General features: G+C 37.6%; 3 protein-coding genes across 5 annotated transcripts in view; 2 read left to right on the forward strand and 1 right to left on the reverse strand.

The window, feature by feature from the left end:
* Positions 1-1,739: 1,739 nt before the first annotated feature.
* On the forward strand, positions 1,740-126,587 carry Nedd4 (NEDD4 E3 ubiquitin protein ligase). 3 transcript variants are annotated; one of them, XM_047540063.1, is made up of 29 exons: positions 1,740-1,915; positions 15,931-16,004; positions 25,237-25,315; positions 25,407-25,445; positions 41,792-41,845; positions 80,084-80,134; positions 81,723-81,784; positions 83,816-83,918; positions 90,240-90,406; positions 95,281-95,398; positions 95,486-95,653; positions 96,803-96,868; positions 99,733-99,852; positions 104,731-104,934; positions 106,557-106,637; positions 106,862-106,916; positions 107,008-107,066; positions 108,297-108,362; positions 112,044-112,273; positions 113,130-113,251; positions 113,345-113,415; positions 114,487-114,582; positions 114,909-114,982; positions 115,255-115,315; positions 118,927-118,986; positions 119,075-119,182; positions 120,160-120,256; positions 123,030-123,102; positions 123,629-126,584. In XM_047540063.1, the coding sequence occupies exons 1-29, from the start codon at positions 1,871-1,873 to the stop codon at positions 123,729-123,731; spliced, it is 2,706 nt and encodes a 901-aa protein (XP_047396019.1). In that variant the 5' UTR covers positions 1,740-1,870; the 3' UTR covers positions 123,732-126,584. The 3 variants fall into 3 exon arrangements, with proteins under 3 accessions (XP_047396019.1, XP_047396018.1, XP_047396017.1); XM_047540061.1 differs by lacking the exons at positions 1,740-1,915; positions 15,931-16,004; positions 25,237-25,315; positions 25,407-25,445; positions 41,792-41,845 and adding an exon at positions 50,725-52,690 and having other exon boundaries at positions 123,629-126,587; XM_047540062.1 differs by lacking the exons at positions 1,740-1,915; positions 15,931-16,004; positions 25,237-25,315; ... (1 more) ...; positions 41,792-41,845; positions 96,803-96,868 and adding an exon at positions 50,724-52,690 and having other exon boundaries at positions 123,629-126,587.
* On the reverse strand, positions 87,690-88,444 carry LOC124976958 (peroxiredoxin-1-like). The gene has a single exon (XM_047540064.1). The coding sequence runs from the start codon at positions 88,378-88,380 to the stop codon at positions 87,781-87,783; it is 600 nt and encodes a 199-aa protein (XP_047396020.1). The 5' UTR covers positions 88,381-88,444; the 3' UTR covers positions 87,690-87,780.
* Positions 126,588-191,166: 64,579 nt separating the features above from the next.
* Positions 191,167-288,358, forward strand: part of Prtg (protogenin) — a 114,541-nt gene continuing 17,349 nt past the window's right edge. The window contains exons 1-11 of the mRNA XM_047539281.1: positions 191,167-191,290; positions 193,447-193,749; positions 249,537-249,681; positions 250,925-251,058; positions 253,621-253,758; positions 254,016-254,174; positions 254,820-254,979; positions 255,872-256,119; positions 258,419-258,583; positions 261,767-262,072; positions 263,014-263,202. Of these exons, the coding sequence (XP_047395237.1) occupies positions 191,197-191,290; positions 193,447-193,749; positions 249,537-249,681; positions 250,925-251,058; positions 253,621-253,758; positions 254,016-254,174; positions 254,820-254,979; positions 255,872-256,119; positions 258,419-258,583; positions 261,767-262,072; positions 263,014-263,202 (2,041 nt within the window). The 5' untranslated portion in view covers positions 191,167-191,196. The remainder of the gene's footprint in view (positions 191,291-193,446; positions 193,750-249,536; positions 249,682-250,924; positions 251,059-253,620; positions 253,759-254,015; positions 254,175-254,819; positions 254,980-255,871; positions 256,120-258,418; positions 258,584-261,766; positions 262,073-263,013; positions 263,203-288,358) is intronic.

The raw sequence follows: 288,358 nt of genomic DNA on the forward strand, positions 1-288,358 counted from the left end.
AGATATGTTACAGGTTGTAAAACAAAGAAATTAATGCTATGATAACAGCAGGGAACTGAACTCAGGGCCTCATGCATAAGCCCTACCACTGTGCTACATCCCAAGCCCTATGATAGTTTATTTTGCCTCACTGAGGATTGAACCCAGGGGTGCTCTACCACAGAGCTTTTTTGAGACAGGGTCTTGATAGGCTTTCCTCCAACTTGTGATCCTCCTGTCTCAGTCTCCTGAGTCACTGGGATTTCAGGTGAGTGCCACCACACTTGGCTTCCTATGATAAATTTTTAGATTTAAGTGAGCCAACAATTTTTGGCCATTCTGGAATTTTGTACTCATGTTTAATTAATCAATAACTCTTTCCTTCAAAAACATGACAAAATTTGGATTATGTGTATTCATATAATTCTGGTGGATAATATGAATGAAATGGATTTGCCAAACATAAAGTAAAATACACTCTAGTTTAACAAAAATATAAACTGTCTTGTTTTCACCTATTGACATCTTAAACTGTTAATAATTCAGAATTAGTCTGAATTCCTTGAGGAAAATTAAAATTAGGTTTTGAAAGTCTACACTATGAAAATTTCTGCAACTGTAGGAAAATGAAAAGTATGAATTCTAACTTGAACAACAGAAGCTTATAATTTTCCTCAGTTATTTTCATGGGTGTTTTATTTGTTCATTTATTTTGGTACTGGGGATCGAACCCAGGGGCACTCTACCACTGAGCTATATCCCCAGCCCTTTTCATTTTTTATTTTGAGACAGAGTCTCACTAAGTTGCCTAGTATCTAACTAAATTGTTGAGGCTGGCTTTGAACTTGCGATCCTCCTACCTCAGCCTCCCAAGTCGTTGGGATTACAGGCGTGCACCACCGCGCCCTGCTCATGGGTCCTTCTATTATGTGGTGTAAAATCCTTCAGACAGGAACTTTAAAAAGCATGATTATGCCACAGCACAGGAGGGTTCACGTTACCTCCCCAACCCCCTTCACTACCCTCCAGTGGAGCTGCTGATCAGTGAGAAGACAGGCAGGTTTAGAGCGTTGCAGTTCCACCGGGAGGCTGGACCGCGGATATTGGTGGGCTTTAAGGATAGATATACCACAGAACAGGAAATAGGTTGAGTCCGTAGTGTTCGCAAATCACAGGAAGAGAATTTCAGATTCTGAGTCCAAAGCTGATGAGATCCCTGCAGGCCTCCCCATTTGCTACCACACTCTGGCGGGCTTTCCCTGGCGGTCCCCAAGTCCAGCTTCTATTGGGATCAGCAGTCAGAATCCACACAAGAGCGTGGGGATTTAGGCTGGGACTAAGCACGCCTATTTCCAGGCATCTAGTCAGAGGCCGAGTTCTGGATCGGATCTCGGCGAGACTTGTTGCTGAGGAAAACCACAGCGTCGTTTCCCCGGGGAAGGGCTGACGTTACCCCGGCCTCCCCTGCCTGCGCGGCGCAGAGCCCCGGCGCTGCCCGACTCCCCCACCGGCCTGTCGGCACCAATCTCCGGGTGCCGCCTCGGGTGCTCTTTCCTTCCGCTCCCGGCCCAGCAAGCGCGTCCCCGCCGGCGAGCCCCTCCGCCCCCAGCCCCAGGCGCGCTCCCTCCTACTCCCGGACGCCCTCCAGGAGCGCCCCCCAGCCACGCGCGCCACCGTTCAGCCCGCGGAGCGCGCGCTGCCGGCCCTTTCCCGCCGCGCGGCCTCGTGCCACTAGCGCTGGCTCGCCGGGGGAGGCGCTGCGGCCGCAGGGGGAGTGCCTCCTCCTCTTCCTCCAACTCCTCCCCGCCTCCTCTCTCTTCTCCTCCTCCGCACTACGGTTCCCAGCCTCAGGCGGGGGCGAGCGCGTCCGGTTTGCTGGAAGCTTTCGGAAATGGCAACTTGCGCAGTGGAGGTATTCGGGCTCCTGGAGGACGAGGTGCGGGGGCCATAGGGTCGCGGGCGGGCTTCCCATCGCACTGTGCATCAGTTGGACCCGAGGAGGCAGCCGCGGTGCCAGCGGCGGCGGCCGGAGGCTCTGCTGTCTGCGCCTCCTCCCTCTGCGCTAGCCCGGGGAGTGCGCGAGGCGCCCTGGGCACCGTGGGGGCGTCCTGGAACACGCGGGCTCCCGGGGCTTGCAGTAAGGAGCAAGTCGGCGGACTCCACACCCCGCTCCTCCCGGAGCCGCGCCTTGTCAGTTTCCTTCAGGAAGTGTTGAGGAGCGGGGCGAGGCAGCGAGCTGGCTGAGTGCTCGAAGGGACGCACATCACCCCGCAGCGCCTTCCTGCGCACCCCTCCGCCCCCGGGGGCGCTCCGCGAACTCCCTGGGGGTGGGGCCAATTTCCTTGGTGCTTAGCATCCCGGCTGTTAAGTAGCCTGCACTGGCCGAGGTCCGGCTAACTTAACTTTATAGACTTTGATCTGGAGACTCCTAGTGAATTGTCATTACTTGTTTGATTTTTTTTCTTCTTTTTCTGAACCCCTTTTTAATCACCTAAGTGAAGACAGGAATAGGAACGCAGGCAATAAGATTTTCCCACCTATTTAGCAACAAGTGTCAAATGTGGGAAATTCACTCTTTATTTTATGATCTGCGTTGTTAAAAAATAAAGTCAAAAAGTTTAAATACTTTAAAGAACCTCCCACAGCTGTTCACTTTGAAAACTAAAGTTCTAGGATTTGAAGAAGATAATTTATATTGCTTGCCTAATTTATATTGCTTGCTTAGGTATCTTCCAATAATGTGGTAATAGTGCCTTTTCTTAGCAAGTTGGGATCTCTAGATGTCTTTCACATTTCTTCTGAGATCTTTTTGTTTATAAACTGAGTAATTTGTTAGTGTAGGCAGGTTATTTCAGGTTATTTTGAGAGTGCTTATGTGACGTGATTAGAATCTTGTCATTTGCAAGAACATGGATGGAACTGGGAAAGATTTTAAGTGAAATAAGCCAGGCACAGAAAGACAAGTACTGCATGATCTCACTCATATGTGCAATCTAAAAATGTTCATCTCATGGAAGTTGAGAGTAGAATGGTGGTTAACAGAGGCTGGGGGAGAATGGTGAGGGATGGAAGAGGTTAATCAGTGGCTACTAAGTTACAGTTAGATAGGGTCAAGAAGTTCTGGTGTGCTGTTACACAGCAGGGTGACTGTAGATATGGTGATGTACTGTATATTTCACAACGCCAGGAGAAAGAAGTTTGAATGTTTATCATTAAAAAATGATAAGTGTTTGAGGAGATAAATGATTTAAGCATTGTACAGTGGAAAGAGCTCAGAAATATTTATATTTTTATGTTTTTGTGTATCTGTTAAAATAAATTTTAAAATAATTTCTTAGTTATTGCTAAGCAAAGTGGAAATGGGCAAATAGTGGCAGCTAGAAGTTCCTCAGAAACAATCATCAGTATGTTATAGCTAAATGTAATGTTCTATCCAGTGCCCCTATTATTGTACTGTAGAAGACATAAGAAGGTAATGCAGCATTGCACCTATAATAACTTCCTTCTTATCAGTCAGTCATATCTCCCTGCCTGCCACATAACTGCAGTGCAGAGAACTTTAAGCTAGCATCCAGTGCAATCAGGCTGGTCTTGCACTAAAACTTCCCTGCCATTGCTACTCAGAAATAGGCCCTGTCATTCAAGATTTCTCATCTCACCTCCTTCCTGCAGAACCAATTGATCACAGACAAAATACCTAAAGGTATCATTCACCATCTGTTTTCTTCCTCTTGGTATACAGGATCTGTATTCTCAATTATCCCTCTTGCCCCTCTGCCCAGATGAAATAATACTAATTGTGGCATTTAGTGGGTGGTCAGTAGCAACTGGGGTCAGATACTCCACCCCTTGAAATGAGGATTTCCTGAACTTGCTGAAGGATTTGTAATTCTGGGAAGTTTCGTTTCATGGCATGAGGCCTACCCTATTCCCATGGTGGGGATCTGGCTGTGTGTTCCATGACTCAAATTTCCTTCCATCTCTCTGTCTTACTTTGTCCATGTTAAGGAAAAGAGTGAGATAAGAAGACAAGGGATATGATAAGAAAGCATCTCCCACTTCTGTTGTACTTGGGTTATTTATTCAACAGATTCATTAACTGTCTGCTCTGTGTTGTACATTATACTAAGGCACTGGGGATACAGAAAGAGAAATGACTGACAAATCTCAGTCTTAAAGCAGCTCACCATCTGGTGCAAAAGATGAAAGTTGCTTGTTTTCTGGTTGTAGTTACTGTCTCAACACTATCATTTGCCATTTATTTTCTAGTCCATCACAAAAATAGAAAGGGACCTTCAAGCCCCCTCCCCCCATCTTTTAAAAGAAGAAGAACACTACAACTATGTCACCTCTGAAACTCAAAGATTCATCTGGGAATAGGCAGCCCTCTGCTATTGATTAAAAGTAGAGAAGCTTTTCTGTTACAGCAATAGGAGATGATTCTTACAGATTTGAAACTGAAACAAAGAAAAATGAATAGAAATAGAATAGAATAGCATTGCCATTTAGTCAGTGTGTAGTGAATAGCTGCTGAGTCACACTGTATGAGCATATTAGAATTAAAGTATGCTGAAGTTTAGATCATAATATCTTTCACTTTTCAGTGAGTCGCAGCTCTTTTTCCACACATAGCTTTCTGTAAGAGGTTTTACATGCACAATTTTGCCTTTAAAGAATTAGTTAACTGGGCTGGGGTCATGGCTCAGAGGTAGAGCAGTCACCTAGCATGCAGGAGGTCCTGGGTTCGATCCTCGGCACCACATAAAAATAAAGGTATTGTGTCCACCTATAAATAAAACAAAAAATATAAAAAAAAAAAAGAATTAGTTAACTAAGGATGGAATGTAATATAATTTATATGTAATTTGGTCTGACAGTCACTTGGAATTAACAGTCGAGAATAACTTACTCATCTTTGGTGGGAAGAAGTATGATGGACCTGGGAATTGGAATTGAGCATCACTTTTAGCTCCTTCCAAGGAACCTCCCAATTATGTAGAGGCTGGAAAACTAAACACTCTGTTTTCCAGACTTAGGCAATTATTGTTCTGAATGTGGAATAGGTTCCCCCCATTAGATGCACTTTTTTGAGAGTTGTGATGTGGAAGTAAAGTGGAGCATATAGTTTTGTTTTTTGACATTTTCTGCTGATAAGCATAGTCATATAGACATTGAATTTTTCTACAAAAGTATTTCAGTATCAGGTAACTTGTTTTACAGGTATTGATAGGAAGTTGCAGAAGTCATGGTGGTGGCCCCTATACCAGATGTCTAGATTGGCTATATTCTGGTGGTGGTCCCTGTTACTCACGTATTCTTATCTCTCTGACTGGGACAGAGGTGGTAACTTCCTAGGTGGGCTGGTTATGCAGCAGTTTTCCAGGCCTCTGGACGTCCAGCCTAGAGCCAACCTAGAGCCTACCCCAGCTCTTCCAACAATTTTATAAGCACTTAATTCCCTCCATTGACTTCTTTCCTCTTAAAGAATTTAGAGGGGTTTTGTTTCCTATAACTGAAGCCTGACTGAAACAAGGCAAAGAAGAAAGGAAATAAAGGAGTTGAGACTCTACTGCCAGATTGGGAGTATAGTTTGCACGTATGAAGAATGGATATCTCTGGTGGCAACATCTACAGCAGTGCATAAACAACAGGGTAACTAAGAAGGGCATATTCTGACACTTCTGGACCCACTCAGGCTGAGCAGAAGCTGACCTTGCCTGCCAGCCCTGGCATCATACTAAATTTGGGAACAAACTTCCTAAAACTTTATGCACTACACACAAAGGAGGAGAAGCATAGTTGGAGCAGCAGCTATGTTAGTAATCTAGCCCAATCTTTCATGTGTTGTTTTTGCCACCACCACTTTTCTGCAACTTTTAAATTCCAGGGTCATACTATTTTATTAAGGTGGACACATATAGTTTACTTTTTAATAGTGTATTTTAAACCAGCAGAAAAGTTGAAAGTATAGCACAAAGAACTCCAATATCCTCCTGCAGGTTCTCCAGATTTTGACATCTCACCACCATTGCTCCCTAACCTTTACCCCCATTTTTGTCGCTTTTTTCTGAACATTTGAGGATAAACTTTAGACACATCCCTATCATCTTTAAATATTCTAGTGAGTATTTTTCTAAAACAAGAATTCTGTCCAACATAACCATATACTCCTCCAAGCTAGGAAATCAGTATTGATACAATATCATCTAATCCACAGATACCATGCAAGTTTTTTTGTTTTGTTTTATTTTTTTATTTTTATTTTATTATTTTGGTACTGGGCATTGAACCCAGGGGTGCTTAATCACTGAGCCACATCCCTAGCCCTTTTTTGTATTTAATATTTTTTATTTAGAGACAGGGTCTCACTGAGTTGCTTAGGACCTCCTAAATTGCTGAGGTTGGCCTTGAACTCACCATCCTCCTGCCTCAACCTCCCAAGCTGCTGGGATTACAGGCTTGTGCCACCACGCCCAGCCACCATGCAAGTTTTTTTTTTTTTTTTGGTGGTGCTGGGGATTTGAACCCAGGGCCCTGTGCTTGTGAGGCAAGTACTCTACCAACTGAGCTATATCCCCAGCCCCACAAGTTTTGATAAGTGTTTCTCTTTTCCTTTCTGGTCCAAGATCCCATCTGGGAACATATATTGCATTTGCTTGTCATGTCTTTGCACTCTTTTCTAACCTGGGACCCACTCTTCCAGTCTATACCCTACCTGCCTGTAGTTACCACTGGTTTAATCCCTGTCAGGGGATTAATTTGCTGATTAGGTTAAGACTCTCATAACCTAAACATTTCACCTCTAAACCTTCTCGCTTTGGCTCACACCTGAGCTTTTGGGGACACCTAATATCTAAGCCATACAAATGATTACTATTTTGTGGGCACATATTCTGAGATTATGCCAATATTCTATTCCTCATCAAATATTCATCCTCTGTTTTAGCATATATTGATTAGTTCTGTCTGAATCAAACATCCCTGTGTTTTATTTCCATTCTTATTAGTTGGCATTCTGTGTAAGAAGAGCTTTTTCTTTCCTCCCTATTATTTATTTGCTTATTTATTTATATTAATATAGACTTATGGAATCCCACTTTATTCAGTGGGTTGTAATTGAGTACTGTCATTAAATATTTTGGTCCCATATGGTCAGTGGGAGTCCTTTCAAGGAAGTTTATAGGCCCTCATAATGAGTGCCCATCATTTCTTGAATACTTCATTACTTTATGGCAGAAGATGTTTCAGTCTTGTACTTTTCCTGGCACAGTTCCGTCTGGAATCAGCCATTTTTCCTAGGAGTGCTGGTTCCATCTGGTAGAAAATGGTTTTTAGAAACCAAAATCTGAGTGGTTAGTGGGCTCATTGCTCCTGGAATGTGTTCTTCAGCTTCATCAGTGAACACAGTTAAGAAATTGTGTGTGTGTGTGTGTGTGTGTGTGTGTGTGTGTGTACTGAATAGACATACCTATAGCTATTTCTTTGTCAATCTGTGTACGTTTACTTCAAAATCATTAATTCATACTGATTTAAAACTATTAAAAACTAACAATTTAACTGTAAGTATCATTTCTAACAGTGAAAAATCTGATTTTCATTATATGTAACATATTAACTTATGTAATTCATTTACTTATATATTCAGTGTAACTAATTTCCCAGCCATACCAACATCTCTGTGACTTCTGTGTCCCCCTTTCAGCTGTCTGCATCCTTGAACACAAGTGAGAATATAGCTGTTGCATTTCTAGGCCTCACCTCTTCCAGTGGGCACCCTGCTGATACATCTCCATGGGATGCCTTCCTCCTCTCAGTGTCCCGATGCTGGTAAAAATAAGGATCATGCATCTCCTCAAAACTCCTCTCTCCCACACACCCTGCCTATGGTGGACCTGCTGTTTACTCCTTTGCACAAGGAACAGAAGAGAAGGACATATAGACGTGTTTGTGTGTATCATGTATACACACACACACATAAAACAGTTAACTATTAGGACTTTACATAATGCATAAGAGTAGAATTTTGGAACTAAAAGGGATCTTGTATATAAATAAATCACTTAGGGCAAGTGCAGGAGTATAGATAATGAGATTTAATAGGTTGACATTCTGGCTCTGTCACTTTCTTAGTGATCTTGTGAAATCATTTAACTTCTGTGAGAGCAGGATATTTAAATCAGCTGATTTTCCCATCCCCTGGCTGCCTGTGGTATTAGACATTTCTTAACTCCAGCACCTAGAGATGTAAGAACCTATTGAACACAACTGGAATGAGTCAGATTGCTGATTTGAACTGTTAAATCCACCATTCTACTGAACTCTGTGGCAGTCTATGTTACTACCTTCTTCCTTAAAGTTTCTATTCATTCTGGCTCCCTTGCCAATCTTATTAAGTTTTAAGAGGATAAATGAATGGAGTGGGTAGAAGAATTCTGAAGATAAATGCAAGGAGTAAGGCACAGGACAAACAAAAGGGTTTCAGTCAGTCTTTTCTGAAGGTCTTAGAGAATGAATCTGCCTGTAGCCCATTAATATAATTCATGGCTTGGCCAAAGTGTCTGGCTTCATTGATGTGAGACATTTGGGGGCACTGAAGAGAATAATAGAAGCACATGATCATGGGAGTGCATAAAGATGCATTAGTGAAAATTGTCTTCAGGGAACAGAGTCACCTATATATAATTATAGCAGCCTTTAACTGAACACTTGCTGTATGCCAGGTTTCAGGTGAAATGTTTTCATACTGTAGCTTTAATCATCACACAATCTTGTGAAAGCAGATAGTATCATCCACATTTTACAGATAAGGAATCCAAGATACTGGTTTTCTCAAGAACTCTCTCTCAGTAGTTAGCAGATCTGAGATTGAAACTCAGGTCTCTTCAGAACCCAAAACTTGGTCTTTCCACTTTCCTGCTGCAAATGGTTGTCCATGTGAAATACTTTAACTGAAGAGACTCTTCAGGTGCATTGTTGGCTGCAATTGTTATGTTCTTACTTCCCCTTCTTGTCTTCTCTTTTTAATACTTTTAGATGGGCTTCTGGAATACTTAAAGTTCATAGTTGCTTAACAAATTGTGTTGACCACTTGCTGTGTGTCAGGCATCTAGACAGGACATGAGCTAATAATGATGGACAATAGGGGCTGGGGTTGTAGCATGGTGGTAGAGCATTTGCCTAGCTTGTGTAAGGCACAAGGTTTGATTCTAAGCACCACATATAAATAAATTAAGGTCCTTTGATAACTAGAAAAAATATTGAAAAAAATAATGATGGGCTGGGGATATAGCTCAGTTGGTAGAGTGCTTGCCTTGCAAGCCCAGAGCCCTGGGTTTGATCCCCAGCATCACAAAAAAAAAAAAAAAAAAAAAAAAAAAAAAAAAGATGGACAACAGATTTTACTGAATTTAGAGCCTACAGGGACATTAAGTCACTAATCAGGCATCCATATTTTATAAATGTTGTGAAGGAAAAGGAATGTAAGATGTAAGCATATAATTAATCTTGTGTGATGGGGAGGAGGGGAGAGTGTCAGGGAAGGCTGATGAAGTCACATTTAAACTGAAATTAAGGATGAACAAGCATTAGGTGAGGAGTGAAGCAGAAGACTTCTGGATAGACAGAACTGCTTGTGCAAACGGTGAGATGGAGAAGAACACAGGAGGGGTGAAGGGGTAGAGAAAGAAAGAGAGCACAAGATGAGACTGGAGAGGAGGGTCCTGTTAAGATTTGGGAACTGAATCCAAAGTGGAATGGAAGTTAATTAAACACACATGTGAACACACATCATCATCATCATCATCATCATCATCATCAACATTGTCATTGTTTTTTACAGTTAATGTTTGTTCCTCACGTATTTCACTTTTTCTGTCTGTTATTTCTTCATTTCTTCTTGTTTCTCTGGCTTTCCATTTGGGATCACATTTTTTCCTGGCTAAGGTACATTCTTTAGAATTTCTAAGTATTTCTGGTAGTGAATTTTGTTTTTGTTTGAAAATTTATTTTGGCTTCCTTCATTTGGGGGGTTGGGGGGAGGAGTAAAATTCACAGACAGTGAAATGTACAGATTTTAAATATACAATTTGATGATTTTCAATAGCATGCACAGCCAGCAACCTGATTAAGGTATGGAATATTTTTGTGACTCCAGAATGCTCTCTTGGGTCCCTTTCCAGTCCGATCATCTTCTCCACTCTCCATAGGCAATTTCTATAACCATGGATTACTTTTAGCTGTTCTGGAATTTCATATGAATGGAATTTTACCTTATTACTCTTATAGGGCTTGTTTCTTTTTTTAACATAATGTGTTTGATAGTCACCTACGTGGTTGAATCCTTAGCTCATTTCTTTTATTGCTGAGTATTCCTCCTCTGGTGAGCACTATGCCTCTGTATAAACCAGATGTTTATTCATTCTCCTTTTTTTTTTTTTTTGGGTGCTGGGGATCGAACCCAGGGCCTTGTGCTTACAAGGCAAGCACTCTACCGACTGAGCTACCTCCCCAGCCCCTATTCATTCTCCTTTGATGGACATGTTGATTGGTTCCAGCTTTTGACTATTATGAACAAACCCATTGTGAACATTTACAAATCTTTTTTATGAATATATATTTTCATTTCTCTTGTGTAAATACCTAAAGATGGAATTTCTGGGTCATAGAGTAGAATATGTTTGACTTTATAAAAAGCTGCCAAATGGTTTTCCATAGTGATTGTACCGGTTTAAACCCACCAATGGTAAAGGAATGTTCAAGTTGGTCTATATTCTTTCAGCAACGTTTGAAGTTTCTGACAAAACTTTCTATCTACCTGTATGTCTTAGCCTTCCAGTAACCAATGTTATCGGCTTCATGTGGATCCTTCCAGAGATATTCTATTCATAAATCAACAGATACAGTGCTATCACATTTAAAAGTAGTGTTAAGATATAAAGCAATGGTGAGCTGTTCTTTCTTTGAAATTACATAGTACTAACTGAACAAAGTTTATTATTCTAAATGTAACTACATTAATGACAGCACATTCCTTTCCTATACCCATGCTGTATGCCTATGGTTCTTTTTCTTTTCTTTTCTTTCTTTCTTTCTTTTTTTTTTTTTTTTGGTACCAGGGATTGAACACAGGGGTGCTTCACCACAGCCATTTTTATTTTTTTACTTTGAGACAGGGTCTTGTTGAGTTTCTTAGGGCCTAACTAAGTTGCTGAGGCTGGCTTTGAACTTGCAATCCTCCTGCCTCAGCTTCCTGAGGGGCTAGAATTACAGTCTTGTGCCACTTTGCCCAGCATGTATTACAGTTACAGTCTTAGGTGCTGGTTGTTGCTCATTCTGAGAGTAAGCAAATTCCACTGCACCTAGTTATACCTATGGGTCTCAACTTCAGTGTCCACCAGAATCACTTGCAGAGTTTGTTAAAAACACTGACTACCTTAGAGTATCTGATTCAGTAGGTTCAAGGTCTTAAAATTGCATATGCAACACATTCCCATGTGATGTTCATACTACTGGTCCAGAGAATACTGTTGGAGAACCACTGTTCTCTCTTCAAGCTAAGGGTTCTGGGTATTGGTTTTTATCATGGTTGTTACCATCAAAACCTCCTGCATAGTTTTAACTTATGCATAACAAATATACACACACATATATATAGCAATCATAGAATCCAGATTTTAAGAGAGTTCTGATTTTATATTTTATTTCCTAGTAAAAGTGGTCTACCTTTTATATATTTGTAAATGGTTTCAAATAAATTCATACAAAAGAGAAAGAAAACTGTTGTCAATCCATAGGTTCTGATTTTTAGTTTGGAAAATATGGTCACCTAACATTGTATAGCATATGTTGCTCAAAAAATACAAGTGTGTATAGTCCTCCCTCTCACCCTAGCAATTTTTTTCTTAAATATTCAGTGTTCACACATTCATACCATATACAGTGTAATTCACAATGAATCATTGTATCGTAGTTTATAGTTATCTCTTGTAAATTTTTTGTTTGCTTTTTTTTCTGTACACTTTTCACAAACTTAATTGCTGTTAGCTTTAAAAGCACTTGGTGCAGGAAAAAAAAAATAGACATATATATGAAATGAACCTATGTATAGAGAATGCTACCCATTCCTGAGCCTATGCTGTAGAGCCATTATCTGTGGCTTCTGTGCCATCATGATGGAATTTCTGTTCATCTCTTTTCTCCAAAAGAATCCACTATTTCCTTAATCTCTTGTCTTCCTTTTTCTTAACTTATTACCCTTATTTGGTGGCATACATCCTCTAGGTGAGTGGTAGATACTGTTGAAAGGAGAAACTCACAGTAGGATCATCCAACCCTACCATTTCATTTCATTCTATATCTTGCTGAATTCTTTAGAAGATCGAAAGATTAGTTTCTTAGGCTTTAGAATCTCAGTTTTTTACTTTTTTTGGTGGCAGGGGTAGTAGGGATTGAACCCATGGGAGACCTATCACTGAGCTCCATCCCTAACCTTTATTTTTGTTTTTGCTGAAGTTCTCACTAAATTGTTGAGGCTGGTCTTGAACTTTCAATCCTCCTGCCTCAGCATCCTGAGTCACTGGGATTATAGGCATCTGCCACTGTACCAGCCCCCTTTCACAGTTTTTATAGTGAAGAAGGTCGTAAAGTATATTATTTCAGATACAAGATAGTGTGTGATAAATGCTGTGTGAATGAGCCTCCAACTTTGAGAAAAGTAATTTCAACTATGAAGACTTTTAGGGAAGATATTGTCTGAGCCTTGAGGAAAGAACAAAAATTTTTTTTTTTTTTTTTTTTTTTAAGAAAATGTATGATGTGGGCTGGGGTTGTAGTTCAGTGGTAGAACACTTGCCTTGCATGTATGAAGCTCTGGGTTTGATCCTCAGCACCACATAAAAACAAATAAATAAAATAAAGGTATTGTGTCCATGTACAGCTAAATATATATATTTTTTAAACAGAAAAAGTATAATGTAAAATTTATAAAATATTTAGCAAGTAAAAAATTTTCATGATCTCATTAACAGTTACATTCAAGATTTCGTATTTCTTCCTACCCTTTATCCATCTATACATTTTAGAGTTAGATTCATCATCCCCATCCTCCCTCCATTAACATATAATTCTCTGCCAAGTAAAATTGATTTAAATGACTTTAAAGCATTCTGCTCAGATGATACAGAACTTTAACAGAATAGTAAGAGAACCTGTCATTATAAAAACTAAATAAACCTAGCATTATAAAAAACTCAATACAGGAAATATGTAGATAAAGATAATTTTAAAGTTGTCTTATGAGGTTGGGGAACAACAGAAGGTTGAGAAAAGAATGAAGAGAGTAACAAAAGATAAATTCTCCCAATACCTATAAGAGATGGAAAGATCTGAGATTCTGCATTTCGTTTCCCTGTTTGGGGGGATTGATGGGACCTTAAAGGGTGTTTAATAGGTATGTTCATGAATTGTACTGAAAATCTCAGCCCTAGACAGCTGCCTTGAATTACTGAAGCCATCTACATAGATAACATTACAGCACATTACCTGTTTTATTCTCCTCTTTGCCTGCAGTTTGCAACCTCATTTTACTTTAAAAATTAATCAAACTCCCTTTACTTACGAGTAGGAGAGGACAGATTCAAGGTTTAGTGAAGAGCTCTGCTGTGTTTGAGAATAATATTCCCATCTCTGTTTTAATTAAAAGATGATCTTTAATTTTTATTTCCTTTTTATTCATTTGAGCTCCAGCCAGATTTCTGTTAACATCACTCTTAGTATCAAAATCTATTGAAGAGTTTCAATTCCATTTGCAGCATTTACATTGCTCCCCTTCATTTTCAAAAACGATGTGAGAGTTTAGGACCTCTGGCAAAATACCTTAACCATTTTCAGTTATGAAGTTATAATGTGAAGATGCAAGTATGAAAATAAAGTGGCATTTTTAGTTCAGTTTTGTGAAATTCTTTCAATCACTATAGCTTCAATTAACCAAAACATTTAAATAAGTAACTAGTTTTAATTTTGGGAGTGCGAATTGCAAGAAGAAAGTTTAAAAATTAAGTGTGTCAGTGACTGCTAGTAATTTATAATCCTCCAGAATTGTTTTTAATTAATGTTTGTTGCATTTTCTCTAGGAGATGGGGGAACATTTCAGTCAAGGCTACATAGATAGTTTTGGGGAGTATTGTTTTGTTTTGTTTTGTTTTGTTTTGTTTTGTTTTGTTTTTGGTACCAGGGATTGAACCCAGAGGAACTCAACCACTGAGCCACATCCTCAGTTCTTTTTGTATTTTATTTAGAGACAGGGTCTCACTGAGTTGCCTAGGGCCTCCCTAAGTTTTTGAGGCTGTGTTTGAACTCACTATCCTCCTGCCTCAGCTTCCTGAGTAGCTGGGACTACAGGTGTGAGCCACCATGCCCAGCAGGAATAGCTTTTAATACCAGGAACTCCAGAAATATGAATTAATCTTTTTAGAGGGATATAATTTTCTCAGTGAAGGTCATATGCAAGTTATAAACATTATTTGAGCTTAGAAAAGATAACTAACATTGTTTGTCACTTTTTATTACACTTTACCACTTGAAAAAATTTTTTCTTGTTAATTAAGTCATCATAGAAAAGATTTTTTAATGTCCAGAAATAAGTTTTGGAGATTCATACCTGTTTAATGTAATTCAGTTACTTCCCAACCAACTGATGCAGTGAGAATTTGTCTCTAGAACCAAGAGAATATTTCAGTTGGCTATTTATTCAGTGACCTGCCAGAAAAATAAAAAAGTAGTCAGGACCTCTCTTCAGATGTTAGGAAATAATCCCCTTAGAAAACTGAAATGTCAATTTTCATATTTTCCTCTCTGATATTCAGTTCTGTCTTTATTTTTGATATCTGAGGATTTTTTCTTCCTTCTTGCTTTCTTTTTTGCTCTTAGACTTTATCTAGAAGTTGCTTTTGTAGGTAGTGAAAGATAGTGATTGATATTGTTAACTTCTTTATTCATTTTTAATCTATGAATTTTAGAATTATTTGCTAAGATTCCTAAATAAATTAAGGGGGTGGGTGGATTTGTGTTTAATTTGTGGATTTCTTTGGAGAAAATACATGACTTAGTATTAACTATTTCTATCTATAACCATAATTAATTTCTCCATTTATGTCTTTTTTGTGTTTTTAAATTTATTTTATAACCTTATCCATAGAATTTTTTACATTTCTTATTTTATTTCTGTGTCTAGCAGTTTTATTTACTTGTGAATTTTTAAATATGCATTTTTTATGTTTTCTTACCCTTGTTATTTTGAACAATTTTAAATTTATAAGACAGAATAGTATACTGCACACTTTATATCTATAAACCAGCTCTACAACTTGGTACATTTTTTAAAATTTCCCTTTGTTTACATTTACATAGACACATGGACACATTTACCAATTACATTAAGCCAATTGAGAGTAAGTTGCAACCTTTATGTCACTTAATCCTAAGTATTTCAGTATAAATCTCTTAAACTAGGACATTCTTATATGACACCTTAATACCATTATGATAGTCAAGATATTTAGTATTTGGTACATTACAGTATCAATCTATTATAGTATTCTATAGTCTTTTGAATTGGAAATTTAAAACAATTACTTTTTCTAAGTAGCTATGATTTTGTGTTATGTACATATCAATAATGATAAATGCTTATTAGTTTTAATACTCTTAGCTTTAGATTTTCTTGGAAGTAATGGCAGATTCTTATTCAGTGTGATCATTTGACTTAGTTTTTTTTCTTTTTGTACATAGTCAAGTCATCTACAGGTAATTTAGTTTTCATGTTCTATACAGCTATTAGTATTAATCAAATTAATCTTGAAAAATATTCTTCCCATTAATTTTAATATTCTAATTACTTGTGTCTTGGTTGAGTTACAAGTGCATAAAAATAAAATATAAATTTTTATATTCTAGGAAAATTCACGAATTGTGAGGGTAAAAGTTATAGCTGGAATAGGCCTTGCCAAGAAGGATATTTTGGGAGCTAGGTAAGTATATAAAATTGGGTTGGAATTTTAAAACTTTTCATTTGTTAATTAATTTTTTCCTAAATTTTAGTTCCATGAAAATGTGAATAATATTATTAGTAAATTGTTATGCAAAATGAACAAAATTTCCTATTTGGGTGGTTTAGTCAATCTCTTCTTACTTGAATTACTGAATTTGTGAAATTAGGCAGAGGTGTAAATCAGAGTGGTAGTTATTAGATTCATTATTGAGTTCTGTCTCCAGAAATTTGTAAGATTCTAATCTTACAAATCCCTTAGCAGATAACAACCGTAAATTATGGATGATATGAAAAGCAACAACATGAACATAGTGTAACTTGAACAGAGCAGGCAGTTTCTGGTGGGAGCCTGCACTTGAAGGAAGAAGATTATACTGAGTTCAGAATGTTATACAGTAGTCTGAGGCCAGGTGGAATCAGAACTCACAAAATTATAGTCTTTATGGCCAGGGAAACCTCCACAGGTCTGATTTAAAGAAAACATGGCACTGGTGAAGATTCTGTAAGGGAAAGACCTGGAGAGCTCAAAAATTCAGCTGATAACAGAAGATCTGAACAAAGATCAGTTATTGCCCAAGAAAGAGGGTTTGTGGCCCTTGTCCTAACAAGATAATCTATCACATGATAAAATAAGCAAGCAAATAAATCATCAGAAAAATAGCAGAATCCAGAGTCTCTCTAACTTGACATTTATAATGTTTGGGGTATATAATAAAATTACCTGATCTAAAAAGAACCAGGAAAATGGAACACATATCTGTAGAGAAAAGAAAATATGCTCACAATAAATCAAAAGATAGGAAATTCAGGAATGAAATAGAAACCATTAAAAATGAAAATTATTGAACCGAAAAATACAGTGATTGAAATTAAAATTGTTGAATGAATTTAATAGCAGAATGGAGATTTAAAAATTAACCGAATTTAAAGATAGATCAATAGAAATTACTACCTGGTTTGAAGATCAGAGAAAAATATCAGGGGAAAAAATGAACAGAGCCTCAGGGATTTGTTAGGTAGTATCAAGCAGTCTGACATACATAGAGTTGGAGTCCCAGAGAGATGAGAGATAAGGAATGAGGCAAAACATATTTGAAGAAATAACAGCCAATTTTTTTTTTTTCAAATTTGATGCAACACATAAATTTATATAAAAAACACCAAGTAGGATTAACACCTAAAAGCACATTGAGGTACATAAAAGTCAAACTATTGAAAGCCAAATTTAAAGAAAAAATTCCTAACAAAGAGAAAACAATGATACATTACATACAGAGGAACTACAAACCAATTAAAAGCTGACCTCTTATCAGAAACTATAGAGGCCAGCAGAAGATGGAACAGTAGAATAACAATTGTCAATCCAGAATTCTATATTTAGTAAAAATATCCTCCAAGACTGCTGACAAAATAACAACAGTTTTAGAAAAAAGAAAACAATGAGAGTTTGTCATTGGCAGAGTACTCTGTAAAAAGCATTGACATTCTTCCAGCTGAACATTGATACCAGATGGAAACTCAGAAAGAGATAAAGAACATAAAAAATGTTAAACATCTGAGAATATACAAAGACCTTTTGCTTTTTTCTTCATATCTCTTTAAATAAAGCATACTCCTGTTTAAAACACAGCTTATAACCTTGTCTTATGGTTTTATATTGTAAGTAAATGAGGCACCTACAATGACTCTAGCATAAAGGACAAGTTGTGTGTGTGTGTGTGTGTGTGTGTGTGTGTGTGTGTGTGTGTGTTGGACTGTTTGGTAGAATGGTACCATATGAAATGTAAATGAAATTAAAAATTAAGGGTATATGTTATAATATATAGATAAAGCATTTAAAATAATGCAGAGAATTATAGATTTTTAAGTGGGTATTTTTAATGAAATTCTTGAAAAATTAAAAAAGCCAGGAAAGAAAGAACAAATGATCAAATTAAAAAAAAGGAAGGCAGTGAAAAACAAATAATGAATTTGTAGACCAAAATCAAATAATATCAGTAATTACATTAAACATTGATGGACAAAGATAACTACAAGGCAGAGGTTGTTACAATAAATTAAAAAACAAGACCCAACTATATATTGTTGATGAGAGGTGCACTTAAAATATAAAGATGTAGCTAAGTGGAAGGAAAGTAGATGTAAAAAGATGTGTCATGCAAAGGACAAGATAAATGGACTGAAATGAATATATTATAATCTGATAAGACACAGTTCAACACAAAAAACATCCCAACTTTTCATAATGTTAAAAATAAAATCATCGAGAATACCTGTGTATGTGCCTGTTAACAGAACTTGAAAATACACGAGTCAAAAAACATATTAATCAAAATTTGACACAATTAAAGGGGAAAATTTAAAATTCCACAATCACAGATAAAGATATTAACACCTCTCTTTCAGAAATTGATTTTTAAAAGCAACAAAAATATAAATTTGAACAATATTACTAGTAACTTTGGCCTAAAAACCACTGTTCTTAACAACTGCAAAATAGGCATTCTTTACAATTGTACATAGTACATTCATAGGCATAGACCATATGAATATTATTTATCATTGTATAACAATATTACCAAACTTAATGGCTTAAAAGAATACACATTTATTCTCTCTCAGTTTCTGTGGGTCAGAAACCCCTCTATTATTTAGCTGGATCCACTGCTTTAGAGTTTTGCACAGTGACTATATTTTTTTCTCAGTAGTCATGAGATCTCTCTCCAGTGTCTACAAACTCTAACGCTACTCTGGTGGCCCTCCGAGGATTTGGTCATAGGTCTTCACAGCGTGCCTGTCCTGGAACTTCTTCATCCTGGTCGAAGTGTGTAACGCATGACCAAATGTGCCTCTCACAGGAAACTTGCATAAGATGCCCTTGTGACTCTGTCATTTATTCCTTCCAAGATAGCCACTCCCTAGGAGAGCATTGACCCAAGAAAGAAGTTAGGTGCAGGTGCCTCAATCAGATGAGACACAGGAAACAACTTAAGAAAACACATAGAATAACAGAAACAGTTTGTTACAAGAGGGTAACACACCTCACGGGGAAATGGGAAGTGGGAGCCATAGAGGATGTGCACACTCAACAATGGTTGGGGGCAGGAGAGACAGAGCTGTGGTCTGAGGCCTTTATTGGGGTCCAAAGTATAACCCAAGTGAATTTCCATATCTGCCTAATCCAAATGGGGCACAGGTCAGTGAGGCAACTCAAGTAGATTGTATCTCCTGGTAGCTACCAGGAGGCTGTGGTATAAGGCAGATATCTGAAACAATCACCATAAGAAACTGAAAGGAGGTAGAAAACTGGAAACTGTATCAAAGGTTTGTTTCTAGTATGAGAAATTTCATCATATATTCAAAGTGGATGCCAAGGCAACATAAAATTTTAGGAATTCACCATAACTGCAGGGAGGGTACTGGCCAGGGCTGTGCTATCTGGGGATTGCTTGGAGAAGGGTCCACTTCCACGCTAATGTGGTTTTTGGCAGCATTCAGTTCCTTGCAGACTCCCAGTCAGAGCTCTGGTTTTTTGCTGCCTGTTAGCTGGAGGCCACCCTCGGCTTTCTGCTTTGATCTCCCTTGGGCAGCTCACGTGCTGGCAGGTTTCTTCTTCACAACTAGACAAGGAGTGTCTTCCAGCAGGATGGGTTACAGTTTATGTAATATAATCACATATGTATTATCACCTTGACCATAATCTTTTGGTTAGAATCTACAGGTTCTTTCATTTAAGAGGAGGGGAACACGAAGGGTATGAATCTTAGGAATTGGGGATAATTGAGCTACCCTAGAGTCTGTGTGGCACAGCATGCTGGACCATAAAACAGTAAGTCAAAACTGCAAAATACACATTCTTTTCAAGCACACATGGTACATTCACCAATGCAGACCATGCGTGGGCCATAGAACAAGACTCAGTTTTGAAAAGATTGAACATATAGAGGATGTTCTCTGATAACAATGGAATTAAATTAGAAATCATTGTGATCTAGAAAACCTATAAATATTTATAAATGAAAAAGCATATTTTTAAATTGTAGATTATGGAAGTCCCAAGAGAAATTAGAAAACATTTTGAACTAAAAAGGACAGCACAGCAGTATCACAATTTGTGAGATATGGTGCTATGGTTTGAATGTGTATGCCCCCCGACCCCCATTCATGCTGAAGCCTAACCCCCATTGTGATGCTGTCGAGAATTGAGGCAGGCCTCTTGGGAAGTGATTAAGTCATGAAGGGTTTGCTTTCATGAGTGAAATAGTACCTTGTAAATAGGTTAAAGGGAGATAGCTTAGACCCTTTTGCCCTTCTACCTTTTGTCATATGGGGACTCCTTGTGTGTCCCTTCCAGAGGTTGCAACAACAAGGTGCCATCTTGGAAGCAGAGATTGGTCCTCAGCTGATTCCAGACCCACTGGCACCTTGATCATGGGTTCCCAGCCTCCACAACTGTGAAAAATAAATTTCTGTTCTTTATAAACTACTAGTTTCAGGTAGGGTTTTGAGTTCTGACCTGAAGAAATTAGCAAAAGGAGAATAAATTAATTTCAAAATAAGTAGAAGGAAGAAAACTAGGAAGATGAGCAGAAACCAGTGAAATAGAAAAGAAAATTATAGAAAAAAGTCATTAAGATCAAAAGTTAGTCATTTGAAAATATCAATATAATTTTTAAATCTCTAGCTAGACTGTTTAAAAGCTAAAGGAAGAAGGAACAGGTAATCCATAATGTGAATGAAAGCTGGAGCATTTCAGTGGACCCTATGGGAATGAAAAGGACAAAAAGGGAACATTTTGTACAACTTCATACCAGTAAAGAATGTTATGCAACTCAGACAAAATAGACGAAATTACTGAAAAACACAAATTGCCAAGATTAACCACAGAAGAATTAGAAATATTGGATAGCTCTTTACTAATTAAAGAAATTGAATTTGTGTTGAAAGCCTTCCACAAGGAGAAATTCAGGTCTACATGATTTCACTGAACATATATATCAAACATTTAGGGAAAAAATAATCCAAATCTACACAAATTCTTTCAGATAATGGAGGATATTTTGTTAGGCCATTTTTATCTTGATCGTAAAACCAGACAAAGACATCACAAGAAAACTTAAAGGCCAGTATTCCTCATGAATACAGATGCAGAAATTCTTTTTGTAAACTTTTTTTTAGTCGTTAGTGGACATTTATTTTATTCATTAATTTTTATGTGGTGCTGAGAATGTGTGCCTCACACATGCTAAGGCCTAAGCACTCTGCCACTGAGCCACAACTCCAGCCCTAGATGCAGAAATTCTTATTAAACTTTTAACAAATAAAATCAATCAATATATAACATTATGTCACCAGGTGGGATATTTTTCCTAAGAATGCAAGATTTGTTCAACACTTAAAAAAAAAAGTAAATATAATTTATCACATTAATATAGTAAAGGAAAAAACACATGATTATTTCAATTAGTGTGGAACATGTGTTTGACAAAAATTAATACCCATTCATAATTTAAAGAAATAGCAAATTAAGAACAACATAAAATTGGTTTAGTGTTTGAAAATTAATCAGTGTAGTTCATTGTATAAATAGAGAAGAAAAAGACAAGATCATTTTATTAAAGTGGAAAAAGCATCTTGAAAAAATTCAATACCCACTCATGATGAAATGCTCAGAAAACTACCAACAGATGAGAATGTCCTAAACCTGAGTAAGGATATCTATGAAAAAACCAATGTGTACCAATGTACTTACTGTTAACAATCTGAATGCTTACTACATAAACTCCAGAATAAGGAAGTTGTCTGCTCTCACTGTTCAAAACTGCCATGATGTCCTAGCTATAATAATGTGGCAAGGAACGAAGATAAAGGAATACACATTGAAAAGAAAGAAGTAAAATTATGTTCATGTATAGACAACACACTTGTGCCTGCAGACAACCCTGAGAAATGTACAAAAAAAAAAAAATCTAAGAACTAATAAGTTAACATGACTGTAATATACAAAGTCAAGGTACCAAAGTTAGATATAGTATACTAAGTGAACTAAACCTGTTGCAGAAAGACAAGTCCTGCCTGATTCCACTTATATTAGGTATCAAAAGTAGTGAACTTTATCAGATCCAAGAGTTGAGTAGTAATTGTCAGGGGCTGCAGGGAGGTAGAAATGAGCTTATTAATTAACTGACATAAAGCTCTGGTCAAGCAAGATGAATATGCTCTAGGGATCTACTGTGCCACCTTGTGCCTAGTCAACAGTAATGTGTTATACACTTAAAAATCTGAGACTAGAGCTCATGTTAAATGTTCTAGCCACAATAAAAACAAAGCATAGGGGAGGGGGCGGAGGGAAGGAAAGATAATAGAATGAGACAAACATTACTCTGTACATGTATGATTACACAAATCATGTGACTCTACTTCGTGTACAACCAGAGAAATGAAAGTTGCACCCTATTTGTGTGCAATGAATTAAAAAATAATAAAAAGAATTAAAAACTAAATAAAGCATATATCTGACAAAGACTTTAATCTACAATATAGAAATAACTTACAATTCAATAGTAATATAATAAAGGCAATTAAAATGGCAAAATTCTTTACAGTAGACTGTCCAGGTAGAAATGTATATCTGGGTGATGAGATTGGTGATTTATATTTACCAATATAATATATTTTTTGTATTTATATTTGATAGTATATGGTTAGAGGTAAAACCCATGGAGGAGATTGGAAAGGGAAAATAGAGAATAGGATGCTGGGGCAGTATTTCAGGGAATGAGTATGTAACTGGTAGGAACCTAAGAAAGAGACTGAGAGGAAGCCATGAGAATGATATGAGAGGACCTGGAAGGGAGTTATCAAGAAAGCTAAACGAGACTAGTATTTCAAAGAGAAACCTTAGAAGATGGAAAGACCGTTCATGCTCCTGGATAGGCAGAGTTAATATTGTCAAAATGACCATACTACCAAAAGAGCTATACAGACTTAATGCAATTCCTATTAAAATCCCAATGACATTTTTCATAGAACTAGAAAAAGCAATCTTGAAATTTATTTGGAAAAATAAGATACCAGAATAGACAAAGCAATCCTTAGCAAGAAAAATGAAACAGGAAGCATCACAATAGCAGACTTCAAACTACACTACAGAGCTTTAGTAATAAAAACAGCATGGTGTTGGCACCCAAACAGACATGTAGACCAGTGGTACAGAATAGAAGACACAGAGACAAACCCACATAAATACAGGTATCTCATACTAGACAAAGGTGCCAAAAATATTCAGAGGAGAAAAGATAGTTTATTCAACAAATGGTGCTGGGAAAAATGGAAAGCAACATGTAACAAAATGAAATTAAACCCTTATCTCTCACCCTGCATGAAATTCAACTCATTGTGGATCAAAGATTTAGGCACTAGAACAGAGACCCTGCAACTACTAGAAGAAAAAGTAGGTCCAAATCTTCACCATGTCAGCCTAAGACCTGACTTCCTTAACAAGACACTTAAAGCTCAAGAAGTTAAACCAAGAATCAATAAATGGGGTGTACTCAAACTAAAGACTTCTTTTCAGTAAAAGAAACAATCAGTAATGTGAACAGAGATCCTGCAGATTAGGAGAAAATCTTTACCATATGCACCTCAGATAAAGCATTAATCTCAGGGCTAGGGAGATAGCTCAATTGGTAGAGTGCTTGCCTCAGATAAAGCATTAATCTCTAGGATATATAAAGAACTCAAAAAACTTTACACCCCCCCAAAAATAATCCAGTCAACAAATAGGCTAAGGAACTGAATAGACATTTCAACAAACTTGAAAAAATATTCAATATCTCTAGCCATCAGAGAAATGCAAATCAAAACTACTCTTAGATTCCATCTGACTCCAATGAGAATGGCAATTATCAAAAAAGAATAAAAACAACAATAAATGTTAGCAGGGATGTGGGGGAAAAGGTACAGTCATACATTGCTGTTGGGAATGCAAATTGGTGCAACCATTATGGAAAGCAGTATGGAGATTCCTCAGAAAACGAGAAATGGAACCACCATTTGACCCAGTAATCTCACTCCTTGGTTTATACCCAAAGGACTTAAAATCAGCATACTACAGTGACACAGTCAGATCGATGTTTATAGCAGTTCAATTCACAATAACTAAACTATGGAATCAACAGATGAATGGATAAAGAAAATGTGATGTATATATGTATACACACACACACACACACACACACACACTGAAATATTACTCAGCTTTAAAGAAGAATGAAATTCTGGCATTTGCTGGTAAATGGATGGAGTTAGAGAATATCATGCTAAGTGAAATAAACCAAACCCAAAAAACCAAAGGCTGAAAGTTTTCTCTGATACGAGGATGCAAATTCACAATAAATGGGGGGATAGGGAAGAATAGAGTTACTTTATATTAGGTAGAGGGGAGTGAAGGGAGGGGAAGGGGTGACCAATGTGATTCTGCAACATGTATAATCAAAATTATGAGAGATCACACTCCATTTATGTATGATCTGTCAAAATGTATAAATGCATCCTACTATCATGTACAACTAATTAGAAAAATAAAATTTTAAAGATTAAGAGGTAAGATGGTATGAGTAATTGAGTTGTGGGAGTTGGTAGTGGAGAATGGTGAGTACTTAGAATACCCAAGGGAAATGGTACTGATAAAGGTCCTATGCTTTGCAAATCTGTGTATTACAAGATTTTCCTCCTCTATGCCTTCTTTTAGAAAGGATTATATAATGCATAATTATTTTTAACTTCATTTGATTTACCTTTATTTTGAGTTTATACCCATAAGATAACTTGAAATATCCTGAGGTCTTAAAAAGCCAGTCTTAGAATCATTAAATTAGCCAACTTAACATCAAAGAAAAAGGAATATAATAAAAATCAAACAAAATTTTAAAAATCCAAAAAGTTTATAAGTCATTAGACCTCTGATTTAAAGGTTTTCTCTCTAATTCTTTGTCTACATTACTAACATGGTCCTTAAGCTTCTTAATGAGATATAAAAATTTCTATCATTGTTTACCCTATATATGGAACCCTAACTTTTAAATATAGGAAATAATTGTAGAAATTGTTAATAAAGAAAACTGTGTATCTGATAGTTTGGGTAATCTGAGGTTGGGCTAAGCAACAAAATTAAAGGTTTTTTCTTTTTTTTTTATTTTTTATTTCAACAGTGATCCTTATGTGAGAGTGACGTTATATGATCCAATGAATGGAGTTCTTGCAAGTGTGCAAACGAAAACCATTAAAAAGGTTAGCTTTAGTGGCATTTAAAAACATTTTAAATGAACTTTGTTTCATTTTTATATGACAAAATAGTTATACTATGTTTATTGTCTTTTAGTCTTTGAATCCAAAGTGGAATGAAGAAATACTATTCAGAGTAAGTATGTATTTTATTATTTTTTTCTCTTTCCACATTTTTATTGGTGCATTATAGTTGTACACATTGATGAGATTTGTTGTTACATATTCATACATGAACACAATATAACAATATAATTTGGCCAATATCAATCCCCAGCACTTCCCCCTGCCTCCCTTCCTCCACCTCTAGGACCCTTTCCTCTACTGATCTCCCTTTGATTTTCATTAGACACCCGCCCCCACCTTTCTTTTCCTTTTTCCTCTCTAGCTTCCACATATAAGAGAAAACATATGACCTTCTGAGTTTGACTTATTTCCGCTAACACAAGGGTCTCAAGTTCCATTCATTTTCCTGCAAATGACATAATTTCATTTTTATTTTATATTCTGTTATATTAAAAGAGAAAAAAAGGGTTCTTTTCCCCTCTGTAGATTAGAATTATAAGTTCTTGTTTATAATATCCTAAGATATATCTTAGAATTTACCTAAGTTTAAATTTTTTTTTCAGTACTAGTGATTGAACCCAGGATCTAGAACAAGTGCTCCACCACTGAACTATATCCCCAGCCCTAAGAAATTCTTAAAAAGTGAAAATTAGTTTTCTTGGAACCATTTATCTCATGGAAAACAAAAATATAAGGAAACGGGTTGGGGGAGGAGTCGGGAAGACCATTGTAAAACTGAAGTTCTTATTCTAATAAACCAAACAGATTTAGAGACATTATAGTCATGTTTTAATTTATCAGATTTTAATATTTTCTCTCAAGATGGTTTAACATTTGGATCTCCCCAGTCATTTTTTTAAATCGACTGGTCTAGGCAATTCGTTTCTTCTTCTTTACCCTTCCTGGACATTGCTGCCTTCTCACTTCCCCTGCCTCCCTAAACCATCAGGGCAAACATTCCAATCAACAGTTTTTTCAGGTTCATTGGGAAGGCCCTGAAACTGGCAGTGTCTCACTGCATCCAGTTCTTAGTCCTTACTGTTGCTAGAACCAGTGCCATCCCAGCAGCGGTAGAGATGAATAGCAGTCATCTCTTCTCTCTGCTGAATTGTTCCACTCCATCATCTTCAAAATGCTCTTCCATGACCCCATTTTCCACCTTAGCTGTTGGCTCATTTCTCTCTTCACCTGAATGACCAGCATTCTTGGAAGACTGCCCTTTTCATTCCTACTTCCCTAGTACACTTGTTAAACCCACTCTGATCTAACTCACACCCCCAGGTCGCCAGTGATTCCCATGTGGCCAGGTTCATCTAAATCCCATTTTGCTTAGGCTTTGGTGCATTTGGCAAAATTGACCATTTCTGAAACTCCAGCCTCTCTGAAGTTTTTCACAGTACCACACTTGATTGCAGTCAGGAAAACAGAAGCCACTCCTCTGTAATTGGCATTTGAAGGGTTTTTGTTTTTGTTTTTTGTTCAGTTTTAATAAAGTGAATGTGAAGGGAAGAAAATTGCTAAAGCAGAGTCAGAGATACTGTTGCTACCGATCCAGCCAACAACACTGAGGTTGCTTTTATTTTTGTTTGTTTGATCTTTTGTTTAGACAAAGATCTCCTGTACTTAGTACAACATAAAAATAGCATTTTAAATCAGTCTGGAAATTTTTGATTCTTGAGTAAATGATATTGAGTTAATTGGATAGCCATATGAAGAAAAATGAAACTAAATTTCTGTTTTACTCGTTCACCAGAATAAATTCCAGATTTGATAATGTCTGGTTTTGGTCACCTTTTTGGCACATATGTTGCATGGGAGACAATCCTCCCAAGTAGTTGAGTTATTCATTTGTTTGTACTTTATTATTATTTTACTTATTTACTTATTTTATTATTATTTTACTCAAATATATGTATTTTTAATGTACCAAAGTTCTCTTTGCATGTCTTATTCTTTTCTCTTTGTCCATGTCAAATACTGTTTAGTCAATGATAGATGAATATTTGTCTTGTTCCCAATTTTAATGGGAATGCATTTAGTATGTCTTCATTAAACATGGGCAGCTTTTTATTATTATCATATTAAAGAGGTATTCAACTATTGCTATTAAAATAAATAAATGAATAAATAATAACTCATTTACTTTTCCAATAAAAAAAATAAAGCATGGACACTTCCAGTTTTAGCCATGATGCTATTATAAGGTATTGGGCTTAACTTGATGCTCTAAATGTAAAGCTATAAGGGTGGGGGAAATGAAGAGATGTTAGCCAAAGGGTAGACACTTCCACTTATAAGATGAAAAAGTTCTGAAGAATCTAATGTACTGATGGGCATGCTAGTTATAATTCTGTGTTGTTTTCTTGAAATTTACTGAGTAGATTTTAAGTATTTTCATTATACACACATATGCATGCACATACATACTAAATGGTTAACTGTGATAATAGATGTATTTGTGTTATTAATTTTACAAAATTTATGTGTATCAAATAATGTGTACACCTGAGTATATATGATTTATATTTGTCAATTTCATAAAAACTTGAAAAAAATGAAAAAAACGGATAAAATGAAATAGGTTAAAGTTAAAAAGATGCCAAAAATACATTCCATGCAAAAGTTAAACACAAGAAACTGAAGCAGTTATATTGATACCGGGCAGAGCAGACTTTAGAACAAGAAAAATTACCAAGAATAAAGAGGGACATTATATAATGATAATCACTCCATTAAAAAAATAATCTGGGGCTGGGGAGATAGCTCAGTCGGTAGAGTGCTTGCCTTGCAAGTACAAGGCCCTGGGTTCGATCCCCAGCACCACAAAAAAAAAAAAAAAAAAAAACAACTGTATACGTAGCTAACAACAGAATACCCAAAGCAATAAGTAATAGAACTAAAAAAAGAAATAGACAAATACATTCTTTTTTTTTTTTTTTTTTTTTGGTGCTGGGGATTTGAACCCAGGGCTTTGTGTTTGCAAGGCAAGCACTCTACCAACTGAGCTATATCCCCAGCCCCTGACAAATACATTCTTATACTTGGAGAATTCAAAACTCTTCTTTCTCTCTTAGTAACTGGTAGAATAAGTAAACTGAAAGAATTCAGCAAAGAAATACAAATCCTTGGGCTGGGGAGGTAGCTCAGTGCTTGCCTTGCAAGCACAAGGACCTGGGTTCGATCCCCAGCACCAAAAAAAAAAAAAAGAAAGAAAAAAGAAATACAAATCCTGAAAACACCCATCAGTTTTATCTAATTGATATCAATAGATTCTTGATGCAATAACAGCTAATACATAGTCTTTTCAAATGTACATGGAATGTTAGCTGAATAATCTGGGTCAAAAACCAAACCTGAAAAATGCTTAAAGACAGAAATAATGCAAATTATGGTTTCTGACTCTAATGGAATTAAAGTAGGAATCATTAACAGAAAACTGTCTTGAAAATTCCTAAGTATTTGGAAGTTAACAACCTTCTAAAGAATATATGGGTCATATAAGAATTCTTAAGGGGAATAAAAAAAAATTTTAACAGAATGAAAGAAAAATACAAAACCAAAATGTGTAGGTTGCAGCTAATGTGGTGCTTAGAGGGAAATATTTAGCATTAAATGCTTAATTTAGAAAAGAAGAAAGTTCCTTAATTAATCTAAGCTTCTACCTTAAGAAACTAGAAAGTAGCATCATTGCAAACCTTACAGACATCAAATGGATAATAAGGGATACTATGAACAACTGTGTGCCTGTGAGTGTCATACTTTAATGAAATGGACTAATTAAAGACACCTACTTGCAAAACTTACTTAGAAAAAGTAGATTATCTGAATAGTCTTGTGTCTGTTAAAGAAATTGATTTTAAAGCTAGAAATCTTCCCAACAAATAATAATTTAGGCCCAGATAGTTCTGTTGATTCCTGTCACACATTTAAGGAATAAATAATCTCAGTTTCACATAGTGCCTTACCAAAAACAGAATAGGAAGGAACATGTCTCAGTTCATTCATGAAGCGAGCATTACCCTGATACCAAAACCAGACAGAGACTTTATAAGGAAATAAAACCCCAGGTCATTAACCTTCATGACTCTAAACTAGTTTTTAAGTTCACTGAATTAGGTAGGTTCCTTCCATTCTGAAAGGGTCAGTAATTTTCCTACACTTGGACAGATGCCTCTTCTGGGTGTGTGTTTGCTTTTCCTATCAACAGAACTTAAGACAGCCTAACTGGGAACTTTAGAATGCATGATCCATAGGGTTGGAAATCCACTCAATAATTCATCCTTCCAGGGAACCCAGTGGATAGTGTATAGGAGAGCCTCTGACCATGGGGTCTCTGTTAGTCATATCCCTACTACACTACAGAAGTAAGCAGCCTCATAGAGCAGTGGAATGGCTCACTAAAGACAGCTGGAGTACCAGTTTGGAGCGCAAATATAGGATACCATTCTTTGGGATAGAGTTTATTCTTTAAGTCAGACATCTAATTATGAGGCTTTTTCCCCAAGTATATATGGGTCTAGGAACAAAGGAGTAGAAGTGTCCCAATCTACTATTATTATCAATGACCTTGGGAGGATTTTGTGCTTCTTATTCCTCTAGCTTTAGACTCTACAGGTAGAGTTAGAGGTTCAAGGTCCCCACAAAAGAACATCTGGGAACAGAGCCGGGTCCTATTGAACTACAGTCTATGGTATTGCTAGACCACTCTGGACTCATTGTATCCAGGAATAGACAGGCAATTGGGATTTTACTTGGTTGGGCTTGTCAGGTTTCTGCAGAGACCAGACTGGAAATTAAATGGACATACTATAGAACTACACTTGTATTGTTTTGGTATATAGTGGTGGCACTAATCTCTGACATCCCACTGGGTTGTAATATTTTTACTTGTTTTGGCTGTTTCTTAAACAGCCTGATTGAGATATAATACATATGTAGTACATAATTCACCCACTTAGAATGTACAATTCAGTAGTTTTTAACATAGTCACTGGATTGTGCAAATATCACCAAAATCAATTTTAAAGAACATTTTTATCAGCCCATAAAGAAACCCCATACCCACTGGCTGTCACTTCCCATCCCTCCCTCACCCCCAATACCTGCTCCCCTCCCCCAGGCAACTGCCTGTCTACTTTTTGTCTGTATAGATTTGTCTGTTCTGGCCATTTCATATAAATGGTATCATACGATATGATACCATTAATCATAGTGGTCCTTTTAAGGTTCAACTATGTTGATACATGTAGCATGTATCAAAACTACATTTCTTTTTCTTGCCAAGTAACATTATATCGTATGGGTTAAATGTATATATGTGCATCAGTTGATGGTCATCTGGGTTGCTTCCAGTTTTTTACTTTTATAAGTGATGATGCTATGAACATGGGTATACAAGTTTTCATGTGGACATGTTTTTATTTTCTTGAGTATATACTTTGGAGTAGAATTTCTGGATCAGATGGTAACTCCTGTTTCTCATTACTTGAGGAACTGCCAAACTTTACCAGAGAGACGAGACTGTACCATTGTATTTTCCCACCAGCAATGTGTGAAGGTTCTGATTTCTCCACACCCTTACCAATGCTTGTTATTATCTGTCTTTTTGACTACAGCTCTTCTGATGTGTGTGAAGTAGTATCTGATTGTGGTTTTGATTTGCCTTTCCCTGATGGCTAATTATGTTCAGCATCTTTTCTTGTGCTTATTGACTAGTTGTGTGTCTTCTTTGGGAAAAATGTCTTCTTTTTGACTAATTCACTTCTTCAGTCAATGGGTTTTGGATATCAGAACCTCAAAGGCTTTGAACTGAACAAAGGTTCATTTTTAGTTTTTAAATTAGGGAAACTGTCCTTAGCCTTCTCCTTCTCCATTCTTGTGAGTGTAGGTGTCCAGCAGCATCTTAATTGCTTACCTGCCTATTTCCCCCCAGGAATGCCATGCTCTATTCCCTGCCCACCAAGTCCATTTCACGGCCCCTCCAACCTGGCTGGTCATTATGATCATTGTAGACCCTGCTCCTACAATGGAGTGCCTCCATGGCCTCTGTCAGTGGCTCTGTGATCACCTCTCCTGCCATCAGACCTGGCAAGAAGGAGAGAGCCACCACTGGACTTCTTGGTGATGTTGTTGACCCTCTCACCAGTGCATTTCAGATGATTGTGATAAATCGGTGTGTCCTCAGGGGCCTTCCAGTGCAATATAAGCATCTTGTAGGTGTTTTGGTTTCAAGTGCTAAGGCGACTCCAGCATGCCTACTTCCCTCAGCTTTTTTGTTCCTTCCCCTGCCTATGGCCAAGGCAGATCAGGCATTTTCACTTGGTTCAGCATAAACTTTCACTTTTCTCAGGCTTCTAGGGGCCACTTTAGCAGCAAGGCTGCCTCATCTCACAGGGTTCTTGACAGGGTATTAAATTCCTTTTCCTGACCAAGTACCCCAAGTCAGCAAATTCTTGCTTATCCAGTCTTGATATTTCTGCCTCTTTGATCAAGCATCTTAGTGCCAAGGGGATTCCTCTGGCTCTTGCTGGTACTCGCTAGCTAATTCCTAAAGCTTCTTCAAGATGTAATTTATTTCACCCTTTTATCTGGCCCAGCTGGGTTATGCTAGGATTTAACATTGGTTATTATCTGGGCAGCCAGGGGAGGAGTGAGGACAACTTCTCAGGAGGAAAATTCTTTTCTTTGGGGGAAGTCTTCCTGCCTGAATGACAGCTCGCTCTTATTACAAAGGGATGGGCTATTCTGCAAGCTTTGAGGACATAGGGACCTGCAGAGCTGAATCATGAGGAACATCCACCCATATCCTCCTATCCCAAGTGTCAGGACCCTGGCCTTAACATAACACTCTTGCCATGGCTAAGCATTTCAGTATTCTGGAGCTCCGTAACTCTAATTGTTCACTCTGAGTCTATGCCTTGTTTGTGTACTTGTTACCCCTCCATGAGATATAGACCTTTTTATAAGTTAACAGAGAGGCCTTTTGAATTTCCTTTTTCTTTTCTTCCTTCCTTCCTTCCTTCCTTCCTTCCTTCCTTCCTTCCTTCCTTCCTTTCTTCCTTCCTTCCTTCCTTTCTCCCCCCCACCCCTGGATTGAACTCAGGAGCATTTAACCAGCACCCCCAGCCCTTTTTTGTATTTTATTTAGAGACAGTTTCTTCCTGAGTTGTTTAGTGCCTCACTAAGTTGCTGGAGCTGGGTTGACTTTGAACTCTAGATCATCCTGCCTCAGCCTCCTGCCTCAGATTTCCAAGGTGCTGGGATTACAGGTGTGGACTACTATACCTGGTGCCTTCTGAATCTTAAATTTAACTTTTAGCTACTTGTTGCTTTTATTTTCTCATATCTTTCGGTAATATGAATATGACATAGTGATAACAAGCCAACTCCACTGTGCCTGTAGGCATTGTTTTGTGCATCTCTCAAATGCCTAAAACATCAGTTTAGCAAAAGAGTTCCTCTCCAGCAGGATATTTCTCTAGGACATCACTAGAGAAATCTCTAGGTGATGGGCTACCTTGTGCTAGGGACTGTACATGTCCCATGTTCTATTAGAGTTAGAATGTTTCTTATCAGCCAAAGGGTGTGGGCTAGTCCCCAAACTCCCTACACAGCCCACCTGTGTTGGTTTGGTATCTTTAAGAAATAGATACCAAGAAGGGTCTAGATATGTAAGAGGTTTACTGGAGAAGCACCTGCGGAAGTTAAAACGGGAGGAGGCCCAGGAGGAGAGAGACTTCTCATCATGATATCTAGAACCTGTTGTGATGGGTGTGTGCATGTGTGTGTGTGTGTGTGAGAGAGAGAGAGAGAGAGAGAGAGAGAGAGAGAGAGAGAAGAAAAGGTTGTGTGCAAAGAGCTTCAAACTGCACAGCTTTGAGGAAGTGTCCAGCAGTCTGATGGGGAACTTTCAAACAGGGTTTTCTGTTGGAGAAAGCCAGTTAGGGGCTTTAAAACCCCTGCTAGGCTCAGTCTTTGACGGGGAGCACGCAAGGGGAATACAGAGGTAGATTCAAAGGTGCACACTCAACTGGGGCTGCCTGTCAGTTGGCTAAGTGCAGTGGTATATGTCTAATCCCAGCTACTTGGGGGACTGAGGCAGGAGGATTGCTAGTTCAAGGCTAGTCTGGTAATTTAGCAAGACTTACCTCAAAATAAGAAAAATATGAAAGGATTTGGGATAAAGCTCTGTGGTAGAGCACTTGCCTAGCACATGAGGTTTGGATTCAACCCCTAGTACCACCAAAAAATAAATAAATAAATAAGTAAAAGTGAAAGGAAGGAAATAAGAGTAGAAATCAGTGAACTAGAAAATGGACAAATGTAGAGGAAATCAGTACAACTAAAACTGACATATCATAGCTACCTGAAATAATAGAGGGAGAACACAAAATGACTAATATCAGGAATGAGAGTAGGGACCATCATACACATATTTAAAAAGTGATAAGGTAGTATTATGAAGAACTTTATGCTAATAATTATAACACCTTAGCTAAAATAGTTTTTGTTTGTTTGTTTTGGTTTTGGGTTTTTTTTTTTTTGGGGGGGTGCTGGGTTCAAACCCAGGACTTTGTGCATGCTTAGCAAACACTTGTCCTTGAGCTATATACTCAGCCTGGACAAATTCTTTAAAAGTCAAAGTATGCCAAAAAATAATATGAGAGAAATAATATGAATATATATTAGAGGAATTCAAATTCAAATTTTATAAATGTAAGAGATTAAAAGTTTTTTAAATTATAATTTAAAATCTTCTCATTAGTTCCCATGTTCTTATTTGCTTTATTGCTTGAAATTTAGTACCACTTTTTTTTTTTTTTTTTTTGCGGTGCTGGGGATCGAACCCAGGGCGTTGTGCTTGCAAGGCAAGCACTCTACCGACTGAGCTATCTCCCCAGCCCTAGTACCACTTTTGAATTAAAGATGTTATCACAAAATCAAGAAGGCTCTTTCAAAAAACATCTTTTTTTCCCATATGGGCCAGTGAAACATATTTTTAGCTATTCTGAACAAATAAAAATTAGAATGGCAGACTATTTAACCATTTACTAACTTTGGGTAATAATATACAGTTAGAAACAAAATACTAGCATATTGCACTTGGCTTTTAAGAATGACTTTGCCACCCGTATATTAAATGGACCTGGTGCCCACTGTATTGTAAATGCTATCTCTTGCAAATACTTAAATATGCTTGATTAACATTGTAAGGTATTAAAAATACAAAGAAATTACTAAGCAAGTATTTACAACATACTGTGAATTCGCCAGTAGTCATTCAGGCTGTTGTCTTTTGCTCTTTGGTGCAACTCTTCTGCGTTGTTACTGTATTGCCTTTCATCTCATGTGGTTTTTACACTCATGACTTCAGAGTTAAGCACTTGTACACCAAATAGTGTTACACTGTACATTCAGTGTAACAACACAGTTTTGATGCTGAACAATAATTGCTTTTCTTTAATAAAGGATATTTATTTGAATTTAATTTTTTTTTACTTACCTTATGAAGGTTTAATGGATAGACTCAAAACTGCACACATTTAATATATACAATTTAATGTTTTTAAGCATATGCATAGACCTGAGACAGCATCACCACAATCAGGGGAATATATTCCTCACTGCCAAAAGTGTCCTCCTGCCCTCTACTTCTTGGGTAAAGGTAAAAACTCTTCACTTGTGATTTAACCTCTTAAAATTTTCAGTGTATAATATAGTGCTGTTAACTTAGGCACTGTGTTACATAGCAGGTTACTTATTCATCTTGTATAACTGAAACTTTGTACCTATTGAACAGTTCCCCACTTGCCTCTCCCCTGACCCCCTGGTAACCACCATTCTATTCTCTGCTTCAGTTATTGTTTTAGATACCTCCTATAAGTGGGATCATGCAGTATTTGGTCTTCTGGGACTGACTTATTTCATTCAGCATAATGTCCTCAGAGTTCATTCATATTATTGCAAATGGTAAGATTTCCTTCTTTTTAAAGGCTAATATTCCATTGTGTATGTGTCACATTCTTTTCATCCTTTGATGGACATGTAGGCTGTTTCCATATTGGCTACTGTGAATAATGCTGTAGTCAATATGGGAGTGCAGACATCTCTGTGATATAGTGATTTTATTTTCTTTAGATATATACCCAGAAGTGGGATTGCCATATTATCTGGCACTTCTGTTTTTAATTTTTGAAGGAACCTCCATAGCGTTTTCCATATAGGCTTCATTTTACATTTCCACCAACAGTGTTCAAGGGCTTTGGTTTCTCCAAATCCATGACAATACTTGTTATCTGCTTCGTTATAGTAGCCATCCTAACAGGTGTGAGGTGATACCTCATTGTAGTTTTGATTTGCATTCCCTGATGATTAGTGATTTTTGAGCCCCTTTTTACATACCTGGTTATCACATGCCATTTGTATGTCCCTTTTGAAGATAAGTCTGTTCAAGTCCTCAGCCCATTTTTAAAAGCAGTTTATTAGGGGTTTTATTTCTTACTGTTGAGTTGTTGGGGTTCCTTCTGTATGTAGATTAACCCCTTATCAGCTATATAGATTGCAACTATTTCCTCCCGTCCTGTAGGTTGCCTTTCCACTCTCTTGCTTGTTCCCTTTGCTATGCAGAAGTGAGTTAATTTAATGTAGTCCTATTTGTCTATTTTTGTTTTTGTTGCCTCTGCTTTTGGTGTCATTTAAAAAAAGCAAAAATCATTGTCAAGACCAATGTCAAGAAGCTTTTCACCCATTTTCCTCTAATGTCATCGTTTCAGTCTTACATTTATGTCTTTAATCCATTACGAGTTGACTTTTTTGTTTAAGAAAAGGTTCTGGGTTCATTCTTTTGCATATGGGTATCTGTTTTCCCTGACACCATTTGTTAAAGTTGTTGTCCTTTCTGCATTATGTACGCTGGCACCTTTGTTGAAGACTGGGTGACTCCCTTTTATGGGTTTACTTTGGGGCTGTCTTTTATGCCATGGTCAATGTCTGTTTATGCCAGTACCATACCATTTTAATTACTGTAACATCATAATGTGTTCAGTTAATGTGAGACCTCTAGCTTTGTTCTTCTTTCTCAAGATTCAGGGTCTTTTGTAGTCCTGTGTGGTTCTGTATGAATTTTAAGGCTGTTTTTTCTATATCTGTAAAAGAATGCCATTGAGATTTTGATGACAGTATTGAGTCTGTAGATTGCTTTGGGAGGTCTGGACGTTTTATCAGTACTAAGTTCTTCCAATCCATGAACACAGGATTTATTTGCATCTTGAAAGAAGGCCACATATAATTGATAAGCTAGGCTTAGAATTCTACTGACTTTTACTCATTGTTTATCATCACTTCATTATTACCCAGTGTTCTAGCTAGCATTACTTTATTCTAGGATTATAGGATGCATATTTGTTTAATCAGAAATTTGCAAATTTATTACAAGGATAAGGAGATGAATTTTTGGAAATCAATGCTAATTCATCACAGTTAGAAAAGGAACTGAAAACACATGATGATTAAGTATCTTCTGTACAAAGGACATTATTATATAAGATCCCCTGTTTTCCTCTTTGTCATTTATATCATTATTTATACGTTGTCCCAGATGCTTTCAACTGAATGTATTCACCATAAAAATGTCTTTCGTGATGATATATTATGCAAAAACTTTCTTGGGCATTCAGCCAAATGGAAATTGTGGTCAGAAGTTGAAGGGAGCTTTTATGTCTTTGAAAATATATGAAATTCAAAGACAGTTTTTGTGAGACACTGTTATTGGCATGTTAACAAACAGGAGAAACTCCATGTTGAAGTCAGTGCTCAATAGCAAGTTATAGTAAAATCCACAAAATAGTTGCTCAAATGAGACCAGGCAGGCAAGTTACAGGTAGGAAAGAAGTCCTGCACTTTAGGTGCAGTGTACACTTCATGCACTCCATACCTACATGTGGGCACGTGCTTGTCAGTAGAAGCCCCTCTCCATGCCCCAGATTCCCATGCCCTGCTTATGTCTTTAGCACTCACACTCACCACATTGGACTTACATGTGTATGTATGTGTGTGCATATTTATGTTATGTTGTAGAAGTAGTGTGATGAATATATTTTGTATATATTAGATATTTTCATAAAGAGAGATGAAAATCATTCTCAATATCATCTCTAGACCACTGCTTTATGTTCTTCTGGTATTTTTTCCTTATGTATTTGTGTATCTTTTAGACACACACACACACCCACACAAAGTCTCTGTGTGTGTGCATGCATGTGTATATGTATAGTTTGATTATTTGTGTGCCTATGCAGATATATGTGTGTGTGCATGTATATACATACACATGCCCACATACATCTTCACACATACACATAATATATACACATTACACACACACATAATCAACTGTCTTCACAGACACACAAAAATTCAGTATAATGTTTTCTTTACTTGTTTCTCAGGCCCTTTACTAATACCCCTTAGTGAGATAGCACAGTCCTTACCCTTAATGAAGCTTACTGTCTAGGGCAGACCACTATGAACAAGAAACTCAAAATAATTACCAGTGTGCTGGGTGTTTTGAAAGGGAGCAGGGGGTACTGGGGCTGAATATTGGGGCAGGCCGTTTAGTGGAGGGAGTTTAGGGAAGGCCCCTCGGAGGAAGTGTATTATTTAGGAACTTTCAGCTTCAAGTAATAGCTTAAGGTAACAACTACAACTGGCTTACACAATAAGCACGTTTAATTACCTCTTACCACATAAAGCAGAAAGGGAGGTTGATTTCTCCATCAACTAGAAACCCAGCTTCTTTGGCAATTGCTCCATGTTCACAAGATACTTATAGCAGTTCCAAATGTCATATCTTCACAACAATGATGTCCAGAGGAAAAAAGGGAATCTCCACCCCACCTCCACAAAATTCTCAAAAAGTACAGAACTCTTTTCATAAAAAGTCCCCCCGTAGAAGACTTTTTTTCTTATCTCTTGGGTCAGATTTGTATCCTGTGCACATTTCTAATTGGAATGTTAGGAGAATGGAAATACTGTAAGAAGATTTGGCCCATGGGAGTGAGTTTATGCTTGGGAGAGGAATGGCCATCCATCTGACACACACTGTCATTCTCTTAGGAAGAAGGGGTGGACACCCCATCAGTAGGGCACTAAGTTGATTTTGGTACAGGGTAAGTGTTCCTTATCTAAAATCTTATCATGTCTGTATTTTCTGACTATGGCCTGTTGCATGAGGTCAGGTGTGGAATTTTCCACTTGCGGCGTCAAAACTCAAATTTTTTTTATATTAAAATGTACTTATGACATGTTCACACAAAGCTTATTCAGAAATCTTCAAGTAGCATTTTTCACAAAATGTTCTAAAATGGTGGTGGTTGTACATTCTATGAATACACTAAAACCCATTGGAATGTATACTTTAATGGGGTCAAATAAATGGTATGTAATTATCTCTAGATAAAGCCATTAAGACATTACCTACTCATTTTTTACTATAACTTTTGGCAGAATTTCCAGGAATATTGCTTCAGATTCTTTACAAACACAGGAGAATAATGTACTCATCAATACTTTATTCTAATTGGGTATTCCCCACAACTCTTTTATGCATTTATTGTCTTAAATAGTTATCCTTTTTTCAAATGACCTATCATTGGTATTTTAATTTTTGTTCTTTCTGCTTTCACCTTTCCTTTAAACATGACCCTGTTAACTTTATTTTTGTTAACTGTATTTCTATAATGTTTTTCCTATTTTTAATAAATTTTTAAACTTTAATAAAAAATTTACACAATAGTTTAAAAACAGGTGGTACAAAAGGGCATCTAAAGAAAAGCAACAAATTCTGGTGGTCATTCTTTCTCCTACTCCTGCTCCCAGAGAGAACCACTTTTTAACTTTCAGTCTGACCTCCTTTGAGCATGCTCATTCTGTCCCCAGGCCTTCTTTCTTCATGTGACCTCCTTGCTGTGAATTTTCTCTATGTTTCTTTGTTTAAATTCTTCCCATCTTTCAAGTTCCAGCTCAGTTTCATCTCCTCTTCAGAAGTTTTACCTCTTTGAAAAGATTATTGTTTTATATTATTTTTCGAGCCCTTGCTTGGGTCCTTGGTCCTCAGGTGCTCCATGGCTGGAGGAGTGCCAGTTATTCTAACCAAATTCTTAGAAGGCCAAGGGACATCTCTCCCTGCTAAGTCAGCCCTCTCCTAGAGTACTCTCAGCAGTCCCATCCAGTTATTGGCACCAGGCTGGCTTCATTGATCTTTATAATCTTTTTTTTTTTTTTTTAATCTTTTTAAAAAAATAATTAATAGGGGCTGGGGTTATGGCCCAGTGGTAGAGCACTTGCCTAGCATGAGTGAGGCACTGGGTTCAATTCTCAGCACCACATATAAATAAATGAATAAAAGGTCTATCGACATCTAAAAAATTTTTTTAAAAAATAATAATTATATTTATTTGTTTATTTATATGTGGTACTAAGGATGGAACCCAGTGCCTCACACATGCTAGGCAAGCGCTCCACCACTGAGCTACAGCCCCAGACCCAGGGATGTGTTTTGTTTGTTTGTTTATTGATTTGTTTTGTTTTGTTTTCTTGTGGTGCTGGGGATTGAATTGAGAGCTTTGTGCATGCAAGGCAAGCACTCTACCAACTGAGCTGTATCCCCAGTCTCCAGGGATGTGTTTTTAAATAGATATATTCAGATCTTCATCTTGAACAATTCCAGAAGACACCATTATCCACAGAGAAAGTAATATGTAGAGTGAATTATTTTGTATTTGGTCTGGGTGGTGATGACATAGTATACACACATAAAAAGTTATCAAGTTGTGTAGTTAGTTAAGATTAGTGTACTTTTATTCTTTATTGAATGTATGTTACACTGATTACAAAAGCTGCTGGCATATGCCTATAATCCCAGCTACTTTGGAGGCTGAGGCAGGAGGAGGATCACAAGTTTGAAGCCTGTCTCTAGACAAAAAAAAAAAAAAAAAATTTAAAGGGCTGAAAATGTAACCAGGTGTCTGGCAGAGTACTTTTTTTTTTTTTTTTTTTTTTTTTTTTTTGCGGTACTAGGGATTGAACTCAGGGCCTTGTGCTTGCAAGGCAAGCACTCTACCAGCTGAGCTATCTCCCCAGCCCTCTGGCAGACTACTTACCTAGCATGTGCAAGGTCGGGGTTTGACCCCTAGTATTAAAAAAAAAAAAAAAAAAAAAAAAAAAAAAAAGGAAGAAGAAGGAGGAAAGAAAGAAATAATAATTGTACCCTCAGGAGGTGTGCTGTGTGGTGAGCTTGGGCAAAATTAGGACTACATTCTAAGAACAAAGGAAGGGTAGACATTGAATTAGGTATGTAGATATCCTTGTCCCACATATAAGATATATTTTTCCTGAGGGCTGTCAGTGTTTTTAACATGTATAACACAGTGTTAAAAATATTGCAGTATTCAGTGTTATACACTTATTGTGGGAAGAAAGCCAACCTGAAACATATTTTTATACAGCATTGTAACCTCCAGTGTTTGAAAACATTTTAAAGATGTTCTGTGTGTTTGATACTAAGTAGGCTTTTTAAAATTTGTCCTTTTTAGTTATATATGACAGTAGAATGTATTTTGACATATTATACATACATGGAAATAGCTTCCCATTCTTGTGGTTGTAAACCATGTGGAGTTACACTGGTTGTATATTTGTATATGAACACAGGAAAGTTATGTCCGATTCATTCTACTGTCTTTCCAACTCCCATCTCTTCTCTCTTCCCTCTATTACCCCCTTCCCTCCATTACCCCCGTCCCAATCCAGTGAACCTCCACTCCTCCCTCTCCCGACTAAGTAGATTTTTAACTTGATATTGAAACATTTCAGCAAAAGTGAAAGGCATTGACTTTGAAAAATACAGCATGTAATTTTTTCTGCATGTGCTACAAAATCTAAATAGTGAGAACCCAGTGTGTACTTTAGACTTTTTATGTGCTATCGTAGAAACAACAAATGATTTTATTAAGCCAGTACTAAACAGTGGTTTCCATAAAATCCACTTCCACTTTGGGTTGTTCTGCATTGGTAAATAGAAGGTGAGTAGATAAAACTGATCATCAGATGTCAAAATCTAGTGTACACTTTAAAGTTTTTGCAAACATTTAAATAATCTTTTGAAGTTTTCTTGTCTTTCCTTTCAATTTATTTTAGAAAAATCTGAAAACTTAAACAAAACGTACTTTGTTGTTACAGTGAAATTATAAGAAAATGAGTGACCAGTGACAGGCCTGCTTTTGTACCAAGTATTTTATATAATTTAAAATACATCATAACAACAGGGATTAGTAAATGGCAACATTTTAAGACATTTATTTCTTAGTATCATTGGGTTGATGCTCTTTTGTTTTTAAAGACTGTGCTTTTCTTACGCAGGTGCATCCTCAGCAGCACCGTCTTCTTTTTGAGGTGTTTGATGAAAATCGACTGGTAAGTCATGTTGTACTTGTGTAAAATGTGCAGCAAGGTGTGCTGCAGTAGAGATTTTATTTTTATAAAATGATAGTTTTGATTCCTGGTTTCCTAACGAACATCTTGAAGTCCTCTCCTTTTCCTCATTTTCTGTCTACAGGATCCTTTTTCAAACCCTCTTTTTAACATTTATTTATATTTCAAACCTATTAGATTTGAACATATAAGTGTAAAAACAGTGTTGTGTTCAAAGTTTATCAGTTATTAAATACAAACACTGAAAAAAGAATTAAACAGTTTTAGTCATTTTTTAACTAACAAAGAAACTGGATTTTTAAAAAGAATCTGTTTTTGGATTAGATTGCATGTTTCTTTTCCTTCAAGAAATGATCATTGCTGGGTGCAGTGTAATCCCAGTGACTTAGGAGGCTGAGGCAAGAGGATTGCCAGTCTCAGTGACAGGGAGGTGCTGAGCAACTCAGTGAGACCCTCTCTAAATAAAATACAAAAATGGACTAGAGATGTGGCTCAGTGGTCGAGTGCCCCTGAGTTCAATCCCCAGTACCCCCTACAAAAAAAAAAAAAGAAAAAAAAGAAAGAAAAGAAATGATCATTGTACTAGTAACTCAAGATAATTGTCAGTGAAATCTTTAGATCATAATAAGCAAAGTTACTCTTTTTGCTGTCAAAGGACACTCTTCATCACTGTTTTAGTCAGCTTTTTCATTGTTTGACCAAAAGACTTGACAAGAACAATTTTAGAGGACTAAAAGTATATTTGGGGCTCACAGTTTCAGAGGTCTCTCCGTAGATAGCCAGCTCCATTGCTTGTGGTCTGAGATGAGGCAGAACATCATGATGGAAGAGTGTGGCTGAGGAAAAAAACTGGGACCATTGCACCAGAAAGAATAAAGAATTCTGCTCAACAGGGACAAAATACATACCAAAGACATGCCCCCCCCCCCCTACCTACCACCTCCAGCCACACCCTACCTGCCTGCAGTCACCAGTTAATCCCTATCAGGTGATTAACACACTGATTAGGTTAAGGCTCTCATAACCCAATCTTTCCTGCATTTTCTCACACATGAGCTTTTCAGGGATACGTCATATCTAAACCATAACATTTCACCCCTGACCCCCCCAAAACTCATGCCCATCACACAATGCAAAATACGTTTAGTCCATTTTCAAGAGGGTCTGTAATCTAATAGTTTTAGCATTGCCCCAAAGTCCAATCTAAAGTCTCTGAGACTCAAAGCAAACTCTTAGCTTAAGGCCCTATAAAAATTCAAAAGCAAGTTACATACATTCAATATGTAAAGGCACAAGGTAAACATTTTCATTTCGGGGTTGGAGTCGTGGCTCAGTGGTAGCGTGCTTGCCTAGCACATGTGAGGCACTGGGTTTGATCCTCAGCACCACATAAAAAAAAATTAAAAAATAAAGGTGTTGTGTCCATCTACAACTAAATATATTTTTTAAATAGTTTTTATTTCAAAATGGAGAAATAGAAAGAAGGGATGGGACCAAGGCAAGACTGAAAGGTAAACAAGTTCTGTAGCTCCATGTCCAGCATCTGGGCCACAGTGCATCATGATGTTCTTTCCAGAGGGCTTGCATAGCTCTACCCTTTTTTTGGTTGTAGCCCAAATGGTCTCTCTCTTGGCCTATTTCTGCTCAATTCCTGCAGCTTTCCTCAGCAGATATCCCACATTACTGGCATCTCTTAATTTCAGGGGTCTCGATAGCAGCTTTGGCCTCCTTCTTACTTTTTCATGCATCACTCTCAGGGAAACCCACAGGGACACCAACCCTGTTTTACATTGAAATATCAGTGGAAACCTCCATGACCCCCTAACTCCCACACCCTACATTCATGCAGAATCATCACATGGTTGCTGCCAAGATCTGCCACCATCTCCAGCAGTTGGCAAGCCTCCAGAGACCATGGCTGCAACAGACTCTGAGTGTGTGGGTTACTGAGCATGGTGAAACAACTTCCTAGGTCCCCCTGTGTAAGCAGGGTGCCCCACTGGTCTCCGCTCAGAGGAATTTTTATTTTTACCCTCTTGAGCCTGGGATAGGTGTGGTCTTGTCAATTGCTGACACACCCTCAAACCTTCTTTCCTAATTTTGGGTATTTAGCAGCATTCCTTTAGGGACTATAATGTCTTTAACAACCACAACTTCCACCCCTTCCCCAGTTTTATTTACTCCCACTTTTCAAGTCCAAGGTTTTCTAGTCTTTCTGCTCTGCTTTCTGCTCCTGATTATCACAATTAACTTGGCAAAAAACCTTCAGCAATACCCACATCACCCGCTGAAGTCTGTGTTGCCCTGAGGGTTTCTCCACCAGCCTCACAGAAATTCTCAGGACAGGGGCTGGGGAGATAGCTCAGTTGGTAGAGTGCTTGCCTTGCAAGCATAAGGCCCTGGGTTCAATCCCCAGCACTGTAAAAAAAAAAAAAAAAAAAAAAAGAAATTCTCAGGACATGGACAAATGTAGATGACTTCTTAGCCAGAACATAACATGAATGGCCTCTAGTCCAATTTTCAGTAGTCGTCTTGTTCTTCTGAAACCCCATGAACCCAGTCTTTACCATCTATAGTCCTCTCAGTGTTCTGGTCTTTTGCACTCCCACCAGAATTTCCCATTAGGCTCTGCTTACAACAATCTAAAACTTTTCCAGCTTGGATCTCTAAACTTTTCAAAATTCCTCCCACAAATTCCACAAAGCTCCAAAACGTTCTTAATCACAGCCGTGACCCCACCCTCAGTACCGATCACTGATTAGAAATCTGATCTTTTCAAAGTGGAGTAATGCATGTTAATGGTTTAGGTATCAGGTGTAGTCAGTTGTAGAACATTTTATTTTCTCTTTGTGTTTTTGTTTTTTATACAGAGTAGGAAAATGTTTTCCTTTTTTTCAACCTCTGTACAGGCCTGTGTTTCCTCCAGATGGGATCAGATGAAATTTAGTATTGGTTTTTGCTTTTAAATCATTAAATATTACATATAGAAGAGTATATATGATATAAATCTTTATTTTCAGTAATAAGACAAATATCTCACTCCACTATTGAGGAACTAGAACATTTCAAGTCTTTGAAGCCTCCCTGCACCTCTCCCCAGTACATCTCCTTTTCCTTCCCTATAAGTAATAGTCATTGTCCAGAGTTTTATCATTTCTTTTAAAAATATTTTGTTGTTTCCTTTTACATATTTTTTTCTTTATAAAAATGGTATCTCTCTGAGTGCTTTCCCATGACATGCCGTTTTGCTTAGTGTAGTATTTGTGAGATTGATCCATGATGACACATTTTCACCAATGCAGAATTTTCCATCATCTGCATATGTCATAATGCCATAATTTATGTATTAATTCTTCTTAGTAGATATTAGTGTTGTTTCCAATTTTTTGGCAGTTACCAGTTGATAAACATTCTTGCTTTGTTTCCTTATGTACATGTCCAAGTGTATCTCTAAGACACATGTTTTGGAGTTTTGCTGGATCATGGTATTACTATATTATTTTTCCTATTGTTACGGATGCTGTTGTGAATCTCTTTCTGATCCTTGGGTGTATTGTTGGTGAGCTACTTTATTTGAGTTATTTGAATCTTGCATTTCTGCTTTCCACCGTGCTTAGTTGCCAGTTAACTTTGGTATGATGTGACTATTGCTTCATTACCAAAATTGATATTTGTCAAACGTTATTTGGTTCACTCAAATTCCTTGATGGACTACAAATGTAGTTCAATGTTAAAGCACTTGCCTGGCATGCATGAAGCTCTGGGTTCAGTCCCCAGTAAACCACCCCCTACACACACACACTCACACAAACACACATTCCTTGGGTCTTTACATTTGACGGTAGTAAAAAGGCCGAGAAGCAATCCTTAGGTCTTGACTGTGTATACATAATACTATATAGCATGTCATGATGAGTTGAAAGAAAAAATCATTGTCTTCGATATTAGCAATTGAATATTTCTAGACTGAAAAGTATGGCATATAATTTTTAAACTTTTTTTATATATTTTTTTAGTTGTAGATAAACACATTACCTTTATTGTAATTTATTTCTATGTGGTGCTAAGAATTGAACCCAGCGCCTCACACGTACTAAGCAAGCACTCTACCACTAAACTACAATCCCAGCCCGATTTTTTAACTTTTAAAGGCAAAAATAACTAATGCCTTAATCAAGGTACAATAGATCCCCACAGCAAGGAGTCAGAAGTTCTACTATTGTTCTGCCTTTGATTTGGCACTTTAACTTGTAACACTAGGCAAATCATTGAACCTTTCTGAAAATAGTTTCTTGTGTTTAAAATGTAAGATAAGAATTTGTGCCCTGCCTATCTCATAAGTATGTCATAAGAATAAAATGAGGCAGTGACTTTGAAAGCACTCAGAAATTCTTCTTTGTGATAAAAATATAATGTGTTATTTAACATTCATGTTCTCTTGTGTTTATGGCTCTCTGTTATCATGTTTTTGGTATAAGTAGGGTATGCCATTTTCAGTGTATCTGCTGTGTTAGATGCTCTGCTAAGCACTGGAAATAGAACTTTGCTCAAGAAGTGCCCTTTACCAGCTAACAAAAGCCAGAGAATCAGAATAGGGTAGTGTGTGAATTCTAAACCTCTCACTTGTTACCAGGCTGAGCATATAATTGGAGTCTAGAGATCATCTACAGAAGATATAGTCACTGGTGGAGCAGTAGGCCTGACTATTGCAACAAATGACTATGCCATTGTAAAGGTCATTTTATCTTTATTGTCCTGTAGCATTCACAATGAAATTATGAATCTATCATTTTCCTGGGAAACCATATTTGGAGATGTAGAGTGAAGAGCACAAGTATAATTTCAAGCAGAATAATCTCTAGTCAGCTGGAAAATGTTTGCAATACAAGTGATACTTGCTTTCAAGGAAGAGTAGGCTTATATTCCTTTTTTTAGCCAATTTTAAAACTCAAGATTTATAAAACATAGCAGTTTGGTGATGGTGATGTTGGTGGTGGTGTTCGTAGTGATGGACCATTACAGAATGATGTGACTTAAAAAAAAAAAAAATTGTATCTACCAATGCAAAAGATACTGCTTCTGTGTTGCCAATCTAAGAAATTATACCTGCACACACTTCAATCATTGAAGTTTTAGGAGATGCCTATTTATGGATGGAGACTGCACTTCTCAGGCTTAGTGGTTATATTGGTTAGAGTTTTCCAGAAAAAGAGAACCAGTAGATTTTTTATTTAGAGAGGTTTTAAGGAACTGGTTCATGTGATTTGGAGGCTGGCAAGTCGGAAATCTGTAGGACAGGCTGATAAGCTAGAGATTCAAACAAGGGTAAATGTTACAGATTTAAGTTTAAAATCTACAGGGCAGGCCAGGAAGCTGGAAATTCAGGCAGAATTTCTATGTTGAAGTGTTGTTTCTTTGGGAAACTTCAGTCTTTGCTCTTAAGGCCTCCTCAAGTGACTGGATGAGGCCCACCCACATTGAGGAATGCAATCCACTTTACTGACTTTAATGTTAATTACATCTTTAAAAATACTGTCATAGCAACATCTAGACTAGTAATTGACCAAACACCTGAGCACCATAACCCGGTCAAGTTGACATGTACCATCATGATAGACTTTGACCTTCAGAGTCCATCAGTAACTAGCATCACCCAGAGCCAGTCCAGACCTTATGGATAATCACCTTATTTTCTGTGGAGATCATCAGTAACCAAGCAGCTCAGAATTGGAGTCCTGAGCTTCATTCTTAAAACATTATTTATTTCATTCCAAAATATGAAATTCTATAGGACTTCCATGAATTCCTCCCGGAAAAAGGCTGCCCTGGCTGGCCTGTTTTTCTCCACTTGAAGTTAGGGTCAATGCTCATCTTTGGGCATCTGCTGGGCAGAGGGGTGACATTTTAGCCCTGGTTCCCCATGGTGCTGTGATAGTAGTGGTACAGGATGGTAGTGCAATCTTAGGCTGAGCCAGCAATGAGGCGGGTTCAGCCGCTCTAGAATTTAAACAGCCTAGAGTACTCAGTATGTACTATTCTTACCTTACTTTCTTGGCTGAAACCCTCTTCGTAAAATTTTCAAGCTTCATTCCTTCATGTACAATTGTAAAGGATTTATGATATTTCTTTAGAGGTAGTAAGTGGTTCAACTTTTTAAAAAATCCTAGCTGGGCACTCTGTCACATGCCTGTATTCCCAGCTACACAGAAGAATGAGGCAGGAGGATCACAAGTTTGAGGCCAGCCTGGACAACCTAGCAAGATCCTGTCACAAAATAAAAAAATAAAAAGGGCTGGGAATGTAGCTTGGTGGTAGAGAGTCCCTGAGTTCAGTCCCCAATACTGCAAAAATAAATAAATAAATAAATAAATAGTCCTAAAAGAAAATATTAGCAGTCAGAGTGACCTCAGTGACATCAGCCAGCCAGCCAGCCATGTATCCTCTACCTGGGGTTCTTTGGTGCTTACTTTGTGTCCACCACAAACCGAGGAGGATCAGAAGAAATGTCTAGTCATTGTCCTCCCATCATGGAAGATTAAAATTTAGTCAGGAGGCTTGGAAATGATGCTAGTAGTAAAACTGATTTATTAAAGAAAAAATATTTATCTGGCCACTTACCTGATTGTTTTATATTAAGACTTGATGGAGCTGGGCACAGTGGTGCAGGCCTGTAATCCCAGTGGCTCAGGAGGCTGAGGTAGAAGGATCACAAGTTCAAAGCCAGCCTCACAATTTAATGAGGCCCTAAGCAACTTAGTGAGACCCTGTCTCAAAATAAAAAATTAAAAGGACTGGGGATATGGCTCAGTGGTTAAGTGGCCTGGGTTCAATTCCCAGAACCAAAATAAAAATTTAAAAAAAAAAAAAAAAATCAGTGGAGTTTTTCTTACTAACTGGAAGTTTTAGGCCAGAGGCATTTGCACTTAGCTCTTATTGATTAGCTTTTTAGAAGCAATTCATTCTTTCAATTGCTAAACCCCTAACTTAATCCAAGAAGAGAAGCTAAAGTCATTGGAAGGCAAAGTGAAACAATCGGAACTTTTCCTTCTCAAAAGAAAAAGAATAATAAAAGATTATTTACAAAATCATGAAGGAAATAGGTTATATAAAGCCAAAATAACATAATAATTGTATTATTAACTTTACAACTGTTGTTCGCCTTCTAAAACAGAGACTTTCATTTCAACCAAATAAAACAACAAATACCCATATTTATATATTTTGTCATGTCTTGATTGATTGAAATTACTGTTTAGAAAATTGTTCAACACGATGGTGGACTTCATCAGAACGATTTAGTCATCTGTAGTTACAAGACCCGATTTGTCAGGTAGGGTATGGTTTTTGAAGTCTCATAAATGACAAAGGTCTTGTTTTTCAACACTTGATCTGAAGTGCAGTGGTTGAATGTTGTCTGATAAATAAAACTTCTTTAAAAATGAAAAAAAAAAGAAAATTGTGATTGAAAACAAATCTAAGTTAAGCAATTTTCTTTTTTAAACAAAGTGTGAGTATATGTTTTACATATTTGCTTTTACTTAGGAAAAAAACTTACTTAGAAAAATACAAGTTGGGTGTAGTACCATGTGGTGTAAACAACTGAACTATTTTACTTTTTACTTTCCTATGAATGAGCCAGTATATATTTATTACTGGAGTTCCAGCTATAAAATTCAGGTAAGGGGTTTAAATATACCCTAGAGTATTATTTAAAAATAAATTTGTTTCTTTCAAATAAGAATACCAACCTTGGTCTATGACATTTGGGAGAGAAATTAAAATATTAAACTTTTATTGCCTAGTAAACTGAAAATAAAGGTTAAATAAATACAAAGCAGAAAAAAATATATATATATATACACAAAATCACAACCTCTAAAAGGACAAACAGTCTACTGTTCTCCACTGTGAGAGTTTTATCAGCACCCGTAAGTTATTCCAGCTCTAGGGCAGTGCTAATACGCAAAAATGTAAACAAGTATGTACTTTGTTTATATAAAGAAATATGCGGCATGGTTTGTATTTCTTTATAGATATCAAACAGCTACAGGGATTGTTTCAAAGCACCAGTAGGGGCCAGCAAAGAGCTCTTAGAGTTTTTCAGAACAGAATTGGCATTGAGATATGTTTATTTGATGTGTTAAATCCTTTTTAGACTTCTTTACTTACCACAACACTCCCTTAAGTGAATGAATTGCAGAGACAGTGGAATAAAATAGCCAATGTGTTCAAACTATATTGGGGTATAGTTTTTCTGTCTAATCTGCATATATTTTTAATGGAATGTTTGCTTAGGCTATTTCTTGGCAGAGTTTTAATAGTCAAAATATAAATGGCATCATTTAAAGACTGTACTACTTGGCTGGAAAAGGCCTTAAAATTACAGGAGAAAATGCTTGGTGACAGCTTCTCTTAAACTTTTTTTTTTCCCCCCTCAGACCTATGTTCAATTTGTGCAGTAGTATTACTGGACTCATTTTGTAGTTCTATGTGTGAGCTTTCACTTTTCATAACTAATATTTTGAAAGATAAAATATTTATGTGTTTGGTTTAATGCTAAAGTTTTAATTCACCCTAATGTTTTGTTATTTCCAGATTTATACAACTGTTCGAATTTATTTATTTTTTTAAAAAAATTAACAGCCCCTATTCCTTTCTACATTAACTAACCTGACTAGACTCCTAGTGTGGCTACTATTTGGAAATTTAATCTTTGATTTGATACTCAATTACATGGGGTTTCATTCCTACCAACTTCCTGTAATTCTATACCTTTGGGTAAAAATATTAGTGGTCAAACTCTGCTGGAGAAAGTATAGGCACTGTGATTCACGTAGTTAAATGTTCATTTAGTAGCGCTGGGATGAAAAAATTCTGTTTTAACTTGAAATGCTAGAAGATTGTTGTTCTTGTGTTACTCATTCATGCAAATTGGAGAAGGTATAATTGAAACAAGGTTGGCTGTGTTTGAGTCAGTGTGCTGCAGCTGAGCTCAGCTTAAAGGTCGCTGGAAATCAAGTGCTTTGTAAGTGAAGGCATTTTGACTACAAGCGATTCAAGACATTTTAGAAACGTCAGTCTCCAGAATAGGTCGTCTTTTTCTTTCTCTGATATCTGGTATCTAGGGTTTTACTTAGGATAAAGACTCTTACTTAATAGCTCTTTTAGGCACCACAAATGATTTTTTCTTTCGATGCAGTGCAGCTGCTTCTAGCCTGTCTACGGACAGAGATCTTTGTTTTGACTTTCAGCCCTTAACATGTTTGGAAATGAGAACAAATGGCACAAAGCTTACGATTGCACTTTGCAGCCAGAAGAAGCAATACTTACCCTTTGTCAGAAACCTCCGGAGATGATTTGGATAGCCATGTTCACATGTGCTTCAAAAAACCAACACGGATTTCAACATCTAATGTTGTTCAAATGAAGCTGACACCCAGACAGACTGCACTAGCACCGTTAATAAAGGAAAACGTGAAGCTTCAGGAAAGAGCATCTGTTCCTTCATCTGAAAATGTTAATAAAAAGAGCAGCTGTCTTCAGATTTCACTACAGCCAACAAGGTACGGTGGGTGTCTCCAGCCTAGCAATGTCTTAGCTGATGGTGACGATGCTTCATTTACTTGTGTCTTGAAGGATGGCATTTATAGCAGTGCTGTGGTTGATAATGAACTGAATGCTGTGAACGATGGTAACCTTTTAAGCAGTTCTGCTATTTGTAGTGATAGCCTTAGTAACTTTTCAACCAGTGATAATGGATCTTACAGCAGCAACGGTAGTGATTATGGGTCGTGTGCAAGTATCACAAGTGGAGGTTCATACACCAACAGTGTCATCAGTGACAGTAGTGGTTATACTTTTCCATCGAGTGATGATACATTTTTTGGTGGAAATTTACCTTCTGACTGCACCTCCAATAGAAGTGTGCCAAACAGGAACACTACTCCTTGTGAAATTTTTTCAAGAAGTCCAAGTGCAGTTCCCTTTGTCCAGGATGACTTGGAGCATGGAATAGAGATTATGAAATTGCCAGTGAACAGGAATGCAAAAATTCCACTGAAACGTTGCTCATCCTTAGTCATTTTTCCTAGGAGTCCTTCAAATACGCCACCAACTTCTCCAACAAGTGCAGGTATTCTTCCAAGCAAAGGATCCTATCAAACCTCACATCAGTTTATTGTTTCTCCTAATGAAATTTCACATAATGAAGATGGTACTAGTGGTAAAGGATTCCTGTCCACTGCTGTCAATGGACTCCGATTATCTAAAACAATTTGTACTCCCGGAGAAGTAAGAGACGTACGACCACTTCATGCAAGGGGCTCACCACAAAAGAAAATTGTTATTTCAAATAATAGTCCAAAACAGACTGTCTGTGAAAAGTCATCTGAAGGGTACCCTTGTGTTTCAGTGCATTTCACTCAACAAAAAGCAACCACGTTAGACTGTGAAACAACGAATGGCGATTGTAAACCAGAGATGTCAGAAATTATACTTAATTCTGATTCAGAGTGTACCAAGTTGATGCCCAGGATGGCTGCCTGTTTACCAGCCATCCAAAACATGGATTATCAAATAAATATTGATGGAGAGTTGGAAAGACCAAATTCACAGATAAACAAAAACCATGCTGTTTTACAAAGAAGTGTTTCACTGGGAGGAACTTACCCAAATATTTCCTGTTTATCCAGCCTTAAGCACAATTGTTCCAAGGGGGGACCATCTCAGTTACTCATAAAGTTTGCATCTGGAAATGAAGGTAAAGGTAACAGTTTATCAAGAGACAGCACCAGAGATTTCACAAATGAACTATCAAATTCTTGTAAGGTAAGATTCCTTTGGTCTTTATAAATGTTAATTTATATTAGAAGAGCTTGCTGGAATATTCAGTTAAAATTTATTATCACTTAGCAGTTTATATACTTTCCTGATCTTTAGCTACCAAGTATTTTGTAGTCATAAACTTTATATTTGTGAATCTGAAGAATCCCCTACAGTTTTTCACTCTGTTATTTCACCAACAAACTGTGTATTTAAAAAAAGAAGGGGGAAAAAAAACTTTCCTAAGTGATTTAAGCCATAAACTATTTCTAAAGCATAAAACCAAGCTTTAAAAAACAATATCTCATAACACTTTATCTTGGTATACTTTTCTTTCAAGTGGCACAGAATTGTAATGTAACTCCATATGTGATTGCTGATTAGTTTTCAACTCTCCTTAATCATTGTGAATTAATATACAGAATGCATATTTTAAAATGTTAAAAAAACTTGTGAAAATTCTGTTACAGATGAGCATAGAAGAAATATGTCTCTAAAATGCATGTAAAATTTATAATATCATTGATAAAAACTATTATATTACATGTGTAAAGCAGAGGAAAAATAAGTAGCATTTGCATTTGTGTATACCCTAACCACAGGAATTTTGTTTCCACCCCATTTTTCTTTAGCTACCAGTTAATACTGACTTCTAAAATGTAACTCACTCAACAATATTGATTTCAAAGTTTTTATGTTTGAATTTGCCTTAAATGACTAGGCATTTCTCATAACTTTCTATTTACATATTAAATTGTTGTTTTGTCAATTTTGCTCTACTGTATTAATAATTTAGCTATAAGGAATCTTAGCCAAAATAGCTCTTTATGTAATTTGGCCTTTCAAAAGTATTTAAAGTGTTTTGAACTGAAATAGTTTTTTAAAATTTCCGTTTTGGGAAGAGCTCACTAGATTCCAGGAAATTTAAAACATTTTCTTACTAAACCAGTTCTAGATGACAGCACATAATTGGGGAGGGGCACTTTATCTGTTTATCTGCATTTATATAATACCCAACATGTGTATTAAAGGTTGAAAAAAATAACTTTAGGCAGGTGAAACATTAAGTAATTGCTAGGTTTTCTGCAATTAAGTAATTTTGTTTTCTGTCTTTAGAAATCTGGTAAATATAATCATTATTAACAATGCCTAGATGTTAATCTGAGCACCTACTTTACTGAGGATGAAAAGAGATCAGATATCAAATTCTGTGTTTCATAAGAATTATTAATTCCATTTAGAAAACTTTTTAAAAACTAGCTTTTTAGGCGATTATAATCCATTCAATTATACACCTCCCAAAAAAAGGGAAGAATTACAAACAGAGAAACAACATGTATCCCATTTGTTTACCATAAAAAAAAGGGAAGAATGAAGTGACACTATGAAGTAACATTAATAATTTGCCAATTAATGCTACTTGTAAATTTATTTTACATTTAATGAAAATATCTGAAAGGAATAATTAGCTTAGAATAATTAGCCTTAAAATAGTTGATTTTGTGGCAGTATTATAATTTGCTGTTGATGCTTTTTTAAAAGGGTATTTCAAATGTATTTTAATGAAATATAAATTAAATATAATTAAATGCCTTTTGCTTTTGCATTGCTGAAAATACACATTTTTATTGGTCTTATTTAAATGTAGGTAAGCTAACAAATATTTTTGCATGTCTGACAACCAAATGCCTAGTTTGTACTAATTCTATTTTTCATAGATTATTGGATTATAAGAGTTCAGAGGTGTGCAATTTGTTGAAGAACTTTAGATTGTCCTCCTTTTAAAGTGTAGTAAACAACTTGTCTTTAGAAAAGTATTGTAAACAATGAAATGACAATTAAATTCAATATATATTAGATCTAAGTTGGTCTAACTCATAAGTAGTGAATCACAAGGGCTTGTTTTATGAGGAAGATACTAATGTTGCTTTTTTTAAACACAGCAGTGGCAACAATAATGGGATTTTAGAAATAATCCTGTGTTTATCAATAATTATATATTAATCTAATTATAGTGGTATATTGTAACTCACTTAAAAATAAACAGCTCCCAAAATATTTCTCATGTCTCCAGTTAGTCTGGGTTAGTATTCTGATATGCTGAGTCTGGATTCACATTTAACAAGTTGATATTAGAGTAGCATTTAGTAATGTCAGCTATCTGTTCCGAGCAGCCGTGAAATTAAATCACTGCTTTGGTCAGAGACCCTGGTTTCTAAAGCACTAGAGGTCTACAGATTCTTTTCTTATGTGTTGAGCTACCAGCCTCCAGCAGCAGAGTATCTAGTTTCTTGTTTTCTGTAATCAACAGCTCATTAATGACTAATTTTTAAAACCTAGTGAGAATTTTTACCTGTATCTGGTACACACACTATTTTCTGTGTTTACAACTTAGAATAAAGATGGAACTTCATAGTCTGCATTGTATTTATTTTAGCCATAGCAAAGAAAATAACAATAATGGGAAAGTTTATTATTTATGCCTTTTGAAATACAATATCACTCTACCGACTGAGTTATCTCCCCAGCCCCTGCATAATGATTTTTGATCTCCAAATAGAAATTCAATGTTTTAATGTTGGGTGTGATATTTTGTCAGCTCCATCAAGGAATAGGTTAAGGAACTAAGGTACTTACACAGTTACAAAAATTATTACTACTTATTTTTTCCCTGTCCTTTTTCTGAACTACTATTATATTGTTAGGATGCTCAGAGATTTCATTACCCGGTTTTTAATATACCTTAGAATTTTGCTCATGCTTGTACATGTTTTACATTCTCCACTTATGAGCATGTTTTTAGTAGAAACACTTTTATATTTTTTTCTTTTTGTTATAAAAGTTTTTGTTCATTATCTGTTACTTAATCCTGGATAGCTAAATTGCTTAAGCCTAATAGAATAGAACTTTAAAAAATTTATGTCTCAATTATTTCAAAGTCTTTATCACTGATCTCAAGATTATACATGTCAATAATTTATTTAGTTGTTCTTCCTAAAACAAATTTTTAAATATATACTTATTTCAGTGTTCCATTATTCTTCCCGTCTTTGTTTTATTAAATTTAGCAGAATATTTAGAGACACTTGGCTAAGTTTACCTTGAATAGCACTTAATCTCTTCTATAAAAACCAATGTCATTTATAAATATTACCTCTAGAACTGTGGTCCCACAATGGTAATGACCAGTTTTTTAAATTTGGTAAAAAATATATTCATGTATTTCTTAGGAGTTATAATACTTGTTTTAGAGAGATTCCAGGGGTTGAATTGTTAGCTTGGAAATATTCTGTATTCAGTGTTGATGCTTATTCTTTAATTCATGTTATCTAGAACACATTTGAATGCTAAGCAGAGAATAAAAGATGAATAAAATACATTCTTGCTTTGGGGGAACTCCCCTTGTAGTAATAGGGACACACTGGTAAACAAAAAAATGTTTCAGTCTGATGTGTGATGTGCTGAAATAGAGGTGTGTGAGAGAAAGCAAGGTGTGACAGGACCTTTCTGGAGGAAAGGACCTATTTAGTAGAGGAAAGCTTCACAGAGGAGGTGACATTTGAGCAGAGTCTTGATAAGTGAATTGGAGTTCACCAGGCAGAGAAATTATGGATTCTAAGAAGAGAAGGCATTCTTAGTCTCAGCACTATTTTTATTCTAAGCTGAAGGGTGCTTTGTTGTGTGGGACTGTCCTGTGCACTGTAGGACATTTAGCAGCATCCCTGACCTCCACCCACTGGATGCTAGTCACACCCTCTCCAGAGTAACAACCAAAAAATGTCTCCAGACTGCCAGACATCCCCTGGGAGGCAAAATCGCCCCCTACTGAGAACCACTACTTGGACAGAAGCTGCAGCACATGCAGGGATAGAGGGGTGAAAGGACCTCATAGTGTAAGTAGTTCTGTACTCTAACATAGGGTGGGTACCTAGGGATGCAGGAGGAGATAGTGCCCTAGAGGTGGCTTGGAGGCCCAGTAGGCCTAGTGGCTTGTGCTGAAGAGAAAGCTGCATATTTCCTGCTAGTAACAGTAGTTAAACAGTGAACATCTTTATTTGAAAGTACACAGTGCTCGTTTTTATGCTTTTAGAAGATAAATGTTTTGTGACACCATGGATTATAGATGAATTAAAGTTTTCTTAGCTTGGATGACTGGGCAAATGGTGATGTCATGAACTAAGATGGGTAATTTAGAAGGGATCCAATTGAGAGGGCAAAGAGGAAATTGCATTGTTGAGAGGCTGAGAGGCTGCCCTGGTAGTGTGGATGTCAGGGAGGGCAGCTGGAGGTGCAGGAGCAGAGCTCAGGAGAGAAGCCAGATCTGGAAATCCAGACTGGGAGTTAGCAGCGTAGTCAAAGCCCTGGGTAAAGATGAACCCAGCTAGGGAAAACATAAAGTGAAATTAGAAGGGAGGATAGATCCAAATTCTGGGACCACTAACTTTGGTGAGATGGTGAAAGAAAAGATAAAAGAGGAAACTAAAGAGAGTCACTAGTCAGGCCAGGAGATCATGGTGATGTGGAGTCAAGGGAAGGGATAGAGGACAGCGTACAATGTCACGGAGAACTTGTGTATCCATTAGATGTGAAAGTCAGGAGGCCTTGGTGATTTAACAAGAGTAGGCTAGGAAAATACTAGGGTAGCAAGCCTGGCTGAAGAAAGAATAAAATAGGTAAAATAGGTAAGGAGCATAGGTTGCTTGCTAAATATAAAATGAGTGTGAGATCGTGTGGCAAGGCATAGGTTTAATGATCACTACCTTGAAGACAGTATCAGTGGATGTGAGATGCCGAAGACAAACTCCTCTCCACAAAGACAGCACAGTCCCTTTTCCTGGAGGAAAAGAAATAGGCTGCAGCTCTCTGTTCTTTCACCTTAAGACTACAGAATAAGTGAATATAGACAGTGAAAATTGGCATGGGTATCCAGCAATATCAAAGGAAGGAAACCGAAAATTAGAACTGGTAACTCGAGACTGCCTAGGAATGTTCACAACTCATTTTAGACAGCATCACTCAGATGTTCTCAGTCCCCTCCCTGCCATCAAAAATAAGACTAAACAAAGCAAGTCAGAGTTTTAAGGCCTATTGCCTGAAACTACTGGGAGAATAGACAGCCCTGTCCCTGTCACTGGCTTCTGGCAAGGTGTGGAGCCCAGTGTATGCTGGCTGTTGTGAGGCCTCACCCATCTGCATCCACTGTCTTCACATTGTGACAGGGAATGAGCGAGACCAGGAGAAACCAGGACTGGGAGCCTGGCTAGGCAGCAGGGGCTTGGCAGAGCTTCTGGGTGTGGCCAAGCTAAGTGTTGAGGTCAGGAAGGTGGTTACAGAAGGAGCAAATGAGTGCTGAGAAAGGGAACCATTTGTCTTGTCAGCATATTCAGAAAATATCAGAAGTATTGCTCCAGGGCCTGGTTCAATATTCTTTCTTTGTCCTTTAACACGTTTTTATCTTTTGTCCCCCCCTTATAAAAGCTGAGTGTGATATTTTATGATATACAAGATTATTTCCTTTTTTCTCTCAAATTTTGTTCATATGCTGCCCTCTAATGCTTTATTAAGAGTCACAATTAAAAAATAGTTTATGAATATGTCATTTGGATCAGTGATTTTTCATGTGCACATTATTTACCTGGAGCTCTTATTAAAATGAAGGTTCTAGTTTAGTAGGTCTGGGGTGGAGCCTGAGATTTCTGTATTTATAACAAGCTACCAGATCATACCAATACTGCTAACTCCCCAAACACACTTGGAGAAGCAAGACTTAAGACCATTTTTTGATGATAATAGTAATGTAATTCATACTTTAAGTGTCCACTGAGTCCCTAAAGTGCCATTATAATGAAAAATTGATTTAAAATATATCTATAGGACTAGGGATGCAGCTCAGTGGTAGAGTGCTTGCCTAGCATGCAGGAGGCCCTAGGTTCATTCCCAGTACTGCAAAATATATGTATTTCTACATACTTCAGGAACCAGCTATACATGCAGAAATTTTAATTGTTAAAAAAAAGTGAAAAAATTCTCTTCATTCTTGGTTAATGGAGAGCTGTCCCACCTTTACATAAAAGAGGACCTTAGATGTGTATGTGACTAAGGCCAAAATAATTTGCAGAGTCTTAAATCCACTCAGGCATTTAGACTAGTGTTTGACTGAGACCGTTTAGTACAGAAGAGATTATTTAGACCAAGAAAATTTTAAGAGCAAAGTTGCCTACTTTCCTTATAAAATAACTTTAGTATGACTCTTAAAGAATTCTGATGTTTAAATTTTCCAGGATTACATTTTAATTTCATTTAAGAACTTGCAAATATTGGTCTACAGGGCAGGCAGACCATTCTACTTAAATCTCTTGAATTCATTACAGTTGTAATTCTGGTTTGTGTTTTTGGTTTTGGGTTTTTTTGTTTTATTTTGTTTGTGGTGATGGGGGTTCAACCCAGACCTTGCACATGCTAGGCAAATACTGTACCACTGAGGTTCATCCCCAGCCCTACATCGTTGCCTACATTAATTTTTCCCCCCTGAACATGAGATTTGAAAAAAATATATAATTTAGTTGTTATATTTTTTCTTAACTATTCTGGCTTATTCAAGCAATATCTTCAATTTTCAGTCTTTTTAATATGCTTTTCTCTAACAGTGCCAATTAGGATGCTGCTAAGAATGTTTAAATCTTGCATTGCCTTATGTAATGAATTGAATCACCTTAATATATAACCAATGCCTACTTACGGGATGTCCTTTTGATAGCTCACAGAAAAAAGTTTAAAGATTGTGTGTGTGTGTGTGTGTGTGTGTGTATTTGTAAATATATAATTATATTTGTAATATATCTATCTTTGTGATGCTACTCAAAATCATGTATTACTTCTCAAGTATAAATCAACATTTGAAAATTTTATCAACTGTTCTTCCATTGGAGCAACTTAAGAAATCTTATTGGTGTTCTAGTTTTCTACAGTCTTCATGGTTGTTCATGGCTTAGCCTCATTTCAGGGAGCCTCATAAGGCATTAAAAATTTCAGGTAAAGAAATGAAAAAAAAAAAAAAAACAGCAAGAAAAAGGTTAAAGATGGGACTATAAAAACAAGTCGGCAAGCAGGTAGGAAAATGTACATTCTCTAGAACTGATCAGGGAAGAGATAAAACAAATGGGTAACCTTTTCTGGACTCTAATTTATTAGAATATGATTCCCTAAATCAGGGCCTTTTTGTCTTGTTTACTGCTGTATCCCCAGTACCTAGAACAGTGACTAGCTCCAAATTGACAGTAAATATTTATTAAATTAATAAATAAAGCCAGGGACCCTTTGGAATGGGGTACGTATGACCGCAGGATCCCGATAGGCGAGGGTGACCAGATGGCCTTGCACAGATAACTAAACTAGGATGTTTAAGCAATGACTGTAATGATTAGGAGCTTCTCAGGACTTCATCCTTTGCATGGAAGAATGGCACTCTTAAATGAATACCTTGTCCCTGGGGTGGATGCCAGTGGAATATTATGATCGTGACTCAAGGATTTCTTTCCACAGTGGAGTCTGATTCATGGCCTACATATTCCTCTAACTGGTACTGTAGAGCTATGTGTCTGGATGAGGATCAGATTGACTTTTCTGAAAAGAAGATTGAATGGGCAAAGACTTTTAAGGGTATTTAAACAAAGGCCATTTGACTAGCTTTAAATTTATCATTGTTTAATAAAATGACTTCCTTCCAAACTTGATGCAAGAGCTGGGATTGCCAGAGTAGTTCCTGGAGTTTCAAGTAACTGTTTTAGCTAAGAATGACCTTTACTTTTGTACCAAGGCTGAACCCTCTGAAAGAGTCACAGAGCTTAATGGAAACTCAAGTCGTCTTCAAAGCAAAATGAGTTTAACAAGTATTTATCAGAAATAGAATATGTGCCTGCCATAAGTGGCAAAAATTATTCCTGGATTTGAAGAGCTTATAATTGAGATGAGAAGACAGCATCATTCACAGAAAACAACCAGAGAACAGTATAATATGATAGATAGTAATAGCCATATGCCTACTTCAGGCAAGTGAACACTGAACTCTGGGATATGTGATTACCCTTATAGTTTTAATCAATTTTATTTTTATCACAGTAACACATGTGCCTGTTTAAAGTCAGAAATTGTGTCTTTGAAGATTTTCTTTCTTTCTCTCTGTGTTCCCTCTTCCTAAAATTCCTGTTGGCCAATGTTTGCACTTCTTGGATTGGTCTTTACAGTTGTTTTTTCTCTCCTGATTTCCATTTCTTTGCCTCTGTATTCTGTTTTGAAAATTTTCTCCCCTAGTTTACCAGTCTCTTTAATTTTAAAATTTCAGTTTTTTTTTTATTTCTTAAGTTCTCTTGTTTTCTGATGATTCCATATTTTTAACATCTTGCTTGTTTTATCAATACAGGTATCGTCTCTCACATCTCTGAAAATACTTTACAAATACAAAAAAGATACAGTTTTTTTTGTTTTGCTTTGCTTTTTAAGTTTTATTCTTGGTCCTACTGGCCCCTCTGCAGCTATTATTGTTGTTTCTGGTTTTTTTTACTGGACATTTACCTCCAGGTGTCTGTTGTTCATATTTGAGAGTGAGCCACTGTAATTATGTGGAGCTTTATAAACGGTGGGATTCACCGTTAGGAGACCCCATTTGGAAGTCTTTCTCTGAGGTTCGTTTGTTTCTCCAGAGAATAAACTTCCAGTAATTGCCCAGTTGTGTTTTATAGCCATGGTTAGTGATAAACTAGTGATGAAGGTGATTTCTTCCAGAGGTTCAGCAACTGAATTAACTTAGGGTAAACCCTGTCTTAAAAGTGGTATTTTCTTACTGCATTAAGGTATTTATGATAACTAATATTCAGCAAATGAGATGCCTGATTTTCAACCTTTCACATTCTTGGCAATACATTTACGTATAAACATGCATGCCTGTTTCTCATAGAAAAAGAACCAACCAATTAAATAGGTGTTTGAGAATGGAACAAGATGGAACAAGATACCACAATGGCCTTCTGATAGAGTTTCGTGTTGGATGCTAATTACTACCATTACAACTTGAAACCTCAACTGTGATTTTTATCTTAAAGGAAAACTTAATATAGTCTTTTTTAAAACTCTTATCCTTATACCTGTAAAAGATTAAAGCAGTTAAGGTTATTTTATATGCCATATTTCAGAACACTCAGATATATTAGAAACTTGGGAACAAGCTAAAAAAAGTTCAAGATCATAAATCTAGTAAATGTCATATTTGGATCAAAACTCAGACATGAAAGTTAATACCTTATTTTGTAAAAGCCACTATTATAGGTTGATTTTTTTAAAATTTTTTTAATTGTCTGTGGACCTTCATCTAACTTATTTATATGTAGTGCTGAGAATCGAACCCAGTACCTTTACACATGCTAGGCAAGTGCTCCACCACTGAACCACAACCCCAGCCTGATTTTTTTAAAATTCTTAATCTTTTGGAATCAAATCATCCTCTAACTATTATATCATTCTTTTTTGTTTGTTTGTTTTTAACAAAAGATTACATTATAAAAGGAAACATGTTCAGATGCCCATTTATCCTTATATTAAAATGTTTAGTTGGCAGTTATTGATAAGTAAAAGCAAAGTAATCCAGCTATTATATTTTATATTTTTATGTAACTACTCTCTTTACAGCATAATAAAAACTCAATTTTATGTGATTCATGTAGTCATGTTTATATGATACAGCTTTGGTGGTCTGGTGGGTTTATTTTTTTTTAACATCTTGTCATAGCTAGCCTTCCCTTTACTGAAAGTAATTATATACTTGGCTTGTAGGAGTTTTCAAATCCTTCTAAATTTAATTTGTATATTACCCTGTGGTGTCCTTTGTAAATTTTATCAGACAGGTGGTAAAACTGCTGAACTGTATTAAACTGATGCCATATTTCTGAAGTACACAGCCAAATTTGTTAATTCACTACATATAATCTTAGGTTTTCCTAAGCTTCACCAGTTTGCAAGTACCACTGGGGGCAAAAAAAGGCAATTACAGTCCAGAATTCATTGACTTAACCCTTTTCTTCTGCTCACAAAAGATTCCAGCAGCTGTTCAGTGCTTTTCAGTATTTCTGAGTTTCCCAGAGAGGCTCCCTTGCACTCTCAAACAAATCTGGGCATTGCTGCTGGATTCCAGGCATAGGTGATGCATCCCACTGTCACTTTTGGGTCCTGCCATGTCCCATCAGGCTGCTGTTCCTCCTTTCCCAGAGCATCCTTAAAAGGATCATCTCCACCTTTCCTTTGGTATGATGAGCCAACTTAGTTATTAAAGAAGAAAATGGAGTTATGATTCTGAATGTAGTGCAGAAGGAGATCAGTCAGCCCTGGGGACATGTCTGAATTCCAGGGAGAGCAAGAACTAAAAATAAAATCTTGCTGGGCATGGTGTCACACACCCATAATTCCAGCATCTCGGGAGACTGAGGCAGGAGATCACCAGTTCGAGGCCAGCCTCAGATATTTACCAAAACCCTGTCTCAAAATAAAAAAATAAAAAGGGCTAGAGGTGTAGCTCAGTGGTATCTTTGGGTTCAATGCCCAGTATCAAAAAATAAAAATTAAAATCTCAAACTAGAAAGCATTGTTTTACTAAAACAGGAACTTGAATCTACTTGCCAGTAGCCAGTAGACACCTGTGGCTATTGAGATTAAAAATAATTTAAAGAGACTTAAGTTCATTTAAATTATACTTAAAATTCAGAACCTTATTTGCATTAGACACATTTCAACAACACTTGCAATTAGCAGCTCCTGCATTGGACATTACAGATACAGAATTTTTCCATGATTGCAGAAAGTTCTATTGGAGAGTTCATGTGGAACATCAGGTTTCAAGCTGCAAAGCATTGATACCCTTGTCACTTGACAGTGCTCTAGTGTGTTAAGGAAGGAGTTTAAATCTGCAGTAGTTGGTGGTTGTGGCTAAAGGAGTGGAGCTGCATCCTGGTGGCCTTATTTTTCTCCACTCATACCTGCCTAGCTATCTTGCTAAAAAGGAAAATTTTAAAGGAATCTGTTGAGTTCTTTTTTTCTGAAACAACAGTAACCCACATCCTTTTTTCCCCCATTTATCCTTAATGTATTATATTCTTCAATAAAAATTACGTGAAGAATAATGGGGGAACTTTAGGTTATGCAGAAGGAAATGAGAGGGAGGAGGGTATGAAAAATGGTGGACTGAGACAGACATCATTACCCCATGTACATGTATGATTACACGAATGGTATAAATCTACATTGTGTACAACCATAGAAACAAAATGATGTACCCCATTTGTGTACAGTGAATCAAAATGCAGTCTAAAAAATTAAAAGGTAAATTTTTAAAAATTACATGAGTTTACTGTATAGAGGGAAAAGAGGGGTGGGAGGGGTGGGGGGGAAGGGGAAAAATAACAGGATGAATCAAACAACATTACCCTATGTAAATCTATGATTACACAAATGGTATGCCTTTATGCCATGTACAAACAGAGAAACAACATGTATCCCATTTGTTTACAATAAAATTTTTTTTTTTTTAATTACATGAGTTTTAAATTTTTAACCCTGAGAGAAATCTTAAAAACTGGTTAAGGTTAAGGATATATCTCAGTGATAAAGTGCTTACCCAGCATGTACAAAGCCCTGGATTCTGTCCCAAGCAACACACATACACATATCTGTTTATAGATCAACTATACTATTACTTTATCAACTATACTATTATAGATCAACTATACTATTACTTTGATAAGTAATCAGGTAATCAAATTGTAATAATCAGTTTCTACTTCAGAAACTCTTTTAAAAACTGAGAAAGTATTATTCATTTCAAAAAGTAAAAATTATTAGAGAAAACCTGTTGTCTTAACCATATAAAGTAGTCTCATCTGAATGTTTATCAAGAGAGGAGGAAGAAAAAAGACTATTCTGAGAATTTTCATTTGATAATTATTTTGTTATTTAAAGATATTCTTTGGCCATAAACATGCTTCTCATAATGTGTTCTTTGTACTGAGAATAAATCTTTGAATGTTCTCACTGAACACTGGACATCATTTGTGCTTGTTACTATTTGTTGAAGGTTAGGAATAATGCTACTAAAAATCTAATATACAGATTTTGCTTTTTGAGAATGTCTTTTGTTATATAATACAAATGAGTAGAAGATAGCATCCCAACCTTTGATGGAGAAGTCTAGGCAAAGAAGAAAAAGAACATTATTTGAAATGATTTGAAATTATTAAAGAAAGATTAGACAATTGTGATTGGAGGTTTGAGGCTGCGTGCTCTTGAATGAAAGACTGCAGAGGACCACTTCATAAAAGTCATACACAAAACTTTGATAAACCCTGGATTATTAAGAAAATTCTTCAGTCCACTAATGCAGTCCACTAATGCTAGATACATAGAAGAAACGTATTTAGTGTGAAGTTAAATTGTTTTGTAAGTTTCAGATTCAGTTGCCTGTAGAGGGGATTATACATGGGATCTGGGGCAATACCTCTGACAATTAACCTGATGATGTGCTAAATGGTAACTTTCTACTATGTGCAGTGCATTTCTAGACCTTGTACCAAATGGGGAAACTTAAGAATTGTTTTTTGCCTTTTTAAACATGGCTTAAGTGTTCTTAGAATTTAAAGGTAGTTTTATCTGAATCTAAGTTCACTTCATTTGTGAATTTTACCTCTCATGAATATACTTTTTAAATTGGAGTTAGTAGCAGTAGGAGATCATGGGTGTAATTTCATGGGACACAAATACTCTTAGAGATTCGAGTAAAATATTCTAATCTGTCAAACTTTACCAACTATATGCAGATTCCATGTGGTGGATTCCATGGGGAGGGTAGGAGTGCAGCTCATGACCACTAGAGGGCAGGAAAGGTCAGGAACAGATGAGGAAGGCTGGGACAAGTAGGGAAAAACTTGGACTTCCCTCCATCAGGAATCTGACTTCCCACAACTTAAGGAAAACACAGTTCAGTCACTGGGGCAGGAGCCCCAGCAGGTGATCCAGGAACAAAAGCCATTGTCAAAGTACTGAGAAACAGGCAGGGAATCAGTAAGCCAGTCTGGAGGCCTCCCATTGCCAGGTTACCATACTGGTGACAGAAAAGTAAATTTAAGGCCAGGTTGAAGAAGGCAGACAGATTATAGGGAGTTGAATAAGTCAGTTAACCCTCTCGGTTATTGCTCCAACTTGGTTGAACATTGTGAAATGGGCAAGAGGAACTTAAAGAGGTTAGTGCCTGAAAAGTCAAGAGAAACCTGTTGTCATCTTTTGATATTGTAGTATCTCCTGTTACAATTGCTGATTTGACTCTATAATGCTAGCATGGTTTTCTTCTTGGTACATTCCTCCCCATCATAGGTTACTTTGTCAGGTCTAAATAGCTAATTTTTACCAAGAAGGAATTCATTGAGATAGATACGTCATGATTTCCCATTAAGTTATGCAATTTCAATTTTAAAAACTCTTTAATAATTTAGAATTTATCTCTAAGCATTAAATATCTAAAGCATTAAATACCCATAAAGGAAAGACACCTTAGGATGTGAAGAATGAAACAGATTGCCTCAATCCCTCTCCTACGTGTGTGCATTAGCATTTTTTTTTTTTTACTTTTCCTTTCCGATTTTTACACACACTTTAATTGCATGTGCATGCTTGTCAATCATGCAAGACTATAGGCTCTGTAGTATGAGAAACATTCTCCCACACTTAACACAGAGCCTAGCTACAGAAACCAGTCACTAACATTTGTTGACCTCGAGGAATTTACAGTCCAGTTGGAATGGAAGAGAACTGTAATACAGATGTTAAAACAGATACAGGGTAAAGTAGATTTAAAAAGAAGGAAATTAGCCATTTAGTCTCATCAAGAAATTTTTCATTAAAATATCATTGACCTGGGCCTCATATGTACATAGGATTTCCACAAGCAGAGATTAGAAAGAAATTTTCCAGGACGAAGAATAGAGTGAGTTCGAGAGGGCAAAATAAAGGATTTGTTTCAGCCATGAGGAAGGTTTATATTAATAAATAAGCCTGCAAGGTAGATTGGAAAAACAAATGCAGAGGGCTTAGAATTATATGGTAAGGAATTTATAGTTTTTCCTCTGGACCAGCATTTTTGAAATGTGTTCCTCACCATATATACACCTCATGTATAACCTGTCCCATGGACAAGTAAATTTGTATACTGCTACATGCTTTATTTCTTGTACTATCACAGTGTACACTAGTAAATCAAAGCTCTTAAGAATCCTGCAGGAAATAAACTTTTGAACTTGGTTTAACCAATGGTTTCCCAATTATATGACCACCTTTTAACTCTTAATATCCAGCAGATTTATTATTCCTTAGAGCACACTTGGGGAGATATGTTTATGCAATAGCAAGTCTTCAACTTAGCAAGTCATCTTTTTCAAAAAGGGTCACCATAACTACAAGAACATATTTTCCTTTTATGATTTAAACTAGAAAGAAAACAAATACATAAGATACTTAACTGCTTTTGCATTTTTTTTAAGGATTCTGTTCTGTGTTATCTTTATCTTAATTTACATTGTGTGTTATCTTAAAACCACCAACTCCATTTGGAAGTAGGCAAGATAAAAATAGATAAATTTAGATGCCCTGGTCACTTATCTTCAGCTGCTACCTGTCAGTTTACTTCCCCCGCACCCCCCATTTTCTCCAAGAATTGAATAGAAATGTGGTTCCAAAGTGTTTGGTTAGATGGCTGCACTAGTAACACCTGAAACTCCAAAGTCTTTGTTCAATCCCAGACCTACTGAATCAGAAATTCTGGGTGTGGGGCCCAGTGCAGTCTTTAAAAAGCTTTCTGAGTGACTCAGACACAGTGAAGTCTGAGAACTGCTGAGTGGACTAACCTGCATCTTGAAGCTCATTGTTACCCAGGAGTAGGATCTGTGTCTATTTTCAATCAAGAATGAATATTTGAGGCTGAGGTTGTAGTTCAGTGGTAGAGCACTTGCCTAGCATAAGTGAGGCACTAGGTTCAATTCTCAGCACCACATATAACTAATTAAAGGTTCATTGACAACTTTAAAAAATTTTTTTAAAAATGAGTATTTTTCTTTCTGAAAGGAAAAACCTTGTCCCTTTTATCAGTTATCCAGTTGGGAGCAGACAGTTCCAGGCTGCTTTCTTCTGCCACCACAACTTCATTTATCCATTTGAAGTTTATCTTCTCACACTTACTCTTTTCAGAATTCAATGTCTGAAATTTTACACAGCTCTGCTTCTCTGTTTCTCAGAACTGAAGTCACTATATCTTTTTCAATGGTGGTAGCCATCTGCTAATTTAGTTTCTCATTTAAACTACAGAGATGACTCCCCAGAGAATATTAGCTTCCATCTCTTCAAAAGTTTACCTTTCCTTTTCTCTAGTAGCTAAGCAGCCACTGCTGGGGGATGGTGGGAGGAGCAGCATCGTAATTTATTAGAGCTCAGAAGTATGAATCTATTTGCAATCAAGAATATTTTTCTTTCTGAAAGGAAGGGCCTTATGCCGCTTATCAGTCATTTAGCTGTATTTCCTGGTTGAATTTTAACTTTATACATGTAGTCCTCTTGTTATTTCCCTTTGTTTAGAAATGAAATTTGAAACAATGGGACAAGCACCCCCCTTTGTGAGGGGGGAGAGGAAAGTTGAAATAAATGCAAACTTTTTCTCTCCTTTCACAGTCATCTAGTTTATGTGCATACAATATAAATTGCTTCTAACGGTATTATTGGAAATATTACAGTTTAACTTCTAAAATAATTACAAAATTTTAATTATATTTGCTACAACTTCTGATTCCTGGAATTCCTCGTCAACTTCCAATTCTTTCTTTTCTGTAGCATATTTTAAAAATGGTTTATATTTTTATAAATCTTCATGGTAAATTACAAAAGAAACTTTAAAGCCTATAAAGATGAAGTTGTCAAGGTAAGTCATCTGCTTTCACAAGTCTGTGGCTGGCGATTGGAAAGTGGAGAACTCCAAAGAAAGTGAACTTTCCAGGAAGACACCTCCAAATGAAGCTGATACAGAAATGCTCTCCTCCTTCCCACCCACCTCTTTCTAGGAGTTGAAAACCCTTTAAAGAGAGAGGGTTTCAAAGAGCTGTAGGACACAGTTTTTCAATAGTGTAAAGCTATTGTCAAAGAAAATACAGTTTGTGTCTCAGAGTCAAATCTACCAGATACTGGCAGCTGAGCAAAAATTACATGTTTGGGACATTGACTGTTCATTGTAAGCAAAGACATCCAGTTTCCAATAACACTGATTTTATAGCCACAGATCAGTTTAAAAGGCTTAGCCAATGTCCCCTTGACATACAAAAAGATTGAATCAATAATTTTTGAACCTCTAGAGAAATGTTTAAAATAAGCGGATAACAGTGTAGAGCAAGTCAACAAATAAGCAGCAAAGTAGAAGCTGCATGAATAGTTTTATTTAGTGAGATTGACTTACCTTAGCAAGTTACATTAAGAATGATTTTCATAATTCCTTATTTTTCCTCTTATAATATCTAGTATGTGGTAGTATGGACTTTCAGAGAAAAGATGTTCATTTAAAATAATAGTTTTTACCTGGGCATGATGGTGCACCCTTATAGTTCTAGCTACTCAGGAGTCTGAAGCAGGAGGATCATTGGAGCCCAGGAGGTCAAGCCTGGGCAACGTAGTGAGAACCCATCTCAAAAAAAATAGGTTTTATGGAATTTTGCAAGCAGAAAGTATATGGTCCCTTACATTAAAAATGCTATAAGTAGACGGGGTATGGTGGTGCACATCTATAATCCCAGAAACTCAGGAGGCTGAGGTAGGATTGCAAGTTCCAGGCCTGCCTGGGCAACTTGGCAAGGCCTAAGCAACTTGGTGAGACCTTGTCTCAAAACAAAAATAAAAAGGGACTGGGGATGAAGCTCAGTGGTAAAGCACCCCTGGGTTCAATCTCTAGAACAAAAACAAAACAAAATAAAACAACTTGATCCATTCATATAAGTTCTGTTTATCTTTCTCAGAAATTCATAGATGCACAGATGTGAATATTCTGTTAAAATATTGACTTTCCTTGTGTTCAAATGAAGAGAACATTTAACCTCTTATAAATAGTTGAAAAAGCTTATCCTTACAAAGAGGTTCTCAGATAATTTCACTTTTAGTGTCTCAGCCTCTGAGTTTTTAACTCTATTCTGGTCTTTGATGAAATAATAACTTGGAATATCTCTTAATCTCTTGGCTTAATTTAAATAATATGACTAACAATAACTTGAATATATTTCTAGCTTCTAATTTATTCAGTTTCTTTTTTCTTCCTACCCCAGTTCTTTGTTATTTTTAGAATTAATGTATTGTAGAGAAGTCACAACTTTTGCACAAAGAATTTGAGTGTGGCTGTACAAAGACAATGAATGTTATTAGCACCTGTTCTCATATTAATGCGAATGTCAGCCAGCCTCTTGATCTTTTTGCGGTTCTGGGGATTGAACCCAGGACCTTGTGCTTTCACAGCAAGCACTCGACCAAATGAGCTATATCCCTACCTCCAGCCTCTTGATCTTGATCTTATCTTTGAAAGAAAAGGTAGCTTAAATTTATATTTGCTTTTTTGACATCCAACTGATTATTGAGATGTTTTGATTTCAGATTAGTGTACTGTTTATATTATTACACAAAATAAATTTATCTTGGGTATATATGCAGAATGCAAAATGATAAATGTAAGTTTATTGAGTGACCTATATTTATAATGTGAAAGACTAGAAACAATATCAATATCTGTTAATAGGGAGCTAATTAAATTTTGGTAGTCTTCACAGTTTCATACTGTACAATCCAAACTAGGTGACGCATCACTATGTAGATAGTGGACAGTCTTAGAGATAATGGCAAATGGAAAAATGCAAGATGCACAACACCATGTCAAAGAAAACGGAAGTTATACTCACACAAAAATGTAACAGCTCTTAGGACAGAGTAGGAGTGGGTGGGTGGAAGCTAGAAACCTTGTGCTTCTTTTCAGATTTTGTATTTGTGCATGTGTTACTTATGTTTTAAAATTACTTTTAATAAATCACCCTAATTAGAAAATTGCTGATACCTAAGTCTGAAAACTAAAACCAAACACTATGCTATATTTAATATTTATGTATAAAATTCATATTTACTGATTTAAAAATAAAAACAAAAATTTGATATTATAGCAGAAAACTTTGGGTATATTTTTTGACTCTGGTTGAGAAGTGATTCTTCTTTTAATACTTTGCTTTATATAATAAATTAACCCCAGGAACTCATTTGTAACTCAGATTTAGTGGAAACTATTTGTAAAATTAGTATTCCTCAAATAAAATAAAATTTGTATTCCTCAAAACTGTGACACTTTAACAGTTTTTAATATTCTGATTTTTTATTATATTGGGTTCTCCTAAAGCAGAACATTCAGCTACTACTCATCCCTATCAAAATTAATAACAGTTTGTGTTTCTAAAGTTGGAACTTTTATAATTCTAATGGAAGTTTTTGAAAAAAAAAAAAAAAGACTGGGATTTTTTTTCTCTTTTTATATTCTAAAAAAGTATTTTTGGCTGAAATTCGCGTCATTAAAATATTTTTTAAAGTATTATTTACTGACCAAACTGTACCCACTACAGATGGTTCTGTTTAAAATTACCTGACATTCTAAATTCTCACATTTTCAAGGATTCTTAAATAACTTATATTTACCAAATGCAAATTTGCTTTCTGAAGTAATGCAGTTCAAACATAGGAAATAACTCTTGCAAAGAAATGCTTGATATTCAGAATTTGGAACAATTGGTTGGCAAGGGAAACATTAATGAACATCACAGACTGACTTGCCTTCATAGGTATGAATTTAAACCTATAACGTTTACTTTGTAAATGGAAAAAGAACCTCTAATTGTCCTATATTTATAGCAACCATATGTCCCTGACTTCCCAGGATACTTCCCAGTTTCATATTCTTCATCTCCTCTCAGACCATGCATATTGGTTTTTTAGTTTGGAAAATCTATTTATTCTTCTAATACTAGAAACATAGTTTTGGAGGATCATTTTGTTCTACAAAATGCTAAGAAACTCATTGCAGGACTCATTTGTTTTAAAAAAGGAAGATAATGTGTTGGCAAAAAGTATTTTAAATGTATTTCACAATATCAGAGGTACTTGAGACAAGGAAATTCTTACTGAAATTCTTACTGTGTGGGATTTTTTTGTTCTATTGTTTTGTTACAAAGACAACCAATAAATAAGGAACATGGACGAATAAATAGGGGACTTCTTAGGAAGATGGGACAAGTTTTCTTTCTGTCTCTTGGTGACCAGGCACTGTCTTTGCAATGGAGACCGAAGCCATAAGGAAGGTATAAAAGTTAAGAGATTTTAAGGAACAAGGGGCACAATAAGCTCATGAAAAGATGTTTAATATCATTGACCTTCAGGGAAATGCAAACAAAATCACAATGACATACTACTTCACATCTACTAGGAGAGAGATCCTTACAGAGGCAGGCAAGTATCGATGGGGAGAAATTGCAACCCTCATTCAAGTTGATAGAATTGTAACATGGTGCATCCACTTTAGAAAACTGCCTGGCAGTTCTACAAAAGGCTGAATGGAATTGCCACATGACCCAGCAATTCCACTCCTAAATATATACACAAGAGAAATGAAAACATATGTTGGCACAAGAACTTGTACTCAAATGTTCTTCACAGCTTTATTTATAATAGCCAAAAAATGGAAATAACCCAAATGTCAGTCAACTGATAAGTGGATAAATAAAATGTGGTACATCCGTACTGCATAATATTCAAGAGTAAAATAGGAATGAAATACTGATATTTGCTATAATGTGGATGAAACTTGAAAAATATTATGGTAAGTGAAAGAAGCAGTTATCAAGGACTACATATTACATAATTTTATTTATGTGAAATGTCTTGAATAGACAAATCCGTAAAGACAGAAAGTGGTTGGTGGTTGCCTAGGACTGAGGGAAGGGAAGGAAATAGGGAGCGACAGCTAATGGGTATGGGTTTTCTTTCTGGGGTGATGAAAACGTTCTAAGATTGATTATGCTGATGGTTGCACAACTCTATGAAAATACTCAAAAACTGAGTTCTCTACTTTAAGTGGATGAATTATATCTCAATAGAGCTGTTATCATTTTTAAAAGTCTTTTGCATGTTGGTTGAGACATTCTGTCTTACCCTTTCAATAGCCATGGTTCTTGGCCAGGGATGATTTTGTCACTCAGGAGACATTTGGCAATGCCAGAAGATATTTTTGGTTGTTACAACTGGAGAAGTGATGTTACCAACATCCAGTGGGTAGAAGCCAGGGATCTTGCTAAACAAGATCAGTGCACAAGACAGCTTCCCCAACAAAAAAAATTATCTGACTCAAATTCCATGCCTGTGTTACTCTAGTGATATTTGATCACAACCATAGTTTTTAAGCGCTTAAGGTCACAGATTATCAGATAGATGTACTTACTAAAGCCAAGGTTCTTCATTAAAACTCAACAACAACAACAAAAATTTTTTTTTTTTTAATCTGGTTAAGCCTAAACCTAGGTAGATAATTTAGTTAACCAAAACATTTTATTCCTTATCACCCAAGTTGAGAGTTTACTATTTTTTATTATATTCACTTATTTACTGATAGCTTCTTAAAGATCAGATTTATGAAGTATAGCATTTACTTGTGATAAAAACTGGAATAAAGAAACATAGGGCTGCTGGTGCAGCTTAGTGGTGAAGTGTGTGTTTAGCATGCCCAAGGCCCTGGTATAATCCTCAGCAGCAGAAAAGAAAAAGGAAGGAAGCATTATTGTAACACAGCCCTCAAAGTATCATTATAAGCCAACTTGTCTGTTTCAAAAATTATCAGTTCATCTTCTGTATATATCTATTTGTAATGTCCAAGGACTGAGCCAAAAAAAAATGGAGCAGGGACTCCATTACAGACTCTCTAGCATTTCAGATATACAGTATTGGATGCTTATTGTGCGCTGGATATTATGCAAATGAGAAATAATGTTATCTCGTTCAATTCTCCTGAGTCCCCACCACATTGACTTGGTCACTCCTGTTATTCTGGGCTACACCTGTCGTCCTGTTCCAGTCTGTACTGAGGGTTCTCTAGATCCTACACCGTGACTTTGTGGCTCCCCATCATTGTGGGAATCCCCTTTGTTTCCCTTCTGTCTCGAATCCCCCTGCATCTTCTTTTATCATGATGTATTCACTTGTTTTGTCTGTCCTCTGTTAACTTCCTGAGAACAACAGTGTTTGGAAATGTCTTTATTCTACTTTCATAATGGAAAAAGTTTCACTGGGTATAGAATTCTATATAGGAAGTGTTTTTCTTTCACTATGTGGGAAGAATTACTCCTCTATTAGTTAAAATTTTTTTTTTCATTTAAAAAAAACTTTTAGTTGTAGGTGGGCACAAGACCTTTATTTTTTTACTTATTTATTTTTATGTGGTGCTGAGCATCGAACCCCAGTGCCTCACACATGCAAGACAAGCACTCTACCACTGAGCCACAACCCCAGCCCCTCTATTAGTTTTGATATGATCTGTTTTAAATCTCTTGCAGGTTTTGGAATTTATCGTGGGTGCTCTAAAATGTCCGATAATGGACCTTGCTGTTTGTCTTCTTTTGTGCTTTTTGTCTGACATGTAGTAGGCCCTTTTACTCTCAAAATTCATTTTCTTGAGTTTAGGAAAAGTTTTACAAAATGCTTCTTTGATAATGTCCTACCTTTTTTTAATTCTTTCTGATAATGTCTTATTTAGACATTTAAATTAATTTTATTCTATAATTGCCTTATCTGGGCAACAGTCCATTCTTTTGTCTTATAGTTCTACTTTCTGAGAAATTTCTGTAACACTCTCTTTCTCCTCTGTCTTAATCTTTGGATTTCAGTTTTATTTTCTAATTTCTAAGAAATTTCTTATTCTTTTATTGCCTTTTTTTTTTTTTTTTTTGAGCTTCCTGTTCTGTGTGACATGTGCCTTCTTTAATCTCTAAGAATATTCAGTATAGTTTTTCTAAAGCATTTTCCTACAGTTAGAATTGATACTCTTTTTTTTTTCTTTATGTTGGTTTAGGTCTGTTTTTCATGTTATAATCTTTCCTCAAACATTTAATAGTCCATAGCTGCCTGTAATATACAATATTTCAATATTTATTGGAAGCTTTTTGTTTATACACAACCATTAACTAGAGGACTTCACTCTGGGATGATCAGGGAAAATCCATCATTTTATTGGAAGACTCTCAGGTTTCAGTATCTGTTTGTCTTTCCATTGGATTCCATTCCTAGAGGAATTTCTTTTCTTAGGAAGCATACCGTAGTCTGCCAGGTGTTGTAGGAGCCAAATGAACCAAAAGAGTTGAAGGGGGCTTGTTGTTTAGTATTATGAACTTTCATTCTTTTCCTCCCTTCTCTCTCTGCTGCCATCTATACTCTCTGTCTCCCTATTCTGGTTCTTCTGTAATTCATGTAAATGCAGTCAGAGACTCATCCATGTTATTTTGTGTATCAGTTCATCTCTTTTTATTGCTGAGTAATTCTATTAAGTGAATATACCACAGAAAGACATCTGGTTGTTTCAAGTTAAGGGTATTATGGATAAAACTGAACATTTTCGAATGTGCGTTCTAGAAGAGATTTGGTTTTATTTCTCATAGGAAATTAGCACGAAGTAGAATTTCTTGGTTATAGTGTTTACTTAACTTTATAAGAGAATTCTGATGTTCCACACCCTCACCAATATTTGTTACTGTCAGCCTTTTTAAGTTTTAGCTATTATAGGTGATTTGAAGTACTACCACATTCTGATTTTTTCATTTTAATTTTCATTTCCCAGATGACTTATAGTGATAAATCTTTCCATGTACTGTTGACAGTTCACTTACCTTCTTTTTAAAATACCTTTTCCAATTTTATGCCCATTTTAATTGGATAGTGTTCAAAGTTTATTATTGATTTATAGGAATCCTTTATGAACTGACCCCTTTATTATTATGAAATGTCCCTCTTTATTTGTGGCAGTACTTATCATGGACTTAAATTTGTCTTATATTATTATAGCCTCACCACATTTCTTACATTTACTATATATCTGATATATCTTTTTTCATACTTTATTTTTAACTTATTTCTGTCTTTCTATTTAAATTTCATCTTTTGAGCCTAAAGGCAATAGTACTTCACACATTGATAAGTAGTATCTAAATACTATTCTCACTGGATGGATCTGAAAACTGTCATGCTAAGTGGAATAAGCCAATCCCCAAAACCCAAAGGTCAGATGTTTTCTCTGATTTGTGGATGCTAACACACAACAGACTGTGGGGTGGGAGAATAGAGGTTCATTGAATTAGACAAAGGGAATGAAGGGAAGGGGGAGGATGGGAGTAGGAAAGACAGTAGAATGAATCCAATACAATTTTTCTATGTTCATATGTGAATACACAACCAGCAAAACTACATCATATACAACCACAAGAATGGGATCCTAATTAGAATAAGTTATACTTCATGCATGTATACTATGTGAAAATGCACACTACTGTCATGAATATTTAAAAAGAACAAATTTTTTTACAATGTAAAAAAAATACCATTCTCAGGAAAAGTTTATCAGGGTCCTTAGAAGAAATAATTGATTGCAGGACAGGGATAAAGAGAGTATATGCTGACCATGGAACATCTTATGTTGCCAGAAAGTTGGGAAGTGCTAAAAACTAATGAGGACATATAAAAAATACACAAATACTAACTTGAAGTAACTCCCAATGACCATATCTAGGGCAACTTGAATAATAAAATAAATGGCAGTAATAGATTATATTTCAAAGGATAAAATAAATATTGGGTCCACACCGATTTAAATAAGTGATTAAATATGTAAGTGAGAGGAAAGGGGAAGTTCTTTATTTTAGCAGAATTCCAGTTAGCTAATAAAAGGAATGTTGGAAATGGCAGAAATAGATAGAACACCACCATTTGGTGGGAACCATAGTAATTATTACATACAAGATCATCAACAGATGTTAAGGTTTGTCAGCAATGATGTATGATGCAATGAAGCAATGAAGTATGATGAGAAATGAGATATTTACACAGCTTTGAAGCATTTTTCCCACAAGATGCTAAAGGGGAAAATATTAACTTTAGAGAAACCTAGCAGACAAAACCTTAACCATATGATCAAAGTTAGTATCATCAGTGGGACATATTGCCATCACGTGCCTCTTGATATGATGCACTGAGAAGGACATAAGCATTTTATGATATTCTTGCAAAAAGCGCATAATTTAAATTCAACTACAAAGAAATATTAAATGTATTCAAATTGAGGGCCCTTCTATACCTAGATAGTACTCTTCAAAAATATCAAGTTTATGAAAAGACAATAAAGACTGCAAACCAAGGAGACAGGACAACTAAATGCAATGTGTGATCCTGACTTGTACCCTGGATTAAAATTAGGCGGACAATTGGTGACATGTGAGTAAGGTCTATAGACCAGGGAATGGTATTCCTGGTTTTGACCATTATATCATGGTTATTTAAGCATTAACATTTGGGGAAGCTGGGTGAAAAGTATATGGAAATTCTTACCACTATTTTTGTAACTTTTATATAAAATCTGAAATTATTTCAAAATGAAGAGTGAAAAAATTAAGAATTTTTAATCGATATGTTTTATAATGATAGGTATCTTAGCAACATACAGTTAGGTCTTATATTTTTATTCAGTCTAGCAGTTTCAGTCTTTAATTGGAATATTGAGTTTGTCATATTTATATAGTTAAATTTAGTTCTCAAAATGTGCAGTTTAACTGGGCACAGTGGCACACACTTGTAATCCCAGTGACTGGGGAGGCTTAGGCAGGAGGATTGCAGGTTCAAAGCCAGTCTCAACAACCTAGTGAGGTTCTAACCAACTAAGTGAGACACTGTCTGAAAATAAAAAATAAAAAAAGACTAGGGATGTGGCTCAGTGCTTAAGCACCCCTGGGTTAAATCCCTGGTACCAAAAAAAAAAAAAAAAAAAAAAAAGTGTGGTTTATTGCTGTTTGTCCAATCTGGTTTTTGTTTGTTTCCTTTTTCCTGCCTTATTTTGGGTTAATCAAGTACTTATAGTATTGTATTTCAGTTCTTCTTTTGACTCTAACTCTGTAATCAATTAATGATTAACTTACCTACATCACATGACTTAATTTAAAATTTAAGATGATCTTACAAAAATATAGATCGTTTACCTATATTTTGTACAGTGTTCTCATTTGTATTACATCTAGATATATTTTAAACCCATAATATGTGATATACTTTTTCTATAAATAAAAATTTGTTCTTTAAAAGATTGAGAAGATTATTATTGTTGTTTTTAATTTACCATTCATTCCTCCCTTTACATCTGATTTCTATCTGGTGCCATTTATTTTCAGCCTTAAAAAAAGTCCTCTAGCTTGTCTTATAGTGCTAGTTCTATTGATCACCAAATTCTCTTTATATTCTTCTCATTTAAAAAAAATTTTTTTTCCTAGGGTTGGGGTTATAGTTCAGTGATAGAGTACTTGCCTAGCATATGTGAGGCACCGGGTTCAATTCTCCCACATGTAAATAAATAAAATAAAGGTTCATTGAATTCTTTTTTTTTTTTTTTTTTTTTTTTTTGGTGCTGGGGATCGAACCCAGGGCCCTGTGCTTATTAGGTAAGCACTTTACCAACTGAGCTATCTCCCTGGCCCTCCGTTGACCTTTATAGGTACTATTTTTTTCTTTAAGCACTTAACAGATGTCATTCTATTGTCTTCTGGCTTCCATTGTTTTGGATGAGGCGTTAACTCTCACTTGTATTATTGTTCCCCTATATATAATGTATTATTTTTATCTGGCTTCTTCCAAGATTTTTTCTTTATCCTTCAGCATTTAATAATGATGTTTCTATTCATGTTTTCTTATATTTATCCTACTTCAGTTCATTGAGTTTATTAAATATCTAAGCTTGGGTTTTTTTCAAATATAGGAAAATGTTGACTGTTTCCTTTCTTTCCCTTTTTTAAAGAATATTTTTATATCTTATCCTTCCTTGCCATTGCCCCTTTTCTGGGATTCCAGTTGTACATGCATTAAGCTGCTTTAAAATTTTTCTATAAATCCTCTTTATTTTCCATTTTGCATGTTTTATCAATACATCTTTAAGTTCATAGAACTTTTCCTCATTCATCTTTAATCACATGTTAAGCCTATCTACTGATTTTTATTTGATATATTGCATTTTTCAGTACTAAAATATACATTTCATTCATTTTAATAGTTTTCATTTTGTTTTATTAGATTCCATATCTGTTCATTCATTATGACTTGATTTTCCTCTTAAGTCCTTAACATCCTTATAATAGTTGATTTAATTTCCCTGTCTGCTCATGACAAGATTTGAGTCATCTTGTGGTTGATTTCTATTGATTGCTTTTTCTCTTGATACTAGGTCATATTCTTCTACTCTTTGCAAGCATGGTAGTTTTTTATTATATACTGGACAATATATATAGTGTATAATAAAGACAGTGAATTTTGTTATCTTTCCCTGAAGAGCATTGATTTTCATTCTAGTAAATTAACTTAGCTGAACTCCAAATGCTGCCTCCCCTTTGGTGGACATTGACTAAAACCTGTGCTCAGTCCTTTCAGCCTTGCAGCTGCTGCCTTTCACTTGTGTGGTTCAGGAATAAACTTGGGATTTGGGTAGAGTTTATACATAGATTTGAAGGGCTTTTGTGACTTCTTTTTCTGGGATTATTTCTCTCACTTTCCAGTTAGGCTGTTAACCCCAAACTTGTTCTTCTGACTCCTCAAACTAGTAACATTGCAGGCTTCTGCTTAAGTTCTAAGCACTTCACACCATATGGACTGTGGAGTACTACTAGGTGACAAGCAATATAAATACGAAGTCTGCCCACTGCAGTCTCCTCTTTCAAGGATTGACACCCTACTCCCACCCCTGCCACCCAAGTCTCTGCTTGTTTTGGGTCATTCTGTCATGCTTTCAAATAGTTGTTTTTGTCTGAGTGTATAATTATCTGCAGAAAAATGTATTTATATGTTGCTCTATGATGAACAAAAATTATACAACATAACTTTTAATTTTTGATTCTCCATTGATGCTGTTAGGATTAAACAACAAGAACAATCAAAAAACCTATGAATGTGAATGTGGCAGTATCTCAACAAAGCCTTCTGAAGGGATTAAACATATTACTAATCTTATTTTTCTTCTTTCTTCTCTAGACAAGAGATGATTTCCTAGGTCAAGTGGATGTTCCTCTTTATCCATTACCGGTTGGTATCAGTGTCCATGATTTGGGGTTTTGTGTTTATTCTTTTTAATTTAATAAATACTTACATACAATATATAACAGTTAACATTATAATTATTATAAAAATTTGATTTATAAAGTATAAACTTATTTCTTGAGTGTATTATTTTCTGAAAATATATCTCAAATTTCTATTTCAGTTTTCTCTTTAGTATTTCCTTATGTGAACCTTAGTTAGAATTAGAGAGTCATTGAAGTTTGTTGGCATCATGAAGCAATTTGGAAATATTCTGCTGAATAAATAGAGTAACAGAAGAAACTAAGATACATTACAACAATATAAACATGAAACACCTAGAATCTAGACTCAGAATATAGCAATGGAGGAAAAGAGATTTAGGAAACATTTCAGAATAAATCATTTCTGGAGTAAGTATCTCATATGGAGGTTGGAGGGGAAGCAAAAAATAAAGATAATACAGGTTAAACTCACAAGATAAAGAGTAGTATCTTTTTTTTTTTTTTTTTTTTTTTTTTTTTTTTTTTGCAGTGCTGGAGATCGAACCCAGGTCCTTGTGCTTGCAAGGCAAGCTCTCTACCAACTGAGCTATCTCCCCAGCCCAAGAGTAGTGTCTTGAATAGAAAATATTGAATATTTCTTGTTTTCAGTAAAAAACAGGAAATATAAAAGTTTAAATTGGACAGCTAATATAAATATAAAAAATAAATTATGTAGGGAAAAGGGACTGAAAGGATTGAGAGTTCTCACTGTCCAGGTAGGTAACAGCAAAATCTGAGCTTAACTAGCTGTCCAAATAAGAGAGACCCATGTACTGAATCTTAGTTAATGTGGGTGGATAAGAGGAGAGAGAAAAGACAGACAAGAGGAGAATGGAAAAGAACCAAGTAAAATGAGCTCATGAAAACTTCAGAGGAGTTTTTTGTTGTTGTTGTTTTGTTTTTTTGTGGTGCTGGGGATTGAACCCAGGGCCTTGTGCATGCAAAGTAAGCAAGCACTCTACTAACTGAGCTATATCTCTAGCCCCATTAGGAGGGGTTTTAAAACAGAAGGGGTAGTTAACAGTTCAAAACAACAGAGTAGTAAGGGACAGTGAAAACAAAGGGCTGCAGAGCTTTGAAATAGAGAAAAGAAATTCTTCACTCTGTCAATCATTAGAGATAGTTTTTGGCCCTCTATAACATTTAGAGATCTTTCAATAATGTACTTAATCTAGCCTGACTTTCAGGCTGTTTACTCTTGTTCTGGAATTGTCTCTGTGCTCTAGCCAAGTCACCCTGCTGACATCGTACATATTCCGTGTTCTTGCTGGCAGCCAGCCTTCTGACCACTCTGTCATGCTGCCCCCCTGCTCCTCTTCTGCTCTGCTTTTGGCTCCATAGCCCACCTGCCCAGCTGGTTTTAGGCTGAGTTGTGATATTCCTATCGTGCAGGAAGGTGAAAACACTGTCAAATTACAATTGTAACCATTTAATAAACAAAAACACTTTTTCTCACTCTTCAATTATGCCTTAGGTCACACTTCATGAATTTTCTTGAAAAGTACATGTTTTTGTGTTATAGATATATCTTGAAAACTGTTTTATTCTAGACAGAAAATCCAAGAATGGAGAGACCATATACATTTAAGGACTTCGTTCTTCACCCAAGAAGGTTAGTAAGTATAAAATTACAACATGTTTTTTCCTTTTTAATCACTGTTGAACCTTACAGTGGTCTCTTTGAAAATTCAGGATTTAAATCCTTGTAAATAAGTTACTTGTAACTTTTATGCTAATATTATTTAAAGCATTATTGTCATTTCTGATCTAAAAGTACTATGTGTACATTATAAAAAACATTTGAAGGTACAGAAAAGTAATCACATCCTTTTGGGAAATATTTGTTCTCCTAATACCTTTCAGACTAGAAAGCTAACACTTGGCATTTTATATCTTAAAGCACATGTAATTTTTTCATACTGTTTTAAAAGCATGCACACAACTAATTTCAGGAAAAAAAACCTATATTTTGCTTATGTTAATTTTTAAAAAATATTTCAGAAGACTCAAGTGTTTAGGGAAAATAGCCTGGAGACTGCAATTTAAAATTCATAATTCCATTTTTCTAAGCTGAATTACTTGATTTTGTCAAAATTTTAAATTTTAAACTGTAAATAAACCCCCTTTTGATCTTCTGTACCACATACTCAAGCAAAACCTCGTTAAAACGTGTGTGGATTTACTGTCAAAAAGGTCAAAGTACAACAGATAAAGGACATCTGTGAAAACAATAGTATTTACCTTGTTTTTAAACTAGAAAATGCATTTGAAAAAATGTTTTATTGAAAGTTAGTAAAATTTTGCATTTGAAACAACTTCTTTAAGTTACTTTTCATAATATAAATATTAAAATAAAAGAGTGCTCTAATACTGCTAATTTTTACCCTGTAAGTCACATATTTAATTTCTGTAGAAGTATAGAATGTAAATCTCTTCCTTTAATTTTGGGACCGATTGTAACTATTTGATAGTTCTTCTCTTGTTTGATTGCCCTAGTCGCTTGCTTTTCAATTTGTCAGATTTTTTTAGTATCTTTTTCTTTTAAAAAATTATATCTTCTGTTTGCATTGGATCTGATTGTAAATACAGAAGAAACTTTATTCAGATAGAAAATGTCCTGCATTTGTTTGAGTCAAACCCATGGTATTATTTTCTGGTTAGAAAGACATGAAGCACAGTTGTAGAGAAGTTTTTCAACAAAACATGATCTGAGCACATTTTCTATATCCATCATTTATAGCAAGTCAGTGTCCACATCCCCTTAACTGTAGATGCACAAGCCATGTTGATGGTCTTGAGAACAAGAATAAGAAATTTTACTAATCACTTCAGAGAGGAACATTTAATTTACCAAATCCATGAGAAATATTCAGAGAACAACTAAAAAGATTAAAGGAGACACAGGCCTAGGGGGAGAGGGCATATAATCTCTCAAAGATGCATTAGGACTCTTATCTAGAAAAACAAAGGATAATTGATTACATAACTGATATCTGTAAAAAATCACCAAATATGTATGCATATGTGTGTATACATATATAAAACTATATAGAAAGCTAGGATTGACAAGAGTTCCTTAAGTAAACCTTCACATGGTAGAATTGGTAAGCACAATAGATAGCATTAAGTCTTACAATCAAAACTTCCCAAAATATGGAAAATAAAGCCTCAAGTTCTCTTATTTTGCATGACTTTATCAGCATGAACCATCTTTGACTCCCACACCCTCCTTTTTGTACCCTATAATCCAGTCAAACTCAATTACTGCCCTTTACGGAATTTCACCCCACGTTTCCCATCTATTTCCTGGTTCTTGGTCGTTCTCTTCACTCCACTGCCCCAGATCAAAATCCTTCCCAATCTTTCAGCCCCAACTGAAATGCCAATTTCACTCTGAAGTTCTCTCTGCTCTTCTTCTTAAACCTCCTTAGCACCTTATTTATAACATAACAATTATTCATTTGTATGTTTCCTTTTTTTCCACCATCTTTTCCTTTCCTAGATGTCTCCTGCATTAGAACTTTTCTTTGAATATCCTTTGGTAAATTCCCTAATAGCCAGTAGGTATTCAGTAGACTCATTAAACAAATGCTTTTTTCCCTAGTGTTGAAGTTTTGTGAATAATTTCTTTTCTTTTCTACAGTCATAAGTCAAGAGTTAAAGGTTATCTAAGATTAAAAATGACTTATTTACCTAAAACCAGTGGCTCAGAAGAAGAGAATGCAGAACAGGCTGAGGAATTAGAGGTGAGAGTTTATAAATATTTTGTTAAACTAAATATATATAAATATATATCTTATTTCTTAGTTTAATATATCCTCAAGAAAAATAACTTTATTCAATGAAATTAATGTGTCCAATAAAAATTATTTATCTGTATTATATATTTCACCCAAGCATTCATGAACAATTTCTTTTCCCTAAGGACATTTTCGTAGAATGAAACGGCCATGACCAATGGCCTTCTTAAAGGTTAGAGAGTAGAGAACACAATGTTTATAAAGGAAAACATTTACTGTAATTGTCATGAACTTTGTAGTTTTTCAAAGTTTTCTAAAACCATGTCATGTTCTCCTTTAAGAACATAATTTAGTATTTGTAAGTTAAACATAAGGACATTTTGGAAAGACTCTTTACTAATAAGAAACTTCTATGAAAAACATATAATTCCTGTTACTTCTAACATGGTAGGGGACATCATGAGGGAAGCAGAGTCAGGGGAGAAATCAAGTGAGATGATAAAAAGCCGTGTTTATTTAAGGCAAGTGGAATTTAACAGTTTTCATGGATGATAGACTGAAAAGAAAGTCCAAGTCAAGGATTTGGATAGAGCTACATGCATCTGGGACAAGTGAAGTGGTGCAGAAGGTGTATTTGGAATAGAAGGGGATTTGGGACTGGAACCCCAATGGCAAGCTTTGCCACCAGCTAGCCTCATGAACCTTTGAGGAACCGACCTTTCCTGACGTGGGTTCCTCATTCACAGAGTTACAGTGTTATACCAAGTGACCCCTAGAGTTTCTTTCAGTAGAAAAATTCAAGATTTGAAATGGGGACCAGAAAACACCTGCTCCTTGAGGTCCATTTGAAAGGCACAATCCATCTAAAGGTGACATCATTCATTCAACATATACAGAAAATACATGGCAAATTGCTTCAGAAGTTTCTTTTTCCTTCCTCAGTCATTGCCTCTTTGTCTGAGGGTCTGCTTTGGTCTCCATAAGAACTATGAAACTGAGAGGCCTCTCCAAGGGCTGAGCTCTACCTCATTTGCTCGGGAGCCTTGAGAAAGAAAGCTCTAGAGCAGGCAGTGAATTGGCAATAAAGTTTTCTGGGAATATTTTGAATGCAGTAGTGTGATTTTGCTTTTCAGGGGGAATGTATAATTATAGAAGGAAAGAGGTTTTTTTCTTGAAATCATATATTAAACCCCTATTTTGGTGATCAAAGAAACTTGTTATCCTCTCAAGTCTATATTCGTTTATTTGATTATCCTTTTTCTGATTTTCTCTAATTTTTCATAGAACAATTATTTTTTTCAAGTTTTCAAGGTATTTGTTGGGTAGATGTTTGTCTACCTCCTGTTCTGGTACCCAGGTCATCTTGCATAATGGAATTCTGTTTGAAATGAAGGATGTCTGCTATAAAGAAAGAAAATTCTTTATTTAGTAACTTTAAAAGATTAATAGCATTTCATTTAGTAACCTACTCCAAGTTTTGCCCACACACACATATCATAGGTACCTTGTTACAGTTCAGTTCTGTTTCATCTCGTGGTCTCATGTCTCAGTGTTTGAATTCCCTCAGAAGGCACCTTGTAATTCAGGAGGTGTGAGCATGTAGTTTATTTATGAAAAACCCTAGGAATTCAAACACATGAATCTGCTTATTTGTCTTCTGTGTAGCTAGTGACCAGAGATGTCTTACCTAGTTCTTTGACATCTAGTTTATAACTGGATATATGAAATTCTACTATTTGAAGAAAACAATTGTAATTTTGAAAAGTGGCTCATACTTAAGACAGTTTGTATTCCTCAGTAAAGTGTAACAGGTAATTACTTAACATATGATTTGTAACCTTTATGCAATTTAAGAGTTAGTTGTTATTTCAGGAGATTGACATAGAACTTTTGTCTGTCTCTGAATGCTTTCTTTCTGACTCTCTTTGACTCTGCTAAATTTTAGGCAATTGCATATAGCCCGAGGCTAGTAATTAAGTAAGGTTCATTGATTCTTAGAAAATTATTTTATAGAGAATAGAAGAAAATACATGTGTAATAGAGAGGCATTCTATCTATAAAATAAAATCTCGGTCTTTCTAAATGGTATTTGAATGTACAACTGTACTTCCTCAAACTTGAAATAGATTTTTTAAAGACCCTAATCAATTTTTTCATTTTCTTCTTGAATTTACTATGATAACATAAAGCAGGTCTTTAAGATCTACTTAGCTGTGTGTGTGTGTTGAAACCAAGAAATCACAGCTTTTAAAGAAATGGTCTTTTGGTACTGTTTTCCTAACTTTGTTTTTATAATTCTTTTCAGCAGTAGTAATAGCCCTTTTATTAATAAAGGTAATCTTAAAGGAAAGTTAATCATTGACTACATTCAGCAAAGAAATCTTAATAATCTTTATTTCAGAAGAGTGAGATATAAAAATTTAACTCACATGCTTTTTTTTTTTTTTTTTTTTTTTTTTTAAATCTTGGGATTGACTCCTGGGATGCTTTGCCACTGAGCCACATTCCTACACTTCTTTATTTTTTGGGGTATCAGGGATGTGACTCAGAGGTCGACAGCCCCTGAGTTCACAGGGGCACTCCACCACTGAGCCACATCCCCAGCCCTATTTTGTATTTTATTTAGAGTCAGGGTTTCACTAAGTTGCTTAGCACCTCACTTTTGCTGAGGCTGGCTTTGAAGTAGTGGTCCTCCTGCCTCAGCCTCCCAAGCCACTGGGATTGCAGGCGTGCAGCACCATGCCCAGCACAAACCTTTTTTTTTTAATTTTGAGATAGGGTCTCATTAAGTTGCTTAGGGCCTTGCTAAGTTGCTGAGGCTGTCCTCCAACTTGTGATCCTCCTACCTCAACCTCCCTAATTGCTTGGATTACAGGTATATACCACTGTGCCTGGCAGCTCACATGTCTTTGAAATGGAGATTAGAGTAATAAAATTGGATTCTGTGTATGCAGGACTAATATATCCTATATCCTGATCATGTAAGAGAAGGGAGAGTGAAAAGGAAGATAAATACAGATGAAAAGGGCTGAGGATAGAGCTCAGTTGGTAGAGTGCTTGCCTTGCAAGCACAAGACCCTGGGTTCAATCCCCTGCACCGCCAAAAAACAAAAAACAAAACAAAACAAAAAATACAGATGAAAAGACAAAGTAAGAGTTTAAAGAGAAGGAAGAAAATGGAATTTGGGCAACAAAAAGGAAAAAAAGTACTAAAAGACCTATCAGTTCCCATAGAAGAAATAAAACAGAAAAGAGTCAATTTTGCTTCCTAACCAGATTCCTTTTCCCAAAATTATTCTTTGTTTTCTTCTCTCCCTTCCCCTCACCTCTGTCTTCCTCAGTCCATAATCCTCCCACCCAAGGTAGCCAGAATAGATCAACCATGCTGCAGAAACCCCTCTTTTTCTCCTTGATACCAATACTCCTTTCCTTCCCCGCTCCTCTCCTTGACCAGGCCCAGTCTTCCAAGGAAGAAAAATTCTCTCTCTGCTTCTCAGCCATCATGTGCCTGGCACACAACAGTTTTTCACTGCTGTGAAAGACTGGATCTCCAGTGCCTAAAGCATAAACTGTGCGTGTGGTAAAGAACTTATTCTTTGTCTATTATCTTTTTTTTTTTTTCTCAGTTCAAGTTTAATAGAAACTACAAAAGATCAATAGGCTGATGCCTCACTACTGGTACATCATACAAATCAGATGGCCAACCCCACAATATAGCTCAGGTTATTCTCCCACCAACAGAAGAAAGGCTGGTCTCTCCAACCCTATAGGAAAGTTATGTCTTAGGCATGAAAAAAAAAAAAAAATACAAAAGAGATTTTGTTCTCATGGGTACCCAGTGCAGCCTGGCACTCAGATGGCCCAGTGATCACTTCTGCTTGGAGAAATATTCTTTGCTTTTTTGGACATCAGGCTTGATGGTATCACTGCCAGGCTTCCAGCCAGCAGGGCACACTTCCCCATGTTTGTCAGTGAACTGAAAAGCCTGAACTAGTCTCAGAGTCTCATCCACAGAGCGGCCAACAGGAAGGTCATTCACAGTGATCTGGCGAAGGATACCTTTATCATCAATGATAAAGAGGCCCCTGAAGGAAATGCCTTCATCAGCCTTTAAGACTCCATAATCCTGAGCAATAGTGTGCTTGGGATCTGATATCAAGGGAATGTTCATGGGTCCCAGTCCTCCTTGTTTCTTGGGTGTATTGATCCATGCCAGATGACAGAAGTGAGAATCCACAGAAGCACCAATCACTTGGCAGTTGAGTTTCTTAAATTCTTCTGCCCTGTCACTAAAAGCAATGATCTCCGTAGGGCACACAAAGGTGAAGTCGAGAGGGTAAAAGAAGAACACAATATATTTTCCTTTGTAGTCAGATAGGCTAATATCTTTGAACTGACCATCTGGCATCACAGCTGTAGCTTTGAAGTTGGGGGCAGAGTGCCCAATTTTGGCATTTCCTGAAGACATCTTGCTATCAGCATTTCCGACACGAAAGTTTCCAAGACCCAAGCAACTGCGACCAGAAGGGAAGAGGACGTCTGTCTATTATCTTAATACTGAAAATGATTTTAATTATTTTTACTTTGGTGATTTTTTGCCATGTATATCTTTAGGGACTTTATAGCCAAATTTATGAATAATCTCTTTTTATTCCTTCTTGGTTTGATGTCATGTTTAACATATTACTCAGTCTGAGCTGGACTACTACACACCTGTAGTCACAACTCCTCAGGAGGCTTAAGCAGTCAAAGCCAGCCTGGGCAACATAGCAAGACTCAAGAAATTTCATTTCATTTCATTCAATTTCATTCACCTTGCTGTGTTGCCCAGGCAAACTCCTGGACTCAAGCAGTCCCCCTGCCCAGCCTCCTGAGTGGTTGGGACTGCTGGTGCATACCATCATGCCCAGCTACTCCGTAACTTAACCTCATCAAGGTGTGAGGTATGGGTCCAAATTAAAGTTTTTATTCAAATAAGTACCCATTTTCAAAGCAGTCTGCCTCTTTTCCCACAAATTTGAAATGTCCTTGTCATATGCTAAATTCTTATAAATTTGGGTCTCTTTCTGGGCTTTCTAATCCATTCTCTTGAGCCATCTGCATGCACCGGTATCACACAGCTGTTATAGTTTATAATGTTTTCTCCAGCAGGGCTCATCTCTACTCATTGCTATTCTTTTTTCAGAATGATGCTGGTTATTCTTCCTTCTTCATGTTTCTATTTGAGAATTGTTTGTCTTGTTATTTAAAAAAAAATCTGTAATGTAGTTTTACCAGAATTTTGGCAAGTTTATAGATTAACTTGGGCAGAATTGACACCTTAGTGAGAGTGAATTCTCCTAGCCAAGGTGATACATTGTCTTTTCATTCATTTAGGTCTTTTGTGTCCTTTTAGGAACATTTTAAAGTTTCTTTACTTTTTTTTTTTCCAATTTTGAATGCTTTCCTAACCATATCAATGTTTAATAAAACTTTACCTGTTGCCTTTTCTGTTATGAGGTTTCTCATATGAAAGCTTGTCATTGACTCTTGTTACTCTTTTTAATGAATCCCTTGCTTTTATACCCTAGTTAATTAAGGCTTTGTGTGGATTTTGTCTCCTACGGTCTCAGAGTAAACATTTCCAGTGCATTTTTTGTTTTGTTTTGTTTTTAAAAAAACTTTCTTTAACTGCTTTATGACCTGACCAAAACCCTTTTCCTGGTCCAGGAGAAAAATAGAAAAATCAGACAAGAGAATCAGAATGACTTTTCAATCCATACACAATTCACAGTAGCAATTATTTCTCAAGTATTCACCCTTCTCTAACATGCCTATATATATATTTGACCTTTATCTAATGATTTTTTTTTTTTTTATGTCTCAGACAGTTATTGATTTCTACTGTAAGCAAGGTGCTTTCTCTGTGGGAGAGACAGTGACCAGCAATGCACTCCTGACCTTCATTCAGTTGCCTGAGATTTAGAGAGTAGCCTAAGATTGCACTAGTTTAAGCTATGCTTCTTAGTTTCTCAGTGCTTTCCAACTTTACATCAATGTTTATTTATTTAAAAGGGATGTGTTTCTTATCTTTTTCTTCTATTAGATATGTTTTTAAACTTCTTTGAAATTTTTTTAACATTTTCAAACAAAATCAAAATGGTTGTTTTGCAAAGAAAGTCTTCATTATCATAAAATATTCATATTTTAAAATTTGAGGATGTGCTCATTCCATTTATGTATAATTTCTGAAATTGAACACACTAAATCTTTAAAATTTCCTTTAGCATATAATTGATGAAGTTAGAATAATTGAGCAGACACCTAATTGTTTCCACTCTTTTTCAGCCTGGCTGGGTTGTTTTGGACCAACCAGATGCTGCTTCCCATTTGCAGCAGCAACAGGAACCTTCTCCTCTACCTCCAGGATGGGAAGAGAGGCAGGATGTCCTTGGAAGGACCTACTATGTAAACCATGAATCTAGAAGAACACAGTGGAAAAGACCAACCCCTCAGTATGTACAGATGGCTTTCACATGTGTAATCTGGATACATTTTAACCACTTTCATTTTGAAGTTATGTCTTGAATGGATTTGTGGTGGTATAGGGATCCACAAACGGGAAGAAGACTAGGATTTTTATGACCCAGGGTTTAAAGATGCTTTCTCAGCTTTTTTTTTTTTTTTTTTTTTTTTTTTTTTTTTGGCGGTGCTGGGGATTGAACCCAGGGCCTTGTGCTTGCGAGGCAAGCACTCTACCAATAGAGCTATATCCCCAGCCCTCTCAGCTATTTTTTTAAAAAGATTTGATAATATTTAGAATCATTTAAATAAATCATAAATACTGCCATTTCAATTGCTTTAATTGTAATAAATCATTAATTGATATAGCAAAAAAGGATCTTTTGAGACTGATTTAAAATATCTTAGAAATATTTTGTGTTTTGTTATTAAAATGTTATTTTCTTCAGTACCCTTTTTAAAAAATATAAGTGATTTATACAATATAAAGAACCCAATAATTAAGGTCTCGTTATTGGTCTTATCTTCCAATCTGGTCAGTGTTTACACATCTTCCAGTGAGCACAGACCAAGGACAGAATGACCTTTGACATATCCTAATGCATGTCTCCTCAGTGACATTTTTCATTTATCATTAGACCATGTATACATTTCCAAATCCTCTCAACATTAATATTTATTACCAAATCCCCTTCCACTTCTCTTTGCATACAACCTTATTTGGCTTTCTATTAGTCTTTTACTGTTTGACACATACTTAAAATTTTTATTTATCTATGAACCTTCTAATTTTTGATTCTCATATTTTGCATCTGATATATCCCAAGCACTTTCATAGATATTTTCTGTTCTCAAATCCTTCCAAAGTAAATCAGCAATCCAAGTTATTCATAGCACAGAGGTATCAATATCTGTGAAATGACGTACAGATTGCAAAACACCAAAGATACCATTAAATTTTGCAAAATTACCTTATTACATACCTAAGTATTATGGCAAGCCCGACTTGAGCAGAATCATATTTCTTTCACTATAGCTGATGTCATTTCAGCTAGCAAAAATCTAATATTTAGGGAAAGAAATATGAAACAGTCCCTTAGAGCCATCTGTCAGATTTATGTTTTTATCAGCTACAATACAGTAAGAACTGATCTTCTAGAGGCTGCAGGGGTTAGGGAGAGAATGGTTAACAGGTACAAAGTACCATTAAGATAGAAAGAATGAGTTTGGATGTTCTGTTGCACAATAGGCTGACTGGGATGAACAGTATGATATAGAATATTTCAAATAAGCCAGAAGAGATTTTGAATGTTCTCACCACAAAGAATGTAAATATATGAGATGATGAGTATGCTAAATTCTATAATTTGGTTATTACAATGTATATACTTATCAAAATATCACATGGCACCACCAAAATACAGTGTGTACAATTATTGTGTCAATTTTTCAAATAATATGTTTTTAAAAATAACTTGTCTTCTCAAAGGAAATGAAAGGAGTACAAATAGGAAGAGGTCAAATTATCTCTGTTTGCTGATGACATGATCCTATATTTAGAAGATCCAAAAAGCTTCACCAGAAGACTTCTAGGACTGATAAACAAATTGCGTAAAGTAACAGGATACAAAGATCAACATACATAAATCAGTTGTGTTCCTGTACTCCAGTAATGAATCTACTGACAAAGAAATAAGGAAAACTATCTCATTCACAATAACCTTAAAAAAACAACTGGTAATTAGTCTAACAAAGGATGTGAAAGACCTCTACAATGAAAACTATACAAAGAAATTGAAGAGGATCTTAGAAGATGAAAAGACCTCCCATGTTCTTAGATAAGCAGAATTATATTGTTAAAATGACCATTCTGCCAAAAGCAATATACAGATTTAGCAATCCCCATCAAAATACTAATGATGTTCTTCACAGAACTATAAAAAGCAGTACTAAAATTCATTTGGAAAAATGAGACCCAGAATAACCAAACTAATCCCAAGCAAGAAGAGTGATCCTGAGGCTGGGTTGTAGAGCCCAGCTGGTGGTAGAGCGCTTGCCTACCATGCGTGGGGCACTGAGTTCCATCCTCAGCACCACATAAAAATAAATAAAGGCAATGTGTCCATCTACAAATAAAAAATTAAAATAAAACAACAACAACAAAGAGTGATACTGGAGGCATCATAATACTAGACCTGAAATATACAGAGTTATAGTAACAAAAACATCATAGTACTGGCACCAAAACATGCATGAAGATCTATGGAATAGAAGACACAGACACAACACATAAATACAGTTACTGATACTAGAAAAAGGTGCTAAAAACATACATTGGATAAAAGATAGTCTTTTTAACAAATGGTGCTAGGAAAACTGAATGTCCTTATGTAGAATGAAGCTGTACCCTTCTCTTTCACCCTGCACAAAAATCAACTCCAAGTGGATTAAAGACCTAGAAATTAGACCAGAAACTTCAACTGCTAGAAAAAAATGTAGGCCAAACACTTCAACATGTTGGCACAGGAACTGACTTACTTAAAAAGATCCCTAAAGCTCAAGAAATAAACCTAAAAATCAATAAGTGGAATGGCATCAAATTAAAAAACTGCACAGCAAAGGAAATAAGAGTGTGAAGAGAGAACCTACAGAATGGGATAGGGTCTTTGCCACCTGCTCCTCAGGGCATTAATATCTAGAATATGTAAAGAACTCAAAAAATTTAACACCAAAAAGAGACCCAATTAATAAATGGGCAAAAGAACTAAACAGCCATTTCTCAAAAGAAGAAATATAAATGGCCAATAAATATATGAAAAAAAAAAAAAAGTTCAACATCTCTAGCAGTCAGGGAAATGCAAATCAAAACCAAAGTAAATCAGCAATCCAAGTTATTCATGGCACTTCATCTCACTCTAGTCAGAATGGCAATTATCAAGAATACAAATAGTAAGTGTTGGCGAGGAGGTGGGAAAAAAGGTACACTTATACATTGTTGGTGGGACTGCAAGTTACTGCAACCACTCTGGAAGGCAGTATGGAGATTCCTCAAAAAACTAGGAATGGACCCAGCTATCCTACTCCTTGGTAAATATCCGAAAGATCTAAAATCAGTCTACTACGGTGATGCAGCTACATCAATGTTTATAGTGACACAATTCACCATAGCCAGACAATGGAACCAACCTAGGTACCCTTTAGTGGATGAATGGATAAATAAAATTTGGTATATATTCACAATGGAGTTTTATTCAGCCATAAAGAAGAATGAAATTATGTCATTTGCTGGTAAATGGATGGAACTGGAGACTTCAATGTGAAGTGAAATAAGCCAGACCCAAAAAGTCAAAGGTCAAATGTTTTCTCTCATATGCAGAAACTAGTCTAAAATAAGGGGGGGGGGATGTTGGGGGCAGGGGGAAACAGGAATTCCATCAAAAAAAGAAAGATCAGGGCTGGGGTTGGGGCTCAGTGGTAGAGCACTTACCTAGCATGTGTGAAGTACTGGGTTTGATCCCCAACACCACATTAATTAATTAATTAATTAATTAATTAATTAAAGGCATTATGTCCATCTACAACTAAAAATATTTTTAAAAATCAGGGAATAGAGGGAGAGGATTGGGGAGGAGGGAGTGAAGGATATGGGATAAGAGAAAAACAGTGGAATGAACCTGAACTAACTTTCCAGTGTACATATGTGAATATACTACAGTGAAACACCATTATGTATCCACGAGACACTAATTTTTAAAAAATATAAATAAATAAATCAGTAGAGTAGAGAAAAGGGAAAGGGAGAAGGGGTAGGGTCAGGGTAAGTACTAGGGACTGTATTGGAGCAAATTATATTCCATGCTTATATAATTATGTCAAAATGAATCCTAATGTTATGTGTAATTATTAGGAACCAATAAAAAATAATGAGAAAAATAATTGTCTTCTCACTGTCCAGGGCTTATATGACATTAAATAAATTGATACTAATTTTGTTATTAAATGTTTGAACACATTTGTTTTTCTTTTTTTTTGTGAGGGGGGTACTTGGATCTAAATCAGGGGCACTCTACTGCTGAGCTGAACCCCTAGCTTTTTTATTTTTTATTTTGAAACAAGTTCACACCAAGTTTCACAGGCTGTCCTCAAACTTGTGATCCTCCTGCCTCACCCTCCTGAGTAACTGGGGTTAATAGAAATGTGCCACTGCACCTGACACAAAATTCTTGATCTCATAGTCTGGTTATATTAAATGCAAATAACTGGACTAATATAAATGACTAAGATTTATACCTTTACTGAACTCAGGTAAGCCTTTACTTTTGTCCTTTTTCAGACCAGGCCCATGTCTATATGATAAAAAATAGATAATAAGTAATCCCTAATTTATTAAGCATTGAATTATAAAGTCCTTTCATTGTCTTTCATTCTGCTTTCTACATGTGTGCATGGGGAACTCTGTTCTGTAAGACCAGTTTTGTCAAGTGAAGTGTTTGATTCATGAAGATGTATATGGAACTGTTGAGTTACTTTAGATTTTATTCATGTAATAATATTGGGAAATAATAACATTATGAAATGATAAAACTCTGATATTCATTCAACAAATCTTTTTGAGTACTGTGTGTCAGACATTCTCCTAGACTGAGTAATAAACCAAAATATCAATCATTACACATTTTCACAACAGCTTTTAACTCTATAAGGTACTCTGAAGATGCCAGTGTACCCACAATTTAATTTATACATGTTGAAATAGCCTTTGGCTAAAACCAGTAAATTCTGATCTGTGTTTATGATCACAGGATCTTAGGCTTTCATTTTAATTATCTTAAGACAGGAGTGATGGCTTTTTCTACTGCCAATACAGGGACGACCTCACGGATGCTGAGAATGGTAACATTCACCTGCAAGCACAGCGTGCCTTTACCACCAGGAGGCAGATATCCGAGGAAACAGAAAGTGTGGACAACCGGGAGTCTTCCGAGGTATGGTTCTCTTGTTTTCACTGACATTCACATGTCATAGTAGTGGATTAAAGTATGTGTGGCTCAAGCTGATTCTGTTCATTTTAGAATTGGGAAATTATAAGAGAAGATGAAGCCGCCACATATAGCAGTCAGGCCCTCCCAGCACCGCCACTAGCGAGCAACTTGGATGTTCAGACTTACCTTGCAGAAGGATTGAATGCCAGACTCACTATTTGTGGAAATTCAGCCACCAGCCAGACAGCGTCCTGCTCGGTAAGATGCTCTTAGATTCTGTTATGACCTCAGGATTTTATATTATAAATATTATTCCATTCAACAACTAACTTTTATATAAAATTTTGTCTGAAGTGGCACTTAATAATGTTTTGGGGAGGGGTTGGGTGTGGCTCAGTGGTAGAGCACTCGCCGAGTATGTGTGAGGCACTGGGTTCAATTCTTAGCACCACATATAAATAAATTTTTAAAAAATGTTCATCAACAACTAAAAAAGATTTTTTTAAAATAATATTTTAGGGGACTTGGAACTTTATAGCATATTTGTTTTTCAAATATTCCCACTAATAGTAAGGAGCAAAGTCATGGGTAATCCAGATGGTCCCTGGAGTCTTAATGTCCATTATATCAGCGCCCTCCTCCAGAAACCACCAGGAACACACTTTATTTGAACAAGTTGGGTTTATTATTTATCTCAGCAAGGAAGAACACACTCCATCTGTGTCTTGGTAAGAGGACATTGGGAAGAGTTAAAGGATTCCGGCTCATGTTAGGTGATTTTTGAGGAGGGTTTTGAGAAGCAGGACTTTACTCTCCTTTGGATGCCATCAGGAAGCAGGGGGAATTCTATGTAGTGAGGCTAAAGCAGTGATTGGCAAAGAAGAGTTGTCACTTTGGGCGGGATAGGGAGATCTTTGGTGTTTTGTGTCTTAGCTACATTCAAACACAATTACAGACTCGCCTAAACTCTGTTATGATCCTGCCTTTGAGAGGCAGGCCAGATTCTGGATGTCAGGGGCCACGTTTCTCTTTCTCAGTGATGAGGAGAATGTATTTGAGAGCTAATGAGAAAGAGACTGAATGGGATATGGGGACTGCCACCGAAATGAGGAATCTAAGAGAAGGAGCAAGTTGGTGTGAGCATGGAGGGGAAATCCAAGTCCAGTTGTAGACGTACTGAAGGGGTCCGACATTCAAGAGCAGGTTCCCAGGAGGGTATCCAACCCTGGGGGAGAAGAGGGAGATGGGAAGGGGAGACATCGACCTTCATCCTCATCTCAACAGCCACATTCTCGCCAGTTTTCTTTTCTCTGCCCTGTCTTGCTCACCCTCCCTATTTTATCTGCCATTAAAGACAAATCTAAAGATATTATCATTCTCTTGTTTTTGTTTTTGTTTTTAAATAAGAATCATTCCAGCAGAAGAGGCAGCTTACAAGCCTATATTTTTGAGGAACAGCCTACACTTCCTGTGGTGAGTTTTATCCTCTCTCCTCAGTCATCAATAAAAGTATAAAACTCAGCACCTTTTTTTTAATTGGAACACTGAGTGGGAATGTTTAACCATGTAGCAGGGACAGCATAGGCTCTAGAGAATGAGGTTTGGGAAAGGGGACATAGAGTAGGGCCTTTAAAGACAACCCAAGAGCTGTCTCTCCCATATTTACATAGCAGAGTCTTCATGCTGGTGACTACTGTTGGGAGCTGGCTTGTCAGTTGGAGTCCTGTGCTGGTGATAGGTGGTCTGCCGCATGCACACACAATTCAGGATTCTGATGTCCAGTTACTTCTGCTCTGCACATGGCTCATGGCATCCGGCTTTGTACATTCATGATATCTAGCAACCATTTCTGGCCAGTGCATGAAGCATCAAGTCAGGAATCTGTCACTCAGTCAGGTGTGCACTGGTGTCATTAGGCCCAGTGGCCAGGTTGGAGTTTGATCAGCCCCTGGGCCCTCTTTTCCTTTCAGCCTCAGTCTGCCATTCTGTGGAGGCCTTCTGCCTCCTCCTCAGAGGTACTCCCAGCCCTGCCTCTACTGTATTTTGGACCTTAAGAATTTTATGCCTGAACTATTAATTCCCTGCTGGTCTCCCTGTCTCCATCTTCTTCCTGACTCAAGTCTCATACTGAGTATGAGACTCTCTCCCTTGTACACCCCCCAACTTGTTTTTTAAACCAAATTAAAACTCCTGGGCTCCCAGCCTCTTCAGCCTTCCCTTCTCCTTGTCCACCTACAAACTCTCCTGTGACTTCCAACTCCTGGTTTCTCTCCCTCTCCTAACTATGCACATTTCATTTCTCCCCTTGGAATGACCTTCTCACTGTTTCCTGCCAACCATTTGTAATTTTAGGTGGCAATCAGTATATTAATTTTGAAAAGTGGGTTTTTGCTCTTGTGAAAATTGTGTTAGAGTAGTGCAGAGGCCCCCAAATTCTCAACCACTCAAGAGTGGTTCATCTACAAAATGATCCTGCGTGAAGAGAGGACCACAGATCCTGTGCTGAGGAAGTGGGGGCCACTGGCCTGCTCAACATTGACTACCCACAAAAGGAGGTGGATGCTCCCGAGAGACTCCCCTCACCAGCTTCACCTGATGACCTGTCTACCTCCTCCACTAGACCAGAGTCTGCTTATCCATGGTATTTCTCCCATGCACCTTGTCCTCCATACAGTGAAAACATTGAATTTATTATGACAGGTATTTACCCAAGGAACAAGTACACCAGATGAACAAGGAACTCGTGAAATTATTTATGTATTAGAAGAGTTGTTACAGCTTGTGTTCATTTTGCTTTTTTTGTTGTTGGGGTTTTTTTGGCGGTGCAGAGGATCAAACCCAGGGCTATGCTCATGCTAGGCAAATGCTCTACCAACTGAGTCCTTCTTAAGATATAATTTACATGCCTTCAAATCCAGCCACTTCTAAGTACATACCTAAATGAGGTCTTGTAAATTCATGCCATCATGCAAACTTCACCATACTCACGTTTAGGAATCCTTCCATCTTTCAATGAAGCTACCTCCATCCTTGAGCCTACTCTCAGCCCTGAGCCACCACTCTCCTGCTCTCTCTTGCTACAGTTTTGCCTTTTCTAGAAATTTCATGTAAAGGGAATCATACAGTATGTAGTTTTATTATGTTGTCTTGGGTGTTTGACCTCTTTCACTTAACATAATATTTTTCAAACGTATTGCATGTCTCAGTAGTTCATGGTTATTTCATTGTGTAGATAGACCTACTTCATTCATCTACTCACCAGCTGATGGACACTTGTTAGAATGAAACTTCTATAATTTTGTGGTCTAACAGTTCATCATAACTGTCAGAAAAGTACTTGGAGCTCCTGTGTGTCTGGGAAATTGCCTTATCTACTGAAGACTGGTGGGGATGACATTTACATTCTAAGGTGCTTTCAGGAGCCAAACTAGGTCTCAAAGAGTTAATCTGGTTCAAAATGACAAAGGAAAGGCCAAACCTAGAACTATTTATAGTAAACCTGGAAATAACCTGACTTCTCTGTGTTCATTTGTAACAAACTATAATAAATAGCCTCTCCTAGCCCTTAGAGAAACAAGAAGGATATCTTTTCACTTGGCACCCAAATGTAATTTCTATAGTTAAACTACCTGTGTTCAAATCTGAGCTCCTTTTCTTACAAGCAATGTGTCTTAGCACATCATTTGAGGTTTTTAAGCTTCATGAGCAAAACGGGCCAATATTAGCCATTATCTCATTAAGACTTGTGTGTCAGGGCTGGGGTTGTGGCTCAGTGGTAGAGTATTTGCTTAGCATGTGCAAAGCCCTGAGTTAGATCCCCAGCACCCGTGGGAGAGAGGTTTGTGTGGAGTTAAATGACATAGTATACATTGAAGCACTTAGTATGTGGTTGTTAGTATTGATACATTTTATTAGAGTTTTCCACTCTCATTATTGTCTATTTGGGTTTTTTTTCCCAAAAAATTAAATGCTATATACTTTATTTTGTGTACTTTAAAATATTATCTTAAAATAAGGTTCATCTTACTAATTAAAAATGTATTATTTGCTTATTTTCTATTATAATAAATGATTTTAGTTCAAAATAGTTCATTTTAGAGAGCTACCAGAGAAGAAGGGATGTATCCCTTTTTATAGGGGTCTTTCTTGGGGCTGGGGTGATGGCTCAGTGGTAGAGCACTTGCCTAGCATGTGTGAGGCATTGGGTTTGATCCTCAGCACCACATAAAAATAAATAAAACAAAGGAGTTGTGTCCACCTATAACTAATTTTTTTTTTTTAAAAGGGGGATCTTTCTCATTAGCATTTATCCTCCTATCTGTTGTTCTGCACTTCAGCTCTTGCCTACTTCATCTGGATTACCACCAGGTTGGGAAGAAAAGCAGGATGAAAGAGGACGATCATACTACGTGGATCACAATTCCAGAACAACCACCTGGACGAAGCCCTCCGCACAGGTGCCCTGCAGCCCATCTATTCACTTATTTTCTTACAGGATTTGAACCGTCACTCTTACATAAGCGATGACAACATTTTGTATTGTATACAGAGCACTTCTAGTATCTTGTTTATTTTCTACACTGATGCTAAGTATCTACCATTTCCTGTGGTTCTGTAATATTCATGAATTTCCACTTGTTATTATGCAAAGCAAGTCCAAATGGGACTAAGAGGACAATAGAAATGATCTGGTCCATTGGATGGTTCTGTAATTTGAATGGTTAAGATTATTATTTTGCTGAAAGATAATCTTTTTTTTTTTTTTTTTTTGGCGGTGTTGGGGATCGAACCTAGGGCTTTGTGCTTGCAAGGCAAGCACTCTACCGACTGAGCTATCTCCCCAGCCCTGAAAGATAATCTTGGTGATTGGAATCTGTTAAAGAAATAATGAAAATTCATCACTGCAATAGGCAATGCCTTTTGTAATACTTCCTTGAAAGTGTTCAGTAAAATACTTTATCTTAACACTAAAAAAAAATTTTGTTTTTAGTTGTAAATGGACACAATACCTTTATTTTATTTATTTATGTGGTGCTGAAGATTGACCCCAGTGCCTCACACATGCAAGGCAAGCACCCTATCACTGAGCTACAACCCCAGCCCTATCTTAACGCTTTTGTTGAGAAATTTCTTAATACTAAAAAATGCAAATAATAATATAGCATATACCTTTATTCTTTTTTTTTTTAATTGTAAACAAATGGGATACATGTTGTTTCTCTGTTTGTACATGGCGTAAAGGCATACCATTTGTGTAATCATAAATTTACATAGAGTAATGCTGTTTGATTCATTTTGTTATTTATTCCCTTCCCCCCACCCCTCCCACCCCTCTTTTCCCTCTATACAGTCCTTCCTTCCTCCATTCTTGCCCCCCTCCCTAACCCTAACTCTAACCCTAACACTAACCCCTCCCACCCCCCATTATGTGTCATCATCCACTTATTAGCAATATCATTTGTCCTTTGTTTTTTTGAGATTGGCTTATCTCACTTAGCATGATATTCTCCAATTTCATCCATTTGCCGGCAAATGCCATAAATTTATCATTCTTTATGGCTGAGTAATATTCCATTGTATATATATATACCACAGTTTCTTTATCCATTCATCAATTGAAGGACATCTAGGTTGGTTCCACAATCTGGCTATTGTGAATTGAGCAGCTATGAACATTGATGTGGCTGTATCTCTGTAATATGCTGATTTTAAGTCCTTTGGGTATAGGCCAAGGAGTGGGATAATAGCTGGGTCAAATGGTGGTTCCATTCCAAGTTTTCTAAGGAGTCTCCACACTGCTTTCCAGAGTGGCTGCACTAATTTGCTGCCCCACCAGCAATGTATGAGTGTACCTTTCTCCCCACATCCTCGCCAACACCTGTTGTTGCTTGTATTCTTGATAATCGCCATTCTAATTGGGGTGAGATGGAATCTTAGGGTGGTTTTGATTTGCATTTCTCTTATTACTAGAGATGTTGAACATTTTTCCATATGTTTGTTCATTGCTTGTATATCTTCTTCTGTGAAGTGTCTATTCATTTCCTTAGCCCATTTGTCGATTGGATTATTTGCATTCTTGGTGTAGAGTTTTTTGAGTTCTTTATAGATTCTGGAGATTAGTGCTCTATCTGAAGTATGATTGGCAAAGATTTTCTCCCACTCTGTAGGCTCTTTCTTCGCATTGCTGATAGTTTCCTTTGCTGAGAGAAAGCTTTTTAGTTTGAATCTATCCCAGTTGTTGATTCTTGCTTTTATTTCTTGTGCTATGGGAGTCCTGTTGAGGAAGTCTGGTCCTAAGCCGACATGTTGAAGCTCTGGACCTACTTTTTCTTCTATAAGATGCACGGTCTCTGGTCTGATTCCGAGGTCCTTAATCCATTTTGAGTTTAGTTTCGTGCATGGTGAGAGATATGGGTTTAGTTTCATTCTGTTGCATATGGATTTCCAATTCTCCAGCACCTTTTGTTGAAGAGGCTATCTTTTCTCCATTGCATATTTTTGGCCCCTTTGTCTAGTATGAGAAAATTGTATTTATTTGGGTTTGTGTCCGTGTCCTCTATTCTGTACCATTGATCCACCTTTCTATTTTGGTACCAATACCATGCCGTTTTTGTTACTATTGCTTTGTAGTAGAGTTGAAGATCTGGTATTGCCATACCCCCTGCTTCACTCTTTCTACTGAGGATTGCTTTAGATATTCTGGGTTTTTTATTCTTCCAGATGAATTTCATAATTTCTTGCTCTATTTCTGTAAGGTACATCATTGGGATTTTAATTGGAATTGCATTGAATCTGTATAGCACTTTTGGTAGTATGGCCATTTTGACAATATTAATTCTTCCTATCCAAGAACATGGGAGATCTTTCCATCTTCTGAGGTTTTCTTTAATTTCTTTCTTTAGTCCTAGAAAAAGAAGAACAGACCAAGACCAAAAGTAGTAGAAGACAGGAAATAGTTAAACTCAGAGCTGAAATCAACGAAATTGAAACAAAAGAAACAATACAAAAAATTGACAAAATAAATAGTTGATTCTTCGAAAAAATAAACAAAATTGATAAACCTTTAACCACACTAACAAAGAGAAGACGAGAGAAAACCCAAATTACTAAAATTCAGAATGAACAAGGAAATATCACAACAGACACGACTGAAATACAAAACATAATTAGAAGCTATTTTGAAAATCTATACTCCAACAAAATAGAAAATTTCGAAGACATCAACAGGTTTCTAGAGACATATGAATTGCCTAAACTAAACGAGGAAGACATACACAATTTAAATAGACCAATTCCAAGTAATGAAATAGATGAAGTCATCAAAAGCCTACCAACAAAGAAAAGTCCAGGACCAGATGGGTTTTCAGCCAAGTTCTACAAAACCTTTAAAGAAGAGCTCATTCCAATACTTCTCAAAGTATTCCATAAAATAGAAGAGGAGGGAACCCTCCCAAACTCGTTCTATGAAGCCAATATCACCGTGATACCTAAACCAGACAGAGACACATCGAGGAAAGAAAATTTCAGACCAATATCCTTAATGAACATCGACGCAAAAATTCTCAACAAAATTTTAGCAAATCGCATACAAAAACATATTAAAAAGATAGTGCACCATGATCAAGTGGGTTTCATCCCAGGGATGCAAGGTTGGTTCAACATCAGGCAATCAGTAAATGTAATTCACCATATCAATAGACTTAAAGTCAAGAATCACATGATTATTTCAATAGATGCAGAAAAAGCTGATAAAATACAGCACCCCTTCATGCTCAAAACACTAGAAAACATAGGGATAGTGGGAACATTCCTTAACTTTGTAAAGGCCATCTATGCTAAGCCCATGGCTAATATCATTCTAAATGGTGAAAAACTGAAAGCATTCCCCCTTAAAACTGGAACAAGGCAGGGATGCCCTCTTTCACCACTTCTTTTCAATATTGTCCTTGAAACTCTAGCCAGAGCAATTAGACAGACCAAAGAAATTAAAGGGATACGAATAGGAAAAGAACTCAAACTATCCCTGTTTGCTGATGATATGATTATATACTTAGAGGAACCAGGAAATTCCACCAGAAAACTTTTAGAACTCATAAGTGAATTCAGTAAAGTAGCAGGATATAAGATCAATGCACATAAATCTAAGGCATTTTTATACATAAGTGATGAATCTTCAGAAAGAGAAATTAGGAAAACTACCCCATTCACAATAGCATCGAAAAAAATAAAATACTTGGGAATCAATCTCACAAAAGAGGTGAAAGACCTCTACAGTGAAAACTACAGAACACTAAAGAAAGAAATTAAAGAAAACCTTTATTCTTAACACACAGAATTTGCCACCATTAATTAACAAGTTACCACATTCATTTGTAGAGGTTTTGTTTTGAACATAAAGGCTTACGGATAAAGCTAAACTCCTTTTAGCCAAGCTGTTGATCCTACTCTCTGGAGGGAATTACCATGCTTTGTTGGTTGTAGATTCTTCCAACCTATTGTATGTATATACAGAGAGCTAAACAATGTAAAATATTGTTTATGTTCATGTATTTCAAATTTTGCATAGATGCTATGCTGTGTGAGTCTAAATCTTCTATTGCCCAGCATTATTTAAAACTCTATCCATGTTATTATAAATAGATCTGGTATATTTCTTTTAACTATTGACTAATAATCTATCATGTGAATATATTGCATTTCAGTTGTTATTTCTATAGTTGTCATTTATTTTATCTACCCAACATTTGAACCCATTTCTATGTACAGGGTCCTCCCTTTTCTGAGTGTTTGGGTATCAAAGCCAGTAGATTCTGTAGCTCCCTATGGAGCTGAGCACCAGGCCTGTGGACATAGATTTTTCTCAGTCAGATGCACCCACAACAGACTGACTGTTAACTACCTTCTTACCACTTAAGAATTAACTGAGAAATTATAAATCATCATTAAAAACAAAGTTTGACAAAACACTTTATTTGAAAAATTGGGAAAGATTACTAAAATGTTGAGTTTAAATTAAATAATGATGGGGCTGGGGTTGTGGCCAGTGGTAGAGCGCTTGCCTAGCATGTGTGAGGCCCTGGGTTCAATTCTCAGCCCCACACATAAATAAATGAATAAAATAAGGGTCTATCAACATCTTAAAAAATATTTTAAAAAATAAATAAATTAATAATGTGCCATAACTACATTTGAAAATGAGTCTCAGGGATTTGGAGCCTGTTTACAAGTGTGGGTTCTACTTGCAGGTAAGCTGTCTTCTCAGCCATTCTGTTTGCAGGTAAGCTCTTTATGAGTTCTTGATAAAATTTTACAGTATGCCTTCATTAATGTGCTAGGCCACAGTGGAGCCCAGTCAGCTGCTATCAAACCAGAGTCCTTCTGCAGGCCCCCAGTCACAGCTCTCCTTGAGTGATTCGGCACAGCAAGTGACCCAGCCATCTGAAATTGAGCAAGGATTCCTCCCTAAAGGCTGGGAAGTCCGGCACGCACCAAATGGGAGGCCTTTCTTTATTGACCACAACACCAAAACCACCACCTGGGTAACTTTAGGACTCTTAAGTTTATAACAATACTAATCTCTTATGTATAGTTCTTTCTAATGTTTAAATGTGTATTAGAATAACTTGCCTTTCCTAGTATTCACTGAAAAATATGTTGAATTCTTTTTTTTTTTTTTTGGTACTAGGGATTGATCCCAGGAGTGCTGTACCACTGAGCTACATTCTAGGCCTTTTTTATTTTTTATTTTGAACTGGGTCTGAAACCTTGTCATCTTCTTGCCTCAGCCTCCCAATTTTCTAGGATTATAGAGGTGTGCCGCGGCACCTGGCTGTGTTGAATTCTTAATACTATTATTTCTATTCAAAATGCTCTATGTCTCTTTTTTAATATTGTCTTAGATTTTCATGGAGATACTCACATTTATTTCCTATTTCCAGTTTTTAGCTCACTAACCATAAATGCTTAGGAAATTACTTGATAATAAACCTTTGCTTTTTATATGAGGCATTATAGTTCCAAAGCACTTTTGAATCCTTACCTCGTTTAATACTAAAAAGACCTTTGTGAGCTATGTAGAATAAATGTTTTTAATTTTAAAATAAATTACAAAGTTTTTGGTGATTAGTTTACCACCAATAGAAAAATTACCAAAATTAGCAATAGATGTTTTTTTTTGCGAGGTGGGTACTAGGGACTGAACTCAGTGGCACTCGACCCCTGAGCTACATCCCAGCCCTATTTTGTATTTTATTTAGAGACAGGGTCTCACCAAGTTGCTTAGCACCTCGCTTTTGCTGAGACTGGCTTTAAACTAGTGATTCTCCTGCCTGAGCCTCCTGAGCTGCTGGGATTACAGGCGTGTGCCACCACGCCAGCAGATGAATAAATTTTAATTAACTTTTTAAAACACCAACATAGCTTAAATAACTTAAATAAATGTGAATTAATCCAAATAATCCAAAGAGAACTTTGGTTTTTGGCAAACTGACTTGACTTTTTTTTTTTTTTTTTTTTTTTGTACTGGAGATTGAACTCAGTGCACTTTACCAGTGAGCCACATCCCCACTGTTTTCTTTTTTATTCTGAGAAATCTTGCTCATTTGCCAAGGCTGGCCTTAAACTTGTGATCCTCCTCCTGCCTCAGCCTCCCAAGTTACTGAAATTACAGGCATGTACCCTGCCTGCCTGAATTGACTTTAATAATTTTTTATGCTTCCTATCTTTCAAAAACATTAATAAATAAGTTCTTGAATAGACAGTTGCCAGAAGGCACTTTCAGAGGCATAGAAATTCCGAGATACAATTTAATGTCCCAATAGTTCACCACTTTTATTTTGCAGAGAAAACCTCTATGTAGTGACACAAGATGGAGTATATTGAAATACTCAGGATGGTTTATTTAAAAGAGATGCTCAGTTAGCCCAGAATCCTCTCTGAGAACTGATGTTTACTATTTCCTTTAAGAGTGTAGCCTGAGAGTGGTAGATTTTAGAAGGAGGAACTATTGCCACTGATTAAGAATTTGAAGTATAAGTGGACTTTTAAAAAATAACATCTTAAATATCTGTTGACATTAGAAAACATTGTAACATACTGACTTTCATTATTTTAAAATTTGTGTGTATGTTGTTTTATTTATCGAATGACTCAACCAAAAAAGGAAGATCCAAGATTGAAAATTCCAGCTCATCTGAGAGGAAAGACATCATTTGACTCTTCCAGTGATCTAGGGCCTTTACCTGTAAGTACATAGAACTACTGCCAATTTATTTGACTATCAAATATTTTGTATTTTTGAATATAGTAGTCCTTTAGCAACTATAATTAACATTATTATTATTTAACTATTGATGCCTTCTACTGAGTGAAATGTGCAAATTAAATTAACCTCATGTCCAGTGCTGTTTTTTATTCATACATCTAAAATCCTGTCTTAAAATAATTGAAACATGTTTTTAATTATAGCCAGGATGGGAAGAGAGAACTCACACAGATGGAAGAATCTTCTACATAAATCATAGTATGTGCCATGTGATTTATCATTACATTATTTTTTGTTAATACTGAGTTTTGTACATGAGAAAGAAATCATCCTTTTTCCTTCCTTTCAGATATAAAAAGAACACAATGGGAAGATCCTCGGCTGCAGAATGTAGCAATAACTGGACCAGTAAGTCTGCCGCATCAGCGGGCTCTGATGGGGTTGTCCTCTCACCTGTTTCTGTATGGCCGAATGAATGGTCAAGGGCATAGCCCTGTGGGGACTGAGAAGAGAGCACATTTTCCATCCTCTCCTCCCCTGCTGTCCCTACTCCCAGTCTGTTATTTAAAAAGATAGTATAAAGTTATTGTCCTTTCCCTGCACAAACAGCCTTGGGAGACTCATGAGCCAGACAGAAAACTCGGGCAATGAGCTGCTGAGCTTATGCTGGTCTTGCCATTGTCTGAAAAAAGTGTTGACAGTGAGCCCTCAACAAATCAGAGAAGAGCCACAAGTGTGCCAGGATGAGGAGGTAGCAGCACCCTATTAATGCCAAGGCCATATCTTGAACTTTTTTGTGACAGTCACTGTAAATACCCACTATATAAAGACATATTTAAGCATTAATACTACCATAACATGCCAGATGTGGTGGTGCATGCTAGCATCCCAGCTACTCAGGAGGCTGAGGCAGGAGGATTGGAAAATAAAATAAGAAGGGACTGGGATGCAACTTAGTGGTAGAGTGCCTCTGGGTGTAATCCCATTACCACAAAAATAAATAAATAAATAAATAAATAAATAAATAATAAATATTACCGTAGTACAACTATAACTGTCAAGTTGGGTTAATGGGACATACAAATCATTATCCTCTCTTACATGTAGCTACTTTTTCCATTTTTTATTCAGATTTTATTTTTTAATTCACAAAAGTAAGTAAAATTGAATATTTGGGATTTTTTTTAGATTACTATTTAGTATCTCAGCATATAATCTTTTTAAATAATGGATAAAAAAGGCAAGTACTGGGAGTTTAAGGGAAAAGTACATTTTTCAAATTGTTCCTTCAATTGAGAAATCATTTTGAAAGTCTTTTTAGAAATGGAAATTTTTGTTTCTAATATTTCTCTACTTGGAAGAAATTTTCTGTTTCTGGCATGTTGCATTTCAAGAATATTGCATGATGAAAATTGCAGCCATAGGCATTGCTAAATACAATTTTATCTTAAACAGAGAAATAAAGATTTTTTTAAGTTTTGTATTTTTTTTCTTCAAATGAAACCTTCATTTCCAGATATTCTTTTTTTTAATGCCTTTAACTTATGTTCATAAATACCCAGAGGGGAAACCTATAAAGTTGTTCTAGAATAAAAACGACCTAAACCTTCTTTATTTTTCCAAACATTTCAACTAAAGGCAGTGCCCTACTCCAGGGATTACAAAAGAAAGTATGAGTTCTTCCGAAGAAAGTTAAAGAAGCAGGTTAGTGTTATTTTCTAATAAATACTTGGGAATGATCATTATGTAGACTGAAAATAATGGGAAATGCATTTTTAAAAGTAATAGTTTGTTCTATATTTGAAATGGCTTTGAACAAATAGTTTCTCATAGAGAAAATATGTTTATTTTTTGAGCTAACAGTTATAAATCATTAGAGACCATAATTTTTTAATGTCTATTTTTCAAGATATTTTGTAATAAAGAAAAATAGAATTAAAAGTTTCCTGAAACCTGGTGCTTCCTGTACAGTTATAGGGGCTTGGTCTTTGTAGAATCTGAGTAAGAGTAGGTCAGGAAATCATATTGTTGCCTTGTCTTTGTGTTGGAGAACTCTGAATTCCTTTACTACTTTGTTGTTTTCTAATGATATCTCTGTATCATTTAAAAATACAACTAAATGGAACAGTGCTCCTGTTGTTTGTCTCCTTATGTTTATCAAATATGTTCATTACATTTTATTCCATCTCTACAAATTCAGTAAGTTTAGTACTAGACTCATCATCTGCCCATCCACTCCTTTCTGCTGGTGTTGATCATTTTTAATGCTTTCCTAATTTAATTAGCTCTCTCATTTCCCCATTTCCCTGCAGTTTAGGAACACTACCACTAGGTGGCTATGTTGGGTTACACTTTCTGGAGTTCTAAGCTGGAAGCCTGCTTTTTCAAAAATTCAAGATGGTGGGTCTGCCACCAAATTTTTCATCCAAAATTTTAGCAGCAATGAAGTACAGTAGGGTTTTTTTAGGCCTTAATAAAATCCTTATATATAAGCAAGATTTTAAACTCTTCTTCAGGAATGACTTTGTATCTAAATTACTCTGAAAATGTGTTTCCTACTTCTAGGCTTTGGGATTTTAAATCTTTGTTGATGTATTTTTCTGGGAAATATTTTTATTCTTAATGAGAATATACAGGTGGAGTAGAAGTGCAAGCTTCTCCATTTGCCACATTGAACATTTGTCAACATATTAGAATACCTGTTACTGTCTTCTAGGTGCAGCAGTAAGGGACAAGGCCTTTGTTAACAGGCCCCAGAATACAGAAGCCATATGAAAACAGGATTATTTGTTGATCTTTCATGACATATCAGGCATTCTTCTTAACAGGTTGCATGTATTATTCATTTAATCTCTACAATAATTCTGTAAAGAAGGGATCACATTTTATAGGTGAGGAAACTGAGGCACAGAGAGATTAGGCAATGTGATCAAGTCTCACATTTATTAAGTGGAAAAGTCAGATTCAGACCACATGGTCTGTCTCCAGAGTCCATGTTCCTGACCAACAGGACATATCATATTGGTGATTAGAAGTTTTGTATGAGTGGGCTGGGGAGATAGCTCAGCTGGTAGAGTTCTTGCCTCACAAGCACAAGGCCCTGAGTTCGATCCCCAGTACCACAAAAAAAAAAAAAAAAAAAAGTGAGAAGTTTTGTATGGAAATTACCCAGAATGCAACAATGGTATAGAAAGAGGTAAGCATATGAAAGGAAGGTTAAGAGACCTGGAGTCATTCCAGGAGATTTGAGCCACAGGGAAAAGCCTGAGAATCTGAATCCTCAGATTAACAAAAATAAAAATAAGACAAAAATTTTTTTTAAATATTAATGACTAATGTTTGAAAGTCTTGAGCTATCATTAACATTTTCCTTTCTTTATTCTCAACTTGTCAAAAATCTCATAACTTATCCAAAGTCAGGTTCCAAATGGTAAAGTCAGGATTTGAACACAGGGCCTGACTTGAGCATCCATGCCCTAGGTCACTACTCAGTTCACACACCAGTTCTGTGGCCCACTCTTCTTCCAGTACCATCTCTCCCTCAGAGATCTCTTTGTCTTCTCTCACATGGACTATTTCAGGGGTCTTAACTGACCAATGTTCCTCTTGTCTCCTTAAAGCCACTCTTTTATTTTATTATTTTATTATTTTTTTTTTTTGGCAGTGCTGGGGATTGAACCCAGGGCCTCATGTTTGCAAGGCAAGCACTCTACCGACTGAGCTATCTCCCCAGCCCCTAAAGCCACTCTTTATACCCCCGCCTCATCAGCACCTGAAGAGCTCCTGATCAGGAGGCTCCTCTGCTCAGAAACTCTCTTCCTAGTTTGTCATTCACACTTGTCCACCTTCTTCTTTTACTGTAATCTCTGCTTCCCTTCCTTTTTCTTCTCCTCCTCCTCCGGTATCCCCTGGCTATGAAATGTGTCAGATCCCTCCTTTCTGCTCTTCCTTAGTTCTTCCCTCCCTTCCTCTCCTGTCCAAAGACTTCCTCTCAAAAACTCCTCGATTGCCGCATTTATGATTTATAGCTCAATCTTTTATGTTCCCACAGAGCATTACTTAGAAGCAATTGCTCTACTCTTTTAAGTTTCAGAATTAGTAGCATCTACACTTGTCTCTCACCTGCACACCAGATTGCAAATTCCTTGAGGAAGCAGCCATGTCTTAGGCCATGTTTTTATTATCTGTTCCTCCCATCCCCGGCCCCACAGTGGTGCCACCCAGCGTGGGACCTGCCCCAGAGCAAGTCAGTGACTTACCCACACCAGCTGCCTAGTAGCCAGTCTAAACTTGCTCTTCTCCAATCTTGATGTTATTTAAATTACTCAAGCAATAGAGGAAACTACTTATATCATGCTTACATTGCTTATATAAACTGCTTATATTAATATGTTTCTCTAGGGCTTTCTATTTTCCCTAAGTATACTGAGAGTAAATTGGGTTTGTCTACTTGTCATTAACCCTCTTTCTTTTTTTTTTCTTTTGAAGTGAGAGAATGTTGACAGTGTATGTTCTTCTCCTAATGGTTTCCACTTGAAAGTTGCACACAAAGCACTCAAAAATAAAATACTCTGATATAGTTTTATAAAACTGAGATCTGCCCAACCAATACATAACTATCTGCATTTGTCCTATAAGCACAGAATGTACAAAGATAAGTGAAGCAAGAGCAGAGGTTCAGGAGCAAAGACTTTCTTAACTTCTATTTTCCTCAGTTTCTTTGTCTATGAAATGAAAAATAATAGTAGCTTCTTCATAGTGTTGTAATGAAGAGTGAGTTAGTCAATCTGTTAAAATGCAGGGAGCAGTGTCTGGCATAGTCTGGAAATGTTACTTAGCATCCATTAATGTGTGAAGCAGGACAGACCGCAAGGAGAAAGATGGAGGTAGGGGAAACCTTGAATGTTCCCGCAAGCAATGAGAAGTGGACAATGGCTAGACTACCAATTGCAGGGTGGTCTTCTTGGAACTTAATATGGAAACCAAGGTTCATGAAATGCCTCCATGTGGGCATTATCATCACCATCTATAACTTCTTTGGATATAAGTATCAGAAGTCTTTATCAATAAATGATTAGAGAAAATGCCTGAATCCTTTCATACCACAGAGGAATAGAAGACAACATGCCCCTTGTTTTCCCCCTGACTTCAGTGCTGAAAGAAAAAGGGGGGCTGGGGATGTAGCTCAGTTGGTAAAGTGCTTGCCTCCAAGCATAAGGCCCTGGGTTCAAATTCCCAGCACCGCAAAAAAAAAAAAAAGAAAGAAAAAGAAAAAGGGACTTAGGCACAGAGTGGAATACAGTGAATGTTATGACTTTCTGGACAGAGAAATTTGTCATTGTGTTGAGTTGCTTTAAACCATAAATCTCTTTTCTGACTTTTCAGAATGACATTCCAAACAAATTTGAGATGAAACTTCGCCGTGCAACTGTTCTTGAGGACTCTTACCGGAGAATTATGGGTGTCAAAAGAGCTGACTTCCTCAAGGCTCGACTCTGGATTGAATTTGATGGTGAAAAGGGTTTAGATTATGGAGGAGTTGCCAGAGAATGGTTCTTCCTGATCTCAAAGGAAATGTTTAACCCTTATTATGGGTTGTTTGAATATTCTGCTACGTAAGTACCTTTATTTTTATATATTTATTTATTAAGTTTTGAGACGGGTATCACTGTTGCCCAGACTGGCCTTAAATTCTTGGGCTGAAGCAATCCTCCTGCCTCAGCATCCCAAGTAGCTGGGACTACAGATGTATGCCACTGCACCTGGCTTAAGCATCTTTAAATGCCCATATACAGAAGGAGGAAAAATCACTATTCTGAAAATGACATAACAGTATTGCATGATACAAGGGAATGTATGTTATACCACCGAAAAGAAAGATTATAACTAATGCTTCAGAAATGACTTTCAAAAAGTGTTGAAGTATATACAATATAAAATTTACCACTATAGTCATTTTAAGCATACAGTTCCCTGGTATCTTAAGTATATTCCCCTTGTTGAGTAACCATCACCAGCATCCATCTCCAGAATGTTCATCTTCCCAAAACGAAATTCATTGCCCACTAACCACTGGACTCTCTGTCTCCTGCAAGCCGCCATTCCTTTCTTTTCTAAAAAGTCAACTACTTTAAGTCCCTCATCTAAGTGGAATCATACAGTGTTTGCCCTTTGTGTATGACTTATTTTACATAGCATGGTAACCTCAGGGTTCATCCACAGTGCAGCATGCATCGTGATTTTATTCTTTCTTATTAATTTGTTTATACCATATTTCATTTATCCATTTGTCTGTCAATGAATATTTGCATTGTTTCCACCTTTTGACAGAAATTACTCTTTCATTAAGTCCAATGGTCAAGTATGGTTCAACAGAGGCAAATAACTCTAAAAAGAAGGGGAAAATTTGTAATTATTTGTCATAATCTCTTAAATATCAAGAGGAACATTTAGATGTTCTTGTCTTTTCAGGGATAATTATACCCTACAGATAAATCCAAATTCCGGATTGTGTAATGAAGATCACCTCTCTTACTTCAAGTTCATTGGTCGGGTAGCTGGGATGGCAGTTTATCATGGCAAACTATTGGATGGTTAGTATCAACTATAAAACTTTTTTTTTTAAATGTAACCATCCGTTTTCTTTCACTTGGTAATCATTTTAAATATATTTAATTTCTTACAAGGTTTTTTCATCCGCCCGTTTTACAAGATGATGCTACACAAACCAATAACACTTCATGATATGGAATCGGTGGTAGGTCTTTTTCACTTTTCACATGGAGGAATGATGATTTAACAGGCAACTGAACATTTTGCAGAATAAGCTTTTAATGTTATAGAAATGAATAAATTCTAAAGTTCCAAAATACAAATAAACATCTTCCTCATCTTATTATTAAAATTTTCTAACATAATAAAGTCAAAAGAATTTTATGGTACACATGTATGTATCTACCACTCACAATTGGCTTATTATCTATATTTACTTCATTATATACTATGTCCATCAGTCTACCTTAGTTTTTTCATGCATTGCAAAGTAAACTATAGATATTATCAGTATACTTCCCCCTAAATATGTCACAGTATACCACAGTTAGGTATTTTTCACATCAATATTTGAATTTTGATCTTTTATGATGAATACTGTGTGCTTTAAAAATGGCAGTGCAGAGGCAGGCCTGTGGTGAGGCTCCTACAAAGAAAAGAAACCCAAAGAAAAAAAATCCCTGACTATAGCCTTGTTATCTCTGCTGCTGCTTCATCTCAATTCACTTGGGCACATGTGGATCCCAAGAGATCCTACTAAATACTTTATTCCTTCTTTGTTACACATTATCAGTGCAAACAGTATGAGTCTTCATAAGTCTTAAGGTCATACAGTTATTTGAGTGGGTTAATTGAACTTCTATATTTAGTTTGAGATTTCTCTTAACTTGGCCCAGGTACAAACACCTCCTCATAGCTAACATAAACATTTCACACAGTCCCATCGGCCACATGAGAAAAGTGCTCATGGTCCTGGATATCCATAGAAGTGAGAACTTTTCTGAAAACTACTTTCTTTAATCCTTTAATTGAATAATAAAATCTGTACCACCACTGTTTTCACATAGAGATAGATTTCTAAACCACTCTGTTGGTTGATGGATTTTTACTCTTGCACTAACCTGTGATCTGTCGCTTTGTAATGAGTGTATGTACGTATGGAAAAGATGTCTAACCCTTTCGTCTTTCTCCCAATTATTCAGACCCTCAGCATACTTTTTTTTGCCAAGTTCAAGTGTCTTTATGTATTTTTTAAAATGCAGTTTTTCCTATCTAGGACAGTGAATATTACAACTCCCTAAGATGGATTCTTGAAAATGATCCAACAGAATTGGACCTCAGGTTTATCATAGATGAAGAACTGTTTGGACAGGTTTGTGGATTTTCCTCAAAGTGAAACATAATTTTTGAAACATAATGTTGTAACTTAAGTTTAGGGGTTAACATACACATTTCTCTGCTCTATTTTTACATTTATTTTCCAGTAACAAAAACTGTCTCTCAGCAAGAATTTGTGTTTTCTTTGACATTTGACTCATTCCTTATTTATTTTAGTAGAACTAATATTTAAGTTTTCTTAGCTTTTAGCTTTTGAATGGATTTAATTTAAAATACCAGGTTTCTGGCATAACTATAATATTTACACTTTTTTATTTTTCTCATTAAAATAACATATCAAGGTATCATGTTTAATTTTAGACACATCAACATGAGTTGAAAAATGGTGGATCAGAAATTGTTGTCACCAATAAGAACAAAAAGGAATATATTTAGTAAGTATTTTATTAGTATTTTCCTAGAAATAATTTTGAACTTTCTTCTGAGAAGACATTTCTTGCCTTCTTTCTTTTCCCATATAGCCAGAATCTCAATGTTCTTTTTCTCATAAAAATAAAATATAATATTAACTGCTTGTATTCAACATTTGCCTTGAGCTTAACTAGTTTTTATTTTCTGTTTCTAACTGGAATAAATATGTCTTAAACTTCTTTTCTTGATTCACATGAAAAAGAACTATATTGTTTGGATTCTTTTTTTGTTTTAGTCTCGTAATTCAATGGCGATTCGTCAATCGAATCCAGAAGCAAATGGCTGCTTTTAAAGAGGTATTCATTTTCTTTTGTTTGCTCTTCTGTAATTACAAAGTAAAATCTAGAGTTTCAAATATTGGGCTTCATTGCATCTGAATAAAATAAGTATATGACTTGCTTTATGCAACTATTCTTAATTACATGTTGACAAAATATTCCATGAATAGATGCTTGCTATTAAAATTCAATCATTCAAGAAGTCTAAATAATGAGCACTGACAGTCCACTTCGACACCTCTCAGTGCCCCTCACCTTTCTTTCCCCAGTGCCACTCTCCTCGCTTTAAGTAACCTTAGGAGAACACAGGAACTACACTGCTGTAGGGATAGTGTGTGTTTTTTGTTGTTGTTTTTTCCTGACTAGGATTACATCATGCATATTTTTCTATGGCTTGCTTTCTTCCCTTATCAAGTATTTATTTACATGTCATTTCTATCCTTTGTGGTCACATTTTATTTATAATATAAATTCGTAAGGTATTTAAGTTTCCCCACCTGGTGGACATGTAGGCTATTGTAGAATACTCATTTCTTTTTTTGTTTTGTTTTGTTTTTATTAGTGCATTATAGTTATACATAATAGTGGGGTTCATTTTGACATGATCATAAATCATATAACAGTTTGTTCATTCTCAGTCTCCAGTACTTCTCCTTTGCTCTCCTCCTTCCCCAGATCACCCTCTTTTACTGGTCTTCCATTTATTTATTGGTTATTTTGTATTTTTAATGCTTGAAGGTATGATTTTATTATTTTCACGACTGGGAAGAAGGTAATCTCAATATAAGCATTTTTTTTCTCCTTTGCTGAAATCCAAACAACACAACTCTGTCATATGCAAAAGGCTATCTCAGTAATGGATATTTTCTGATGTAGTACTGGTTTTGCTCTTAATCTTAAATAAACCAAGTCTTTTCCATAATCAGATTTTTTTTTTTTTTTTTTCATTTCCATGATCAGTTTGCTGAACAAACCCTTAGAGTCCATTTTGTCTTTGCTAACACTCAGTCACAGCTGCCTCCAGGCAAATCACCCCACTCAAGCATGCGGGTACATCAAACCCAGGGCTGCATTCCTCACAGCTCACAGAAGTCACAGGTGAATGAGGCTAAAACATAAGACCCCCTGCTTGAGAGCTGCAGCTTGAGTTGCTGCTGAATAATATTCAATTTCTACAATAAACTTAATAAAACCTTCACTTTTCCTCCAAAAGATTAGCTAAAGAGGACAGGAAGTAATTCACTGGAAAGTGATGTTGTAGGTGACCACAGCCAATGCATAGTTTTGAAAAAGCCCTATGGCTGTGTATTTGCCTTTAAAAATGGATTTTGACAAGCTTCAGGTAAAAATGATTCAAAAATATCCTTATTTCATTTACATATAACCAATATGTCATATTTGCATATAGGACTGAATTTTTGTTGAATTTCTTCATATAAGGTCTATAGTTTAACTGGTAGGAAACTTTTTTTTTTAACAGACTGCATTTTGATTCACTACACAAATGGGGTACAAATTTTCGTGTCTATGGTTGTGCACGATGTAGATTCATACAATTCGTGTAATAAGCACTCATTTCTTAAGCTAACTTAAAAACTTATGTTAAATATGAATCATGTACTTTTTCATTTATTCAGTATTGCACTCTATGTGTCTGGTGCTATGTGAGGCAAAAAAACATAGTTACTGCCATCAAGGAACATTTGATCTGAAGTGTGAGATGAACACAGAAGAGAGTGGGGAGAGGTGAAGGAAGGACTAGAGGAATTGGGCAAGCATAAAGAGGAATGTCCTTCTGCGGGGGAACAGCATGGGTGGAGTGTGTCAGGCTGGGCTGTATGCACATTAGAGAAAATACAAGCAGTGGAGTGTACTGACTTGAGCAAGCAAGAGGGAAGGAATAAGCCTCCAGAGCTGACAGCACCAGATCCTCAGGGGCCTGTTTGTCAAGCATAGAGCTTGGCATTCTCTCTGAAGTCCAGTGAGGGGAAGGACGAGGGGGAATTAAAGGCTGTTAAACAATAAAACACCAGGATTCAATTTACTTTTTAATCAAATCATTCTGCAAGTGAAATTAGGGAGGGCACGCCTAGCCCCAGACTTCCCAGCAGTGGGGAAAGTGCTGCCTAGTAATAATTTAGGTGAGAAATAGGAGTTTAGACTCTGGATGGGAAGAGCATTGTCCCCGCATTTCAGTGATATCCAGAAGTGGATATTTAATGATAGGAATGATCTGGGATGAGGATGTGGATTTGGGATCATTTGCATTTGCGTCATGAAGCTATGGACTAGAGAAAACAGAAAATGGAAAAGAGCAGTGAAGGTACGTGGCCACGCTGGAGGCCTGGGAACAGGCATCTTCAGTGTTGCTCAAGAACAGACAGTAAAAATGTGACTTCAAAGGAAGTTGACAAAGAGGGGCAGCGTGAGATATTAAGAGCAAAGGTTCAAGAACAAAGATGTTTTTAACAATATCTTACTGCAGAGAAGTCAAATAAGGAACGAGAAATGTTTATTAGCTATAGCTACAGAACTGACTGACTTTTTCCAGAACAGTTTCAGGGAAGTAATAGTTTAGACCTCAGATGGCAATGGTTGGAGGGAGAGTCGGAAGATGAGCAACTGAATTCAGTAAGCGTATGTACTGTCAAGAACTTGGCTGTGAGCGTTGATGCACGCCTGTAATCCCAGCAGCTCTGGAGGCTGAGGCAGGAGGATTGCGAGTTCAAAGCCAGCCTCGGCAAAAGCAAGGCACTAAGCAACTCAGCTCAGTGAGACCCTGTCTCTAAATAAAATACAAAATAGGGCTGGGAATGTGGCTCAGTGGTTGAGTGCCCCTGAGTTCAATCCCTGGTACAAAAAAAAAAAAAAAAAGAAAAGAAGAAAGGAAAAGGAACTTGGCTGTGAAAGAAAGAGGTAAATGAGGTGTTTGGGGTTTTGTTTTTAAGGTAGATGTGGCTTGAACAGAGTTAAGTGGGTTAAGAATGAGCTAATAGGCGACTGGGGAGATAGCTCAGTTGGTAGAGTGCTTGCCTTGCAAGCACAAGGCCCTGGGTTTGATCCCCAGCACCACAAAAAAAAAAAAAAAAAAAAGAATGAGCTAATAAAGAGAAGGAAGTTGATTCGAGATGACTCCCCAAAGTAGCAGATGAAGTACCTGTGGAGGCTGGCCTGAGGGAGGAGGTGATTCCCTTCTCATGCTCTGCAGTGGGCAGGATGGATGTCATGCTGGGTGGCCCACAGGCATGCAGTGGAAGAGGGAGTTCCATTCTGCATAATTACCTCCATTTTCTTTGTCAAATAGAAATTATCTTCTGTAAAGAAAGGGTGATGTCATGTATATCTAAAAAGAACAAATAAAAATAAAATTTTTAAAGGGTGAGGTGGAGGAGGAAGAGGTTTGAGAAGTAGGGGAATGTTTTAAAATAGCCACTTTGAGGAATAATGAATGAGAACAGACTATGGGCACATATTTTTCCTTGTCAATATTGATATATTAGTGAATAAATATATAGTGGTAAAAATTTATGTGAAAGGGAGATCTCTTCAGTAGCACCCAGAACATGAAGTATAAAAATGTCCACTGAGCCTGCTGACCAGGTTTTTAAATATATATTTTTTCCTACTAGGGATTTTTTGAACTAATACCACAGGATCTCATCAAAATTTTTGATGAAAATGAACTGGAGGTAAGAAAGGTTATTTTTATACTGAAACAGAAGTTTTGTACCCATTATTTTTCTTGCTTACAGTTCTTATTACATTCTTATTATGTAGCTTCTTATGTGTGGATTGGGAGATGTGGATGTGAACGACTGGAAAGAACATACAAAATATAAAAATGGCTACAATGTAAATCATCAAGTCATACAGTGGTTTTGGAAGGTAATTTGAAACTTCTGTTTTCACAAATTACTTTGTAGTTGATTAAATCATATTTATGTGAACTCTTCATTAAGTATACTAGTGGAATACATATAGATAATGCAGAAAAATACGTAGCCCAACAAAAATTACTTTTGATTTTGTATATGTACATACATCTTCTGGGTGTGGTCCCAACTGCCTTAAATATTTAGAAATAAGTAAGGAAGGTGTTCAGAATGTAGTAAATGATTATGACAGGCTGAAAGAGGTTTAGTTTTTTACTAAGGTGGGGATTCTCAAGAGAATTAGTAATAGCCTGTAGTGTGTTCTTGGGGGACCCCTATTGTATGCCATTCAATAACATCAATTAATGTTATTTTTAAAAATTCATGAGTCGGGACTGGGGTTGTGGCTCAGTGGTAGAGTGCTTGCCTAGCATGTGTGAGGCACTGGGTTCAATCCTCAGCATCACATAAAAGTAAATAAAATAAAGGTACATGTCCATCTACAACAACAAAATTTTTTTTTAATTAAAAAAAAAAAAGGCATGAGTCACAGCTGGGCAGAGTGGTGCATACCTGTAATCCCAGCCATTCAACAGGCTGAGACAGGAGGATTATGAATTCAAGGCCAACCTCAGCAATTTAGTGAGATACCCTGTCTCAAAATAAAATAAGAAGGGATGGGAATGGAGCTCAGTGGTAAAGCACCCCTGTTCAATCCCTAGTACTAAGTATGTAGGCATAAGTCACATCTGAAAAGGTGTTTTTATTACTTCATTAGGCTGTAATCCCATTCTAAAGAGGTGACATAGAGGCTTATATATAAAATTTCTCAAGAGCTTATAAACTACCTACAAAAACAAAGAAGAAAACATGCAAATTTAATAAGTGATTATTAATGCTCTTGCTAAATTCCGATAGCATATTTTTCAGGATAATTTTTTTCCTTTTTTTCCAGTACTATTCCCTAAATGAAGTTTTTATCTCATTTAGGCTGTTTTAATGATGGATTCAGAAAAAAGAATACGATTACTTCAGTTTGTCACTGGCACATCCCGTGTACCAATGAATGGATTTGCTGAACTATATGGTAAGGATTTTCCATAGATTATGAAAAAAATGGAGTGAATGCCAACTGTCTTCATGACTCCCTACTCTTCAAGTTCTATCATTTACACTAATGTGTTTGGCTTAATTTAAAAAAGAATTAAGATTTTTAGTTGATATGATTAGAAACACTGAAATAGGCCATTATTTGCACCTGCTAATCAAATGAAGGAGAAAGCCAGAAAATGGCTCAAGTTAGTTTCCATTCTTGAACTTTAAATTCTGTTCCCACTAAGCTTCTGATACAGAAGAAGCATTCCTGCTAGGGTGATAGTTCAGGGCAGCATTTAAAGTTCCTTAGAATGTTAATTAACATATAACAATAAACAAAGAGGATTTTTGCAAAATAAGCCTGGGAAAAAGCTGACTAAGGAAAATACGGTGATTGCCTCTTATTTAGGTTTTCCTTTCTGTGATTTCAGAGCCCTCAGCCAGCCATAGACTAAAAACATTAAGTGGATATCTTGAGAGAAACAGACAATGATCACATGGCTCTTGTTATAGTATATTGGTATCACTGTTCTATTTTGTTATTGGATATTGTCGTTCATCTTATACTGCGCCTAATTATAAACTTAGCTTTTTATCATAAGCATAGGAAAAAACAGTACCTATAGGGTTCAGTACTATCTTCCATTTCAGCCTTCCAAGCCATTGGTAGATTTACATACCAGAGTGTTTCGGAAAAAAGTACTATTTCTGATACAGATCTTAGCAGCTTTTCCCAAGTCATTGGAAAAATGTTGAAGTTGTTTTTTTTTTTTAATTTATGGATTTCTGTGTTTTGTCTTTTAAAAAATATTATAAATAGCTGGTAAGATATATAAAATTAAGTTTGAGAAAACAATGGATTACAAAAAGTATATAAGTGGAAGGAATTATTACATGGTATTTGTTTTCTAAAAAACACTTTTTGGAATTTCTTTGATATTACAAAGATTTAAAATTGGAATATGTTAAGCAAACAACTGAAAATAACTATCAAAATGCAAAACATAGCCAGACATGGTGGCGCATTCCTGTATCCCAGTGACTCATGAGGCTGAGACAGGAGGGTACAAGTTCAAGGTCAGCCTCAGCAACTTTGTGAAACCCTGTCTCAAAATAAAGTTTTAAAAAGGGCTGGGGTTGTGTCTTAGTGGTAGAGCACTTGCCTGGCATGTGTGAGGCCCTGGGTTCGATCCTCAGCACTGCATATAAATAAATAAAGGTTCATTGACAACTAAAAAATATTTTAAAAAAAAAAAAAAAGGTATGAGGGACAAACCTTTAAGCAAAGGTGTAGCTAAATTTGGAGTCCTTCTTAGAGCAATAAAGAGTTGTTTCTTGGGAACTAGAAGTCAGGCACTATGCAGGTAACTGCCAAGCTAAATTTTTCATGCAAATAGAAGCATGCTAGCCCTCTGTCTTCTTGGCACACCTGCTCTCCTTGGGAAGCTTATTTAGATGTGTTTGCATAACATGTCAAGCGGCTGCCACTTTCTACACAGCGTTCCCACTCAGAGTGGTTATTAGCTTTGCTACTAGCCCTTTGCTACTAGCCATTCCTTGCCTAACTGGAATTCTTAGTCTTTGTCTTTTTAGTGGACTCACCATACTCCCTTGCCTTTATCTTCTCTAGCCAGTAAGTAGAGAAAATCTAGTCACCACAGACAAATATCCCTTTCCATCTCTAGCTGTTCCACCTTCCTTCTCTCATGCCTACAGCCATCTGCTGATTTCATGAACTGTTTGGAATTTGAGGGAAATATCCCACACACAGAGCCAGTCATTTGTGTTAAATATAAATGCAAATTCTTATCTATTTACAGAAAGAAGTAATGGTTGCTTTAAAATGCTAGTATTATAACCCAATATAATATAGCCAGTAAAATGTATGTTATGTTTACATCAGTTAACTTGGACTTTTCACATTAGATGATTTGGGTAAAAGAATCAAGAGTGTCTATAATATGATCCTATGTTATGGGAAATGATGGCAAAGACTGAAATTTTAACTCTGAACATAAATGTGATGGGTGATATGTGAAAACTAATGCTTTTGAGAGAACTTTGATATTGAGAATACCAAATATTTTTAGTACTTCTGGCAATTATATACACACATTTGGATGCAATTATAGATATGAAGAAAAGTATGGAAAGTTACAGATTAGGTTGTCAACACTGATTATCTGGTGGTTGGTGGATTTTGAAGATTGGAAAAAGAAAAGCTAAGTTAAAACTCAGAAGAAAAAAGAGAGATAGTTTCTAGAAATGTCCACAATGAAAAAAAATATAGACTGTGTAACAGGACCACATGCACATAAAATTCTCTATGAATATGCACATGCTCAAGAAAATAAATGACAGTATTTACCAAGAGTTAATGGTGAGATTTCATATGATTTTATATCCTTCATTATGTCTTATTCTATTATTTTAAGTTTTACAGTGACATTATGTAAATAATCAAAACAAAGCTATTTACAGTGGAATTCAAAGAAATATAATCTCATTTTATCAGCATATCTATGAAGGAAATCATTTATAGAAATGCAGTTGTGTTCAGTACTAGCAAATCAGAAAAGCATCATCAGATGCACCACACCAGAGACAGAGGGACAAGGTACTCACAAATTAAATGACAGACAAGGAATCCTCATTTCTTAGCTTGACAATGAAGCCATCAAGCACAGAGAGGCTTGGGTTTTAAAAATATCTAGGGATTCCTGCTTAGAGTAAATAAAACCAAAGAAACTCTTCTTCCTTTACAGGCTCAAATGGACCACAGTCATTTACAGTTGAACAGTGGGGTACCCCTGAAAAGCTGCCAAGAGCTCATACCTGGTAAGCAGTTGTGTAAGCCCCTAATAGAACAAATCCTCAGAGAGTAAAGTTCTTCTGAGTGTTCATCTACCTGTTGGTCTAGCCCCCTCTTGTGCTATGTTAGTAGCAGCTGTGGAAGAGGCAACAGAGACACTAAACCAGACACAGGGTATTTCTTCACCAGGTAGGCCTGGTCTCAAAGCCTAGGTAGCTGAATATCAGAGAGGCCCATCTCACCTGTTGACCATATGTTGTTGCCATTGCGCGGGTGGTGATCTATCCCAGTAGGGAACAAAATGCTCCATTTCAGAGACTGAAATGGCACGGGAACCCAGATATTTGGACATCAAGGTAGGCATGGGAGGAATCTACCAAGGAGTCATGGGGAGAGTTCATGCTTAGAATTCAGTCCTGCATGACTTCTGTCCCAGTAAGACGACGTCTGGAGGGCTGTTGGAACATACTCATCCCACATAGCACTGTGTTTGCCACGGTGAGACTTGCTTTGCCAGTGCCTTTCCTAACAAGTTCCTCTCTGTTCTTTCAGCTTTAATCGCTTGGACTTGCCACCCTATGAATCATTTGAAGAATTATGGGATAAACTTCAGATGGCGATTGAAAATGCTCAGGGTTTTGATGGAGTTGATTAGATTATAAATAACAGTCTATGGTGTTTTTACTGCCACAGTTTTATAAGCAGAATCTTGATGTCAGGTTTTCCAGGGAACTGCTAAAACTTGGCCACTGATTCTTCCTAGATATTGGAGAAAATCATTTAAAACATTAGAAGAAATAGTATGACAGTTTTACTGTTAATTCAATCACTTTTAAGTAATGTTTTGCATTAATACAGTTACTTCATTCTATCTTTGGAGTTCACACTTCAAGATATAAGTCCTGTGTGCCTGAAATAGTGAGTTTTGTCCTTAACATTTACCTCTTTTGCAGTATTTGCCAGGCAGTTCTTTCTTAAACTACTGAAATTATAACTGTGAAGTATCTGTGATAAGTGTCATGTGTGAAAAGTTTGATGCTTTTTGAGAAGGAAAACTGAAATTTGGAGGGAAATACTTTAATATTGAGTAAACTACAATATATTTAGTGCTACTTATAGCTATTTATTATTTTAGTCTTGCCTAATGCACCTTACTGCCCAGATTTTTGGAAAAACCTTGGAAAATGTGTTACCTATATTTTTTTGTCAGTTGACTCATTTGCAAAAAAAGTCATTTACTTCTTCACTTCAAAAGTATTTGGCTTTTGTTAATAGACATCTTTACTAAACAAGGTTGTTCATAAGACATGTGAAGCAAATTCTTCTTTGCAGTAGGTGAAAAGTACTAGACCCTCCTCTGGCCTGTATATCCTTTTAGTTCATTGGTATAGTTATCACTTTTTCAAGTTTTAGTGTAGTTAGAAGAACCCCTTCATAAAACATTAAAGCTCCACAAAGCAGTATTTCTAAATATGCCTTGAAGAACTGAGTTAAATGTATAGTACTTGCCTTTACTAGTCTCTCTTTATACTTGCACAATTATGTAGTAAATACATGTTTACAGGGTTTATTATGTTTACAGATTAAGCTAATTTCTGCAGTTGCATTTTTATATTTTTAGTATCACTTTAGTATAAAAAAACCAAATAATTTGTTAAAAAATAACCAAAGAACAATTAAATGCATAATTTGTACTAAATTTGTTATCACATTTCTTATATTTTCTAAAATACTGTTTACTATGAAAATGATGTTTTATTATCAATCCAAAGTCTTTCAGCAAAATGCTGCAGGTAGAATCCTACTATAACCAAATTGAAGCGCAGAAAGACCTTGTGCATGTACTCAGCACTGACGGAATGCCCGCCATGTGCACAGCGCTGTGCTAGCCCTGGGTAAGCTTGTCAGTGACCATGACATCAGCTCAGTCTTCATCCTCAAGGAACTGACAAGTGTGTAAATGAGTTTGTAAACATTCAAAAGCAGGGGTGGGCAGAATAAGGCATATAGGTTCTAGTGCACCTGCAAAGATAAAGTATGCCAAGACTGTATTTATACGTTTTATACATTTATTGGAATGATTATATAGAAAATGCTCTTATAAAAAGTTAAATCTGTTTCTCAGTATATTATCTTGGTGATATAGGAATAATTGTAAATATATGTTTAAACATTCTTATATACATACAAATATTCTGTGAGACTTGTAAAGAGTATTTCTGGCCATTGGTGTAAGTTTCTTGGGGTATAACTTGAGTACCCATCAGCACCTGGTAGACATTTCAAATGACAGTAGCAAAACCACTTTCCAAACACTGCATTATCAGTTTGGTTTATGGAAAGTAATCCACAGATGAGTACACCCTTCACCATTGTGAGCAAGCCTTTAAGCATGACCACCAGGTATAGTCCTAGTTTTATCATTTACCAACTGTGTGAACTGAAGCAAGTTAACCTCTCTGGGCTCCTGTTTCTTCATCTGTTAAGTGAGAATAATCATGCCCACCCTTGCTAATGTGCAAGATTGTTATAAGTTCCTGAAAGATGAAAAATTAGAAAGTGATTTATAAAGTATTATAATCAGAAGATGTTTTGTTGCTAGCCATCAGATTTTCAGATCAGGTGTCCCAACTGTCTATGCTCCCAAAGAAGACTCTCTTCATTTAAAAATGACTTAGAGTAAATAAAGATGTAGATACATATCTGATACTGACTATATACTTTTATATATGTGCACATATGTATATCTATATATGGAGCTTGCCATCAGAAGCCATCAGAATTCATTTTCTCCACATCAGCAAAGTAATATTAACATGGGCCAATGCATTTTGTAAATGTCCTCATTATGTAGAACTGAATGTGAAAGCTGTTTTTGTTAACACAGGATTATACCTGGTTATTATAATATCACTTCTGTGAAATATCAAGTATTAGGACTTCAGAAAACATCATGCTTTTTATTCATCTGACTGATGCTCATTTGAATGATCCTATGACTCACATAGAACATGGTATTAATGAGACCAGACTTGCTCCTGCCCACCCCCCACCAGAGACCATCATCCCCTTCACCTCCCAGGTGTGGGCTGATGGTCCAGAAGAAACCTATATCACACAGCATGGCCCTTCATCACAAAGAGAAAATTGTTTTAAATGCATTCTCTGCTGGAGATCCAGCAAGGTCATTTTCATAAAACAAGGACATCTGACTTATCTAGAAATTACAAGCACATCATTTTAGCCTATATTTTCTCTAATCAAAAAAAAAATTTAACAAAGTTGTATTATGAATGCAAGATTAAATGGTATTTGTTTTAGATTTTTATTTATAATGCTGAAGTTATTCCATATAAATATCAAGTTAAACAATTCATTTTGATTATGAGCTATTTGACATTTTTTAAAAATCTTATATGGTAAATTTCAAGATTAATGTGTCAAATTATATTGCATACTTTAATGTGTAAGATCATTTTTAAAATCTTGATTCCACAAATAAAGTTCTATTCTAATTTTAAAAACTGACTCATTTTTAAATAGAAATGTTTTTCAAGCCAGGGGTGATGTCTTCTAATTCTTCAATCTTGAATTTATAGCTGATGAACTAAGACAACTATAAATTTAACCACAGCTACTCAATCTCCACTTTACATAAAGGTCATGTTCCAAAGGTCTGGTTGATAATGAAATGTTCAATAGAAGAAAAAAGTTCTAAACAGACTGGATTTCAGAAACACTGCTGCTCATGGAAGAGGTTAGCCTTAACTTCTTTGTAGCAATGTTAAGTCACTATTTATAACATTGTTTCTATGAGAAAAGGCATTCTGGCCGTTTATTTAGAGCCAAGCATCATTTCCTCCTTCCACTTAGGCACCAAGAAGGTTCTCATTAAGAAGGGAATTCACTTACACCTCCACTCAACCCCTTTATACCAGTCCTGAGAAGGTGCTAGTCTGGTCCCATAATTCTGCCCCACTCCAGACCATAGTTTTTAATTCTGGGGACCCAGGCACTACTTTCTCTGCTTCCATCCTTCCCATTCTAACCAGACTGGAAGGTTGCTAGCCCATACCATGTCTCACCTGTACAGGAAGTCTCTGCTCTACTGTTGAGCATTGTTTTATAAATGATAGCACACTAAGATGTTCGAATCTCAGGACCTTGATATTAATAGAGTCTCAGTAGGTTTTTGTGCTTTTTCCTTCCCCTGCAATCCATTCTATGCAGTTCTCCATCCTTTTTAATTGCAAGTGTGATCAGGTTGCTGTACTGCAAAAAACCTCTGAGAGAGCTTGGTTGAAAGCCTGCTGTACATCAGATTCTGCAGTAAACACTATGGATCTCATTTAATCTTCATAAAAACTCAGTGAGGCATGTTTTATAGGCTCAAGGACAAGTAATTCACCTGAGGCCACACAGCCTATAAAATCAGTGGATTATGAAGCACAGAAGAAAAACAAAACAAAACAAAACAAAAACTATGAAATTCAACAAATTCTCCAGGTGTATAAGTTTTCTTTTGATGCAACAACAAATTGCCACAAACTTAGCAGCTAAAAATACTATCCATTCATTATCTCGCAGTGCTGTAGTTCAGAATTCATACCGGCTCAGCTGGGTTTTCTGTTGAGGGTCTCAAAAGACTGAAACCAAGGTGTCGTCAGCAGGGCTTTCTCTCAAGACCCTTCAGTTTGGCACCAGTCTAGTTTCTCATGAGTGCAGGTGCGAAGTCCTTGTTTTCTAGCTAGATGTCTGTTGGGGGCCCTCTTGTAGTCTGGATGTCATTATCATTCCTCAGCCTTTGTGCCTGTCCATCTTTCAAGCCAACAATCCTTTTCAAGCTTCAAATCTCTCTGGTTTTCCCTTCTGCCACCAGGTGGAGAATGTTCTCCACTTTGTGAGACATGTGAGTAGGTGTGGCCCACCTGGGTGAACTATTTTTTTGCAGTCAGCTGTGCCATCTTGCAGAACACAATAAGATCTAATCACGTTGGCAAACTGCAGGGATTGGGTGGCATGGATCTCACCTAGATGGTTTCTAGAAAATTCTGTCTCATACAAAGTCAAGGTAAAGGATAAGAAAGTCAGGATTGTGAAGATTCTACTTGAAAACCACTGAGACGTCTGATTATATGTGCAGAATAGTTTTCCATTCTTTGTCAGCAGGACAGACTAATGCTCACATCAGTTGGTGGATTGAACTGGAGCAGTTGTAAATTCATGAACTACTGCTCCCAAGCAGGCCCCTGCTTACATTTTTCTCAACAGTATCCAGATTGAATTGGTCTGAAATTATACTAAACTCATCTTTATGAGTTTCCTCATTATGTAGAGAAATAAAAGACCATAGTTGCTCTTTTTGTTAAAAGGTTGGTGTTCTTTCCAGTGGAATCATGTTCAGGATTATGAGGCATGTAAAATTACAGCCAAGAAAGAAAGAAAGCAGTTCATAGCCCAGAGCTGCTCATCATTTATCGTAGATGTGTTTACACCTGCTTTAAATCTCCAGGGAGAAGGGCAGAGAGGGCTCCAATGCCTGAGTAACTGGAAATTCTTCTGCAATCACATGCCTCTGGAGCAGAGATTTTTCTCCTTGTGAAGTTAACCAGAGATTAAATCCATAACTGTAAGTTCATGAGTAACATTCAGTCCATTATTCAGGTCCTGATTTAAGTTCTCTTGTGGAAAGTAATCAGTTATCAAAACAAATCCTATGCTTTCCTGAGAGTAGTTTTCCTTCAATGGGTATATTTTGTAAATGAAAAAATCAAGTATATTCTCAAACTAATAAAAGGTAATGAGCACAGTGAACTAGAGATCATCTCCGTTTAAACAAACAGGATTTTCACTGATGCTAGACTTGAAAACATGATCCAGATTAATGACTTTGTTGATACTCAGTCACTGGGCATTAGTCCAAGTACAGCATAAATACTCTTCCAGACTTGATGACAGTGAAATATCTTATGTTTAGCTTCCAAGGGGATAACCAAGTTCTCAGTGATGAATGGCTAGCCGCCAACTGGGTTTGCTTTTCTAGTATTGCTGTTTGTTGTAATGGTGCGATGCTTGTGAATCGATGTCACTGGTGTGTGGTTTGAAGCTAGGAGGAATTCAGTGATGTTTTATCCTTGTCTACATCTTCAGAAAAATTGTGAGAAAGGAAAGCTCAATTAATTCAGTCACTCCTAGGACTCTGGAATATCTGCCATTGCCCCGGGGGCTCAATTTACATACTTTCCCTATTACCATCTGGGGACAATGTGAAAAGGAATTTGGGACTTATTTTCAAGACCTCTAGTTACTAATTTAGGCATTGACAAAGTGGGGAGGGAGGTAAAGGGAGAAATGAATGGCACACACTGCCAGGCTTTAGAAGATGTATTAAGACATGTTTGAGACATCATCCCAATCTAGTCCAGCACTATCCGATAATACATAATGCAGGCAACATACATAATTTAAAATTTTCCAGTAGCCGCATTTGAAAAAGTGAAACAATAAATGAAGCTAACTGTAATACATCTTATTTAACTCCAAGTATGCAACTTGTAAACCACATAAAGTTATGAATGAGCTATTTTTCATCTTTTGCTACTAAGTCTTCAAAATGCAGTGTGTATCTTACACACTTACAACACCATTTCAGTTCAGCCTGACCACTTTTCAAACAGCCACATGTGGTTGGTGCTGCCATATTGGCCAGCACTGAAATCAGTGGGCGTGAGGCTAAGCTTTGAAATACAGAAGGGAAGTGAGAAGCAGCTAGAAGCCATTCACCTGGTGGTGTGCTGAATTAGCTTGCAGCCTCAGAGATTCAGAAGAAGTTCCCCCAGGAGTGCCAAATGTTGAAAACCAAGCAACATGTTAATCAGGATGATCAGTATTCTGGCAATTTGTTAATTTATTAATTTACACCTAGAAGTTCAAAGATGGTGGGCTGGAAGGGGAGCTGTGTTGATGTACTAGAAGCACACTGTTTTCACTTAGTTTATGTTCACTAGGGGCAGGGGCAGCCGGGTGAGAGGCTGATGCAGATTATGGGAAGTGCAACAAATCCCCAATTCACATCTGAGTCTGCCACAGTGGCTGCTAGAGAGGAGCAGAAATTTTGCCTAGAGCTGCTCTCTAGTGCTGAGGTTGTCCCTAACATTAATACTGAAGGTGTCCCCTCCTGATAGTCACGGAAGGTGTTGGCAGAAGCAAGCAGGGATCACTGGGAACCAGTATCCAGTGTCCAAAGCACTAAACCTAGGACTTCGAAAGACCATTGTCAGAACAGCCAGGAGGTAGACGGGGACTGGGGTAGTTCATCAGAAACAGCCAGAAACCGAGGGTGGTGATGAGACAGGACAGCTGGGAAGGGAGGCCACAGACGAGAAAGGAGCTCCATGGGGTTGCAGGGGGTCACCTGGGAGCAAACCTCTGACACTGAGGGGAAGGCAAAGACTGTGGGAGAGGCATCTGTTTGTTTTTTCTGGTGCAAGGAGAATAACAAAATGCGATCGGGAGGGCTAATAGACTGCAGATGGAGGACTTCTGGCTGGGAGCTCAGTCCAGCTAAAGGCTTTGAACTGGAACCAGCCCTCTAATTTTCAGCAGTGCGTGTGGCCTGTGAAAAAGAAAGTTAGAGTGAAATAAAACAAGGGACTCCTCAGAGATAATTATGAGTTACTCCTGATGGGTGAAATAGCAGAGATTATATGGGGTTGGGAAAATAGAAATAAATGGTGAAAGGAATCTGATCTGTATCCTGTTGACAATAGGAAAACTATTCAAAATGGACAAGCCAAGTGGTGGTGTAGCTTACTTGTACGTTAGAAAGCTCTTTCTACATATTTAGGGGCAGGAGGACTGAGCACAGGTACTAGTTTAGAGAGTATTCCCATGACATGGTAGTGGTCCAAGGTCAGTGTTGAGAAGCAGGCATGGGGAGAAGTGGGATGGCTGAATTGGACCTTGTCGTCGGACAGGAGGGACAAGAAGGACAAAGACAAGATTTCAGGCTGACACCTACGTTTCTGACGGGGCAAACTGGAAAGTGCTGGCGCTGTCACCGAAACAGAAAGAGAATGGTCTGCCTTGAACGTGGTGGCATCAGAGGGGAGGCTTCTGGCAGGGAACAGTGAATCCAGAGGTGGGTTGAGATTCAGGGGTTATCAGCAAACCATTGCAAGCTCTTGAGGAGACCACAGTAGGTGTGCCACAAACTAAGAAACCTGGTCAAATTGCCAAATGTCACATCACTCCTAAGTATTTTACATTTTATTTTACTTAATAAAATAAGTGGTGACTGGGGAAAGATTATAAACAATGTCAATGGCGGGGCTAGAAAAATCGATTCTATCAAAAACCAAGCTTTTAGCGTTTTCTTGCTCTTCACTGGGTATCCCAGGATCTGTAACTACCGCCAACAGTTTTCTCTGGAACCCTGCTCCACTCAGGTCCACCTTCCCCCACAACCCTCCACCCCACACACACGTGTGAATACCCATTATCTGGTGCCCACTGATAGCTGGGCTCCTGTTCCTGATGTCCCCTGTGCCTGGCCAGATTGCTCTCTGCTAGCAGCCATCCCAGAGGCCACCTGTGCCTCGCTGTGAAGGAGCTCTCTGCTGCTCTTTGATTAGCATCTAGGTGCTAGAAGGCTGAAAGCTGTGGCAACTCCAGCCCCTGCACCTGTGGGTAAATTCACTGCTGGGAAACAGCCCTATTACCTCCCTCAGGAAGGTTGGGTGGGTGGAGAAAGTGCAGCAGTCCAGGTGGCCCCGGGGGAGAGAAGCACAATGAGAGTGAGCTCTGAGACCCCTGGGGAGGTCTTGGGGAAGAGGAAGTAAAGTTTGGAGATGAATCAGGGAGCCTGGGCAAGCACAAAGGGACAGAGGAGAAGGCTGCTCAGCAAGAGACAGGACCAGAGGCCCTTAGGTCTCCCAACACCTACCAGGAATAAGTCTCTGGCAGCTCCAGAAGAGAGCAGGTCAGATGGCAAACCCTGGAGGGAGGGAAGAAAGTCCCTCCTCTCTGCCCCTATACCCCAAATGACTAAATGCTTCTGAAGTACCCTAATCGACTAAATGTAGTTCACACTCAGGGCTGGCACCCCTAGCAGGAACAGTGAGATTCAAGAGCAGTGGACTGTACTCCAACCTGTTTGCTGATGCCTGATCTTAACAACGAATGAGGTCTTTCACTTCCACACACAAAAAAACTAAAATTACGAAAAGATTCCTGGTGCCAAAGGTACTCATAGTAAAAGGTAAGACCTGTTCTAGTGTTGGTGGGGTTTAGGAGAAGGGACTCTTCCCCTAGGTTGGAAAAGCCCCAAAGACTCAGAAGACCAATCTTCCAACCTTGCCATTTCATCCTGGGCTCTGCTTAGCCAATCTCAGAATGAGAGAAACAGCCGGGACAGGGGTCTCAGTGTGAATAGTGGTGTTCTGGTTGCAGTACAGGCCACTGAATTATTTCATCTGCATGAGATTTCACTTGGGGTTTTGTATAGGAGAAGTATTTCACAAATCTATGCCACAAAATACTTCCACGTATTAAATTACTCAAAAGATGCTTACTATTCATGGGCATGAACACCGAGAACAAATATGCTTACAACAAAATGGACAGACATAAATGTGAGGTTTTTTTAAATTATATTGGTTCCCTAGTTAAATATAACAGACACTGTTTCTCTGAGCCTACAGAATCTTTTCCAGAGTGACAATAACTTTTTTCCTTTGACTCAACCTCAGCCTTCCCTGCCAGCAATGTGGGGACGGCCTCATTCCCAAGCCTGTTTGCCAAGTTATGGGGGATTAGAAGTCTTTTCAGCTGGTGGAACACAGGTTTCCCAACCCTTTTAAAATGATCTAACACACATAGAAACGTGGTTAGAAGAGTGACTCAGCCAGAGTGGAGATTTTTTAAATCCATGACAAATACGCTTGAAAGCTAATTGTTCCCCTTCTTCCTAATTAGGACATTCAAGAATGCTAGAACACAGAATTCCCTGAATCACTCTTACATTTAGATATCATTTTTTATTCTCTTTACTCTATTTTTCCATACACTGTCTCATTTTACTAAATGCCAGAAAAATAGGTAGGGTACACACCACTGTTCTCAGAAAGGTAAAACAAGACAGCAACACAGTAAATGAGAAGCCATCTAGAAGTGAGGTCAGCCTCTGTGGGTGGTTTCTCGACCCTGGCATTAAACAACTTCATATTTGTCCAGCCTGAGCGCTTACCTGAAGCCAGGCACAATGGTGTACACCTATGATACCAGCTACTCGGGAGGCTGAGACAGGAGATCACAAGTTTGAGATTAGTTCAACAACTTAGTGAGACCCTGACTCAAAATAAAAAATGAAAAGGGTTTAGTAGAGTTGAAGGGTAGAGTCCCCCTGGGTTCCATTCCTAGTACAAAAGAAAAAAAGAAAAAGAGAGGGAGAGAGAGAAAGAACAAAGAAAACTAGGTGCTCAATTGCATCTCACTATGCCTGACCTGCAGGTAAGGTTTGGAGCAACACCTCTATTTGGAACATCAGGCTTGTAGTCCCTTCTGCTCTTCCAGGTGGAAAGGGTGTAAATAAACTAAATGTGGGCTGTCCATCCCTGAGGCAGGGGCTATGGACAGCAAGACCTACCCAGATACACAATTTTTAAAATTTCTTTTTAGATGTTGATGGACCCTTATTTTATTCATTTATTTATATGTGGTGCTGATAATCAAACCCAATGCCTCACACATGCTAGGCAAGCGCTCTAACACTGAGCCACAACCCCAGACCCCAGATATGCATTTTTTTATAGCACTTTATTAGGTTCTAAAACTAGAACTTAAATGCCAGCAATGGTTTACATTTTCTGAATAAACACTATAATTCAAAATTTAATGTATCAAGGTGTTTGGTCTTAGACCACCGGACTGGATTTACGGAGAAGGTTTGGCGAAGATTCTGTAGAGGGTAGCTGACTAAGGAAAATTTTTGTGTGCCTTTCAGTTCTTTGTTCTCTGTGTCCTGATTAATTTTTTCCTGCCAACTTCCAACTTCTGTGTGTGTGCGTTTGAGGGCAGTAAGGATGTATGTCTGCTATGTCACCAACACCTGACTGTTGCATTACAAGAACTTTTCTGTCCTAACTACAAACCCTTTCGTGTTCACTTTCTTTTTCTTCTCCACTTTGTCCTGAAAGGATTTTGTCTCAGATCATTGACTCCATTGGCTATATCAGCCTCCCTTTCCCTCGCCTTAAGAAGAGAGAAGCTGTTTATCTTTCTCAAGAAATTTTATGGTTTAGGTGGGAAAGAGCTGGCTTCCTGCAGAGCACTGAGAGGCAGATCCAAAAAAGAAAATAATCCTGTATCCCTGGCATTTCCTGGCAGCCCAAAGCATCCCTCTACAGCTGACATTGATAAAAAGTTCATCAAAGGCATTGGTCAACCCCACTACAGGCTTTCAAAACATATTCACTTGCTGGTCAAGAGGGTGAGGTAGATTCACATTTAAAACATCGACTTTTTTTTTTTTCTGTAGAGAATGTGCATACATTGTGACCACATTGTTATCACCTTCTGAAAAAGTCAACAGTCTCTAAATTAGTTGAAAAACAATTTCATTTTTTTGTTGTTGTAGATGGACACAATACCTTTATATTATTTATTAATTTTTTAATGTGGTGCTGAGGATTGAACCCAGGGCCTTCTTGAAAAGCACAAATGTAGTCTCTCTCTCTCTCTCTCTCTCTCTCTCTCTCTCTCTCTCTCTCTCTCTCTCTCTCTCTCTCTCTTTGTACTAGGGATTGAACTAAGGGGCGCTTAACCACTGAGCCACATCCCCAGCCCTATATTTTGAGACAGGGTCTCACTAAGTTGCTTAGGGCCTCACTAAGTTCACTCCTGCCTCAGCCTTGAACAATCCTCAGCCTATTCCTGCACAGGATGATGAAACATTACAAATACATCATTCTCCCTACTTAATTTTAAAATCTAGTGTGAGGGCTGGGGATATAGCTCAGTTTGTAGAGTGCTTACCTAACAAGCCCAAGCCCCTGAGTTCAATCCTCAGCACAACAGAAATAAATAAACAAACAAACACCTAATGTGATACCCAAGCTTTTTAAGACAAGTTGATATTAAAGTTCACATGGGCCAGGAATGGTGCACATGCCCGTAATCCCAGCAACTTGGAAGACTTAAATGGGAGGATTGCAAGCCCAAAGCATCTCAGCCTGTCTCAAAATAAAAAATAAAAAAGGCAGAGGATGGGACTCAGTGAATAAGTGCCCCTGGGTTCAATCTCCAGCACCAAAAAATACAAAAATAAATACAATTAAATAAAGGTCACATGGAAAAACAGAAATTCAAGAATAGCCAGGAAAACACTGAATGAAAACTGAGAGAGGCTAGCCCTCTCAGACATTAAGATATGCTATAAAGGGAGCCCCGGTTATAGCTCAGTGGCAGAACACTTGCCTAGCATGTGTGAGGCACTGGTTTTATTCTCAGCATTACATATAAACAAAGGTCCATTGACAACTTAAAAAATATTTTTAAAAATGATATGCTATAAATTCTCAGTAATGAAGTGTGGTGGTACAATACAAATAGACAAATAGATCAAACAGTAAAAGGAACAGAAAGCTTGGAAACAGACCCTAGTACATGAAGAAAATCTAATAGATGCTAAGGCTAGCATCTCAAATCATAGAGCCAAGCTGGACCTTTTAAGATATGGTGCTACTGGACTGGGGGTGTAGCTTAGGGATGCTTAGCATGTGTGAGGCCCTAGATTTCATCCACAGTATTGCAAAAGGAAAAGGAAAAAGAAAAAAAAATGGTGCCATTGACAATACCATACCCAAACAGTGGAAGCAACCCAAATGTCCATTGCCTAAAGAGTGAATAAGCAAAATGTGGTATATTTATACAATGGACTATTATTGAGCAATAAAAAGAATGACATGGGACTGGGGTTGTGGCTCAGTGTTGGAGCACTTGCCTAGCATGTGTGGGGCACTGGGTTCAATTCTCAGCATAAATTAATATTTACATATAAATAAATTAAAGTTTCAACAACCAAAAAATATTAAAAAAAAAAAAGAATGACATGATAATACATTCTACAACATAGATGAAACTTGCAGTATGGTAAGTGAGAGAAACCAGTCATAAAATACCACTTGCTATATGACTTCATATACATGAAATGTCCAGAATTTGTAAATCCATGAGACAGAAAGGTGGTTGGTGAATGCCCACAGCCATGGGGAAGAGAGAGTGGACACAGAGTTTCTTTGGGGGGTAATGAAATTGTTTTAAATTTAGATTGTGTTTGATGGTTGCATATACTAAAACCACTGAATAGTAGTCTTAAAAGAGAGGGATTTTATGTTGTATGGATTATATCTCAGTCTAAAGCATTTTTTGTTTGTTTAGTTTGTCTTTGTTTTTGTTTTGCTTTTTGGCAGTACTGGAGGTTGAACCCAGGGTCACTGTACCACTGAGCTGCATTCCGAGTCTTTTTTTTTTTTTTTTTTTTTTTTAACCTTTGAGACAAGGTCTCGTTTAATTACCAGGCTGGCCTCAAACTTGCACTCCTTCTTCTTCAGCCTCCCAAGTAGCTGGGATTACAGGTGTGCAGCACCACACCCACCCTCAGGACAGATTACCAAACACCAAGTAGAAAAATAAGGAAGATATTTTTAAATATGTGAAAAGATGTTCAGATTCACTCATAATTTAAAAATGCAGAAAATACTGAGAAATCATTTCTCCCACATATGCCAAAAAAAGTATGATATATTTTATGGTCTGTAGGGAAAAGAGATATTCTCATACACTGCTGGTGGGAATGTAAACTGCAAATGGAATTTGAAATACCTAATGAAACTACTTATGCAATTTGTCCCAGCACTATATTTTAAGGGATTGATCTATCTTGAAAGGTATACTTCTAACAATACATATGCACAGGTTATTCATTATCACTTTTCTGATCATTACAAATCTAATGATTGATCATGGGAGATGGATTGAATAAACTACTCTTCCCTGCAAAATGAGTACTAAGCAGCTCTATAAAAAGATTGAGGACAATCTCTGTAAACTGATAAGAAGTGATTTCCAGGATATACTGTTTTTGTTTTGTTTTGTTTTATTCTTTTGGTACCAGGGATTGAACCCAGGGGCACTTTACCACTGAACCACATCCCCATTCCTTTTTATTTTTCATTTTGAGTCAGGGTCTTGCTAAGTTGCTGAGGCTGGCTTTGAACTTGCCATCCTCCTGCCTCAGCCTCCCAAGCCACTGGGATTATAGGTATGTACCACCAAGCCCAGCCCAGGATATACTGTTAAGTGAAAAAACTAACATTCAAAGAGTGACTATAGTATGGATCCTACATGTAAGAAGAAAGGGAGACAAGAAAAACATATATGTTATATGTTTCTTTGTACAAAAGAAATAAAGGGGGGCTGGGGTTGTGGTTCAGCAGTAGAGTGCTCACCTAATATGTGTGAGGCACTGGGTTCAATCCTCAGCATCACATAAAAATAAATAAATAAAATAAAGGTATTGTGTCCATCCACAACTAAAAATTTTTTTAAAAAAGAAGTAATAAATAAACAAAAGATTGTTTTTGGTTGAATTGAGTCCCTCCCAAGAAGATATGTTGAAATCTTAACTCCCAGTACTTTCAAATGTGACCTTATTTGGAAATGGGGTTATTGCTGATGTGAAGATGAGGTTATATTAGAGAAGAGTGGACTACTAATCCAATAGAACTCTGGATGATAAATACCTGTTTGTGTGTGTGTGTGTGTGTCTGTGTCTATGTGCACCTGCGCTGCTCAGGATCAAACCCAGGGTCTCACACATGCTAGGCAAATGCTCTATCACTGAGCTACATCCCCAGTTCTAATTTATGTCATTTTAAACCAGCCAGTTTGTGGCATTTTGTTATGACAATGGGAAGAAATAGTTACCTACAGGAAGTGGGTGGGAAAGGGGTAACATAGGGAGGAAGAAGTGGATTAATATGGATGAGGAGGGAACAGTACTCGAACACACCTTTCTGTAAATCTATGACTTAGAACAATACTAATGTTTCATATATCCCAGACCAAATAAACATTAAAAATCAACCTGGATATGGGAGGAATCCCTGGTGACATAAAACAATAAAAAAGTGTCCTGACTGAATTGCAAATAAATAGTGTAACTTCAGGGGCTGGAGATAAGCTCAGTTGGTAGAGCACTTGCCTTGTAAGCATAAGGCCCTCGGTTCAATCCCCAGCACCTGCCAAAAAAAAAAAAAGATAAAAAGAATAGTGTAACTTCATGGAGAGGGGTGAGGAAAAAAAAGAAATAACCTAAATAACTTGCAAGACAGTAGTTTAGTGAAATAACATAAGGCCAAAGACAAATGGGAGATCAACACTGTGTTATAGTTAATATGTTTATTATTAAGTATGTTTCCTGCAGTGGTATGGGTAAGCAATGTACTACAAGTGTATACCAGGACTGAATGAATAAGTAAGTATATTGTAGACAATGAAAGCCAGATTTTTCAAGGTTGGAGAAGGAAGTTACTGATAAGAAAGAGGGGGCAGGTAGAAGGAATGCTATTGGATTAAGCTTGGAGGAATTTGATGAACTCATGGTTCATAATATGTAAATATATATTTATAAATTATGGATCGATAGATTCACCATTCTTCAATAAAATGAATCAGATTTTCTTGGGAAAATGGTAAAATCCAGAACTGGGGCAGAGAAAATAAAAGATGATACTGTAATATTGTGTAGTTACAGAAAGTAAGAAAGAGCTCAAAAATGATTTTAAAAAATATATAACAAAAGAACACAGGCACCAAACTAAAGAAGCTCCTAATAATGAAAGCTGGAACAAATTGAATTTACCTACCTCCTAGTTCTTTTTATTTTTTTATTTTAAGGAAGGGTCTCACTAAGTCGCTTAGGGCCTTGCTAAAATTGTCCGGGCCAGCCTCGAATTTGCAATCCTCCTGCCTTGGCCACCAGAGCCACTGGGATTACAACCTTACAAACTGAATTATAACCCAAGGGATAAAATAAGTAGTCCTGAGTCCATGAATATAAAACAAATATCCATAAATTCATAATATAAAAAACTGAATAAATACAGATGTTCCTCAACTTATAGGGTTATGTCCTGAGAAATCCAAAGTGAACTGATAATGCATTTAATACACCTAACCTACTGGACCCCATTGCTCAGTAACACAGTACACTGTAGAGTGTCAGGACTAATGGAGCTGCCCAGCAACACAAGAGAATGTGTTACCACAAACCAATACCTGGGAAAAGGGCAAAATCAAAAGAAGTACAGCTCTACTAAATGTATATTAATTTCATACGATGGTAAAGTCAAAATATCACAAGTTAAACCATCACATATTGGGGACCATCTGTACATGGGGAGAAGAATTACTCTTCCTTTTGGAAGAATTTTGGCTACTAAATGGAGAGGAATAAGAGAATGCGATGATTGTGATTAATCCAACACCACAATAATAGTCATGCTGGTAAGAGTCACAAAGCTGGGCTGGGGATATGGTTCAGTTGGTAGAGTGCCTGCCTCGTAAGCACAAGGCCCTGGGTTCAATCCTCAGCCCCGGAAGGGGGGGGAAAAAAAAGTCACAAAGCTAAAGAGAGCAAACGTTGGAAAAGGAAAAGGATATTGGAAAAGAAAAAGGATATTGGAAAAGAAAAAGGATATTAGCCTATCCTCAAAGTATCTTTCCCAAAAAATTCATTCTCAAGGGAAAAGTAGTAAGTAGAGACCCTCTAGACACCATGTGATCAAGGCTAATTTTGCCAATAATAAAACATTTTTAAATCATGCACTCTATAAAAGGTACTGAGGTAGGACACAGTGTTCTTGCCCAAAACATAACTTCAGTCTAATATGAGAAAACATCAGACAAACCCAAACTGAGATTCAGTCTACAAAGTAACTGAGCAGTGCTCTTCAAAAGTGTCTAAATCAACTGGGCATAGTGATGCATGCCTGTAATCCCAGCGACTTAGGAGACTGAGGTAAGAGGACCACAAGTTCAGGACCGGCCCCAACAATTTAGCAAGACCCTCAAAATAAAATATAAAAGGACTGGAGTGTGGCTCAGTGGTACAGTGCCCTTGGGTTAGATCCCCAGTACCACCAAAAAAAAAAAAAAAAAAAAAAAAGGTGTCAATCATGGAAGACCAGGAAAGACTGACGAACTGTCACAGGTTGGTGGAGACTAAGGATGCAATACTATTAAATCAATTATGGGATCCTGGACTGGATCCTAGAACAGAAAAAATGCCATAGAAGAAAAACTGGTGAAATTCAGATGGAGTTAATAGTAGTGTATTGATGTTAATGTCTTGATTTCAGTCATTGAGCTACATACAATGATAGTGTTAAGGAAAGCTGGATGAGAAGTACTTGGGAAGTCTTTGCATTATTTTTGCAAATTTTCTTCAAAATATAAAAAGTCATGTAGATTAATAATATTATCAATGAACCTATTATATCCCAGTTCTACCCCCAGTTTTGTTATTTTCCTTCTTCTTACCTATAAACAATATTTCTCACTCCTACTCCTTGATTTGTCAATTTTGTATATAATTTGTTTCCTGCTCTAATAGTCTATTTATTCTACCTTTTACCATCATAAGCTCCCAATAATGTTATATTCTAACTTTTAAATTCTCTGTTGGTCATTTTTAGCACTTTAGAAACAATGCCTTTATCTCTTCTCCCATCTGCTGGGATATTTCTTTCTTTTTGTGGGGAGGGTACCAGGGATTGAACTCAGAGGCACTCGACCACTGAGCCACATCCCCAGCCCTCTTTCTTATTTTATTTAGAGACAGGGTCTCACTTAGTACCTCACGTTTGCTAAGGCTGGCTTTGAACTCTCGATCCTCCTGCCTCAACTCCCTGAATCACTGGGAATACAGGTGTGTGCCACCATGCCTGACTGGGATGATATTTCTTGATTTTCTATAAGCACTTCTCTTTTCTTCTCTAGCTCTTTTCCTCCCTTCCTTTCCCTGACTCTGTTCATGTAAATTCTACTTCTGTTTTGAAGATTCATAAGGATTACATTTTGGTCTTAGTCTTCTATATATTGGTTATTGGCTAAGTAAGTAAAAAATCAGTAAGCAGCACTTATTATGACCAGATAAATATTATCCACTACTGACTCAAATAGTGTATGGATTATAATTAAATTTTTTGAAGTTCCACCTTTTGTGGGGCTTTCTGGTTTTCCTGGAATTTCTTGTAAATTCCTAAAAAAGGGTTTGCTTGAAATAGTTTGAGTCCTCATATGACTGAAAGTACCTTGGCTTTACTCTCATGTTCAGATGATCGTTTTTTTGGGTATAGATTTCTAGTTGATACTCTTTTACATTCAGAACTTTGAGGCCTTTGTCCCACTACCTTCTTTCATGGTTGCTATGGTCATTCTAATTCTTATCTCTATGTAGACAAGAATTTTATTCTCCCTTGAAAGTTCAGTATTATGAACTTTCATGCTCTGTGTAGGTTTGAATCTCTTAATTTATTGTTCTAGGCACTCAGTGGATGTGGACATGTGTGTGGTATTGGGAACTGAACCGAAGGCTTCACACATGCTGGGCAAGTACCGTGCCACCGCGCAACACCCTCAACCCAAGTGGATCATTTTCATTACAATGTCACTCCTAAAGATTATAATCCCATTCAACTAAAATTGTTTTCTTATATTCTCTCTTTCATAATTTTATCTCCTCCGTGTTTCAGGTTCTTTCTTTCTGAAACTTGGGAGACTGAATTTGGACCTCCCAGAGTAGTCTTCTGTACTCTTCCATTTCATGTGTTTTCATTTCACTTCCTGGGAGATTTCTTTTATCTTCCAGTTTCTCTATTGAATTTCTGTTTGAGTAATTTTATTTTAATTTCTACCTCCTTTCTCGTTTCTCTTTTTTTTAAAAAAATAGTATCCTGTTCTTGTTTTATGGACAGGATACCATCTGAAGATACTATTTACAGGTTGGTGTTTTTGTTTTTAAATTCTCTTCTTCTTTGAACTACCTTTGTTTCTTCCAGAATTACTTTTTCTATTTGTTTGACTCTTTCATTCATTTTGGCCAACTGTCTGGTGTTGCTTGAATTTTCCTTCATGTTTAAGAATGAGGGATTTAGCCAGGCACAGTGGCACATACCTGTAATCTCAACTATTCCAAAGGCGGCAGGAGGATTGCAAGTTTGAGGCCAGCCTCAGCAACTAAGCAATACTCTGTCTTGAAATAAAAAATTTTAAAAGGGCTGGCCTGAAGGTATAGCTCAGAAGCAGAACACTTGCCTCAAATGTTTGAGGCCCTGGGTTCAATCCCTGGCATGGCAAAAAAAAAAAAAAAAAGAGTTTGGAAATGTGCTGGGGAGATGTCAGTCAGCAGGTGACTGAGCAGGAACCCAGTTATACACTGCGTAGTCCCTAAATGCTAAAATCCAGACAATTCTAGAACTGCTCAATTTCATTAAGACAGAACTTCAAATTAAAAAATAAAATGTTTAAAGTATTTTATTTTATTTTATTTTTCCAAGGGAACAGATTGTGGTTTCTGAGAGCAGGGGAGAGACGGGGAAGAGGTGGTTCTATCCACCTCCCTCCCTGCACAGCTCAATTCGGGAGGCTCTAGCCTGGACTCACACCCTGGTCCCCTTCTGGGACACCTGCATGAGTGACCACAGTATCACAGGGCCCACATTTCTTCCAACTGAAGTTCCCTCTGGGACCTGGGTGGCATTCTGACACTCAGAGGCGGGGAGCTGGGAGGTGTTCTCTGGGCAGCCTGAGACCGTGGAGCTGGTGAGCTCTATAAATAGCAGTGGTGATTACAGAGTAGCACTCCTTTAAAATACTTGCATTTTATGGCTTTCTATTCAAAACAGTCCTGGCTAGTGTTTGGTCTCTCTGGGGGCAGCTGTGAAGGCCACCTTGTTTCACAGCTAAGGAGCGGTTACAAGGCAATTAAAATATTTCTGTCTCTTCTCTCTTTTGATGATTATTCCCATGCAGGGCCACCAGGAGCACTTGCTGCCTTCCATCACCCACAGGGGAACCAGGGCTCTCAGCAGCAGCTCCAAGCCCTGAAGCTGGGCTAGAATTCCTTTCCTTGTTTTTCAGACTACGAAATACAAGGCAGAAATACTAGGGTCTGAAGAACCATAGCCAGGCAACTGTCGCTTACTTAAATGGAATCCTTTCCCCTTTAGAAAGATAGTAAATGCTTCTTGTGCCAGAATAAGTATATGCTCTAAATTTTGTGCATCTTCCATCGTGACAAACATGGTGCTTGCACACAGAAATGTATGTCCTAACCACGTGTATGGGACATTTAGACAATGTTCCACATCTACAAGCTCTGAATTAGAGCAGATAATAATAATGATAATCTTGATCGTAAAAAATCATTATATGGAAACAATAGCTATCATAATCTTGAAATTTATTCTGATGCATATGGCCACTTCACTGTGTTCAAAAATCCTGGTGAGCTCATCAGTGCAGTCTCACAAGGCAGGCCAGGCAGGTGCCATCAGTACCATGGTACAGATTACCACACAGAGGCTTAGAGAAGCCCTGATGGTAGTTACTAGCCCAGGCTGTATCTGCCCATCAGACAACACACTCGGTGAGGCCCCTCCCCTCCCCTGGCCTGACGAACAGTGAACAGTGAAGGATAGTCTGCCTCCCAGCTGAGTGTTGGGAGCTGATATCTGGGGCACTTGTTCCTGCAGTGACTAGACTGAGGAATGGATGATGCGGGTGGGGAGAGGGGCAGGCGAGAGGATTCAGAATATTAAGAATTCTCCACCTCAGCTGGAATAGATTCTGCAAAAATCTCTCCCTCTCTCTTCCCTAAAATAACCTGTAGCAATTAGGAAAACAATTTCCAGGAAGGAAAACATTACAATGCAAATTAAGTGCAGTTGTGACTGAAAATCATTGAAGAAAAATGCCACTGCTCTTTTTAGAGTCCAGTGTAGGCGCTCAGGACTACATCAGTGATGTCAAGAAGGCTTACATCAGAGACCTGGAAGGACCACAGAGGTAATAAGGTCCAGATCCCTCCTTTTACAGATGAAATCCTGAAGTTGGGGACCATTAATACAAAATTTCTTAATTCCCGGACCTGGTGTTAGTAAAGTAGTCAGCACAGTAGCAGGTTCTGGGGCCACAGCGTGATCAGAGATGGGGGCTGCATGGAGAGAAGGGAAACCTCCTAGAGGACTTAGTGGGGAAATCAAGGAGGTTTAACTTAGAGGAGAGGCGCGCAATGGAAACTTGACCACTGCTATAGAGAAGACAGCCCAGTCCAATGTTGCTCAAGAAGTCACCATGAGGACCAGGAAGTACGATTGTTAGGTGACAAACTGAGAGAACACAGCAAGAATTTTAATCATAGGTACATGCTGAAAATAGACCACCTTTGAAATTAGTGAGTTTCTTGGATATAACCAAGCTGGGTAAAGAATTGAAAAGGAATTGTGTGTGTGTGTGTGTGTGTGTGTGTGTGTGTGTGAGAGAGAGAGAGAGAGAGAGAGAGAGAGAGAGAGAGAGAGAGAGAGAAGAAACAGGGTTTTGCTATCTAATGGGAAGATGATCTTCAAATTTTCTTTTGCAACAATCTATTTATCAAATGTCTGTTGAGTTTCTCCTGTGTTCCACATAATGGAGTCTATATTTTCCAGATAAGACGCTGATCTGGCACTTGTGAAAACACAAATGGAGAGAACAAGGTGTCTGATGCAGGTTATTTACTGATTGACTTCTCAGGAAACACTTGCCTTCTTGGGGATTCCATTTCACTCCCTCCTGCGGACTCCTCCCCACTCCGCTCTCCACAGAGTGGGGTCTGCTTCCATTCAGGTGCTTTGGAGCAGGGAGCAGAACAATATGGTGGCATTTTTCCCAGACACACTGGAGCCTAGATTTGATATCTGCGGCATGTGACATGCGTGTGTATGAAAGTCTGCTGGTAAGTCCAGAAAGATAATGGCAGCTCTCTCACCTATTAAGTCATCTCTTGTACCTCTATGACCCTCACTTATCAAATGTGGAATATGGGAGAAATGTGTGTTCCCTTATAGTTGTTGTGAGTTTGTCATTGTGCTTTATGGTGCTCAGCCCTTAGTAAGGATTCAGCAGATGTTGGTTCAGTTAGTTCCTCGGTCTCAGATCTACCCCTGATTTTGTCACATCACTTTTTCCGGGTCTCAGTTTCCTCTGCTGTGAAATGAGAGGTTAGACCAGACCAAGTCCTGAGATTTCTCACAGCTCTGAACCTTCTGCTGCTCCAAACAAAATGTCTGCCATGCTTTCCCAGCCTCTCCCGGAGTCATTTCTGTCAGGAGGTGGCACCACTGATTCATGTTTCCCGCAGGGCTGTGGGCAGACCATTTGTTAATCTCCACTCAGCTTTGAAAACTCACCCGCTTCACAGCTGCCACTGAAATTGACTTAAAAAATCATGACGCTGATGTTTTCTGAGTGTGACTGGATTTTCTATTCTTTTTGCTTGTTCCAAGCACATCAAAATTGTCTTCCTTTGGACAGTCATCAGTATTCTAGGAAGAGATAGAGAGAAAAATGGGGTGGGGCGGAGAGCATCAGCAACCTCCCCACTACAGTCTCTCCCCTTGCTCAGAAGCAAAACTGCAGATACCAAAGAGCATGTGCTGCTGAATTGCAGCCGCAATCAGCCATTTGCATGCTATTCAGAAGGCACAAATGGCCACTTAGGCTGGCAATTGCCTAATTGCCACAGAGGGATCACAGATACAGTTTTGCAGCCTCAGATCTCTGGCAGCAGCTAGGCTAAGAGGCCCAGAAAATGTGGTTTTCTAGTCTTCTCGGGTTACTGTGAGCAGGATTGGCATTGTGGAGTAATAGGGTAGGCAAAGAGCTTAAGGCTTATAGGGCCAAATTGTTAATTTTACCCACAGTCAGTCCTGGATACGTAAAGTGAATTTGAAATGAAAATTCCCTAACTCTATCCTACTCTGACTTTTCTCAAGAGTTAAAGAAACAGAAGAGGGAGGGAGGGAGGAAGGGAGGAGAGAGAAGAGGAAGGGAAGAAGATAAAAGAGAAGAAAGGAGGGTAGAGAGAAAAGGAGAAAGGTAGGAGAAAGAAGGAAGAGGAAAGGGAGAGGGGAAAAAGTAGATTGCTTTATGAAATAGTTAAGATTCAAATACATTATTTTGTCTTTTGTCTCCTAAAAAGTGAATAACTTTAAGAGTTAAGTAGAAAATATAAATGTATTATTTGGCCTATGCATCTAGCTTGCCCTCACTCCTTTACACATGTAAACACTAAATAAGTATTGGTTGTCAGACTGGAAAATTAAGATGCTAAATTATCCTTTGTACTGATTTAGACCCTTTGGAAGTTAGGTTGTCAAAACTTTCTTCTCTGGTACCAATCTCAGCAAAATGTTTAAGATATATCCATTTTGGAGAGGAAAAAATTACTTTCAGACCCCATGTGAATTTTGTTTTGTTTTGTTTTGCTTTTATGGTCCAAAAACGTCTGAAAAAACCACAATGAGTCCTTGTTTATGGTGAAGGAAACAGAGCAGGGAAGAGTAGTTTCCTCTCTGGCACCTTCCACTAGAGCTAACCTGATAACTAGGTGTAGATCTCATTAAGTAAAATCATCATTTACCAACTAACTAAAATCCGCTCTTTGTAACCTCTCAGGGTTGGAGAGGTGGACGGGGACCAAAGCAAGTCAGTGCTGATTCTGCAGGCTCTCTGGAGGTTGCTTTCTCACTGGGAAGGGAAGGCGGGTTTCCACAGTCCAGAACATGCCCTCTGCCCCTGCCCCTACCTTATCTGCAGAATAGGAGTGGGCAGCTTGTAAGTAAGAGCGTAATCCTGGTTTGGTCTTTTTTGCTAGTGGAAGAAGGACTTCCCTGTTAGGGTGGGCTCTCTCCCGGTCTAATGGATGATTCCTGCTCTAAAGTCAGTCAGTCATCTTGTGAGGTCACCACCAAATGACTCTATTAGGGCCTCTGCCTTGCCTTTCAAATATTCCATCCGTGCCATGCCTAGTCCTTACCCAGGACGGTTCCTTTTCTTGCTCCTTTTTAAGTCACCCTTCGGTGTGCAAATGCCCTTTGTGATGGCCTGCGAAAGATAGATATTTCTCTTATTTTGAGAACAAACCTGGTTAGATTTCTGAGACACTGGGAGGGCTTTAGGTCCTGTTGCCTTCTTTGAGGCTTCCACACAGAGTTGGATAAGGATCAGGAGCCAGACCACAGGCTCCCGTGAGGGGTAGTTCTTCACTGAAATGCATCTGAGTGGGGAAGAAATAGGCACTTATTGGGAACATACTATGAAACAGACATTTAACGTGTGACTTTGGCTGTCTCCCTGAATCCTTGCTACAGTGTTTGAAGTAGGCACTGTGTTAAGTCAGGAAGTCCTGAACTGGGGTGCTGCCTAGAGGGATTGGAAGAGGCAACAGTGACACTCAAGGACGATTCCACGTGGGGCCTGAGGTGAGGAGGGCGTGGGAAGCTTTGATGCCAGGGTTGGACTCGGAGCAGCCAGATGTAGAAGGAGATGAGCCCCCATCCCCCACCTGACACTGCTGAAAACTTTGTTAAAAGTTCAGACAAACATTAATCAAGAAGACTGCTGTAGCCCCACTGGAATAAGCTCTTTCCTCAGCTGGATGTCTTCTTGGCCACGGTCCCACCATGCAGTGGAGTTCTCAAGAGCAAGGCTTTTGCGGATGGACGGCCTCACATCTGTTTCCACCAACTTACTATGTGACCTTGCACCTTGGTTTCCTCATCTCTAATCATAACTGCCTTACAGGACTTTTGTAAGGCTGGAAAGAGACGGCGTACAAGAAGTGCTTTGCACAATGCTGGCACCATGTAGTGTTCTACACGTTTCTCCACTAGGAATTTTCCTTCTTCGTTGTCTTGCCTTTTCCAAACTCTGGCCTGAAATCATGGCAGGACTCCATTGTCTTGTATTAAAAACCAACAAAAAACATTCCCTCAGCCTATTCATGGAGCAGCTCTCCTAGTTCCTGCCCCTCATGGCCACCTCCAAAGGGACGCACAGAGGCTACCAGGTCTCAAACAGCAGGGACCATGGTCTGTTTTGTATCCCTGAATCCCCAAGGTCTAGCCTCATGCCTGGCCTACAGTTGGCACCTAAACATTTGCTGAATAAGTGAGTCAACATCTCTAGTTCCTCATTTTACTTTCCAAACTTCCATTCTTCCAGGACAGGCTGACTCTCCACCTTCTTCTCAGAGCTCCAGCTAGTCAATGCAGTTCTTTAAAGCAGGGTTACGCTTTCCAGTGGAGATACAAAAGTACCCCAGGGACTGCAGGCAAGGCTAGGTTCTCCAGTTGCTTAGTTTGCAGTATCCTTTGAAGTCTTTGGAGGTCACCTTTCCTTGATGGGGGTGAGTGGCATAAGACAATGAACATCCTGGGAGGCACCTTCCCTGATGGCAGCAGCTGGAAGCAATCTCTCCCTCCTCTGACATGTTTACTAAGTCTTATCTCCGATTCTCTAATGGAATGATTTCTTCCTGATTTACGGTTATTTATAATCCTGTTCATGTCACCAACCATGTATATGCCCTCTGAGGGCAGGAAGCAGACTTTGCTCCCATCCTAGCTCAGCTTCTAGCACAGGGCCATACCAATGGGCCAACCATAAATAACTAATAATAGAAAGAATGGTAATTATGGAGACCTGCCCATGAAGAGTCTTAGAACAGGCTCTTTCACTCATGGTAGGCTTGGTCAAGCCCTGCAATGTGCTAGCCCTGGCCTGGATCTAGGAGGGAGGACAGAACAGTGAATAACCTTGAAAGCACTTCCATTTTATTTGGGATAACCATATACACATGCAAAAAACAAGTTAAATAGCAATTCAAAAATACAAGGGGGCTGGGGAGATTGCTCAGACGGTAGAGTGCTTGCCTTATAAGCACAAGGTCCTGGGTTTGATCCCCAGCACCCCCCCCCCAAAAAAAAAATACAAGAAATAATCAAAAAATTCAAGAAATATACTAGAAACAACATGTTAGGAAAAATACCTATTCAAATAATATTCACTGGGCTGGGGATGTGGCTCAAGTGGCAGAGCATTTGCCTGGCATGTGTGAGGCACTAGATTCAATCCTTAGCACTACATAAAAATAAATAAATAAAATAAGGGTATTGTGTCCATCAACAACTAAAAAAAATTTTTTTTAAATAATATTCATTAAGTAACAACTATTGCCAGCTGAGTTCTAGGACAGAGAGGGACCAAGAGGAAAATCCCTGAGGTTGTATTGATGAGGATGACTTCAAGGAGATAGGAATTATGTTGAACTTTTGATTATTCTTTTTAACTTTTTAACAGCATTAAAGTCTGCAGACTGCAGGTGTTGAACACTGCCTTCTTTAAAGCCAGATAGTTCCAGAATAGTAGGCGGATTAAGGATGAGAACTCAGCTCAGCAAGACCAGGGCTTGAGTCCTCACTGTATATCTGGCTATGCCAGATCCCTCCAAACCTCAATTCTAGGACTGTGAAAGAGGAATGATCATGCCTATCTCTGAGTTATGATGCCAAGAGCACCTGTGTGTGAGAACCTGTTCTGGATGTTAGGGACACTGCCGTGTTAACTTCCCTGGTGAAACATGAAGAACCAGGCCTGCTAGGCATAGTGCTGGGCACAGTGGTGACTCCATGAGCCACATCGTAGTTATTCTGTGTCCAAAGAGGCTGCGTTCTCACTAATGTATGTTCCACCTATTGGGGAGCCCTTCCTGCCCTACTGCACAGTCACTCAGCCTTCCCTGTGGTCAGGCAGCTTTTCTCTGGACCCTTGGTAGATGCTGAATCACAAGCTGCTGTATGATTTTATTGCCTCTCAGCTTGATGGAGCGTGTGGTGCGGATGGGAGCTCCTGAGGAACGGGAGCCTGTATAAGGGTGGAGGGAGGATGGTCTCCTCAGCATTGCCCGGGGGAGGCCAGGAAGAGAGCCAGGTCCCAGCTGGCCCAGACCGAATGGGATGCTGGAACTCCTTTCTAAATAAACTCAAACTCCAGATCCAACTTGGCCTGGACGTGCACCCAACAGCCATAGTGGCTGACCCCACGCCAGGCTTTGGGAGAGTGATGAGGGTCACCCAGCAGCGTCTGGCTGGCCAGCGGCCCACGCACACATGGTCTGTCTGATTTGGCAGCTGCAGTCCTGGAGTAAAACGAATTCCATCCGCTTTCTGCTTTTTTCTAAATGTCTAAATGTCATGGTGCTGCTTTACCACAGAAAAATACTTCCAAAATGTAATCAGAACAAATGCCAAATGTAATTAAGTGAAAGCCTCCTGAGCAGTGTGACCCTGCAGCTGGGCTCAGGCGGAGGCGCTGTGCCCTGCACACCTGCCACCTCCTGCTGCTCAGGCTGATCTGAAACACCCGCTGGCTCCTGGCTCCGCTGGCTCCATCGTCTACACTGCTCTTCCCCTCAGACTCACTCCCTCTGCTTCTTGCGGTGGGCCCCCGGTGATCAGAGATCGAGAAGCAGACCAGGATTGCCATACTCCTTGTCATCTGATTTGTCTGGGGTCTGCTCCAGCCTGTCTGAGGCAAACCTCACACATTCCATCGACTAGGTGACCAGATCTTTCATACCCCCATTTTCAAGATAAGGGACCTCCATTCAACACTCCGCCACTTGGCCCATTCAGCTCAAATGTTGGTCTGATTTTTTATAATAGGGTATGCTCAGTTCTAGTCAAAGAGGGTGCTGTGGTCCAAATGTATTCCACAAATCCATACGTTCGTTGTAGCTTCATGTCAATATGATCATATTAAGGGTGGGGTTTTTAGGAGGTGATTAAATCATAAGGGTGGCATACTTCTAGTTGGGATTAGGGTCCTTAGACATGGGTTTGAAGGACTGAGTTCTTTCCCCTCCCATCTCTTCTACTGTGTGAGGACAGGACACTTAGCTCTTTTGCCCTTCTGCCTCTGCCAAGTAAGGACACAGCAACAAGGTGACTTCTCAGAAGCAGGGAAACAGGCCATCACTGGCATGGGATGTTAATCTTGGACTTCCAAGACTCCAGAACTGTGCTTAAAAAAACTTCTGTTCTTCATAAATTACCCATCTGTGGTATGTTGCGATAGCAGCAAAGTGTACTTAGAGAACATCCTTGGCCATACAGAGGCTCCTCAATGTGTGATAGGGTCACATCCTGACACACCCATTGCATTCACTATACCTAACCTACTGGGCATCAGAGCTTAGCAACACAGTACACTGTAAAGTACCACTGTTTACTCTGGCGGCTGACAGAGCTGCAGTACATTGCAAGACAGAACCAAGCAGCGTTATCATTAGCCTAAGAAAAGATGAAAATTCAAAACTCTGGAGAATAGTTTCTGTTGAATGCACATAACTTTTGCACCACTCTGAAGATAAAAATAATAAAGTAGAACCATCATGACAAGCACATGGGGGACTGTACATGTAACAAAATTCATATCCATTAAAATCTGGCCCACAGTTGTGACTCAGGACATCCCAGGAGTCAGTGCAAACGTGCTGAGGGGTGCCTCATATCAAGAATGTTACTACATGTCATAAAAGCTTGAACTTGTCATATCACCTCTCAGAAGTTGAATTCTCTTCTCTCTAAAATGAAGAGAGGTATGGTTTTAATTAAGAACAATTTCTCCTCCAAAATTAGCTCCTTCACCCAGACTCACTGCCCTCTCTGATCTTGACATCGCTACCTAGTGTCTTTCATGCTTACACAGGAGCCTCTTCTTGGTCTCCTAGACCCCAACTTCCCCTGTGCCCCCTCTACCTGCGTCTCCCACCCAAAACTTAACCTAGACATCATGTTCAGAGTCATCTGTGAGCATGTCAGCCCCAGGCTCAGTGGTAGCACACTCGCCTAGCATGTGTGAGGCCCTGGGTTTGATCCTTAGCACCACATAAAAATAAAGGTGTCCACCTATAACTGAAAAGAAAAAAAATTAAAAATCAGCCCCACAGGAGCAAAGACTTCATCCATTTAGTTTACTGCTGTATCATACAGCATCCAGTGTCGTATTGGTGCCTCATGGCTATCTGGGAGGGTTAATTTTTTTATGACACCATCACTGGGATATGGTGCACAGTTACTTACTCAAACTAGATTTTACTTACTCATGCTGGATATTGCTATGAAGGTATGGTTGATTTTAGATAGTTTAACATTTGAAACAGTAGACCTTGAGTAAATAGATTATTGTCCATTTGGATGTAAGTGGACCTCATCCAATCAGTTGAAGACCTTAAGAGAAAGAACTAAGGTCCCCAGAAGAGGAAGGAATTCTGCCTTCTGACTGCCTTCAGACTCAAGATTGCATCATTAACACCTGCCAGAATCTCTAGCCTTCTGATCAGCCTTATAAAGTTCAAACTTCCTAGCCCCCACAATCACATAAGCCAATTCCCCGCCCCATATTCTGTTTCTCAGGAAAACTGGCTAATTCTGTGCTCAACATTGGTTGAAATCAGGTAGAGTGGAGCATGCCTGTAATCCCAGTGACTGGGGAGGCTGAGGCAAGAAGATTATAAGTTTCAACTCAGGCTGGGCAATTTTTAGAGATCCTGCCTCAAAACAAAAAGTGGGGGGGGGATGTGGTTCAGTGGTAGTGTGCCCATGTTCAATTCCCAGTACAGAAAAAAAAAAAAAAAAAAAAGTGTGTGTGTGTGTGTGTGTGTGTGTGTGTTGCATCTTAGAAAAATGCTTTAATCCTCTACAACAAAATAGCACGTTCCATGCCAAAACCTCTGGGAATATTTTAGACTCTAAAAAACAGGAAGTGGTGGTGGGGGCTAACTTTGTCTAAGCCAAGCACCGTTTATAATACCCCCACCTCCATCTCCCACATTTTTAATTCAGTCACATCTAGTGAACACCTGCTCTCCTCTGAGGGCTTGCTTGGAGCTTGCTCTGGGAAGCCTTCCTGGAGCCCTGTGCTCCTCTCCCATTGAGCCCCGGCCCTGTGCTGTGCGGCTTATAGGACATTCCTCTGTTGTTGCACTGTCCAGCTGGTTGTGGGTACTTGCTTAGATACCCGTCTCTTCTACTAGCATAAGAGACCACTTGGAGCCTGAATGGGCTTAATCACCATGGTAACACCTTAGGCTACACTGTTGTTAAATGGAATGGATAAAGGAATGAACATTCCATAGTTTGCAACTTTTGAAGATTGCCTGAGTTTCCACAGATCACTTAAACTTCTCTAACTGTTGAGACCCACCTCCCCATAAATAGTCACCTCTCTATCTAGCCTTCCTTCTCACTGCTGCCCAGCAATGTAATGACCACCCTCATCAGTATCCCAGGGCAAGTGTAAATCATATCTACAGTTGTCCATCTATTGGTACGATTTTCCCAAAGGAAAACATGCTTTTATCCTTTTTACATATACATATGTGTATTTGTCCAATTACAGTGTTGTTGTTTAGAATGGCAAAGAATAATAAAGGTGAACGCTTTGCAGAAGGTAGAAAGGTCAGATCCTGCTAGGGAATCCTCTTTGGAAGGGGGGAGTCTGAGGACTGGGTCCCTTTGTGATTGCAGCTCCCACTCCCACTCTCCTGTTCTCCCATAACTGAGGACAGAGTCTCTAGGCCTCCTTACTGCAGCCCCAAGCAACTGCCTCTGATCCCAGCAAGAGATTCCACAACCTGCTGGAATTCTTCCGAGGTAATTTTGCATCAACAAGCTCCTTTCCAAAAGTTAGAAGGACAAATTAAGCTACTTGCCTTTTATAATAACCTTAATGTGACTCATCACAAACTTTGTTTTTCTCTCAATATTAAAGTTGGAGGGAAAAAGGTTTTGGAAGGGAACTACTCAAGTTCTTTGCCATTCTGACTTACATCAGCCTACTAGTCAGAGGTGGGAACCAATTCTTCTAAGCAAGTGAATATATTCATTTTTGCCTAACATTTCCTTGATGGTCTTGCAAGGCATCCACTGGAGACCCTCCATAGCCTCAGAACACAACCTTTTACATACTCATCTCTGAAGTCGGATATCAGTTAACGGTAGTCAGATAACCGGGATGCAGTCCCTCTGCTTTCCTGCAGTGTGATTTCAGGCAAGCAGTGTAAACCCCATTTCCTTATCTCTAAAATGGGAATCATAAGAATAATGCACAGCCAGGTGCAGTGGTGCACACCTGTAATCCCAGTGACTTGGGAGGCTGAGGAAGGAGGATTGTGAGTTCAAAGCCAGCCTCAGCAACTTAGTGAGAACCTGAGCAACTTAGCAAGACCCTGTCTCTAAATAAAATATGTGGCTCAGTAGTCGAGTGTCCCTGGGTTCAGTCCCCTATATTAAAATTTTTTTTTGAAAAGCACAGAGCTGTGAGATCAGGGCAAGGAAATGTAAAGACTCTGTGTGTCAGCCCTCATTCTCTTGTCTTCCCCTAATGCCAGAGACTTGAGAGACCCTTCCAGGGTACACTGAAGAGGATGAAGCATCTTGGAACAATGAAAGAGCTTGGGAGAGTCATCCAGGGAGTGATCCATTTCTTCACGCCTGCATTAATTCAGCATTCATTGAGAGAGACACTGCTGTGTACCACCCGGCCATCCAGCTAGATCTCTACCTCAAGGCCTCTAAGGTCTAGAGGGATACAAGTATACAAACAAATCACAGGTGGGGCTGGAATTACAGAGGAGACAAGGGACCAGAGAAGAAAATGGGGCATGGGAATGGAGCACCTCAGAAAGGGAGTGAATTCAAGCGGAGACCTGAAGAGCATAAGCAGGAGTGCTGGGTGGGTCACAAGTTGGAAGGAAGGAGATGAGACTCAAAAATGGGTGCCACTCCCGCTTTCACACCTCCACCTTTAGCCCAGGCATGCGACCTGCACCTTTCCTCTCTTGCCTGATCTCAGACTGAAAACGTTCCCTTTCCCCGGGGCCTGAGGAGGAGGAGTGCCCAAGCACCCCAGACCCACTGTCCTGCCTCCGCTGGTGAGCCAAGGGTACTGACACTTCTCTGCCTTCTTTGGCTCATCAGTTTGTTCCCAGCCTGGAGAGGCCAGCAGGGGCCCACCTTTCCCTGCCTCTCCTCCCTCCTCCCTGCACATCGATTTGCGGCTGCCTCACCCTCCCTCTTTCCTCCCTTCACCTGCCTGGGGAGCTGGCGCCAGAAGGGAACCCACGGAGCCTGGAGAGGTTTTTCTAGGACAAAAGCACGAAGACACTAGGGAATGCGCTCTGAGCATTAGGGGCCCCGCAGGCAGCCCTGTCTGCAAGGCATCAAGCAGCCTTTTGTTACCTGCTGCGGGGGATTATTGACCCAATTGGCTATTTTGAGAAGGTTATCGGGTTAAAATTCCTACCTGGCCCCGGGGGCTGTGCTTTTCTGTGCATCAACCTTACAGCAGACGTGAGATTTGCATGTGTGACTCCATTAGGGGACTGAGTTTATTCCTTCGATTTATGTGGGTCTGTCACTTTGAAAAGCTAAATCCAGCTTCAGATCACACCAATAGGAAACTGTCATTGTCCTAACAACAAAGTCGAATGCTTTTGCCCTGAAAAGGAAGAATTTTGAGAGCAGGAACATGACTTCTTGTAACCAAATCGCTGGGCCCACTCCTCCTCCCACAATTGCTCACTGATGGAAATAGTCATGGGTCACATTTTCACTGGACTATTCCAACAACACAGTTGCCTGACAATTTGAGCTTTCAGGTAATCGCTCTCCATGCCCACCTGAGCCTGCCACTGTCACAGAGAACAAGTAAACCAAGAAGATCCACTGGTGCTCCAGAGATGCCCCCCTGCTGGTGGGGGAGGAGGAGGTGGCCAGCCAGTTGCAAGAGGATGGGAACAGGTGTTCCCAGGGAGACTCTAGCAAGATCCGTAGAAGTCCCCAGACAACTGTGGCAATTCTAACACCAGAGAACCAGTGTGTGTTAATGCTTCTCTCTCCAGGTTCCCTATTTGCTCACCTACTGTCCAACCAGTTTGCCTAGGAATTACCTTTGAAGAGCCGAGTGGTGCTGACCACTCTGCTCTCCAGGGGTCCTGAGATGACGGTCTTCTGGGTCTGACTGTAGAAAGAGTCTGAGTGCAGGGTTGTCATTTTAGGGGTTGTTTTAAAAGCATGGGTTGGCCAGAAGGGTCCTTCCAGAGCAGGGGTGGGTGGGTGGTGCTGGGAACAAGCTTTGCAGACTGAGAAATCTGTTTATCTTCACACTCCAGAGAGGCCATCGCTCTTCCTGTGACAGCAGAGTACTGTAGCGGAGCACATTCCAGGAGCAGAGATATGTGGACTCCTCAGCCAAGTGGCCTTCTCCTAATCAGCAGTGGGTCTCAGTGAGATAAAATGGGGAGAGAGCAGCAGGAAGCCTGTTCCATCTTTCCCCCCTCGGTCTTCAGAAGAAACTCTGATCAAAGGAGAAGTGGTATTTGTGAAGAGCTGAGAAAACTTGAAAGAAAATCTCAGTGGGCATGGATATTTGTTTATATTTGTCTGGGTTTCTGGGGTAGTCTGGCAATTCTGCAGCTCTGCCCTTTCTTCACCCCACCTCCCCACCACCCATCTTTTCTCCCCAAGTGGATGGCATCTCCTAAATATTTTTTCTTATAATTTTGTAATACTTCCAAGGACCTAATCCATTCATGATTTTATGGACTGAGAAAGAGTTGGCATGATTCAGTCAGATTTTGTAATTTTTAATATTTATGACGGTAGAAATTCTTCAACAATGTTCTTATCTTTTTGTCTCTGAGGCCTCCATAAGGAAGCATCACAGATACATGCTGGATAGAGAAAAACCAAATGTGTGTGTTTGTGTGTGTGTGTGTGTGTGTGTGTGTGTGTGTGTGTGTGTGTTGAGGGGGGCATTTATTTTAGATCAAAGAGTTTCATTTGGTGTTCATCCTTCCCTGCTCTTCCTCCCCAGCCCCCAGCCCAGATCTGTTTGAAAAGGGCTCAGATCTTTTTTCCCACACACAGACTGACCTGATAGGAGAGGAATGAGTGGGGGAGGGGTCTGCTCTGATGTGCAGTGTAACCAATGCAGCACCCTTAGTCTCTGCTCTAAAGAAAATTCTGGTAAAAGGAGACTTAACTCTCACTGTATAGTATGGGGGCACAAAAAATAAGAACAATGCCCCACTTTAGTTTTTAAGAACAAGATAGTAGTGTCTTTCGCTGTGTCACCAAGACCATGACTACTAATAGTTGCCACATACTGAGTGTTGTGGCATTGAGTTAATCACTGGTCATGATTTAGTTCATCCTCCGGACAACACTCTGTGATAGAGAAGACCTTGATTTCCAGTTGAGGAAACTGAGTGTAAGGGATGTTAACTGGTCTAAGGCTGCATTGGCTGCTCAAGCTGATATTCACACCAGCTCTTTCTGACTTCAAACCCTGAGCAGTAAATGTTGGTACCTGGTAATGTGGGTATAAATCTAGTGTATGGACTTCTCCAACAAGTATTAGGCAATACTGCCCACGACAATGCAAGCAGAATTAATAACACATGTAGTAAACATGGAAGTCTTTGTGAGAGAAGGACTCCAGCTTGGCTGACAGATGGAGATGTTATTGTATTCATCACTGACTACTGCACATCTGGAACAGAGGCTGGCCTTGAAATCAGATGTATTCCAGACGTGCACAGGTCCCCTGCCTCCCCCTTGGAAAAACCTTTGCTGGATCCTGCTGTGCCCTCCAGCTACGATCCTGTTCTCTCTTCCTTTTCCCTGCCAAACTTTCTGAATGAAAAATGGAGCCACTCATCATCCCATTTCCTCAACCCCACCCCCTGATCTCCTTTCCTCCCCCTGCTCTCCTGGAACCTTCAAGAGGTCACCAGTGAGCTACTCATTCCCAAATCCAGTGACATTTTCTCCATCTTCATTCTCCTTGACCTTCCCAAGCATTTGATGCTGCCTGTCATGGTCTCAATCTCTCCATTCTGACTCTGCCTGGGGTGGGTCCACAGGCTCCTTCAGTTGTCTCTACCATGACTCTTCAAAATATGGCCTCTGAGGACCAGGCTTTGCCCCCCTTCTTTCTCTATGTTGTGCTTTCTTGTAATGATGTCTCCTACTTTTTGCTGCTTCAACTGTCATCTCTGAGAAGAAGACATCTAAGGGGGGTTCAGAGGAAAGAGAATGGAATTCGAACTCTGGCCATCCCTCCCTAACCCAGCTGGAAGGTCCTTGACTTTTCTGAGCCTCACTTTCCTGGTCAGTAAATTAGGGAGGGCAATAGTTCCTACACAGGGTTCACACCTCTGTAGGACTGTCACCTTAGATAATAGATGTGAACATCCTATAGAAACCACCAAGTGCTGTAAAAGTATCAGTTATTGCTATTACCATTATTCATTTAATTTCCTTACAACCAGAGATCCCAATATTTATTCTTAGAGGTAATCATATGTTCCAAGTAGCAGACATTAACAACTTCCAGCACACATGATCTGTAGGAATAATTCACAGCTCTGAACCATGCCATAGAAGAACATTTCCAACAGTCTAAATGCACTTGTTGCTACAGGAAATTTAAATGTTTTTGTCACAAACTTGAAGACTGCTTTGAAAGGTGCACTTTCAGGAACACCGAGAGCTTTGTTTTGGGAGCTGCAGGTCCAATGTCAGCATAATCTTAAATGAAACCTTGGTCATGGTGAAGTGTGTCTGGACAGAGACCCTATACCAACTCCACCCAGTAACCCCCTTTCCTCAATGGTGCAGGAGACCACTCCACCCACTCACCATTATGTTATTTTCTGAACTTCTGCTCTAAAAATAGTTCTCACCAGCTTTTCACAATAATTGGAGCATGACTCCCCAAATCCCAACAGTGCCATTCCCATCCAAAGGTGCAGAAATATTTTGAGTTCTCATGAAAATGAATCAATATACATCTAATTGAGCAGACCTCAAAAACTTTGAGCCCTGGCCTCCTGCCAAAGAGTTCTGCTACTTCTCAAGCTCAATGCCCATGTTGCTGATAACCTTCTCACTCTTCAACCTTCCAATTGCTCTTTACCCAACCTTAGTTCACCAAGATAAGAGTGTTTCAGTCTCAAAGATAGAGACTTAGGTTCAGATCCTGGTTTGGGGTCCTCATTAGCTGAATGACTTTGGGCAATTCATTAAACCTCTCTCAAGCCTCAGCCTGCTCATTTATAAAATGAGGACAGTTATTTATTGGTTTGTGTCTCCCCACCCAAAATAAAAAAAAAAAATTACATATTTGAAGTCCTAAAACCCAGTAACTCAGAATGTGACCTTATTTAGAAATGGGATGGTTGGTCACAGGCGTAATTAGCTGAGTGACTACTAGAGGAGAGTGGGCCCCCAGTGCAATACAACTATTGTCTGCATAAGAAAACCATGTGAAGACAAGCAGACTACCAAGCAAAGACAGGGGCAGAGACTGGAGGGAGGCATCCACAGGCCAAGGAATGTCAAGGCTTGTCAGTACCTAGAAGCTAGAGAGAACCACGGAGCAGATTCTCCCTAATAACCCTCAGAAGGGACAACCCAGGTGACACCTTGTTCTAAGACTTCTAGCCTGTGGAACCAAGGCGATGAACTTCTGTTGTTTAAACCACCCAGCTTGTGGTACTTTGTCATTATGAAACTAATATAGGAGCAAAACCTTTAGTGTCGGCCCTGATCTTCTCCCCACCTTGCCCCAAGCTCCATCCTGATTCCTTCTCTTCCGGATTCCTACTCCATACTGGGGATTGAACCCCGGGGTGTTCTACCAATGGCAGGCTTTCACTAAGTTGCTGAGTTGCTGAGGCTGACCTCAAACTTGCTATCCTCCTACTTCAGCCTCTCATGTCACTGAGATTACAGGTATGCACCACCCCACCCAGTCCCCGATCTCTTCTTTACTCCTCAAAATTCAGCAGGTATCTTGGATGCCAGAGCCATGGCCCAAGCTCCCAGGGGCACATGCTCTACCTGCTCCTCCCACCTTCCCTGGGCTAACTCAACCTCAGTCACCAGGTGTCCATCACCATGAACAGAGTGCAATCCCTGGAACTCCTTTCATCCTTCACCCTATTTCCTCTCTCCATTAACATTTGATTCTTCAAGTATATAACCCAAATTGACAGTGAGCTTAAGATTATTTTCTTTGTTTTATATCTATTGTCTCCTCCAGCTGCTACCTTTCTAGTCTTTAAAACACTAAGGACAACAATAAGTTTAAAAAAACACCACACACACAGATTTGTGGGGCTGTGGGTGTAGCTCAGTGGAAGAGCATTTGCCTACCATGTACAAGGCCCTGCGTTCAATCCCAGCACTGCAATTTAAAGGATTTTTGTTTTTGATTTCATTCTCCATCTTTTTAAGAATAGACAGTAATAGTTCTTTCTTACCCAACATTTGCCTTTTCTTTTTTTTTTAAAGTATTTCTTTTTAGTTGTTGATGGATCTTTATTTTCTTAACCTATTTATATGCAGTGCTGAGAATCAAACCTAGTGCCTCACACATGGTGAGGTAAGCCCTCCACCACTGAGCCACCACCTTAGCCCAGCGTTTGCCCTTTCTTTCTTTTTTTTTTTTTTTTTTTTTTTTTCTTTCTTTCTCTCTCTCTCTCTCTCTCTCTCTCTCTTTTTTTTTTTTTTTTTTGCAGCACTGGGAATTGAACCCAGAACCCAGGGCCTTGTGCTTGTGAGGCAAGCACTCTACCAACTGGGCTATATCCCCACCCCCCAACATTTACCCTTTCTAGAAGTTAATTTATTCTTCTCCCTGCCCTTTTCTCTCTTCTGCTGCCAAACTTTGCAAACAGGAACATCTGATGGGGAGGTAGATACTATTGGTTCTGTACACCTCACAACCATCCTTTCTCCATAGAGTGGCCCCAACCCAGAGGGGTGAGCCCCAAAGGCTATAGCCATACTATGTGACCCTGTGACCTTGGCCATCACTGATTGATCTAAGGGTGAATAATCCACCCTCAGGCCCCTCCTGAGAATGTGAGGTATGGAGTAGAGAGAAGGGGAGGTTGGCCCATGTCATTACTGTCACATCAAGGAAGGGACTCCAGAGAGAAAGTCTCTCTCACTGCACAGGGATCCAGAACTGCCCCAGTCTCTTCCTTTCCTAATCTAGGTCATCTGGTTCTTTCTTATTCCAAAATAGACCCTAACGAGACTTCTACCTTCTGAATTAGAAGTCTTCCCTCTCACTCACATGAGAAAAAAATGCTGAACAAAGGAAAGTCAATAACTCTTCTTAGAGCCATGAGAGAACTGAGGACCCAGGGTATAAACTACTGCCCCCAAAATTGAAGAGCTGGGCAGGAGGATACAGAGAAGCACAACTCCCTAGATCGGTAGCCCAGGAGCAGCAAATTCCATGGGAACCAAGTGCATGTTCCTTTTACCCAGTACATCATACCCAACTTCCAACAAAATAGATTTGCATTTTGCTCAACCCTAATGAACACACCCTGTTCATTTATATATCCTTTCACATGTTCAGTAACTATTGATGCCTACTAAATGAAAGGTTTTATGCTAACCTCTCAGAAATATGAAAAGAGAATTACTGCTTTCCTGGGGCTTGCAACCTTATGGAAGCAGATTTATAAAAATAACTCTAAATATGAGTTTGATTGTGGTCTTCTGCTATGGGAAGTTAAGTTTGGAAAAGCTTTATAAAATCATGACATTTGAAATGTTTCTAAGAGGACTTCAGCAGATATAGATGGGAATGGAAGAAGTTTATCCTTAGCCAGGAAACAGAAGCATGAGCCCAAGAGTGGAAGGAAAGGGCCTGTTGGAAGAGCTGCCACTCGTTCACTTCCCTGTACAAAGAACTGGGGGCCAGAAGGTGATGGGTTAGTCAGCCTTTTTGCTGCTGCGACTAAAAGACCAACCAGAACAATTGTAGAGGAGGAAAAGTTTATTTGAGAGTTCATGGTTTCAGAGGTCTCAGTACATAGACAACTGGCTCCATTCCCCAGGGCTTCAGGTGAGGCAGAACATTATGGTGGAAAAGTGTGGTGGAGGGAAGCAGCTCACATGATGATCAGAAAGCAGAGAGGGAGACTCCACTCACCAGATACAAAATATGTACCCCAAAGGCATACTCCCAACACCCACCTCCTCCCACCATACTTTTCCTGCCTTCGGTTACCACTCAGTTAATCCCAGTAGGGGATTAAGTCACTGATTGTGTTAAGTCTCTCACCACCCAATCATCTGTCCTCTAAACCTTCTTGTATTGTCTCACCCACGAAGCTTTTGGGCGACACCTCACATCCAAACCATAAGATGAAGAGTACTTAGAAAGCTGAGGCAGAACCATGGCAAGTTTGAGGCCAGCCTGGGCAATTTAGTGAGAACCTGTCACAAATAAAATATTGGAAGGGCTGGGGGTGTAGCTCAGCAGTAGGGCACCCTGGGTTCAATCCTCAGTACCACAAAATAAATAAATAAATTAAAAAAAAGAAAAAAGGAAGAAAGAAAGAAAGAAAGGAAGGAAGGAGGGAAGAAAGGAAGGAAGAAAGAAAGGAAGGAAGAAAGAAAGAACAGAAAAGAATGAGAAGAGAATGAAGGTTTGTGGCCTTGGCATCATGGGATCATAGATTGGATTAAAATCCATCTGGTTACTTGCATAAAATAGAAATGGAAAGAAAAAAGACTGTTAGGAAAGTAAGTGCAAGCAAACCAAAGAATTACTATAAACTCTTAGTAGAGAGAGGCCATGGTAAAGAGGGGAGAGGAGCACAAGCTCTCCGAGAGGTAGGCGGGTGGTGTGTGTTCATTACCGAGATGTGTGTGAACAGGAAGACAAAGGGAGGCAGAAGGTGGGGTACCTCCAGTGGTTCTCTTCTTTGCCCTCACCTCCTTCTTGGGCCTGGTCATCTGCTGCCCTTTGCCATCTCAGAGTGACGCTTCTCCATCCTGACATCATCTGAGTCTCTGTGACTGGATGGTCTGTGCCCAGGAAGACATGGGTCCCCAGATCATCTTAAGGAAAGCATCCTGGGCACATGACACTGTGCCACATGCCTCCCCAGCATCATTCCACAAGGAGAGGTGGTGCAAGTGAGATTCAAGCATACTGCACAGCCTTAAAAAGAACAAGCCAGGCACAGGGGCGCATGCCTGCAATCCCAGTGACTCTGGAGGCCGAGGCAGGAGGATTGCAAGTTCAAAGCCAACCTCAGCAAAAGTGAGGCACTGAGCAACTCAGTGAGACCCTGTCTCTAAATAAAATACAAAATAGGGCTGGAGATGTGGCTCAGTGGTTTAGTGCCCTGAGTTCAGTCTCTAGTAACCCACTCAAAAAGAAAGAGAGAGAGAGAGAGAGAGAGAGAGAGAGAAAGGAAGGAAGGAAGGAAGGAAGGAAGGAAGGAAGGAAGGAAGGAAGGAAGGAAGGAAGAAAGAGGAAGGCAGGCAGGCAGGAAGGAAGGAAGGAAGGAAAGAAAGAAAGAGGCAGGCAGGCAGGAAGGCAGGAAGGAAGGAAGGAAGGAAGGAAAGAAAGAAAGAGGCAGGCAGGCAGGAAGGAAGGAAGGAAGGAAGGAAAGAAAGAAAGAAAGAGGCAGGCAGGCAGGAAGGCAGGAAGGAAAGAAGGAAGGAAGGAAAGAAAGAAAGAGGCAGGCAGGCAGGAAGGAAGGAAGGAAGGAAGGAAAGAAAGAAAGAAAGAGGAAGGCAGGCAGGCAGGAAGGAAGGAAGGAAGGAAAGAAAGAAAGAGGAAGGCAGGCAGGAAGGAAAGAAAGAAAGAAAGAGGAAGGCAGGCAGGCAGGAAGGAAGGAAGGAAGGAAAGAAAGAAAGAAAGAGGAAGGCAGGCAGGCAGGAAGGAAGGAAGGAAGGAAGGAAAGAAAGAAAGAGGCAGGCAGGCAGGAAGGAAGGAAGGAAGGAAAGAAAGAAAGAAAGAGGAAGGCAGGCAGGCAGGCAGGAAGGAAGGAAGGAAGGAAAGAAAGAAAGAAAGAGGAAGGCAGGCAGGCAGGCAGGAAGGAAGGAAGGAAGGAAAGAAAGAAAGAAAGAGGAAGGCAGGCAGGCAGGCAGGAAGGAAGGAAGGAAGGAAAGAAAGAAAGAAAGAGGAAGGCAGGCAGGCAGGAAGGAAGGAAGGAAGGAAGGAAAGAAAGAAAGAAGAGGAAGGCAGGCAGGCAGGCAGGAAGGAAGGAAGGAAGGAAAGAAAGAAAGAAAGAGGAAGGCAGGCAGGCAGGAGGAAGGAAGGAGGAAAGAAAGAAAGAGGCAGGCAGGCAGGAAGGAAGGAAGGAAGGAAGGAAAGAAAGAAAGAGGCAGGCAGGCAGGAAGGAAGGAAGGAAGGAAGGAAGAAAGAAAGAGGCAGGCAGGCAGGAAGGAAGGAAGGAAGGAAGGAAAGAAAGAAAGAAAGAGGAAGGCAGGCAGGCAGGCAGGAAGGAAGGAAGGAAGGAAAGAAAGAAAGAAAGAGGAAGGCAGGCAGGCAGGCAGGAAGGAAGGAAGGAAGGAAAGAAAGAAAGAAAGAGGAAGGCAGGCAGGCAGGAAGGAAGGAAGGAAGGAAGGAAAGAAAGAAAGAAAGAGGAAGGCAGGCAGGCAGGAAGGAAGGAAGGAAGGAAGGAAAGAAAGAAAGAAAGAGGAAGGCAGGCAGGCAGGAAGGAAGGAAGGAAGGAAAGAAAGAAAGAAAGAGGAAGGCAGGCAGGCAGGAAGGAAGGAAGGAAGGAAGGAAAGAAAGAAAGAGGCAGGCAGGCAGGAAGGAAGGAAGGAAGGAAAGAAAGAAAGAAAGAGGAAGGCAGGCAGGCAGGCAGGAAGGAAGGAAGGAAGGAAAGAAAGAAAGAAAGAGGAAGGCAGGCAGGCAGGAAGGAAGGAAGGAAAGAAAGAAAGAGGAAGGCAGGCAGGAAGGAAGGAAGGAAAGAAAGAAAGAGGAAGGCAGTCAGGCAGGAAGGAAGGAAGGAAAGAAAGAAAGAAAGAAAGAGGAAGGCAGGCAGGAAGGAAGGAAGGAAGGAAGGAAAGAAAGAAAGAAAGAGGAAGGCAGGCAGGAAGGAAGGAAGGAAGGAAGGAAAGAAAGAAAGAAAGAGGAAGGCAGGCAGGCAGGAAGGAAGGAAGGAAGGAAGAAAGAAAGAGGAAGGCAGGCAGGAAGGAAGGAAGGAAGGAAGGAAGGAAAGAAAGAAAGAAAGAAAGAGTAAGGCAGGCAGGCAGGAAGGAAGGAAGGAAGGAAGGAAAGAAAGAAAGAAAGAGGAAGGCAGGCAGGCAGGAAGGAAGGAAGGAAGGAAAGAAAGAAAGAGGAAGGCAGGCAGGAAGAAAGGAAGGAAGGAAGGAAGGAAAGAAAGAAAGAAAGAGGAAGGCAGGCAGGAAGGAAGGAAGGAAGGAAGGAAAGAAAGAAAGAAAGAGGAAGGCAGGCAGGCAGGAAGGAAGGAAGGAAGGAAAGAAAGAAAGAAAGAGGAAGGCAGGCAGGAAGGAAGGAAGGAAGGAAGGAAGGAAGGAAGAAAGAAAGAGGAAGGCAGGCAGGCAGGAAGGAAGGAAGGAAAGAAAGAAAGAAGAGGAAGGCAGGCAGGAAGGAAGGAAGGAAGGAAAGAAAGAAAGAAAGAGGAAGGCAGGCAGGCAGGAAGGAAGGAAGGAAGGAAAGAAAGAAAGAAAGAGGAAGGCAGGCAGGCAGGCAGGAAGGAAGGAAGGAAAGAAAGAAAGAAAGAGGAAGGCAGGCAGGCAGGCAGGAAGGAAGGAAGGAAAGAAAGAAGAAAGAGGAAGGCAGGCAGGCAGGAAGGAAGGAAGGAAGGAAGGAAAGAAAGAAAGAAGAAGGCAGGCAGGCAGGAAGGAAGGAAGGAAGGAAGGAAAGAAGAAAGAAAGAGGAAGGCAGGCAGGAAGGAAGGAAGGAAGGAAGGAAAGAAAGAAAGAAAGAGGAAGGCAGGCAGGAAGGAAGGAAGGAAAGAAAGAAAGAAAGAAAGAAAGAGGAAGGCAGGCAGGCAGGAAGGAAGGAAGGAAAGAAAGAAAGAAAGAGGAAGGCAGGCAGGAAGGAAGGAAGGAAGGAAGGAAACAAAGAAAGAAAGAGGAAGGCAGGCAGGCAGGCAGGAAGGAAGGAAGGAAAGAAAGAAAGAAAGAAAGAGGAAGGCAGGCAGGCAGGAAGGAAGGAAAGAAAGAAAGAAAGAGGAAGGCAGGCAGGCAGGCAGGAAGGAAGGAAGGAAGGAAAGAAAGAAAGAAAGAGGAAGGCAGGCAGGCAGGAAGGAAGGAAGGAAGGAAAGAAAGAAAGAAAGAGGAAGGCAGGCAGGCAGGCAGGAAGGAAGGAAAGAAAGAAAGAAAGAGGAAGGCAGGCAGGCAGGAAGGAAGGAAGGAAGGAAAGAAAGAAAGAAAGAGGAAGGCAGGCAGGAAGGAAGGAAGGAAGGAAAGAAAGAAAGAAAGAAAGAGGAAGGCAGGCAGGCAGGAAGGAAGGAAGGAAAGAAAGAAAGAAAGAGGAAGGCAGGCAGGAAGGAAGGAAGGAAGGAAGGAAAGAAAGAAAGAAAGAGGAAGGCAGTCAGGCAGGAAGGAAGGAAGGAAAGAAAGAAAGAAAGAGGAAGGCAGGCAGGAAGGAAAGAAAGAAAGAAAGAGGAAGGCAGGCAGGCAGGAAGGAAGGAAGGAAGGAAAGAAAGAAAGAAAGAAGAGGAAGGCAGGCAGGCAGGAAGGAAGGAAGGAAAGAAAGAAAGAAAGAAAGAGGAAGGCAGGCAGGCAGGAAGGAAGGAAGGAAGGAAGGAAAGAAAGAAAGAAAGAGGAAGGCAGGCAGGCAGGAAGGAAGGAAAGAAAGAAAGAAAGAGGAAGGCAGGCAGGAAGGAAGGAAGGAAGGAAGGAAAGAAAGAAAGAAAGAGGAAGGCAGGAAGGAAGGAAGGAAGGAAAGAAAGAAAGAAAGAGGAAGGCAGGCAGGCAGGAAGGAAGGAAGGAAAGAAAGAAAGAAAGAGGAAGGCAGGCAGGCAGGAAGGAAGGAAGGAAGGAAGGAAGGAAAGAAAGAAAGAAAGAGGAAGTCAGGCAGGCAGGAAGGAAGGAAGGAAGGAAGGAAAGAAAGAAAGAAAGAGGAAGGCAGGCAGGCAGGAAGGAAGGAAGGAAGGAAGGAAAGAAGAAAAGAAACTGCTTAGAAACTTCTGGAATCATGTTGCTATGATTTAGATATGAGGGGTCCCCCAAAAGCTCATGGGTAAGACAATGCAAGAATTTTCAGAGGTGAAACAATTGGGTTGTGAGAGCCTTAACCTACTCAGTGTATTAATCCACTGAAAGGAGATTAACGGAGGTAACTGTAAGCAGGTAGGTTGTGGCTGGAGGAGGCAGGTCAAGGTGGTGGGCCTTTGGAGTTTATATTTTGTCCCTGGTGAGCAGAGCTCTCTCTTTGCTTGTTGGATGCCATCTCCTGAGCTGCTTTTCTCCTCTACACTCTTCCAATGTGATGTTGTGCTCATCTAGGGCACAGAGCAATGGAGTCAGCCGTCTATGGATGGAGACCTCTGAAACAGTGAGCCCCAAATAAACTTTTCTTCCTTTGAAATTGTTTTTGTCAGGTCTTTCTGTCACAGCAGTGAAAAAACTGACTAAAACACATGTGGAAGGGGAGAAGCGGGCAGTCTGGCCTCTTGCTCTGTGAGAAGGGAATGGCATGGGCTGACTCTAGAAAAGGGCGTGGGCTTTAGTTAAGCCTTTTTCTTCAGCACCTGCTTTCAGCATACACCTTTCTCCCCACTCCAAACCCTGTTCTGTTACCCCACGTGCATATGTTGCATGTTGGTCACGTCCCTACTGAGTCAGAGATTTTCCAAAGTGAAAGTGATCTTGGATCAGAGTCCAGGCCCTTGCTTCAGAAATGAGGAAAATAGAGACTGAAGGAATTAAGAAAGCTGTCAAAGGCCAAGCAACTGTTCTTTAGTTGTCACTAACACAGGCAAGTAGCCCCAAGCAAGTAACTCAATCTCCAGCCTGTGTCTTCATCTGTAAATGGAAGTTAAAATTGTGCTTATTTCATAGGATTTGTGGCCAGGATTAAATAAAATAAAGGCAAAGTTCTTGGAACAATATCTGGAACATCCAACAGGTGTTCATTCCCATTGTTGGTTGCTCAGATACCATTGTCATTTTGTCACTTCTAACTTTGAATGCATATCTCTTCCTTCATTCAGTCCATATTTACTCTCTACTGTGCACCAGGCACTGAGCTAAGTGTGTGCCGGGGATGGATTCAGCCCTGCTCTCAGATTCTTCACAGGTCAGTGGTCACCTGCATAAAGTGGGCCTGGAGAAAGAGCTACCACAGGCTGCAGGCAACTGGAAAGCTTTCAAGAGAAGACATCTGATCTTCTTTAAGGATGAGTTTGCCAGCTTGGGAAGAGAAGGGGGAGAGTCTCAGGCCTGTGGCCTCAGGAAACAGCCTGGCAAAGGCATAGAGCAGCGAAGGGTGTAGCAAAGGAAGGCAGTGGTGGGAAAAAAGGCTACAGAGGGAGCCTGGGGCAGAATGCACACGGTTCTTAGAACTAAATCGCAAGCTTCCTGTCTGTCCCCTACCGGTCATTAGCACAGTGCTTAATTAAAAAAAAAAATCGATTGATTTATTTCTCCCCTTTAACATGCATGGAGAAACTGGATTCACTCTCAGCTTTGGTTGTCAACATGTTTTTGATTGCCAAGTCTACTTTTCTAGTTCTCTGTTCTCTTTCATGAGTCCCATATCACCAAATGCCCATGTAGCTGAAATACTAAAGATTCCCCCACCCCAGAATTTCTTCTCTCTCCACTCTTACTTCAGCTAGACCAGAGGACACTTGGTGCCTTCAAAGTGGGGGGAAGTCTTTTAACATAAGTCCAAGCTTTGGAGGGGCCTTCAAGACAGGGATGTAGCTCAGTGGTGCAGTGACTCTGGGTTTAATCCCCAGTAATACACACACACACACACACACACACACACACACACAAACATAGATACACAGAGATTTTTCAAGATTTTGTGTATCATCCGAAGTGCCTAATGCCATGTTTTCTTATAATTTTCTTAACAACAAATTTTTAAAGTAAGTCTCCAAAATGATCTTGCCTTTAATTTTTTTTTTCCCTGCTCTCTATCTAGCTATTATTTTACCTTTCTTTCTTCCTCAGCTTGATTTTCAAACTAAAATTTAATTGTATAAGAACTCACTCACTCCTTCCTACCTGTCTGCTTTTTAACCATTTGTGGCCTTCTCTAGGATTTTATTCAAGCTGTTTTCTCTCCTCTCTTTCTGGTAGACTGTCCGCCCTGCCCGGTCCTGCCCCACCCCACCTCTGTCCCTTAGCAAGATCTGTTCACTAAATCATACCCATTCTTCAAGACTGAGTTAAAATGCTACCTCCTTCAGGAAGCTTGCTGAGAGTCTTCCCATTGGAATAACTCCCTTCTTCCTAATTCCCACAAAGCACTTCTTTTATATCTTTTATAAAGTTGGGTTTAAGTTCTATATATTTTTTTCTTTCTTTCCTTCCTCTCCCACTGATGCTGGACCTAACTCTCATACCTCTTGTGTCTTATGCATCTCTATTCCTCACATGACAGAATTTTGCACATGCAAATATTTGATGGATTGAGTCAGAAGGAGACAAATCTGAATTTTTCAATCAGGTGTTCAGGGTCCTCCCTTCCTAAATTCTGTTCCTTCACCATATATACTAGATTTTTGTGGGGCTGTGATCATTAACACAATCATTTCCTCTTCTTTCCCTGGTTATTTTCTCCTAAATCAGAGACGGAAGGAACTAGATGAGCATCTGGCAGCCAGAACTGCCCATGTACTGCAGAGTCCTCAACAGGTCACACCATGGAGAGCGTGGTGAGGGGCGGGAGGGGGCTCTGGACCACCAGCCATTGGCAGCCTGCTGTGGGGCACCCTGAAGCTGCAGACAACTGTGGTTTCAGGGAGCCGAGTTCACTGTAGCTGGAAGCCTGGAAAACATTCCAGTCAAGACCCAGATTCTATCACATTTTCCAAAGAGAGGAAATACAGAGCAGAAAGGATTCATGGTGAGGTCTTGCTGATTTCCTTTTCAAATTGATGGAGAGAGGTTAATAAGGAGGAAATGTCCCTGAGTCAATTAAGGTACATCTGAGCAAGTCACTGAATTACTCTGTTTAAAAGATGTCAGTCTAAATGTGTCAGTTTAAATGTTCAGAAGGGGAGAAGACAAAAGCTTTAATAAGAAATCATTGTGCAAAGCACTGTTGTAAAGTGGTGAAGCTTGTGTAATATACAGTAATATAGAAGTTACATGCCAAAGAAACCAAATACAACCATGTGCTGAGCATGCACTATGAGCAAGGGATTGTTGTGAATTTCTTAAGTCAATAGCTGGAGTAGGTGCCTCAAATGTATTTCTCCACTTTGTGCAGTGCCAGTAATTACAAACAAGAAGAAACAAGAGTAATATAGAGCCTCTATTCCTAGAGAGATACAGATATCATAGGAAACAGAATTTAGGTTGTTTATAGTTTTTATTAGTCAGAAACAACAACAAAAGCATAGATATTTTAATTATCCAATTTAATAAGAAGTACTAATATGTAATTCAAATTTCTCATTTTCATATTGGGAAAAAAATTGGTTCCAAGGGCTGGGGATATAGCTCAGTTGGTAGAATGCTTACCTCATAAGCACAAAGGCCCTGGGTTCAATCCCCAGCACCGCAAAAAAAAAATTGGTCCCAAAAAGTTTGAATGACTTGCTTAAAGTCATCAAAGATACTGATTCCGACATTCATAAACACAGAGGAGCCAAAGAGAAAGAAACAATATCAAGACCCGAAGGTCATATCTTCATTAAACAATTCTTACAGATTGCAAGAAGGATAAGGAGAGTCTTCCTCTCTCGCCTTCCTGACTCCATTCTGCCATCCTGCCAAACGGGAAGCAGTTCAAACCACAGCATCTGGTCATCCATGTGCCCTTAGGCTGGGAAGGTCAGCCCATGAGTCAGATTTCAAATCATGGTGGGTTTTGAAAACAGCCAGGCAGGGTAAGACCAGAAAGAAGAGAAGGAGGGTCGGAAAGTTGAAGCCTTTTAAAAACTCTCCACAAAAGGCAAAGAGTTCTCCTCCACCAATCCTGACCTCTACTGACCTCATGACCTTGTTACCTAAGGTCAGCTTAACACTTTAGAAATGGTCCTGGCAGGCTCCGAAACCTCTGTCACTCACAACTAACAAATATGCCTTTAAAAGGGTTACCTTTGGACCAGAAACTGGCAGATTCTTTCTTTTTAATACATACTACCCAAAAAGTCTCTATGGGTTCTATTAATTAATTTGAAACCATTTTCACTAACACAAAGTGCTACCTTTTTTTTTTTTTTTTTTTTTTTTTTTTTTTTTTTTTGCAGTACTGGGGATATTGAACACAGGGGTGCTGTACCACTGAGCTATATCCTCAGTCCTTTTTATTTTTATTTTGAGACAAGTTCTCACTAAGTTGCTGAGGCTGGCCTCAAACCTGTGATCCTCTTACCTCAGTCTCCCAAGTTACTGGGATTATGGATATGCTCCACCACATCTGGCTGCAATAATTTTTACTAGTGTGAAGTTTTCCAGAGCATATGTGTAACTACCCAGTTTGGGAAACTGAGTACATTTCATATGAATGCTCAGATCAAACCCATATATACCTCTCCAATATTTCACACTGCTATCCAAAGAGGAAAGAGGAAAGAGCTAGAAATTTAAATTTAAGGGATCCAAATAAATTCTGTCTTTGGAGAAATTGTCAACAGTTTCTCTAGGGTATGGAAAGATGCTTAAAGAGAAAGAGAAGAGAGTCTAAATAAGGCAAATATTGTCCTCACTGATAATTTGTCACCATGCAGTCAAATATTGGAAGATCAAGAGTGCATTATTTAGGGTCTCCAGGGATAAACAGACAATCAAAAAGGCAGCAGGTGTTCATGATATCAAAGTTTCAATTTTATCCAAAGCAAGAAAGCAATCAAAAGAAGTATTATACACAGTCCCCAGCCCTCAGATTCCTTACGGTTACTGTGAAGGTATCTTATTTCTCACGGGATTTAACAAATCAAGACTCCCTCAGCTGGTCTTCAAATTCAAATAAAGAACCATCCTTATAAGATTGTGGTTTGCTTCCAAGTGCTGATCCTCAGGCTTCATTCCTTAATTCAACTCAGCTCAACCACACTGTGCTGGATGATAGGAAATCAGAGCTAAATAAAGCATAACCCCTAACTGCAATGGGAAACTGTCCTGTCAATGAATGAGTGGAATGAAGGGCAGTGTGAGTCAGAAGAGGACAGAGACAAAGCACACAGGAGTGTGGCAGGGTCAGGGAAATGGTTAGGAAAGAATTTGTATGAAGGTATGTCAGTGGGGCTTGCCTCCAATATGGCCCCAATTAGCCCCACCTCTTGGAATTCACACCTCATACAGTCCCCCAGCATTGTGTCATAGTTAGTCTTCATGACCTGTACAATGTGGTGGAAATGGTGTGTGACTTCTGAGGCTAGATCAGAAAAGACACTGCTGCTTCTGCTTTGCTCTCTTGGATTACTGTGCTAAGGGAAGCCCATGCAAGACATGAAGACATGCAAGCAGCAGAAGAGAGCCTCATAGGGGAAGGAACTGAATCTTCCACAACTGGAAGAGTCACCTGGGAAGTGCATCCTCCAGGCTTAGTTAATGCTGCAGATGACATACAGATGGCTGAATCTTCATTGCATCCTCATGAGAAACCACGAGTCAAGACACTCCTGAATGGAGGCAGAAGAGGAAGTTAGAATAAAGCAAAATGATACTTGGAGGCTGAGGCAGGAGGATTACAATTTTTTCTGCCCCTCTCCCCAGGACTGAACCCAGAGTGACTTTACTGAGCCACATCCCCAGCCCTTTTTATTTTTTATTTTGAGTCAGGGTCTCACTAAGTTGCTGAGGCTGGTCTTGAACTTGTGATCCTCCTGCCTCAGCCTCCCAAATCACTGGGACTACAGGTACGTGCCATTGTGTCTGACAGGATTACAAATTTGAGGTCAGCCTGGCCAATTTAGCAAGACCCTGTCTCAAACCTTAAGAATAAAGGGAAGAGAGTGTGGGGGAAGAGGACTAGAGATGTATGCACATCAATGACCGAGTGCTTACCTAGCAAATGTGAGGCCTGAGTTCAATCCCCAGTACCAGGGCTGGCAAGATGGGGAGGGGAAACAGAATAAAGCAATATGAGAACTTTCTGGCTTTGAAGATGGAGAGAGGGGCAACACATAAGGACTTCAGCAACCTCTCAAAACTGGAAAGGAAAAGAAAACAAATTCTCCCTAGAGCTTCCAGGAAGGAATGCAGCCCTACTGACACCTTGATTTTAGTCTAGTGAGACCCATGTCTGACTACTGAACAACAGTACTGTAGAATGATAAATCTGTGTTGTTTTAAGCCACTATGTTTATGGTGGTTTATTACAGCAGCCATAGAAAACTAATACAGCCACAGTAGCTTTCAGAAAAAAAAAAAAATGTTTATGATTCTTTTAGGACACTACTGGGAAACATCAGCAGATAAACCAATACAGAATTTGATGCCTGGAATTGGGCTATTGCCAAAATAATATATAAGATAAATTTGGACAAAAAAATGGGAGAAAACTAGAAAAACTTTTAAAGGAAAGTATTAGTAAAAAGCCTAAAGAACTCTGAAAACACTGATTGTTGAACCTAATAGTCTGTGAGGCAGCTGACAGATCTTTTTAAAAATTAGGACAATGTTATAGAAAACTAGAGGAAAGGTTTATCCTTGTTATGTTTGGGCAGAAATTTTAAGCAACACTGTTGCCTGTGAAACAGAAAAGTAGTGAATGTATCTAATGAACTAAGTGATCTAGCTAAAGAGATTCCAGGCTGAGTATTAAAGTTGCCACCCAGTTTCTCCTTTCTCCTTAGAGTGAAATGTGGGAGGAGAGAGAGAAGTAAAAGAACTGTTAAACATAAAGTCTCAGGAATTATTTGGCTTGAAAATTATCAGCTTCTCCAGATGTCAGATAATGCTAAAACTAAGAAACGCTTCTGGGCAAAGATAAAAATCAAAGCACTCACAAGAGAACACAGTATATATAAAAAACAAAGCTCACTGTAGAATCCTTTGTTAGGATTTCATAAGGATTCAAGGCAGCGCATCAGAGGACTTTTTTGGTCTTAAAAAGTGGGTTTCTTTGGGGTGCTCAGGAGGGATGAATGTCTTTTGCATGTTTCGCCATGAAACATAGAGGGCCAGAAGGCAGACTGTGGGTAGCCAGCTTCCTAGGTGATCTCCCAGGGACACTTGGTTCCTTGTGTTCTTATCTTTGTGTAGTACCATGTCAGTGTATCAGGGTTGGACTACATGACAAGTAAAATATGGCAGAAGTAATGTGTGTAACTTCTTTAGCTAGATCACTGTCATTTTTGCCTTACTTTCTTGGCTCATATTGCTGATAAATTAAAAAATTAAACTAAACCAGGAACAATGGTGTATACCTGAGCTACTCAGGAGACCGAGGCAGGAGACTCTCTTTTAGGTCAGCTTGGACAATATAGTGAGGCCCCTGTCTAAAAAAAAAAAAAAAAAGAAAAGAAAAGAAAGAAAGAATAAGACCTATAGACACAAAGCAATTCTTATTTAGCTAAGAAATAGGGTAAGAGGATGGATGGCACTAGGAAACTAGTTACAAAAGGAGCAAATAAAAGAAAACACAAGTATGTCCAACTAGGTAGCATTCCACCACCCCAGGCCTTGAAAATAATAATCACATTTGTTAAATGTTTAATATGTTCTTGGGAATGTGTGTGTGTGTGTGTGTGTGTGTGTGTGTGTGTTAGAGAGAGAGAGAGAGAGAGAGAGAGAGAGAGAGAGAGAGAGAGATTTAATCCCTACAACACTAAGAAATGCCATTATTATCCCCGTTTCACTAAGAAACACAGCTAAGCTTCAAAAAGGTTGAGGGACACCCATGTGACTCAGTTGGGAGGCATACTGCTCCTGAAAGTCATTCTCCCTGTGTCACTTTGACCATAGATAGTGAAACTCAAAACTCTTTCTCTGACTAGATCATGAAACCTTGTTGACTTCACATTCTCACAGCTTCTAAGACTAATTGTTGGATTTCTTTCTGAACAAGTTTATGATAGACACTATAACCCATTCACTTTACTCCTGAAACCTATCTAGACTGTACCTCCCAGCCCCAGGCAGTAAGATTTGGTTATGTGCTTGAGTTCTAGTCAATAGAAAATGGGCAGAAATGCTATACTGCAGTTCCAGAACAGGCCCATAAAAACCTCCTGCATGGTCTTCCACCCTTTGTGTAAATTCAATGAGTAGGTTTGTAATTCCATTAGGGTTTGAAGTTTGATTCGGTTAATTAGAAGTTTCTTGGTCATTGCAGACATGGAATTGGATACCTGTGCATTGATTATAATAATTCCACAGAGGAAAAGATGCATCAGACATGGTGTTTTCCTGATTTTTTTTTTCCAGTGGTGAGGATTGAATCCCAGGCCTCATTCTAGGCAAACACTATAAAGTATAACCTATTTTGAGAGAGGGTCTCCTTTTTTTCCCCCAGACTGTCCTTGAACTTGTGATCCTCCTGCATCAGCCTCCCTAGTAGCTGGGATCATAGGCACACCTACTGCCATGTCCAGTTTGTTTTATTTTAATTTCTATGTCCTCTAAAACATTAGCTTGTTTTCTCTCAGGGAATCTGGTTCTTTGTGTTTTGGGCTTTTTGCCCCTTTCTCTTTAGATTTTCCGTTTCCACCTCCAATTTACCCATTTCACTTTTCACATTCTTCACCAGACAGCTCTTTCTCATTTCCCTGTTCTTCTTTTCATTTATCCAGAGGAAAGACTGCTGAACTAATTCCTGATAAAGAGAATGACAAAATATATCTACCATTTTTTTCAGAAATAAAAAAATGTTGACTTTTTATTAATTTATGGTTTTCTGTGTTTTGTCTTTTGAAAAATATAAAATAGCTGGTAAGATATAAGATCAAGTTTGAGAAAACAGATTACAAAAAGTATATAAATGGAAGGCATTATTTTATGGTACTTGTTTTATTTTATGGAAAAAACACTGAAATTTCTTTCATACTACAAACATTTAAAATTGGAATAAATTGGGGCTGGGGCTATAGCTCAGTTGGTAGAGTGCTTGCCTCACATGCACAAGGCCCTGGGTTCAAATCCCCAGCAACACACACATACACACACACACACACACACACACACACACACACTGGAATAAATTAAGCAAACAACTGAAAATAACTACCAAAATACAAAAATATAGTCAGGCATGGTACAGTATATGCCTGTAATACAGCAACTCTGGAGGCCGAGGAGGGAGGATGAAAAGTTCAAGTTCAACTTAGGCAATTTAGCAAGACTTGATCTCAGAATAAAAAAATAAAAAGGACTGGAGGTATAACTCCGTGGTAGAGGGTTTGCCTAGCATGTGTGAGGCCCTGGGTTTAAGTTCCAGTACCACAAAAGAAAAATTTCTCTCCAATTTTACTAAAGTGCTGAGCACAGAAGCTTGCAAGGAACTGTGGGAAGTGAAGGAACTGATAAAAGTGAAATGGTTACTCTCTAAAAATTTAAAGGACTGGGGGAAAGCCTAGTGAGAGAGCACTTGCTAGGTATGCAAGATGAATGTTTTCAGTTGAGAATTCTATATCATGCCGTACTATCAATCAAACATGAGAGTGGAAAAAAATATTTTCAGATATTCAAAGACTCAAATAATACACTGTAGGCACCCTTTCCTAGAGATCCACAACAGGATATGCTTTAGCAAAATAAAGAAATAAACAAGCAAGAGGATAGGGGATCCAGGAACCATGGCCCCAACTCTGAGGACTGGAAAGGGAAGTATCTGGACAGCAGCCACAGCAGGCTCACAGAGCCACTAGCCTAGGCTGGAGTAGGGAGAAGGAGGCCTTTGGTGAGGAGGTGGGGAGTGCCCAGAGCGTTTCGTTCTTGTCGTGATTTTTATTCTACGTACTGAGTTACTTCAATAACACTTATATTAATATTTAAAATCATATTCTGTCTTGAATTGTCCTTTCTACCACCTAAATGCATTCCTAGCCAATCGAGTCCCCCCAACACTGTGTGCATACTGTTTTTACAGTATATATAGCAGGGCTTTATCAGCATCTGTTTATAAGTCTGTCCCCATAGTTACAATGTGAGTTTTATGAGGGTTGAGGCTGTGTCATTTCATCTTGAGTTTCTCAGCAGAGTGCCTAAGTGGACAGGGTGTGTTAGCCAAGTCAAACTAAATACTGATCAGGATAGCCACCTGAAAGAAATTCCTCAAAAAGAGCATTTTATATTTATTCAATAGAATTTTAAATCAGAAGAAAATCCCAATTCAAACAATGAACATTTCAGGAATATTCATTTGACACTAATATTAAACTATCAACAAATTACATGATTATTTCAATAAAATACATTAATTTATTCAACAAACATTGAATGTTCATTCTGTGCCAGAAACTTGTGTTTGCAGCATTCCAAATTAAGTCCTATAGTGGGAGAGATAGGAAGTAAGTAGATCCTAAATACACACGTGCAACAATGCTAGGCTGGGGGGTGGAATTAAACAGGGTAGGGAAACAGAATGTCCATGGAGTGGAATGGGGAACTATCTGAATGTGGCCAAGGAAGGTTTCACTCACCTTCATTTGCCCCTGATTTTCCTCTGCTTCCCTCTACCCCTGTTAGGGAACAGGCAACCTTAGAAAACACACAGCCAGACTTCAGTCAAGACACAATAAGTAAGATCCCTCATGTATAGGGGGAAGAAGAAAAAGAAGAGAGGGCAGCTCCTCCCTCCTCCCCTGTGTTTAAGGTGATAGGGCAGAAGGGCTTCCGTGAGACTTAGAGATGATTCTTTGTGCTCTCGAAGGCTGAGAATAGGCAGCTTTCTTTCTTTTCTTTTCTTTTTTTTTTTTAATAGGTGGACACAGTACCTTTATTTATTTATTTTTATGTGGTGCTGAGAATTGAACCCAGTGCCTCACACATGCCAGGCAAGTGCTCTACCACTGAGCCACAACCCCAGCCCAAGGCAGCTTTATTTTTAAAGCTTTTATTTTTGAGAAAAGTCTTGTGAAGGCTTTGAAGTGACTTCTTCACCCACACAGGGCTTTAAACTGAAAACACGTACCCAGGGTACCATTTCATGTTAGCTGCCATTTAGTGATAAATGGGATTTGATTGGTATAAATGGGAATGTAATTAGTTAACACCAAATCTAAAGGAAACTTTAAGAACTTCGCTTTAAAATTAAAATCTCTAATTCTTGAAATGTATGTAATCAAGGAGAATTCATTTTTTGTCGGCACCTGTGATGAATCAGTCTTACCTACCCTCCAAATGTGTAATCATACATTTCATCTTGGAAAAATGAAAGCATATAGAACTACTTAGTCCTTATTCATCATTCTTATGTTATTATGAAAAATGCTATATAAGAAAGTTTCTTCATGTTATAAAATGAATATTTATTGGTAGATGGTATTTTAAAATAAATATAGGGCAATTGCAGATCAATTTTTTTGAAAAATGCTAGCTGAAGCAATGAAATAATCTATTTGTGTGATTCTGAATGTCCCTGCATTTATTACCTTTTTTCTGTAAATCTTATATCTAAAAGATCTAGAAAATATCTTGCAGTGATCTAACAATCTTTGAAAAATCTAATACAATTCTATAGCTTTATTTATAATTATCAAAATTATTTCCCCCAAACCCCCTCCATATACTATCCCTTGCCAATGACATCTATCTATCATCTCTCTCTCTCTCTCTTTCTATACACACACACACACACACACACACACACACACACACACACATACACATGCACACTAGTGTATTAGCTTGAAGTATATGTACTTAGTGTCCGGAACGTATGAGTTTATGAACTCCTAAATAGATATGGTAAACCATGTGGATATAGCCACCAGTAGGTAGGAAAGAGCAACAGCTCAATATCTCTTATTACTCATGGACTCATGGTAAATAGAGAAACAGCAAACCAATATATTGTGACAAGCTTAATATTTCACATTGGTATAAAATACATATTCAATGAGACATTAAATGCTTACCAATTTGTAGAAGTCTTTGAGGAGCTGACCAGGAAAGTGAGGAGTTCATGAAACTTCAGTGTTCATGGCTTAAAGCTGCAGCAGTCTCTCTCCACGTGCATCAACCTTTCCGGTGGCAAGGAGTAGAGAAGGCACGGTGTTCTTTGAAGCTTGGGGCTTTAAATGCTGGCCAGGTGAGTTTGCTGTGTGTGGAAACAGTTTAAAGGTTTCTAATTGTGACCTTTCCTTTCCTACCTCCACATCACCCCACTGCACACACTTACCAAGCCTCAGCTACAGACCACCAGCACCACCCTACTCATCAAGAACAAAGCAAAAGCACTTTATTCTTCCTCTTGAAAATTTTGGGACCCCCCTGGTCCACTGTGTTCCAAGCACTTTGTTAGGTGCTAGGTAAAGGTGTTGAGGCATGGTGCACTATTTGAAGACAGTCATAAAAGATTTATGAAAGTACTAAATAAAAGCTTAGCAAGGGTGTGTCTAGAAATGGAGTGTTGAAGTCCCTCTGCCCCCTGGAGTGCCTCTAATGAAGCGAAGCATGAAGGTGTTGGGCCCAATATCTTAGTACACAGCATTCCCTCCCCTCACCACCACTCTTTCTCATCCACCAGCCAGAGTACAAGTAGGAGTAGCTTCAGTGGTCAGGAGATCTGCAATAGGATGTGTGGGAAGATGGAGACTTTCTAAAACACAGCCACTTCGCAGTTGTGAAGCTCTTACAGAAAGACAGGCCATGGCAACAGAGGAGCAACTTTCAGATCCCATTGCCATATTTTCACACATGTATATATTCCGTATGTTATTTTTAATTTTGGGGGGTTGTTACTGAGGATTAAACCCAGGGGCATTTTACCACTGAGCTACTTCCCCAGACCTTTTTATTCTTTATTTTAAAACAGGGTCTTACTAAATTGCTGAGGCTGGCCTCAAACTTGCCATCCTCCTGCCTCAGCCTCCTAAGTCACTGGGATTACAGTCATATGCCACTGCACTTAGCTTTGCATTTAATTTCTAGAAACCCTGAAATAAAAGTTTAATTGATAAAAAATCCTATCTTGTATAGACCAATGTTTACTACCAACAGTAAGTAGGGGCCTGATGGTAGAGCCACTATCAGTGTGGTTAAAGAAACAAATACACATGAAGCAATAAAGCATGGATCAGGCAAGTCTCATTTGAATTCTGCCTCATCACTCCTTATCACTTACTGGTTCTATGACCTGGAAAAGTTTCTTGCCTTCTCCAAGCCCATGTCCCCACGGCCCCCCATTAGGATGGATTAGCTATTGCTGATTTGTTTTGTTTTGGATACTGGGATTGAACCCAAGTGTGCTTAATCACTGAGCCACATCGACGGCCCTTTTAAATATTTTATTTAGAAACAGGGTCTTGCTGAGTTGCTCAGGGCCTTGCTGAAGCTGGTTATGAACTCTTGATCTTCCTGCCTCAGTGTCCCAGTTGCTGGGATTATAGTCATGTGCCACAGTGTCTGGCTGCTATTGCTTTTTTTGATGTTAGTTTATTTTGATCTCCAAATATTTTAACCTCTTAGTTATTCTCTGCCTATAATCTAGACTGTTCTTGCTTTTTTTTTTTTTTTTTTTTTTTTTTGGTACCGGGAACTGAATCCAGGGTTGCTTAACCACTGAGTCACATCCAATCCTCCTCTCACCCCCTTTTTTAAAAATTATTTTTGGTGCTGGGGATTGAACCTAGGGTCTCATGCATGCTAGGCAAACACTCTACCACAAAGTCACATCCCCAGCCTACATCCAGCCCTTTTAAAATATTTATTTAGAGATAGGGTCTTGCTGAGTTGCTCAGGATCTAGCTAAGTTGCTGAGGCTGGCTTTGAACTCAGGATCCTTCTGCCTCAGCCTCCAGAGCCACTGGGATTGCAGGTATGCGCCATGGGCCTGGCTGTCTTTACCTCTTAAAATGTGTAATTCAGGGATGCTAGACCTAGAACATTGCAGCAATGATCACACACATTGTTGGCTTAGTTGTGATCAATACCTGAAGGCATTTTTCTTACCAACTGAAAAAAAAAAAATCAGGTTAACCCATGCTCCAATTTGACTCCCATCCATCAAGTGCAATTGAATTAACCAAAAAGTAGGAATTATATTTCTTTCTCCTCCTACCACTCTTCTTAGCTCTGCCAGTTGTCTAAGGTTTACTTGTCTATGCAAAGCAGTTAAAGGGTGGCAACCTCAGACTGTGATAGGAGAATGGAGAGAGTTCCAGCAGAAAGTGTCATCTTGGAACAAAAGAAACAGAAACAACTAATTAAAAAATTATCTTGTTAGCTGAGCATGGTGGCACATGCCTGTATATTCCCAGCTACTTGTGGGCTGAGGTAGAAGGATTTCAATTCAAGGCCAGCTTGGGCAACTTAGTGAGAACCTGTCTATGAAATGAAACGAAGTGAACATCTGGGAATGTAGCTCAGTAGTAGAGTGCTTGCCCAGCATGTGTGAGGTCCTGGGTTCAATCCCCCACACTGCAGGGGAAAAAGTTATTTTGTGAGAAGAATTGTGAGACAGTAGTCCTGTCTACCTCCAGCTCTCACTGCTCCATCTTTTACTTTTCACGGGACACTTAGAATTTGAGGGACAAGGACTGTGACCCAGGTAAACTTGGAGAAGAACCAAGCTTTTGTCATTTTTCTGTGTTGTGAGTTAGATTAAGTAATTTAACTTCTCTGAGTTTCTGTTCATCAGGAAAATGAGGATAGTCATATTTTGCTTATTCAGTTGTAAGGATGGAGTGAGATAAAATTGCTGAAGGTCTGGCACAGAGAACACGGCAGAGTATGCTGCAGACAGCCATTCCTAAGGTTGGCCTGTCACCTCTTCTGACATGGTCCTGCTTTTTTTCCTCCACTCTCCAATGTGGCCTGCACTCTAGCTATACTAAACCACCTGTAATTTCCTGAATACACTTCGATGGTTCATACCACAATGCTTTATTCATATCATTCTCTTTGGAAAGCTAATCCAACAACTAGAAAACTACAACTCACCCTTTTGGTTCACCACAATTCTCAGGTCCTGTATGAAGCACGTTTTGGGAGGTACTTTTCACAGGTCTCCTGCATTTCTACACACTTGCACTATCTCACCAAATATGGTGGTTTTTTAAAAAAATTGTTCTAATTAGTTATACATGATGGCAGAATGCATTTTGACTCATTTTACACAAATGGAGCACAACTTTTTCATTTTTCTGGTTGTACATAATGCAATCACACCATTCATGCATTCACACCTGTACATAAGGTAATAATGTCTGTCTCATTCCACCATCTTTCTCTCCCCCATACTCCTTCCCCTCCCCTCACTCTCCTCTTCCCAATCCAACATTTCTCCATTCTTCCCTTGCTTCCCTTACCACCACCATTATGGATCAGCATTCACTTATCAGAGAAAACATTTGGCCTTTGGTTTTGGGGGTTCGTCTTACTTTGCTTAGCATGATATTCTCCAACTCCATCCATCTGCCAACAAATGCCATAATTTCATTCTTCTTTAAGACTAATATTCCATTGTGTATATGTACCACAGTTTCTTTATCCAGTCATCTATTGAAGGCATCTAGGTTGGTTCCACAGTTTAGGTTTTTGTTGTTGTTGTTGTTGTTGTTTGTTTGTTTGCTTTTGCTACTGGGGATTGAACCCAGAGGCACTTAACCACTGAGCTACACCCCCAGCCCCTTTTATTTTTTATTTTTAGACAGGGTCTCACTAAGTTGCTTAAGGCCTCTTTAAGTTGCTGAGTGAGGCTGGTCTTGAACTTGTGATCCTCCTGTCTCAGGCTTCTGAGTTGTTGGGACTACAGGCATGCACCATTGCTCCCAGCTCACCAAAGATATTTGTATAGCAAACAGCCTTAGAAGACAGAGATAGTGTCTTTCTTCAGAGCAAAAGGTCAGTATGCTCACTACCTATTGTAAACCATTTTGGTTCCCTAAGGTTCAGGTTCCTCTCTAATATAATACACTGCATATACAGTTGACATTTGGCCCCCTTTGTGTTCCTCTGTGGGATTTGGGGTTTGGGGAACTTGATGCAAAGTTGCTGATACTCTTGCTACTATATTGTCATGAGCAATAAAATGTCCTTTATCTCCAACACAGGAGTCTCATGTCTTCTACCATTCTCCATGAAACAGTGGCAGCCTAACCTGTTAGCTTACAAGCAAGATAAAATCTGAGACTCTTCACAATTCTTGCTAGCCTTTTCTCTTCTTTCCCATTTCATCCTATCATAGGAGTATTAACTGTTTGTTTAACTCTATTCTCATATTATCCACATTTTTGACTTTATCACAATATTCAGCATTCACATAAATTTTCTTAAAACCATCTTCGACGTCTATCAGCCTCTGGAAAACAATTTATGTTTAGTACTTGGTTGAATGAATGAATGTGGCCTCACATTCCTCTGACTCTTACCATTGCTGGTGTATGTCCAAGAGGATGCCTAGTGCTTTTAGCCTTTGTAATTTTCCAGAGACCTTTCTCCTAATTGCTCTCTGTATGACCAGCATTTTGGTTAGTATTTCATTATTCCTTCAGTTGACAAGTATCTATTCAGTTTTTCTTAGTTGCAAGTCAGTGTTCTTCACACTTTGTGAAACACAAGGGCAAATCAAGATGATGATTTATGCCCTCAAGATGCTTACTGGCTAGAGAGAAAATATACACAAGTTATGTGCCACGAAAATACTGTGATATTTTGGACAAAATAACCTCTGTCCTGACCCTGAATTCATATTTAAGATTTGGGTCTTGACCTAAATCTCCACCATGTTGGCTTAGGAACTGACTTCCTTAACAAGACTCCTAGAGCACAGAATTAAAATCAAGCATCCATAAATGGGGCCAGGTACAATGGAGCACTCCTGTAATCCCAGGGGCTCGGGAGGATGAGGCAGGAGGATCACAAGTTCAAAGCCAGTCTCAGCAACTTAGCAAGGCCCTAAGCAACTCAGTGAGACCCTGCCTATAAATAAAATATTAAAAAGGGCTGGGGATGTGGCTCAGTGGTTAAGTGTCTCTGGGTTCAATTCCCAGTACCAAAAACATAAATAAATAAATAAATAAAATTTTTTTAAAAAATCAGTAAATGGGATGGGATCAAACTAAAAATCTTCACACCGAAGAAAACAATCAATAATGTGATGAGAGAGCCTACAGAATGGGAAAAAATCTTTACCGCATGTACCTCAGATAGAGCATTAATCTCTAGGATATATAAAGAACTCAAAAAACTCAACACCAAAAAAAAAAAATAACACAATCAATAAAAGGGTAAAGGAACTGAACAGACACTTCACAGAAGAAGAAATACAATGGATTAACAAATAAATGAAAAAATGTGCAACATCTCTAGCAATTAGAGAAATGCACATCAAAACTACACTGAGATTCCATCTCACTCCAGTCAGAATGGCAATCATCAAGAATACAAGTAACAATAAATGCTGGCAAGGATGTGGGGAAAAAGATTTACTCATACATTGCTGGTGGGACTGCAAATTAGTGTAACCACTAAGGAAAGCATAATGGAGATTCCTAAGAAAACTTGGAATGGAACCACCATTTGACCCAGTCATCCCACTCATAGGTTTATACCCAAAGGACTTAAAATAAGCATAACACAGTGACACAGTCATGTCAATGTTTATAGCAGCTCAATTTACAGTAGCTAAAGTATGGAACCAAACTAGATGCCCTTCAACAGATGAATAGATAAAGAAACTATCGTATATATACACAATGGAATGTTACTTAGCCTTAAAGAAGTATGAAATTATGTCATTTGCTGATAAATGGATGGAATTGGAGAATATTATGCTAAGCAAAATAAGCAAATCTCAAAGAACCAAAGGCTGAAAGTTTTCTCTGATATGTGGATGCTAATTCACAATAAAGGGGAAGGGATAGAGGTACTTTGGCCTAGACAGAGGGGAAGGTAGGGGGAATGGGGGTAGGAATGATAGTAGAATGAACTGAACATTATGACCCTATGTACATATCTGATTACATGACCTGTGTAACTGTACATCATGTACAACCAGATGAATGAGAAGTTACATTTCATTTATGTATGGTGTGTCAAAATGCATTCTACTGTCCTGTGTAAATAGAGTAAATTAGAAAAAAAATTGGGGCCTATAATCCCAGAGACTCTGAAGGCTGAAGCAGGAGGATCGAAAGTTCCAGGCCATTCTAACAACTTAGTGAGGACATAAGCAACTTAGTAAGACTCTGTCTCACAATAAAAAAAATAAAAATAAAGGACTGGGTTGCAGCTCAGTGGTGGTGTACCCCTGGGTTCAGATCCCCTGTACAAGCAAACAAAAAGATCTGTAAAGTTCTCAATTACAACATGGGTGTGAAGGGTAAGGAAGTACTAGGCTTAGGGAAGAGTTCCTGCAAAAGCTCAAAGTCGATAATTCAGGTGCTTTGGGGAAAACAAAAGAGCATTCACTCTGGCCTGAACGTTGAACATATACAAGAAAAAATTGACCATTAAGTTGTAATGGAAGGTTGGGGCTATATCAGGAGACTGTCAAAATTAAGGAGTTTGTAATGAGCACTTTGGCATTTTACAGGTAATGAGGACATTTTATTTGCAATGAGAAGATAATGAAAGTTTTTTGATCAGAAGAAAAACTTGATTACAGAAAAGTTAACCCAGGTACTAACTATAAAAATGAATTGGAATATGAAAAGATTGGAAGGTTTTGGAAAAGTCTGTTGAGATTCCTTTTTAATGCAATGGCTCAGATGAGAGGTAATGGAAGGAGAAACTGGATAAGAACAGATTTTTTTTTTTTTCTTTTTTTTAAAGGAACTTCAGAGAGAAACTTGGCAGTGGGAGGTGGGAGCCCTAAAGTGAGAGTGAATGGAAGCTTCAACCAAATGGTATCTTGCATAATCCCTTTCACATCCAACCAACATCTCTGTCTAATCCACAAGACTATCCTAAGATGTGGGTGATCAGATGTCTTGTTGAAATCAAGGTAAGTTTGTTTTTCTATTTTCCTAGACCTACATAATCTAAATATTTATAGCCAACATGGGCTTTGGTCTCTTCATTATCACTGCCTTTCCCATGCATTTATAAGTCACATATATAAATTTACTCTTAATATTTTTAAGTTTGCACTACAAAATTATTATCTATATGTCCCATTGTTGTACAACAGATCCCTAGAAGCTTTTTCATTTTGCCTTACTGAAATTCCATACCTAGTGAACAACTTTCCCAGCCCTCAAGTCCTTGGTAACCAACATTCTATTTTATTTCTATGAGTTTGATTACTTTAAATATCTCATATAAGCAGAATTGTGCAGCATTTGTCCTTTCTTATGACTAGCTTATCTCAAAATAAAAAAATAAAAAAGGTCTGGGGATGCAGTTCCATGGTAAAGGGCCCCTAGGTTCCACCCTCAATAGCAAAAGAAAAAAAAAAAAAAGATTTGGAAAGGTCTCAGTTGCACTGTGGGTTTTGTCCTCAAGGTTCACCCATGGTAGCAAATAACTTTCATCATTTTTAAAGATTAATAACATTCTAAAATAAAATATTTTCACATTTAATATTCCATATTGTTCTTTAAGGTTAAAGAATATTCTTTAATGTCCATCAATTTCTTGATAAACATTTAGATTACTTTCATATCTTGTGTATTGTAAATAGTGGTGCAGTAGACATGGGTATGCAAATATCTCTTAAAGTGACTGCTTTTAATTGTATTGACTTTTTGCTCTGGATTCCTGGATCATATGGTAATGCTGTTTTTAGTTTTTGTTGTTTTTTTTTGTGATATTGATTTTGTGATTAAACTCAGGGCCTTGCATGTGCTAGGCAAATGTTCTACCACTGAACTATATCCCCAGACATTTTATTTTGGGGACAGGATCTCGATAAATTGCTTAGGCTGGCCGGAACCTCCTAAATAGCTGGGGTTACAGGTGTGTGCCACTGCAACTTGATATTCTTAATCCCCTGACCCCTATATTCAGGATTGAACCACTAAGCTACACCCTCAAACTGACTTCTTTCCCTCCCTCCATTCTTCCCTCCCTTCTTTCTTTCTTTTTGAGAGAGGGTCTTGCTAACTTGCAAGTCTGGCAACTTGGCAATCTTCTCACCTCAGCCTCCCAAGTTACTGATATCACAGGTGTACACCATGGTGCCAGGCTATTTTTAATTTTCTGAGGAACCTTCATACTGTTTTTCTTAGTAGTTGCACCATTTCATAATCCCCAAAATTACAACCAGCTTTTAAAATAACTCATTTCAGAATGTTTCTGATGACAAATATTAAACTCATCAGTGAGTAATTTTATGATTTGTAAAGATCATGTCATGGAAACCTCATTGGGTCTGGTCTTCTAACCTACATGAGAAAAGCTCAGTAAATATTCATTTTAAAAGAAAGATTTGTATTGCTTTTTGCCATTCTCTAATGATTCAAAATCTTCTACAAATGGTCCCATGAATCCATAAAACCAGTTAATGTTTAAAGGTCAGAGGCCTCGAAGTCTATTTAGTATAGCTTCATAATTTGATGGTAAAGTATGCGATTTTTTTTCCCCCTGAAGTTGGGCCAGAGGACCTGAATTTATTAAAGAAACTTGATTTGTTTTCCCTTTCAACCTCCCCTTAGATTTTATTTCTTTTTTCACTATATAGGCTCAAGTCTTTCCAGTTTGAAACCGATTGTCCTATTAGCATATTAAAGCAAAATAGGGCACAGGGAGTTGTTTATCTCAATGAGATTTATCTTCCAAGGGTGTAGCTTTGGGAGGTTAGATACCCAGGCACTTTTAATCTCCTTCAGAACCAGTTTAGGAACTCTTGAAAGAAGTCATTAGAATCACCCTCAGCAAAATCACCAAATTTGTCAGATTTGACTCTTAAAAACCTGAATTTTTCAAAGTCAACCCCAGCCTGAAAGGACAAAGATTTGTCATGACTAGGAATATTTACTTACTAAATAATAATGGCAATTATTTATAGAGCTACGCACCAGGTATTTTCCATGCATCAAATTACATCACCACAGCCTATTGGTATTATACTTATTTCCATTAAATAGATTAGATTTGAGAGCATGAGTAACATGTTTATGCAACACTGAAATATGAACTCCAGTGTGCTAGAAACCCAAAACCAAGCTTTTAACCACTGCAGTGTTACCTACTATATGCAAGGAACTATGCCGGATAGAAATTATGGGTCATTCACAAGAACTAGGTACCAAGTTCTTAAACAGCTGTATCACCTAGTATTTGATATAAAGCAAGTATAATACATGAAAGAAAATCTAAGTGTCTAAGAAGATAAGTACTGTTATTCAAAGAAGTGTACTATAAGTTCTGAAGCCAACAGGAACAGATGCACAAGTGTAGGGCAAAGTGGTGCACAAGTGTAAACCCAATAACGTGAGAGGCTGGAGTAGGAGAATCAAAAGTTCAAGTCCAGCCTCAGGAGCTTAGGGAGATCCTGTCTCAAAATAAAGAATAAAAAGAATGGGAGGTGTAATTCAGTGGTAGAGACCCCTCTGGGTTCAATTCCCAGTGTGTTGGGGGGTGACTTAAAGGCAGAATTCTGGTTTTCTGTACCCTGTGTTAATGAGTAACCTTGGGTAAATCTCAATTTCTTCAGCTTAAAAATGGAGATTTAAATAACAATATCTCTACTTACCTCACTGGATCATTGTGAGAATCAAACGAATGAGTATATAGTGAAAACTCTGAGTTCCCAGTGGATTTGTACAGTATGGTAATTATCACCAGAGTAAGTCTATTGCTGCCCGCCATGGGACAGTAAATATATACCAGAAAACTTGTTTAATCTCATTATATAAGCTCACTTCATTTTGATGTAATGCAAATATTCTTCCCTAGTGTAACTCATGGTCCAAGCCATCTTACAAGAATCGATTAATTATGATTAATTAAAATGTTAAAGAAAAGACAAAGTGACAGTTAAAAAAAAAGTTCTTCCCCTGCCTCTTAGGGTATCTCTTCCTTCCCCCAGACTTTATTCTTTTGATTTATTCAAGAAAGACAACATAAAAGCATCGTATTAGCAATTCTTTTCCAGGAAATATGAGCACTTAGGGTCAATTGAAAGAGACCTAAGAGAAGGAGGAGCCGAGAGTAGGGAGAAAGGGGGAGAGAAGGAGAGAGAGAGAGAGAGAGAGAGAGAGAGAGAGAGAGAGAGAGAGAGAGGGAGGGAGGAGGGGAGAGAGAAAGAGAAGAATGTCATACAATTTTTAAAAACTACCAACAAATCGACAAATAGTTAAGGGTATCATTTTATGCAAATTTGAATTATCAGATATTTAAAACATCTTTGCAACTGTTTCGTTTTCTTTCCACAATCGTTTTCCTGTTCCATGAACCTTTATTCTGATGCTTAAAAATAGTTCAAGCTCATCTAAATTATAAGAAAGGTTTGGGAGCAATACAGCCAAGAGTTTTGCTGATTTACAAGCCTTGAAACTGAAAATGCTAAATAGATTCTTGTTGTAACAACTTCGGGGGAAGGTAGTGCTGCCATCCCGGCAGATGTTTAAAAACTGTTAATTTTCCCCCTTCTTCATCAGGGAGATCTGCGGAACATGCTAAAGGCAGTTAGCGTGTGCATGCCTTAGTGACAAAAGCTAGATTTCTGTCAGCAGCTCTCATTAAAGCTAGCTTTTAGCCTGTGCCCTCATCATGTGCCACAGATTTAGTTTTGGATTAGCAAATGCTAATCCACATGTAAACGCTCTCTATGATCCACACACATTAAGCAATCTGATTACACTCTTTCAAGTGAATGTTTCAACTCCTCTTGTTATCCTTAATTAATTTTAGGAGCTGTGAACAAATTCACATCACTTGTGTCTTTCCTAGTCAGCCTAACTTCTGACCAGGTAATCTATCAAAGCCTGGTCTCCCACAGCAATCTTAGAGAATCTGGAAATCCCCTGATCTCACCTCAACTCTCAGGACAGGCCTTTTGTGCGCATACTTCTCACAAATTAAAGAACTTGACTAACTTGAGGAAGAGATAATAAAACGTCTCTCCTAAGGGTAATTGTTCATTTCAGGGCACACTTCAGAGGGGTTTTTAAGCTAGAGCTGCATCTGATAGGGTCAGGGAGGATAAGAACGATCCTAGAATGTGGGGGCTTATCGCCCGGAGATGCCTCCAGTTGAGCTGACAAATCTCCGAAGTGGGAAATAGATTTCCCTCCACTGGGCCTCCGCGGGTGAGCGGAGGAGGGGGATGGGCAGGGGCCATCAGGGGAGAAGTCTCCGGCCTTTCCACGTCTCTCAACACCATCCCCCCAACCCCCGCCTCCTCTGGCCCCGAATCCTAAACTAGCCGGCGGGAGAGGGGCCCCGGGGGCTGGCTGGGCTGGAGGCTTGTGGCCTTTGTGGCTCTGTCGTCGACGGTGGCGCAGAGGGGGCGGGGACGCGGGCCGGGACCCTCAGCTGGGGCTTGACCCCCAGGTGCATTGTCCGGCGGGGCCCGCCCCCTCTCCCCGGGGCCGCGACCCGACCGCTCCCGGCCCCGTCCCGGCGTCTCCCTCCGCCGGCCGCGCCGACCTCCCGGTCCCCGGACCAGGGGCCAGATGTAGAAAGTAGTCCCCAGGCCGGCAGTCGCGGCGCTGTCCACTCCGCCGCCCCCGCCCTCTGCAGCCGCCGCCTCACTCCGCCCCCAGGCCGGACTCTCAGGCCCCCCGCCTCGCGCGAGCGGGTGTCCGTGCGCCAGCGTCGCCACCACAGAGCCCAGCCGCGCCACGCCACGCGGGTGCGGGAGCGGGAAGCTGTGTGCGTGCAGCCGCGGCGCGGGGAGCGCCCGGAGGCGGGGGCGGCAGGAGGACAGCGGCTGTGGGGCAGCCGGGGAGCATGCCCGTGCAGCCCTGCTGAATGGCGTCTTCAGTACGACCCCTCGCCCTGCCGTGGCCGCCGGGGATGCCGGTCGGCGCGCTCCTGTTCCTGCTGCTTCTCGGCCCCATTCCAGGTGGGCGCGCTTTCTTCTGCAGTTCCCCACCCCCCCGGACTATGGGGAGGGAACAGGCGCGAGTGGAATGGGAAAAGAGGACACGGGGGGCGTTGGGGAGGGTGGCGGAGTCCTCCGTGGTGGCGCTGACCACCGGCCCCTGCCCTCTCTCTGGGGCTTGTCCAGGGGCGCGGGTTTCCGCAGGCTCTGCGGGGCGCGGGGAGAACTGTGGGAGCCTCTCCCTGCGCACGTCCTCCGCGGCCGAGCTCCCTCGGCTACAGGCTGTAGGGCCTTAGCGGCCGCTGTCCACTCTCGTCCCTTCTCGCGCCATTGTCCCGGCTCCGGCCGCGTCCCCGCCTTCTCGGGCAGCCTGGACTCCGCGCCGCCCGCCCGCCGGGGCCGCCGCGGCCGCACGTGGCTTTATTTATATTGTTTCCTTAGTGGCAGCCTCGCCGCGCAGGGGGCGCCGCGGTTCCGCGCGGCTTCCAGTGTTTGCAGTGGGGTTCCCCCGTGTTTCAGGGCTGTTAAAGGGAATAAGGGGACTCAGCGCCCAGTTTAGCGTCCTAATGCCCCCAGTTTTCCTGGTGCGAGTCCAGCGAGGAGATGGGAAGCCGGAATTGGAAAGAGAAAAGGGTTGAAAGTTGCATGGCCCCGGAGGGGCATAGAGAAATGTACCCGAAGCTGGAAAGGAAAGTGTCTAAATAGGGTTTATTTCCTGAAGTTAGGTATTTGGGGCAGGGCCCGGAGGTGTGTACGGATTTGAGGGTTCCCCCAAGCTCCGGATTAGTCTTGCACAAACTTGGATGAACTCCTTTTTCTCTTTTGCTTCGGTGATGGTTTTCTCAGGGAGATTAAAAAGTGTAGTGGATGAGGAAGGACGCGGAGTGTAGGAGAGAGGTTTTAAGGGGAATGGGTTTTTATTTATTTATTTATAAACGCTGGATTTTAGTTTTTTCTAAAGAAGTTAGTTTCAGTTCGCATGAGAAAAGGATCAAAGTCAGATGTGGCTCAGAAACACAATGGGCTCCTTCCGGAGTGGTCAGCGCAGCGCGAGGCTGTAAGGGTGTCTCGGGTCGCCCTGGGCGTACGTTATAGGGGAAGTCGGGAGCACGGGAGCATGGGGTTTCTGAGGATCTGCCTTGATCAGAAACAGGGAAATCATATCCGAGGATTTGTAATCATGGTTTCAAAATGACCAGGAGAAAGATGAAACGCACACCCCGCCTCCAGCCCCTAACTCGCTATTATCCCCAATCAATATGCAAGACTTTAGCCTGCTCTTTGCTCTGAAAGCAGGAGGTAACAAAGTATTAGTGGTCATCCGATGCTTTATCCTAGCTGGGGCCAGGGGGGATGTGTATGCTGAGGATAAAGCATTTCCTCTGCTCTGATAAAAATGTGTATTGGTTGATTAAGCAATCTCCTATCCCTATTAGACAGTAAGGACCAATTAGTCACGCATTTTTTTCCAACAGTTGGTAGTTCTAAAAAAGTGAAATAAAAGTTTCCTAATCCGATCACCCACTGAGTACAAGCAGCAAGAGTTACCAACTTTTCAAAGTCTATTGTTTGTCCTTTAAATACCTAGCTGGCTCTGCAGAAATTAAGTAAATGGATTTCTTTCAAGAAGAGGAGACAATCCCTGCTGTAAAAGGGCAGATAGAAAAATGCAAACTTGTAATTTGTCACAAAAGATAAACGTTCCTCCCAAAGGAGTAGGTGCCAAGGGTTCCAAAAACACTTCAAGGGACAAGGAAATAAACTTGCTTGTTCACAGAGTTGGAGTTTTGCTAATGATTTCTTGTAAAATTAGACTTTTACGACTTACTCTGTTCAAGATCTTTTTGACAAGCTTGTAAAAGTAGCAAACAGCTTGTGCTCATGAGTTTTCCTGATGATTTTGAAACTCTAGTAAGGAACTTGAGAACAAGATTCTTAAAAGGCATAGAAATTATTGAAATCTTTCCTATACTTTTAGTGTAAATGTTGCAAGGTGATTTCTCAGACTTGTTGAAAAGATTTGCTAAAATTTAGGTTGGTTTATTAAAGTGCTTGTAAGTTAACTAATATAATCAATTAAACTTTGTCTTATACCCTGAGTATGTGTTTTACAATTGTGTGTTAAATGATTTTATACCTATAATTCTGGATATGCCTCTCTCCCTTTTTCCTTATAGGAGTGTGGTGCATTAGCGAACTGTTTTTTATAAAAGAACCACAGGATGTAACTGTCACAAGAAAGGATCCAGTCATTTTAGATTGCCAGGCTCACGGAGAAGTTCCTATTAAGGTCACATGGTTGAAAAATGGAGCAAAAGTGTCTGAAAATAAACGGATCCAGGTTCTTTCTAACGGCTCTTTATACATCAGTGAGGTGGAAGGCAGGAGAGGAGAGCAGTCTGATGAAGGATTTTATCAGTGTTTGGCAATGAACAAATATGGAGCCATTCTTAGTCAAAAAGCTCATCTTACCTTATCAAGTAAGTGTTTAAGTTCTTGGTTGACATTTTTTTGTTATTACATTTTGATTTCTTGCTTTATGAATATACTCATGCTAAAAGTCATACATGAAGAATTTTGGAAATAAAGGCATGTGGGGAAATATGCAAAAAATACATAAACTTGGAAACAGAAGTCATGTTAGGTTTAGAACACAAGTGATATAAAACATGATAGAGGTGACTTTATGTAAATTTCAATTATTCACACTATAAGAAAAGTTGGATGTATAAGTTTGGCCAACACAACAAAAGTTGTTCTAAAATTTCATCTTTTAGAAATTATTAATTAAATAAAAACAATCACAAGTATACCTGCTTTGTAGATGGCCCTTGAGTGCTAAATCTTGCTTATACCCCAATCTTCCATTTCTCTGACTGCTTTTAGATCACCCATGTTGCTTTTTAATTGTAAGGCAGGGCATTGGTCAGTAACTCTCAAGCCTTTGAAGTATTCCTGTTTTCCTGCTGGGAGGGAAAGAGATTAAGGCTATTTCCATATTATGCCTAATGGACTTAAACCAGATCTGCTTATTTTTTCCCCCCAGTTGTCATAAAGTTTGCTGTCTAATGATTTCCTTTGTATTAACCCCATCAGAGCAATCATTTGTCCAGATGATCCATTGCTTGGTGGTTGACCTAGTAACTTGAGTGTAATGATGGGCCCAGGACAGGTAGAGAACTCTGCTTCCACTGAGGTTACTACCTTGTCAGGTGATCAAACATGATTTCAATATTGGAAAATAAAACTATATCTTAAAAATAGTTTTACAGGTATTCTAGTTATGTGATTTTGTTAATCGACAAAAGATCGATTTCGTACTGTACCTATAAAGTGTTTACAAAATGAACAGGAAGAGGGAATTCTTGAGATAAAGGTGCGATTTTTTTGGCAATAGTTTCTTCAAGTTCTACATAATTGAAACAGGCTAGTGGCAGGACTTTCCCAGGTGGATTTAATTGTTGTAGCAACACATGACTATAATTACACTATCCTCTTATTAGTAATTAGTAATATTTCATTTGTGTAATAATGAATGATTGTAGAAAATACATTACAAAAAATGATTTTTATGTTGAAAAATGGCAGAAAATTAAAAATTTCTAAATCTGACCTCATCCCGCTCCTGCCAAAGAAGAATGAAAACCTGAGAGAATTTCTGATAAACTTTTTGTTGTTGTTGTTGCTGTAATCACTGGCTAATAATCATTTTCATTGGGTAATGGTTTTTCTGTACAGTACTATTTACAAGATAGTGCTTTTATGATCAGTTCATTTAAATTTTGTGTAATGTAAAATTGTTCTATAGGATTCTGGTTTTTCCACCTTTGCAGGTTTATGGAATCTTGGGTGTTCATACTCTGGAATTATAACTTGTATTACCTATGAGGGGTAGAGGTTGGAGTTGGGGAGGTGGCTATGGCTGTAAAAGATGAAGCATTTGTCACTATTGCACCTTTCCAGGACCATCTGAGAAGCTTGACAGAATCCCAGGGCTCCCAGATACACCTTTGAAAACACACAGCTTTCTGATTTCATAAATAAAGTCTGAAAGGTATATAATGAGTGTAAAAAGTAAATGTTAGTACTAGGGGCTGGAGATGTATCTGTCTAGTAGTTCATGTACTTAGCATGCATGAGGCCCTGAGTTCAATACCCAGCATTAAAAAAAAAAAAAAAAAAAGAATTAGTACTAGCTTCTTAAATATCTTTAGATTTCTGTCTTTATAAAATTATCCCTAATAATAATTAGATGCAAATCATTTCAACGGGTGTTATGGTAAAGTACATTTCATATTGTAAGTACCAAAAACTTTTCCATTGAAACTGTTAAAATAGCAGAGCAAATGATCATTGCTCTGTTATTTTATCCAACTGTAATCAGTTAGGGACTGTATTCTTCAGATGCACATATTTTATTTAACCTTGAGGACATGTTTTGCTAGGAAAATCCAGTCAGTATGGTGAATTTAAAATGTAGAGTGGATTTAGATTTTTCTTTAGAAATGTTAAATTTCTTAGCCTGAATTATCAAAGTTAGTTCTGGGCTGGGGTTGTAGCTCAGTGGTAGAGCACTTGCCTAGCATGTGTGAGGCACTGGGTTCAATTCTGAGTACCACATATAAATAAATAAATAAAAACAAAGGTCTATTGACAACCATAAAACATTCTTTAAAAAATTAGTTCTGATTTCTAAAGATGTTATCTGGAGTAGCCAGACAGAGAATAGACATTAAGTGAACATTCTGATTTTGTTTTTGATTTTTGAGCTAGTTCTCCCAGTTATTGATAACAGCAGGGTACAAATATATTCTTTTTATTTGCTTAGAGATTTTGTAAGCAAACATATCTTTTGGTTCAGAAATATAGTAGTACAGTACCTGAAATCTAAAGCTTTAATTTGTGCAAGTTTTAGATTTTAACACACAGGCAATCAAGTCTTAGTTTCTAAACTTAGGAACTAGAAGCTGAAAGTTGCACTCTAGGCAAGAATTCCATTATTCATGTGTAAATTAGGAATTCACAGGGTTAAAAGGTTAGAAACTGGCCAGGATGAGGTTTACCCTTGTGATAAAGAGCAGATGACCCTCATTCATTGGCCAAAGCTTTCATGTAGCTCTTCTGCAAAGTTAGTTATTGCCATGAATTGTTCTTGAGGAATGCAGAAATTCAAATGTGAACAGGCCTTTCCTTAAGTGTCTCTATGGAGCCTTATCTCCCAAGCACATCAGAGCAGGACTGCAGGGACAAGGTTCTTCCCCAAAGGCCTGGAGGCTTTGCTTTCCTGTTGTTCATCCAAGCACAAAAGAATTCATCTAACTTAGCTTTGCCAAGACATCCCATTCTTAAAGGAAAATATAGGGTTAAAGTAATATTTAGCTTTTTTTTTTTAAAAAAAGGTAATCTTTTATTGATATCCATTTTAGCTGTTTTTCATGTAATTAGAAGGGAGTGACGGAGATTTCTAGTTGTATACAATAGTAAACAGAAAATCAAACCATTTCCTATAGATTTTAATTTCTAAATTTAGCATTAAATTTTAACTTTGTGTATACTGTCTTCATTATATAAGTATTTTAGGAATTAAAAAACAAGGGAATTGATGTTTCTTCTATTCTTTAATGTTGAAATAAGATAAATTTCATAGAAAAGCATTAGTGTGGTAAAAGAGTCTCACATTTCAACAAGTTTAAATTAAGATAAGAGATTTGAGAGAAGTAAAGGAGGAGGCGGGTTGTGTTCTGTGATGTGTAAAAGACTGGCTGTAAGCTAGTGATAGAACAGGAAGCTTGTTGTTTATTTCCTTTCCATAAAAGGTGGAAGTTGAAGTCCTAGAGAGAAAGAGAACATAAAGCTGGCCTATATCTCTTAGGTTTTTCATGACTGTTCACTTGGGCATAAAATAATGTTTGATGTGAGCATTTATAGCTTGAAAGCATAAAAATCATTATAACTTTTTTTTTCGTTCAAAATTTTGAGATTAATTCTGGCATCAGTAAAGTTATTTAAGAGTACATTGCAATAACTTTAAGTAGCAAATGTCATTTCCTTAGGGTATAGATTGTTTTTCATGAGTAAAATATATCTGCTTAAATTAAGATGAAATTTAAGGTGTTTTTGTGGGATTAGTGAACAACTGTCCTGTGGATATGGTTTTATATCTTTTTTAAAATATTATTTTTAGTTATCAATGGACCTTTATTTTATTTATTTACATGTGGTGCTGAGAATTGAACCCAGTGCCTCACTGTAGTGCTAGGCAAGCACTGTACAACTGAGCCACAACCCCAGCCCTTCGGTTGTCTATCTTAAAAAGTCATGTATTAATTATAGTCCAGGGTAAATGTGGCTTAGTGGTAGAGCTCTTGCCTATGATGTGTGAGGCCTTGGGTTCTATCATCACTAGTGGAAAAAAAAAAAAAGTAGTACAAAGTCGATTTTTAAAGTGAAGTTAAGGGACTGAAGTTGTGGCTCACTGGTAGAACCCTTGCCTAGTGTATGTGAGGCACTGGGTTCGATTCTCAGCACTGCATATAAATAAATGAATAAAATAAATGTCCATCAACCCCTAAAAAAATTTTTTTAAAGTGAAGTTGAAATATATGAAAACATTTTAAAAACTATGTTTTTAAAAAGGTGGGGAATGGTATATTGAAAAGGGAGTCTTAGGAAGTATGAGATGATAGCCTGGGTTTTACTAATGATCATGGACCCAAAAAGTAAAATTTTGCTATACTGTCACTATTTTATTGACATTTGTAGATGCTGTAAGGATAGTCTCTTACCTGTGTGCATGCTTCTCCAAGTCAAGCTGATAGCAGTTACATGCCCTAATTGAACAGTGCTAATGCATAAGCTAAAGTTGTTGGGTTTTGGAAAAATAAGACAGAATTCAGATATTCAGAAAGATCAATCTGCCAACACTATATATAAAGTTCTGTTGATGCCTTCTGGGATAAAGAAAAATCACCTTAAAAAGAGACAACATGGTTCAAAAGCATGTTTTAACTTAAAAATGACCACCTTGCATAAGTGAAATCAGGGAATTAAAATTGAGCTTAATTCTACAGAGTTTACTATGACACTTGGTTTTGAAAGTCTATTTAAAATCTGTCAGTTGCCTGATTATCTCTGGATAATGGAACCAGTTTTTCCCACTTTTTCCTTGATTTGTGAGGATTATTTCTCATTTTCAGAGACCTATAAAATTATCTAAATATCTATTTATATATTGAACAAATATATATATATAATACATATATATTATTATAATATATAAGCACATATATGTATGTGTGTAAATCTATGCAAAGCAGGATCCAGTAAGGGATGGAATCACATTTTTCTCTGAGTATGTAATTTATTTTTTGTTGTTGTTATGATTTTTAATGGAATTTTGAAAGGTACTTGGTATACCCATTCTGTCCACTATCTCTGATGATTCTAAAGAAAGGGTCTCACTCTTAGGAGCTGTTTGCACAGGGATTTGTTGTCATTGCTCCCATATTTAACAGCTGGTCCTATTGATGAAGTCCAGAGCAATTTAAAAGAATAGCAAAAAACAAATCTTTTAAGCAGGGCTTTAGGTTAAAGGAGTATTTCAGTTAATAAAATGCATTTGAGGTTACTTTTTTGAAAACCATGATTTTTTTTATACTCCATTTTTGAGAGGTGATCTTTATCTCATAAACAAGTTTGCTTAGTTTAATTACTTCCAGCTTTTAAACTGATAATGATTATATGAAAACTGAGGTTGAGTCAAGTGTTTTGTTGAAGATCCTACTTGAATTTTAGAAACAACTTTGATTATTGAGATGTTTTAAAAGAAATCCTAAAAACTACCCCAAACTAAGTTTTCATTGTCAGTCAAGTCTGTTTTAATACTTTTAAAAGTTTATACTGTGCACTTTTAAACTCATCACTGAAATTTTGGTACATAAGAAAGGAAGAGGAAGTTATAATCACTGAAGCAGCACTTGCAGTTGCTCCCTGACATGGTGCTTTGCATAGAGTGAACCTATAGAAGATAGTCGGCAATGGTGATGTACAAAATAGGTAGAAATGTACCAAATTACTTTTCAGCAGCTGTAATTGTGAAGCCAAGTGAACTTCTGTAGGGATATGTGTGCAGAGGATGAAGGTATCATCCTTACAAAAGTCTCTGACACTAATCTGACAAATTCTTTCCTGACTTTTGCAATTTTTTTTTTTTTTTTTTTTTGTAAAGCCTCTGGTTCTTAGAAACTGCATTTGATGAGCCTTTAAAAGCCAAATTCTTATAGACTGAACAGAAGGCATGAATTAAAAATGTTTGTTTTTTCAGTTTCTAAAGGGTTTACCCTTCCCTTGTGTTTGGATATATATTTTGGATAGCTTTTGCATTTGTAGTAGCTAGGTTAATCAAGAGACTGTTGGAGAATGCAGTCATTGTTCAGGGTTCTGGTTTCAGATATGTATCTTCACTGGGTTTAGTCCTTAGGACTTATTGAAGGGAAATTTTCTTTTTAAACCTTTATGCAACTTTAGTAAATCCCTGCCTACCTAGAATGGTGTAACAGTTCTTTTTTATTTCATGGTGCTCCTTTATGCTGCTTTATACAAATGACTTTAAATAGATCATTCTTTTGGAATAAAACTCAAAAATAGCCCTTTTATTGGTTTTTAACCTTCAGTACTGCTTAGAACGAGGTAGGTCTCAGGGACTTATCTTTTACTTTCCCAATATGTACCTACCAGTAAAATAATAAAGAGGTGTTTGGGCTGTGGACTGCATTTCTAAGGGTTTCTCAACCTTGGCATGCTTGGCATTTTGGGTCCCATGTGCTATATGATGTGTAGCAGCATTGCTGGCTTCTGTCCACTCGCTATCCCTTCCAGTTTTGACAACCAAAAAATCCCTACTGGGAGGCAAAGACACCCCTGGCTGGGAACCACTGATATTTCTGAAGGTAGTAGGAAACTGAGTGATGCTGGCTAGGGCTGTTAGAACTTTAACTAGTTGTTTCTGTCTTGTCTTTGGTATCTGACCTGTGATAGTCTTCTCCCCCCCACCCCCACCCCTGCCGTTTGGTATTTAATAGCAGTGCTAAATTTTTTTTTCTTATTTATTCACTTATTTATTTATTTTTGATGGGGTTCTTTTTTTTTTTGTCTCATCTTTTTTGGAACTGGGGATTGAACCCAGAGCTTTACGAATGCAAATGGAAACTCTTCTTTAAGTATTATGAAGGAAGCTTACTTTTAAAAAATAGATTCAAGTCATTGCCTAAGTTTCTCTTTCCCTTTTTCACACACAGTACTGTTCAGGTTTCATTCTTCTGTAGGCCTGTTCACTTTTATTTCAGTATTTTAAATTTTATTTGATATCCAGTCAGAGAGTAAATAAAAATTTTATTTAACCTTGTTTGCTCAGCACCTTTGTTTCTTTACTGGGGATCAAACCCCAGGACCTGCTTGCACATGCTAAGTAGCAAGCACCCTACCACTGAAATATACCCCCAAAGTTTTTGTTTTGTTTTGCACCTTTTATTTTTTTAATGTGAGTGATGGATGTTGTAGTTGGAAAGATAGGAACAATTTCCTTGTGTTGTAAATGTTAAGTAGAGTTATTTGTGGAGGAAAGGAAACTGATCTCAGAAGCTTACAGCATAGCATTTGCTTGTAGTAGGTGATGGGTAGCTGAATGATTAACAAATCTTTTCAACTAATTCAGCAGTACCCTCAACTCTTGTTGTGGGCAGAAGCAGTTAACTTCCTGCAGATGATGATGTAGAAATGGTAGCATATTGAGAGGGTATCAAGCATGGATGAAGCAACCAGAGTTAGACATTATAGTCCACTAACCAGTACATAGCAAGTTGCAGGTAAAAGTTCAGGTGGTTATTTCTGAAGTACTCGTTTTAGATTGCTTAGTGGTGGGTAGGGATTTCAGTCTGCATCTTTCTCAAGACATCCTTTTTGTGTGTACTGTAGTGTTGGTTAGCTATTCATGCTAGGAAAAGTTATGACTGTTGCTACATGCAGTTGGTTGCTGTAGAGGCCAGTGACCGCTGACCACTGGTGGCCCAGGAGACAAGTAGAAATAGATGATGGAGGAGGAAATGATCTTCTACTGAGTGGCTCTAGAGTTGAGCAAGGCTGGCTAAACATTTAGCACCATTTGCTTTCTATTCAAAAGAATACTTGGAATACCAGAAGTCATAAGTTAGTTCAAAATGGAAAAATTTTGAATGTATTTAAGGAAAATTCTGCAACCAATAATAGTATTTGTGTTGCGGAAGATTTATAGTGTTTTGGACATAATATCTTCATGCAAGTTGACAGGTTTCAATTTCTGGTAAATACAATACTGCTATATTTTTTAAGTTGCTGGAAGCTGTAATAGAAAAATGGGAAAAGTGACAAAGAGGCAGGGTAGCCAAGCTGTAGTCCTTTCTCCACTGCTAATGTCCTATATGATTTGACAAATCACTCATTCTTCTTCTTAGTTGTCATATTGGAAAAAATGGATAACTGAGGGAAAAGGGGAGTGAATGTTGGTTGCCCTTATTTTTATAATTGTTATTGTAATTCAATAAATATGATTGGGTCCAATTACATTACCAGAGAGCCATTTAAATCACTAAGAAAAAAATGAGGGGCTGGGGCTCTAGCTCAGTGGCAGAGCACTTGCCTAGCAAATGTGAGGCACTGGGTTCAATCCTTAGCACCGCATAAAAATAAAACAAAAACATGCTGTCCATCTATAATTACAAAAAAAATTTTTAAAAAATAAGAAAAGATGAAAATAACTTGACTGCTGTTTAACTTGCCTTTTAAGGACTTCTATAGAGGGAAGGTCTAAAACCAGTAATGATAATTTGGATTAGTACTATTTTTAAGAGCCTAGAAAAATAGGTTACTTTGTCTGCGATGGAACAGTTCAGAATGATTATGCTGCTTAGAAGGTATGCATAGTGAGTGAGAGGTATAACTTTGCAGGTATGTGTCTGGTTCTGCTATTAATTAATAGTTTACGGTGATGTTTATGGACTCAGTATTTTATTTTGACTTAATAGTTTAAAAAATATAGTTGTAACTTAATCTCAAGAGTTTTGCTAATGTTTTTGTTTTAAAATTATTGTTGATGTTTTTTGCAGTGCTGGGAGTTGAACCTAGGGCCTTGTGCATGCCAAGCAAGTGTATTTGTGTTTTAATAGAAACAGATTATACTGGCTCCCCACCCCCACCAATTCCTATTAAGATTGATATGGTTTAATATTCCCTGAGCTTTCAAACTGTATTAGACACTCTGATTGGATTTAAAGTAACTCAGATTAAAATATTGACCTCAGAGAGGATTTAAAATAGAAAAAAATGCTTTGATGTTGGCATTACCATTTTTTAAAAGCAAGAGATCACAGCTTTTCTTAAATAATTTTACCAGTTAAAGGTGCTTATTGTTTTCTCAACAAAAAAGAATTAACTTTTATATATTCAAAGAAGTCACATTCATGCCCTAACTTATAATGCCTTTAACGTAATTTTAATTGAGGGATCGACTTTGGTAAAGCTGTAAGATTATCCGAAGGATTATTAAAAGAGATCCCAGGGATGGAATATGATTTCCTCAAAGCCTGCAAATATCCCGACCCAGATGATTAGCACATTTTTAGAAACTTGTGGTAAACATGAAAGGAAGTATATAGACAGAAGCAACTTTGTGAAATTTAATTTTCTTTTTTTGTGGGGTGGGGTTCTGGGAATTAAGCCCAGAGGTGCTGTACTACTGAACTACATTTCCAGGGCCCTACCCACCCCCATGCCTTTAAAAAAATTTGGGCACAGGTTCTCACAAAGTTGCCTAGAGTGGCCTCGAGCTTGTGATCTTCCTGCCTCAGCCTCTAGAGTCTCTGGGATTACCAGTGTACACCTGGCTTAAACTTAATTTTCATTGATTTAAAGTCCACCAAGATGTGGACTTGAATGCTCTGATATTTAGAGATAAAATTTTAATGCTTAACAAACTCTGTACAATGGGAAATTGTATGTGAATGCAGTTGGTCAATAGGGATTTGACCAGTTTCTTAACCTATTAGAATTGACTACCACTTTTAATCAAAATAGAAAAAAAGCTGACAGTCAGAAGGTATTTCCTGTCAACTTGCAGAAAGGGACCCAGGGTGTGGGAAGGGAGAGAAAAGAGACCAAAAAAAAAAAATTAAAATTTCCACTGACCTCCAAACATTTAATCTTGTTAAGATACTGGCAGTGAACATTTTGAAGGAAGAAACTTAAAATTCGCTAATACTTCTCCTGTAATCAATATAGAGTCCTTGAGGCCTAATTCGACCTGCAGCATAATTCTTTCTTCTTTTACACTGAATAAAGATCTCAACTTTTACAGACTTTTTCTATTTTGCATATTAGAAATGTGAAGCAGGAAGGGGAAAGGGCCTTTCTCAGGTACAGCTTCTAAATGTGAGTAGAGCTTAGATTTTTGGATTCTAGCCATGAATGTGCAGTGCTTAAAGCTTTTCCGCTGTATGTTGTGTGGAAATGTGTCTTTCCATATTCAAATATTTTATCATCTCATCCAAATTACAGAAAAGAGAATGGTACACAACTGACATTGAAATTGAAGATACTTCTTAATTTATCTTTAATAAATATGACCATTTTATGTAACTCCTTTACTACTGTTTGTATAAGGTTATTTGTTATCAATGTAGTAAATAGGTGATTATTAAATAAGTCACTAATGTGTCCTTATTTTTATGTTTCCTGTAACACTTAATAGAATTTATTTTCTTGTATATATCCTTATGCAGGGAGATTGAGCTCCAGACCATTTAGACATTTTGCATTTGTTGATTTAGCTATCCCAGTGGGAATTTGATCTAAAGCAGTCTTTTATTTTTAATTTTTTTTTTTTTTTTTTTTTTTTTTTTTTTTTGCTGCAGGGCCGGGGATCAAACCCAGGTCCTTATACATACTAGGCAAGTGCTCTACCACTGAACTTCATCCCTGGTTCTAAAACAGTGGTTTTCAGTCTTCTAAAGAACCTCTGGTATAGTTTTTGTAGTCATAAGGCTGAGATTTAAATAAATGGCTGAGCACATATCATTATTGCATGGAAAGAGGTCATAGTGACAGCTAATGTGCAACTTGGAAATTTTTAAAAGTAACTTTTATTGAGATAGAATTCACATACCATAAAGTTCACCCTTTGAAAATATATAGTTCAGTGGGTTTTGTACATCTATCACCACTGTGTAATTTCAGAACAGTTTCATCAACTCCTAAAGAAACCTGGTGTCCATTATTCTGGATATTCTATATAAATGAAATCATACAATATGTGGTCTTTGTGAGTGTCTTCTTTCACTTTGCACGTTTCAAGGTCTATCCATGTTGTGACATGTATTAGTACTTCACACATTTAAAACAATTCTTTTAGATGTTGGTAGACCTGTATTTTATTCATTTATTCATTTGTGGTGCTGAGAATCGAACCCAGTGCCTCACAAGTGCCAGGCAAGCACTCTACCACTGAGCCCCAACCCCAGCCCTACTTCACACTGCTTTATGGCGGAATAAGATTTCATTGTATGGATATACCAGGTTTTGTTTATTCATTCATCTGTTGATGAACGCTTGGATTGTTTCATCTGAAAACCAGTGAACATTGGCATGCAAGTATCTGTTTGGGTCCCTATTTTCATTTCTTTTAGATATTCACCTAAAAGTTGAATTATTGGGTCATATGGCAGTTTTGCATTTAACTTTTTGAGGAGCTACCAAACTATTTTCCATAGTACATCTGGTATTATATGTTCCCACCAGTAATGCCAGAGTGTTTCTGCAGCATTTATATATCCTCATCAATGCTTGTTATTTACCTTTTAAAAAAATCATACCTGGGTATGGTGGCACAGCCTGTAGTCTCAGTGACTTGGGAGGCTGAGTCGGGAGGATCACAAATTCTAGGCCAGCCTGGGCAACTTAAGGAGATCCTGTCTCACAATAAAAATAAAAATGGGCTGGGAGTACCAGTAGTTCAATTCCCGGTACAAAAGAAAAAAAAAAGAAAAAATATACATATTAAAACAGACGAACATACACTAGATTGCGTGTTTGTTTGTGTGTGTGTGTGTGTGTGTAGAGGGAGAGAGTGAGTGTATATTTGTTTTAACCTAGTAGATGTGAAGTGGTACCCCATTGTGATTTTGGCTTTTCATTTCCCTAACAACTAATGATGTTGGTTTCCTTTTGTGTACTTTTTGCCAGTAGTACAGTAATATGTCTTCTTTGGAGAAATGTCAGCTCAACTCCTTTGCCCTTTTTTGAATTGGGTTTTGATCATCTTGTTGAGTTATGGAAGTTTTTCATGTATTTCAGATATTAAACCCCTATGATATGTATGATTTGCAAATATTTCTTCCATTTATTATTTTCTTTTTACTTTCTTGATAATGTTCTTTGATGCAAAAAAATTCAATTTTGATGAAGTCTAATTTATTTATTCTTTTGTTGTTTGTGTTTTTGGTGTCATATATAGGAATCTATTGCCAAATCCAGTGATGGGGTGTAGCTTCATGTTTTTATATATGGAAATCTAGTTATTTCTGCACCATTTCTCTACTGAATGGACTTGGTATCCTTGTTGAAATAAATTGACCATATATCTGTGTGTGAAGCTTACTTCTACACTTACAGTTCTATCTCACTGATCTATATGTTTATTCTAGTACCACATTAATTTGATTTTGATTTTTGTAGCTTTTTAGTCAGTTTATAAATCAGAAAATGTGAGTTTTCTAACTTTACTCGTCTGTCTTAAAATGTTTTGGCTGTCTGGTGCAGTGGTGCACACCTGTAATCCCAGAGACTTAGGAGTCTGAAGCAGGGGGATTGCAAGTTTGAGGCTAGCCTCAGCAACTTAGTGAGACCCTGTCTCAAAATAAATAATAAAAAGGACTGAGGATATGGCTCTGATAAAGCATCCCCTGGGTTCAATCCCCAATTACCCCCCCTCAAAAAAAGTCTGTTTTGGCTATTCAAGGCCTCTTGCAGATGATATTTCTGCATAAAAGGATAAAATGATATTTGTACTATCGATAGTCAATAAAATCTATATATGACTTTTGGGTAATATTAACATCTTAATAATACTCAGTTTTTCAATCCATGAATAGCATGATGCCTTTCCATTTATTTAGAACTTTAATGTCTTTTACCAGTTGTTGTGGTTTGGATATGAGATGTAGTCCAAAAGTTCCTGTATAAAAGCCTGAATATTCAGGGTTGAAATGATTAGATTATTAGAGCTGTTATCTAATCAGTCCATCCTAATTTGAATGGATTAACTAGGTGGTAACTGTAGGCATGTGGGGCATGGCTGGAGGAGTAAAGTCACTGGGGATGAGCCCTTGAGGATTATATCTTAATTCCCTGGCTTCTTCCTCTCTTTCTGCTTCCTGGCTGCCAGGAACTGAGCAGCTTTTCTCCACTGCTTCCCTTCTACTATAGTTCTCTGCCTCACCTTGGGCCTAAAGTGATGGAATTGGCTGACCATGGACTGAACCTTTGTCACTGGGAGCCCAAAATAAACTTTTTATTGTCTCTGAGTTGGTCTTGTCAAGTATTTTGGTCACAGCCATGTAAAGCTGACTGTTGCAACAGTGTTTTATAGTTTTCAGTGAATAAACTTTGTGAAATTTATTCCTGTGCATTTTATTCTTTTAGCTGTTATTGTAAATAGGATTGTTTTTCTAAATGTCCTTTGCAGGTTGTTTTTACTATTATATAAATACAGTTGCCTACTATGTGTTGATTTTATACCCTGAACTCATTTATTAATTCTAGTAGCTTTCTTGTAGATTTTTTTTAAAGGATCAGATCACTAATGAATGATAAAGTTTTATTCCTTTCTCTCCCATTTGGATGCCTTTTATTCTTTTTTCTTGTCTAATTGCTCTGGCTAGGATTTTTAGTCCTCTGTTGAATAGCAGTGGTAAAAACAGGCATGTATGTCTTGTTCCTAATCACAGGGGAAAAGCTTTCACTTTTTTACTGTTTTCTGAGAGTTTTTATCATGAATTTTTTCAGATGCCTTTTTTGTATCAAGATGTACTCCTGCCACTTTGTTCTATACATTATTTTATTAATCATTATTATTATTTTGATTCTGAGAATTGAACCCAGGGCTGTACTACAGAGCTACATCCCCAACTCCCCCCCCCCTTTTTTTTTTTCTTTTTTTAACTTTGAGACAGAGTCTCTTAAATTGCTGAGGTTGGCCTTACACTTGTGATCCTTCTGCCTCAGCCTCCTGAGTAGCTGAGATTACAGGAGTAATGCCACCATGCCTGGTGATTAATTTTTAAAAGTTGAATCACTGTTGCATTCCTGGGATAAATTCTATTTTGTTAGTGTTATGGTTTGGAAGTTAGATCTGTGAGGGTGAAGCTGAAGCTACAGAGGGGACCCCAGGATGTAGAGATGCCAGGAATGTGGAATGCCTGCTAAGGGAAGTCACAGGCAGTGACTAGAGCCAACACAAGAGAGAGGCCATGTGGACTGCAGTCAGCAAGGCCATAAGGGGCAGGACTGCCCAAGTCCTTTGAAACTCACATGATGCCATTGTGTGACACAGGTACCAAACATGGAGGTACAGGATTTAATGTTTGCTCTGTTGGGTTCTGGTCTTGCTTTGGTTTGATTCCTCCTTGCTGTTTTCTTGTTCCTCTGTTTTGTAATGGGAATGTTTTGTGCCATTGCATCTAGTAAATATGTAAGTTGTTTTTTGATTTTTACAGGGACTCACAGCTAAAAGTTGCCCGAGTTTCAAGGAAACTGAACTCAGACTTTTGAACAATGCTGCAACTGTTAAGACTATGGGAACTCTTGGTGATAGGCCAAATAAATTTTGCTTAGTGGGATGAATATGAGCTTTTGGGGGCCAGGGACAAAATATTATAGTTAGGATCTTAAATGTCCCCCAAAGTCTTATGTTTTGGAGGCAGTGTTAAGAGATGGGGTTTTAGGGAAGTGATTGGATCATCGGGGCTCTGATCTCAGTTATGGATTCATAACTAGGGCTCTTGGGAGGTGGTGGAAACTTTAGGAGATGGGATCTAATTGGAAGAAGTAGGTCATTAGGAGTGTGCCCTTGAAGGGTACACTCTTCCTCTCAGTCTTTGCTTTATGGCACCGTGAGGTAAACAGCTTTGCTTCAACACATGCTTCCCACCATGATGTTTGACCATGTTACAGGTCCACAATGATGGGGTCAAGTGACCATGGACTGAAGCCTCTGAAACCCTGAATTAAAATAAATCTTTCCTTCTTTTAAATTGTTTTATTCAGGTATATTGTCACAAAGATGAAGATATGACTAATACAGTTAGTGTAATCTTTTTAATATATTTTTGGATTTGGTTTACTGGCAGTTTGTTGAAATTTTGCATCCATAGTCATACAGGATATTGGTCTATAATTTTCTTTTTGTGATGTTTGTCTTGCTTTGATATTAGAATTGACCTGGTAGAATGTTAGGAGTTGCCCCTCCCATTCTATTGTTCTGAGGAGTTTGAGAGGATAGGTATTTTTATTTAATTCTTCTGGAATGTACCTATGAAGTCATCTGGTCTTAGACTTTTTTCTTTGTTGGAAGGTTTTTGGTTACTGATTTAGTACTTCTTTTTTAAAAAAAAATTTTTTAGATGTTGATAGGCCTTTATTTTATTCATTTATTTATTTATATGTGGTGCTGAGAATTGAACCCAGTGCCTCACACATGCTAGGCAAGTGCTCTACCACAGTTAAAACCCCAGCTCTCTTTTTCTTTTTTAGGTTTGCTTTTATTTTCTATTTCTTCTTGAGTCATTTCAGGTAGTTTTGTGTCTTTCTTGAAATATTTCCATTTCACTTATTCTGTTATTATTTTTTAAAATTCTCCAAGGTTGATAGTAAATTCCCCACTTTTATTTTTGATTTTACTTATTTATATTTTCTCCTTTTTGTCATTCTACCTAAAGTTCTGCCAATTTTTGTTTATATTTTTCAAAGAACCAACTTTTGGTTCTGTTGATTTTCTCTTTGGTTTTTCTATTCTCTATTTCATTTATCTTCACTCTAATCTTTATTATTTCCTTCCCTTTACTAGCTTCGGATTTAGTTTTTGCTGTTTTCTCTACTTCCTCAAGGTATAAATTTAACTTTTTGGGGGGTGTGGGTACCAGCGATTGAACTTGAGGTATAAATTTAGCTTTTTACGGGGTGTGGGTACCAGGGATTGAACTGAGGGGCACTTGATCATTGAGCCACATCCCTAGCCCTATTTTATATTTTCTTTATAGACAGGGTCTCACTGAGTTGCTTAGCACCTTGATTTTGCTGAGGCTGGCTTTGAACTCGTGATCCTCATGCCTCATCCTCCCAAGCCTAGGATTACAGGTGCGTGCCACTGTGCCTGACTAAATTTAATTTTTTTTCAATTTGTTTTTAGTTGTAGATGGACACACTACCTTTATTTTATTTATTTATTTATATGTGGTGCTGAGGATCAAACCCAGTGCCTCATACATCCTATGCAAGTGCTCTGAGCTGCAACCCCAGCTCTAAATTTAGCTTTTGATTTGAGATCATGCTTATTTTTTTTCAAATGTTGGCATTTGTAGGTATAAATTATGAGTATTCCTACTGCTTCCTGTATGTTTTGATAATTTGTATTTTCATTTTTATTTGTCTCAAGATATTTTCTAATTTTCTTTATGTTTTCTTCCTTGACCCATTGGTTGAGTGTGCTTTTTTTATTTGATTTCTATACATGTGTGAATTTTCTAATTTTCCTGGTATTTTTTTTTAGTGTTTTCATAATTGGAGAAAAACTTTTTATGATATTAATCATTTAAAAATGTATTGAGACTTGTGGTCTAACAGGATTGTTTCTGATTAATTCTCTGTGTGCATCTAAGGAGAATGTTTATTCTCCTATTGGGTGGAGTGTCTTTATACATCTGGTTGCTTTAGTTGGTTTATAATGTTGTTCCATCTTTTCTGTGTGTGGGGTGGGGGAGATGAGGGAGAAGGAGGGGGAGGAGGAGGGAGAGGGAGAGGGATGTACTAATAGTCTGAGGCTGGTCTCAAATTTGTGATACTCCTGCCTCAGCCTCCCTAATTGCTGGGATTACAGGTGTGTGCCACTACACCCAGCTTAGCTCTTAAGGAATTGAGAAATATTAAGTATGGGCCAAGTGCTTCTCTTTTCCTGTTTATGAAAGTCTTTGTCTTTTGAACGATTTGATTATGAGTTATTTCTGTCAATCTCTTAGTTATCTATTTGGAGTTCATTGAGTTTCTGGTTGTAGAGATTTCATTTCTTTCATCAAATTTAAAAAGTTTACAGCCATTAAATATTCAAATATTTCTTCCCTTTTTCTCTTCTCTTTCTGGAACTCCCACAAAGTATATATTGATTTGCTTGATTATACCTTATATGTCCCTTAAAATCTGTTCACCCTGCCCCTATTATGTTTACCTTATGGCTACTATTTTTTCTTTTCTTTCATATTTATTTATTTGTTTATTTAGTAGGACTAGGAATTGAACCCAGGGCCTCACACATGCTGGGCAAAGTCTATCACTGAGTTACATCCTCATCCCTTCTTTCACGCTTTAAAATTTTTAAAACTATTACTTTACAATATCCTTTCCTGTACTATTATCTTAAGTTCTTGAGGTACCACCCTCCCTTTTCTATATGTCTGGTAATTTTTCCTGTTGCAGGTTATTTATGTAATCTGTAGTTTTTATTTTGTATGTAGTTTTCATTTATTATGAGCTCATTTTTCATAAGAATTACTATATCCAATATCGTGGAAATTTTTGCTGATTTTGGTGTACTCCAAGATTTCATTAGTCATGAACCAATATTTGGGTTAAATTTTTTTTTTTTTCTTTTTCTTTTTGGTACCCAAGAGTGCTTAACCACTGAGCCACATCCCTAGTCCCCTTTTTTAACATTCTGAGACAGGATCTTGGTAAGTAGCTCAGGTCCTCACTAAGGTGCTGAGGCTGACTTTGAACTCCTTAACCTTCTGGGTCACAGGAATTACAGGCATGTGCTGCTTTATGGTTAATTTTTGGCAGTACTAAATTGGTTATAATAATCTAGCATGCATACAAGTGTGTGGTATAGGCCTGGGTTTTTTGTTTGTCATGAGAAATATTTTTTTTTTCTCATCTATAATAAAGCCTCCTATTAATTTTTTTGGTGGTCTGAGGTTTTCTACTCATGTAGTCTCCAAGTATTTCCACAGCCTCAGCTGCAGGTCTTTTTTCTGTGTTGTGAAGGAACAAAATCATTCTTCAGCTAAGAGGCCTCCAGTTCTTATATCCATTTATGGATCACCATGGCTTTAAGCCATAAGTGTACTACTCTGACCTTGTCTTTAAATTTGTTAGTGGTGATGGTAGTGTGTTGTTTTTAAAACAAACAAACAAAAGCAACCTATTTATATATTCATTTATTTATGTGCCTCACATGTGCTAGGGAAGCACTCTACCACTGAGCCACAACCCCAGCCTGGTAGTGTGTTTTTAATATGCTCTGTGTAGCCTTTCAGTGTGTTTTTAGTGGGAAAGAGCATCTGTGTTTATTCAGTCTGTAATTTTACAGGAATTAGAATAAAGGTTCCGTCTTTAAGAATCTCTTCTACCCTGGAATCTACATGCCTAACCTCTGAGGGCTTTCCCAGCTTCACTTCTCTGTATATCCCTGGCTTTCTTCATTTTAATTATCAGCATCTTCCCAACTACCTTTCATTTTTCCTTGTCTCCATGCTGTTCCAGTCAAGGGTATTTTTAAGGGCCTTTGGCTGATACTACCTTTACTGCCAGAACACCCAAGGAAATGATGGGTGAATTGTAGGATCTAAAATACTAGCTAATTGAGAATTCTGTGCTTAGGTTTATTTTTCACTTAGTGTAGTCATTCATTTTTCCAAAAAAACATTTATTGAAAGTCTTCTTGGCTAGTTCTTGAGGATGACATGATTAAAAAGGAAACAGGGACCAGGGTTGTGGCTCAGTGGTAGAGTGCTCACCTAACACACTTGAGGCCCTGGGTTTGGTCCTCATGACCACATAAAAATAAAATAAAGGTATTGGGTCCACCTGCAATTAAAAACTAAAAAAAAAAAAAAAAAAAAAAAAAAAGGAAACAAACAAAAATCCCAGAATAGTCCCTGACCTCAGTGATAGGTTAGTGGAAGAAAGGAGTGCATAGATAAATAAGTATTAAAACAGTACAGTTGTGTACAACCATAGAAATGAAAAGTTGTATCCCATTTTTGTATAATGAATCAAAATGCGGTCTGTAAAGGAAAAAAAAATAAAATTAAATAAATAAAATAAATCCCCAAGTGTTGGGGTGGGGAGTATAGTTGTACCATAGTAGAGTATACCTTTGGTAGAGTTCCTTAGGTGGGGTTATTTCTTCCAACTTTTTATTTCAGAAGTCTTCACATCTGCAGAAAAGTGAAGGAATGGTATAATAAGCACTGACTGCTTTTAACCTAGATTTCTAGCTGTTAATTAATATTGTGCCACAATGACTTCATCCCTCTCCTTTTCTTCAAAAAAGTAACTTGTAGACATCGTGACACTGCCCTGCTAAATACTTCTCCATTTATCTCCAAGTCTGGGGAGATAAGGAAAGATCCAGGTAGAGGTGATGCCTAAGTAAATTCTGAAGGAAAATTAGATTTTAGTTAGATGAAGGAGATTGGTAGTCAAGTAAGGAATAGTAGTAAGTAACAAAGTGTTAGGGTGGAGTAATAAGATGTTTGATGTTTTGGGGAAAAAACATTTTAGGGAAATGGTGGCTACAGTAAAGTTGAACATGTAGGCAGTATCTACTCAAGACAAAGAGTCATTGTATACCATATGCATGTTAAGGGACTTGGAATTTAGCCTGTGGGTGATGAGGAGTTGCACGTTGTATTAGTCAGATTTGTGTTTTAGGTTGATCCCACTGGAGTCTGGGAGGAGAGGAGTCAGATGAACAGTGCTGGAGGCTGGGGCAGCAGTGTGATAAGAGCTAATCAGAATCTGGTAAGGGGTTGAGTAAAGAATAGATTTGGGATTATAATTAGGATTTGAAATTGGGAGTACTCATGCGATGTGGTTAATAAGGGAGGAGAAGTTCAGGATAATGCTTGTTTTTCTAGTTTGGGAGACATGGTGAATAGTGTTCCCACCAGCCGATATACAGATTCAGGAGAAAGAGCTAATACAGAGAACAAGGTAATGAGTTTGATGTAGAAAACGTTAGTTTTAGTTGTCCGTGGGGTGTCAGGTGGAGCCATCTAGCAGGTGGTCCAAGAAAAGAGCTGGGAGTCAGGAGAGGTGTGTCCTACAGATTGAACTGAGCATCACCTGGTGATTTCAAGCAGGATGAGCATGCAGAGCACTAGTCTTGGAGGGAGGGGCAGAGAATCTATACCCGGGGCAACCAACAGCCCCAGTTGTCAAGAAAGTAAATGAAAAACCAGGGAAGTACAACAGTCACTGAAGCCAAGGGCGAAGTTTCAAACAGTGAATGAAACATTAGATATAATAGAATTCCAGAAAGATAAGATGTGAAAAAATACCCTTTGAGCCAGACTACTGGAGTCTTAGAGCAGTTTCCTTAGAGGAAAACAGGCACAATTTTTAAGGATACCAAATTTTGAGTAAAATTTACCAGTGGAATAATTTCTCATTGTTTTAATATTTCCCAATGTTGTTATTTTTCATTTAGAAATTGTATTTTACTATGCTGTGATTTAGTAAAATACCTTTTTGTATTCTCCTGAAACTTTTCAGTGTCATGATTATTATCAGAAAATTTAGTTAATGTAGTAGAAAGTGTTAAATTGCAGTTGTATTTTATGCAAAATAACTATTAAAACATACAGTTCTGCCTTGGGTAACAGTAACATTCATTGAGTATGTAAATCCGTTAAAAGACATTCATCATTTATTCATTAAAGTTTCTTGTGTCATCCGTTAAACTGTTTTCCAAGTATACAAATTGTACAATATATAAAATTCTAGAATTTTAGACTATCAGGTCATCCTCTGGAGAAGGAAAACTTGAATTAAAATAAACTCACTCTTCTGTACTTTAATACTAGTCTTGCAGGTGTGTTTATGTGGTATGCCAAATATAACAATTTCTCATTAACCTATAAATATTCGAAATATTTTAATAAAATAAAAGAGGACATTGAAAACAATCAATTTCTCAACTCTTATTTTGGGTGTTATAGCTTTCCTGAACAATTCAGTTATTCCATGTTAATAAGTAACCAAACTGAGATAGCTGTTTAAGGGAGTGGATTGTAACCCCATGGTAGAATGCTTGCTTAGCATGCATAAGGCCTTAGGTTCAATCCCTAGAACTACAAAAAACAAATACACACACACAAAAAGAGAGTGGTTAAAAAGTATATATTTATAAAACCAATTATATATGTTAGCGAAATTCTTTATAAAAACCAATTTGAGTCTAAAGAGGCCTATTATAAATAAGATATATCCATAGTATTTGAGTCAAATGAAATTACTGTATTAAAAACTTGCCAAATATTTTATAAGGTGTTTCTTTTAAGAAAGAAAAACTGGGGTTAATGTTAACTTAAATTGCTGAAGACTTCATGTGTGATAGTGAAATTATGATGATTTTTAAAAAATATAAAACAGAGAAAACAAAACTTTTATCCTGACAAAATTCCAGCATGTCTAAGTAATAGGACATTTGACTCTTCAAACATGTTGTATCCTACTACATAATACTCCACTAGATTAAATGAAATTATTGATCTCTGCTTCATTACTTATAAACATTTATGAGCAGTTTCTCTGGTACCATAGCACAGTGTCAAAGGTCACAACTTTCTTTCTTTGGAAGAAAAAAAACTTTCAGATGGAAAATCCTAGAAAGCAGCACTGTGACCTTTTCCTTTTTCTCTGGCACAGAATTACTAGAGAGTCATCTTTGAAAAAAACTCATAAATTAGTAGGAGAATCTTTTTTTTTTAACTTGTTTAGAAATACTTTTAGACTTACAGAAAAGTTACAAAAGTAATATCTTTATGCCCATTATACAGATTTGCCTATTGTTAATTACCCCATTTGTCTTAGCATTTACTCTATCTGTATCTCCAGCTCATTATCTGTGTAATTTTTTTCTGAACCTTTTAAGGGTAAGTTACATACATAGACATCATGGCCTTTTGCCCCTGTCAGAGATATTATCTTATGTAACCAGAGTTCAGCTTGCAACCATAGTACGTTTAACATTGAAATTTAACTATCTTTTGTATTCCATCTTTGGTAGTTGACCTCAATAATGTCCTTCATAGAATCATTTTTCCCTCTAGGACAGGATCTAGTCTAGGGTCAGATATTGTCTGTAGTTCTTAAGTTGCTTTAACTTCCATTAGTCTGGAATAATTCCGCAGTTTTTTTTTTTTTTTTTTTTTTACTTCCATAACATTTCTCTTTTTGGAAAATATCCCCCAACCAACCCCCCTGGCTTTGCTTATTATTATAGAACATTTTCCACTTTTGTTTATCTTGCTTTCTCCTGATTAGATTTGGATTAAGCATTCTTTGCCAGAAAACCAAATTGATAGTATACCTTTCCTAAGGTATCACATCTAGATGTACATGATGTTTATCTCATTAGTGAGCTCAATTTTATTTATTTCTTTTTCTTTTTTTTATTCTTTTTAGTTATACATAACAGTAGAATGTATTTTGACATATCATACATACATGGAATATAACTTCCCATTCATGTGTTTGTACATGATGGGGAGTTACACTGGTCTTATGTTCTTATGAACATAAGAAAGTTACGTCCAATTCATTCTACTGTCTTGTCCCATCGTTGTTCCTCCCCCCTACTCCTACCTTCCAACCCAGTGAACCTACACTCTACCCCCAACCTATTGTGAGTCAGCATCCTCATATCAGAGAGATCATTCAGCCTTTGGTTTTTGGGGGGATTGACTTATTTCACTTAGCATGATAGCCTCCAGTTCCATCCATTTACCTGCAAATGCCATAATTTTATTCTTCTTTATGGCTGAGTAATAGTTCGTTGTGTATAAGTACCACATGCAAGAGTCTTTTCCTCCTAAGGCCTCTTAGGATTGTTGATGTCTAGCAGGATTCCACTACAGGATAATTAATATTGTGCTTTACCCAGATTTTGAAAATTTTTCATAGGAATGGTCATTTTTAAATGCCTTCCCATGTCTGTTTTATGTGAAATATATTTTTAGCTAAAGCAGTTTGTTCAAAATAAGTTAAAATATTTCACCATGTTAATATAGAATTTTTTTCTATTCCTATAAAAGTCTCTATGTAACATCAGGATGGAAGAGTAAAGGGTAGAGGATTTAAATGTTTCCAACATTCAGCTATTCCATGGAACTAAAGCTTTTGCATCAATGGCTGAATTTTCCACTTTTCAAAATGTTTTGATATTAAGAAGCTAAAGCCACAGGTTTTACCATAGCTGCCTTTGCACCTAATGTTAGTTGATATGAATTCCATTGCAAAATGAGCATCTCTATTACTTTTGTAATGGCATCTTGAGTTTCAGGTATCAAGTTCTGTGACTCTGTGTCACCCTTACACATGTATATGAAATAAATATTTTTGTTATGTATATATTTCTGTAAAGTTGTTTTTTCTACTTTGAGATGAGCAATTATAATCTTAAGATTTCTTCATATCTTTAAATGTGATTATAAAAAGGCAAAGTGATCCTTTCCACCCCCAGTGATCTGGTCATTTAGAGAAAAAAAAATTAAATCTGATTATATTGTATTCTCAGAGGTTGTATCCTCTCAGCACTTTAAGATAGTTTCTGTATTATGGAGATATTGCAGCATCCTATTGAAATCCTCATTCCTGAACCTCTCCAGTGACTCCTTGATTCCCATACAACTAAAAGCTAACTTCAGATTCTGTCACATGAATTAGGAAAGGGTTCTAGAGTTGGCAAAGGAACTGCCCTACTATTCTTCAACTCACAGATTGTGTGTGTGTATATATATATATATATTTACAAATATATACAATAGATTTTAAATCTTGCTTAGTTGTCAGTGGTTCTTTTATTTTGTTTATTTATTTTATATGTGGTGCTGAGGATGGAACCCAGGGTCTCACACTTGACAGGCAAGCACTCTACCACTGAACCACAACTCAAACCCCAGATTGTATATTGTGAACAAAAGCTTAGTTTTGGCTACCAACAAACTGGGATATTGTGATTGACATAAAATTTTATTTGGAGAATCAATTGATTGTCAATCCAAATTTAGAAATTGGTGGCAAACAATTTTTCATAGGGAGTGCTCTACTCTTTGATTGCAAGATAGTTTTTGGATGGTATCTGAAAAAATGAGTTAATGTGAACAGATAATTGGGAATTTTAAATTTGATTTTTCTTGTTGTAGAACAGTGCCACCTTCTCCAACTGGTGCCAGAAAGAAGGAAATGACTTGACCACCTAAATGTTCTATCATAAATGTGCCCTGTTAGATTTCTTTCACTTGAAATTTGTGTTAGTCAGCAGACAAACCAAGAATAGTAGCTATATTCCCCTCTGAGTTTCTTTCACTGCCTTTGTGGCTTAAAGCTTATTAGCTCTTTTGGATGTTAGAACTGCTCTTATTTTACCTACAGACCTCTAGTCTGGAACTTCAATACCTGTGGGTTTTTTGGACATGATAATTTCAGTGGACCCTGGGTGTTGTGATCCATAATCAAAGACGTTTATCTCTTCTTTTAAGGAAAAAGGGATTAGAAACTTCCTGCTGCTTTTGCAAACACTAAAGTTTCTGTTAGGGCTTGGTGTTGCCCTGAGGTCACTTTTACAAATATTTTAAATACCCTCAAGGTCCCAAGTTACCTCCGGATGCTGGTGCTCTTTTTTTAGGGATAAAGGTTAGTCTCCACTAAGAAAATTCCCAATAGTCTATTTTCTGTTTATAGAATCAGTTAATCAAATTAAAAATATAGTTGGGATTATCTAAAGTAAAGTGTTCTTATCTGTGAAGTCAAGTAGAAAGTATCCTGATAAACCTGAAAAATTCAGATTGATTTTCTTAGGGTTTGCCATGGACGTGGTGGACACTAATTCATTAGATAGGAAATGAACAGAAAATTTTGGTGCTGAAGTCTCTGAATGATTTTTTGTTTCAATGTGTAGCCTGTCCTTTAGCCTTAAACGATACATTCATCACCTATTACTGTTACCTAACAGTGCCTTTTAAGATAATATGGATATATTGAAAGATAATAGATTGAAACAGCTGATGTTTTATTAAATGTTTTTTAGAAAATATGAAAACATTTAAGAAGTAAATTATATTTACTGATTGTATTTAGGATTATTATTAGAGTATCTTATCTGTGTACAATAAAGTCCTGCTCTTAACAAATTATAGAACTCTTCATTTTGACTTCATTACCATTTGGCCTCCTTACACACAGAAATTTTTAAAAATTGTACTTAAATTTTAACTTTAGCAATCTCAAAAGATCGTGTTTGTTTCTTTAAGAAGCTACTGAATTTTGAGGCAGAAATAGCATTTTTAGATAGAAAAGAATAATGTGCATAATTCCTTGTGGTTACCTGTGTATGTTTAGTTTTTAAATGTAAGTGGTTAAAAGACTTGAGTAGTCTGAAGTTTCTGGTAGGTGTTACCCTGAGGTCACTTTTACAAATACTTTAAATACCCTCAAGGTCTCAAGTTAGCTCAGGATGCTGGTGCTGGACTTGATTATGATACCTGAAAAAATTAACAGTATTTTAGTTTATCTGTTGCCTCATCATAGTAAATAGTCTCCACTTAGAAATTTAACCTTATTCAAAGCCTTTTCTCTACTTTTTCAAAAAAGTGACTTTTCAAGATAGTGCACTGAGTTCATGCTTTGGTATATTCTTCCTGTTCCAAATACATAGCAATGAAAGGTGAACCGTAAAAATAAAAAACTAAAAGACATGTAGCCTAGCTTGAAAACGAGAGAAAACATGAGGACCAGAGGGTTAAGTGGCCTGAAGTTTTACATATGGGTGGGAAAGGATTTTAAAATAATTTACAAAAAGCCTAAACCATGAAGAAAAATGTGTTATTAAACAAAAATTTAAACATCTGATACTGAAAAAGAAAGTGTAAACCAAGAATGAAATGACAAATGCAAGCTTAAATAAGACACATGCAAAGAATCTAATTGACAAAGGATGGTTTCTGAATATAAAATAGCGCCTATCAGTTGATAAAAGGGGGCAAGTATCCTAGTGGAACAATATGAACAGGAGGCAGTACACAGAAGAGAAAACCTAAAGAGCTAATAAATATACTAACTTATGTTTACCTCACTTGTATTAGGGATATGAAGTTTTTAAAAAATACTATTTTATATCCACTAGGTTGACAAAGAAAGCTAATTGAAATTTAAGTTGGTATAACTATTTTAGAGGACAATTTGGTAGTACCTACAAAAATAGAAAATGCATTTATCCTTTGACTCTTCATGTTCATTTCTAGGCATAGATCAGAGAAAAGCTTTTACTGTGTACACAAGAAGATACACATAAGGATACTTTGTAATAATGGAAAGTTGGTCGAGCCTCCAAGGTCCATCAGTAAGAGAAGAGCTAATAAGTTGTAGGGTTCTGTATACATATAGTTAAGTGAACTAATTAAAGTGATTACAGTTACATGTGTGGACAAATGACAAAAAATGTTAAGCATAAAAGTAAATTACAGAATAGAGCCTGATGCCATCTATGTAGATTGAGAATATGCAGAATATTACATGTTTATGAATAGATATGTAGTAATAGTATAAAATATTCATAATGAGCACTAAGTTTAGGGTAATGATAGCTTGGGGGAGGGAAAGAAGATATCAGAGAGGTGTACAGGGGATTTCAAACTATCTGTAATGTTTTATATTCTTAAAAAATCTGAAACAAATAATGACAATGTGTTATTGTTTGATAAAGATAGGTTGGAATGTACATAAGTGATTGTTGTATTCACAGTGGTGTGAATACTTTTTAGATGAGTGGTTAAAAATACATTTTCCTATTTTGTCAGATGACAAGATCCTTTCTGAAATTAAAGTCCCTCATGTAATTGTAAATGTTTGCTTGAATTATTTGTCAGTTTATTCTGAAATTCTATTTTGTCTTCTTAATATTTTTCTTCCAAGTGTTGAAAGTAATTCAAATTTACATGAAGTTTATGATGAAAAAGATACTAATAATCTGAAATAACTTTTCCCCTGGTATATGTTGAAAAAGCTGTATGTATCTCTTGTATCAGTGCTTGATACCAAATTATTCTAAATTGATTCAGCCTCGCCTTTTTGTTATAAATCAGATTGCCACATGGTTAATTCACTTTGGGAATTAGCACAATTATAATAACTAGATCATGTACCATTATTTTGGTTGATTTAATGATCAAATTGGATGAACAATTAGGGTTTGAACAGACTCTTTTTCAGTGACCTATTCTATCTATGAAGAAAGCAAATTCACCTGAGATTTGTGGGTTTGATTGAAACACATAGTCAAAGCAGCATTCTGGAAAACCTTTGCTGGCACAGAAAACAAGCGCTTTTCTCCGCAGACTAAAGCTATTATTTGAGACAGGGGTCTTTGTCTGTCTTTGACCAGTGGTCAGTGAACTCTGACCAGACATTTCATTTCACTATCTTGATCATACTGTGGATTGCTAATGATTGATTCATTAACCCTCTGGAGTTCACATTTCTAATGTCAGACACATACCAGTGTGGATAAAAAGGTTTTATGTGAGCTTATTAATTTTATTTTAAAACTAGGATGTAGTTGTGTGATTGAAGAGGTTACATCAAGGCCTGGGAATGGTTTCATTGCTCCATTTTATTTGATGTGATTCAAGTCATTTATACAAAATTAGAGGACTATTTCTTAGTCTTTTCAGTTTACCATTACCTCTTTTTTCTCTAGACCTCACTCTGTGTAGCATTCACCTGAGAGTTGTCGCTGCTGGTTTAACTTATTTCTTCTTATTTGTCCACATTTATCTGCAAATTTTTTGAACTGGGGCTATAACCATGAGAACAGAAAATAAAGTATTAGCAGTCACAGCATAAGGAACTACTGAACATAGCAGTTTGAATTGTAAGCATATATAATTGTCTGTTAAGTTCATGGTCAGGTGGGTGGTTCTGCTCAGAAGAACAAGGACTGGCTGATCACAGCAGGGCTCCCTTAGCTGTCCATAGTTATCTGGCCAGTTTGTGGGAGGAAGGCTGTCGACTGATCTAGGATGGCTGTCGGTTGGGTTCATGAGATTGGATCACGTGTCTCTTATCATGCAGCAGGCTTCCTGAGTTTGTTCACATGCCTGAAGCGGGTTCCAAAAGAGAGAGTGGAACCATAAGTCTTCTCAAGTGGCATAGAATTAGCATGATCTTCTATCCCATTCTGCCAGCTAAGCCTTCAGCCCAGATTCAAGATTACTAATTATACTGGAAAGAGCATGTGTGTTGAAGACTGAAGAATTGTAGACACATTTGCAGTCAGTATAGTACAGATGGAAAGGATATAAGAGAATTTGTGAGAGTGAATATTTGGGGATTTCTACCCTCAAAGATAACTTGAAGATTTATGGCTTATGTTTTTTTGTTGTTGTTGTTTATACTAGAGATTGAACCCAGGGTTACCTAACCACTGAGCCACATCTTCAGCCCTTTTTTATATTGTATTTAGATACAGGGTCTTGCTGAGTTGCTTAGGGCCTCACTAAATTGCTGAGACTGGCTTTAAACTCAATCCTCCTACCTCAGCCGCCCGTGCCACTGGGATTACAGATGTGTACCACCACGCTCAGTTTATGGCTTATGTTTTGGGGTGGCAGTGATATTACGTCAGATTGGAAAGAAATGTGGGAATAAGCAGGCATAAGGGAAATGTTAGGGGAGTGTGGAGATGTTGATAGGGGAATAATAGCAAAGAATATGACTAAGAAGGAGAATGAGTTTGTATCAAACCAAACCTAAGGTATCTTTAGAATTAATCTACATGGAGGCATCTAATGATATTGTTGGTAGGATTGGAGATTTTTCAAAAGCAAAGTTGAAGTCTATAAATGTACAGACTTAGCACTCAGCAATATACTAGGTATCAGAAGTTGATGGGGTTTCTAAGGAAAAGAGTATAATTTACAAAGGTACAAGGGCTGAAGACACAATCAGCCTTATGTCTAAGGAGTGGGTGGAAGAAGAGGAGTCATCAAAGTGGGTAGAAGAATTAGTGAAAGAAAGTAGTGACAGTTATCAGAAGAGGAGGATCTCTCAAGGAGAGGGAATTCCACTCAAGGGGATGCCACAGAGAGTTCAAGTCAGCAGGGGATTGAGATGAGGTCAGTGATAGCCATGATAGCTTGATAAATGAGTGGGAAAGGTAGCTTTGGAGGAGAGAGGAAAAGAGGCAAAGGGGTCAGCAGCTTGAGACAGAAGCAAGCTCAAGGAGCCAGCTGTGTAGGAGGGGGAAGACATGAGTACCTTTGTAAGCTGTGACATCTGGTGATGAGGAGAAGTTGGAAGACAGAGATGATAGTGAATTACAGAGGAACGGAGAGGGGAGAATTAAATCCTTTATGTGGAATATAAAAACTTTTATGAAGAAACTAAGATAGAGATGTTAAGAAACTTTAAAAGTCATACAGCTAATAATTGGTAGATCCAAAATCACTATTTTATTTTTCCAGGCGGTGGGTATTGGATTGAACTCAGAGGCATTTGACCACTGAGCCACATCCCCAGTCCTGTTTTGTATTTTATTTAGAGACAGGGTCTCACTGAGTTGCTTAGCATCTTGCTTTTGCTGAGGTGGCTTTGAACCTGTGATCCTCCTGTCTCAGCCTCCTGAGTCACTGGGATTACAGGCGTGTGCCACTGCACCCAGCTAAATTCACTGTCTTCTTGAGCCCCCAATGCAAATTTTCTTTCTTCTTTTCTTTCTTTTTAAAATTTATTTTACTTTTCAAATATCTGCTAATAAGGTCATTTAGAAGGAAAGAAGCAAATCCTCTTGAAGGCAGGTACAAAATTTTACTTTACCTTTTGTCTCCCACCTTAGATAAAATTTGGGATTTAGTTAGTATAGTTTTGATTGATAATTTTGATTGGAGAATCTAAGTTGATCAGGAATCAAGTGAATGCATTAAAAGTAGTATAATACTTTAGCTTATGGAGAAGTCCTCTAGATCTATTAAAATGTAATGATTTAAAGACAAATTAAAAATATTTAAACATTCTTCTAGTAAAGACTGAATTTTGGGATATTATAATATCACAGCATAAAATTTCAAGAAGTGAGTCTTTTAAGGACAAAACTCTACATCCACATCTTTCTGGCATTTGAGTATAAAATAAAGCCACAAACTAAATGTGTGTAATACAGTAGTTTGAGGTTAAAAAGAACACTTTTCCATGGGGGGAAAAAGTGCTACATATAACAATTAGTTTGCACATAGACCTATTTAATTCATGTATTAGCTAATTAAATTGTACCTCTACAGGGAAAAACATAGAATAACATTGTCATAATCAGTGTAATTAAGTATATTAATATTAAAAATAATAAGAAAGAGTTTAACATTTGAGGATAAAGAAATGGATGGAAATATTTGTGACAGTGAATAGGACTTTCTGGAAGTTGTAAAGGTTATTGAGGATAATAACTGATTTTAACTTTTAGTTTGAAATTACAGATGTAATACATGCTTACTGTAAATACTGAAATATTAGAGAAAATACTAAGCTCTTAATTCCTGTGGGTAGTCAGTGTTAATTGCTGCACATGTTCTTTCTTGGGCTGTTTTCTGTGTATTTACAAATGTGTATATACAAATACACACTTTTTTTCTGTTCAGTTTTTAAACTCTTTATTGGGGCCGGGACATAACCCAGTGGTAGAGCATTTGCCCAGCATTCACAGAGCCCTGGGTTCAATCACAGCACTGAAAAAAAACAAAACAAGATCTGTATTGAGTTATGACTAATGCACAGTAAACTGCACATGTTTAAAGCATGCAGTTTGATGGTTTGACATGTTGAATACCAGGGAAATCATCACCATAGTGATATAGTGAGCATACTCATCATTCTCAAAAGTTTCTTCTGTGTTTTTATAACCCATCCCTCTTCCCTGCTCCTTGGTGTAACCACTTATCTGCTTTCTGTCACAGTGTTAGGGAAACAGTATCTCATAGGGATGGGATTGTGACTCAGTGGCAGAGTGCCCACCTAGGATCTGTGAGGCCCTGGGTTCAATTTTCACTACCTTAAAAAAAGCAAAATAGTATCATATAATATGTACTTTCTTCTTTGTGGATTCTCTCATTCAGCATAAGTATTTTGAGATTCATTGACGTATGTGTATCAGTGGTACATATTTTGTTGTTGAGTTGTATTCCATGTGAGTAGATAACCAGTTTTGTTTATCAATTAACTTGTTAACAGATCTTGTTTCCCAACAGTTTGGGACTGTTACATACAAAACTGTTAGGAATATTCATAAATCTTTGTGTGAACTATGAGCTCCTGTCTTTTGGGTAAATACCTAGGAATGAAATGTGTGAATTGTAGAATAGGTATATATTTAACTTTTTAAGAAACTATCAAGTTGTTTTCCAAAGTAATTGTGAACCCATTAAATGGGTCACACTTTCTATATATACATATTGTTCTGTACATATTTCTATATATACATATTATCTAAAACTTGGTGATTTTTTTTGTTTTGTTTTGTTTGCTAATAAATCAACATTCTTTGTTATTAGCTCCCTTGGTACTGTTTTTCATATTCTTTCATCCATAATTACAACCATAAAGATATTTAACTAAACTATCTGTATGGTCCCTTGGGGGCTTAAAAAATCTGTACTTAATTACTGAGTTTCTCAGATAACCAGAGATTAAAACACACACACACACACACACACACTCATGCACGCACGCATGCTATCACAGTCCCATGAAGATACACTTTGAGGTAATTCTGTCTGAATATGTTCACTAGTATTGTTAACTTTAGTACTCTGTCACCAGATTAAAATGTACTAGAAGCTAGCTGCTTTGATTAGTTAGCTGTTTCTTAGTGGAGCCGTGATTCATTCCGTTGTCAGTTTGTTTTCCCTTTATTTGCACCATTCCTTCCTGATCTGTTCCTTATTTTTTGCTCGTCTCACTTCTTATGTTTCCCTTTATTTTTTCCATTCTGTTCTTTCCCTTCCCTCTAATTCTTCTGCCTCTCTTTTCTTCACCAGCTCACTCCACCTTTCCACAAGCAAGCACCCTGACCCTGTACTCAGCAAGTATATGCGAGTGTGAAATGACACCTCCCAGCCTTCTCATGGAGTACCATCCTAGAATGGAGAGTTGAAAAAACACTGCCTTCATGGCCTTTGAGCATTAGTGTATTTCCAGAAATCTTTCAAATTACAAGATTCCACTGTAAGATCTTTTCTTTAAAAGAAACTCAGGGGATCAGGGATATAGCTCAGTTGATAGAGCTCGAGGCCCTGGGTTCAATCCCCAGCACCGCAAAAAAAAAAAAAAAAGAAAGAAAGAAAGAAAGAAACTCAGGCGTCTAGGGTTGTGGTTCAGTGGTAGAGCACTTGCCTAGCACGTGTGAGGCACTGGGTTCAATCTTCATCACCACATTAAAAAAAATAAAGGTATAAAAATTATAACAACATTAAAATATTCTTTAAAAAAAGAAAGAAATGTTAGGGGAAAAAAAAAAAAAGAAAAGAAAAGAAACTCAGAAACTGGGCATCATGGTAGTATACACCTATATTCCCAGGCTGTGGCAGGAGGTTTGCAAGTTCAAAGCCAGCCTCAGCAATTTAGTAATGCCCTAAGCAATTTTGCAAGACCCTGTCTCAAAAAACAGAAAGAACTTAGAATGTGGCTCAGTGGGTAAGCACCCCTGGGTTCAGTTCCTGGCTACCCGCCTCCTCCAAAAAAGAAACTCAGGATCTCTATTAAGAAAATTTGCAGAAGTCTACAAATAGCACTCTGCACAAAGTTGGGGAATCCACCTTTACAATTGGGCCTGAGTACAGTCTTATTCATGTCACAATCATAACTTTTTAGGCATGTCAATCTTAGGTCACATGGCTGTGAGGACAGGACTTGGGTAGCAGTATCATAATTTCTGGGTCACTATCAAAGATGCATTACGTATCCAAATTCAGCATAACTACATTTTTGCTGCTATTCTTAAGGACTCAGTTTTATTGTCCTTTTCAGCAGGTCTTATTTATTTATTTTTATTTTTAATATTTTTTAGTTGTAGATTGACATAATACCTTTATTTTTTTGTGGTGCTGAGGATTGAACCCAGTGCCTCACACATGTGAGGCAAGCACTCTACCATTGAGCTACAACCTTAGCCCCAAGCAGGCCATATTTAAGTACAAAATCTTTTGTATGACATTCATTAAAAGCCATCAAAGAAAAAGTCACTTTTTTTTTTTTATTCTTTCCACTGCCAATAACACCATTAAAAGGCAGATTCTATCAGTTAACCTTCCTCTGCTTGAGTGAATGTGACACTAGGCAGCAGTTGAAATATGAGCTACAAGTTTCTTTTGCCCTACTCCTATAAACTATGCTTTGTTTTGATTTGGCTTATTGAACACATTATGGAGGATTTCTATATGGCTGTGGTCCAGAATTCTGCACTTTTATTTTTTTGAGATAAACGTTGCATATAATTTTAGCAAAGAAATTCTAAAAAGATGTGTGCTTTTCTCATTTAACAAATAGTTGCGAGAAGCCAATATAACTTTTTCCCCCCTGCCCAAGTAGATGAAAGGTATTTAACAGATAGTATAAGAATAAGACGTTAAGCAACAGCTTTGGGTTGATAAAATGTTTTACAGAACGTGATTGCAGAAATTTATTAAATTACTAATATAGCTTAGATGCTTTTTTTTTTCCCCTGAATAAGGTGCATTCTTGATATGTGAGATAACCTTAAGTTTCTCATTCATTAGTAGCTTCTGTGTAGGCAGGAAGTACTTTTACGAAACACAACTAGTCTCCAATGAAAGAATCCAAGAGTAAGGGAACCATTATAACAACAAACAAACAACAACCACAGAAATCCCACATTTGTGTATGGTGGCTTGTGCCTATAATTCCATCTACCTAGGAGGCTCAGGCAGGAAAATGGCAAGTTCAAGGCCAACCTGGTCAACTTGGTGAGACCCTTTCTCCAAAAAAAAAAAAAAAAAAAGTAACAAAAGCTGGAGATGTAGCTTGGTGGTAGAGTTCTCCTGTGTTCAATCCCTAATACCACCCCCTAAAATTCAGCAAGCAACAACAAAACAAAGACCACATTTGCATTTGTACCTGCTTTTAATCAATATTGTAGGTTGCTCTTCAATCTGACCATGTATATACTTTAAAATATTCATTGGTTCCCATGGCCCTCAAAATTCTGCCCAAATGCTTTGAGTAGTGCTTCTCAAATTCTAAAGTGCTTATATATCACCTGGGCAGGTTTTAAAAATGCTGATTGGCATTCGGTAAGTCTGTAGTGAATTCTACATTTCAGTCAAATTCTCAGATGGTCCAAGGACCACACTTAAGAGTAGCAAAGCATTAGAATAGAAATAGGTATGGTGCTTTCACATCTCTGCCCTGTGATAGAATCCTTTACCTCTCTTTCTCTCCACACCTCCACCCTTCTTCACCCTCGGACTTTAGTCCACATCCTAATTCCCATCTCATGAAATTTCTGTTATCTGAATGTGTCATGCACTGTCATTGTTTCATGACTTTGCTGGTGCTCTACCCTCTGGGTTTTTTTTGTTCATTTGTTTGTTTGGTGCTGGGGATTGAACCCAGAGGTACTGTGTCACTGAGCTATATCCCCAGACCTTTTTGTTTGTTATATTGAGACATGGTCTCACTAAGTTGCTGGAACTGGTCTCAAATTGCAAACCTCCTGCCTCAGCCTCCTGAATTGCTGGAATTTCAGGTGTGCGCCACTGTGCTGAGCTTAGATCACTTTGATAATCTCTTGTTGTTTACTAGTCCTTCAGCCCTTAACTATACATGTCACCTCTTCTGTGAAGACTTCCCTGATTCTCAGTCTTGGTTTGGTGACTGGAGGCTTTATAGTAGCCTGTAGAAGGGCCTACAGTGTAATATGCTTTGATTCTGAGTGTGTTTTAAAGAATGGCAAGTAGATTTTCTTGGGCTATAGAAGAAAATACATACTGGAGAGTAAGTGTAGACTTAATTTTTCAGTTAATTGATGTTGGTTAAAAAAAAAGGTAGAAAAGAAACAGACTTTTCATTAAAGGTCCCAAAATCCTTATTGATTTTGGCAGAAATGTAACATTCCATCAAGTGGAAGATTAAGGAAATATATATTTTTTACTGCTGCTTCCAAGAGTATTTGGAAGAGAAAATTGGAAAAAAAGAAAACTGTCTTTTGTGCATGAATATGTTTCCTACCAGGAGGATAGATCAACAAGGCTAGATTAGCATTGCTGCTATAAAGTGCAAGAAGACTCCTAGTCTATCCAGGTATTCTGTCTCTAGGGCTGCAGGTTACAGGTTCAAAAAAGAAAAAGAAAAGCAAAACATGGAATTTTTACTTCTGTCAGTAGTTTTTACTAAATTTTGTGACCAGAGAAAATGACTTAAGCCCTGTGTATGTGTTCCCTAACTGTAAGTGAAGGTCATCTTACTTGTTAATGTTTTTAAGATCATGAAATGGGTTGATGTTTATAAGACCTGCAGTAGGTTAATTCCCTGTTCCCTCCTTCAGGGATTTGTGGTCAAGTCTAATAAAAAATGAACTCTGATATTATTATAAGACTTTGTTATATTATAAACGGATACTTCAGAAGTGTCTACTTTATGATTTCACATAACAGGTCATTTGATATATGTGTGTATATTTGTTATCAATTAAATTGGTTTGGTCTTTAATGGCTATTAGAAGGTGAAACAGATATTTAAACTTTTCGTGGTGATTGATTCCCAGTAGGTAAATTGAATGTCATACATAGAGTATTTGATATAATAAATTACCATTGCGTAAATTTTAATAAACTGTATTGCATAATAGGTATTTACTAAATATTCACTGAGTGGTTATCATGTGGAAGAGAAAGGAAAATGAGGCCTTTTGTAATCTGAGAAAGCAATATTATATAATCTGAGATTTTGTAATAACAATGGAGGACAATGTTGTAAAGGTTATTATTAAATCAGTATACTGCAGCTCTTGAATTCGTCTTAAATGTCCTTGAGAGAACCATTTCTAAAAGCCGAAGTCCTGGGCTGGGGATATAGCTCAGTTGGTAGATTGCAAGCACAAGGCCTGGGGTTCAGGCCCCAGCACAGCAAATAAATAAATAAACAAACAAACAAATAAATAAATAAAAGCTAAAGTCCTAGTAGAAATAATATTTATGCTGTGATTTTGATAGATTTTGTGGTTTTTTTCTCATTATAAATTTCTACACGGACAATGTTGCTAAGTGACGTGAATTTTATTACAAAACCTCTCTCTTCTTAATGCTTTCTTGATCCTTCTGTTTCTGTGACTGATGCAAAGTGTAAAATTGCATGGAATGTTCTTCCTGCACAGTTGAGCTATTAAGCAGAACTAATTCTTTATGGAATGACAACAAGGCATAAGAAAGGCATCTCTTGGATCAGGCAATATAAGGCAATCACTTGGCAAATGGATGAGGGGGAAGTGGTCTTGGTAAGACAAAGCCGCAGCACTTTTTCTTTTCCTCTTGAATTCATAGGAGCCACACAAGTTGAACAGCTTTGAAGCTGGTTAATGTGGCTTACTATGCTTGTTTTTTTTTTTTTTTTTTGGTACCGTTTCCTGCTTGTTTTTTGTCAGCAGAGGGGCCAAGAACAATCACTTGATAAATGCATTAGCATGTCCCATACATTTCTGTGACCACACACTGTTGCTGGGAAGACAGATAATTTGAGAAGAGGAAAATCCCTCTTGGGATGTCTTTCGAAGTGAGATCAGATTGTGTTCCCAAACTAACTGGATTCTGTCTAGAATATAGGAGTACCATATGGAGACTGATTTTTTTTTTTTTTTAATGAAACTCAAGATTATGAAGTAGTTTGGAAAGATGTAAGACAAAGTGAATAGTGATTTGTTTCCATTTTATCAGCTCTAGAAAGGAAGACCAGGAATGTTGGTAGTAATTTTATGACAGTTTAATGATTATAGGAATCTATGTCCCTGAATTTTTCTTGTTGATAACCTGCTCCTCTTTGTGTGATTTTCTGTTTCTAATTTCTTCCTTAAATTCCTACTAAGACAGACTTTTCCTCTTCTGTCACATTCCCATGCCTGCCTCTGGTGTTCTCGATTTGGTTCTAAAAAGCCTTGCTAACTGCTTCTTATTCTGTGGTTACTGCTAGTCCCTTTGGGTAAATACTCTCAGTCCAGCAGAATATAAACCAGGGAGTACTTACAGAGAACTATACTTGAGCTGAAGATGAGGGTGTTAGGAGTAGCTGTAACTTCAGCATTGTGAACTCCCATTCACTATAACAATTTTTTCCTGTATTAGAAGGGTGAAAATATCCATGGGATAAATGAATGTGTAAAACAGTGTACCATTTTTTTGTTTGTTTGGCAACACTGGGTCTTGAACCCAGGGGTGTTCTACCACATTCCCAGCCTAGTTGCACAGTTTAATCCTGAAGGAGTGCTCTCATGTCAGTAGTTTTAGTCAAACATGAATTCCAAAAACCTATAGCAACTCTAGAAAATCCACTTCTCACTTGAAATTCTTGGATCAGACTAGTTGGTTCTAGAAAATTCTAAATAATGTCAAGCTTGACCTGTTGGAATCTGAGTCAAGTTGAATATTATGAGACTCCTCAGAATGGGTTTAGGGTGCCAGAGGGCTGGGAACTGACTCGAGGCTTTCAGATAGTCTGTCATCAGACTTTGTAAAAGGCCTGTACCAAAATTGCAGTCCTGCTGTGTGCTGCTGTATGGAGAGGGAGAGGTTGGGTGGGTCTTCTGAGCAAGTTTTCAGGGTGAGAACATCTGTCTGCATGTGTGTGCAAGTTGCATGTAATACCTACAGCTGCTGACTGCTAGCATCTCTGCAGTGGTGACTGTTCTTCCTCCATTTCCACAGGTTGACGGCTCAAGGATTCTTACTCCTCCTGTCCCTCAGGAGCATAGATCCATTCTTAGTAGGATATATTTTGTTTTATGTACACTTAGTTTCAGTATCTTATAGTCTTACAGATTATTATTATGCATATATTCTACTGTATATTTCTTCCAGATGATGGAGGTGGAGACTGAACTGAATGTAAAATGTACCCTAGGTTGTGTTTTATTTGTATATTTATTACATATTGAGTGTCATTTGTATCTGTGGTGCTGGGCTAGAAATACAAAGTTGGAAAGATACTCTGTGGGTGTGAATAGAAAGTGGAACTAATAAAGCTAACAGGGTATTCTAAGATCTTGGGAGATGAGGGCATCTCTGGTTCTACTTGGGAAAATCTGGGTGGACTTCACAGAGGAGGGGAAGATGGTGTCCCAGGCCAGCTTTTAAAGTCTGTGTGTGCTGTCATCTTACTTAATTTATAACTCTTTGTTCTTTAAGAGTGAATTAGAAAAAAAGCCTTTCTGTTTTATAAGGGAAACTTTGAAATGTATTTTTAATTTACATACAGTAAAACTCAGTTTTTGCCTGTGAAGCTCACTGAGATGAATTTACTTTGATGAAGCAGTGCATTGACTTTTCTGACAGTCAGGCTTGTGTGGGCACTGAGCTCTGGAAAGGTTTTCAGAGTGGAGAATTCCTTTGATTTTATGAAGACTATTTTGCTGAAGGGGAAGACTTAACTTCTTTGAGAAGAGAGTAGGTGAGTATCAGAGGATGGGAGTGATGTAGAATTCAGCACAGAATTCTTCTACCTTAGATGCTGACTTATAAATGAACGGAAGCTGTGCTCTTATTTTGCTGATTTTTTTCCCTTTGTCACCACCTCCCAATGAGCTAATGTGACTCAACCAGCTACAACATGAGTTGTTTATAATGTTCACTAACAGCATCTGTAAAACTGGGTAGCTACCTTCCAACCAGTCCTGCTTATTATTGCTAGTGGTGTCACCTAGAAAGAAAGGATGTTTAAAACAAAGGCTGCTTGGGTTCTTATGGAAGATCTTGGTCTTGCTGGCTTTTGCAAACAGACTGTCCAGCTTCACCATTGCTTGAGCTGTGGCAATCCAGGCTTTGAAGTGAGGGACCTTCAAGTGAGCCTGACCCGGTAGGATTAAACATTCAGTTACTACCATAAGGCAGTTGAAAGATGTCAGTCTCACTGCTTCAAAGCAGACTTCAAAGTTTATTTAACTAGTTTGTCAATAAAACTGGCACTTTATACACACAATGTCACTTTTTATGAGCTGCAGTTCTATGAGTTTAGACATACGTATAGTTGTGTATCATCACCACAGTCAGTATATAGAAGAGTTTCATCACCCCAAAATGTTCTCCTAAGATGCCCCTGTAGTCAGCCTTCTCCATTCCCTGACACCTAGCAACTACTATGTTTTGCATTTTCAGAATGCCATATAATTGAAATTATATATTACGTAGCTTTTTGGGTCTTGCTTCTTTCCTTCAGTAATGCATTTGGGATATATCTATGCTGTAGAGTGTATCAATAGTTTGTTTCTTTTTATTGCTGTCCAATAAAATAAATAGCACTTCATTGTGTGGCCTTAACTTAGTTTTCCCACTCATCCCTTGAAGGACATTTGGGTTGTTCCCAGTTTGGGCCTTTATGAATAAAGCTTCTCTAAACTTGCACAGGTTTTTGTATGATTGGAAGTTTTCATTTCTCTAGAGTAAATACTTAGACATGAGAATACAGGATTGTATGTTATGTAAAACTGCCAAATTATTTTCCAAGGTGACTACCAGTTTCCATTCTCAACAGCATTGAATGAGAGTTCCACACACTCACATCCTCACCACCACTTGGTATTGCTACTGCTTTTGATTTCAGCCATTCTGGCAGGTGTATAATGAATGGTACCTCATTATTGTTTTAATTTACATTTCCTTAAGACTTATGAGGAGGAATGTGTTTTCATGTGTTTCATTGCCATCTGTACATCTTCTCTGGTAAAGTGTTCAAATCTTTGCCCACTTTTTATTGGGTTGTTTTCTAATTATTAAGTTTGGAGCATTATTGATATATTCTGAATATAGATCTTTTGTCAGATATGTGACTTGCAAATCTCTCTCCACTTGATGGCTCATCTTTTCATCTCTTTTTAAAATATATATATATATATATATATATATTATATATGTGTGTATGTGTGTGTGTTTATGTTTTAGTTGTGGTGCTTAGGATCGAACCCAGGGCCTCACTTGCTAGGCAAGCATTCCACCACTGAGCCACAACCCTAGCCCCTCATATATTCATCTCTTAGCAGTGCTTTTTTCAATTGCAGCAGTTTTATTATTTTGATGAAATCCAGTTTATCAATTTTTTTTCTTTCCTGGATTGTACTATCGTATTTAAGAACTTTCTACTTCTACCTAACCCAAAGGTTTTTCTGTTTCTTCTAAATGTTTTACAGTTTTACATTACATTTGGGTCTTTAACCCATTTTGAGTTAAATTTTGTGTAAGGCATAATGTACAAATCAAGATTAATTTTTTTGTACATAGATGTTCAGTTGTTCAAGCAGGAGTCAAGAGACTGTCCATTCTCTATTGAATTGTTTTTGCAACTTTGTAAAAAATTGGTTAGCATTTGTATTGGTTTACTTCTGTACTCTTCTTCATTGATCTCTGTCCTTTTGCCAATACCATTACTTCCTTGATTAATGTAGCTTTATCATCATTCTTGAGATTATCATGTCTTGAAATCATATAGTGTGAGTACTCCAAATTTTGCTTTGCAGTTTTTGTTTTGGCAATTCCAATTCTCTAGTTCTTTTTTTTTTTTTTTAATATATTTTTTAAGTTGTTGATGGACCTTCATTTTACTTATTTATTTGTATGCAGTGCTGAGAATCAAACCCAGTGCCTCACACATGCTAGGCAAGTGCCTCTACCACCGAGTCACAATCCCAGCCCCCAGTTCTCCAGTTCTCTTGTCTTTCTGTATAAATGTTATAATGGGGTTTAGCTTTTCTTTTTTGGCAGCACCAGGAATTCAACCTTTAGGGCTTTGCACATGCTAGGCAAGTGCTCTATCACAGAGATACATCTCCAACTCTTTTTACATTTTTAGTTTGAGACAGGATCTCGCCAAGTTGCCCAGCCTGTTCTTCCACTTTGTGATCCTCCTGCCTTAGCCTCCTGAGTAGCAGTGGTTACAGGTGTCACCACTCACCGCACCAGGCTCATGACTTTTCATTCTACAGTCACAGACAGGGCTAGCTTGAGCAAAATTGCCTGTCTTCAGTTTTCTCTCACTTTTTCCCCATATTTATTCATATAACCTTATTGCATCTACTGAATATTTAGTGTAGTCATGCTGGTTCCTGGACAAGGGGTTCCTTGCTCTATTTGTCCAGTGTCCTTTAAACCCCCATTTCATTGACTTTGTGTCTGCTGGCTAATCTAGTGTCGGTGTTCCAGCATGGTTCTGATGTATATATGTCTGCGTATGAACAAATATTTCAATGCCTCCTCATGTGCTAGAACTAAACATACAAAATAATGATGATGTGGAAAGAAATCTAAGAAGATTTGAACTGATTTTTAAGTCATTCATAGTCTTATTCTAAGTCTTCTGATTTCCTGCTATTTGTTGTCTTATTCTCTCTTCTAGTTCCCTTCTAATTTCATTGCCATTGTGAATGTGAGTTAATTTCATTTTAGTAGAATTTTAATGATGAAAGTTTATGCTCAAAGCCCTGTGACTTTTAGACCTATTGGAATCACTGTTGATTTCATACTCTTTGGCTCTGAACATTTTAGGAGACAGATGTCAAGTTAATGGCACTTGTTCTTTTGTTGAATATGCATTGGAAGGGATGCCAGAGGTGGAAAGGTGGGTGAAACAGCAGCTGAGTCCTCTGTTTAACAATTAAGCCCAGGCATTAGAAAGCTTGACTGAAAGTGGGGGCGGGGATGGGTGGTGAAGAAGGGAGAGGGAGGAGGGGAGGGAGAAGGAGGGAGAGAGAAAAGAAAGAAAGAAGAAAACTTGACTGTTTTATGCGTTGTTTGGAATATGTCATTGAGGATTGAGATTATCCTTATTGAGTCATTTTTGTAATGATATAATAGCTATAACTAAAGCAGTAACTTTTATTTACTCCCTATAGCCCATGATATCAAGTTGGAAGAGGATTTCCTCCCTTAGAGCTGGAAGGAATGGCATTGATTGCTGAGAAGAGCATTGGCAGTTGGTTTATGTTTTTAAACTAGTCAAGCCCAATGGTGGGAAGAGAAAGAGAACTACATTTCCTGTGTTTCTTTCAGGAACTTTTACTTTAGTAACCATGAATGGTGAACACACCTGTGTTCTCTGCTCCTGTTTTCTCCCACTGGAACTGGTCTTGTTATAACTTTCCAAGCTAATTTAGTCAACACCCCAGATGCATCTCCCCCACTACTCCTTCTGTTCTCTTCCTCCTTGATATTGAATGATTGAGGAGGCCCGATGACTGCCCTAATTTGAGAGTCAAGCAGCCATAATTTCTGACACTATACCCCACCCAAATTGGCATATTGTTTTTGAAGAGACCCCCCCACCCCCACTGGTACTGGGGATTGAACCCAGGGCCTTTTTCATGCTAGGCAAGCACTGTACCAACTGAGCTATATCCCCAGCCAGCATATTGTTTTTGAATCAAACTTTTGAACACTACTTCTTCTCTTAAGGAGAAACCCATTCTCAGGAGGTTTCTGAATCCTGCATGTAATTGCACTGGCAGCTCTTCTGCCTTCCTGTCTCCATCCTGCCTCACTGAGCAGAAATAAGGAATAGGTGGTTGGAATAATTCAAGAAGAACTAAAGTGACAGAAGAGAGATTGTTTGAATGTTTACTTGGCCTGAGATGTAGATGCCACATTTTAGGACAGTGAAGACATACTCATAGTCACTGATGAAGAAACTAGTAAAGAGTGATGCAAAGAATGGAAATAATACATGGAACAGGAGCCTAGAGCAGGTAGGCAGGGGTGGGACTGAGAATGCCAGCAGAGGGTAGAGTACTTCTTCCTGAGAACCAGGCATGAAGGAAGAAAAGCTAGTTAGAGAGGGAGAGATTGAGGTGATAAGAAAAAAAAAATTGATGGTGGGGTCATGGGATTATAGCTCGGTGTTAAACTCTTGCCCAAGTGTGAGGCCCTGGGTTTGATCCCCAGCACTGAGGGGAGAAAGTAATGGTATTTGTGTCTAATAAAATGATAGAAATAGCTAAAATGTATTGAGCGCTTTTACTGTTATAGGCACCATCTTAAGTACTTTACAGGCGTTACCTTTTCCAAACCATACTTTGTAGAACAAAACATTTACGTGTATTTGCTTAGGAGTATAACAATAGAAAGTAATGTAACCAAACTCTGTTAACACTCTTTTCAGGGAAGATAAGAAGCAAGGTTTTCTATTATTAGTCTGAATGAGGTGGTGATGTGGGTCCTTGAGTTCATTCAGTAAGCCTTTATTGAATGCCTGTTGTATTCAGGGCACTGTTCTGTCTCCTAGAACCACAGACAAGTAAGACATGTTCTCTGAACTCAAGGAATTCACAATATAGGATGGAAGAGACTGAGGACCTAAATAAATTGGAAAGTTAGGAAATTTAAAACCAATCATTAACAAGAGCTTAATAAGAGAATTTCTAAACAGCAGTCAGTGGCCCAACTGTCAGAGGGAATTTTGAAGAGCTTTGTATCACTCTTTCCAACCAAATAAATTGAGCCAAGTCTGACATTTGGTGGAGTGAAGTTAATGAAATATGAAAGATGCAAAGAATTTAAGTGTTATTAAGGTGCCCTTTAAGTTGAATACAGTAAGAATATACTGGAAAATAATCTAGTTTATGAAATCTTTACATGTAGGTACATTTCTGAAAGTCCCTGCTTCCCAACTTTGTACAGTTTCTAGCCTTCATTTTATTTGTATTTATTTGATCACATATTTTTTTCTAAGCATTTCCTTTGGAAAGTAAACACGTATGTCATAGCTCTTGGTTGTCAACATTGCCACAGATTGAAGCAGGATGACATACTAAAAGTCAGTTCATAGACCAATTATAGAATAACTACTAGACACTTTGTACAGCTGGACAATATAGTGGTGACCTCTCTTCTTGTTTTGTGATTTTTATTAAACAGATGAGATTTTCTTTTAAAAAACAAGAGAAAAGTATGAGTAGCTTCTTGCCTAGTCTTAATGATATAAGAAGTTTTCAATTTCTTTTTTTTTTTTTTTTTTTTGGTGGTGCTGGGGATTGAACCCGGGGCCTTGCAAGCACTCTACCAACTGAGCTATCTCCCCAGCCCTTCAATTTCATTTTGACACTTATTTCTTGGTTGGTTTTTCACCTGCTGATACCCACAGTGGTTTCATTGAATGTTGGGACCAGATCTCTCAGTTTTACTTCATTTTCAATTACAAGTCAGTCTTCAAATTCAAAGACTTAAAATGAGATTAGATCTGATGAGGCAAGAAGTTGCAACTGTTTTGACTAGAAAAGTCTGAAGTAGACAAATGCATAGCTGGTTGGAAAGACCAGTGCCATAAGTTAATATGTAAAAAACTTAAGAATGAACTCGGAAATTATGGACATTTGAGAGCCAGTGTTAGAAATCTTCCTGGGTTTTTTTTTGTTTTTGTTTTTGTTTTTGTTTTTTGCACTGAGGCTTGAATCTGACAGTGCTTTACCAATGAACTATATCTCCTTTTTATTTTTTATTTTGAGACATGGTCTTGCTAGATTACTGGGGGTCTTGTTTCTGAGGTTGACCTCTAACTTGCTGTCCTCCTGCCTCAGCCTCCTGAGTCTGGGATTACAGGCCTGTGCCACCATTCCCGGCTCCCTGTATTCTTGATGAGCTCCTTACACATTTTCCCAAAGCTATTGACTGGTGTCTAAGAGATGGTGGAAACAGAACAGAAGCACTGGAACGTGACTGCTGGCCATGTTCCCCTGCCATTTAGGCTTCCCCAGGGAGGGGGTGTGACAGTGGCAATCCTTCACCAGCTGTGAGGCCTTGAGCTGAACAGAGTGACAGGACCACTGATTTAAACCCTGCATCCATTTAGTAAAAGAATATTCTTATGCAATTTGGAATTTTTTTTTACATGAAGGAATAATCTGTGAATTTGTTTTAAATTATTGGATGGTAGGTCATTACAAATTATATATCCACAATTTTTATTGGTTTTAAAATCAGCACGTATTATTTTATTCATCGCAATCTTTTAGAAGCATGAATAACATTTAATATTTATTGAATTTCTATAATGTGCAAACCAGTGTTGACATATTTATTGAGTCATGTTATTTCCAATGTAGAATCATATATGTATTGCTTTCTGACTAAATAAGTTTTCATCTGAGCAACTTTGATGTATTTGGGATTTTTTTTTTTTTTTTTTTTTTTTGCTTCTTCCTGACTGTAAATCAGAGAGGCAAACGATTAAGTAGACAGGTGAAGAGGAGGAAGTCACAAATAAAATAGGCACTTACATTTATTGTGTTTGCAAGGTTGTTTTTGAGGATAGCGAATGTTTCTTGAGACCTTGTTTCTTGCCTATTTTATAGAGCTCTGGCCTCTTAACAGCACAGCTTTAATGACTTCTTGTGGAGCTCTTGGTTTATGTTAGCACTGACTGTGGAAGGAAAAAAGAGGTCAGATTTCACAAGGAGGCTGTGGACTTGTAAAATCATACCTAACTGGCAGAAGCAAAGTCACCATAGAAGTAAGCCGAGATTTGCATAAGGACACAGCGTGGTGTGTTGTTTAAGTACAAAACATTGTGAAAATGCTGAAAAAACTTTGCAAAGTAAAATTTTAGAAGGCTCAAGCATTCCTTGTGAAGGACATATTCATTTACTCAATTTAATGCTGCACTTAAAAAAATGAATCAGAACAGGACTGAGAAGGTAGCTCAGAGATAGAATACTTGCCTAGCATGCTCAAGGCTCTATGTTTGATTCCCCAGAGCTAGGGAAATCAAACCAAACCAAACCAAACCAAACCAAACCAAACAAAAAACAAAGTAGAAAAATACCGACTGAAAAACAAAGTTTAAGACTAGCATGGTATAGAGTAAATATTTCATATTTGCATGCTTTTCTAAAGTTTCTAAGTTTCAATACAAACATCTTATATAATATTTTAAAATTGAGAATGCTTTTATTCAGAATTTTTTTCTTATAATTTCTAGGTTTAAGGCACTGCTTAGGGAGTAAATCGAGCATCTGTAGGTCACAGGTGACATCTGCCCAGAGTTAAGAACTTAAAAGGAGTGAAAAGGCAGATTAAAAAACAAAAAAACAAACAAAAAAAAACTATGGATGAGGGATTTCATCAGGAAATGGAGTAGCGGTGAATAATTTACGCAAACTCTCTTCATCCGGTGCCCCATGGAGGCATACATTTAATATCTCTGCTTTTTCTTAATTATGCATTTTCTAGGAAATCTATTAGAAAAGAAAAAAAATTAAAACAACTAGATAGAGTCCTACTTCTAGAGAGCCACACTTAATAACCTCTTTGTAATCTATCTTCTAGAATTGCATCATTGAAGTGGTGGATTTTATCTTCTTCAAATAATTTATCTGTGCACATTCAAAATGGAAAAATTATTTGTTTCTCTGTATTTTATGTAACTTTATGTAAAAGCTAAATTAGATCTTAGACTACCTCTGCCTTTGTTCAGGATTTAAAGTTTATTTTTATTCCTTAAGGGTCACTGGCATCCTTTGACTTTGAGTCTTTGTGCTGAACATAAAACTAGTGCATTCATAGCAAGACATGCTATTACTATCACCACCTCCTGCACCACTACTAGGAGTTTATTAGGTGCCAAGCAGGACCCAAATACATGCCAGTACTCTTGTACTGTGTGTGTATACACATAGTAAATGTCCTATATAGGACTGGGGATGTAGCTCAAGGTTAGAGCATACTTGTGTGAGGCCCTGGGTTCAGTCAGCAGCACTGTCAAAAAAATGTGTAATTTAATATTATTCTTTAAATATGCTTAGAAAGTATTATTACTAATAGTAGTAGTATTGGGGACTATTTATCCAGGGGCACTTCACCACTGAGCCATTCCCCAACCCTTTTTATTTTTCATTTTGAGGCGGGGTCTCACATAGTTCCTTAGGGCTTGCTAAATTGCTGAGACTGGCCTCTCATTTGGGATCCTCCTGAGTCACTGGGATTACAGACATGTGCCATAGCACCCAGCCAGGAAGTACTATTATACCCATTTTTGAAGTTGAGTAACTTTTTGAGGGCACACAGCTCATGAATGCAAAAGTGTGATTCTAACCCAGATTTATGGATTTTAGTATCTACATTGCTACTTGCAAAACTATGCTATTTTATTGCCTCCTTCTATACACCTAAATTATGCCATGTTCTGGATTTTGTTCTTTATTTTCTTTAAACTAGCAGAGGCCAAGATTTTACTTAGCTTTAAAAAACAAAATAAATCAAAAAACTCCTTTACCTCAATTTTCTGTTACTTTTACTTCTATTATTACTAGTAATTATTCTCAAAATGAGCATAATTACTAGTGGTAAGCCCTGGGTTCAGTTTCTAACACATGCACACACACACACCCTAAAATTGGAGAAACAGTAAGCACCACCTTTCCAAGCTTATACTTGCAGAACCTCCAAAGTAGGAAATCCTTTTCTCTGCTCATTTTACATATTATACATAGCTCTTTTTTATAGGCTGCTGTGATAAAGACCCAAGGATGTCTCTGAAAATCTTAATGGCAGCCTAACAGCTGAGCTTTTAATTAAAAATATCAAGATAAATGGATATTTGGTGTTGTTTATTTTATATATCCCTGACCTGATTTTATAGTTTCACCTTCCTCCGAAATGTGTCCCATTTCTTCTCACTTTGACAGATGAGAGTTGGTGCTGCTTATTCACTAGCCATCTGGTCTCTCCTCCCATTCTCTTTGATCACCATGGCGTTCCCCCAACCTTCTAGTTACAGGGACCAGAGACTTAAGAACCAGAGGTTTAGTCCTCGGCACCCGATAGCAAACCCCGCCTGGTCGTACAGTGTCTCTTGCACGTGCCCCCACTTTCCTATTATTGCTGCCATCACTCAAGCCCAGTGCAGATCTCTCTGCTCTGTTTTAAATAGCCTCTCAGCTGTCTCCCTTACCTTCAGCACTCTCTCTCTCTAGGTACCTGACTGTTTGATGATTGAAGTATATGTGGATTTAGAATTAGGAGAATAACAATAAAGGAGAAACTCTTATTCTCATTATGTAGACTGTTATATAAAAATAGATTTGTTTCTTGAAAACATTCGATTTCTAAATTTTAGACTGAGGTAGTTTAATTCTGTTTACATGCTTTCCTTTGTAAAAAAGGTATAAAGCCTTATAAATTCTAGTAAGCAGGAATTTAAAGATATTCTGTTTTGGAAGTTTAGGAATTTAACACATGTTCTTACCCAGCTAGGAAACAAGTGCATTTAGGCTTATACTGAGCAGAATTACTTGAAAGTAGAACATGTGATTTTTATCTTTCACAAACACTAAACATCTCAAAATTTTATTACTCGTGAGACAATTCAAATAGGGTCTCTGAAAACTCATTGCTTAGATTCAGATTGCAGCATCACGACTTAACTGGCTGAAAAACCTTGAACAATTTCCTGGGTACCTCAATTTCCTTAACTGAAAATTGGGATAATAATAGCTTTGAGGATGAAATAAACTAGAATATATAATTAATGCAGTATCTAGCAATAAAATGTTAAGCTATGGTTATTTCTGTCATATTAAGTTGCTTATAACCTGTTATAATTAATGCTTTATACTTTTCCTTCATAGCATTTATCACAGTACTCATAATAATTCAGTTAAATGTTTTTCACGAGACAAAGATTCCTGAGAATAGGGCCTCTTATTTTTCTCATTATTGAATCCTTAGCACCTAGAATGTCCTAGGCATTGAATTCAGTGTTTATTGAATGGATTAATGCAAATTAATCAAAATCTTTTAGGTTGGGGAGATAGTCTAGCCCGTTATTTGTGAAGAATTGCATGATGCAGAGCCTGTCAGCATGGATTAACTACAAAGTAGATGCATGGTGTGATTTTTTTACAACTATATTTTGTTTTTAGATGGATACAATACCTTTATTTTACTTACTTATTTTTATGTGGTGCTGAGGATCAACCCAGTGCTTCACGTATTCTAGGCAGGTGCTCTACCACTGAGCTACAATCCCAGCCAATGGTGTGGTTTTTAAGACAGTAGGATTAATAGTAATATATGATTAATGGAAATTAATCCCTTTGTGTCAGTTTTACCAGATATCTTTAGTAGCAGAGATATTGTTCTTATATAAGATTGATTGTTTAAATATTATTATATGCTTGCCACCTAAACAGTTTGATTTTGAAATACTTAATGCCAAACTACTCCCCACCCCCAAAAGCTAGCCAACAAATCTGCTAATGCTACCCAGTCAAAAAGAGTTAAAAATACATATTTGCCATATAGAATGATATTTGCTCCTTTTGTGGTAGCAAGGATACATGCACTCCTTTTTTTTCTAGTAATAAGGCTTAGTAGCTTACAGATTTAAAAGGAGGGTTGCTAAGACACAATGCTTTCTGACAGCATTTAAATTGGAATCACAGTTTTGTGGGATTATTCCTTTTTTGGTTTCAAAAGTAGTGGACTGACCTATAGAAACCTTCACATTAATAGACGAAAGTCACTTGTGAAGCAGACACAGTCAGTCAAACACTGGTGTATGTCAGGAGTATGTTTTTCAAAGGGGAAAAGAGGGGACAAGAAAACAGAGATCAGATAAGAGGCTGTTGGTGTTTCAGGTTAGAGATATTGGGACAGGAATACAAAGGAATGGATTTGACATATGTTTAGTACTTTAAATCACTGGGAACAGGTGATCCAAGGAAATGTGGAAAGTGTCAGTCTAGCTCAAGTGAGTTAACTCTGGATAGTGGTGTGTCACAACTAAGGCAGAGATACATCTTCAAAGAAGGAAAATTATTTCATTTTGAATGTGTGAGTTTGAGGTGCCTCTTATAAATACCAGGTGAAGATGTCCAGTGGGCATTTGGAACCATCAGTATAAATATATGAGAGAATGATTTGAACTGGAGATGTATTTGGGGGGAGTCATCAGCAACAGCTGGATGTGACTGAAACTGACAGTGGATGGAACACCAAAGGAGAATGTGGAGAGGGAAAAGAACAGAGAATCTCTGGGAGGAGGGGCAGAAGAGGAGGCCAGCCTCTGAAAAGGGAGACAGGAAGGATCAGAGAAATAAAAGAAGTACCAGGGAACGTAGTATTATGGACACTATTTCAATAAAATAATAGCATAAGAAGGCAGATTCTCTTTGAGGTGTGCATTCAGAGAAGAGGAAAGGGAGCTAGCTAGAGTAAACTAGAGAAGTTTCAATCCGTGGGGTGCAGAGAGTAGATAACTGCTATATAGATAAGTGGAGAAACATAAGGAGGTTTGAGTCGTCTCCTTTGAGTTTCTGGAGTTTTCGAGAGATTTGAATACTTTGGTATGTTGAGGGGAAGGAGCCAGGGGAAGAGTTCGAATATCAGGAGAGGGAAAAGACAGATACATCAAGAATTGAGTGTTGAGGGAAGAGGATGGGACTGGTGTCCAAATGAAGGAATTACAAACAGGACGAGGACTTTCTTACTTTCATCATTGACTCATAGTTGACTCATCACTGATTCATCATTGACTCTTTGTCTCCGAGGTACTGATGGATCCTGAGCACTGTCTGGCTTGATATTTTCTGGGTAGTATTATTTATCTAGCAGTTTAATTTCTCGAAAGGTACCAAAAGACATATAAAAGTTTTTTAGGCTTAAAAACATACCTAAAAACTGCTTTCCTACCTTGCTGAAAACCAGAACAGGAAACCCTTAGTAGGTTAGAAGATACATTCATTTTTCTTTCTGTGTCAATCAGCTTTTCATTGATGGAACAAAATACCTGAAAAGACATCTTAGAAGAGGAGAGATTTATTTTGGCTCATGGTTTCAGAGGTGTTCAGTCCATGGTCGGCTGGCTGCATTTATTCTGCACCTGTCATGGGGCAGGGCATCATGGCAGGAGGGTGTGGCAGAGCAATGCAGCTCACACTCAGGGCAGCCAGGAAGCAGAGAAAGCAGAAGGGGCTTGGGACAGGATACAGTCCCCAGAGGCATGCCCCCCAGGAACCCTATTCTCTCCAGCTAGGCTACCTCCTTTAGTTCTTCCACCTCTCAGTAATACCATCAGATTATGAATCCATCAGTGGATTAATCTGTTCATGAGGTCAGAGACCTCATGACCCAATCACTTCCCAAGAGGCCCACCTCTGAACACCGCTGCTTTGGGCCAAACCCTCAACGCACGAATCTTTGGGAGATTCTTCTTGTCTGAATCATAACACAGAATTGTGTGACTCGTAGGTTTTAGCCCTTAGGCCTAAAAGATAAAGTTGGTTCTTTTTTTTTTTCCCTTAATGCTGAGGGTTAAACTTGTGACCTTGTCATGCTGAACAGATAGGTGCTGCGCCACTGAGCCACATCCCTAACCCCTAGTTCAGTTTTGGTAGTCAGATATCTCAAGGATTTCATAGGTTTATCAATCTGAGGGAAAAGGGAAACAAACTGCTTAAAGAAAAGGTAGTGGTTCTAAGGCTTGTTGTTTGGTTAGATGAGACTGAGTAAAAAGCAACATTGAGTTGCCTAAGTAGTTGGAAGAACATTACTCAAGACAACAGAATAATGATTTTTATTCTTAATAATCACAGCATTTATGAAAAGCTTATGGGTTAGTGGTTCATTGATAGAGTACTTATTTAGCATGAGTACCACCCAGGTTCAATCCCCAACATGGCAAAAAAGGAGAAAAAAAGCATTATAATACTAGTAAAGGGCCCTCACTCTATTGGCTTAATCTTTATATAACTCCTTTGATATAGTTGGAACAAATTTTGTCTTTAAAAATTATTCAACTGTTGGACACCACAGTAATCCTAGCTACTTAGGAAACTAAAGCAGGAGAATCAAAAGTTCAAAGCCAGTACCAACAACTTAGGCCCTAAGTAACTCAGTGAGAACTTGTCTCAAAAAGGGGTTGGGGTGGGGTGGTTTCAGTCTCTAGTACCAAATAAATAAATATTAATAATATTAAATTTTTCTTAAAAAACCATGCAAGCTAAATATTTGGCATCTTTTGGGCAACAAAAAATAATAAAAAGCATTAGTTCCTTGTATCAGACTCCTTAAAATTCTATTACTGTGCTTAAAGACCTAGTAGAATTGGAGAAAGTCCCAAAAATTTCAGTTCAGTTCAGCAAACATTTTTTTTAAATTATAGAAGTACACAATACCTTTATTTTTATTTATTTTTATGTGGTGCTGAGGATCCAACCCAGTGTCGCACACATGTTAGTTACCACTGAGCCGTAACCCCAGCCCTTCAGCAAACCTTTTTTTTAGCTAAGTCTGTTGTGCCATTCTTTGTCTTAGGGATTCTGCAAAAATTGTGACGCATTTCTATCCTTCAATGAATTCATAGTATAGAATCCCTATATAAAGACTTGTGAGTGGGTGATTATTCATGTCTGAAATTGAAAATCTGAGGTCGAAAATGCTTCCAAATCCAAAACTTCTCAAAAAGTTGGAGATTTTGAATTTTAAGATTAGGGATGTTCAACTGGTAATGCCTATATAGTTATTACAGAAGTCTGAAAAACCCCAAAATCTAAAATATTTTTGGTCCCAAGCATTTCAGATAAGGGATACTAAACCTGTAATGGTACGATAAAGCAGCAGTGAGGGTCTGCAGTACAGGTTGCAGACAAGAGGGTCAGGAACAACTTCCCAGAAGACATGGGAGAAGTGCATTGGTTGAACTTTAAGCCATGATGGATTTATCAGGTTGGCAAAGGGACCTAGGGGATTTGAGAGAGGAGGACACCTCTTGAAAAACTCAGAGGTGTGAGGTTGAGGTATCACCTTGTATTCAGAGAACTGTAAACAGTTCATTGTTAGTGGAACATAATTATAAGAGGTTGAGTATAAGGCTGTCAAGTTCTGCAAAAACCAGTTAAATCACCTGCAACACAGATCGCTTTTGTATTTTATGACTCTCACTCTGGAGGGTGACTTTGCTGGCAAGGGAGATATTACTGAAGCAGCTTCTGCAAGATTTATAGGCCAGATATGACAATTGAACAAAATGATTTTTAGGGATGGAAAGAAGTCAGATATGGCAGATAAAAGCATATTGAATTGGGCATCTGATCCATTTTAGGGGCAAGGGAAGAAGGAATTGTTCAAATAAATAGGCATGGAAGAGCCTCTGCTTTATGAAGAAAAGCTAAACTGAATGAGGTATTTCAATTTGGGAAGGTGAAGGCTGAGAAAGAATATGGTAAAATTCCCATTTTAACTCTGAATTGAATATAAACTGGATCACCAGGGACTATCACCAAAGGTTACCCCCTCATGTATGGAAAAGGTTAATGTGGCACCAGAGAGATCCCTTAATACTTTATAAAGCAGGCATTATGCTTAGGGAAATTGAGGTCCTAATGCCTGAGAAAATGAATGTGTTCAATATAATTTAGTTAATTATAAAAAAACAAATTTACATTGTTTCTGAGAAACCAGGTTTCTCTGAATGTAAAGCTGATATTTTGAAGGTGAATATTCCTAATTCTTTAGTAGATGAACAGCAGTGGTAGTCCATAGATTCAGTCCAGAATCACAATGTTCATAGACAGACATCCTGGTAAGTGATTACAGAGGCAATTAAAAGGAAAAATTGTATTGAATTTTAAGGTTTGAAATTATTTTTAAAAATTAATTTTTAATTATAATTACACATAGTAATGGGATTTGTTGTGACATTAGAACATGCACATAACATAATTTGGTCAATTTCATTCCCTAGTTCCATTCTAGTCATTTGAGGAAACCCCATACTGATTTCCACAGTGCTGTACTAATTTATAATCCCACCAACAGTATATGTGTTCCTTTCTCTTCTTACAATTTGATGTTCTTGAATAGCGATTCTAAAACATTCATTCTTATTCTTTATGCTCTTAAAATTTATTTAAGACAAGAAACTTATGTAGCTTATATCTATTGATCTTAGTATTAAAAATTTAAGACTAGAAACTTTAAAAATTTATTTAAAATGAAAACATTGATCCACTACATATTAATATAACACACTAATATAATCATTTCATAAAACAAAAAAAAATTGAGAGGAGTGGTTTTTTTTACATTTGTACAAATCTCTAGTTAACTTACTAGAAGACAGCTGAATTCTCACGTTTCTGCTTCTGTATTTAGTCTCTTGCAGTATCACCCATTCTGTTGCTTCTGGAAAACTATACAGTTGAGAAAAGAAAATGAAAAAGACCCAAGATGGCTATTTTCAAATGGTTTTGACTTTGAGGATCCACTGACAGTAGTAATGTGTGGGCTGTTGTTCCTGAAGAAACAGAATTTTTTGTTATGTACACAAAGTATTTTGTTACCCCCACTTCACCCCTTTGAAAAGTAGATCCTCCTAAGAGTGTTTTCACTACCCCTGGCTGTATCTCTAAGGCCTGTAATCTACCTACAGAAAAATGAAGTCATGTTCAAGGCAGAATCTGTTATTCCTCTCTGACCTTTTACCCCTTCCAGACTAATGAAGCTTAAGTTTAACCCCTGTTATATTTTTCTTCATTATTTCTTTATTGATAAACTATAAGTGCTTTAAAAAAAAAAAAAAGCAAACCAAAAACTAGGGTTTGAGGAAGGGGAGTAAGACTATGAGACTATGCTTGGGCCCTTTGTATCTGAGGGAAGAGAATCTACACCATTACCTACATTGGGGGCCTGCCTAGAGTGGTAAAGAATTATCATTCTTCTGAAAAAAATATCAACACTTGGATTTATGTCTACTTTGGAAATACATGACATAAAAATAGTCTCGAGTTTCTCTAAATTTTATTCATGGATGCACCATTTTTCTCTCTTCTTTCTCATTTTGTCCCATCAATACCAGCTTCATCTGAATCCAAGCACAGAGGAACGTATCTGTGTCCACGAAGAAACAAGTCTTTGTTTTTTTTTAAGGCATCAAGAATCTCTTCATCCCCACTGCTACCAACCCAGGTCTGGTCCTTCCTTAAAAGCTTGTTGGACTTTAGACTTGGGACTCCTTTTTTAAATCCATTCCTGATTAATTTTTTTCAGGCATTGCTATTATCATGATGTTCCTTTGTTCAGAACTCTTCAGTGATACTTTAATTTGTACCGTGGTACAAATCTTATTTCTACTTTCCTTTTGTTTTCTCTCGAGTCCTTAGTTGGGAATACTGTATGGATAGTCCTGGCTGTCTCTTCCCAGTCCTATGAACACAAGCTGCAGTTTTTACCTCTGGGCTGGTCTTCATGGTATTCCTTTCATGTGGAATGTCATGCTTTTGCACTTTCATCTGAACCCAGTGGATTCTCCAAAAATCAATTCAGAAAATTCCTCTAAATGGTTTTAACCTGACTAGCTTGTCTTCATTCCTCTTTTCTCTGATTTACAGTAGTATTTGAAGTTTGTGTCTTACAGTTTGGTATGTGATTACCTTCATTAACTGTTATTTGCATTTCAGTTGTGTTAATCTTTTCTTTCCATGTGGGTGGTTTCTTGAGAACTTGTTTAGAATTTAATTCTGGGAAAGACCAGACTCCCCTAAGTTGGGCAACTACCCTGTGGTTTTTTTTCCCAAAATTATTTACTAAATTATCTTTGTACTAGTTAAGTTTAGGTTTATTCCTGCCTGAGCAGGAATTCACATCTAAATATTATTTAGCATAATGTTATTTCTGAGTATAGTTGTCATGTGCTTATTCTCAATTTGTTGAATTTTATCCTATAGCTATTTCTGCATTTGAAGTTCAACCTATTTCCACTGAGGTTCATGAAGGTGGAGTTGCTAGATTTGCATGTAAGATTTCCTCAAACCCTCCTGCAATTATAACATGGGAATTTAATCGGACAACTCTACCTATAACTATGGACAGGTAAATGTATTTTTTATCTATGAAGGTGACACAGGAATCTTGGCAACTTCATGTGAGAGGATAGAGGGAAAAGAACTGTTGTGCAACTCATTTTCATTTAGGGTGGCAATAACTGATCTCCCAAGACGTTCAGACTTAGAGAATTACACCATTAATTTCTGGAACAGAGGCAAGATTCCTTGTGTAAATACAATTCAAACAGGTTATCCTACTGTTTTCCTCGATCATTTCTTCTCACTGGACCTGAGTGAGGATTTGAATTGCAACCCAAGGCTTTAGGAAATCAAATTACACTTTCAGTGCTGGGAAGAGAAGTCTCCCTGTATGCCCTGGTAACTGCCCACTGCTGTGTCTGCCTTCCACCTTCCATTCCCCATCTACTATGCACATATACTCGCACGTGTGCACAGCACATGCACATATCTTGTGCTCTGAGAGTAGTTGGGGGTTTAAGGATGAAGAACTTGGTAACAACTCATAAGAGTTGAATTTCTCGCTTCTAAAGAGGCACAAATTGTTAAAATGGCAGAGCACTAAGATGGAAAAAATTATGCAAAGAAGTGCTTTATCACTTCAAGAAAAAAAAAAACACCTGAGTATACTTTAGAGAGTACAGAAATTAATAAGTGAAAAATCAGTATTTGAAAATAAATCATACTGAACTGTGGGCCATCAATTATCTGAATCTAAACTAGAATGTCAAATGGAGCCCTCTGTGTGACATTAGACTGATAGATCTCACAAACCATATTGTGCAGAATTATTTATGTTTTATAGACCCAAATGAAAACAACAGAATCAAGGTAATGTTTGATTTTCAGTTTTGTTTTTGTGGTGCTGGGGATTGAACCTATGGGTTTGTGAATGCTAGGTAAGGGCAATTTCACTGAGCTACATCCAGCCCAAATTAATAATTTAAAGAGTCACTGGGTGTGCTGGCCTGCCTGTAATCCCAGCCACATAGGAAGCTGAGGTATGAGGATTATAGGTTCCAGGCCAGCTTCAGCAACCAAGCAAGATCGTGTCTAAAAAAAAATAATAAAAAGGACTGAGGATGTAGTTCAGTGGTAGAACACCCCTGAGTGCAGTCCCTAGTACTATAAGAAACAAAATTAAAAGGTCTTTAAAGTATTGCTTGTAGCACTGTATAAAAATGAGTTTATTGATTCTGGTCATAGGATGTATTAAGTAAAATTAGAAATCTACTACAGAATGTTCAACTATTTAATTCTTCTCACAACAGGATAACTGCCCTACCAACAGGAGTATTGCAGATCTACGATGTTGGCCTAAGAGATGCTGGGAATTATCGTTGCGTTGCTGCTGCTGTAGCTCACAGACGCAAGAGTGTGGAGGCCTCTCTGACAGTCATTCCAGGTACCTCACTGAAGTGGCTTTTCACGTCTTTATTGACCCCTCTATTACTTTTTCTCCTCTAATTGTATTCCATAAAGCGGTATTTTAATTACATTTAAATTATTGTAATCTGTTTGGAAAATGGTCATTATTATCTACTGAGGAACTCTGCTTTCCCAGGCTACTTATGTTATGTATGTCACCTTGTTTGTGTGTGTGTGCTCCTGCACACGCTTTCTTTCTCTTTCATTCATTCATTTAACCCAGGGAGGCTTAATCACTGAGTCATATCCCCAATTCTTTTTATATTTTTATTTTGAGATAGGATCTCAGTAAGTTGCTTAGGGCCTTGCTGAGTTGCTGAGGCTGAGTTTGAAGTTGGTACCTTCCTGCTTCAGTCTCCTGAGTCACTGGGATTATAGGTGTGTGCCACTGTGTCCAGTTTTCCTTTTCTTTTTGAGGTGCTGGAGATCAAAATCAGGACTTCACAAATGCTAGGCAAGTGCTCTACCACTGAGCTATACCCCTAGCCCTGTTATGTCAAATTTAAGAAAGATTGAGTATTTGTTTTATAAATATTTCACTTTTGTTTTTAAAAGTATAAAATAAAGTATATAGAAAGAACATAACATCTGTTTCCATCAGAGTTGTCTATTGTCAATAAAGATATTTGTTTACAGTCTATTATTCTTTTGTTGTTTTAAGAGAAATAATAATTTGCATTTGCACAAATAATGCATTTGTTTTAAAAAGTTTTAAAATGTTTATAACATTTTTCTATTAAGCCATGGAAAAAGTATAAAAATAAAAGTTTAAAAATACCATCCTCGATCTTAGTGCCCAGAAATTATTATTGTTAATATTGTGAATATAGTTTTTTATATTTGGCCATACATGAATATAGGTAGAAGGGAAACTATATAAAGAGATGACTATGAAGAAAGGAATATATAATTTATTAAAATGGAATTATACATAGAGATGCTAGTTTTTAATTTAAAATAATTAAATGTAATTGAGTATAAAGGAAAAATGCACTAAAGACATTTTTTTTGGTACCAGGGATTGAGCCCAGGGATACTTAACCACTGAGCCATATCCCCAGCCCCCCCCTTTTTTTTTTTAATTTTTAGAGACAGGGTCTTGCTGAGTTGCTTAAGGCCTCACTAAGTCAATGAGGCTGTAAACTCATGATCCTCTTGCTTCATCCTCCCAAGCTGCTGGAATTTTAGGCATGTGCCACCGTGCCCAGTTTAAAGACATCTTTAATCATTAATCATCTTTTTCTTTCTCTCCTCCCGCTGCCTCTTGGTACCCCAGATTGAATTCAGGGTGCTCATCACTGAGCTACATTCCTAGTCTTTTCTGTTTATGTTGAGGCAGGTTCTTGCCAGATTGTGAGACTGTCCTGGAACTTTGAATCCTCCTGCCACAGCCTCCCAAGTAGCTGGAATTACAGGCATGTGCCACTGCGCCCAGCATGAATGTTTGTACAAGAGACATTACTTCCTCCAAGAGCTCTTAAGGTTTAAAAATTTTTTTTGAAAAACATTGAGACTGAAGTTAATAGATTTTATGCTATGCTTTAATTTTAGTGTCTGTTATCTTTTTGGCATGAAAAATCAAGACAAAAGCACTTTTATTCTTCTTCCTTAATTTCCCACTATCACATAAATTCTTACCAAGATTCATCCAAATAAAATAATGCTTCAGCCTCAATTAAAAATGAGTGATATGGGGCTGGAGTTGTGGCTTGGTGATAGAGCACTTGCCTAGCAAGTGTGAGGCACTAGTTTGATTCTCAGCACCACATATAAATAAATGAATAAAATAAAGATCTATCAACATCTAAAAAAATCTTAAAAAAAGAAATGATCTTCAATTAAAAAAAAACAATGATATGGAAGTAACCTAAAGTGTCCATCAGCTGATGAATGGAAAAAGAAAATAGGTTTTATCCATAGTTGAATATTAGTCTGTTATTGTTCAGAAAAAAAGGAATGAAGTACTGATGCATGTTACGGAAATATATGTGAACCTTAAAACATCATGTTAAATGTAAGTAAGCCAGTCACAACATATCATATATTTTAAGGTTTCTTTTACGTAAAATGTCTAGAAATAGGCAAGTCCTGAGAAACAGAAAATTGATAATGGGTATCAGGCTATATAGAGAGAAGATTGGAGGGTTGCTTCTAATAGTTATAGGTATCTTTTGGAGTGGTGAAAATGTCCTCAAATTAACAGTAGTAATAGTTGCATCATCTGAAAATTCTAAAAACCATTGAATTACACACTTCAAGTAGGTGAATTGTATGGCATATGAGTTATATCTCAATAAAGATTAAAGAAGTTTCCTGTTTATAAAAAGTGAATAAGAATTGATGTTTTGGGGTGGGGCGTAGCTCAGTGGTAGAGCACTTGCCTAGCATGTGTGCGGCACTGGGTTCAATCCTCAGCACCAAATAAAAAAATAAAACAAAGTTATAAAAATATAATGTTTAAAAAAATTAATGTTTTAACATGTTTCACTTATATTTGATTTATAATTTATTTTTGAATTCTGTCTTTTCCTCCCCAAAGCAAAGGAGTCTAAATCCTTCCACACACCATCCATTATAGCAGGTCCACAGAACATAACAATGTCTCTTCATCAGACTGTTGTTTTAGAATGCATGGCTACAGGAAATCCCAAACCAATCATTTCTTGGAGCCGTCTTGGTAAGTCTTCTCTCAATATGTGTGTGAATCTTTTCCTTAAACTTGTTCATTCAAAAAAAAGTTAAAATGTTGATTTTATAAATGAAATGTTTGGCAATTGCAATTGAATGACTTCTTTTTGGCATTTCAGCATGTAGATAAGAGGTTTTATTGTAGATAATTTTTATACTTTTCATGATTGATTGGATAGTCATCTTTTGGCACAATTTTCGATTATATGTTATATTGTTTTAACCAAAATATTCTCTTTGGAATAGATCACAAGTCCATTGATGTCTTTAATACTCGGGTGCTTGGAAATGGTAATCTCATGATATCTGATGTCCAGTTGCAACATGCTGGAGTGTATGTTTGTCGGGCTACTACCCCTGGCACACGCAACTTTACGGTTGCCATGGCAACTTTAACTGTGTTAGGTATGTATTCTTTCATTCTGCCATCGGGAGAATCTTACATTTTAATATTTACCATTTTATTTTATTCATACCTTACTCTTGAGTTTTGTAGCATTGATGAGAAAGTTGATAAGAAGTATTATAATCCATCAATGATTTTAGAAGAGAATTAATTCTTTTATTAAAGTATAGCTACAGAATCATTCTGAAGAAACTCTCTTGTTTGCATGTTTCTTGTTAATCTTTACTTTCTTCTTCAGCTTTTTTCCTTTTCTTGTGGTGCTGGGCATCAAACCCTAGGCCTTACACCTGCTAGCCACCTTTCTTCTCTTTTTCATCTACCACATATCCATACCATTCAACAATCTAAAATTTGAACCTGTTGATTGTATGTATTCCCAAGTGGCCGTATGTTGGGCTCAATTACGAAGGTCTGTGGGCGTGCATACCGTTGATGTGTTTATATAGTGAAAGCACAGAGGAAGTGGACACTAATGAGCAATGCAGAGAGAAGGTACCTGGGTAGGTATGGGGATATGGACAGAAGGCTCAGAATGTCAGACATCTTTAGAAAGGCAGGTTGTTTAATTTGCTGTATTCTTCCTTGAGTGTTTCTGTCATTCTTATTGGGATCACAGAAATATTTTCTTTTTTCTTTAAAAATAGCTCCTCCTTCATTTGTTGAATGGCCAGAAAGCTTAACGAGGCCTCGAGCTGGCACTGCTCGATTTGTTTGTCAGGCGGAAGGAATCCCCTCACCTAAAATGTCATGGTTGAAAAACGGAAGGAAGATACATTCAAATGGTAGAATTAAAATGTACAACAGGTGGGTTATGTCATTTTGCTACTATTTTATAAGAAATAATGATTTTGGGGGCTGGGGAGGTAGCTCAGTTGGTAGTGTGCTTGCCTTGTAAGCACATGGCCCTGGGTTCGATCCCCAGCACCCACCCCCCAAAAAAAGAAAGAAATATTGATTTTGGTAATTTTTATGTGAAATGGTTCTAATATCATCCAATATCTAAATAATCCTGAGAGTTAAAACTAAATTAAAACAAATAATAATTTAAGTTTTATACCATTAACATGCCATAAATCCTTTTGTATTTTGTACGTGGATCATGGAAGTAGTAGATTAAAATGAAATGAAATATTGGACAGTTCTCCAAACCTAGGTCCTAGCCCTGGCAGGCCACTACCTACATTACCACAAGCATGCATGTTAACTCTTCAGGGTCTCAATTCTTTCTTGCATTAAGTAAGGAAATTAGAAGGAAATAATTTATTCTTTAAGAATTCCTCCACAGTTCAAATTTAAGAATTTTAAGAATGGATTTTTATTAGTATCAATATGAATTCTTGTACTGTTCTTTATGTTGAGCAAAAATTCAAAAAATTTTGTTGACCTTAATGTTATGCATTCACTATAATATTATATGAATTGAAGTGCTATTGTAGAGGAGTATACTTCCTTATTAAAAGTCAGCATGTTTTTAGAAAGGGTTTAAGTTGTCACCTTATAGAGACTCAGACAATACAAAAGATTAATTTTAAATAATTAGTGTAGAATGTTTTTAATCAGGGCTGATTATACAGTTTTTTTGTTCTCAGTTAATTTTTATCATTTTAAATGAGTATATTTAGCATTAACTGAACTTTACTTTTGTATCATTCTTGGAATTTTTCATGGACATAAATATTTTTTTTCCTTTCCTCAGTAAATTGGTAATTAATCAGATTATTCCTGAAGATGATGCTATTTATCAGTGCATGGCTGAGAATAGCCAAGGATCTATTTTATCTAGAGCCAGACTGACTGTAGTGATGTCTGAAGATAGACCCAGTGCTCCCTATAACGTGCATGCTGAAACCATGTCAAGTTCAGCCATCCTTTTAGCTTGGGAGAGACCACTTTATAATTCAGACAAGGTCATTGCTTATTCCGTGCACTACATGAAAGCAGAAGGTAAGCAGTTTGAATTGTGTTTAGTTTTAAGTGCTGTTTGCTATCAAGAATTTGTTTTTAGAATGAATGCTGTCTTACACAGACCACAAAATACTTTTGAAATTCTATGGCATTTATCTTTCTCCTTTTTCTTTTTTCTTCTTGATGGCATTGGGAATTGAACCTAGAGTCTCAATTATGGTAGGCAAACACTCTACCACTGAGCCACATCCCCAACCCTCTATTTTTAAATTGAGACAGGGTCTCTCTAAGTTGCCCAGGCTGGCCACCGTCAAACTTCAGATCCTTTGGCCTCAACCTCTCAAGTAACTGGGATTATAGGCATGTGCCACTATGCCCAGATGACATTTATCTCTTTAATAATCTATTGCCTGTGGATGTATTTTTCTCTAAATTTTCTGTTGTTGTGCACTTTGAATGTTAGTATAATTTAAGGTTTTTCTGTTTATAAACAAATACCAGCTAATGTAAGAGATCTCTGCCTGCTAAAAATTACAAAGTGGCATACCTATGAATTTGAGTCCAGCCAAGGTATAAATTCCTTAACTGAGATTTAGACCTAAGTTATGTAGGAACAGTGTTGTAACTGTTTGGTAAAATAATATAGTGAACCATAGACACTGTAGCATGTTATTTTTAAGGTGGAAGGTAAACATGATCAAATTCTCCATGTATATTTTGAACATTTCCTGAAATCATGTGGAATACTTTGAAAAGACACTACTGATATTTCACTGCATAAAAGTAACAATCGAATATATCTTAAAATTCTTATTTGAATTATTGATTTCCTTTTTATTAATATCATTTTTTAAATTCTTATATCTTACTTTGGCAAAATCATAGAAGAAAAGCTACTTATGAATCCCAAATTTCTCCATTGACTTTTCATAGAGACCATGCCAAAGTTGTACAAATTTTCGTTCTTCCCACAACAGACTAGCTTTCATACACTGTACATTAAAAAACAAACCCAAACACCCATAGAGTGGTGGTATATTAAAATTGTCTATAGAGACAGGTGGTTTGTTGCTGCTACTGCCATTTGTTTTTTGCACTTTGAAGTAGTGTTTTGAAAAGGAATATTTTGAATGTAAATCAGGGGTCATGGAAGCAAGAAGAATGGAAGTCTGATAACTGAGCATGTTGGAGTATGTTAATTCCCTCTTTAGTGATTTAGGAAGGTAAAAGGAAGGCTGGTTTGGTGGAGACCACTCTTGTTCGCTATTATGGTTGTTTCATTAGAGCCCCTGCATGCAGCTCAGTGGTCTATTCAGGGATGAACAAGGCTTTTTAATTCGAACTCAAGGACCTTGTTTGGTAGGTCAGAAATCGTACTATGCAGTTCCTAATTAACGAGCCATTAGCCAGTCTGTTGTGAAATGCCTGTAATCTTGTCTAATTAAAATGCTATCAAGTTAATTCAGAAATGTGGGAAAACTTAATACTGGAATTTGCCTTCTGTTTTGTTTATAAATCCAGTGTGGGGAGAAGGGACTTGTCCTTAGAGAGTTTTGATTAAGTTGACATGCATTTACTGTGAATTGTGAGCAGAGCACAGTAGCTGCCAGTGCTCTTGTTCCATTTTGCAGGTCTGCTCTGTAGGAATTAAATCCCACAAAGACAAATCCTGTTCTATACCTTGCCATGAATATTTTATTAAGAATTGCTAAGAATTTTTTTCCTCTTAACAAAACAAAACAAAACCTCACTGTGGGATAAAGCATTTTAAAGTACGTTCTGTGCCTCCCGGTTCTTTTGCTTTCAGGATAAATAAAAAGAACAACTTGTGTCAGTCAAATTTAATAGAATCTCTAGGGGCAAAATGAGATCTTTTGCAGGGCAACTTTTAGTTTGTTTTGTTTTCATAAAGAATTGCGTTTCCTACTATCTCCATTTATGTTTATAAGGGGGGGGGGGAGAAAGAAATAAAGAAACCATAAGTTCAAGCAAGCAAATTTTAGACTGTTCTAAGTTATTGTATTCTGTTGTTAAACTGTTTTGTTACTACTGTAGATTGTGTCCGTTCTAGGTTTTGACTAGATAGAAAATGAAGTTTAGAGATTAGTTTTTTTCAGTTTCATTTATTCAGGAAAAATTAAAAATAGTAATTTGTAGTAAGACAAGTTAATTTATTTTTAGAAATAAAGACCTTTCTGTTACCAAAAGTGTTTTGTATAAAGGGTCATAAAATGAACAGAGAATAAACCCAAGGACCAGTGTCATAGTGAGGGAAAATGGTCTTGCTAGCTTTATTTAGATAGTTGTAGTTTTTTTAAACACAGATTCTTTTATCTAGGTTTAAATAATGAAGAATATCAGGTAGTCCTTGGAAATGATACAACTCATTATATTATTGATGACTTGGAACCTGCCAGCAATTACACTTTCTACATTGTGGCATATATGCCAATGGGAGCCAGCCAGATGTCTGACCATGTGACCCAGAATACCCTAGAGGATGGTAAGAAAACATGATTCTGCATCTTTTAAGAATGAGCATTCACAATGAATCAAAATGCAATCTGTAAAAATTTAAAAAATAAAAAAAGAATGAGCATTCATATGTTTAATCCTTTTCAAAAAATGTGTTTTAAATGGAAAAATATCTTCTTTGGTTAAAAAATAACCAGATATGTTAAGCAGCAGACTAATTTGCCATTTCAAATCTGACTCTTGCTTTTTGCCAGTAACATGATAAGGATAGAGAACATTATTTATAATTTAGAATATAGATTTTTAATAATATTCTTACACATTCATTGTATTTCCTGTTTAAATTATAAATACATTGCAGTTGTTTTACAAAATAGAATAAATCCTAAGTTTTTTCAGGTATGAATAAATATAATGAATGTTACATATTAATTATTTTCAGTGACTGCTGCTCAAAGGCGTTGGACTTCTGAAACTGGAAGTTTATGAAACTTTGTTATCCATGAGTTTAAAAAATTCTTTGATAATCAGATAACACTTCGTTTATTACTAGAGCTTTATTACTTATTCAGTTTGTTACTTGACCACTGAGCTGTAGTTATCTGGATAGAGGGCAGTCCATCATATTCTCAATGGTGTTCCAGAATTCCTTCCATTAAAATGCTCCTGGAGAACTGGTTCTCTCTGGGCTTTTCATACCATGTTGTAAAAGATAGGATTCTGGAGGGCCCAGTATTTGTGCCCTGCGGTGTGAAAGGGAATTAGTGTTTGATTTCACTGTTCTCTCCTTTAACATGCAGGTCATCTTCCTTAGGGATAATCTACTCTTGGTTTTCAAAACATCTCTTTATAAATAATTCCCAAATCTAATTTTTTTTGTTCATTTGGTCCCAGATCTCTTATTTATATCTTTATAATGCTACTTATTTAGATGTTTATAAATTCAGAGTTTGACTGAATGAAAAAATTTTCAAATATCTGTATGCTGAATTTCAAATTTTAGTTTTTATCTAAGAGTCTGTTCCACTTTAGAGTGAGCCGCAGTATATATGACATCTTTAGCTAACACATTACATTTACCAACCTCTGATATGCCTAAGGTGAAACACATGCTGATTTGTGGTATGTGTGTGTGTGTGTGTGTGTGTACATATGTTTTAGTCATATTCCCCTTCATATTCTAGAAGAAAATGAGACTAAGCATAGCAAGCTACCTGTTAAGGCTTGGCTTTCCAGTTAAAGTAAACCTTTCCTTACTCTGCAACATTTTTTATTTAATGGGATTTGTTTTGTTTTGTGAATGGCATACAGACCTTCTTGTCACTTTTTTTCAGTTTTTTTGCATTAGCCTGTCCCACCTTCTAAGCCAAGTTCACAAACTGAACTATGTGGGTCTCCACTTAGGTTGTATGACAGTGTGTGGCAGAGACAGCTAATGCTCAAGGAGCTCTTACCACTCACCCTATTCCAGAAACCCTGTCTCCATCTTCCCATTTCATCCCCACATAGCTCTATGGTAGGGAACAAGTATATAAGAGGCAGTAGAGTATGGAGGACAAGGGTGCACGCTCTATCTGCTTTGTCTAGGTCTGCTCCTTCCCTCACTATCTTGGGACCTTGGGCAAGTGATTAATTCTGTTGTACCTCTTTTCATAGCTATGAAGTAGAAATGCTTCATGGTACTTCCTTCACTGGGTTTCTCCAAATATTAATGGTTCATACACATAAAGAACTCAGAAGTGCTTAAATTGTTTTTTTCATTTCCACTTTTTTAATCATTTAACAAATATTTATTGAGTGCTTGCTATGTGTTATTCAATATTTGGTATGAACAAAATGCAGAAAATTTGTCCCTGACCTCATGGAACTAAATTTCTGGAAGGGGAGGGAGCACAGGAATAACAAAAATAAAGAATAAGTAATATACTCTGTTAGACAGTGGTTAGGTATGGGGGAAAGGGGGGAAAGATGCAGGGCAGTGGAGCACGACATGCTGTAGAATTTGAGGTTTTAGTTACCTCTAGAGAAGGTCTCTCTGAGTAGGTGACATTTGAAGAAGACTTGAAGAAAATGAAAATAAGGGAGTGCTAAACAGATAACTGTGACAGGTGTATTCACGCAGAGGAGGTGGAATTGCAAAAGGCCTGCAAACAATCATGGCTGGAGAGGAGGAACAAGGGCGAAACAGTAGGAGGTGAGGCAAGAAATTGGCAGTTGTACAGGGTTTTGTATGAAGCCAGAGGACTTTGGCTTTTACTTTGAATGAAATGAAATTGTTTTGAGCAGAAGTAATCTGACTTGTGTTTTAGCAGACTAGTGCGTTGACAGTAGATGGCAGGGACAAGGGCAGAAGCAGGGCAATCTGTTAGGCTGTTGGAACAATGCAGGCCAAAGGTGGTGTCGCATGGACCAAGGGGCGGCAGTGGAGGTCCTGCAGCCACAGGACTGAAAGTGGAGTGTAGGAAGCGTAGAGGATGACAGCATGTTTTATGGTGTGAGCAGCTGGGTAAATGATTGCCATTTACTGAGATGGGAAAGACCACAGAAGAAGCCCATCCTCTTTGCATTGCGTGTATGAAGAAACCTAGACACAAGAGAAGTTGATTGGCCACAATCACACGAAGACCATATAGTAACTGGCAGAACGAGGATTCAGACACCGAGAGACTGATCTTTCCTCTTAGTATGATATACCGTTTTGGACTTACTTTTCTGGAATGCCAGTTTTATTTAAATTATTGGAGGAAAAGGATTTTCATATGATAGCATGTTTTATAATTGAGAATACAAAATTCACATTAGTTCCTACATTTGAAAAAATTATTTTCTAGGTTATAGTCCTATAAATCCTATGCATCCCCACCCTCGTACAATGCATTTTCCATTGTTTCAAAGGCACTGGGGTAGCGTTATTTGAAAAGTAGTCTCATATTTTATATGAGTATCAAGTATTCACATATTCATCCTAAACAAGACAGTCACAACAGTGATGAGAACCTTACTTTCTTTGATCCCATATACTTGATCCATTCTCATTAGTTCTTCTTTTTGTCTGGTTTGTACTCTGCTTTACTGAATACTTCTGCTACAACTGAAAACGCCTCTTTTATGATGTTACATATTGCTGTTAAAAAATGAATGAATACTGGTATGCTAAGTAGTAACTTGATTTTAATTATCTTAAAATAATGTTTTCTTTTGTAATTTTCAGTTCCCCTGAGGCCTCCTGAAATTAGTTTGACAAGTCGAAGTCCCACTGACATTCTCATCTCCTGGCTGCCAATCCCAGCCAAATATCGTCGGGGCCAAGTGGTGCTGTATCGCCTGTCCTTCCGCCTAAGTACTGAGAATTCCATCCAAGTTCTCGAACTTCCAGGGACCATGCATGAGTATCTTTTGGAAGGCCTGAAACCTGATAGTGTCTACCTGGTCCGTATTACTGCTGCCACCCGTGTGGGGCTAGGAGAGTCATCAGTGTGGACTTCACATAGGACACCCAAAGCTACAAGTGTGAAAGGTACCCTTCTTGGGACTGTTGAGGAATAACAGTACAGTATTTATACCTTTGAATCAGACTGTTCCTCTCTTAGTTTATGTTTTGTTTTGTTTTGTTTTGGGGTACCAGGGATTGAACTCAGGGGCCCTTGATCACTGAGCCACATCCCCTGCCCTATTTCGTATTTTATTTTGAGACAGGGTCTCAACCGAGTTGCTTAGCACCTCGCTTTTGCTGAGGCTGGCTTTGAACTCTTGATCCTCCCACCTCAGCCTCCCGAGCCTTTGGGACTACAGGTGTGCACCACTGCACCTGGCTATTGTGTTCATATTTAAAATTTTCATTTTACTAATAAAAATATTCCATAGATCACAGACTTGATTGAAACAAAATTAAGCTTTTGATTTAGTAGTCCTTTTTGAATAGAACTCATTACTGTGTAAAATTTTTAGTTATGGTATTAGTTTGCTTAGCAAAACCTTCATGGCTAAGAACATTCCAAATCAATTACCAAAAGTTTTTATCAATAGAGACCTAATTAATATTATTGCCATTTAAAAAAAATATCATCAGTTCAAAAGAAAGACCTTAAGACTGAAAGATTCTAGGCCCTTCTTTTTACTTAGGTGGAATATACTATGACTGATTTTCTTATTTGATAATAATGCCTCTTCTCTTTATCACAGAGTATTAGATGGTGAAAATTATATTTATTGCCTCTTGGAAAAAAATTAAAATATACAAATACCTGCATAGGTATTACTTGTATATTTTAGTCTTTTTAAAGATAATATATATTTTAAACTAGCTTAAGTTATAATATCATTGTAAAATTTGGAAAGTTAAAGTATAGTTGTGTTGAAATTGAACCTTTTGTAATTATTGGTTTAAAGTTGTGAGATTTACAGTCTTCATGGGAACTATGAGCTGTCTGTACATAATTTTCTGGTGAATTTTTCTAGCCCCTAAGTCTCCTGAGTTACATTTGGAGCCTCTGAACTGTACCACCATTTCTGTGAAGTGGCAGCAAGATGCTGAAGACCCAGCAGCCATTCAGGGCTACAAGCTGTTCTACAAAGAGGAAGGGCAGCAGGAGAATGGGCCCATTTTCTTAGATACCAGTGATCTTCTGTACACTCTCAGTGGCTTGGGTAAGTGAGTCTGAACTCTGCTTTTCCTTTTATCCTTCCTCTCTGGCCAGTTGGATAAAAAGTTATTAGCTGTACAGCCAGAGAATTAACTCGATGCTGAGAAGTAAATAATAGTTTTAGTTTGTCACTATGTATGTCTTACTGCTCAAACTTCAGAGGTCAGGTAGCTGTGCTGCCTTTCTTTTCTCCAGCTCTGGGAATCTGCTTTTCTTTCTAGAGTTCACTTCTGGTAGAAGAGATCCTGATCAACTGTTGGGAATGTAGAATAGGAATTTCACCAAGTGAATTAATAATTAAGTTTAATTTAGGATTTGAGAGTGCTATGTAGGTATGAAATAATTTATATAAATTATGTATAAAAGAATGCCTTTTCACTTAGAAGGCTGACACAGGAGGATTGCAAGTTTAAGACTAGCCTGGGCAATTTAGCAAGACCCTGTCTCAAAGAAAAACATTTTTAAAAATGGGGGGTTGGGGACATAGCTTAGTGGAAGAGCACTTGCCTAGCATGCACGAGGCCCTAAGTTTGATCCCCAATACTGGGGAGAAAAACATGTAACTATAAATATTTATTTCATGTAGCTGTAACCCAGAACACAGGAGGGAAAAAATCACCTCTGTGTTTGGGTTCATCAATACTGTTGATACTATTTTTCCCCCTATTCTTCCTGTCTTTGCAGGGTATAAAGAATTTCATGATGTAAAAATGATTAATAGAAAGTAAAGAAATTTTGTATCAAAACAAATTCATGAATATAAATAGACACCTACTCATCATGGTGTAAATGCACACTTAGCTATTTGTTGTTTATGAATAGAGTTTTACCCTACAGTTCCAGGTGCTCACTTGAATTATGATTGTTACCCAAATGCCTGCTGAATGGTTGTAGGATGTTCTGTATTTTTTCAGAATTTTGCAGAGCACTCTGGCCTTTCCCTTCAGAATGCCCTGTGGAGGTGAGGGGAGGTAAGAGGCACAGTTGTCCCATGGTGAGTTTCGCCGTTTCCTTCCCTGGCCTCGTTGCACAGGCTATGACAGCAGCACTTGAGTCTCTGCAGGGTAGACTGACTGGTAGGAACCTGTTTTCAGATGCAGAGATGCAGAACTCCATCCTGCAGTTCCTCACCATGGTTTTCCAGATGGTATTTTGCTTATAATCTTGTTATGTTGGTTTTTAATTTAATCTGCCTTAAATTAAATAAGTTTCACTATCGATCTCTGTCACACAGCTTTATGAACGATGAGGAGAAGTTACATATGTTCTGGGATGACCTTTCTTAATCCATGGATACCAAGATGACATGAGCCCAACCTCCTGTTCCTAAAGTCAGCAGTGTTTATTTCTGCCATGGCTTCCCAGTGTGTTGTCCTTTTACATGTGTATATCGTTGATTCAGAAACATTTTACTCCGTATTTGTCAGAATTTTTCAAAGCAAAATGGATTTGGGGCAATTATTGGTGAAAAATCATAGATCAAACTCAGTACTTCCACTTTCCTCACTATAAGGAAGATATAAATGTTGAAGATATACAAAATACTTTTCTAAGAGTGCTTTTATTGCACATACATTATGGGTAGTTTATTCTAAAGAGATGAATAATTTGTTAGGAAAAAAAACTAAACAGGGCTGTTCTTGTAAAAAACTTAGAGAAACATTTTATTAAAACTTGGCAATTAAAAGTTCTTTAAAATTTTTAGATTTTCTATAGATGCATTTAGATAGATAAATGTATGTATACATAGAGATGCATCTATACAGATTCCATATGGTGGGGAGGGAGACCCATTGATTTTTGTTGAACTTTTTAATAATCTCTGAATAATAGCTTTCAAAACTATTATTTCCTCCTATGTTTTAAAAATAAATTGCATACATTGCATACATTTGTTTTTATGTTGTTATGTCTGTTGCATATGCCATTCGTGGTACTGCTTTTAAAATCACCTTTTTAAGGTATAGACTAGGAAATTATTTTGTTATAGTGAGTATACCACATCTGTTAAATAGCTCTATGTTCCTGACTGTGGAATTAGGTGGTTGGACTACTTGCATTTCAAAGCATCAGAGGCCCCTGTGCAGCTGTAGGGCTCTCCTGTTAGGCAGCAGGTTCTGCACCCCTGGAGCTGCCAGATCACAGCCTGGTTGGCAGGGATGCAGTTGTGTGGGTTCAAGCATTGTACAACTGTTGACTAGATCACATTAAGGTGCCTTTTAATCCTGAGAACCCTAGGGTCTAGCCTTCCTTTTCTAGAAAGTGTGTTGGGGCCTGGCCAATCTTAGAGCAGGTGAATGTGTTTAACCCACCAAGCAGGCAAGTGCTAACAACTCTGGCTTCTTTCCTCCTTCCTTTTGGATGTTGGGAGGGCAACGTGTTCCTGTTAACTGGACAACTGACCATCTGTGACCATTTTTAGCGGGAGCATCTGGCGTTGGCTGCCTGTTTAACAGAGAGTGATGTGTGTAGAGGGCAGTAGGTTAAGGGAATCCTAGCTGTGACTTGCATGGTGAATACTTGCTTTCACTGAGCTTTTTGCACATTAAAGATGCTCTGACTGGAACTAGATTTACTAAGTGGGCTTGGAAATGAAATTTAAATGTTTCTGTTTGCTGATTCAATGTCAATTTGAGTAACAAAATTTCATTTTCATACTAATACCCTTTCTCATACCCTTATACACATCCTTTTGTTTCCACTTCTGATAATTATGTTTTCAATTAAAAAGTGTTATTGGGATCTAATCAAGCAGACATTCTTGGAAATACACACAATTCTTTGTTTCTCAAAGAAGACAAATGAATTTCTATCTTTCAATTCATTTAACAAGTATTTAAAAATACATTTCTAAGTAAGGCATCATAGTATGACATAAATGTGACAGACGTAACCCCTGCTTACAACCAGGATTAAACCAAAAGATATTTAATTAACTGACATGTCCAATTTTCCAAAAAATTTGATTAAATTTAATCATACTTAGTAATGATAGTATTTTAGAACATATTACTCTGAAACCTCAAAGCTCAGTTCCCTGAGATGTATGGAGTGTTTCAGTTTTTAAAGTGGTTAAAAAGATTATTTTGTCTTTATGAAATGATATGAATATTTTCACAACAATGAAAACATTTTCATGTTGCTAGTTTGTTAAAGTTTAACTTGACAATGTAGTTTGGTTTTAAGAACTGATTCTCCTTTGGGGTTGGGAAAAAATCATTAAGCTTGTGATTCAAGATGTTTGTGTGATTTGTTCTAAGTTGTGATTTGAGGTTTGCTTTAGGATTTTGCAGTTTTGTAATAATTATTTTCACTTAGATATTTTTTTCTTGGCACTTCCAATTTTTAGCTAAGTTATAAGCTAAGTGTTTGTTATATTTATCACATGGTAAAATGAAGCAAAATTAATAACACACTTCTGTTCCCTGATAATAGGTTGAAAAATTGGTTCATCATTTTTTTGTTCATTTCAGAAATTGACTTCAAATTCTGAAATTCAAGTTTCTAACTGCAAAGGGACTGTTTTCATAAACTGACTGAAACTATTCTGAAACATTTGAGTCTTTATAAAATGAAAAGCAGAGAATTAATTAAATGGTACTGTTGTTAGTTTAAAACATTTAGGACACTGATGCTTAAGACACTGATATTAGATCATTTTTAGCTTTCATTTTGCCAAAGAACTCATGCTGTTTTATTTAACTTCACAGCAAGCATGATTAGTGAGTGTGAGGATTAGCACCCAAATATTTAAAATCAGTAATGTGTCAGGGTCACTTGCATACCTTCAAACTTAGAATTTGTTTAGAAATCCAGATTCGGAACTTCCAGTTACTGCTTGGGAATAGGAATCAAAGGAAATATTCTGAGTTGTTAATGTAATTTTAGAGTCTCTTGCCAGTTTCTGTGCACTTTGTTGTTGTTTGTTTTGTGTTGCACTATTGGGGCTCAAACCCAGGACCCAGAGATGCTCAGCGAGCATTCCACCCTGAGCTATACCACCAGCTCTCCTTTAGCCAATTTGTAAGGCAGCATGCTAGAGTTAAGTTAGATTTCTGGATCTTATATTTTGCCATAATAGAATAAGATTTGGTCGTGTAGTTACTTATCAAGAAAAAAGATGGAGAGCTACCACTGGTGAGCCAAATTGGTATACCCGGAGGAACCTGTAACCCTTCTTTATTTGAGGCAGAAGATTCTTGTGATATGAAAGAGATGACTTGGAGTAAGTACATTGTAAATGTTAGTATAATAGCAGTTTCCTTTTGGAGAGAATTAGAATCACTCAGTTTATCAATTATAAAAGTCACATTTTAAGGCAAGCCAAAGTCTTTCACAGTCTGTGTTCCCTCATCCTTTTCCCACAGGGAAGCCCCAGATAATGCTCAGAAAATCTTTGGAAATATTTTACAGGTAAAAATTCTTATGATACAGTTCTTTGACTCTCCATACCTCTTAAGATGGAGATCAAGATGCACTATATTTTAAGACAAAATCCTCCTAATCATGAATAGTACATTTTTCCGTACTGATTTTTAGCCTATAAATTCATTGTAAATAATCTGATGACTTAATATTAACTACCACCTAAGATATCATTATAGATAACTAGGATTCTTCTAAAGGAACATATAACATTATAAGTATATATGGTTATATATAACTATGTAAATATATGTTGATGTTTTATTCAATATTTTGTCCAGATTAACTTTGACTTTGTAAAGGAACGCTTGTTTCCATCAGATCATTTTTCTTTTATATCTAAATAGACCATTCTTAGGACAGATGTTAAAATTCCATTAACATCATTGCATTTATTTATCACAGGCAGGACCTTTGGGGACATACCTCAAATTTATTTTTGTCTCTTCAGTTATTCCTATGCTAACTTCTGCTTTTTGTAGAAATAGTTCTTCTGAACAGTATTTGACTATACCCTTTCATTTTTTCCTTTCAAAAGGTCGTAAAATAAATTCATTTAACTGAAGTCAGTAGCCTTAGTAGATTAATATTGAGAACTATCTGCAATGTTTGACAGTTTGAGTATAAATTAAGACAGAATAAAGGGAATATTTTTAAAGCATTTTATTTTACTTTCCTCATTATTAAATCTTTTAAATTTCCCTTTCCAGGGTTGCAGTTTGTCTCTCATCAAGCCGGAACACATTGAAACTTCAATGTGAACTTTAGGGATTATTCAATCTTTTTTTTTTTTTTTTTAATGCCAACAAAGAAAAAAAATTAATATTTCATTTTCTGCAGTATCTGAAAATGCCACATATGATTGATAATTCAACTCAAATTTTAGAACTTAATACTTGAAAACTTTAGAAAGCAATATTTCAAAACACATGGAGCATTTTCTTCTAAAAAAATCTTGTCATTTAAAAAAAAAAATCCCTGTTAATTAAAAAAAAAAAAAAAGGAGTTTTCATTTGCCAACTGCAGTTATTTCTATTTTGTCTTTAGGACAAAATATTTGCAGATGGATGAAATTTTAAGACCTATACAGAAATTACAAAGCATCATCTAGTTATTTTTTTCTTAAATTCTTTATCTTGGATGAAAGATCATCTGCTATTCTGAAATATTTTTTAGTAGTCTGTAGATGAAATTAGTGGTATATCTCTATCTCTTCTTTCAAATTGGAAAATCTTGCCCAGCTTTTAATTCTCAACTCTGGGAATCTTGTGAGTCCAAATGGTATCAGTTATGTCCCTGGTACATCTACAAGACTATTATAGGAACCATGTGGCATTGATAGTTAAGGAAAAATAGCAGTTAAATTGAGTTTCATCTCTGCTGCCTGGTCTTGACTTCAAATTTCACAGTTTATTAACATATAAAATCCTGACAATTTGCCTAATGTTTTTAACTAGGGATAATAATAATAATAGCTATTTTAGAATGTTTTAGGAGGACTAAATGAAATAATGCACATAAAAAGTTAGCACAGCCTCAACAGATGTCAGTGGTGGTGGTTGTTTTTTTTGAAACTGTTCTCCCAGGGTAGAACCTGTATTTTTTTTTTTTTTTTAATAAAAATCTATTTGTTTTTTTTTTTTTTAATTTTTTCCCAGTGATTTTTATCATGATCACTGGATTTGGAAACTAATGCTTCTTGAGTTTTAATGTCTATACAAGTTAACCATAGATCTTATTAAAACATAGATTCTAATTCAGTAGGTCATATGAGGTCTGAAATTTTTGCCCACTTTGAGAAGCAAGGATCTAGACGAAGGGTAGGCAACTTTTCTATAAGGGGTCAAATGGTAAATATTTTAGGCTTGCTTTGTATTATGAACTGAATGTTTATGTCTTTCCAAAATTCAAGCGTTGAACCCCTAACCCCCATTGTGACAGTATTTAGAGATAGGGCCTGTGAGGAGATGATATAGATTAAATAAGGTCATAAGGGTGAGATCTTACTCCAGTAAGGTTGGTGCTCTTAGAAGACACTAGAGTGCTCTCTCTACCACATGAGGGCCTTACCCCAGTGGTGACCATCTGCAGGCCAGAGGAGGGCCCTCGCCAGAAACTGAACACCTTCAGATCTTGATTGTAGATGTCTGGATTCTGGAACTGTGAGAGAAGTTTCTGTTGTTTAAACCACCCACTCGGTGGTAGTTACACATGCCAGAGCAGACTAATGTCATGGGCCATACGGTCTCTGTCGCAAGTGCTCGGTTCACTGCTGCAGTACAGAAGCAGCCTAAGGAAATATGCAAATCCAGTAGTAGTTCCAATGCAGCTCTGTTTGTGACACTGAAATATGAATTTCATATGATTTTCAAGTATCACAAAATAGTATTCTTTAAAATTTTTTTTTCTCCAACCACCTAAACACATAAGAACCAGTTTTAGCTCACAGGCTATACCAAAGGCATCTGGCCATAAAACTGTGATTTGTCAGTTTCAGATATAAACTGTATAGTTCTCACTTCTCAAAGTGTAGACCCAAGATCAGCAGCATAATCTGAACATGTATTTCATTGCTCAACTTCAACTTCTCCTCTGCCTGTGGTGTATGGCTTATGCCTCTCTTTCTAAGCTGGTTCTGTGACTGTGTCCATGCTCTCATTCACCATTCCCTCTGCTTGAGTTGGCTCTCAGTCACAAGTCTAACAGCATATTCCGTCTCCTAAGAAAACCTGATTATTTTTGATTTGGTGCATCTCATTTTAGGCAACTAGGGTACTGTCAAATTAACTAGATTGTGTGTTATGGAATGAACAAGAAAATAAAGGAAGTATAGCCATGAATTTCATTAATCCATAACATAAACTGTATTTTAAATTCACAGGGTGAAACTAGGAGCCTTTAGTAGTCTTTCAAAAAGCGAATGTTTTTTTAGCCCACTCAGCTGCCACCATCAAGCTTTACGATGGGCTTTTCATGCTACAACACTGTCTTCAAAGCCCTCCACAGCTCTGTGTGAATACAGTGAGTGCAGTGTTTTATGGAACTCAATAGCTCTGGGATAAAGAGGCTTCCATGCCCTCTCGGGGTTCTGTTGGGCCCCTGCTAGAAGGCTTATGACAGAAGCTTCTTGACCTCGCAGATCATAAGATGAACTGAATTCAGAAATTTCTGATGATGGACTGTAGTTACCATTATAAATTAATCTCAAAATTGACATGCAAGTTTGACTTCTCTGGGTCTTTGCTTAACTCCTTATGAAGACATTGCAAGGAGATAGAGACACTTAGAAAAGCAAACTTTATAATTTTAGGGTATATACAACATATTCTTCTTAGAACTTTAGGTCTGTGTAAATAACCTTACACAGATAAGGTTTAATATATGATAGTTGTCTATACCAATTTTATTGTCAGATTTTGTTTCATAAAAAGTTATCAAAGTTAATTCATCCTGATGATGGATTTTAACTTATTTGCAATCTTTTTAGATTTTAAAATTTTATTGAATGTACACTTTATTGGCAAGTAGTACGAACATAAGATGGAATGCCTGCCTCCAAAATATTTAAGTTTAGCATGAAAGACATATTGGTCTTCATAGGAAAAAGTGCTAATAGGCAAAATTGAGGGATAGACTGAATGTTTTCTGGAAGCACAGAGGTTAGATGAGTAATTTTATTGCATCATGAAGACTAATTTGCCTGGTAAAGAAATGGAGGGATAATCATTCTAGTTAGAGGAGCTTAAATTGTACAAAATAAAAATATTAAAGATATTCCCTTATTGATTTACTATGACCAAAACGTGGATTAAGGACTGGGGATATGGCTCAGTGGTAGAGTGCTTCAGCCTAACATGTGCAAGGCCCCAACTTCAATCCCCAGTACAATAAAATAAACATTTTTTAAATTATTACAAAAAAAAAAAGCTGGGGATGGTGTCATGTTCCTAAAATCCCTGTGACACCCAAGACTGAGGCCAGCCTTAGTAACTTAGTGAGACCCTTGTCTTTAAATAAAAATAAAAAGGCAGGCTGGGGTTATAGTTCAGTGGTAGAGGGTTTGCCTACCATGTTTGAGGCACTGAGTTTGATCCTCAGCACCACATAAAAATAAATAAATAAAATAAAAGTATTTTATCCATCTACAACTAAAAAATAAAAAGGACTGGGGATGTACTCAGTGGTAAAGCACCCCTAGGTTTCATCTCAGTACCAAAAAATAAATATTAGATCCTGCAATATATATAATCAGAAAAATGAGAAATTATACTCTATTTATGTATGATCTATCAAAATGTATAAATGTATTCTACTGTCGTATACAACTAATTAGAACAAATAAAACTTAAAAATTTTTTTAAAAAGAAAAGGAAAGATGGATTGTACAAGTTGGAGAGTCTGAAGCCCCAGAGTAAAATGGGACCTGTGTTTTAAGGACCTGTCTATTCTGATAATGATTTGGTCTTTGTGCTGCAGTATAAACAGTGCCAAGTCATAGAAGTTTCCAAGTGAGGCAGTGACATGTTTGTTTTAGAAAGATAACTGCTAAAGATATTTTAGTGGGTAGATTTAGAAAGGATATTGTAGTCGACCAGAGAAAAGGATGCTGAAGACAAGAAATCAGTAAGATGGTTATTGAAATGATCTCAGAGGATGAGAGTGTAAACTAAGACTGTAGTTCCTGGGGAAGAAGGTGAATGAATAAGTAGGACTAAACTGAACACACTTGGAGCCTTGGGATCTAGGGATTGTGACTGAGGAGTGTATTGAAAGATACTCAATATCACTAGTCATTGGGGAAGTGGAGAGTTGATCATTTAAACTACAAGATACCACTACATACCTATTAAAATATACTAAAATTTTTTAAAACACCAAAACCTCCAATAACAAGTGCTGGCATGGATATAGAACTTCTGAAACTTTAATGTGTTATTTAAGGTGGTATGACCACTCTGGAGAAGAGTTTAGTGCTTTATTATGGAGTTAAACATGTCAATTCCAGATCACACAGCAATCCTATCCTAAGTATTTACCCTAGAAAAGTTTAGATTCACACAAAAACTTGTATATAAATGTATACCTCTAGTCATAATTGCCATACTGTAATAAACTTAAACTCAATGGATAAACAAACGGCAGCATGTCCATACAAGTGGAAAACTCCTCAGCAGTGAAAAGCAAAGAACTATATTATTGTTTGCAAAAATTTGTGGATGAATCTCAATGACATTAGACTGAATGAAAGAGGCTGGTCTCAAAAGGTTATATTCTGTATGATTCCATTCATATGACTTTCTCAGAAAGGCATATCTATGCAGATGGAAAACACAAATCAGTGATTGCCATCAATTAGGGTTAGGGACAGGACTTAACTACAAAGGGACTGCCTGGGAGCTTCTGGATATGATGGAATTGTTCTGTATCCTGATTGTGGTGGTAGTTACACAAATCTGTGTATGAAGAGCACCATGCAATTAAAAGAAAGTCAGTTGTGATATATGTAAATTTAGAAATTAAATTAGGAGACTGAGGGTTTTCAGATCAGATGATCAGGGTTTGAACCCTGGCTCTCCAACCTCCTCGAAATTGATTTGGTCTAGTTTCTTCACTTCTGTGAACTTCAGGTCCCTTCATGCATCTAGGATGTTGAGAATTCTTCAAGTGTAGAACCCTCAGCACAGTGTATTGGTACCTTGTAAGTACTCAGTAACTATTAGCTGTTCGTAAATATGATTAGAAAGAGGAAGAAATTAGAATGATGCTTAAGAGCTCTTAGTGAATGATACTCTAATTGGAATAGGGTTTTCAAGAGTAAGACCAGGTTTGGCGAAGTGGGAGATGTTGAGTTCGGTTTTGGTCATGTTGGCTTACAATGGAGATGTTTAGAGCAGCTTAAACTACATGGATTTAGACTTTTGTACAGTTGGAAATTAAGGCTGCACAGTGTTCTGAAGGACCTGGCATGTTTGCCTTAGCTACTTGAAAGAAACTGACAGAGACTTGAACAGAAGAAACCAGTCAGCATACTTATACAACAGTTAATCATTTGGGGAAAAGAGGGGCATATCGGACAAATCTCATTGAAATCTCTTAAATGGGATATGTGTAACTTTGAACATTGTTATTTTGGGGGCTATAACTTCAGTGCCGTCTTTTTTTTTTTTTTTTTTTTTTTTAATTCGAAGACCTCTGGAAACTGATTCTTTCCATATAGATTTGTTCTGTTTGATATAATTCTTAAACATTTATCAATCTTTCTTGCCACAAAAGATAGAAGACAGAGAAACAACATGTATCCCATTTGTTTACAATAGAATAAAAAAAAAAAGATAGAAGAAATTTTAAATAAGAAGGAAGCAAAGGGGATCAGGCTCTGCCATAGTATGGGAAAAATATAGATGGCATTCCAAATGGACTGTCCTAGAAAATCACACAAGTTGTTTTCACATTCTTTCTTTTTGTAATTTTTTGAATAATCCAGTTAAATGCAGTAGCACAACTGTTGTAACTTATATCTCTATGGCTTAAATTCAGAGGATTGCAAACAACATGAAAGTGACCAGAGTTCCCTGAGAGGAGTGTGCCCTTCACCTTTGTGCTGTATGTTGTACTGTCAGGTTTGTATTAATGACCATGGGATGTTATACATAACTTTGTTTCATACTGAAAAATTTTTCAGAGAGAAAAAAAGACATCAACATATGCCTGTATTTCTTAGACTTTTTGTATCCACTAGCTTTGAAAAATGAGGTTTGACTTAAAAAAAAAATTATTGAAAAAAGAATTTTGATGTTTTTTCCCCTGGACTTTTAAACCTTAGTCTTGAATAGTGATCATCTTTTGAAATGCTGTAAAACATGGAATGCTGTGAAAAACATCTGTCTTGTTATTAAATGAGGTGTAATAGTGAAAAAACTGATACAAAACTCTTCTTCTTCTTTTTTTTTTTTTGTAAACAGAAAAACGAAGCCCCCCTCCCCAACAAAATTGATGCATTTGCCTAAATGGCCTCACTTTTGTGGGTTTGAAGTTTCACTGTTTTAGCAGCTGTGTGGCAAGTTTTCTGGTAGACAATAGTGGTGGGGATGGGACTCAGTTGCATCTGGTTTCTCTTTGTGGAATGACTGAAAAGTTCATCTTCAGTGGTTTTCTTGAGAAAGCAGTTTATCTGTAGCAGAGGAACTTTTTTAGTACCTAAATTAGCTTGTTGTGATTCATAAGCATATGTTTTGTCTTCTTAAGAAAAAGAAAAGAAAAGAAAAAGAGTAAAGAAGATCCTACCCTAAAACTACATAGCACAGATAACCCTTTGACCTTTGGTGCTAGGTAAAGATTTACAGCTCTTATGGAGCCTTACTTCACATGCCAAGCTGAAAAGAACCCTAAATAACGTAAGGCCCCTGTGGAGATGGGGAAAAAGCAGGATAAGGAAGTTCCATTATTTTAAGTGGCTATGTTTTGTTTTTTACAGTCTGTAAAGTGAAATACCAATTGTGTATTTCTAGTTTTGTAGTCTCAGTCAGTTAAACTTGGGGTCTGATATCAGTTAAAGTCAGAGATAATCCTGATCATAGTGTCTTCTCTTTCTCTCAGCAAATATCCCATTTTGCTGGCTCTATCAGATTAAATTCCCATTTGAAATATCTGAATAGTTTTTTGTTTGTTTGTTTTTTTGCTGCTGGGATTCAGATCCCTGGACTTTGCCCATGCTGGACAGGTACTCTGTACCCTCAGTCCTGCTTTTTTTTTTTTTTTTTTAAGGGAAAACAAAACAGAAAACTTCAGAGAAATGGGTTGCGTGAAAGATAAGGGAGAGTGGGAATCGGCATTGCTTATCTCTTTATATGTTGAGAAATTAAGGTTTTCTTCAGATGCAAAACACAAATACACACAAGACAAGCTATTTGTCCCCTGAAAAAAAATGTTTTATACTTGGTTCCAAATGACAGAAAAAACTTGTATAACTTACTATCTAATGATGCTCACATCTGTTTAATGATTATTTAACTAATAACTTTATGCTGGTTCTTTAACTTATATGTATTTATATACATATATATCTTTTATAAAATTTTCCAGTATCTTCTACAAAGAAGATATAAGTTCTTAGAAGCTTATTTATTAAACTGATTTTACTGTTTTACTTTCTGCTTCCTTTCTGTGTGTGCTAATAAAACCTCAAAAGTTTCCTTGGTCTTAGAAAGATGCTTATAGTTATTGATGGGCTTTTGATTGTTTCATAGGCCACAACTTCCAGTTGTTTTGGAGAATGTAGGGAAGACTTTGGTAAAGTTTGCATTCTCCTGTTTTGAAGTCTGTAAAGCATGGTAAAATGCTTGACATGCATTGCAAACAACATCTCCTTAGAGAAGGAAGAACTCTTGTAGGAAATTAAATCAATACTGTCCATTAATCATACGGCGTGTCAGCCCTCAGACCACTCTGAAGTTTCTGGTGAATGTAAAGAATCTTTAGATGTGTGAGGTCCTTAAAGATCTAAGTAAGTTAAATGAGAGGAGGTTTTTTTTAAATGGCACCATTAGCACATGAAAGAAACTTCTGGGTGGATAGGATAAAAAAAAACATTTGTTGTATAGCAGTAATTATTCTTGTGGGTTTTGTTTTCGTTTTAAACTTTGTTCTTAAAAAAACTTAATACAAATGAAATTTTAAGCTTTGTCCTAATTACACACTTCATAAAACAGAGGGAACTACAAGATAGCCCATTAATGATGGAAAATAATTTATCTTAACCTTTAAGAGTAGTTTTATTTTATTGCATACATAATATATTAGGACAGTCACACATGTGTATGTTATAAAAGATAATATAAATATATAATGAGCATGCCTGCTAGAAAAAATTTTGGGAACTGTGAATATAGCTTAGTGGTAGAGTACTTGCTTAACGTGTGGGGCCCTGGGCTCCATCCTCAGTACTGCAAAAGAAAAAAACATTTTAAAATTATTAATGGAGGGTAAAATTAAAAATTGGGAGGATTATTATTCTAAAATATTGACTCAGGTATTTATGACTCTCCACTTATGAAGCTTTACAGTCTAGAGAAGGAAATAGACATTAATTAAATCATTACATAGTTTATAATTACAAACTTTAGTAAATATTGTAATGGAAAAGTATAGGGAGTTAAGAGACTGTGTGATAGTGGACACTGTGTAGTTTGTGTTGAAGTCAGAGTCAGTTTCTCTGAGAAGGTGATATTGAATTGAAGGATGAAAGACCCTGAAAGAGTAATGAAAGAATTAAAGATGTCATGTAATCTATACTCTGAATGATCATTAAAACAGGCTTAACAATGGTACCATCTTGTTGTCTAAACAACCTGATTTATCCAGTTGATTTGGAAAAGTTTGTGTGATCCCTCCAGAGTTCTCTGCTATTATTCTGACATAGTTTATTGAAATTGTCTATGTTTTTCTATTCCATTTTAAGATGTTTAAAATCTTGAAAGACTTTGCATAACATCAGAGAAAATGCGGGCTGTCATAAGTGAAGGCCTCTTGAATCAGCCAAGATAGCTGACCCCAGGGATACTTGCATGGTTTATCATAGAAACTGGAGCAGTTGTCTCAGCTGAATGTTTCAGTGGCATCTTTGCTTTCTCAGCCCACCAGAGTAGCAATAACTTTAAAAACCCGGGCAAACAGAAATTAGCACATTTTGCTTATCACAGGTTATACGTCTTCCTTGGTAGGTTGCATAAATTTATCTAGCTGGAGCCTTTATTTCAAATTTATATCTCTCAGTGCTCCCTTCTAAGAAAAATTAGAAATGATTCACTATAGAAACACAAAAGTCAACAAAATAAAAGGCAAACAGATGAGATTAGGCCCAGTGTTGGTAAGAGTTTAGTGTTAAGTACACTCTCACTAAAGGTGGTAGTACAAATTGATACACAATCTTTCTAGAGATAAATTGGGCAGTACCAGAAAAGAGAGGACTTAGAAAATGCATACTCTTTTACTCAGAGTCCATTAATAGTAATACCTCATAAGAAAATAATAACAAACATAAACATTCAACCACAACAATAATTATTGCACTATATAGGATCATTTATAATCATGAAAAGCTGGAGAAAACCTAACTATTTAGTGGCATAGATTTAAAAAAAAATAAACTATGGTACATCATACAATTCAGAATAGTGTGAACATTGAAAGAATTGTTTTAGAAAAATATTTAATGACCTGAATAAGTTTAAAAAGCAGATTATAAAATTTTAAAAAATAGAATATTTGTGCATTTAGATAATAAAGAGAATTAAATAACATCAAACTAATATTTATAGTGCTTAACTCTGGTTGCTATTATGGAGGACATTTTATTTTTATTTCTTTTTGCTTATCTGAATTTTATAAAATTTTTCATAACATAAGTATTTAATCATAATTAAAAAATAGTAATTTTGGGGGGAAGGTGCTAGGGATTGAACCCAGGGCCTCATGCATGCTAGGCAAGTGCTCTACATTGAGCTATACTTACAGCCCCTTAAAATATTTTTAGTTACATAAACCTTGATGAAGAAATGAGGGTAAATTAAAGTTGGAAAATTAATGAAACTAGGATTATGACTTCTCTATTGCTTGCCATAAGATCTGTAAAGTTGCTAGAAATGGCCTAGAAATTTAGCTATGCACTTCCTTGAAGCCAAAGCAAACTACAAACCCTGTTAGCTGTGGGACACAGGATATTAAAATGACTAGATAGAAGGAGGTCGTAATATACTGATTGAATTCCTGAGATGCAGTCCCTCTAGACAACTCAGTGTTGAGATTCTTTATAAATTTTTGTATTGAAAATCATTTTAACTTATGCTTGACAGTGACTTAAGATAATAAGGAAAGAAGATTCTTGTAGTTTCTAAGATCTCTTAACACGTTTTATGGTTTTGGATGACCTAGAGATATTAGTGGAGGAAACAATTAAAATAATTTTTTTGAACTTTCACCTGTCTCCATCTGCATGGCTAAGTGTGATGTGTAGTGTGTTCCCCTCTTGAGTAGTTACATTCCCACTCTTTTCAGAAAATGACCTTTTGACTCAGAAATAAAATCATGGCAGATGGGCCTTAATTCCAACCCCACAGAACTATAGAAACTACATTTAAAGCCTCTGAAAACTTCAAGAAGGAAGGAGGCACTCTTAAAAGACCCATTTTTTTTCCATGCACATCTCCATTCTGAGAAATTGCAGTTTATTGATTTAATCATAGTTTTCTCTGACCTATGTTGATTCAGTTGCAAACTTGTATGACCTTGATTCTTGGTATACTCCATTCCCATTTTGTGTACATTTTAGAAATTTTTATTCCAGGGTAACTTGTTGGAAATGAAGACAATGAAAAAATTCTGCATTTGCATTAGATATAAAAAGTCCTGTTTATTTCTAGGAATCTTACGAGAAGTCTAAAAACATTGTTAATGTTGTTCTCTTCTTGTCCTTAGTATTAAGCAAGTGATAAACACAAAACATTCATGTGCATAGATAAAGAAAATTTTACAGATAGGTATGGCCACTAAGAATATTGGGCTCTTTTGAAGTTAGGAAAGCTTGTGAAACCATAAGTATTCCTCTTCAACAAGCAACCTAACAAATTCACACTCAGAACAAAACATGGATATAAGTTTTATTTCCTTTCATAAAAATACCGTAAAGTCATAATTTAACCTTTGTAGTATCCTTGCCAAAAAATGTTTATCCGGAATCTGAAAATGAGGAAACAGAGAAGTCTAGATTGTGAGATATTTGCAAAACAACTAGACTGGAGGCTTCAAAACTGCCATCCTCAAGGAATACAGAAAAGGAGCAGGACAGTCCTAGATAAAGGAGACATAATGTGGAGTTCTATCCTTAGTTCAATTCTAGCTGGGGAAAAACAGTTATAAAGACTATTACTGTGACAGTTTTGGAAATATAGACACACAATATATAAAGTGGTGTCATTGTTAAATTTATTGTTTATAATAATGATATTGTGGTTGTGTAGAAGAAATCTCTGTTCTCAGGAAATTTGTCAAAGTATTTAGGTGTGATGGTGGAGTATGTGATGATTCAACAAAAGAGAAAGTGTGCATGTGTACTCAGTGCACACACAGAGAACACCAGACAACACAGACATATCAAAGTGTTCACAAAGCAATTCAAAGCAATTTTGAAAGATTAAAAACTTCCTTTACTGTGTTTTTAATCTTTAATTTTTACCTCCCAAGTTAAAGAATGGATTTGTAAAGACTATGCATATGGTTCAAACAAAAGCATTTCTAAAGTAACTATTTATAAAAAAAAAACAATGTAGGAATGCAGAGATATTTTTAAGTTCTATGAATTGGTATCCACTGTCATATGAATTTATCTATTAAGAAACTAGGACACAGAAAATCAATTTCTCATTTGCTCTGTCGAGTGGCCCTTCTAACTTAAAGCCTACTTGAGGAACTAAAAACCAGCTGGGTAGATAAGACAGAAACACTCTGAATTGAAATTATTTTGCTATACAACTAAATATCTTTTTTATCCATGAAACGTTTATAAACTGATGTTTATAATAATATATTTCAGGTTGAATATAAGAAACTTAGATCTGCAGAATATCTTATCAGAAAATCCTTTTGGTTTAACAAGCTATGTGCTCAAATTTTTTGAAATTCTCTATCATGTTGAAAACCATTTTAGGATATATTTAGATACATTCCACTACTCCAGAAGTGTTCAGTGTTTTCTAATATCTGAAAGATTTAAGGTTTTTATAGCATTTGAGTAGACTGTTTATAGCCAATTAACATGTTAATGAACTGCACCTGCTTATATCAAAGAACTTCTCCCTCTTGTCTGCTGGCATTACAATTGATTTCAGGGTGATGCTTTCAGCAAAGTTTAAGTGAATCCTACATTAGTACTTCTTGTGGGTTTAAAGGAGGTGCAAATAAACAATCATGACTTTATCCCTATGATTGATGAAGCCGATGTTTCCCCAGCTTGCATTTCCCACTTGAGAAGAGATTTAAGAGTGATTTCACTCTTCAAGCTGTCTACCTGCACCTTTCCCATCCTGCTTTTAACTGCTGAGGGTTGAGATCTGGAGGGATGGTTATCAAACTGCAGATGTTTTTGCAATGAAACTGTGCACCTCTGACCAAGTTGCTATGGTTCGGGAGATGATAGATGGTATTTTCATGCCGCCTCACAAAAGGGTCAAAATGGCACGGCGAGCCCGTGACAGTGAAATGGAGAAATGTTAGTCCTGGGAGGAAATTTATTTCATAGCTTCAGGGGAAGTTTGGCTATCATGAATAGGCTCTCTCTGTCAGTCTGTAAAAATATTGTTTGTAAGTCATTGATGTATGTGAGACAGACTGTGTATGCATGTTGGCAGAGTAGCTACTTAAACAAATGCTAGGCAAGTACAGTGTGCTACTGGCCACTTGAGTATTCCACTGTGGGTGCTTTTAGGGTAAGCATTGCTCCTGACAGAAATATCAACATAATCAAAGGAATTTATCACATTTTCTAAGTAACAATTTTAAATAGACTTGGTTTGTAAGTTTGAAACCCTCTTAATTGTCATAGACTACATACACACTACATACACTAACACACTTTTTTGAACTTAGAAATTCTTGTAATCAGCAGTCATTCATTGTATTCATTTTTAAATTAATCAGGAATGTCTTAAGTGGACAGAGCCTTATTAATATGGTTCATATATGACTCATAAACTTTGGGACAGTTAAGCCACTGCTCTTTACTCTTTCTCCTCCCCATGCAAAGGAAATATCAACCCTTAGCTCATTTCCGTAGAGGGATAGTATAGTGGGACTCACCTTACAAAATTAGACCAGTGAAGTGCCTTTCTTCTATAGGATTCACAAAGGAAAAGGTCTCCCATTAGAGAAGAATACAGATCAAAAACCCTGTGGATGGAGGCCTGCAGTATCACTTTCAGATTAGTTTTTCAGTGTATGGATGTAAATCAGATTCACTTAATAGCCGTGTTAAAGTAGAAATCTTTGACTCTAAATTTTTCTTAACCAGACAGCATGAAGTAATACATTTGTCAAAAATAATAAATATTTTTAAAAAGAAGTCTTGAAAGCCTGATAGATGTGTAAAAGTGAGGTTACAAGATCAAAAAGAAAGCACAATCAAAATGTCAGTGAAAAGGCTGGAGTAGTGGCGCAGTGGTAGAGCACTCACCTAGCACGTGTGAGGCATTGGGTTCAATTCTCAGCACCACGTAAAAAAAAACAAATAAAGGTATTACTTTCATCTACAACTAAAAAAAAAATCAGTGAATACAATATAATTGGGAAAGCCTTATGCCTCTGGATTTCACAATCCCAGTCATTTTGTGGTGGTTTTAAAAATAGAGACTGTTAATAGAATATATTTGAGGGCTGGGGAGATAGCTCAGGTGGTAGAGTGCTTGCCTTATAAGCACAAGGCCCTGGGTTCGATCCCCAGCACCAAAAAAAAAAAAAAAAAAAAAAAGGATATATTTATTTTGAGAGGAAACTTGATTCATAAAAGTCACATACAAAGAACTTTCTTCTAAATTATCATAGACTCAGTAGGAGAGGGGATGTTTTTGCTGGGTGTCCAAGGTGTTATTTATCTTGAGGCCCTCCAGGAGGGTGGAGGAGGGACTGAGTCATTACAGGTTCAGACAATACCGTCAGCTTCACAGAGAGCTATGTTCAGAGCACACAGGGAAGGCTGGGGCATGGTGAGTTACCCCCTCCATCTGCCCTTCTGTTTTACACTTAAGTGAATATTCTGCATTATTACAGAACAGATTTATAACACCAACAAAGTCATCATTAAAGATAACCCCTGAAAATTTATAATGCGGAGTGAAAAATGTTTAACAGTCTTTTACAGAAATTCAGTTTATAAACAAAAGGAGGTTGGATTTTTAATCTAGGCTTAAAGTAAAATGTTTGTTCTTTTAGCTAAAAACCTGTCTTTAATTCAGCATATTTGCATATTCATTTAAGACATTATTTAAACCATCATGAATTAACTAACTTTTTCCATGAAGTGTGATGATAAAAGATAAGAATTTCCTCTGAAAGAGACCTGCTCCCCTCATCTCAGTGTGGTTGAGAGTGGAGAAATGCTGTAGTCTTACAACATTTGGAAAACTTGAAGGCAAATCACACTGTTAAATGTGATTTGTGTTTTCGTTACTGTGTTTAAACATAGCATTTTAAAGCATAGTATTTCACTCTGCTTTCCTTTCCCACCCATCCCCCTTAGCATTTTTCCTGCTCTTCTGCTGCTGGACCAGACTTGGTCTGGCCCCAGATTCTGTGTCAGAGGCCATGACCCAGGTGTCACAGCAGTCCGTACTGCTGGCCTCTTCTCTGAATAATTATATGGGGTATTGTTTTGAAGGGACAGGCTTGGGGGCAGTGCCGTCACCCTGGCTAGCCAGGCCAAGAAGCTCTCTAGTCTGACTGCAAGGGAACAATGGACCTGAAAAGGCTTGCACAAAACCTAGCAAGACAAAAGATTAAATTAAAAATGGACATTTGGCTGCATTACATCCTGCAGAATTTCACCTAACTTTTCTGATTATTTCCTATTTGAACACCTTCAGTATGTGCTGATCTTATATCAGCAAATTTTCAGATTTATATATACTTCACATATATGTATGAACACATATATATACACACATACACACATACACATATATATACCTATATGTACACACACCTATATGTACACACACCTATATATATCAATTTGACTATTTTTGATGCTTTGAAGCTCCCTTAATGACACTTCACTGCTTAATTTAACCAAAACTTTTCTATTGCAATATTTTAAGTAAATAATAAAGTAATACATAGTGATTTGAAATTTTTGGCACTTTCTTACTCTTTATTATCTGTTCTCTCAACAATTCCATTTAGTCAGCTGTGTCCTGTGTATATGTAATAAAATCCACAACATCTCCCCTGGCCCCTAGAGCTCTCTGCAATTTGTTCCCAGCTTGACTTTTCTGTGTGGCCCTCACTCCTGGACCCAGCAGCAAATCTGTACTCTTCTGGTACTTTTTCCCATCTGGGTTACTGTCTCTGAGCCATTGCTTGTCTTCTTCCCTTGTCTTTGATCTCTTCTTCCTAGTCTTCCTACAGGTTCAGATTCTCGAATGCCACTTCTTTAAGCTCTCCTCACTCCAAAGTAGTAGTAATCATTCCTACTTGTGAATGCTTTTAGAGTTGTAACAAATCTCTTTGCAGCAGTTATTTCTATCTTGAAGCATTATGCTTATTTTTACTTTTGTCTTGGCTCCCTAATATACTGTTATCTAAACAAATTTGAGACCAACTGAAACTACGTCCTTTTTCTAATCTAACAGACAAGGAGACTAAGTTCCAGGAAACTGACTTTCACAGCTACACTAGTTAATTCAAGATTAAAATCCCAATCCCCAAGCCAGCTGTCTTACCTACATTTATTTATTTAGCACTAAATAAGCATATACCAGGTACCAGATATTTTTCTAAATATTTTAGACATATAAAGTCATTTAAGTCTTCTTTTTTAAGTGAGGGAACATGACTCAAACTCACATAGTCTGCTCCTTTAATTCCTATACCATCCTGCTGTTCTTCAAGAGAGGGCACCAGGGCTAGATGTATGGGAAGCTGGTAGTGGGTATTTGACCCTTATCCAAAATGCTTAGAACCCAGAGTATTTCAGATTTTGGATTTGGGGTTTAAGGATGCTCTATCTGTATTGATATTTTTTCAGTTTATTATTATCATTTGATGATAATGATGTTATTATACCACTACACATTTATTAAATACTTTATGTGAGTAAATTGTCTTCTCCTTCCAACATTCATGAGGTAGATGCCAGTATTATCATCATGGCTATTTTATAGATTTTTATAACCAAGTCACAGAGAAAGAAAAATAACTTCCCCTTATTACCCAGTTGTGACCTCTCTTGAATTGGAATCCATTCAAGCCTGGTTTAACATCTCAGCCCTTCATCACTGTGCTAGGCTGTCTCTTAGCTTCTTAGTAGTGCTGAGTCTTTAGGAAAGGACAGGTGGCAGAAACAATGCCTATCTTATGGTTTTTTGAAACTCATATGAAATATTTATATGTATGACACAGATCCAAGTTAGCCTTTCTTCCTTCTTACTACTTTGCATTTTATCAGGAGTTTCATTTGGTTAAACTTAAGTGGCAGCTCTATTCCATGCATACCTGTTTTGGTTTGATTGTCCAGCAGTTTCAGCTGGTATATCTGGGTATCTACCTTCTTAATAGTGGAGTGTGGTCATCACTGTCTTTAGACTCACAGATGCCATCTTGTGGTGGAGAAAAGAAATGCAAGTTTTTCAAGTAAAATACTGGAAGAAGGAGACCAGGGGTTTGTTATGTGGTCTTCAAGGATACATTGCAATGAAACGGCCACATTATATCAGAAATTTTAGTAGGTAACTAAAGAGGTGTCCATATACAGCTGGTGTACTGTTGTTAATTTCATTCAGTTAGAATGGAACTAAGCAGATTTTGGTGAATATAGCTTTTAAAAATTTTGGCATTTACTGAGAATCTCATTTTATTGACTTTCATCTTTCTTGTTCTGAGTTATAGTTACTAAAAGCAATAAACACCTGGTTGTAAAAATGGGATGTAATTAACAGATTGGATTAATTTTTGTGTCCATCTGCTTACTGTTTTTAATACTAGCCCTCAAACTCTTCCATATTTCACTTTTATGAAACAATTTACTGTTCTTCCATTAGGGAAGAAATTCATTAAGTTGTTTTCCAAAGCATTAATCATCATCAAGGCTGTTTCTTTGTTAGCAGATGGGAGATTATTAGATGAATACGGAAGATGTGGGTGAATGTGGATTTGCCACATGTAACATGTTTGCCAAAACATCAAACATTCTTATTGGTCATAAACACAAAACACAGCCCTTTCAATTGTTTTATGTAAGTCAGACACACTTTGGGAACCTTTACTTGCCCTATGCACCATGGAATATTAATGAGGATAGAGAATAGAGCTCAGCTTCAGTGTTTGCTAATTGCTAATTTGCTGATATTCTGGACTCTAGGCCTTGTTTGTGTGAATAAATATCTTTGATATTCACAAGATTTAGTAAGATGATTCTCAAGTTTGTTAAGTGCATGATATTTTTGGTCTTTTTTTTTGTTCTGCCAGGCAACTTTATTCATGTAATAATAGTTTTGTGTGTTTACTAATTATAGGAACTGCACAAACTATGATTTCATTTAATACTCTTGAAAATCTCTATAAGGGAGGTCCTGTTATATCTCCATCTTCCAGAAAAAAATAAATGAAGTTTAGAAGAACAAGAAATGCTCAAGTCTAGTAAATAATAATGCATGTGAAATACTCATTTATCAGTATCCTTCAGTAGATGGAAATCCAATGCAAAAGTTGTGTTCTAATCCATGGATCCTCCATGCAATACAAGACTTTTTGTAGACACTTGATCAGTGTTTATTTGGTACCTGTGAACTCTTTCTTGTTCAGTCAGACTCCTGAATCTGCTGCTTCTTTCCATGACTAATGCTCCAAGTTGGAATAGCTGGTGGTGAGAAGAAATCAGGAAAGAAGGAAGTTGAGGCAAGCTTTAGGCCAAACCTTTAGGCCAAAGTTTGACTCCTTAATAAAGAAGAGACAAATACATTAGACTAGAGACCACAGTCACTTTTATGTAAGCCAGCACTACAGAGCTGGACTGATATGAATCAAAACATTTAGGATCATATGTGTGTTTTGTTTAAGCAGGTTTTACCCTAAATCCAAATACCATTTGTATGAGCCATCACCCCTAGGAACAGTAAAAATCGATGAGCAATTTTTATGCCCCTTGTGTTGAGTTTTTAAGGAACTGGGACCAACTCTGCCCGACCTCTGTCTTTCTCCTCCTTCCTTTGCTGGGTTTTGAGGAAGCCTGCATTATTCTTTGTGGCTGCTTTCCTGACTCTGCTATTTTCCACCAAACCACATAGCCTAAGTCTGCTGAGTCTCATGTAACCCAGCACTACCTACGTGGCAGTGCTTAATTAACTCAAGAAGGGCTATCTCAGGCCTTCAGAACAGGTTCCCAGGGGTATTTCGTGGTGTTGATCCTGGTCTCTGCTTTGTCTCTTATGTGCAAAGAATCTGCAGAACTGTACGGTTTAAAACTTGTGCTACTTAGGTTCATTCTTTGTGCATTTACTTATACATAATACGTGGGTTCTAAAAGTTTCTTTTTCTTACTCTGTATTCTTAATTCTATTAATCATGTAAGTCTTCTCTTTTTCTTTCTAAACTGGTAACTCTCATTGCTTGATAATGCTCATTATAACTTAAGTATGATGGTCCCTGGTTCTTCTGTTAAATTTACAAATAGTATCTAAAGTCATATTTCTAACAAATTGAAAAACAAGAATGAGCCAGGTTGTTGCAGGGTCTCTGGATTAACAAACCAAAATAATATAGTGTCTAGAATCAGGGTTGTTTAAGGCTGAAGAGAAAGATGTGGCTACTCTGCATGGCAGACCCATGTTACCCAATACTGTTTTGCCTTTAACCATTTTGAATTATTTAACTTGAGATTCTTTTTATGGCTTAATGAGTAGCTCACACATGAACAAATGCAAATGGGTTTTCCTTCTCTTTTATTTTTTCCATGTGGTATATCCTGTAATTTTATTTTTCTAGACTTATTCTGGTTTATGTAGTTGATTTTCCTCCTTGGTGGTTTGTCTTTTCCTGACCTCAGGTAAACCAGCATGGGAAAGAGCCTGCCACTGGAGTCTCCAGGGTATATGGATGGTTTCCACCTGGCCTCAGAAGTGCTGCTCTCCTTGTGTGGGGCTCATATGAGTCTGGTCTAAGTGGGCAGCAGGCAGGTGCCAGGGCATTAAAGGAGCAACTCAGTTCTTTCATCTTTCAGACACATAAATTGCTTCTGTCTGATCAACAAAAAATGTTTTTAAAGTTTAGTGTATGCAGTTTATATTTTAAAGAGAATGAAGGGAAAGCTTGAAGACACCATTTTAGGACTAATAAACACTAACCATTCCAGAAGTATTCATGCAGTGTTGACTGAGGTTGTTTGAAAAGTGAAAAAATGAATGATTTCTCCACTAATACTGACACTCTATCACAATCAGCTATCCATGTTTGGCTCTCTACAGAGAATGTGAGCTGCTTCAAGGGAGAATCTGCCTCTCTTTCCTTGACTGTACCTGCTACATGCCTGACAGGATACTTTACATGAGGGGGCTTCCCTAAAAACACGCTAGAGAAATGTTTTTCAGAGTTGTACTGTGAATAAAGAACTAAGATGCAAAGAGCTAATTGAATCCCATTTGTACCAGTTCAGAGGGAGCATATGTGATATTGAACCCAGGATCCAGTTGCCTGGAACGTACAGCAAAATGTTAGGAGCAAAGAAAGAAGAAATCAGATCCAAATTATATAGTTATCAATCTATACCAAAACCTTTAGAATTTAAAAAAATTTTAGTGCTTTCTTAGATATAATTTCAGTCATGAAATCCAAATGTGAACATGTTTTCTGATAATTTTAAGATGTTCAAACATCTCTGTTTTGAAATTTGTTAGAAGACAAACTTCCTTGTGATAAAGACATTATGTGTTTGTGTAAACTCAGAAGCCTGTACTTTGTCATAGAAATACCCACAAGTT

This window comes from Sciurus carolinensis, chromosome 2 (genome assembly GCF_902686445.1).
Source record: "Sciurus carolinensis chromosome 2, mSciCar1.2, whole genome shotgun sequence".
Taxonomy (NCBI): domain Eukaryota; kingdom Metazoa; phylum Chordata; class Mammalia; order Rodentia; family Sciuridae; genus Sciurus; species Sciurus carolinensis.

Coding starts and splice junctions, on each gene's coding strand:
- Nedd4 (XM_047540061.1), top strand. CDS start 51,143: ATGGCACAAAGCTTACGATTGCACTTTGCAGCCAGAAGAAGCAATACT. Junction 104,935..106,556: donor ACACCAAAACCACCACCTGG/GTAACTTTAGGA, acceptor CAACCAAAAAAG/GAAGATCCAAGATTGAAAAT. Junction 120,257..123,029: donor TGGATTTGCTGAACTATATG/GTAAGGATTTTC, acceptor CTTCCTTTACAG/GCTCAAATGGACCACAGTCA.
- LOC124976958 (XM_047540064.1), bottom strand. CDS start 88,380: ATGTCTTCAGGAAATGCCAAAATTGGGCACTCTGCCCCCAACTTCAAA.